Consider the following 288358-nt stretch of genomic DNA (forward strand, 5'->3'; position numbering starts at 1 on the left):
GAGAAAGACAGAGCCTGCTGGAGACAAACCCACCTTTTCTTTTCTGTTTTTTTTCCCCCCCTCTCTTTTGTTCTAAGGGGCCAATGCACTGGTTTCACATTCCCAGACACTCACCTTTCACTTGGCTGAAGAGAGGACAACACTGTCTGCAGTCCTGCAAGGACAGTCTGGAGTGGGAAGGCTTGGGGGAGAGGCATGGGGGAGTGGCTTCTGGGTTTCCAGTGCTGGGATGCAGCAGCGTACTGCAGCAACCTATTCTCCTGAGAAAAAGCAAGCTCCCCCCAGGGGAAAAATAATGACCCTTCCCTGTGGAAAAACCCCTCACACCAGCCTCTGAAAGCCTCCTAGCCCCATCCTCTGGAATCCCATTTGCCACACCCTTTGAAATTCCGCTTACTCTACTCAGCATCATTCTTACTTTCCCCCAATTTGTATCTTATCCCCTGCTGAGGAGACAGCAATATAGGTGGACCAAGGGGTGTTAGAGTTTGACTTTAGGGCATAGCCATTCCATAGGAGAGCTTAGGAATACCATCAGACCCAAACTCTGGACTCTGGGTACCCCACCTGCTACCCTACTAGGAGCTTTGCCATGCTGTGTTCAGGGAGTCTGTGTGAACAAATCCAACATCTTCCCTGAAGCCTGAATGGCACCTCCCACAGTAGATCCAGGGACCTCATCCTCTTGATTCCACTAGAAACCCTTTCAAAAACAGATGGGTCAGCAACCAGACTAAGATTAATGGCAGGACCGCAGACAGAGACAGGTGGAGGCAGTACCTGTGGTGCTTTTGGTTTTTAGTTGAGGCACCTCTGGGCCTTGTGCTGATAAAAGGCCATCAGTGCAGAGCAGTGAGGGCCACACTAGATGCAGTCAAACCTAGGGAGAGAGCCACAGACTATGGATCACTTGCAGCTTTGAACAGACTGCTTAGACCTAGACAAGGACAGCATCCTAAACACTGCTCAGGTACAAAGTACTTAAACATTGGCTTGCACCGGCTTCAGAACACGAGAGGAATATCCAGAAGGAGAAGGCAGCAGGCAAACACTAAACTCTGCTGAGGGGAAGCCCTCGATCTTTTTCATTGTTTATATTATTTTTTCTTTCACATAGATTTTTATTAACATTTTTTCTTCAATTTTGTTCTTATTTTTCTTTTTGATTTCAAATCTCTTATTTTATTCTTCTTTCCCTTTCTTATTTTCATGTTAAATTTTATTTTTTACTTTTCATTGCTTTCTTTCTATTCTTTACTCTTGTTATTTCTCCTCCCTCTATCCTCTCAAAATCACTTTTCTTTCCTTTAGTCATCTCATATTCTTTTTTATTTCTTTAATATACTTATACTCTTTTCACCTATCTTAATCTTTGCTCAATTGTTATTAATGTTGTTGACATTATTTTTCTTCAATTCTGTTCCTATTTTTTCACTGTTGTTTTTATTTCAAATGTCATATTTTCCTCTTCCCTTTTCTTACTCCATTTTGTCTTTTTCCTTCCCTTTCTGATTTTCATTTTAAATGTTTTCTCTTTCTTTACCCTGTTTCTATTCTATATTCTTATTATTCTCCTCCCTCTATCCACTCAAAATTATTTTTTTTTCCTTTCGTCATCTCATATTCTTCTTTCTTTCTTATAATGTTCTTATCCTCATTCCACCATTGTTGATCTTAGCTCATTTGTCATTGATATTGCTGTGGTTGTGTTTTTCTTCAATTTTGTCTTTATTTGCAGATGACAAGATAGTAGCAGGATACAAAGTCAATATTCAGAAATCAATGACATTTTTGTACACCAACAATGAACTATCAGAAAGAGAAACCAAGAAAAAAACCCCAGTTAATATAGCAACAAAAAATTAAGTACCTAAGAATAAATTTAACCAAGGAGGTAAAAGACTTATACTAAGAAAACTATAGAACACTGAAAAAACTGAGCAGAATACAGATAAATGGAAGCTTATACCATGTTCAAGGATTGGTAGAATTAGCATCAGTAAAGTGTCTATGCTACCCAAAGCAATCTATAGATTCAATGCAATTCCTAAAATAAATACCAATGGCATACTTCACAGATCTAAAACAAATATTCCAAAAATTTATATGGAACCAGAAAAGACCTCAAATAGCTTCAGCAATTTTGAGAAAGAAGAACAAAGCTGGAGGGATCACAATACCTGATATAAAACTATACTACAAGGCCACTGTAATCAAACCAGTCTGGTACTGGCATAAGAACAGATACATATATCAATGGAACAGGATAGAGAGCCCATGTCTGTATGTCAATTAGTATTTGACAAAGTGGGCACAAGCATACAACAGAGTAAAAATAGCCTCTTCAATAAATGATGTTGGGAAAACTGGACTGGTACCTGCAAAAAATTGAAACTAGACCACCAGGTTATACCATACACCAGAATAAACTCAAAATGGATAAAAGACTTAAATGTAAGTTGCAATACCATAAAAGTCTTAGCAGAAAACATAGGCAGTAAAATTTCAGATATCTTACATAGCAACATTTTTGCCAGTATATCTCCTAAGGCAAAGGGAATAAAGGAAAAAATAAACAAATGATACAATATAAAATTAAAAAGCTTCTTCAGAGCTAAAAAAACCATCATCAAAATGAAAAGGGAACTGACTGCATGAGACAAAATATTTGCCAACAATACATCAGACAAGGGTTTAATCTCCAAAATATATAAAGAACTCATAGAACTCAACACTAGGAAGATAAACAATTCAATTAAAAAATGGGAAAAGGACCTGAACAGACACTTCTCCAAGGAGGACATACTGTTGACCCATAGACATATGAAAAAATGTTCAACATCACTAGCTCAGAGAGATGCAAATTAAAACCACATGAGATATTACTTCACACCTGCCAAAATGGCTATAATTAATAAATCAACAAACAAGTGTCAGCAAGGATGTGGAGGCGAGGGAGCCATAGTTCACAGTTGGTGGGAATGAACACTGGTGCAGCCACTGTGGAAAACAGTATAGAGTTTCCTCAAAAAACTAAAAACAGAACTACCTTTTGAACCAATGATTCCACTTCTGGGAATATACCCAAAGAAATCTGAAATACCAAGTCAAAAGAATTTAGGCAACTCTATGTTCATAGCAGCAGTGTTTACAATAGCCAAAAGTTGGAAATAGCCTAAGTGCCCATCAGTAGACGAGTGTATTAAAAAAACTGCGGTACACTTACACAATGGAATACTATGCAGCCAAACAAAAGAAGGAATTCCTATCTTTTGTGACAGCATGGATGGAAGTGGAGACCATTATGCTAAGTGAAATAAGCCATTCAGTGAAATAAAAATATATGATCTCACTTATAAGAGGAATCTAATGAACAAAATAAACTAATCACCAAAAGAGAACCAGAGGCCTCAAATCACAGCATAGACTGACAGTGGTAAGAGGGGAGCAGGGTGGTGAGGACTGTTTGAAAGAAGGTGAAGTGGTCAGTCAAAGAATGTATATGTAGGACCCATGGAAATGGACAATGGTGTGGGGATTGACTATAGAAGTGGGAGGGTAAAGGGGGAAAAACTGGGACAACTGTAACAACATAAGCAATAAAACATTATTTTTAAAAGAGGTTGGTTTGAAATGAGATGTTAGGATGGTTTTGAGGGTACCATAACCCTCCATCTTCGCAGATCAACAACATCTGAATAATGTGCCCAGAAAGATTCAATCCTTGTCTCTACTTCCTGGTTTCAGGCAGTGACAGGCAGCGTGAATGCCCACTTTTTCAGTTTGAAGATGGGTACCAGATTTAATGGGGTGATTACTTAGTAAGTTATGTAATGGCTAATCACTGTCATGTGCACTTGAAACTAATATAATATCGTGTGTCCATTGTAATTGAAAAATAAAAAATGATTGAAAATGAAAATAACAAAAATGAGTAGAGGATCTGAATAAATGTTCTCCAAAAAAAGGCCTATAAATGGGCAATGGTTACATGAAAAGGTGCTCATCATCACTAATCAAGGAAATATAAATCAAAACCACAATGAGATATCACCTCACACCTGAGAGAATGGCTATTATAAAAAAGACAAGAAATACCAAGTGTTGTTAGATACAGAGTACAGATTGGTTGTTCTTGTGGTGGGGGGAGACATGAGGGAACGCAATCAAGGAACAAACTTCTAGGTATAAAATAAATAAATCCTAGTGATATATATAGCATTTGCATGGTGGCTATAATAAGTATTATTGGATTGTATTTTTGAAATTTGCTAAGGGAGTGTACCTTGCAAGTTCTCATCATAAGAAAAAAATTTGTAGCTATGTATGGTAATTTTCTGATTATCACACATTGTGATAATTTTTCAATTGTGGGGATTCAGAATGAGGAACTGCTCAAGAGGAACTGCTGTCCCCACCCTTTAGCTACCTAGAAAAACCTGAATTAAGATCCTTGCCCATAATAAGAGAGTATCAGAGATAACCTCTTTTGACCAAACTACAGGGCAGGGCAAACTTCTACTTACTAAGCATCTGCTGTTATCATTGTTCTGCAAAATAATCCTTTGAAACCCTCAAGGCACCTTATTTCATCTCTAGCTCAGAATGTCTTACACTCACATACCCATGTTCCCTTTCTATCTTTGGATGTCTACTGCATGTGGGGGCTCTGAATGTCTCATGTATGCATGACATATATTTTTTCTCTTGCTAATCTGTCTCATGTCCATTTTTTAAAGTTTTTAGTTTATTGATCCTCTCATGAAAAATCTGCACAATCACCACAGATAAAGTCACTGTGTAAATCTTTACACAGGAAGAATCTTTACTCCTTCCTTTTGCCAGCACCTTATTGCCTTCCCAGGGTAAGGGACATCGATGATAATTTGTTCCCACTGAAGTAGTCTGTTGGTCATGAACTTCCTGGTGTGGATAGTTATTGTGTCATTCACAATGATGGCAGTTGACCTTCAAACAGCCAGGTAAGTAAAAAGCTGTCTCATGTATATGTTGAACACCTGAAACTAATATGTTATATGTCAATGATATCTGTAAAAAAAACTTAAATAAATTAAATATATGCATACTGTTTGATTCATAGCCCAGTTTGAAATGTAGCCTACAGAAAAAAACAACATTAAAAATATTTATGTATAAAGATGTTCACTGTCACAATAAAAGGACAAAATAATGGAAACTTAAATGCTCATGAAATAGACCAATAGTTAATAAGAGTAAGAAGTATTATAGTCATCTTTTTCATGAGATAAACTTGTATGTACTAACCTAGAAAATGGTCCATATTAGATCATTAAATGATTGTTTTGAGTTGCAAGTGAATATTATTGGCATTAGGCATGTGTCTATATTACCTACTGGTGTAGGTAGGTAATGGGAGAAACGTTGAAAAGGATACAAATCAAATATAGAGTGGTGAATGAACTATGGCTCTGCTTTCATCCTATACTGTAAATATTTTGTATTTTCTTAAATCGTGGGATTATAGGTGCTTTTTATTTGTTATACTTAAGATCACACACTTAGTGGCAAAACTGAGCAATAAATCCCAACAGTCTGGCTCCAAAGGCCCTGCTTTCAACCACTCACTTAGCTGCCTTTATCTGGAGCACTGCGTAAAATACAAAGTAATAATCTTATCACTGATTTTGTTTAGTTCTTACCTACCATAGCCAAAGTAACTACATAGTCCTGATTCCATTCTTGAGTCCAGAGTGCCTTCTATTTCACAAAGTCTTAACCCATAACATTTCAGGCCCTGGTTACTCCCTCCGAGATCTAGTTATAGGAAAGAAAGAACAAAGAACTAATTACAGAGCTTTAAAAAAATCAATGTTAATTGTGGTTCCCTTAAATTTACAACAACTTAGTTTGGGCATGTAATTAAGCCAATTATCTTGAAAATGCTACTGAAATTTTCAGTAAGCAACCACCCCTCTGGCCCCCTTTGTGCGATTCCCCTGCCCTTGTTTGGAACTTGTTTTGAAGCACAATAGCCTCTTTGTTGCAGAGACACAGGTAAAAAAAAACGCTCAAACTCATGGGTGACAGGATCCCTTCATAATTAATTCCAGGATGACCCCACCCCACCCTCCAGAAGTTCTTAGGCTATAAAGGTTCTCATGTAAATGCCTGTTACAACCAAGTCCTTTTAGCCCTGTTCTTGTCTCTCTTCCTACCTCCACTGCAATTTCTTCTTCCTTAAGGCATTTTATTTAAGTAGAGACATTAAGTTACATAAAGGAGGCAAAGAACGTTTTCTTGCCTATACAACGAAAGGAATTCTCTTGAAATGAGCTGATATAGGATTAGTGAAAAAGAGAAACCCTTCTGCCAAAAAAAAGCAAAAAAAAAAAATGTTGTTAATAAGTGCCCTGCATTAATTAGATGGGCAATTACATTACTATTTTTTCCCCTTATCTCCAGCACATTTTAGAAGACTGTGATTTACCAGGCATATTTTCTGGCCAGGGTTTCTCCTACGGAAAATTTTGCTTTACCTAGACAAAGTATATGTCAGTGATTTAAAGCACATGTGAGATTAAAAAAGATTCTAATTTTTTCCAAAGCATATGGTTAAATTACCTTGGTCTTTGCACAATAGATTAGTCCAGAAGCGTTGGAACCATGTATGCTTACTAACTTGAATCTAAAATATTTTTCTTGTTGGAGCTCTACATAAAATTCCACAACAGACGTGATGAGTTATTTAAGACTGATGTTGGTCTTACTTGTGATTTGGAGAATGAACTCTGTAGCAATATGGAAGTCTCATGCATACCTGTATACAGATGAAAATAGTGGCTATCTTTAAAAATGTTCCCCCCAAAATATGCCAAGTTAACACATACAGTAACACCATGATGCACAATAATGCTTACAAGATTCTTTAATTTACTAAAATTTTTGAGGTTTCTTTTCCCCAGAGTGGAATGAATTAACCAACCTTTTCTAATCATCATATTAAATAATGGAGGAACTGCAGTGGCTGCCATGGCAGAGCCACTCCCCATAAGGACTGCAATGAGATCATTGGGCTACAAAAAAGCACAAGGAAGAAAGGGAGTAACATAGTCAAATTAAAATAAATTAACATATGTTCATTTATAATAAGTTTTCATTAACATTGACAAATACCCTCAAAGACAGGGAGGTTTTGTTACCCTGTCTGAGAAGTGTGAGATTTAAGAAAGCTGTCTTAGTTTGTTTGGGCTGCTATAACAAGATACCACAGACTGGGTGGTTTTTAAACAACAGAAATTTATTTCTCACACTTTGGAGGTTGCAAGTCCAAGAATAGGGTGCCAGCATGGTCAGGTGAGGGGTCTCTTCCAGGCCACAGACTTCCTGTGTCCACACATGGTGTAAGGAGCTAGCGAGCTCTTGAGCTCTCTTTTGTAAGAGCACTAATCCCATTCATGAGGCTCCACACCAAGATCTAATCACTACCCAAAGACTCCACCTACTAATAACAATCACCTTTGGGGGTTAGGGTTTCAACATACGAATTTTGGGAAGATGTAAGTATTCAGATCGTAGCACTAAGTGAATTGACCCAAGGTCACTTAGCTAGTAAGTTGCAAAGCCAGGATCTGAACCTATGTTTGTCAGATACCAAAGTCCTGCTTTCACTACATGCCCAACCCTTCACCCATATTAAATTATAGCTCTTCTTTCAATATGCTGTGCTGATTCACACCTCGCCTTTGTACACACTTGGACTGCTCTCACCTTTTGTAAAGCTTTCCCTCTCCTCCACTCTCTTTGGGCAGAACTAACCATTCTGCCTTTGCATCACTGCCTTAGCTAAAACTTGGTCTTTCGTAGCCCTTACTGCACTTTAATATAGTTATTTCCTTAAGTTAGTATTTCACTAAACTATAAGCTCTTTGATGACAAAGAATTCAATCCCATTTCTTAGTAAAAATTTGTTATTCTCACATACAATGATAGGAACTTTCAGAGAGGAAAAGCTCAATTTTTTATAGCCCATTGGAGCTCTTCAGTGAAGGAAGAAAATCAAAATGATAATTATTAATTACCATACAGGGTTATTCTAAAGATGAAATTAGTGGTTCTAAAACCTGATTGCATGTTGGAACCCTCTCAGAATATTGGAATCATATAAATGTCTAGATCTAATTCATAATCTGTAAATGGAGAGCTCATGAAACTATATGTATGTAGATACCCGGAGGATCTACACTGGGCAACTAGATTTGAAAACCACAGAATTTAACATCATAAATGATATAAACACTCAGCACAATGCCTAGCCTATGGTAAATGCTCAATAAATGTTAGATTTAAGAGATAACACTTTATCAATGTCATACTACTTAATAATTTATAAAGAACTCACACAAGAATCATCCCATTTGATTTTCAGAACAATTCAAGGATCAACATTAATCTCTATCACCCCAGATTATTCAGTAGATTGGCAATTTTCAACTTTTTTCATCTCATGGCACACATAAACTAATTACTGAAATTCTGTGGGATACCAAACAACAAAAAAAGGTATAATTTGATTCATTCACACCGAACAGCTGTTGTGTTAGCTGTTGCCATTTTTTTAAATTTGAAAATCTAAGGGAAAACAGGTCAGCACTCCTGACTAAGTAATCAGGTATTTTATGTTTTAAAAATATTTGCAGCACACCAGTTGAAAATCATTGCAATAGATTATAATCACTTAAATGCTGGCTCCTTCAAATGGAATAAAATAGACAGATGGAAACCTCTTAATAAGGTCTTTATTAGGCTGAAAATGATCCATCTGTTCTTCCAATGGTATACTATCTACAATGACTCTCGACTTTGGGTAATCAGATGTCTAGTTCTAAATTGTACTTAGACCTACTGGTCTTAAGAAGATGAAAAAAAAGTGTGCTTGTTAGGTAACCAACACTTCTGTTAAGAGGGATATATTTAGGGAAGATAAAAAAATGAATATTTAACCAAGAGAGTCCTAAACCTATACCGTGCAAAAAGAAAGTTTCAAAAAGAGAAAAATTGTGCTGCACATCCAATGCCAAATGGCGCGATCCCTGCTCACTTCGTGGTGCAAATCCAGAAAGCACTGAAAAAATGCTTCCTGATCTTCCCTTCTGGAAGGCCCCACAGGGCAGTCTAGAGATGGTACTGAGGAATGAATAAGCATGTAGATCTGAAAGATAATCAATAAGACACATAAAAAAAATAAACCTATAATAAATCTGGTATCCAATCAGAGAGAAATGAAATTTGCTGTAATTCCAATAGAAGTACAGAATCTTAACAATATAAACATGGCAATTTAAAGGTATGATGAAGACTATCAATGTAATTTACCAGGTGGCAAAAAATGGCATGAGTGTGAAAGTCACATTACAATAAATATTAATTTTAACCTGGGTTTTTAAAGGAAACCATCCAGTAAGTAGTTAGAGATTCTGAAGGGAAGATTCTGTAGTGTCCCTTGAGAATCTCTAACTCTGTAAAGTACCCAAGTCCTAACCAGTTGGCCCAGGCATGGGCAACACCTGGCATGCAATATTACATCCCCAATAATCTAACAAATTAAAAGTGACTTGATTAAATATGATTTAATATGAAATGTTTAAGTGCTGTTAGATTTATGAATTTAATTTGAAATGTGAAAACAAATTTGACTGATATTAGATTTGTGATTTTATTTTGAAAATTGTGAAAAACTTTGTTATAAACATTATTTCAAATTTTAAAAGAAAATTCAATAGTAAATCTCTCAATTTAAACATATTGGATTTGTAAGTGGCATTTAAATTCTTAGAAAGATTGTTGAGTTTCTAAGCTTTTTTTGATTGTGTGAAGTACTTGAGAAAATTAAGATGTAATATTTGTGATTATATTTGAAATTTTCAACTTTACTAAATTGAACGATATTTTATTTTTTTTATTATTGTTCAAGTACACTTGTCTCCATTTTCCCCTCACCACACCCCCAGACCCACCCAACCCCATTTCCCACCCTTGATCCTACCCCCCCATTGGCTTTGTCCATGTGTCCTTTATACATGTTCCTTGATGACCCTTCCCATTTTTCCCCCATTATCCCCTCCCCACTCCCCTCTGCTTACTGTCAGTTTCTTCTTTATTTCAAAGTCTCTGCTTACATTTGCTTGCTTGTTTATTTTGTTGATTAGCTTCCACTTATAGGTGAGATCATATGGTATTTGTCTTCCACTGCCTGGCTTATTTCACTTAGCATAATACTCTCCAGTTCCATCCATGCTGTCACAAAGGGTAGGAGCTCCTTCTTTCTTTCTGCTGAGTAGAATTCCATTGTGAAAATGTACCACAGTTTTTTGATACAATCATTTACTGATGGGCACTTAGGTTGCCCCCAGCACTTGGATATTGTAAATAATGCTGCTATGAACATTGGGATGCATAGGTTCTTCTGAATTGGTGTTTCAGGATTCTTAGGGTATAATCCCAGCAGTGAAATTGCCAGGTCAAAAGGCAGTCCTATTTTTAGTTTTTTGAGGAAATTCCATACTGTTTTCCACAGTGACCGCACCAGTCTGCATTCCCACCAACAGTGCACCAGGGTTTGTTTTTCTCTCCAACCTCTCCAGTACTTGTTGTTTGTTGATTTGGTTATGATGGCCATTCTGACTGGTGTGAAGTGGTAGCTCATTGTAGCTTTAATTTGCATCTCTCTGATGGCTAATGATGCTAAGCATCCTTTCATATGTCTCTGGGCCCTTTGTATGTCCTTCTTGGAGAATTGTCTGTTCAGGTCTTTTGCCCATTTTTTAATTGACTTGTTTGGCTTCCTGGAGTGGAGTCATATAAGTTCTTTACATATTTTAGAGATCAAACCCTTGTCCGAGGTATCATTTGCAAATATATTTTCCCATATGGTTGGTTCTCTTTTCATTTTGTTGATGTTTTCTTTAGCTGTGCAGAAGCTTTTTACTTTGATGAAGTACCTTGAATGGTATTTTAAATACAAATAAGTGTGAGTATTCTCCCTCCAATCATTTAAAAACTCAGTCGACTGTCTTCCAGCTAGAGGCTAGAAATTCAGTAGTTCCCTCTTATCCATAGTTTTGCTTTCCACAGTCTCAGTTACCCACAGTTAACCTTGGTCCAAAAATATTAAATGGAAAATTTCACACAATAAACATTTCGTAAGTTTTAGATTGTGCGTCATACTGAGTAGCATGACATCTTGTGCCATCCTGCTACTCAGCCCATTAGCCACTTAATAGCCAACTCAGTTATCAGATAGACTGTTGCAGCGCTTGTATTCAAGTAACCTTTATTTCACTTAATAGCCCCAAAGCACAAGGGAAGTGATGCAGGCAATTTGGATGTTCAAAGAGAAGTCATAGACTTCTTTCTTTAAGTGAAAAAGTGAGCACAGTACAATAAGCATTTTGAGAGAGACACCATCTTCATATAACTTGTATCAAAGTATGTTGTTATAGTGCTCTATTTTATTGTGAATAATTATTAATATCTTACTATGCCTAATTTATAAATTGTATCATGTATGAATAAAAAACATATAGTATACATTGGGTTTGGTACTATCTGTGGTTTCAGGCATCCACTAGGGATCTTGGAACATATCCCCTGTGGAAAAGAGGGGACTATTGTTATGTTGGGGGTGGGGCAGAAAATGACAGAGTATTGGATTTGGAAATGTATCTACTTAAGTGCTCTGTTTGGAATGACTGATGTTTCTTAAAAGTCTCTAGTTCTACTAACTGTGGGGAAATATTCCACGCGTGGGAAATGTGGCTCAGCCCCCACTCGGAAAAGCCAGTGGGGAGCAAGGTTGGCGGGCGGGACCCACGTCCATGGATAGGTTCTCCAGTGGGAAATCAGGCTTGCATTGTACCTAGACTGCTATGAGACTTGCTCTTGCTAAAACTCCCTCATCCTGAGGCAGCAAATGTTTACTGAGTATCTTTATCTTCCCAAAATCTGGGCTAGACCTTCCAGGTATGGAACTTAGCCAGTTTCGACCATTTCTCCTTTTACATTGCAAATATCCTTCTTTGATGTATTCAGTGACATCCTCTCCTTTGTCTGTAAAAGATAACCACCCAAAACAAACCTATGCATAGTAAAAGAGGACCGTCTTTGATGTAAGGGGCCTAGAAAAGCAATAAAAGCCTGTCCAGGTAGGGGTCGGCTCTCTCTTTCTCTCTTTTGGACTCTCTCTATCCCTCTCGCCCTCTCTCACTTAGAAAGTGGCCATGCTACCCCTTTTCCTCCACAGGATTTCTGTAGTCCGTGTGTACTTGTATATTGCAGCCACAACACCAGATCCTGTGGGCCAGGATCTGCGTCAACTAACATTGAGTGAAATGGTTAAAATTTCTCTGATTTTTATTTATAAAAATAAAAACACAACTGACTAAATTTATATACAAATTTAGTCAGTTGTGTTTAGGTGGACAGGAAATCCATTCACAAAATTATTTTAATTGTATTCCTGATCCACAAATATATACTCTTTTTTAAAAAAAAAAGGAAACAAAGGAAGTTGAGAGGGAAGGAGGGAGGGAAAAAGAAAGAGGAAGAAGGGAAAAAAAGGAAGGAAGGAAAAAGTCAAGATTTCTGCCTTCAAGAAGCGTTCAAAATATTATCTTTTTATCCTCTCCTGTTTTGGAAATATTCATTCACCAAATATTGTTTAGGTGCCCAAGTGCCAGGTCCTGCGTTAGAGGCTAAAGTTAAGCCCTGAACATTACAGGCATGGTCTATCACTGCGCTGGATTTAAATAGAACTTAACAAGTTACAATAGACTAGACTAAAAAATGCACGAAAGACAAGTAGTATTACTTTTTCAATTTAATTTAAAATGTCTCTCAGGTATGTTTTAATTATGCACTTCTCCAAAATTTAACTACATCCTAATATATACTGAATTTAAAAGGTAGATGTGGAAAAAATAATGTTATTTTACAGTAAATGCCTTGTAGCTGGATATTTAAGTGAAACACTTCCATATTTTAGTCTTACAGACCAGTTCAAACTAGTTACTGTTATTGAACATATATGTTACAAACATATATGCTACTTGGGGAAATGATTTTTTAGAAAATTCCTCACCTGAGGATATGTTTATTGATTTCAGAGACTTTTACTGGTGTGCAGGACAGTGCTCCAACCAACTGAGCCACCTGGCCGGGGTAGAAATGGTTTTTTAAATGGTAATAATTATTGTACTTTCAGAATTGCTTTATAAATTTAGGCAAATACAAAGGATGAAAATCCTTCTAATTCATGAAAATTCAAAGGACATAAATTCTTCTAATTTCATGAAATTGCCTGAAATTATTTTTAACCTATTAAATGCAATTTTGAAATGTCTTCTACAGGGATTATCACATAAAACAGACATAGAAATATTTGAAATCCAAATCACTTCAGAAAATGTATTATGTAATTAAAAAATCCTATAGTCTAGGTTTTAAAGGAAATTAAGATGTGCAGATAAGGAAACTATCTCAGTATGAATTCTTCTGCCTCTTGAGAACATATTCAATTTTAAAACTGTTCAGTATACGTGTTCTTTTCTAAGTGTTTTTCCCATTTCCATAAAATGAAAGGCATAATTTAGTGAAAAACATAATTTAGATTTAACTCTCCTAAAAGAACTGGTCAGAGGCATTACATATATACAAAATTGAAAAGGTGAGCAATGAAGGCTAATTCTACTATCTTAAGTGTAAAGAAAATTACTTTAAAAAAAAAAGCAATAGGCTAAAATTGTACTGCTGTCTGATTCCTTCTGCTGCCTCAATCCCTCAATAACACTGCACCCTTTTCTATTCTTTTTTTCCCTGATTAAGTTGGATCAGTCAGAATCTTCCACCCTCAATTGTTTTCCTATTTTTAAACACTACTTAGCGCACAGAAGTTGTACTGATTCATTTACGTCATTTGACATCATGTTTGTTTTTCATCATGTTGTACCATACATTTCCTTTCATTCTGTTGAAGCAGTGGAAATTATTTTCCCATAAATTCTGCTCCCAGCTCTTATTCAATCAAGAATGGGTTCACTAAAATTGTTTGCTCAATTTTTTGATGTCTCTCAAATTGTTTTCAGTCAAATTCAAAGATTTAGAATCTATGGAATCTATGGTTTCTATGGAGCTGAAATGCTTAGTGGCTGCCCCCTCACTGACTACAATAGCTAAGTTGCCTCCCACTTTTCTTCTTTTTTAAAAAACGATTTGATTTATTTATTTTTAGAGAGAGGACAAGGGAGAGAGAAAGAGAGGGAGAGAAATATTGATGTGTGAGAGATACATTGACGTGCTTGCCCCCAACAGGGGACCTGGCCCACAGCCCAGGCATGTGCCCTGACTGTGAATCAAACCAGCAAACTTTCAGTTCACAAGTCAGCACTCAATCCACTGAGCAACACCAGCCAGGACATTTCCCACTTTTCAAATCCTTCTTTAATATCATTCGGAAGACAATGGCAGTAGTGACTATCAGCAAACATTTGTTGCTTCTAGATGCCAGTAGTTCATATCCCACCTCTGAACATGTGCATGAGTTACACCAAGCTCACCCTATTCCTGAGTTTCCTACTCCTTCATAAACCATCATTATTCTCCAGTTTCTTACTCTGTCCTTAGAGGGTGTCTAAAATAGCTTGGCCCTGGCAAGATATCTCAGTTGATTAGCGCATCTTCCTAAAACGCAAAGTTGTGGGTTCACTTCCCAGTTAGGGCATATTCAAGAATCAACTAATAGATGCATACATAAGTGGAAAAACGAAGAGAGGTCTCTCTCTCTCTCTTTCTCTCTCTCTCCCCCTCCCTCTCTTTCTAAAATCAATAAATTAAAAGAAAAGACTTTTTTTAAAGGAAAAACAGAAAATCTGAATAGACCAATTACAAACAAAAATGTTGAAAAAGTAATCAAAATGCTCCCAAAAAACAAAAGTTCTGGACTGGATGACCTCACAGGTGAATTTTAGCAAACATTCAAAGAATAACAAACACCTATCATTCTCAAACTATTCCAAAAAATTCAAGAGTTGGAAAGGCTCCCAAGTTTATTTTATGAGGCCAATATTACCCTGATTTCAAAACCAGACAAAGACATTACAAAAAAAGAAAATTATAGGCCAATAATCCTTCATGAACATAAGTGCAAAAATCTTCAACAAAATATTAGCAAAATTGATTCAGCAACTCATTAAAAATATCATTAACCATGACCAAGTGGGATTTGTCCCTGGAATGCAAGGTTAGTTCATATTCACAAATCAATTAACATGATACACCACATAAATGATATGGGGGATAAAAATCATGTGATTATGTTAATAGATGCAGAAAAAGCATTTGACAAAAATCTAGCACCAATTTATGATAAAAATTCTGAAAAAAGAGGGACTAGAGGAAGCATGTCTCAGCATAATAAGTCCACATATGAAAAACCCACAGCTAACACTATACTCAATGGGGAAAAGCTTAAAGCTTTTTCCTTAAGATGCATAACAAGACAAGGGTGTCCACTTTTATCATTTTTATTGAACGTAGTATTAGAAGTCCCCATTGCTGCAATCAGACAAGAGAAGGAAATAAAGGCATCCTAATTGTAAAAGAAGAAGTACAATTGTTATTACTTGCAGATAACATGATATTGTATATAGAGAGCCCTAAAGACTCCAGCAACAAACTAGGACTACTGATGGATGAGTTCATTAAAGTAGCAAGATTCAAAATCAATATTTGGAAATTGATTGCATTTTTATACAAAAATAATGAAATATTAAAAAAAAAGAAATTATGAAAACAATGCCCTGACTGGTGTGACTCAGTGGATTGAGTGCTGGCCTGCCACCCTAAAGGTCACTGGTTCAATTCCCAGTCAGAGCTCATGCCTGGGTTGTGGGCCAGGTCCCCAGCTGGGTTTTAGTGAGAGGCAACCGATTGATGTACCTCTTGCACATCGATGTTTCTCTCCCTTTCTCCCTCCCTTCCCCTCTCTATAAAAATAAATACATTATTATTTTTTAAAATATTAAGAAAACGATCCCAGTTACAATTGCATCAAAAATACCTAGGAATAAATTTAACTGAGGAGGTAAAATACCTGTATTTGGAAAATTATAAGACATTGAAGAAAGACATTGAAGAACATAAAAATAAATAAAAGTGTACAGCATGCTCATGACACTGGAAGAATTCACATAGTTAAAAGAATACAATCTATTAGGCAGAATAGACAGCAAACCAATGCAGGGAGGAGGAGGGAGACATGTCTTCCACTAATTCAGCAGTCTTCAGCCTGGTCAGATAAGATTGCCAGGCATTCCAAAATCACAAGAAAAACCATGATAGAGCAGGACAATGGGAGTCTTTAAAATTCTGTATTTATCATTTCCACTCTCTAGGAAAGAAAACCTTTGGAACTGTATATAAATCCCAAGGTCAGAGAAGGGAGGAGAAGGGAGAACCTAGAATCTGGCTACAAGCATAAAATCCCTAAAACCACAATGAGTAATGCACTCAGACTAGCTAGGTGCCCGCTTGCAGCTTCATGCTCAAGTGTATTTCATAAATAAATCTGCCATCTTATTTCCACTATATTGTTGTTTCTCATGTGAATTCATCTCTTGTAAGCCAAGTGAGACAAGAACTGAGGAAGGGGAGCCCCAAACTCAGGTCTCCCCAGTAACACTATCCAAAGCAATCAATAGATGTAATGCAGTCCCTATCAAAATACCAATGGCATTTTTCACAGAACTAGCACAAATAGTTCTAAAATTTATATGGAACCACAAAAGACTGAAAGAGCCACAGAAATCTTGAGAAAGGAGAACAAAGGTGGAGGTATCATCTTGACTGGTATTAAACTACAGCAAAAGGATAGGGTAGTTAAAACAGCATGGTACTAGCATAAAAACAGAGAGTCCAGAAATAAACTCATGCCTATATAGTCAGTTAATCTCTGACAAAAGAAGCAATAATATACAGTAGGGTAATGACAGTCTCTTCAATAAATAGCATAGAGAAAACTGTAAGGTACATACAAAAAATTAAACTATACCACTTTTTATACCATGTACAAGAATATATTCAAAATGAATTAAAGATTAAACGTAAGATCACAAATTTAAAAACTCCTACAAGAAAACATAGGCAATAAAATATCAAACATTTCTGGTAGCAATATTTTTGCTGATATATCTCCTTGGGCAAGGGAAACAAAAGAAAGAATAAACAAATGGGACTACATCAAATTAAAGACTTTTTGCACAGCAAAGGAAACCATCAACAAACCAAAAAGACAATCTACAGAAAGGAAGAAGGTATTAGACAATGAAACATGTGACAAAGAGTTACTACCCAAAATTTATAAAAAATTCATACAACTCAACACCAAAAGAAAAATCCAATTAAAAAATCGGCAGATGACCTGAAAAGACACTTCTCCAAGGAAGACGTACAGATGGTCAATAGACATATGAAAAGAAGCTTAACATCACCAATCATCAGAGAAATATAAATGAAAACCACAATGAAACTGTCAGAATAACTATCATCAATAAAACAAATAACAGTTGTTGGTCAGGATGTAGAGAAAAGGGAATGCTCAAGCATTGTTGGTGAGACTGGAAATTGGTGCAGCCACTATGGAAAACAATATGGAGTTTACTCAAAAAGTTAAAAATAGAACTATTATATGACCGAGAAATCCCACTTCTGGGTATTTCTCTGAAGAAATCTCAACACTAATTTGATAAGATCTATGCACCTCTGTCATTGCAGCATTACTTACAATAAGCAAGGTATGGAAGTAGCCTAAGTGCCCATCAATAGATGCTTGTGTAAATAAGCAATATACAGTGGTATATTTCTTGGCCATAAAAAAGAATAAAATCTTACCGTTTGCAACAGCACAGATTGAACTAGGTAGTATTGTGCTAAGTAAAATAAATCAGACAGAGAATGACAAATACAATATGGTTTTGCTTATGTGTGGAATCTAAAGAGCAAACTACATGAAGTAAAACAGAAACAGACTCATAGACACAGAGAGCAAACTGATGGCTGCCAGAGGGGAGATCAGTTGGGAGACTGGGTGGAAAAGGTAAAGTGATTAAAAAGTACAAATTGGTAGTTGCAAAATATCAGTAGTAATGTGGATGTAAAGTACAGCATAGGGAGAGAATATAGTCAATAATATTGTAATGACTATGTGTGGTGCCAGGGGTATACTTGACTTATTGGGGGGACACTCCATAAGTTATACAAATGTGCGACCACTGTGCTATACACCTGAAACTCATACAAAATAATATGGACTGGTAATTGCAGTTGAAAAAATGAAAAAATAAACAATCTAAATTTTCATTTATACTTAGAGTAACCAAAAAAAATAAGATGATCTTTTAAAAGTTACATAATCAAGATATGGAAGCACCCCAAGTGTCTATCAGTAGATGAGTGGATAAAACAACTATGGAATATTTACACAATGGAATACTATTCAGACTTTGTATATATACCTATATAGTTTTTTGCTTAGTCTCTTCACCTTTTCACCCAGCCCCCCAAACTCCCTCCCCTCTGACAGCTGCCAATCTGATCTATGGAATCATGCCTCTGTTTCTATTTTCTTTATCAGTTTATTTTGTTCATTAGGTTCCACATATAAATGAGATCATATGGTATTTTTCTTTTTCTGACTCGTTTATTTCACTTAGCACAATAATCTCTAAGGCCATCCATGCTGCCACAAAAGGTTAGATGTCTTTCTTTTTTATGGCTGAGTAGTATCCCATTGTATAAATGCACCACAGCTTTTTTAGTCATTCATCTCCTGGTGGGCACTTGGGCTCTTTCTAGATCTTTGCTATTGTAAATAATGCTACAATGAACATAGGGGTGCATATATTCTGCTGAGTTAGTATTTCTGGTTTCTTCGGATATAATTCCCACAAGTGGGATCCCTGGGTCAAAAAGCAGTTCCATTTAAATTTTTGGAGGTATCTTCATACTGCTTTCCACAGTGGCTGCACCAATCTATATTCCCACCAAGAGTGCACTGGGGTTCCCTTTTCTCCACAACCTCACCAGCACTTGTTGTTTGTTGATTTTTGATGCTAGTCATTCTGACAGGTATAAGGTGATATCTCATTGTGGTTTTAATTTGCATCTCTCTGATAATTAGTGACATTGAGCATCTTTTCATATGTCTAATAGCCATCTTTATGTCCTCTTCGCAGAAGTCTCCATTCAGGTCTTTTGCCCATTTGTTAATTGAGTTCTTTGTCTTTTTGGTGTTGAGTTATATACGTTCTTTGTATATTTTGGAAATCAACCCCTTATTAAGTGTATCATTGACAAATATATTCTCCCATTCAGTAGTTCCCTTTTCATTTTGTTGAGTGTTTCTTTGCCTGCACCAAAGCTTTTCAGTTTGATGCAATCCTTCTGTTTACTTTTTCCTTTGTTTCCCTTGCCCAAGGAGATACAGCAGCCAAAAAATATTGCTGTGAAAAATATCTGATATTTTACTGCCTATGTTTTCTTCTAGGAATTTTGTGGGTTTGCAACTTACATTTAAGTCTTTAATCCATTTTGAGTTTATTCTTGTGTATGGTGTAAGTTGGTGATCTAGTTTCCTTTTCTTTCTTTCTATTTTTTTTGTGGTCTAGTTTCATTTTTTTTGCATGTATCTACCCGATTTCCCCAACACCATTTATTGAATATACTATCTTTACTCCATTGTATGTTCTTGTCTCCCTTGTCAAATATTAATTGACCATAAAGTTGTGTGTTTATTTCTGTGCTCTCCATTTCATTCCATTGATCTATATGACTGGTCTTGTGCCGAAGCTATGCTGCTTTGATTACTCTGGCCTTGTAGTACACTTTGATATCAGGTAATGTGACATCTCCAACTTTATTCTTGTTTCTCAAGATTACTGAAGTTATTTGGGGTCTTTTGTGGTTCTATATAAATTTTTGGAATACTTGTTCTAGATCTATGAGATATGCCATTGGTCACATCACCTTTCCAATCATCCTTATGACAATTGTTTCTTCAGAAAATTATAAATTTATTTTTCTCATCTTTGGGATCTTTAAAAGTTTTTTTAGACAATTTAATGATGAGCATGCCCAAGTTGTATTACAAACTTTCTGCAAGGGAAAAGTCAGTTCAAAGCTTGTTTCTTGGTAAAAATGGTTAGAAATAATTGTTTGCCCAAATATTCCACCAACAAAAGTTTGGTACAAAGCCACTAGGCTCTGGTCTGGCAGTCCAGTTAGGTGGTTTATTCACTACTGGTTAAATATATTGTGGTACCAATGTCCTTAATTGGCCCCCCAGTGATCTCTGCCTCCTGGTTCTTAGCCATATATGGGCCTTTCCCACTCGGCACTAGGACCCAGTTAAGTCATACTGATCCTCAGAAATGGTGTGAATTAATAATGTTTGTTGTTTTAACCTGCTATAGTTTGAGAATAATTTATGTGCCAATAGATAACTCATACATGTTTATTTTAAATTATTGAATTTTTTCTTCCAAAGCTTCTGAAACTCATAAAAGTATAATTTTAACAGCTACAATCAATGGAAGAGGATGAAGATTGGAAGATTATTAGAATATTACAACATTTAGGACTATTGTGCCTTTTACTTTGCTGGAATCTAGATACTTGAGCAGGAAGGGAATAGTAAGATTGCTATAGAAACAGCATGCATTATATATACCATTTCTTGTGTTCTCTGCTAGAGATGGTTAAGCTGGTTTAAACATTTAAGGACTTCTCTTTATCTCTTTTTCACTTAATCTAAAAATTAATATTCATAGAAACTGATCTGGAACTGACAGTCTGGTTTCTATTTTACAATTTATAGCGATGCAGAACACCTACTTTTAATGATGCTCAACAATCTTTGGGAACAGGTCCTAACATATATGCCGCAAATGTTTTCAAGACAATAATGATAACATGTCAATTTCAAACAGGAATCTGTTAGAATGGGGCCGTGTGCCAGTATCTGTTGAAAGACCTAAAACAGTCATGAACCAATGACCACAAAGATAAGATTTAAAGCAAACTGACCTGACAGAAAACTATTATCTGATACTATATATATTTTCTTAAATATATTAAAATTTTCATTTTGAGTTTACATTGTTTTAAACAAATAACTGTATTTTTTTAAAGATTTTATTTATTTTTAGACAGAGGGGAAGGGAGGGAGAAAGAGAGAGGGAAACATCAATGTGTGGTTGCTTCTCACGCACCCCCTACTGAGGACCTGGCTTGCAACCCAGGTATGTGCCCTGGTCTGGGAATCGAACCTGCAACCCTTTGGTTTGCAGGCTGGCGCTCAGTCCACTGAGCAACACCAGCCAAGACCAAATAGGTGTATTTTAAAAATCAATTTGATAATCCTCACATCATTAGAGTCAGTTTTATAGAAATCACAAGAAACATAAAAGAAAATTCTTAAACAACATCGAAGTACAGTAACTTTTGAATGTTAGAACCACAAGGAACTTGCAACAGAGCCCATTAGTCTCAAAAGCCTAAAACGGAACACAAAAAATTTTCAAGCACTAGGAATCATTCAACCTAATGTTTTCATTGACAGAGGAGAACCAAAGAAATAATAATGATATTATTTTATCCAAGGCTTATATATGTTAAGCATATGTGCTCACATATGCATCCATCCCTACTCCTGATCTTCTCAATCTTGGTTTACCCTTTTCTTTCCAAAATAAAATATCACTTTCTAATATACCACATACTGTACATACTAATTACAGTATATTGTTAGGTTAAGTAGTTTACCTACTCTCATACAGTTCAAGCAGGATATAGAATCTATACCTATTTGAGCCAATTAATCCTGCCAACGAATATTTGAGTATTTGTGCACCTATCATGCACCAAAACAGAATCCATCTATAGGCCCAACTGTTCCTTATCTTACAAAGAATATAAAATTTGGGAGGGAGAAAAATGCTTCAAAAATGATTTTCAAATCTTTTATTGCCTTAGAGGTTATTTAGAATATGAATGTATATTGGTGAACTATTTTATTTGAGTACATCTTTTATTCTATGACTCTCTTTTTGAAGTTAAGTACACACAAATGTATGTGTGTGTATGTGGGGGGGTGTCCCTTGCAGAATCAGTTCTTCTATCTTAAAATGCTGTCACATTCATAGTTAACTTTGTGATTAGGAACTGGAATTCAGGCACAGTGAAGACATGTTTAGTTTGTGACTCATACCAGACAGATTTTGGGTGGCTTGGAGCCTCTGGCAGTTCAGACCTGTAATGACAAACCATTGCTGGAATAATGATTTCTTTCCCCTCACTTTTGAAACCCTTCATCAACTAAGTAAGTACACCTAAATAGTTTGTTATGTAGGCTGAATAGAGCAAAAGTAGATTTGGGATTATGCTGTCAACATACCTCTCCCAGAATTTTCATTAAGAGCTCACATTTAACCAATTAGACTTTGATCCCCATTTCCCCCTATAATTTAATCCCCAAACTCAACTTTATGAAAGGTGTTTGTATATCAAATTTTTAAAAGTATATTTACTTATTTCCTAATTATTTCCCATTTAATTCAGTTAAACTTGGTTAGTTTCAGTCTGAGCTTCAGTCATTCATTCCTTTGTTCCCAAAGTATTTACAGAGCATCTATCTCTCAGAACTCAATAGGCTCTGTCACTCAGCTTGGAGTCCGTGAGGGGTAACAGAGCATTACAGAAGCAATGATAATACAGCGTGGAAATGACACCTGATAGGGAAACACTGTATGGTCTAAGAATACTGAGAATGGTTGAGGGAAGGCATGAAATGACACTCAGCTAAAGGAAGTAGGTTGAGACATCATCAAAATGCAAGGAACAGTTTTTCAGGGCAAGAGAACAGTTTGTGTAAAGGCTGAAGGGAGAGGGAGAATGGCACGTGGGAGGACCGGAGGGTTCAGTATGACTGGAGTGGGGGGGAAGGAGGGTCACGGCTAAAGACGAGACTGGAGAGAAACCTAAACGTCAACACCTAGAACTTATGAGCCAGGTTGAAAGTTTTACTCCTTATCTTAGGGCATGGAGAGCCACACAAGTGTGCAAAGCTGATGTGATTTTTGGAGAATGGATTAGAGACTAGTGTACCAGGCTCTGGAATTTAAAGCAGGAGGAGGAATTGAAGGTGTGGGGGGCATTATCTAAATGAGGAGAGTACGTGTGGCACTTGAAATGGTGTCACGGAGTAAGGCTAGCAGTTTTGTTTACTGAATAGTAATTTAAAAACTGTTGGGATATGTGGCAAACACTGTTGCTTGTCAACATAAAAACATTCCTAATCCTCCTCTCTCTTTGTCACTCTCTACTACAGGGCCAGGACAATGAGGCTTTTATTTTCCTGGCCTCCCTTTTATCTAGGAGTAGTCAAGTGACCCAGTTATGTTCAATGAAATGATAGTGGCAACATTCTGAGTAGATTTTTAAAAAGGGAATAAGTGCAAAAGAGAGCATGTTGCACTGCCCCTTCTCTCTTCTTACCTTGAACGTGGATGTGATATTTGGAATTGTGCAGTTCTCTGGCAAACAACTATACGTGGATGAAATGCATAGGATGTTGCTAATGACACGGAAGAAAAGGTTAGAAAAGTCTGGGTCCTTGATGATATTTTGACCAATTGAGTCCAACAACCAGTAGGCTTCTCGTTAAGAAAACCACAGCCCTAGCTGATGTGGCTCAGTGGATTGAGCACTGGCCTGCGAACTGAAAGGTAGCCAGTTTGACTCCCAGTCAGGGCACACGCCTGGGTTGTAGGCCAGGGGGTGTGCAAGAGGCAACCAATCGATATTTCCTTCCCTCTCTTTATCCCTCTCTTCCCCTCCATCTAAAAATAAGTAAAATCTTTGTGTATATATATCTGAAAACCACAGATGGTCGTATGGTTTAAGGCACTGTTAATTGTTCTGTTTCTTACAGCAAAAGCATTGCAAAAGCATTCCTAACTAGAACAGGAAATAAGTGGGGGAATGGAAGATGGGAAGGGATAAACTGATACAAAGTTAAAACTTCTGTGTTGCACAGAGCTGTCTTTAGGCATGATTTGTATAGACCCCAAAAAATGTTCTTCAGTACAACAACTGTCTCTTCATCTATTTTTTGATGCTTCAAATTCAATTAACCTCCTTAATGGTTTGGTAATGATCCACACACGTCTTTCATTATGTAATTAAAAATCAAATTTAAACTGCAAAAATATATGCAGATACAGCCACTCACAAAGTGTTAACTGTAGACCACTTCATTGGCTCAGGCATCCAGGAAATGTGTTACAGAAGCCGAACACTGGGATGCAAATCCATGAGGACTGGAACGTCAGCCCTTTGTTATATCTACCTTGAACAGATAGATCTCAGGCACACTTATCTTCACTCGCTTTGCAGAAGACACAGAAGCATTCACAACTTAGTACGGATGTGCAGGTATTGCTTCCCATCGGAAAGTCATATCCCATCTTCTTTGATCAATTCAACTCATCTTTTCAGGACTCAACTACCATCTCCTTCTTGTAGCATCTCCCAATATCCACAAAGTTAGTTGTATGTTTTCTGTGTTCCAAAGAACGTCATTTATACCTTTGTAATAGCATTTACCCTGTGGTAATATTCTCTTGACAAGTCTGTCTTCACCATTTGAAGAGATACTTCCTTTGAAGAGACTAGATCTTATTTCCTGTGTATCCCTAGGACCAAGTATTGTATCCCAGTGCAGAAGCCCAGAAGGAGTGACTCTGAGTAGAAAACCAGCCTATACTAGCCAAGTATTGTAACTAGCCTATAAAACTTAAAACTATTTGGACAAAAATGTCAGTGACTGGGGGAAACAGGAGAAAACTGAAAACAAGAGGACAAGAGGGAACTTTTGGGGGTGATGAAAGTGTTGTATTTCTTTGTTGTGGTGGTGGTTACATGAGCATATGTATTTGTCAAAATTCATCAACTGTACACCTAAAAGGGTGAATTTAACTGTATGTAAATTGTACCTCAATAAACACATATTGTAGAAAAAACTATATAGGGATAGAAGAATGAGCAGGAATGAATGAAAAATGCAATGACATATTTACCTAAAACTTAATTTCTTTTCTAGTAGTGCTTATATTTTTTTGAAACCATCTGAAACCAGGATAATGCTTAGAACAAATAAAATTTGAATGGTGGGCATTTTTAGGTAAACCAGTGAGATTTCTGAACAGAGACACATCTAGGAATTCCTTAAATTATTCTAACTTGCCTATCAATCAGAGATAACATTAATATCAATTCTAATATCATACAAGTCATTCACAAATCACAAAAATAAAGTAATTCTTCCTAGTACACTGTCTCAAAAGTGCTTTTATAGCCACACTCAGAAGTATCTTCTACTGATACTAAGAGGAGAGAAGAGGTGTGCTATAAAAATTTCCAATGGAGCCAAATTCCGAACATGTAAAACATATTGGCCTATCTGTAGTTATCACATTAGATTTCTTATCTTTTTATATGCATTTTAAAATTATCTATCTAGAAAGTATCCTTCAATTCCTTTAAAATGGTAGTGATCTGAAAACAAATTAAACTGATGTTGAGTTAGGTTTGTGATGAATCACTAACTCTCCATAAAGACTTCAGTTTAAATTTGTCTCAGGACATAAATTGAAATGTGTGCTACTCCTGAATGCCACTGAAAGATGGTAAATGTCTATGCAGGTATGTACCACAGTACCCACTGCACCCCTCATAAATTTCAATCTCTGTTCAGAAAAGCCACAGCCTAAAATTAAAAGTGACACTTGAAGCCTATGTAGAGTGTCATAGTACATCACCTAGAGCAAAATCTAGAATCACATAAAATTCAGTTGTTTCATTTCTTCTTGCTCAAATTTTTGACACAACATTTTCTACAACACCTGTGGGGCAGCAGAAAATAGCCCAGGTTGCCTGACCAGAGTGGCTCAGTGGGTTGGGTGTCATCCTGCAAAGGGAAAGGTTTCCAGTTCAACTCCCTGTCAGGGCACATGCCTGGGTTGCAGGTTCAGTCCCCGATCAAGGCGTGTGTGAGAGGCATCGATGGATGTTTCTCTTTCACATTGAAGTTTCTCTCCATCTCCTCTTCCCTCCTTCACTTCTCTCTATAAATGAATGGATGAATGAATGAATGAATGAATGAATAGATAGATAAATAAATAAATATGAAAATAGCCCATATTTGTTTTCCAGTCATAGTTCTGCCTCTTACCCACTAAAATACAGGCTATGTCACTGACATTTAATATTTCCAGAAGTCAATTTCTTAATTTATAACATGAAAAAATAATATTTTCATGATTACAGTCAAGATTAAATGAAATTATATATGTGTTTTATAAACATAGTATGTTCTATTATATTTATCCTGGATTATTATCTTAAAGCATGAATAAATCAATAACTTTTTTATAACTGGTCATAGAACAAGCTTGTCTCTTTGTAGAATAAGAAGTAAACATGGGTGACATCCAGTCAAGATGGCAGCATAGACAGACATGGCTCACCTCTTCACACAATCACATCCAAATTATAACTAAAATATAGAACAACCATCGCTCACAAACATCAGAAATTGAGTTAAATGGAAATCTGACAACTACAGAATTAAAGAAACCACATCCATCAAGACTGGTAAGAAGGGAGAAATTCGGAACAGGCTGATCTCTCACTCATGTGTGGTGGATAAACATTTGGCAAGGATATCTCAGGAATAAGGAGTCCCAACCCCACATTAGGCCCACCAGCCTAGGGTTCCAGTGCCAGGAAGATAAGTCCCCAAAACTTCTGACTTCAAAAACCAGCGGGGATTGAGTCGGTGGAAGAAAATTCTGGAACCCCAAGCAGTTTCTCTTAAAGAACCCACACATAGACTCACCAACACAAATTGACTCCCTCTGAGCTCCAATACTAAGGTAGCAGCTTGAAAGGTACCAGTGGTATAAAGGGAAGAACTAAAGTGTCTGGAATCAAGGCAAGCAGGAGCCATTGTTGCTTTTCTAATCCCCCACAGAGCCAGCAAGCAGTTTCCACATCTGAGATTCCATCAATCTGGCTCACATTGTTGGACCTGCTTTGGAAATCCCCAGATACTCTGGCCACCCAATTTACGGGCCCACCCAAGCTGCTTTTCCATATGAATGGCTGGCCTTGGCTCATGATTCACAACTTCCTAAATCCTATCAAACAAGCAACAGCTGGTCTCAGTGAGCCCCAGGTCTGGCACTAGCAGCAGCCAGCCTAGGTTCACAGCTTGGCTTTGCCTAGGAATCTCCAAGCCCAGAACAAATAGCAGCCATCTCAGATTGCTTTATAGATCAGGAGGGGTGGATGGGGGCAAAACACAGGTGGGGGCTGACATTGGCCTGCACCACCCAGGAAACCCCAGAGCCAGGGCACCCAGTGGACAGCTACAGATCACTTCAGAGCACTACAACTCTGCTCCTGAACAGCTGATCCTCCACAAGGGTGAAGGTTGGTGGTCAGTGGTCATAGCCATTTCTTGCAGCTGACTGTGTATGTCCCTCCCATTTATCTGCCAACAGCAACCAAGGCTCAACTATAAGAGGAGGGTCTATTTGGCCCACACAAAGGGTGCACCTCAAGTACCCACTTTGGTGATAGGGGAGGCTGGACCCTAGAGGACAACTACATTAGGCCACACCACTAAGATATGGAGTCCAAGCAGTTCTACACAATATATAGAAATGTTTTGTCCCCATCCACCCCTCCTGATCTATAAAGCAATCTGAGATGGCTGCTATTTGTTCTGGGCTCGGAGATTCCTAGGCAAAGCCAAGCTGTGAACCTAGGCTGGCTGCTGCTAGTGCCAGGCCTGGGGCTCACTGAGACCAGCTGTTGCTTGTTTGATAGGATTTAGGAAGTTGTGAATCATGAGCCAAGGCTAGCCATTCACATGGAAAAGCAGCTTGGGTGGGCCCATAACCCAAACACAGAGAGGCTGCCAAAACTAGGAGACAAAGAAATATGGCTCAAATGAATGAACAGGTCAAAATTACAGAAAGAGAACTAAACAAAATAGAGATAAGAAAACTATCAAATGCAGAGTTCAAAACACTGGTTATAAGGATGTTCAAGGAACTCAGTGAGGACCTCAACAGCATAAAAAACATCCTATCAGAAATGAAGTATTCACTAATCGAAGTAAAGGACAATTCATAGGGAACTAACAGTAGAGTGGATGAAGTAAAAACTCAAATCAGTAATTTGGAACATAAGAAAGCAAAAACAACCAATCAGAACAATAAGAAGAAAGAAGAATTAAAAAAAATGAGGATAGTGTAAGCCTCTGGGACAACTTCAAGCATCCCAGCATTCATGTCATAGGGGTTCCAGAAGGGAAAGGGAAAGAGCAAGAAATTGGAAATCTATTTGAAAAGATAATGAAAGAAAACTTCCCTGATTGGGTGAAGGAAGTAGACATGCAAGTCCAGGAAGCACAGAGTCCCAAACAAGATGGATGCAAAGAGGCCCACTCCAAGACACATCATAATTAAAATGCCAAAGGGTAAAGATAAACAGAGAATCTTAAAAGCAGCAAGAGAAAAGAACATAGGGGAGTTATCCCTACAGGGGGGGTCCCATTAGACTGTGAACTTCTGAAATTCTTTTCAGATTTCTGAAAAGAAACTTTGCAGGTTAGAATGGATTGGGAAGAAATATTCAAAGTCAGGAAAAGCAGTGATCTAGAGCCAAGATTGTTCTACCCATCAAAGATATCATTTAGAATCAAAGGGCAGATAAAGAGCTTCTCAGACAAGAAAGAACTAAAGAAGTTCATTATCAGCAAACCATTATTATATGAAATGTTAAAGGGACTTGTTTAAGAAAAAGAGGATCAAAACTATGAACAATAAAATGGCAAAAAATATAGATCTATCAACAATTGAATCTAAAAAACAAACTAAGCAAACAAGAACAGAGACAGAATCATGGATGCAGAGAACGTTATGATGGTTGCCAGATGAGAGTTGTGGGGGAGTGGGGGAGGAGGTAAGGGGATTAAGAAGTACAAACAGGTTACAGAATAGCCACGGGGCTGTAAAGTACAGCTTAGGAAATGGAGTAGCCAAAGAAGTTATACTTATGACCCATGGACATGAACAATGGTGGGGGGATTCCCTAAAGGAGGGAGGTTGCTGGGTGGAGGGTGGCACAGGGGGAGAAATCAAGACAATTGTAATAGCATAATCAATAAAATATAATTCAAGAAAATAAAATATCAAAGATAAAATGAAATGGATGAAAAAAAGGAAGTAAACATGGGGAAATTTCAGAGATGTGTTCAGTTCAACATATATTTATCAGGTATTTATTATATATATAGGCATTATAGTAGGCACCTGCTCTCCTGAAGTTTATTGTACCATGACTAAGTTTTATCCCTGCTTTCAGTGAGGAACTAAGGCTCAGAGAAAAATAAGCCAAATAATTACTTTTTTGAACTATTGTGATGATTGTATGTGTAATGTATTTGTTAGCGCCTAGTATAGCTCTCAGTTTTACAGTTAACTATGAGCTACATTAAAATGTCACCTAGGGAAAAATGAGTGGTCCTTTAAGCAGGTTACAACATGATGTGGTTATTGTGACAGCTTTGAAGGTTCAGAAATTCTGATTGGTGGTTGTCATTGTCCCAGGTTGATTTCAACATCTCTCCAAAACTGGCTCCTCTTCCTCCTTCTCTTCCTCCTCCGCCCCCTCCTCTTTCTCCTCCTTTATTCCCTATCTCAGGGGAGCCAAAATGTACATCATTGTCCATTCCAGAATCCTTCCCCCACCCCCAGCCAACATCCCCCATCACATTTCAAACCATTAACAAATCCTGCCAATTCTCTTTTATAATTCTGTTTCAAAATATATACTTTCTCTATCTCCACCATCACTATTCTGGTCTAAACCACCGTTGCTTCTCACTTCACTATTACGGTATGTTACCTGAACTTCGGAAGACCTTTAGACTATTTATTTTCCCCGCCCAAAATTCTTACTTTAAAAAACGGTAAAAATAATCTAATTATCTCCTACATATCTCTTCCTTGATTCACCAGTTAACATTTTGCCACATTTGCTTTAAGTTTCTGTTTTTCTGTCTATACATCTGTAATTTTTCTCTCTGAACTGTTGGAAGTAACTTACAGATATCTTTTGAAAAAATATATTTTATTGATTATACTAATAGAGTTGTCCCGTTTTTTTTTCTCCCCTTTATTCCCCTCTGCCCTGCACCTCCCCTCCTGCCAGCATTCCTACCCATTCGATCATGTCCATGGGTCATACATATAAGTTCTTTGGTTTATCCATTTTCTATACTATTCTTAACCTCCCCTGTCTATTTTGTACCTACCATTTATGTTTCTTATTCCCTGTACCTTTTCCCCCATTCTCTCCTTCACCCTCCCCGCCAATAACCCTCCTTGTGATCTCCATTTCTGTGATTCTATTCCTGTTCTACATGTTTGCTTAGTTTGTTTCTGTTTCTTGAGATTCAGTTGTTGATAGTTGTGAGTTTGTTGTCATTTTACTGTTCATATTTTTGATCATCTTCTTTTTCTTACATAAGTCCCTTTAACATTTCACATAATAAGGGCTTGGTGATGATGAACTTCTTTAACTTGACTTATCTGGGAGGCACTTTATCTGCCCTTCCATTCTAAATGATAGCTTTGCTAGATAGATGTAATCTTGGATGTAAGTCCTTGCCTTTCATGACTTGGAATCCTTCTTTCCAGCCCCTTCTTGCCTACAAGGTTTCTTTTGAGAAATCAGCTAACAGCCTTATGGGAATTTCTTAATAGGTAACTTTTAAGGTGTCTCCTTTTCTCTTGCTGCTTTCAAGATTCTCTCCTTATCTTTAATCTTGGGTAATGTAATTATGATGTGCCTTGGTGTGTTCCTCCTTGGGTCCAGCTTCTTTGGGACTCTCTGAGCTTCCTGGACTTCCTAGAAGTCTATTTCCTTTGCCAGCTTGGGGAAGTTCTCCTTTGTTATTTTTTCAAGCAAGTTTTCAAATTCTTGCTCTTCCTCTTCTCCTTCTGACACCCCTATGATTCGGATGTTGGAACATTTAAAGTTGTCTCAGAGGTTCCTAAGCCTCTCCTCATTTTTTTGAATTCTTGTTTCTTCATTCTGTTTTGGTTGAATGTTTACTTCTTCCTTCTGGTCCAAATCATTGATTTGAGTCCCGGTTTCCTTCCTTTCACTGTTGGTTCCCTGTATATTTTTATTTCACTTTGCATAGCCTTCACTTCTTCCTCTCTTTTGCAACCATACTCAACCAGTTCTGTGAGCATGCTGATTACCAGTGTTTTGAACTCTGCATCTGATAGGTTGGCAATCTCTTCATTGCTTAGTTCTGTTTTTGGAGATTTGATCTGTTCTTTCATTTGGGCCATATTTTTTTGTCTCAGTGAACCTGTTATGTTTTAAGGGATGGAGCCTTAGGTATTAGCAAGGGTGAGGCAACTCACGTTGATGCATTGTGGTGCTGTTTGTGGGGGAGGGGTCTGAAAGGGAACAATGCCACTTGTTCAGCTCTCAGCTGGCTCAGTTACTTCTTCCGCTACTCACAATCAAATTGGGCCCTTCTGGTGCTGATTCCCAGGAGTGTGGGCTTGTGTATGTTCTAGGGCCCTGTGGATCTCTCCAGTGAACTCTCCTGTGAGGCTTGGAGTTTCTCCCACTGCTGCAACCCCCACAAGATTTTAGAGTCAGAGGTTTTGAGGCTTTCTTTCCTTCTGCTGGAACCCTGGGTTATAGTGTGTCTTGCTCCCCTGTTTTTCCTCCCACATTATCTGCATGCAAATGTGGGACCTCTCAGTCCTCCAGCTGCCACTTTGCTGTGTGTCCTCTCACCCCGGCTACCCATTTCTGCCCCTCCTACCAATATCAATGAATTATTTTTTCTTTAACTCCTTGGTTGTCAGACTTCCATACAATTTGATTTTCTGGCAGTTCTGGTTGTTTTTTTGTTTCTATGTTTGTTGTTGTCCTTCCTTTGTGCGAGGAGGCAAAGTGTATCCACTTACGCCTCTATCTTGGCTGGAAGTCTCCAACTTCCAGATATCGTTACTCCTAAATGTTTCAGCATGAATATCCTGATAAAGATATCATCGTACATAAACACAGAACCATTATTACATCTAAGAAACTTAGCAAAAATTCCTTAATATTATCTAATGTATAGTCTACACTTAAAGTTCCTCAATTGTCCCAAAAATGTCTGTCACAGGATGAAAATATCTTTGTTCCCACCCAGTCTTCACCTCCCCACTCCCACTGTGAAGGATCCAATCTATGTTTACATATTACATTTGGTTATTAGGTTCCTTTAATTTCTTTTCAATTACCCTCTACCAATATTTTTTGTTTTGTTTTATAACTTTGACTTGTTTGACAAGTCTAGGTCAGTTGTTATAGAATGTTCCATATCCTGATTTTATCAGATTGTTCTCTTACAGTGTGTTTAACTTGTTCCTGTATCTCCTGTATATTCTGTAGTTTGAAAGTAAGGTAGAGACCGAACTCAATTATTTTTAACATTTTTTGGCAAGAATATTTATAAAAGTTTGTAGTTTTACATATGTTTGCCAGGGCTATCATAACAAACTGGGTAGTTTAAACAACAGAAGTTTATTTTCTCACCATTTTGGAGGCTAGAAGTCCAAAATCAGGGTGTCATTAAGATTGGTTTCTTCTGGGGGCCTTTCTCTTTGGCCTGTACATGGCCATCTTTTTTCTATCTTCACTTGGTTTTTCTTCTGAGTTCTCTGGGAACTAATGTCCATTTCTTATAAGAATACTAGTCATACTGGATTAGGGTCCACCCATATGACCTCATTTTATCTTAATTAACTCTTTAAAAGCCCTATCACAGCCATATTTTGAGATACTAGGGGTTAGGATGTCAACATATGAAGTTTGAGGAGACACAGTTTAGCCTACAACTATTTATTATATTATGTTGTGCATAATGTTAAGTCCTCCAGATCTCTCCATAGTGAGGAAACATATTTCCCTTTGTATTGAATAGTTGGTAAATTATCTGTGGGATGAGACTTTGAATATCTTATTCTTTATCATCCTTTCATCCATTAATTTTATCATCATTCATTAATGATTGTTGCCTAAAATATTATTCTAAAGCTGCAAAGTAGTAGTTTTATAAGTTTATTATTACTCCACATTTATTAGCTATCATTTCTTTGTAAATATAGGCTTTTAGTCTTGACACACTTCAATTCAATATTTATGAACATCAGAGTAAACTTTCTTAACAATAACTGCCTAGAAACCTTTGATCCTTTCCTCTGCCCTGAGGGTTAAGTAACCCCAACTCCCTTTCCTGACTGCTGCAGCACATCAGCCTCTTCTCTCCTTATCAGCACTTTATCTCCTTTTCAGGTTTACTTTTACTCATCCTGCAGGACTGGCTGCCACTTTCTCCCTGGTTTCTCCATCAAAATCCCAGGAGCCCCTCTAGAGCTATATGCACTTTCACTATCATAGCATGTAGTGTAATACCTGTAGTTTATGGTTAATTGTCTCACGGACAGACTTTAAACTACCTGCGGAATCCCCTCAGACTTGTTTGTTTTTATATTTCCAAGCGCCTCTCATAGACCTTGGCAAAGAGTAGGCAAACAACAATGATTAGTAAATTAATGAAAGTTGCACTATACACACAAATCTATGTACACTGTAATTTATGGTTAATTTATAGAATTTACAAGTATAATTTTAAGTAAAAGAGATTTTTTACATAATTTGTTTACCAGAAGCCTAACTCCTAGGTGAGATGAATTTACTCTAAAAATAATAAATATTTACTAGGTATCAATTGTATGCCAAGCCTCCTCTAAGCATGAATTATTTTAAATTAATCCGCAGAAACCCTATAGTATAAGTACAATGCTCTCTATATTACAGATGAAGAAATTAGAGAATATCACACAACTAGTAAACAAAAAGGGTTGGATTTGAACTCAGGTCTCTTTAATTTCATAATGACTTTGTAACTTTGATTAATTTCTTATGAAAAGTTCATTTTCCTCATTATAGCTGACTATAAACATATCATTCATGGTTACTTACTGAAGCCCATGTTTTTGGTTCCAGTGTACTGACATGTAAAATGTAAGACATTTATAACACCAAATGCCGAAGTAAGAACACTCCACAGAGTATAAAAATGTAAAATGTTAATATGTAATTTATCCCCAGAATTGTGGTTTTATTAAGTCTGAGTGGATTGGCAGTAAAAATGTAACAGGATACTAAGAAAATAGGAAAATTCCTGAGCAAGTGGAATAAGGAAACTGAGACAAGAAAATTAAACAAGGCCAAATGCAGTTTGAGCAACTTTCAGCCACCTGGTGAATCACAAGACCTTATCTCCCCTAACCAAGGACACTGGAGAGCAAATGGTTTACACCTCCCCTCCCTAACCTGTGAATACATAGCTTAAATCTCCCTGGTCTGGGACATGGAGAACAGAGACATAATTAATGTCATTTGTGCCAGCTAAACTGAGGACAGATGAAGTCAGGGGGAAAATAACTGCAACAACAACAACAACAACAACAAACAAAAACATTAAAAGTCACGCAGAGCCAAGATAAAGTAAAATAGTATAGCAGACCAAGGAGTATTCCCAAATCCCACTCTATGCTCATTTTAACACATCAGCATATTAAAAATGCACCTGGAAAGCTGATGCATATTCTGCTGAAACCCTCCCCTAAGAGTCTCACCCACAGAAGAAAGATAAAAAGCCAGCAGGACAAAGACTCAATGCAGGCTCTCTCTAGAGCAGGCCCATGCCCCTTCCGGGGCACGAACTATTTACTTCTTCCTAAACTATAAGAGTCCCCATGAGACTTACCGATAGGGGACCAGCAGACAGCAGGGCTCCTGTCTCCAAGCTCCCCTTTTACTCTGACTTTCCAGCGAGCTAAAAGCAACCCTGCCTTGGCTCCCTTCTTTCCTATAACTTTTTAAGAGAGCCAAAGCTCTCTCCTGTTACTTCTACCCTAGGTCCTTCCATCATTTCATTGTCCCCAGCTTCAATAAATGTACTCTCCAAATCACCTGGACTTGTGTTGTGAAATCTTTCCTACACCAAGTCAAGAACCCACATACCACAGGCCAGCCTGAGGCAGACAAGCTCCAGGCCAGTCCCTGTCCAGTAACAAAAATAATTTTGAATTATGTTTAATGTTTGTGGAATTTGAAATGCCTAAAGGAAAGAAATAACTTATTGGGGGCAATCTTTTTTTAAAGACCAATTTAAAAAGAAGCATACAGATTTGGAGGATTGATTACAATGATACACTTTGCGTTAAATATATTGTAAAACATACATTTGCAAAATGCCAGTCACGTAGGATAATTTCGAGGTAAAAATTACAACAAAAATGGGAGTCACAGTTCAGATCTGGTAAAATTTGAACTTGGATGTGTGAGTTGAATATTCAGTGCATTAAGTGCTATCCTGATACTGTGGGTGAAGACAGCAAAGCGGTGACCATGCAAAGTCATGAGGAAACTGAATAGCAAGGGCACTGGGAGAAAAACGTGAGGTCCTATGTATGTGAACTCAAGTTTTTAATGGATAGTACCGTGACAATTGTAAGACATGCATAAGCAATGCATCCCTATGTTCACTGCAGCATTATTACAAACGGCCAAGATTTGGAAGCAGCCCAAGTGTCCATCAGTAGATGAGTGGATAAAAAGGCTGTGGTACATTTGTACAATGGAATAATATTTGGCTCTGAAGAAAGAAGGAAGTCTTAGCCTTTGTGACAGCGTGGATGGACCTGGAGAGTCTTACACTAAGTGAAATCAATCAGTTAAAGAGAAGTACCATATGGTTTCACTTATATGTGGAATCTAATGAACAAAACAAACAAAATAGATACAGACTCATAGATACAGAGAACAGACTGATAGCTGTCAGAGGGGAGGGAGGGTTGCAGGGCTAGGGAAAAAGGGTGAAGGGATGAAGCAAAAAAGAAAACAAAAAACTCCTACACACAGTATGGTGATTACCAGAGAGAAAGGGGAGTGGGGGGAGGTAGAAGAGGGTAAAGGGGGATAAATGGTGATGGAAGGAGACTTGACTTGAGGTGGTGAGCACACAATACAATATACAGATGATGTATAATAGCACTGTACCCCTAAGCCTATATAATTTTATTAACCAATGTCATCCCAATAAATTCAATTTTAAAAAAAGGCATGCATAAGTAGTAAGATGGGGAAAAATAGGATAAAAAATCAAGTGAGGAAAGATACAACATAAAGTATGCTCTTTAATGGGAAGGTACTGGAAAATCAAAAATTATATGCTATATTTAGAATTTAAATCTCTTTTCCCCAGAAATACAATTATGGTAGTGAACTAAATATAGCAGGTGATTATCAAAATGGTGAAAATACTCAATATTTTTAATTCTCCAAAATTAGTAATGGCAGTTACTAGAGGTTTGAAGTTTTAAAAGGCACATACAGGGATGGAATCACCATGGATTCCACGAGTTACAAAGTCTGAAGACCTCTGAGTCAGGATTTCTTAATACGAAGTGCATGGAGCAATATGGATTCTATGAACCCCCTGAAATTATGTACAATCTATTGTGTGCCTATGCAATTTTCTGGGATATATTCCATAACTTCTTACAAATCAGATTCTCAAAAGAAGTTCATGACCATCCTATTTCCCCAAATTAAGAATGATTTTTCAGGGGGCAGGGAGGTGGGCGGTGGTGGTGGTGGTAGTGTAATGAGTACTCTAGGAAAAGAAGTACTTGCTTACAAACTAGTAACATTTGGCTTAGTTACTTGTTACCAAGGAAGAAAGATATATTTAGTTTTATGATCTGGCATCAGGTCTTTTCCATTTCATATTTGTTTGTGGGAGGTAAGATTAGTTTACACAATTTTCCATTACCAACTAGGTGTGGCTTACATTTTTAACAGATCATGAAGGAATCCAGCTTTGCAAATCTCACTTTTAATTTTTGTTGCTGTTTATTATTTTGTTGGATTTCTTATTCAATTCAGTTCAAATTTGGAAAGGATGCTCCCTCCTTTAATTGCTTTATGATTTTATTTTGGTAAATATAAGGAAAAAAATTTAATTGCCATAAAGTCTCTCCTCCTATTTAATAAAGAAATTTGAGGATTCTGTCAAACATTTTCACTGAGCCCATTTCAACACTCACAGGTAATTAATAGAATTTGGCAGCTTTATTAGTCAGGGTTCTACAGAAAAACAGAATTGATAGGAACATGTAAGTACTTATACAGAAAGAGCTGTACTGTGAGAGATTGGGTCACTTGATTTTGGAGGCTGAGAAGTCACTCTACAAGCTGGAAAGCTAGTGGAATATCTATCCTCTCTAGAGGATAGATATTCCAGCTGAAGCAGAGAGAGTGTATTTTCCCTTCTAATACCTTTTTTGTTCTATTCAGGCCCTTAATGGATTGAAAGAAGCCCACCCAAATGTGTGAGGGCAATCTTCTTTACTCAGCCTACCAATTCAAATGCTAATATCTTCCAGAAACAACCTTGTCGACACACCCAGAAATAATGTTTCACTAGCAATCTGGGCATCCCTCAGCCCAGTCAAGTTGACACATAAAATTAACCATTACAGCAGCCCTCCATAAATATTCATTTTAATTTTAAAGGTGAATTCTATCCCCTTAGGGATCCTTGAAGCAATAATTTATTTCTGAAATCTTAGTCACCACATTTGTGTAGTCCTGTTCACAAAGTTCTGTGAAACTTCATCTTTAAAAAAAAAAAGTTCTATTTCACAGTCTATATTTGTGAAATGTCAACTTTTTATCTTAACTATTATGTGGAGTCACATAGAAATATTACACAAATTAAAAATGATGATGCTTCTCTGTGATTAAGTATATATTTTCTATGATTAAGTATATTGCTAAAGAGATGCCTTTAATCTCATTTATATGACTGAGAAAGAGGAATTGGATATTATTGTGGGAAATTATTCTTCTGACAAATAAGGCAAAGAGAAGAACGAAAACACATAAGTAAAGTCTATTAAATGATGGTGTTTGGACTCAGATGCTCCTGATTTGAGGTGAATAGGAAATGAGCCTAAAATTTCCAGCCAGTTGCTGAGTCAGGGTATTTTAAAATGGGGTAGGGGGGAAGAAGGAACATTTTAATTCTAACTTGAAATATCAATACACTTGAGACAAAAAATGTAGAAGAATGTTTGGATATGTTTCAGTTACCTATTACTGCTTAAGAACCTCCAAAATTTAGTGGTTTAAAACAATAGCCATTTTATTAATGGATTAAAGACTTAAATACTGGACCTGAAACCATGAAAACCCTAGAAGAAAACATAGGCAGTAAAATCTCAGACACTGCCCATAACAATATTTTATCTGATATCTCTCCCCAGGGAAGGGAAATAAGAAACAAATAAACAAATGGGGCTAAATCAAACTAAGTTTTTGCACATCAAAGGAAACCATCAACAAAACAAAAAGGCAACCCACAGAATAGGAGACCATATTCACCAATGATACATCTGATAAGAGGTTAACATCTAAAATTGATAAAGAATTTATAAAACTCACAAAAAAAATTAAAAAATGGGCAAAGGACCTGAATCAACCCTTCTCCAAAGAGGACATACAGATGGCCAATAGACATATTAAAAGATGCTCGATGTCGCTAATCATCAGAGAAATGCAATTTAAATCCACAATGAGATATCACCTCACGCCTGTCAGAATGGCTATCATCAATAAATCAACAAATAAAAAGTGCTGGTGAGGATGTAGAGAAAAGAGAACCCTATTGCACTATTGGTAGGAATGCAGACTGGTGCAACCACTGTGGAAGGCAGTATGGAGGTACCTCAAAAAATTAAAAACAGATCTGCCTTTTGACCCAGCAATCCCACTTTTGGGAATATATACAAAACACAAATTTTTAAAAAATATTTCATTTATTTATTTTTAGAGAGAGGGGAAGGGAGGGAGAAAGAGAGGAAGAGAAACATCAGTGTGTGGTTGTCCTTGAAAGCCCCCAATTGGGGACCTGGCCCGCAACCCAGGCATGTGCCCTGACTGGGAATCAAACCAGTGACACTTTGGTTCACAGACTGGCACTCAACCCACTGAGCCATACCAGCCAGCGCCCAAAACACTAATTTGAAAGAACATAAGCACCCTTATGTTCTCTGCAGCATTATTTACAATCACCAAAATATGGAAGCAGCCCAATTGCCTTTCAGTAGATGAACAGATAGAACAACTATGGTACATCTACACAATGGAATACTACTTGGCTGTAAAAAAGAAGAAAACATTACCTTTTGTGATAGCATGGATGGACCTGGAGAACATTATGCTAAATGAAATAAGCCAGTCAGAGAAAGACAAACACCATATTATTTCACTCATTTGTGGAATCTAATGAACAAATGAAACTAACAAGTGAAATAGAAAGATGTATAGATAGAGAGCAGATTGACAGCTATTGGGGGGATGGAAGGGGGTTAGGGACTGAGCAAAAAGGAAAAAGACTCATGGACATGGACAACAGTGTGGTGATTGCAGCGGGGAGGGGGCCATAAGGGGGTTAAATGGTAATGGAAAAAAATGAAAGGAAGAAAGAAAGAAAGAAGAGAGAGAGAGGAAGGAAGGGAGGAAGGGAGGGAGAAAAGAAAGAAGGAAGGAAGGAAAAAGAAGAAGGAAGGAAGCAAAGAGAAAGAATAGCACTAGAATCTAAAAAAGAAAGAGAGAACTGTAAAAAAACAATAGCCATTTTATTGCATATCATGATTTTGTAGGTCAGGAATCTGGGCCAGTCTTGCTGTGTGATTCAAATTTTATCACTTCTTTCTCATATACTACTTGAAATACTTTTTATAGAGACACTTCCTTTCATTTATTGTTTGATTACCTAGTAGAACCCTTCACAGAGTGAAGGCAGAATAAAAGCTTAGTTTTTACCAGTTTTCATGATTCTGAATTGTCTTCCTTTCATTCTCCAAAGACAACCAGTTTTTAAAAGAAAAAAAAAATAACATAAAGAACTCACGTATTTGATGGCTTTCAAGAAATTATAATTTTTACTCTTATTGAAGTTCAAATTGTTCCATCTTTGGTCAGTGGTGGAAGGTTCTTCAAGTTGACTCCTGGATCTTTTGCAATGATGTTAGCGATCTTTGATAACTTTCTTGCTTTTTGGTACAGAAAGATATTCTAGGTTCATTATGAACATTTTCTGTCCAAACTGTAATCTGTCCTTTTTCCAAGAAGTGATAATTTTCTTTAGCGGTAAATGATATTTCAAGACCACAAGGTTGGAGGTAGAGATGTATGTTAGGCTAGTCAGTTCCCAGGCCTTTTCAGTGGACACAGACAGAAAACACACACACATGTTATATGTGTAAGTATATAGTGTGTGCCTTTGTGTGGGTATGTGTGGGTATGAAACTTCATAAGTTTCTACTGATATTTCCAGTACAAATAAAGGACCGCTCTGCACTTTAGGATTTGCACTCTAACCTCTCTGTGCCACCTCTACATTTTCTTTCTGCTACTTGATAATCTTGGTTCTCAAAGAAACAGGGAATAATAGTTATTCATTTGCTTTATCCAAGAACATACTCACAACAGTTTCAGAATAACGATACAGTGGAAGGTCCCCGCTTTTCCTGACTTTGATATTTCTTGCCAGTCCCTTCTAGCCTGCAAAGTTTCTTTTGAAAAATCAGCTGACAGTCTTATGGGAATTCCCCTGTAGGTAACTAACTTCTTTTCCCTTGCTACTTTTAAGACTCTCTGTTTATCTTTAACCTTTGGCATTTTAATTATGATGTGTCTTGGTGTGGTCCTCTTTGCATCCATCTAGTTTGGGACTCTCTGTGCTTCCTGAATCTGAGTGGATCTTTTTTATGCTGATGAAGTCCTAAGTTCCTTGAACATCTTTATAACCAGTGTTTTGAACTCTGCATCTGATTGCTTATGTCCATTTTTAGTTATTTTTTTGCATTTTTGATCTGTTCTTTCATTTGGGCCAGCCATGTTCTTTGTCTCCTCATTTTGGCAGCCTCCTTGTGTTTGTTTCTATGTAGTAGGTAGAGCTGTTATGACTCCCTGTCTTGGTAGCATGGCCTAAGGTAGCAGATGTCCTGTAGGGTCCAGTGGCTTAGCCTCCCCTGTCACCCAAGCTGGGTACTGGAAGTGTGCCCTTTGTGTGGGCTGAGTACACCTTCCTCCTGTAGTTGAGCCTTCTTTGCTGTTGACAGATCAATGGGAGGGATTTTACCCAGGCCAATCAGTTGCACAGATTGGCTATGATCACTGCTCACCAACCTCCACCCTCTGTGGAGGATCAGCTGTGCAGGGGCCAGGTGGTGGTGGTCCGATGTGGTCTGTAGCTGTCTAGTGGGTGCCCTGGCTCTGGGGTTTCTTAGGCAGTGCAGGCCATGGTCAGGCTCCACCTGTTTTACCTGGGGCCACACTGCCTGAGCTACAGAGCAATCTGAGATGGCTGCTATTTGTGCTTAGGTTGAATAACATATATTGATCTAGAAAAATAGAGTCATGATATTTTCCCTCCAGATCTTTGTAGCTGTTACATCATTACCTTCTGGCATTTAGTTTAATTATAATTTTCACAGATTCTTTTATTCCTTTGTAGGCTGTAGGGTTTTTTTTTTTCCTGAAAAAAAAAAGCAAAAAAAAAAAAAAGCTTGCAAGGCAGTTTTAAAATTCCTATAAATTAAAAAGTAATCTTCAGGATGTTTTTGGTTCATAGTCTCTTCTAATTGATTCTGCCTTGAATTCAGTGATCTCTTTTACTTGCAGACTACCATTCTAGAAGATTTCAAGGGCCATACAGAGAATTCCTTTATTTTATTCTCTTGTCCTCTGTTACAGGCAGAATGGTGTCCCACTCAAAATTCATATGTTCATACTTGACAATGTGACTATACTTGGAGACAGGGCCTTTAGAGAGGGAATTAAGTTATAAATGTGGTCTTTAGGGTGGGCCCTAATCCAGTAAGATTGGTGTAATTCTAGAAGAGAAAATGTGGATACAAGCTAGTACAGAGGGAAGATTATGTAAAGACACAGAAGAAGACAGCCATCTATAAGCCAGAGAGTCTTGGAACAGATCTTTCCCTCATGGTTCTTAGAAGAAACAAATTCTGCCAACACCTTGCTATTACACTTCTAGTCTTCGGAGTTGTAAGAAAATATATTTCTGTTGTGTAAGCCATTTAGTCTGATATTTTGTTATGGTAGTCTGTGGTACTTTGTTATACACTTTCTTACCTTCTGACCCACTGACAAGCAAAATCCCAATCATGGGTCGTTCCAATCTTCCCAGGTCTATGAATGGTGCAGAACCACCCCATCCTTAGAACTGGAAAAAAAAAATAATTTTTCAGTATAACTTAAGTTCCAAATATTTCATGGGACTTACTTGTACTAAAAGAGTATTTGTAGTTTATCTAAAATTAATATTTAAGAAAAATTCATATTTGACTAAACACCTTTTTTTTATTTGCAAATATGGCAACCCTAGGTGGAGTCAGAGTTGGACATTTGAGCTGGGTGTCCATATGCATGAGCACACAACCCCTAATCGTTTTAAAGTGGGAGGAAATAACATAGGAAAGGCAGACGCATGGGCCAACCAATTCTCCTTGATTCACTCACATTTTGTCTGCCACAAATTCAACCTGGTTTTCTAGGTCATTTCAAAATAGGACAATAGAACATATTTTATTTTTAAAGTTCGTTAGCTCCATTTACAATGTTTAAATATTTAGACTTATAGTATGTGAGTCTCCATTTTCACTCTTTCTCCAGCTGTACAAAAATGTCAAAAAGGTTTGGACTGTTGCAGAAAATTGCCCTAAGAGTTATTATCAACCACATTTAAAAAATGAGGAAACTAAGACTTAGAAAAGTTGTATATAATTTACCTGAGGTCATTTACCTAATGGAATCCAATTTTCAATGTTAGATCTATCTGAATATATAGCAAATACTTTTTTAAAATTTACATGTATAGTATGGTGACTACAGTCAATAATATTGTCTTGTCTTGTATATTTTAAGCTGATAAGAGAGATCTTAAAAAATATTTTTCATTACCAAGAATAAGTTACTTATAAGCTGATCTATCCTTTGAACACATCATTTAATATGCATGTATAAAGCTGGTGCATTTAATGGGATGGCAAAGATAGGTATAATGGAAATTCCAATTTTTCAGGCTTTGATTCTATATTTGATAGGTCTGGATGCTTGTTTTATGTGTGCTCACATTTGATAAATCAGTGGGGTTTTATTACGATTCAAAACACTGACTTATAAAACAATGCCAGTTTAAGTTTACAATGATCGATGTATTTGGAGATTAATGATTTGTAGTAATTCCTTTTTCACCAGAGGATCAAATTATAACTCAGAAAACTGCCTCTTTGTTGCCAGCATGAGTTTTGTGACATAGTCTTTCCTATAAGTCAGCCAGGCAACTGCTCTGCCAGCTGCTCATGGAACAAACAGCATCAAGGAATAGATAAGAGTCGCATGAGGTAACTATGCTATTCACTGAGCTTTTATTGAATGAAGGTTCACTCAAAGTAGAACATCAATACACATTAATATTCTACTCCCACTCTAACAATTTAGGAGGGATATAACACACATACATGGCAATCAAAGGGGGATAATGAGCCCAAGTCCCAGAGTCTCAGTGAATAGGTCTGTGAGACAACACCGTGGGCAAGGGAGCCATCAGTGTCTTGCAAGGAAGAACCCATCTCACAGGTCAGAGAAAGCATGGTCTTGATCCAGCAGAACAGGGCCTTGACGGCCAAAGCCAAGGGAGATAAGCGTGATGTGGAGTAGCACTCTGGTGTGTGGAGCTCAGCTGTCTCAGCAGTGTTCTGAGGCCTGCTTCAGTTATGCTCTTGAGGGTGGTGCACTCCACCACTATGGGTCTCTTGATAAGTGTCTTGGCACCCCTGATGGCGAGTGGGGAATTTTCCCAGGAGCCTATCTGTGGGTGGTCCTGCTCTGCAGACATGGCTATTCTGGTCATGTGTACAAATATCGTAGGCGCCTCCTTGCCAGAGGTATCTAATGTGACTTAGGTAGTTTCCTTTTTGAACTAAAGTGTCATACCTGACTGGCAGCCAGCTTGGTTGACATGAGTGATGCCATTTTGTTTTCAATACTTTATGCTATCTTGCCAGACCAGCACCATATTATTGGTCCTCCTCTTCACACTGTTTAGTCTAATGTTAGAACAATGGGAGTAAATATTCTTAAGGTCATATATTTCCATCAAGATAGGTATTTATCATATTATATTCTAAGAACAATCCAGCCAACATTGCGGAGGGAATTTACATGCTTCAAAGCTGAAGAAACCTGGGTTTTTACTCCTTGCCAATTAAGTACTTAATATCTGCAGCCCTCAGTTTCCTTATTTGGTTAAAAATAGGCTTCCTATAAGAGTTCAGATTATACACATAAAACATTTAGCACGATATTGTTATTATGCTATCTATGTTATCTAAAATATGGACCATAACATATCAAACATTATATATTATTGTTGTGCTATTTCTTGTCATTGCGCTATTTATTATGGTTCTATTTAACACCTCCCCAGCTAACCCAGAGAAACAGGCCATAAGCTCTCTTCCTAGGCAGAGGAGGATACGAGTTACCATGACAACAGCTCGCGCCCAGCCATTTTCCGCTCCAGCGTCGCTAGGGAAGGAAAAAAACCCTTAGGCTGCGTGTTGCGTCATCACTACGCGCTCGTTCGATTTGTCCGTGCTGTTTTAGAAGGTCCCGGCCCGGTTCCCGTCGCCCCGCGCCAGGAATTATATTTTTTCTTTTCAACCTTTGTTATACCGCACTAAGACTGCTAGACTGTAAGTACTAAAAGAAGAAAGGAGGAGAGCGAGCTGCCGAGTGAGCATTGAAAGAGATGCCTCGCCACACTCTCCTCCACCTTAGAGCCTTCCCCGTGTTTTCTAGATCCTATCAGCTTCCTCTCAGCTGGGATCGCGCCGCGTCAACTTCCGGGCGGGTGCCCGCCAGCACGGCCTCCCTGCTCCCCTGCTTTGGCCCCTTTGTGTCCCCGCAGTGTGGAGGAGCGGGCCCTGGCACGTCCTTTCTCCAGGCAGGGAGCGCCGTAGTAGAGGGAGCCTCTCTCTGTGGGCGGGCGCTCGGCTCGCCCGGGGGTTAGAGTGGGGAACGTGCCAGCGCGCGCTGGGGTAAGAGGAGGTTGCACGAGGGTCAGCTTGTGGTTTGAGGAAGGAGGGGGTTGGGGATTGGAGAACGAAGGCGAGTTAAAAGGGCAGTGGAAAGATTAAAAAAAAAGAAAGATATCTCTGACTACCTTCTCATCGTTGTGGCCTAACAATGAAGCGCAGCCATAATAGTCATCCTGAGCCACTGGCACATTTGCGGTCTCTTAATTGCCTTGGGAATGAGCTGCTATGGCTTTGTATTTTATATTATTTTCATGGCCTCTTTTTCTTTCTATATTTTCTCCCTGCAGATAGTTCATATAAAATTCCCCATCCCACAGGGTGTCGATTTCTACCAATATGAATCTTTTCAACCTGGACCGTTTTCGCTTTGAAAAAAGGAGTAAGATTGAGGAAGCTCCCGAAGCAACCCCTCAACCCTCCCAGCCTGGCCCTTCTTCACCAATTTCTCTTAGTGCTGAAGAGGAGAATGCTGAAGGGGAAGTTAGCAGGGCAGACACCCCTGATTCAGATATAACTGAAAAAACAGGTGAGTTGTTATGTTACAGTTTGATGTTGTACAAGAAATTTTTCAAAGATGAAAGGCAGAAGCAATTATAATTTTTATTCTTGATGTCATGTATGTTAATGCATTGTCTTACTCCTTGCCCTTTTAAGTACAGTTTGGGGACTGCTATAGGCATCACATATTGCCAACTAAGCATGTAACCATATCTGCTTAACTTTTATATGAGTTCTTGGAATATGCTCAATGATGGCCTTAGAAATCAGAATATAGGTCATCTTTAGGTCAGTCCTATGAATCACCTAGTTATTTATGACCTAGTTATTTGGCCATATGTTTGCACTGATTACAGTATTTCTCCAAAGAATATTGATCACTTCCCATGAGCTAGACTTTATTCAGGGTGCCTGAAGACAACCCTCTATGAACAAAAGAAGATCAGATTGTATTCAGATTTTGCCAATACTTCCTGGAGATCCCCAAAGTGCAGAAGAATTATTGGTATTCTTCATGGTGAATGAACCATTTTTAATCTGTAGCAGGTTGTCAGGGACTATAGCGTTTGAGAGGAGGCCCAAAATTAGGGTTTTCATTTTAATGTATGTTCTTCTAACAGTTAAAAATTAGAATATATTTGAATATATTCTTACTATGTTTAGACATAGTGCTTTGCATTCTCTCATTTAATTGACACAAAAATCCTATGAGATATTACCCACATTTTGCAGAAATGAGGCCCTGGGAGGTTGAATTGTTAGGAAGTAGGGAGAATCAGAACTCAAATCCAAGCAATCTAATTCTTGCAGGTGAAAGGGATATTATAACTTTTATTTTAATGTTTATTGTAGTAATACTGTTTTTAATATAAAACTTAGCATTTCACAAGCAGCTTTGAAATTAATGTGGACCTGATAAGATTAGCGATATGTGTGTCTTAACCCTTTGTATCTCTTATTTTCTTTGCTACTCTTCTGTTTCAATGTAATGTTGATGGTAGTGTCCCTTGAGTTACCATTAGAATGACGTTTTTAAATACTTTGGTGTAAATGGAACATGGTACAATGATTCGGTTGATTGGATTAAGTAGTAATTAGGAGTCAGATTTTGAAAGGCTCTGTCTAGAGTTTTGAACTTGTCTGAGTTCTGTGCAGAAGCACTGAAGGATTTTAAGCACAAGAGGGATGTCCCTGTATTTATTTTTTCAACAGATGATTTGTTTGCATTATATGCAATAGCTAATGTCTAAACATCCAGATATTTTGCTTTTTAAAAAAATATTCTATTTATTTATTTTTCGAGAGAGGGGAAGGGAGCGAGAAAGAGAGGGAGAGAAACATCCATGTGAGATAGGAACACCGATGAGTTGCCTCTTGCAATGACTCCGACTGGTGACCTGCCCCGCAACCCAGGCACGTCTCCTGACCAGGAATCAAACTGGTAACCTTTTGGTTTGCAGGCCATTGCTCCATCGACTGAGCCATACCAGTCAGGGCCAGGTCCTTTTCTATTTTAACAGTAAATACATTAATCTGTTTCTTAGGTAGTTAGGGCAGGGAGGGTTATTCTGCGGTTTAAGAGCAGAACATATGATTTTGAGTCCTTAGAAACCTCTGTTCATCGTTTTAGTTAAATGGGACATTGGACAAGTCACTTAAAATCTGAGATGCGTACTTTTTTGATATGTAAGATAAAAATACTTTGTAAACTGGAACTCAATGGAATGTTATAGTTATCAATATTAGTAATGTAATATTCTTAATTGCTTTTCTATTCAGAAGATGCTTTTCTGTGTTTTTTCTGTCTGAGGTGACTTCACTCCTTTTTATTGGGACTTTTTTTTGGTACATAAATTCCTTTTAGAACCTGAGATTACCTTTAGGAATTACATGATTAGTCTTCATGACACTGGAAAATACGAAAATTAATTTTGTTCTGGGAATGGTGAGAATTCATCCTATTAAGAATAGAGAGCTTTACATTAGGGAGCGATTATTATAAATGGCACTGTGAATTTTGAAGAATCTTGAAAACTAAGTCTAAGTTTAAACTTTATATTACAGGTACTAGGGATCCATTTCAGGTAGAAGGATGAAATGATGAAAGAAAGTTGTTTGGTGAAAAAGTCAGTCTAGCAGATATGAGTACTATATACATATTTTTTTTGAGGGTGGGGTTCGAAGAGAGAGAAATCATTTAGGAAGCTTTTATAATCCAAACTCGATGGCAGTAGAAATGGAGAAGAAAGAAATGTGAGAGTTCTCAAAACAAGAAAAAGGGCAGGGGTCCTCCCATCTTGCCCTCCTTGACTGAGGACAACCCTTCATTGCTTTTTAGAGAGAGAGGAAGGGAGAAAGAGAAATGTTGATGTAAGAGAGAAACATCAGTTGGGTGCCTCCTTAGTGCTCCCAGACCCAGGATTGTACGCTCCTGGACCAGGGATCAAACCCATAACCTTTTGGTTATGGGAGATGCTCCAACCGAAAGAGCCATACTGGCCAGGGCAAGGTTTTAAAACCTGATTGCTGGTAGGAATGAGATAAAAATTTTAGTTTGATAGTTGAAAAAAAGGTAGTTTTGTACAATAGAATAAATGTGACGTACACCTTATAAGCCATTGGGCATACCTTTAAAAATTCAAGTAAGAATCAAAGTCTTGTCCCAAACTAGCTTATTGGAGTAGATAAAGACAGCTTTAGCATGGGAGATGCAGATGCTGAATTAATGTATGGGCCTGGGACTGTGGAGAGGACAAGATGCTGAAGTTAGGTTTTATAGCAGGACTAGACATGAGATTGGAGAATTATCAGTGGGATGTGAATATTTACCTTACTTCTTTTATCATATGGTAACTTCATATTCTGCCATTGTGGGATGCTGTTCTGTAATTGCTTATTTACAGTAGAGTGTGTTAGGGTCTAAACCAGCTTACAGGAAATTTAAAAAAATTTTTTTTAAATGATCTGTAATCACTCTTTTTTTTTTAGCTAATCTGTTATTTATCTAATTTGAGTTAAGATTTCATTTCTTACCACTCTCCTTAAGTTACTGTGATACAACCACATTGTTTCTTTTTATATATATATAATTTTTTTTATTGTTCAAGTACAGTTGTCTCCATTTTTCTTACACTTCAGCCATCCCCACATCCCACCCTTGATCCTAACCCCCTTTGGTTTTGTCCATGTGTCGTTTATACATGTTCCTGACAACCCTTCCCCCTTTTCCCCCCATTATCCCCTCCCACCTCCCCTCTGGTTACTGTCAGTTTGTTCTTAATTTCAGTGTCTCTGGTTATATTTTGCTTGCTTGTTTGTTTTCTTGATTAGGTTCCACTCATAGGTGAGATTATATGGTATTTGTCTTTCACTGCCTGGTTTATTTCACTTAGCATAATGCTCTCCAGTTCCATCCATGCTGTCCCAAAGGGTAGGAGCTCCTTTCTGCTGCGCAGTGTAAATGTACCATAGTTTTTAGATCCATTCATTTCCTGATGGGCATTTAGGTTGCTTCCAGCACTTGGCTATTGTAAATTGTGCTGCTATGAACATTGGGGTGAGTAGGTTCTTTTGGATTGCTGTTTCAGGGTTCTTAGGGTATAATCCCAGCAGTGGAATTGCTGGGTCAAAAGGCAGTTCCATTTTTAGTATTCTGAGAAAATTCCATACTGTTTTCCACGGTGGGGGCAGCAGTTTGTATTTCCACCAACAGTGCACTAGGGTGCCCTTTTCTCCACAACTGCACGAGCACTTATTTCTTGATTTGGTTATGAGGGCCGTTCTGACCGGTGTGAAGTGGTATCTCATTGTGGTTTTAATTTGCATCTCTCTGATGGCTAGTGATGCTGAGCATTTTTTCATGTCTCTGGGCCCTCTGCATGTCCTCCTTGGGGAAGTATCTGTTCAGGTCCTTCCCATTTTTTATAAAATTGAGTGGCTTGTCTTCCTGGAGTGGTGTCGTGTAAGTTCTTTATATATTTTGGAGATCAAACCCTTGTCTGAGGTGTCATTGACAAATATGTTTTCCCATACAGTTGGTTCTCTTTTCATTTTAATGCTGTTTTCTTTAGCTGTACAGAAGCCTTTTATTTTGATGAGATCCCATTTGTTTATTCTTTCCTTTATGTCCCTTGCTCTAGGGGACATATCGGTGAAAATACTGCTGTGTAGAATACCTGAGATTTTCCTGCCTATGTTCTCCTCTAGGACTTTTATGGTATCATGACTTATATTTAAGTCTATTTAAGGCCATATGAATTTATTTTTGTGTATGGTTTAAGTTGGTGATCAGTCTTCATATTTTTGCATGTAGGTCTCCAGATCTCCCAACCCATTTGTTGAAGAGGCTATATTTACCCCATTTTATGCTTCTGCCCCCTTTGTTGAATATTAATTGACCATAGAGACTTGGGTTTATTTCTGGGCTCTCAAATCTCTTCCACTGGTCTATGTGTCTGTTCTTAGGCCAGTAACAACAGCCACATCATTTCTTGAAAATGTCAAGAGCAGTCCATTCTTTCCTCCTCCTGCTTCCAAAGCCTTGCTGATATTTGCATATGACTCTCAGCTTCTTTATTTCATTAGGGCATAGTGAAATGTTACTCTTTTTAGAAGGCCTTCCCTCGATCACTCTGTCTGAAGTAACAATTCCCCTCCACCCCCAGCTTAACTCTGCTATATGTATTTATCACTGCCAACATAATATTAATGTATTGTCTCTCTTGTTAGACTGTGATCCTCAAGGAGGATCATGCAAATATACAAGGACATGTAAATATACAAGGCCTGGCACAAACAACACCCGTTTTTTATTACAAAAATCTTTTTTTAAAGATTTTATTTATTTATTTTTTAGAGAGAGGAGAAGGGAGGGAGAAAATAGGAAGAGAAACATCAATGTGTGGTTGCCTCTCACATGCCCCCTACTAGGGACCTGGCCTGCAACCCAGGCATATGCTCCGACCGGGAATCGAATCAGGCTGGCGCCCAATCCACTGAGCCACACCAGCCAGGGCACAAAATCTTTTATTACAAAATCATAAGCATATAATTCTGTAGCATAACAATATCACACTGAAGCACACCATATGGCATTTTAGATGAAATGTTCAAATTAAAACTATAAATTATTACACCCACATTATTACCCTACCAACCACACTCAAGCAGGTGTTACTTCTGCTGGACCTTGTGTATAGCTGAAATAGTGCAATGTGAACTCATGGGGGAGATATTAAGCAGTGTAGGATCAAAATTAAATTTACAAATAATCATTTATTCTTCTTGGGAGGATCAGGAAATGTCATGGACAGATGACTTTGAATGGACCTTAACCAATGAATCATTGTTTATTTGGTGAACAAGCAAGCGATGAAAATATATGTTGGCTGAAAGGGTATGTGCAGTGTTTATGGGAAGGGGGAGGTTATCTATGGAAGAGGAGGTTTAGGGCTATGTGGATGAACCTGAAAAGAAAAATATAAACTCAGGTATTTTTAGAGGCCTTCATCTTGTGCCAGGAAGAATGACCTTTATTTGGTATAAACTATACAGCATTTCAGTATGAGAACACAATTAATGGAGCTATTGCATTAGAAGCCTAAATGTAGGGAAATGATAGTAGACAACAGAGGACAGTTTAGGGAAGTTTTATATGATGTATATTTTATGGTATTTTCCAAAGTTTAAAGATAAATCTTCCTTGCTTGGAGAGTTAGGTGATTGACACTTTCAACTGAATGAGGCAGTACATTTAGGACTATACTAAAACAACATTTAGTTTGAGTTACCTCTCATTTGCATAACGAGGTCTAATAGAGAGTTGTATATCAGAGTTTGGAGCCTGAGAAATCAACTTTGGAATCATTGTTGTGGTAGTTGACATAAATGTCCTAAGCAAGGTGTGTAGAAACATCAGCATTTACTGATGGTCAAAGGAAAGTAAACCAATGACAGATATAGAGGATGACTAGAATAGTCATAGAACTGGTAGTATTCTGAAAGCTAAAGGAAGAAGAGTTTACAGTTTGGTATACAGTGAACAGTATCAAGTGTGGAGAAGTCAGATTGGATAGGGACTGATCAGGGACCACTTTTCTTGGAAATTAAGTTACTGTTAACCTTTGTTTCAGTAGAAACGTAAGGAGATGACTATTTCAAAAGGGAAAGAGGAAACACCTTGATGAAGCAATGTTGAGAAAAGATGTTTCAGGATTGTTGGAAATTAAGTGTATTTGTAAAGACATTTTCCCTGGGGTGGGGAGGGGATTGAAGGAAATAAAAAATAGATGGATTCATAGGCTATTTTTGAGGTTGGAATGAAGGAAAGTTTTAATATATGCTTGATAAATTTCTTAGTGACATAAAAGTCTTCAAAAGTGGTTGCCATTTCAATGTGGTTGCCCTGTTGTAAGTAACAGTTGTCAATACGTGAGAGAAAATTTGAAAATTATCAGTTATCAAAAAGATTTCCGGAGAGTACTGCTCCGCCACGTACAGATTATATGATCTTGGGTACATCAGCAATTTTGGACTTCACTTCCTTTGCTTAGATGTTTTCTGAGGTCCCTGCAAACAGTAAAATGGATATGTTTGGAATGATGGTGCAGAATGTATCATTGAGAATCATGGATCTATAACCATTGGGTTTTATAGAACCATGGGATCTATAACCATTCATGCTTTTTTAGATCTGTGTGCCCAAAATGTGAATCATCATCATATCTTTGTATAGTCATTCTGGCTTCTTAATGTCTGCTAGTGTTAGTTGAAAATCAGCGCTTGTTAGAAGAGTTAGTGCTGAATTGTAATAGAAAAATAGAGTACTCATACTTAAATAAAAGTCTTAAGTATATTTAAAATTATATTTTTTTGTTTGTGTTTTCTTTCTATACCTTTTACTTTACAGGCTTACCTATTGTTTTCTTCAAAATAAAATGTTATAAAAAGTTCAATGATACAACATTGTGTAATGAAGAGAACATTTACAGTTTTCATGTCAGTTCATATAATAGATTCCCATTAGTGGACATCGGTTGTTTTGGTTTTTGTCTTCACTTTTTTGCTATCAAGAAAACACTGTAGTGACCATCCTTTTACTCAGATATTTTTGCACATGCACAATCTCGTAGGAGAATCCTGGAAATGGAATTGTCAGAATAGAAGGATAAAACTAATAACTTTAGTAATTGCCCAATCACTCTATACAAAAGTTTTACCAGTTAGTACCAGAATACAGCTTGATTTTCAGATGTCTGGTTTTGAATACTAGATCAAAATATTGTGAACCCTTTTAATCCTTAACCAGCCAGTAGGCAATTATTTTTAGTCTTTATTTTTAAGATTAAGTATGTTTTCAATATATTAGCCATTTGGATTTTTTCTCTGTGACTTTGTTTTTTTGTGTGTGTGTGATAAATGATTTTTAAGTTTTTAATTTTGTTCTTCTAGTTTCCTGTTTGTTTTTTGCCATATAGAAATTTTACATTTATATGTGGTCAGTTTATCATTTTTTTAAGGCTTTTGGTTTTAGGTCCTGAACAGACAGGCATTCTTCATTCCCTATTACCACATAAATATTTTGTCTATATTTTCTTATAGCACAACTGTTAATTTTATTTCTTATTACAGTAAAATACATATATAACAAAATTTACCATCTTAACTGTTTTTAAGTATGCCAATTAAGGAGTGTTAAGTACACTCACATTATTGTACAGCCAATCTTCAAACTCTTCGTCTTGCAAAACTGAAACACTTTACCCATTGAACAATTAATCTCCTACTCCCACCCCCTGGCAGCTACTCTTGTAGTTTCTGTCTCTCTGACTTTGATTACTCTAGGTGCATCATAAAAGTGGAATCATACAGGATTTGTCTTTTTGTGAATGGCTTATTTCACTTTGCATAATATCTTTAAGGTTCATCCATGTTGTAGCATATCACAACTTCTTTTTAAGGCTGAAAAATACTCCATTGTATGTATATACTAATTTTGTTCATCCATTCATTCATGGATGGATATTTGGGTTTATTTCACCTTTTGGCTCTTGTGACTAATGCCGCTATGAAATCAAGTGTACAAATGCATCTTTGAGACTCTGCTTTCAGGTGTTGGGGGCATATTCCCAGAAAGGGAATTACTACATCATGTAAGAAACCATATGTTTTCCATAGCAGCTGTACCATTTTACATTCCCACCAACAGTGCACAGGGTTCCAGTTTTTCCACATCCTTGCCAACACTTGTTATTTTCTGTTGGCTTTATTTTTCCATAGCTAAACTAACCAATGGATATGAGTTGGGCTTTGTGTTGATTTTTTTTTAAATTTTATTTTTAGATTTTATTTGTTTATTTTTACAGACAGGAAGGGAGGGAGAAAAAGAGGGAGAAAGGCATTGATGTGCGAGATATATATTGACTGGTTGCCTCTGAAGCCCCCAACTAAGGACCTGCCCCACAATCCAGGCATGTGCCCTGACTGGGAATTGAACTGGTGACTTTTCGGTTTGCAAGTGCAGGTCAGCACTCAACCCACTGAGCCTCACCAGCCAGGGCAAGTGTTGACTTTTTTAACCTTAAATATCATTTGAAATTTATTTTGTTATAAGGACTAAAGAAAAGGTGATAAAGTTTTCTCCTTTGCTGATTACTTACCATTTATTAGTCAGTTGTTTCAGATCTATTTATTGACAACTATTTTTTCTTTTTTCTTCTCTTTTTTTTTTCATTTTCACCGGTAACTTTATTGATTTGGATATTTTGAGTATGTTGGCTATGTCCCACTATTGGCTTCTAGTGGGTAAAGGCCAGGGAGCTGCTAAATATCTTCCAACTCATAAGACAGTCCCACAGCAAAATAGTTATTTGATTTGCATGCTGGCGCTCAATCCACTGAGCCGCACCAGGCAGGGCTCAAAATAATTATTTGGCCAAATGTCAATAGTACCAAGAAACTTCACAAACCACTTTTGACATGTCTGATCAGTCACAGCACCTTCTCCATACACTGCACAAATCTTTTTTTGCGTTTCAGTAGCATTTTTACCTTTTTTGAAATAATAAAGCATAACACGCCAACAATGTTGCGTATTTTCTTCCATCTTCAATATTAAAATGGCTACACAAAAATCACCCATTTTGATAAGTTTTTTAGAAATGCATGCTGATATGACAGCTGATATGTCACAATACAATCTAACAAAATTGTTTCGAATGAAGTTAAAGACAACTAAGCACTACTAGAGCCAGCATACAGAAAAAACCAAACGAACTTTTTGGCCAACCCAATATATGCAGATTGTTGTGTTACAGATCTCTAGAACTTGGAACACTAAGACTCTGTACCCATTGAACAACTAACTCATTTGCTAATCTTCTCTCAGCCTTCCCTACCTTTTATTTCTGGAGAATATTGCAAAGCACGTAGAAGACATTGTCTTATTTACCAACGATAAGAACGTAAAAAAACATTTTAGTATACCAGTATCACATTAGCAGAAAAAAATAACTTCTTAATATAATTTAATATCTGGTATGTTCGAATTTTCCCAGTTGTCGGAACTAATGTCTTTTTTTTTTATATATTTATTGATTATGCTATTACAGTTGTCCCATTTCCCCCCCTTCACTCAACTCCATCCTGCCCACCCCCTTTCTCCCACATTCCCCCCTATAGTTCATGTCCACGGGTCATACTTATAAGTTCTTTGGCTTCTGCATTTCCTACACTATTCTTAACCTCCCCCTGTCTATTTTCCACCCATCATTTATGCTATTTATTCTCTGTACCTTTCCCCTCTCTCTCCCCTCCCAATCCCCTATTGATAACCCTCCATGTGATCTCCATTTCTGTGGTTCTGTTTCTGTTCTAGTTGTTTGCTTAGTTTGCTTTTGTTTTTGTTTTAGGTGTGGTGGTTAATAACTGTGAGTTTGCTGTCATTTTTACTGTTCATATTTTTTATTTTCTTTTTCTTAGATAAATCCCTTTAACATTTCATATAATAATGGCTTGGTGATGATGAACTCCTTTAACTTGACCTTATCTGAGAAGCACTTATCTTCCCTTCCATTCTAAATGATAGCTTTGCTGGATAGAGTATCTTGGATGTGGGTCCTTGCCTTTCATGACTTGGAATACTTCTTGCCAGTCCCTTCTTGCCTGTAAGGTCTCTTTTGAGAAATCAGCTGACAGTCTTATGGGAACTTCTTTGTAGGTAACTGTGTACTTTTCTCTTGCTGCTTCTAAGATTCTTCCCTTATCTTTAATCTTGGGTAATGTAATTATGATGTGCCTTGGTGTGTTCCTCCTTGGGTCCAGCTTCTTTGGGACTCTCTGAGCTTCCTGGACTTCCTGGAAGTCTATTTCCTTTGCCAGATTGGGGAAGTTCTCCTTCATTATTTGTTCAAATAAGTTTTCAATTTGTTGTTCTTCCTCTTCTCCTTCTGGCACCCCTATAATTCGGATGTTGGAACGTTTCAAGATGTCCTGGAGGTTCCTAAGCCTGTCCTCATTTTTCCAAGTTCTTGTTTCTTCATTCTTTTCTGGTTGGGTGTTTCTTTCTTCCTTCTTGTCCACACCATCGATTTGAGTCCCAGTTTCCTTTGCCTCACTATTGGTTCCCTGTACATTTTCCTTTGTTTCTCTTAGTATAGCCTTCATTTTTTCATCTAGTTTTCGACCAAATTCAACCAATTTTGTGAGTGTCTTAGTAACCAGTATTTTGAACTGTGCATCCGATAGGTTGGCTATCTCTTCCTCGCTTAGTTGTATTTTTTCTGGAGCTTTGAAGTGTTCTGTCATTTGGGCCTTTTTTTTTTTTTTTTTTTTGTCTTGGTGCATCTGTTACTTAAAGGGGCGGAGGCTTAGGTGTTCCAGGGTCAGGGCGGGGTAACGCTGATTGCTACGCTCTGACGCTGTAAGTGGGGGAGGGGCCGAGAGGGAGCAATGGCGCCCGCTCTACTCTCCACCGGATTTCAATCACTCCCTCCACTACCCACAATCAAATTGGGCCCCTCTGGTGCTGGTTCCCGAGTGGGTGGGCTTGTGCACACTCCAGGCCCCTTTGGGTCTCTCCAGCGACCTCTCCTGTGAGGCTGGGAGTCTCTCCTGCTGCCGCCCCAACCCCCACGGGCGCTTTCAATCAGAGGTTTGAGGCTTTATTTCCCCACTCTGGAGCCCTGCGTTGCGTGGTCTGCTGCGCTCCGCGCCGTTCGTCCAGGTTTATCTGTGCATGAGTGTGGGGACGAGGGGTCTGCTACCCGCCGCTCTTCCTGCCCCATTCTCCGCCACTCTGAGTCCGGCCCTCTTGGTTTATCTTTGCAAATGTGGGGCCGCAGGGTCTGCTCCTGCTCGGACTGCCTGCCCCGTTCGTCCAACACTCCGCCAGTCTCGGTCCCGCCACGGCCACGAGAGTCCTCTCCATCCCGGTGCCCGTCTCTGCCCCTCCTACCGGTCTGGATGTATGTTTCTTTTTTATCTCCCTGGTGTTGGACTTCCTTGCTGTTCGATTCTCTGTCAGTTCGGTTGTGCGAGGAGGCGCAGTGTGTCTACCTACGCCGCTATCTTGGTTCTCCGACAACTATTTTTTCTTATATTTGAAATGTCATCACTAGTCTAAATTCTTATTTTCATCTTATGAGTCATTAACCTGTTCCTTTTATAGTAGTTTATCACATTATTTTAATTCTTGTTTTATGCTCTATATGTAATGTATTGTTTTGATATGGTTTTCTTATTTTTTTCTTCCTTTTTGACCTGAAATTTCATATACGTGGTTTCTGTGGTTTTTATTTCTTCAGTTTTCAAGTGGCTGAAGTTTTGCTTTAATGTTTTTGTTAACATTTACTTCTAATAGCACTATTTTGTGACCAGAGAATATGGTCTATACTATTTCTTTTGCAAATTTACTGAGATTTTCTTTGTGGCTTAATACACAATTTCTATAAAAAGTTCTAAGCACTTGAAAAGAAGACATAATATAAGTGTAAATATAATGATGTGCCAACTAATAGGTGAGTTTTATTATCTATATCATTTTTTTCACTGGATCACAAAAGTATCATAAATCAATTTCTTGGATCCTGACTAATTTTTGATGGAGTACAAGGAATAGAAAATTATCAAAGCATATCACTGTATAGGCTCTGAAATTTTAGTTTGTTATATGTGTCTGACAATTTGTGTGTTCAGGATCATAATCTAAAATGTATCTCTTACAGTGGGTTCCAATTAAAAACACTTGAAAAACTGTTCTATATGTTAATTATTTTTGTGCTTGCTTCTCCATTTAGAGTTCAGAGAAGAGAGTTAAAAGCTCATACTTGTCTCTATAAACCTTTTGCTTTATATATCCTGCAGTGTTTATGTACTTTATTATTAGTATGTAGTTGAGGTATATGTGAGTTATATTTTTATTTTGGATACACATTCTGTTATTAAAAGTACTTCCCAGGCTTAACACTTTTGCCTTGTCTAATACTGACAGCATGAGTTTCTTTTCTTTTACATTTTTTAATTTATCTTTTGACTTAAACTTGAAATGTTCTTTCTCATTCATTTTAGAGTGATGTGTTAGAAACTACTCTTTAGTCTGGTAGTCAGTGTACTCTTTGTTTTAGCACTTACATCAGGTAGTTTGAGATATCTTTGATAAGGTGCTGAAGGTATTTCCCTTATGACATTCAAATTAAAGACTGTCCAGATTTTGCAGTCTTACTGTTTTAGTGATAACCCTTTTAAGAGGGCAAATATATGACGTCTTTTACTTGGTATTTAAAGGAACTTCCTTGAAATTCAGTTGCCATGTTAAAGAATTGAACCATGTATAGCAGTGCACAATTTGAATATAAAAAATGGCACCTTTTGTTAAATCTGCAGATAGGTATCAAAGTTTGTGTTTTCATTTTCCTTTGGCAAATTACTTTGTGGATTATCAGTATGATTTAGACTATTTCTTTGTGAACTCAGTCTCCTAGTAGTGATGACAACCAAGACATTTTTCCCATGAACAGCTTGGTGAGAACTGAGTTGTTTGAGAACCAAGACGTTCAGGAACCAAGGTTTCACTGTACTTGTGTTTTCACTATGTCAGTACTTGCACTGATTGTGCAAAAGCAGTGGTATTTCAAAGTGCTGGTGCCTTATCATGAATCAAGGCCAAGACTTAACTCTTATAGTAGTCATTGCACTCTTAAAACCTTTTAAATGCCAGTTTCACTTAAGAATGTTACCGATAAAGCAGTAAAAATTGTAAATTTTAGTTAACCTCAGCTTGTCAGTGGGCACTTTTAAAGTATTTTGTGAAATAAAACGTGAACTCCCCTTTGCTGCATACCAGAACACAATGATTATTTCAAGGGAAACCACTTGAGCGATTGCTTTGAGTTGTGAGCTGAACTTGTCATTTTTTTCACAGAACACTGTTTTTACCTGAGAGGATGATTGACTGACAAACTACATTTATGCAGACTTCAGTAGTTAGCAGACGTTTTCTCAAAAACGAACAGTGATATCAAGGAAGACAACTGACAATATTTATTGCTAGTGATAAAAGTCTAGTTTTCAAAAGAAAGTTTGGATTTTGGAAAATTAATATCCATGATTCTGAGTTTGACAATCACCAGATATTTAGAAATCAGTGATGATGTTATTGAATCTAATTTTCTTTTAAATGTCATGAAATATGTCAACATTTGGCAGATCTGCATTAATCGGGGAGTGAACCAATATTTTCCAAATGAACGATGCACACTGTTAACAGAATGATGTAGGGGTTAAAGGTCTGTTACAGTGCAAGATAGACCAATGAGTGTGAATGTAACAGAATGCAAAAGTTTCTTCATGTGTTTTTTTATTCCAAACTGCAATTAACCTTTAAAAAACTACCACCTGTCAAATTTGGGTTTCGTGTCGAAGAACATCGACGGTAATGTAAAATAAAAAAGATATGGAAGTACTCTTTATTTCCTGAATTATGTAACTGCATGAGGTGTGATTTTCTTCATAAACCTAAACAAAAACAGTAATACTAGAGTAGATTAATTGCAGAAACAGATAAGAAAATCGAGCAGTCTTGTGTTAAACCAGAGATTTTCACAAATGGAAAACAATTCTGCTCTCTTCTCACTGGGAGATAGCGGTGGGAAGACGGGATATAGTTTTCATAAATATATTTGTTAACGTATAATGATTTTGCTTAATATTTAAACATTTTCTCAGTTTCTGTTTTCTAATATGATAAATATCATAGATATACCCAACATAGACAGAAACTCTTTGGGGCCTTCAATTTTTAAGAGTGCAAACAGGTCCTGAGTTTGAGAAATGCTGTTGTATTATAACCTTTCCTCATCCCCATATTACCAGACTACTTCCTCGGTTAGTCACGTCTTCTGAATGCCACTTGGTTTAGTGCACTATACATGTTTAATGTATATATTTTGATGGTATACATATTATATATCCAGTAAAAGCTCTAAGTTATGGAGTACATGATGGAGAGTAAGCCAGTTTTTCTTTGTTTTTGTCTTGTTAACTAAGCATATTAAACTTTAGTTTTAAAAGTTGGTATGACACCATATTTTCTACTATAATCTGTTTCAAGTAAGGGGAGAAAATTAAAAAGAAGATGAATCAAGTTCAAGAGACTCTAGTTTTCCTAATACTGACAGAACCTTTAGGCCCCCAAGCACTTAGGCATTTAAATGACTAGCCTTGAAGAGATTATTCTTCATTTTTTAAAAAAGATTTTATTTATTTTCAGACGGAGGAGAGAGGAAAGAGAAAGGGAGGGAGAGAAACATAAGTGTGTGGTTGCCTCTCGCACCCCCCCCCACTGGGGACGTGGTCTGAGACCCAGGCACGTGCCCTGACTGGGAACCAAACCAGTAACCATTTGGTTCACAGGCCTGTTCTCAATCCACTGAGCAACACCAGCCATGGCAGATTATTCTTCATTTTATATAAAGGGACTTTTATATAAAAAGAAAATAAGATAATCCAAGTCATTTTGTCATAAACTCTTTTAAAATGTAAGAAAGCAAGACACTGTCATTGAAGTGTTCAGATAATATGCATTAGCTTTAGGTCAAATTTTTGATACATTAAAGATCTAAAATTTTGGTGTTATGTATGATTTGTGATATACCATGAACACTTTGTGAAAGCAGAATCCATAGTACCTTTATAGTTATTTTACGGGAATTAGACTGTAATTTTATTGTACATAATTATCAGAATTTGTAAAAGTCTTTATATTTATGTCAGTTAACACAGCTATAGTTTGTTCCAATGAGGAGTTCCTAACCTAGGGCACACTCAACATTTATCAAATTGTTGTTTTGGGAAAATATGATTTGCTTTTTGATAGTGTTAGTAGGACTTCATTGTAAGAAGTAAAGAAATGTTATCACCCTCTGGGAAGGCCAAGAGTTTAATAGAGTGTAAGGATTTAGGCTTTGGGGCTTGGATTTCAGCTGTGCTTTCTTCTGTATGACTGAACAAGTTGCTTTCTCTCAACTTGGGATTAGCTATGAAATGGTGGTATAATGCGTGCCCTGGAGATTATTGTGAGGATTAAGAATATTTCACTTGAGAACTTGAAATTCACCTAGAAAGTAGATAATGGTAGCAATTTTTCTCTTTTTTATTGAATTTATTGGGGTGATAACTGGTTAACAAAATATGTAGGTTTCAGGTGTACAATTCCATGTAGGTAGCTATTGTTTTTTAAATCAATGCTTTTGAAATAAAGAGTTGTCTGGTCATTGCTTTTTAAAATAGATTCATTCGACCAAGAAACAAACTACTTTTACTTTAATGTGAATTTCTTAAATCTGATCTCTTCCTCCTCCAATATATAAGGGGGAATGGTGATTTTGCTGGGAGAAGGAAGGGAGAATAAATAAGTGCTTGGAGAAAGAAGACCTTGGTAGAATACTTTACTCACCCGTTCTGAAGAGACAGACGATGCAAACATTTTTTACTTTGTGAGGACTGCTGCAACAAAATACTACACACTGGGTGACTTAAGCAATAGACATTTAATTTCCCCTGGGTCTGGAGGTGAGAAGCTGGAGATCAAAGTGTTGGCAGGTTTGGCTTCTTTTGAGGCCTTTCTCTTTGGCTTGCAGACGGCCGCCTTCTTGCTCTAACCTCATACGGCCTTTCCTCTGTGCAAGCACATCCTTAGTGTCTGTTTCTTAATAAGCACATCAGTCATGTTATGTTAGGGCCCCCACCCTAATGGCCTCATTTTAATTACTCATCTCTCTAAAGGTTCTGTCTCCAAATACATTACCTGCTGCAGTACTGAGTTTTGGAATTTCAACATATGAATTTCAAGGGAACATAATTCAGCCCATAGCACAACCATTACATAAACATAATGTTTATTGAATACTTGCTATGTGCCAATACTGAACTAAATGCTTAATAAATATCATCTGATTTTATATGTAAATTAGCCCTGTGATTATTAAGCATCTTTGTTTTACATGGGAGGACGCTTAGGCTTAGCCAGGGGTGTCCAACCTTTTGTTGTCTCTGGGTCACTGGAAGAAGAGTTGTCTTGGGCCACACATTAAATACACTGAGACAAGTAATCACCAAAAAATCTCAGTGTTTTAGGTAAATTTACAATGTTGTGTTGGGCTGCATTTATGGCCATCCTGGGATCATGTGGCCCACAGGTGTCAGGTTAGACACACCTGGTTAAGTAACTTGGCTAAGAGACAGGATTGAAATTCAAGTTTTGGGGGCTCTAGTGTCTGTGTTCTGTTAGGTAAGAACTGAACTAGGAGATAGAAGCACAGAGACAAAAGGGTTAGAATATGAAACACAAACCTTAGTTTTGCAGTTTTCACTGGGGACTTGCTAGTAAATAACATGTGAAATGGAAAATCATTTAACACCAGCCTTGGTTGAATAGTAATTTTTTCCTTTTAAAAATGGTAGAAATTTTTGGTTTTAGGATGGAAACAGTGAATGAAGTTAAAGATGTTTAGCTCATCATTCTAATTATTTTCAAGTTGCTCAAATGCCTTTCTCCTGTTTTCTTTTACAGAAGATTCTAGTGTTCCAGAAACTACAGTAAATGAAAGAAAACCAAGTATATCATATTTCAAGAATGAAGGAGGAATACAGTATATTGATTTGTCCTCTGATAGTGAAGATATTGTTACTCCAAACTGTTCCAGCACAGTTCAAGAGACAAAATTCAACAAAGACACAGTGATTATAGTGTAAGCAGCTTAAAGATTCATTATATTTGCCTATGGAAGGGTGTTTTTGAGAAAAAGTTCCTCAATTTTAAATGTTTTCCCCTTTTTGACTTTTTCCTACTATATCTTTGTTATTTTTTCCCCTAACTTAGAAATGTAGAGAGGTTGTGTGTGTATGTGTTTCTGGATAGCAGTCATTTTCAGTAAGTTTAGTGAGCAGATTTTTTTTAACTCTCCATAGATGAAAAAAAAATTTTTAACAAATACCATTGTTCATTTATAACTGCCTCATGATTTGTTTACTCCCAGAGTCAAATCACTTTCACACTTTTTGGGCACATTCTGTGGGGTAGCGTGGAGTTTCTGTTGTAGTCAGGTGGAAAGATAATTTAAAATTATCTTTAATTTTTAAAACATTAAAAAAATGCTTTCTGTCAAATAATAGATACCATGGCCAAAAAAGGGGAAAGAAATAGGGAGTTCAGGGCCAGGGGTAGGTACATGGTTTCTCTTTTTAAGATTTTGTTTATTTTATTTATTTTTAGAGAGAGGGGAAAGGTGGGAGAGAGAGAGAGAGAGAAACATCAATCAGTTGCCTCTCGCACGCCCCCCAACCTGGGGCCTGGCCTGAAACCCAGGCATGTGCCCTGACTGAGAATGGAATCAGCGACTTTTTGGTTGGCGGAACAGTGCCCAAGGCACTGAACCACACCAGTTAGGGCAGTGCATGGTTTCTTAGGAGCGCAGTTAGTAAAAAGCTTCATTGAGAAGATAGTAATTGAGTGAAGACCTGAGGGGATAAGAAAGTGAACCATAATGGAAAGAGGGGCAGAGAATATATATTCCAGGCTTTGGGAACCGCCTGTTCAATGACCCTGAAGTAGCTTTATGTCTGGCATTTTTGAGGGAAGTGGGGGGCAAATGATGCAGAATGTCGGTACTGAGGTTACCAAGTAAGGAGTAGTGGGGTAGAGGAGGGGCTTAGTCATGTTAAACCCATAGGCTATTTGGCTTTTACTGTGAATGAGATGGGAAGCTAATTGAGCAAAGGAGTAAAATTACCTGACGTGTACTTAAAAGGACTTTGAGGCTGTAGGGAAGCCGTAGTAGAAGCATGAATACTGTTTTAATAACCAGGCAAGAAATTATGGAGGCTTAGACCCGGCTAATACTTGTGGAAATGATGAAGAGTGGTGAGATTCTGCTTATACTTTGAAGGCAGAGCAGAGAGGATTTATTGATGGACTTCATGTAGGATAGGAGAGAAAGGAGTCCGGGATGACCAGAAGATTTTTGGCCTGAGCAACTAGAAGGACGGAGTTACCATTGACTAAGATAAGAAGACTCTGGGGTATCTTCCTTTTGAAGCAAAGATTCAGTCTTGAATGTGCTGTAATTAAGAAGACTCTTGAGACATATAAGCAGAGATGTGACATTGGAGTGCTGGGGAAAGATCTAGGTTTCGTACCTAATTTTAGGAGTTGCAGAATATAGATGCTTTTCCTTTTTATTGAGTGTAACAGGGTGACACTAGTTAACAAAATTATACAGGTTTCACAGTGCCACAACACTTCATCTCTACCCTATATCGTGTGTTTACCACCCCAGGTCAGATTTCTTTCCAGAATATAGATTTGATGTTTAAAGCCATATGATTAAATGAAATCACCAAGGGACACTACAATAGCTGGAAAAGAGATCTCCTGGTTGAAGGACTTAGGCCAGGGGAACTCCAGCTTTTAGGAACCTGGAGATGAGAAGAAACTTTTAAGAGGTTTTAAGAAGGAACAGTCCTGCAGTTAAGGGAAAGGCCAAAAGGTTGTGTGATCAGTACCTAAGTAAAGAAAGTTTTACAAGAAGGAGCAAGAGATTGAGACTATTTGCTGCTGTTGCTAAGGATTTCCTTTAAAAATGAACTTTTGTATATAAACTGTGATGAACGTGCCTTTATCCTGAAATTCACTCTGAAATAACAAATTCATTCTGTATGGTTAATCTTGTAAATAAATATATTAGCCTTACCCCCAGTTTTTACTGTTTATTCTGAAAAAAATTTAAACTTAGTGAAAAGTTTTAACATTATAAACTAAGACTCACCCATTTCTCCATATTTGCATTATCACCTTCATAAGTAATAATTAGAATTGTTATTGAACTCTTTATATTCACATTTATCTGCTAAGAATAACGTCATTCTCTTACATTACAAAAGTACGATTTCAAATTCAGAAATACCAATTAACGTTGGTATAATACTGTTACCTAAATACATAGTACATATTTAAATTTTATCAGTTAATCTCAGTAATGTCTTTTGTAGTATTGCTTCTCAAAAGTAGTAGTTTGTAAACAATGTACTGATTTCTTCACCAAGAAAATCTTGTAATAACATGTATATATCTCTTCTAGACTAAGCAATACGCTTAGTACTATAGTTATTTGGCCTTCTGTTGTAAATTCCTTATCTAGCCATGGACAGATAGCAGTTGGACTTCCAAGGACTAGCAGTCAGTCCTTGCACCATATTTTGAGTAGTACTGTAATAGTAGTCCCCCCCAGTACTCTATGTTGGGTTTAGTTTGTCACTTCTCTTTAATCTCATTTACTCTGAAATGGGTTCTCGGCCTTCTTTCATTTCTCACTGTATTGACCTCTAAAGATAACAGGTCAGTTTCATTCTGTTTTTTTTAGGATGTCTGAATTCGTACGCACCTGATGTTTCTTCATGATTAAATTTAAGTGACAAATGCTGTATGAATGATCTGTGTCCTTTTCAGCGAGCGTGTCACGTTAGGAGGCACATCGATACCAGCCGTTGTTGGTGAAATGAACTTTAACAACTCAGAAACCTGTTGGGTTTCCCTTATAAAGTTACCATTTCCCTCTTTCTAATGATGAAATAATGTATAGGGAGATACTTTAATCTAAGTAATGATTCTGTTCCCTATCAGACTTTCAGTAGTTTTAGCATTTATTGGCAATTCTTGCCTGAATGGGTTATTACAATGGTAATTGCAAAATGATGGTCTTCTAACTCGCTTTCAGGAATTTATATTTTATTTGTTATTTTGTAAAGAAGATTTTTCTCACTTCTCCCCATTCATTTTTTATATAGTACATTAAATAAGAAAATGGAATCATAGATACTTATTTGTTCAGTGGGCTAAAACCTATTAGTGTCATTATTCATTTTGATGCTCACATTGCTCAGTTTTGTCAGGTGAGGGCCCCTTCAGGAAGGCTATAGTTTTGAGAGGTTTCTATCATTTTTTGAGTGTGTCTCTTCTGACACAAGACTTGTACTATACCTACTCTAGTCTAAAATCAGAGTTTACCATTTCTCCAAGTAGCACTGGCTCCTTTTGGAAGGGAATGGTATTTGGCATTGTGGGGAGTAGGTGTGTTCTTTCCTTGCTTTGAGTGAGGTGAGGTTATATCATTGCCCTTTCAGCCGAACGGGCTAGGAAATGAGGAAGGGGGAGAATGTATGGGAGATGTTTTTTGTGTTTTTAAATCAGGAGTTTCTCGTGATACCTTCAATTCTAATCTACCACTATAAGGCTCTTTCTTGTCTTCCCTATATTTCCTTCTCTGACAGTGAGAACTCTGGCTTCCTCCAGTATCAGTATACTTACCAACGGGCACAATTATCCCGTATACATAAAATAGTTTTAGCGTTGCCATAATCATGCCACTTGGCAATTAGGCCCACTAGATGGTGTTCAAGATTTGTTTACAAGGGTTTTTTTTGTCTTTATATTGAGGGTAAATAATCATAGTACTTAGATTATTTACTTAAATTTATTTCTGTGTTATTCATTTGAAATATAGGTCAGCCTATTAATTTCTGTTTGTATTCCTTTTAGGGTTTTCCCTTGTCCTTTTTTAAAATTTTTACATTGGAATATTTAAAATATTAACAAGGTTCCCAAAAATTAAAACTGTATATAGGATGTTTTTCTTTAATGTATCTTTTTTCCTTCTTATTTCTTACATGAAAAATAGCAGACTATAGATGTACCTACATACATTCATATATATATTCATGTGTTCTTTATTTTATTCACTTAGCAGTGTACTATCCTGGAAATCATATCAATTTGTAGAAACCCTTGTTCTTTTTCACAGCTCCATAGTACTACACTGTGTGAATGTTTCATAGTTACAACTAGTACTCGTGTACGGGTCATTTTGGGTTATCAGGGTCTGTTCTTAACCTTTACCCTGTTGACAGTTTGGGTCAGATAATTCTTTGTTTGAGGGACTATGCTATACATTATAGAATGTTTAGCAGAATCCCTGACTTGTACTTATTAGATACCAATAGCACCTCTGTAGTCAAGAAATTAAAATGACCCCAGATATTGCCAAATGTCCTCCGAGGTCAAAATCTGTCCCCTTTTAAGAAACACTGATGTGGACAATAGTCAGAAACTCTGGCAGTTGATGAAATCTCCCAGGAAGCATTAATAGACACGGAGGAAATGAAGATAGGATCTCGGTAACACCCTGCAAATTAAGAAAGTGAACAGAAGACGAAAAGCCTTGGATAAGTTTTGAGAACAGGCAGAGACGTAATGAGAATATCAGAATTAATAATGTTGGAGAACCTGTGGGGTGATGGTAGGGGTAGGGTGGGACCAGATTTTCAAAGAGATTTGTCCACAGTGTATGGAACCAGAGGAATAGATAATAAAAGGTTTTTATCCCATTCAGCATTTTAGAGGGTATTAACGCCCTTAGAAACAGTTTCACCATAGTGGTGAGAAAAAAGATATAAAATAGAGAGTGGACAAGTAAATAGGAAATGAGAATATAGAAAATCAGTCTTACAAAATTTGTGAAAGAAAGGAGAATTTGCTTATTTCGCTGCTGTGTTCACAGTGCCTAGAAGTTCCGGCACATCAGAGTCATTGGATTAGTTAATTGAGCCTTCAGCATATTGCAGGCGTGGGAAGAGGAGCTTGGGGAGAGAGAAAAATTGGGGAGAGGAGATAGCTGATAGTTAACAGGGTCTGGGTAGGAAGTAGAAAGGCCTAGAATACCTTAGCACTGAGAGCAGATTTTGCCTTCAACAGAAGGTAATAGCTTTATTGGAGTCCAGGTAACAGAACACAAAGTGAGGTCACCTGTTGTTCTTGTAGATTATTTTTTTATGATTATTAAAGTTTCAGGCAAACAGTAATATATAGTGAACACCCATACACCTACCGCCTAGATTTAACAATGAATGGTTTTTTGTTTGTTTCATTTATTATTATCAGCGATTTTCAACCTTTTTAATCTCGTGGCACATAAAATACTAAAATTCTGTAGCACACCAAAAAATATATTTTTTGCTGATATGACAAAAAAATAGGTGTAATTTTGATTCATTTATACCAGACGGCTGTTGTTGGCTGTTGTAATAATTTTATTCAGCAGTCTAAGGGAAAAGAGGTCAGTGCCCCTGACTAAATAGTCATGTGTTGCATATTTTAAAAATTGTTGCAGCATACCAAAGTGCCTCTTGCGGCACCCCTGTTGAAAATTTCTGATTGTTATTGGCTGACATATATTAAAGTAAGTAGCGACAAAATAAATTACAGACATGCCAACATTTCTTCCTTTAATACTTGGTTATACATCACCCTCCTCCCAAAAAACCAATACTGTTATCAGTGAATAATTCTCTACTATCACTCCCAGTTTATGTTCAGATTTGATATGTTTTATAGCTATTTTTTTCAAACCAGGATGCCACCAGGGAACGTCAACTGCATTTGGAGGTTATGACTCTTTAACTGCAAACAGTCCACTCACCTCCGCTCCTCTTTTTTAAGAATTTTAACTATTTTTGAGGAAATAGATTTTTTCTCTTTTTTCCTCATGATGGACTTGAATTTATTTCTCTATCACTTGTATTTCCTGTGAACTGGACGTTAAATTCAAGGCATGATCAGATTCATCATCAGCATGAATACTTTTTACATCAAGAGACATGAGTTTGTCCCACTAAATGGTCTTGAGCCTAATCACTAGTTTTAGGTTGTCATGCAGAAGAGTAAGGTCCTTTTTGAAAGCGTTGTCCAGGGCAGGAACTATAAAAGGGTTCAAACCTGAATGCTTTTATTTTCTCAGTGAACTAGGAGACAAAATCAGATAAAAAGTATGCACATAGTGAGGCAAGTGAGAATCCAGAGTACATCAGGAATGAGAAGTCTGGGTGTGATGGAAAGGGAGACATATGTAATTGTCTTCAAATGTTGAAAGACAGGTATAGTGACAAAGGAAGAGATTGATTTTTGCCCTGTTACCTTAAAGCAGTTTCTCAGAGCAAGGTTCAGGAAGTCAACCTAGAAGCTTAAAATACATACTCCTGCCAGCCCTCTAATAGGTGCAGCTGCTCTGACGTGAATAGGCATAGAGAAGTTACTAAAATACAGATTCTGGATATGTGTCTTAAAGAGAGCTGTCCAAAAATAGAACTAGCTGCATAGCAAAGTCTACATTCTCTCATCTCCAGAATGCCTACCATAGTAGAAAACCAAAATATCAAAATGAGAATTTTTTCAGGGGGTGGGAGAGAGAGGTGTGAGTAAAATTTGGTGCTAAATGTCTTTTATATAGGCTAAACATACAAACTGAAATGGAACAGGATTAAAGGTAGTTATAGGATAAAGGCCCATACAGAATAAATGTTCTTTGCTAAAGAAATATTTGGTTCCAGAAAATTTTGTTTATGGCAGAGATTGATATTGATGGACCATTCCTCTTTTAACTCTTCGATTCTAATCACCAAGGCTATGAGAATTCTTTATTCTTTGTATTTGTATAGTCTTTATAATTTCTCAGGAGCAACATGACATCACTATGCAGAGTGTAGGTGAGGAAGAGTAGGAAAGAGAAGTGGGCATGCAATAAATGTATGTGTGTCTTGAAATAAATGCCAGGTATTTTGTTGTTCTTTTTCATCCCAGCTTCAATAATTTGAGATGCTTTCAGAGTATGCAGATTTTGGGAATGTAGATTTATATATGTAAATATTTTGAAATGAAAAAAGTTGTTTTAATCTTTGACAACAGATACAGATTTCTTTTAATATTAAAAACTGCAGATATGCTGTATTTCATATACACATATATACACTGTTATAATGAAATAACATTAACAATACATTAAAATTTTTTTTCTCTGAAAATATTTTTAGTTCTGAGCCCTCTGAGGATGAAGAGTCCCAAGGCCTTCCTACCATGGCAGGTAGAAATAATGATGATATTTCAGAAATGGAAGACCTTTCGGAATTGGAAGACCTTAAAGATGCTAAACTTCAGACCTTGAAGGAACTGTTCCCACAAAGAAGTGACAATGATTTACTTAAGGTTTTACCTTTTTTTAGTAATTTGTTATTGGAGCTGTAATGATGATTAAAATCTCTCCTGTATCTTGTGCATATTTAGTCATTTTTATAAAGATATTTTATAAGATAATTATTAACTTTTATGAAATAATTAAGGAAAATGCCAGAGATTTACTTGAAGGTCTTATTAATAGGTGAGGTTAATACCTGGGTTGGCCAAAGTCCATTACATTTTTTCTGTAAAATAAAAGACATTTTTGATGTTTACCACTTAACTTTATTGATTTGGATATTTTGAATATGTTGGCTATCTCCTGCTATTGGCTTCTAGTGGGTAGAGGCCAGTGGTGCTGCTAAACACCTTCCAGTGCATAAGACAGCCCTACAGCAAAGAATTATTTGGCCAAAATGTCAGTAGTACCAAGAAACTTTGCAAATCATTTTTGACATGTTCCATCAGTCACAGCACCTTCTCCATACACTGTATAAATCTTTTTGTGTGTTTCAGTTGTGTTTTTACCTCTCCTGAAATAATAAAGCATAGTATGCCAAAAATGTTGCATGTTTCCTTCCGTCTTCAGTATTGAAATGACTGCACAAAAATTCACCAATTTTGATAAGTTCTTTTAAATGCATGCTGATAGGACAGCTGTCACAATACAATCTAACAAAATTGTTTCAAAGAAGTTAAAGACAACTAAGCGCTACTGGAGCCATCCTACAGAAAAAAATGTAACACATTTTGGCCAACCCAATATAGTAATGTGAGTTTTCCTCATTAGCTTTCATACATAACTTGTGAGTTTTTGTGTGCTTGAATGGTGTAAAATGGGGACACCTCCCCCCCAGTCACACAAAGAACTCACAAATGTTAAGAGACTTTTTTATTTTTGTAATGACAAGGGGTAGCTCTTGATATTTATGGTGGACATTACCATACCATGTAGGACATGCTTTTTCTGAAATGAATAGCTGCTCCTTAGCTGCAGCAGGATATGGCCATGTGATAATCAGTGATAGCCCATTTTTTCTCAGACATTCTAATTTTTCAAATTAAGTGAAAAGGATGGATTTTTATTTACTGTTGATCATTAATTTCATAGCTTTATTGAGACATAATTTAAATGTAATAAAGATCACCTATGTAAACTGTATAACTTAGTGGCTTTTATTACATTTACAGAGTTGTACAACTATAATCTAATTTTAGAGCATTTTAATCATTCCAAAAAGAAACCTTGTACTCATTAGCAGTCACTCTCCATTTCCCTCCCCAAGCCCTAGGCAGTCTCTGATTTTACAGATTGGTCTATTCTGGACATTTTATAGAGGGGCTAATATAATAATGATCTTTTGTGACTGGTTTCTTTTCACTTAGGGTAAGGTTTTGAAGTTCATCCATATTTATCAGTACTTTGTCCCTTTTTTATGGTAACTAAAGAAAAACAAAATACCATTGGGAGAAGTAAAAAAAAGTCTGAACTATGAGGGTATTCTGGGCTTGCTAGTTTGGACTCTTAAGTGTAAATTATTCCCATTTCCTGTTATTTGTTTTTTATTTATAATTTTCTTCATCCTCCCTCCCCTCCAGTTTCTTTTCTCTCCCTCTCCCCCTCCCTTCTCTCCTTTCCTCAATTTCTTTGGTTTTAGAGAAAGGGGAAGGGGGGGAGAAAGAGAAGGACAGAAACATCCATCGCATACACACCTTGACCAGGGACGGAACCTGCAACCCAGGCATGTGCCCTGACCAGAAATCGAACCATAGACCTTTCCATTTGAGGGACAAAGCCCAACCAGCTGAGCCACACCAGCTGGGGTCTATTTCCTGTTATTTTTAGCATGAACCTTTTTTATCTTTTTCCTCCTTGTATCATTTTGATACCTTCTTAGTGTTAGCCAAAGGAAATTTTAGTGTTGAGTGTATGCCTGATGTGACTTTTTTTTCTCTAGAATAAAACGAAATTCCTTCTCTAGAAGAAAAGAAGTATAGCCATTAATACAATAGATACACGAGCTATTTACAGTGTTGGGAAGAGCTTCCAACAGCATAAACACAGACTTCTAAAATATTCAAAGAAACAAATCTCAGTTAAAAATACTTCTTAGCTTTTTATGTGGTTCAGAGGGTTTTTTTTCTTTAGAAATATTTGTCTAATTTTATAATTACAATGGAAAAATAGGCTTGCCACATAGAATTGATTTGTATGTTTCATGGATCAGAAAGTTTTGGAATTTAGCATATCCCTCACTCCAAAGCAGAGTACTCTCTTAAGGTAATCTGGATTTCAAGTGATCCTATCATTTCAAGAGCTTTAAAGGTAACATTTATATATTACTTTTCAAATGCTTTTAGACCCGTATAAAAGAATTCAGGTTACAAAATACAAATTTAGTCTTAGACTTGTTAAAAATACGCTTTGGCTATTTCTAAAAGGAGGAGGGGTTGTACAGGATATGTAATGATCCAAGATTAATAAAACTGATACAGAAGACAGCATTCTCATTTGATGGGAACCCAATTGATTTAATACAAAAATAACTTACTTTAAAAAGTAAGATCTTTTTAAAACAAATAACCCATTGATCCCTGACGAGCGTGGCTCAGTGGGTTGGGCATCATCCTGCAAAGTGAAAGGTTGCTAGTTCCATTCCCAGTCAGGGCACATGCCTGGGTTGTGGGTTCAGTCCCAGGATGGGCCATGTACCAGAGGCAACCAACAGATGCTTCTCTCACATTGATGTTTCCCTCTCTCTCTCCCCCTTCTGTCTAAAAATAAATAAATAAAATCTTTAAAAAAGTAAATAACCCATTGAAAATATAGGGAGCTTTAGCAAGAGAAAAATAGGGGATATTTAGTTTTGAGATCCAGAATGTTACAGAATAGTGTAAAAATATTATATTGAAAATGTTAATTATGTAAGTTACATATTTTGAACAAACAATTTAGAAATAACCCCTTATCCTAGTCATCTTAGGAAATACGGGAAGTTTTTTAAATGACCGCTGAATTCTGGCATGCCAAGGTCCACTGTTAAATGTCAATTAAAAAGGACTAATGTAAATGTCTATTGGTCTCCCCCTCTCGCTTTGTATTCCTACTCTTCCCTCCCCTACACAGTCACTGCCAGGAAGCGTAATTAGAAAGTTTTTAAGGCTCCAGTGCACAACCCGGTAATTAAAATAACAAAAACCTTGAATATGCTGTATATGACTGTTTTAATATTTCCTTTGTAGTGATGAGTAAATTTGATACATTTTAAGATATGCTTAGATAAGTTCAGACTTCTAGATAAACCAGGGTTTCTGAAAATTTATCATAGGACTCACTGAACTTAAGACCACGACATACATATTTCCTGACCTTATATGTATTTAATATATTTGTTCTTTAATATTTTGATAACTAAAATAATTCTTAGTGTTATTTTAAAAATATCAATCTCTTTTCATTCTATTAGTTGATTGAATCAACCAGCACAATGGATGGAGCAATTGCTGCTGCCTTGCTGATGTTCGGTGATGCAGGTATGCCTGACTTAGTTTCAAGCGATATTGTTTTATGACATAATACCATCTTCACATTTTAATACTGTTCTATAATTTACCGAATTCCTGCATGAATTCTTACAAGAATCTTATGAGGTATTAGTAACTTCAATTTTTTTTAGATCAAGAAGTGACTTACCTGTGGTCATACAGCTACTTGGAAACCCAAATTTCTAGGTTCATTTTAAACTCTTACCCACCCACCCCCCCAAAAAGGGAAGGGGCAGGCTTTTCATTGGTAATTTTTCTTTTCTACAGATCAAATCTTACAGCAATGAAGTTTTAGAAGGTATATATTTTTTTCCTAAGTGTCCTTTCTAATTGTATTGTGATTTTATTTACAGTTCTACGAATCTGAGTCGGTGGGAACATAATGTCTTGTGGAAAGTCTGAGCTGGTAGTCAGCATTCCTTCATTTAGTAACTGTGCTCTGTTCCAAGCTTGGGATACAAAGTAAATGCATTTGAAGGAACTCATAATATAAAGCAATTTTTTAAGTAAATGCTATCTTGATTTTTTTTGAATTGTACATAACAAACAAGTACTGTAATCTCACTACCAAAAAAGTGTTTAAGGAAAGAGGGGAACCCATGCTCCATTAGCCACACCGAAATTTGCTTTTTCAGCTTTTCTAGTGCTTATCCATAAACGATACAACACGCATACACTACATTATGAAATGTAATTACACTATTGGTTTGCATTTTTTAAATTTATTTGGGTAATATTTGTTAATAACATTATGTAAGTTTCAAGTGTACAGTTATACATCATGTGTGCCTTATGTTATGTGCTTATCACCCTAAGTCGAATCTCCTTTGGTCGCCATATCCCTTTATGATCTTTACCCTCTATTAGCTGCCATAGCATTGCCTGTGAGTTTGTTTTGTTTGTTCATTTGTTACTTTCTGTTTTGTATCCCACATATGAGTAAAATCATATACTTTTTGTCCTTTTGAGAGAGTGGATACTCTAAAGATCCATTCATGTTGTCACAAACGGCAATACCTCATCCTTTTTATGGCTGAGTAGTAGTAGTCCATTGTGCAATATACCAGTGAGTGTACCATGTCTTCTTTATCCAGCTATTCATGGAAGGGCACTTGGGTTGTTTCCATGTCTTGGCCTCTGTGAATAATGCTGCAGAGAACATAGAGGTATATATGTCTTTACAAATAAATGTTTTAAAATTTTCAATAGATTGCTAAAAGAGGGATTACTAGATCATATAGTAACTCTATTTTTGATTTTTTTTTTGGAGGAACTTTCATAATGTTTTTCATATTGGCTATACCAGTTTACATTCCCACCAGCAATTTATGAGGTTCCTTTATATTCTCTCCAGTGCTTGTTATTTCTAGTCATGTTGATAATGGCTATTCTTTTTTTTTTTTTTTTTAAGATTTTATTTATTTTTAGAAGAGACGGGAGAAAGCAAGAGAGAGAAACATCAATGTGTGGTTGCCTCTCACACGCCCCCTGCTGGGGACCTGGCCCACAACCCAGGCATGTGCCCTGACTGGGAATCAAACCAACGGCCTTTTACTGCACACTTGGGTGCTCAGTCCACTGAGGCACACCAGCCAAGGCTCAATAGTAGCTATTCCAACAGGTGTAATGTGTTAACTCATTGTGGTTTTGATTTGTGTTTCCCTCATAAACTTGTGAATTTGAGCTTCTTTACATTTATCTGCTGGGCATTGTGTGTCTTCTTAGAGGTGTCAGTGCAGTTCCTTTGTTCATTTTTTAATTGGATTTTTTTTATTGTAGTTATATGAGGTTTTTAAATATATTTTGGATATTAGTCCCTTATTGAAGGTCTCGTTTGCAGATACCTTCTCCCATTCATTGGTTGCCTTTTTGTTTTGTTGACAATTTCTCTTATTAATGCAGCTTTTTAGTTTGATGCAATCACATTCACTTATCGTTGCTTTTACTTCTCTTGCATTTGGGGTCAAGTTCATAAAAACCTCTCTGAAACCAAGGTCTGTAAGTTTAGTACCTGTGTTTTTTTTTTTCTATGTATTTTATTTTTTCAGGTCTTATATTTAAGTTTTTAATCTATTTTGAGTTAATTTTGTGGATGATGTCAGATAGAAATCTAGTTTCATTCTTTCGTATGTGGCTTTCTAATTTTCCCAACAGGTTTATCAGAGGTTTTCCTTTTTCCATGGTATGTTTTTGGCTCCTTTGTCAAAAATTAGTTGCTTATATATGTGTGAGTTAATTTCTGGGCTCTCAGTTCTGTTCCATTGGCGTGCATGTCTATATGTCTTATTGTTTTGTAGTATAGTTTGAAGTAAGGGCGTGTGATACCTCTGGCTTTGTTTTTTTCTTTCCTCAGGATTGCTTTGGTCATTCAGGATCTTTTGTGCTTCCATGCAAATTTGATGTTTTTTTCTTCTATTTCTTTGAAAAATGCCATTGGGATTTTGGTGGGAATTTCAATAATTAAATTTGTATGTTGCTTTAGGTAATGTGGCCATTTTAACTATGTTGATTTTTCTCATCCATGAACATGGGATATCTTTCTTTCGTGTCTTTAATTTCTTCTAACACTCTCTTGTAGTTTTCAGTGTTTAGGTCCTTCACTTCCTCTATTGTTTGTTCCTAGGTATATTATCCTTTATGTTGCAATTGCAGATGAGATTTTCATTTCTTTTTGGTATTTTATTGTTAGTATATAGGAACGCAGCAGATATTTGTACATTGATTTTGTATCCTGCAATTTTACTGTTTTTGTTTATTGTTTCTAAGTTTTTCGGTGGAGTCTTTCAGGTCTTCTATATGTAGAATCATGTCATGAAAAAAGTGAGTTTACTTTTCCATTCCCAGTTTGGATGCCTTTTACTTCTTTTTCTTGCCTGATTGCTCTGACTAGGACTTCCAATACTGTGTTGAATAACAGTGGCTAGAGTGTGCTCCTTCTGTTGCTCCTAATCTTAGAGGAAAAGCTGTCAGCATTGAGTGAGATTATTGCTTAGGGTTTGTCATATGGCCTTTATTATGTTGAGGTACTTTCCTTCTATACCCATTTTACTGAGTGTTTTAATTATAAATGGATGTTGTATCTTGTCAAATGCATTTTTCTGTATCTGTTGATATGATCATATGATTTTTATCTTTTATTTTGTTAATGTGGTATATCACATTGTTTAATTCGCACATGTTGAGCCATCTTTGTGTGGAAAGAACCAACCCCACTTGATTGTAATGTATTATTTTTTATTGCTTTATTGTATTCAAATTGCTAGTATTGTTTAGGATTCTTGCTTGCATCTGTGTTCATTAGTGATATTTTGTGAGTGTGTGTGTTGTCCTTTCCAGGTCTTGGTATCAGGGTAATGTTGGCCTCATAAAATGAATTAGGAAGTATTCCCTCTTTTTCAATTTTTTTGATGTTTGAGAAGGCTAGGTATTAAATCTTACATGAATGGTAGAATTCACTAGTGAGCCATCTGGTCCTTGACTTTTGTGTTTTGGGGAAGTTTTTGATGACTGTTCCAATTTTCTTACTGTTAATCAGTCTTTTTAGGTTTTCTGGTTCTTCATGGTTCCGTCTAGGAAGGTTATATATTTCTAAGAATTTATCTACTTCTTAGGTTATCAAACTTGGTGGTATATAGCCTTTCATAGTAATCTTGTGTAATTCTTTGTGTTTCTGTGGTGTCCATTGTAACTTCTTTCATTTCTAATTTTATTTATTGGAAGATTTTCTCTCTTTCCCTTAGTGAGTCTAGACAAAGTTTGTCAGTTTTATTCATCTTTTGAAAGAACCAGCTCTTTGTTGCATTAATTTTTTCTATTATTATTTCTTTATTTTGTTTAATTCTGCTCTGATTTTTAGTATTCACCACTGCTGACTTCGGGCTTCCTTTGTTCTCTTTCAAATTCTTTAAGTTCACATATGCTTGTTTATTTGCGTTTTCTCTTGTTTCTTGAGGTAGGCCTGTAATGCTATAAATTTCCCTCCTATCACTGTTTTTGCTACATTCCACAAATTGGTTATACTGTATTGTCATTCATATTTGTGTCTATCTTTTAATCTCTTACTCTTTGTCCCAGTAGTTTTTCATGTTGTTTGATCTCCATATATTTGGTATTTCCAGTTTTCTTTTTTGTAGTTAATTTTCAGTTTATGCTGTTGTGGTTGGAGAATATGCTTGGTATGATTTCAGTCTTAAGTTTATTGAGACTAGTTCCTAACATATGGTCTTTCTGTGAGAATATTCCATGTGCACTAGAGAAGAATGTATATTCTGTTGTTCTCAGGATGGAAAGGTCTGTAAGTTCTACAATTATGTGTATTTGATCTGTAGTGCCACTTAAGGCTAATATTTCCTTATTTATTTGTATATTCTGTTTGGATGGTCTGTTCATTGCTGTCAATGGTGCATTTAGGTCCCCTATTATAATTGCATTTTTGTCAGTTTCTCCTTGAAGGTCTGTTAGCTTTATATATTTTGGTTTTCCCAGTTAGGGTGCATATATATATTATGTCTTCTTGATGTGTCACATTTATGACTATAAAAATCCATCTTGGTCACTTGTTACCATTTTTATCTTGAAAGCTATTTGATACAAGTACAGCTACACTCACTTTTTCTCAGTATGCCATTTGCTTAGAGTGTTCTTCATTTTGAGTATATATTTGTCTTTGTAGCTACGGTGGGTCTCCTGAAGGCAACACATAGTTAGGTCTTATTTTTTAATTTATCCTGCTACTCTGTGACTTTTACTTGGTGAGTTCAGTCCATTTATGTTTAGGGCGATTTTGATATATGGGGAGTTCCTGTAACAGTTTTTTCTTTTGTTTTCTGCTCTGTGTCTACATCATTTCTTTGTTTGGTGGTATTCTATGATTTTTTCCCTGCCACTTCCTCTTTTTTTTATGTGTCTCAGTTCCAGTTTTATGTTTTGTAATTACCTTTAGGTTTATGTAGAAAAAAGTTTCATATGTACAGTAATCCTTTTTTTCTGATTTCATCTTATGTTCCTTCGCCTATGCAAGTTCAGTCTTTTTCTCCCTTCCTCTTTTATGTTTTTGTTGTCACAAATTCTCCCTTTTTATGCTGTGCATTCATTTCTAAACTGTGGAAGCAATTGTGGTTTTTTTAGCTCTTTTTACATTTAAATTATATTTAAGTATTTAATACCCTATTCTGAATAAGAGCTGCAATTTCCTGCTTTTGTCTGTCATCTTACAGTTTTGTTTCCTTTTGTCTTTTTATTTGTTTTTGAACAACATCGGTTTTGAGCAGCATCAGTTGCTCTTAATCCTTTTTTTTGTAAGATTTTTTTTTAACCGTACGTGTGTGTGTGTGTGTATGTATATCTATCTTTTTTTTTTAAGATTTTATTATTTTTAGGGGAAGGGAAGGAGAAAGAGAGGGAGAGAAATAACAGTGTGTGTTTGCCTCTCTCATGCCCCCTACTGGGGACCTGGCCTGCAACCCAGGCATGTGCCCTGACTGGGAATTGAACCAATGACCCTTTGGTTTGCAGGCCGGTGCTCAATCCACTGAGCCACACCTGCCAGGGAGATACACACACACACATACATACATACACATACACACACAACTTTTAAAAACATAATTTATTGTTCATGCTATTAGTTGTTGCACTTTTTCCCCCTTTGCCCCACTCCACCCAGCCTGCGCCCCACTTGTAGTCAATCCCCTCACCATTGTCCATGTCCATGGGTCCTTCATATATGTTCTTTGACTAATCACCTTGCTTCAGTCAGTCCCCATCTCCCACCTCCTCTCTTACAGCTGTCTATCTGTTTCGTGATTCTCTGCCTTTGGTTCTCTTTTGCTCATTAGTTTATTTTGTTCGTTATATTCTTATTAGTGAGATCACATGGTGTTTGTCTTACACTGCCTGGCTTATTTCACTTAGCACAATGCTCTCCAGTTCCATCCATGCTGTCACAAAAGGTAGGAGTTCCTTTTTTCTTTCTGCTGCATAGTATTCCGTTGTGTAAATGTAACAGTTTTTAATCCAGTCATCTACTGATGGGCACTTAGGCTGCTTCCAAATCTTGGCTATTGTAAATACTGCTGATATGAACATTGGGTGCATAGGTTGTTTTGAATTGGTGTTTCAGGATTCTTAGGGTATAATCCCAGCAGTGGAATTACTGGGTCAAAGAGCAGTTCCATTTTTAATTTTCTAAGGAAATTCCATACCATTTTCCCCAGTGGGTGCACCAGTTTATATTTCCACCAACAGTGCACTAGGGTTTCCTTTTCTCCACAACCTCATGAGTACCTGTTTGTTGATTTGGTTATGAGGGCCATTCTGACTAGTGTGAAGTGGTATCTCACTGTGGTTTTAATTTGCATCTCTCTGATGGCTAGTGATGCTGAGCATCTTTTTTTTTTAATATGTCTGTGGGCCAACACTATGTCCTCCTTGGAGAATTGTCTATTCAGGTCCTTTTCCCATTTTTCAATTGGATATTCTGCCTTCCTGGTGTCGAGTCATATGAGTTCTTTATATATTTTGGAGACCAAACCCTTGTCCAATACGTCATTGGCAAATACGTTCTCCCATACAATCAATTCCCTTTTCGTTTTGGTGATGGTTTCTTCAGCTGTGCAAAAGCTTTTTAATTTGATGTACTCCCATTTGTTTATTTTTTTCTCCATTTCCCTTGCCCTAGCAAATATGTTGGCTAAAATATTGGTACACGGGATATCTGAAATTTTGCTGTTTTCCACTAGACTTTTATGGTATCATGACTTATGTTTAAGTCTTTTGTCAATTTTGAGTTTATTCCAGTGTATGGTGTAAGTTGGTGGTCTAGTTTCATTTTTTGGCATGTACCTCTCCAGTTCTCCCAACATCATTTATTGAAGAGGCTGTTTTTACTCTTGTTGTATGCTTGTACCCCCTTTGTCAAATATTTATTGACCATAGAGACATCAGTTTGTTTCTGGGCTCTCTGTTCTGTTCAGTTGATCTATGTGTCTGTTCTTATGCCGGTACCAGACTGTTTTGATTACAATGGCCTTGTACTGCAGTTTGATACCAGGTTTTGTGATCCTTCCTACTTTATTCTTCTTTTTCAAAATTGCTGAGATTATTCAGGGTCGTTTTTTGTTCTGTATAAATTTTTGGAATATTTGTTCTGCATCTGTGAAATATGCCGTTGGTATCTTAATAGGAATTACATTGAATCTATAGATTGCTTTGGATAGTAGCGGAATACAAAGTCAATATTCAGAAGTTGATGGCATTTTTATACACCAACAATGAAATACCAGAAAGAGAAACTAAGAAAACAATCCCATTTACTATTGCAACGACACCAAAAAAATAAAAAATAAAGTACTGCCTAGGAAGAAATTTAACCAAGGAAGTAAAAGACCTATACTTGGAAAAATACAGGACACTGAGGAAAAAAATTGAGGAAGATACAAATAAGTGGAAGCATATATTGTGTTCATGGGTTGGAAGTATTAACATCCTTTTGTATCTTTGTTTCAGGTAGAATAGACTTTTTCAACATTTCTCATAGTGTAGATCTTGTGGTAAATTCCCTCAGCTTTTGTTTTTCTGGAAAAGCCTTCATTTCTCTTTTATATCTAAAGGATAATTTTGCTACATATATTATTCTTGACTGGTGATTACTCTCAATATTTTGAATACTTGATTCTACTTGTGGCTTGTAAAGTTTCTGCTAAAAATTTTTTTTAAAAAGATAAATTAATGGGATTTCCTTTATAGGTTACAGTCTTCTGTGGCTGGCTGCCTTGAGAGTTCATTCTTTGTCATGAGCTTTTTACACCTTTAATATGATGTATCTTGGATAAGGCCTTTTTGCATTGAGATAATTAGGTGTTCTGTTAAATTCTTGGATTTGAAAGTCCAGCTCTTCCCATATGTTTGGGAAGTTCTCAAATTGATTAGGCTGTCTGTTCCCTTATCCCTCTCTTCTTCAGCTATATGCATTATTTTAATGTTGCCCTTTCTAATGGAATCAGATAGTTCTTACAGAATGCTTTCATATTTTTTAAACTCAAATTTTCTCCTTCACTGAGTCGTTTCTAGATTTCTAACTTCAAGATCACTAAATCTTTTTTCCCATTTGGTCTCCTCTTTTTTCTGAGCTCTCTATCTTATTCATTCTTCATCTCATTTATTGAGTTCTTCAGCTCCCAAATTTCTTTGGAATTTTTTAAAAACTGTTTTTTATTGTTCCAGTCTATTTGAAAAAGTATTCCTTTTGTTCATTGATTTTTGTCCTGAGCTCATTGAACTGTCATTCTGAGTTTTTTCATATTTCATCGAGTGTTTTCAGAACTGCACACTCAAGTCTTCAGTTTGCTGTCATTTAAATCACAGTCTTCCATGTCTTTGAGTTTATTTTTTGTGTATATTTTCTTCTTTTAAACTACCTTGTTACCCTGGTTATTCATGGTACTTGATAGATTATTTCTCTGCCTGGGCATTTGAGGGATTGAAATCTGTTTGAAGTACTTGTTACTTTTAATCTGTTAACACTTTAATAGGCAGAGGTCTTTCTTTTGTTTTCCAGTAGAAGGTGCTATAACATCAGTTTTTGTTCTCTCCTACTTGTATCACTGGGAGTTCTGAGATCTCTGTGGGGCAGTGTCCCCAGCCTGTGGAAAATGTCTTATATTCCCCAAGGTGGTAGGTGTCCTCTCTCTGACTTGGTGGCCTGAGTCTCAGGGCATGACCCTCATGGTGGTGTGTGGCAGGTGATGGGGCTCCGGGCCTTGAGTTCCCAGCACTGCTTTACTGTAACCAGAAGCTGTCAACCAGCCCTCACTTACCGAGGTATCCTAGTGCGCCCTCTACTAGGTTCTGAGGCAGAGGGTAGGGGAGAAGTTTAGGGGGCGTGTTCTTGCCTCTGCTGCATTGTTTATTCCATTCTGTTTAGACACGATGAGTACTAGCCACTCTGGAATGTTATTCTTGCCCCTTCTTGACCTGCCTCCACTGTTGCATGTCTGCTGGAGTTGGGTGGGCTACAGGAGAGGGTGTCAGGATAGTTCCCATGTCTGTGTCTTTTTTTATTTGTTTTTTATTCTGGCTGTTCAGCAAAAGCCACTACCCTCTGCACACTCTTCACGGCTTCTCCACCCCTGCCCCTGGGCTCAGCTTCAGTGTGTACCAGCCAGGCAGTACAGAATGCTGCCTTTGCCCCTCTGGTCTGCCAAGGGGGGGTTTGCAATCCCACCCACCACTGCTACCACATTCTCTGTGGCCACAGAAAACACCAAACTGTGACTGTGGTTGCTGTCTCTGTCATTCCGCCTGTCCTGCTTCCCCTGTTCACCCCCACTATACCCAACCTTCAGAGGTTTCATTGCATAAATCTCTCAGATGTGTTTGGGTGCTGAGCAGGGAATCCCTTGTTGAATCACAGTTCGCCAACATACAACTTTGAGGGCAAAGACTAAGGTTTTCTCACTCTGCCAGGAGGCTGACATCACTTCTGGTTGGCCTTTTTTTAAAAAAAAATTCTTTATTTTTCAATTACAGTAGATACACAGTATTATACTAGTTTCGAGTATAGAGCATAGTGATTAGACATTTATATTTATATAATTTATAAAGTGATCATCCCAATAAATTTAGTACCCATCTGATACCATACATACTTATTGCAATGTTATCAACTCTGTTCCCTATGCTGTACTTTACATCCCCATGACTATCTCCTGGTTTTCATTTTAAAAAATCATTTGATGATTTATCATCATGAACTTATCAGCACAATTGATTTAATTAGCATTTATGTTCCATTATTTTGTTATAGTACTACAGTAAATAGCCTTACAAGTAAATGTTTATGTTACTATTTCTTTAGACTAAATTTCAAACTGGGATGCTGAATCAAAGGATATGCACATTTAAAATTTTAATATGTACTTACATGTTAGTTTTTTTTAATATATTTATTGATTATGCTATTACAGTTGTCCCATTCCCCCCCCACTGCACTCCATCCTGCCCACCCCCTCCCTCCCACATTTCCCCCTATAGTTCACGTCCATGGGTCATACTTACAAGTTCTTTGGCTTCTACATTTCCTACACTATTCTTACCCTCCCCCTAACTATTTTCCACCTATCATCTATGCTACTTATTCTCTGTACCTTTCCCTCCCTCTACCTCTCCCACTCCCCTATTGACACCCCTCCATGTGATCTCCATCTCTATGGTTCTGTTCCTTTCCTAGTTGTTTGCCTAGTTTGCTCTTGTTTTTGTTTTAGGTGTGGTCATTAATAACTGAGTTTGCTGTCATTTTTACTGTTCCTATTTTTGATCTTCTTGTTCTTAGGTAAGTCCCTTTAACATTTCATATAATAAGGGCTTGGTGATGATGAGCTTCTTTAACTTGACCTTATCTGAGAAGCACTTTATCTTCCCTTCCATTCTAAATGATAGCTTTGCTGGATACAGTAATCTTGGATGTAGGTCCTTGCGTTTAATCTTGGGTAATATAATTATGCTGTGCCTTGGTGTGTTCCTCCTTGGGTCCAGCTTCTTTGGGACTCTCTGAGCTTCCTGGACTTCCTGTAAGTCTATTTCCTTTGCCATATTAGGGAAGTTCTCCTTCATTATTTCTTCAAGTAAGTTTTCAATTTTTTCCTCTTCCTCTTCTCCTTCTGGCACCCCTGTAATTCGGATGTTGGAACGTTTCGAGATGTCCTGGAGGTTCCTATGCCTCTCCTCATTTTTCCGAGTTCTTGTTTCTTCATTCTTTTCTGGTTGGATGTTTCTTTCTTCCTTCTGGTCCACATCGTTGATTTGAGTCCCAATTTCCTTCGCATCACTATTGGTTCCCTGTACATTTTCCTTTGTTTCTCTTAGCATAGGCTTCATTTCTTCATCTACTTTTCGAACAGATTCAACCAATTCTGTGAGCATATTGATAACCAGTGCTTTGAACTGTGCATCCGATAAGGTTGGCTATCTCTTCCTCGCTTAGTTGTATTTTTTCTGGAGCTTTGAAGTGTTCTGTCATTTGGGCCATTTTTTTTTTTTGTCTTGGTGCTTCTGTTACTTTAAGGGGCGGAGCCTTAGGTGTTCACAGGGCGGGGTAACGCTGGTCGCTGTGTTGTGATGCTGTACGTGGGGGACGGGCCAAGAGGGAGCAATGGCGCCCGCCTCACTCTCCGGGTTTCAGTCTTTCACTCTGATACCCACAATCAAACTGGGCCCCTCTGGTGCTGGTTCCCCAGTGGGTGGGCTTGTGCACACTCTAGGCCCCTGTGGGTCTCTCCAACAACCTCTCCTGTGAGGCTGGGAGTCTCTCCTGCTGCTGCCCCAACCCCTACGGGCGCTTTCAATCAGAGGTTTGAGGCTTTATTTCCCGGAGCTGGAGCCCTGGTTTGCGTGGTCTGCTTCACTCCCCGCTGTTCGCCCGGTTTATCTGTATGGGAATGTGGGGCCCCGGGGAGCTACACACTGCTCAGCCTGCCCCGTTCTCCACCACTCTGAGTCCGGCCCTCTGGGTTTATCTGTGCACGAATGTGGGGCCGCTGGGTCTGCTAGTGCTCGGACTGCCTGCGCCATCCGTCCCACACTCCGCCAGTCTCAGTCCCGCCACAGCCACTCGAGTCCTCTCCACCCCGGTGCCCGTCTCCGCCCCTCCTACCAGTCTGGATGAATGTTTATTTTCTATTTCCTTGGTGTCGGTCCCCCTTGCTGTTCGATTCTCTGTCAGTTCTGGTTGTGCGAGGAGGCGCAGTGTGTCTACCTACGCTGCCATCTTGGTTCCTACATGTTACTTTTTAAAAGATTTTGCCAATTTATTCTTTCATTAACTGTGTGAATAAATGCCCATTTTCCTAAGTGAATTCTCTTAGACTTTTAAATTTTTTTGAAACTGAAAAAATATACAAGCAGAAAACATATAATGCATTCCCCTGGCCTGTCATCCTTTTTCAAAAATTATATACTGCATGTTTACCCCCACAAAGTATAATGTAATGGAGTGGATTCCAAACTTGATGTTATCTTACCTGTGTGGAATATTTAAAAATCTTTAATGTATCACAGTTTGAACAAGGGAACAGTATTGTGCTGTGTGGGTGCTACCTATACAGAATGTTAACATTTTTTCACTTATTAGCTGTGTGGCCTTGGGCAGTGTTTCCTTAACTATTCTGTTTCTCTCTTTCCTTACGACTATAATAGTATAATAATAGTACCGAACTCATAGGTTGTTGTAAGTAATAAAGGCAATGTAAATTCCTTACTATAGTATGGCACATAGTAAGTACATAGTAAATGTTTACAGTTTCTTATTTATAAGTGGCATCTGATGATAGAAAATAGTATAGGAGAAGGTTGACAGTCTTCCTCATTACTGTGCCCCTAGCAGTAATTATAAAAGTTTCTAAAAATTAGTAGTCTTAATAAACATTTGTTGAGTTACAAAAAGGTTTGGAAATTTTTACATATTCTTTCTTGTTCTCATAATATCTCAATATTCCATAATCTTTCCATTGAAAGGTTTGTAGAATAACTCCACAGTAGTATCTAACTTTTTTCCTTCAGCAATTTATATCTTTCAGCTAACTTATTAACTTAACAAATATTTATTTTACACCTAGTACTATGTGGCAGATGCTATTTTAGGCACTGAGGATGCAGAAGGAAACAAAATGGGCAAAAATCTCTGCCCTCATGGGTTTATAGTCCTCATTAAATTTGAACTTTAACTGAGTTCTTTTCTTCTCACTTTGTACTATACTTTGATATTATTATTTTTTAATGTCAATCAGCAAGTTACAAGGAAAGGAGAAATCAGGGTTTTCTTGTTTGTTTGTTTTTTTAAGTAAACTTCCATACTTCATCTTGGAATGGACTGGGCAGTCATATCAGTCATCTTCATCCTTAGTACTTATACATTTTTGAGATAATGTATGGAATGGTGGCTTTGTCTTACCAAGATAGATAAACCTTTCATATAAGATATCATTAAGATTGGAAATTTTGGGTGGTATATTTGGATAATTTTCTTTTTTTTCTTTTTAAATGTATTTATTGATTATGCTATTACAGTTGTCCCATTAACCGCCCCCCTCACTCCACTCCATCCTGCCCACCCCCTCCCTCCCACATTCCCCCCCTGTAGTTCATGTCCATTGGTCATATTTATAAGTTCTTTGGCTTCTACATTTCCTATACTATTCTTACCCTCCCCCTGTCTGTTTTCTAGCTACCATTTATGCTACTTATTCTCTGTGCCTTTCCCCCCTCTCTTCCCCTCCCACTCTCCTGTTAATAACCCTCCATGTGATATCCATTTCTGTGGTTCTCTTCCCGTTCTAGTTGTTTGCTTAGTTTGCTTTTGTTTTTGTTTCAGGTGTGGTGGTTAATACCTGTGAGTTTGCTGCCATTTCACTGTTCATATTTTTTCTTATTTTTGTTAGATAAATCCCGTTAACATTTCATATAATAAGGGCTTGGTGATGATGAACTCCTTTAACTTGACCTTATCTGAGAAGCACTTTATCTTCCCTTTCATTCTAAATGATAGCTTTGCTGGATACAGTAATCTTGGATGTAGGTCCTTGCCTTTTATGACCTGGAATACTTCTTTCCAGCCCCTTCTTGCCTGTAAGGTCTCTTTTGAGAAATCAGCTGACACTCTCATGGGAACTCCTTTGTAGGTAACTGTGTTCTTATCTTTTGCTGCTTCTAAGATTCTCTCCTGTTTCCTCTTGGGTAATGTAATTATGATGTGCCTTGGTGTGTTCCTCCTTGGGTCCAGCTTCTTTGGGACTCTCTGAGCTTCCTGGACTTCTTGGAAGTCTGTTTCCTTTGCCAGATTGGGGAAGTTCTCCTTCATTATTTGTTCAAATAAGTTTTCAATTTTTTGTTCTTCCTCTTCTCCTTCTGGCACCCCTATAATTCGGATGTTGGAACGTTTCAAGATGTCCTAGAGATTCCTAAGCCTCTCCTCATTTTTTTGAATTCTTGTTTCTTCATTCTTTTTTGGTTGGATGTTTCTTTCTTCCTTCTGGTCCACACCGTTGATTTGAGTCCCAGTTTCTTTGGCATCACTATTGGTTCCCTGTACATTTTCCTTTGTTTCTCTTAGCATAGCCTTCATTTTTTCATCTAATTTGCGACCACATTCCACCAATTCTGTGCACTTCCTGATTACCAGTATTTTGAACTGTGCATCTGATAGGTTGGCTATCTCTTTGTTGCTTAGTTGTATTTTTTATGGAGCTTTGATCTGTTCTTTCATTTGGGCCATTTTTTTTGTCTTGGTGTGCCTGTTGCATAAAGGGGCAGAGCCTTAGGTATTCACCAGGGCAGGGTAACTCTGGTCCCTGCGCAGTGATGCTGTATGTGGGGGGAGGGGCCGAGAGGGAGCAATGGCGCTTGCAACACTCTCTCCCGGATTTCAGTCAGTCCTTCCGCTACCCACAATCAAACTGGGCCCCTCTAATGCTGATTCCCAAGAGGGTGGGCTTGTGCACGCTCTAGGCCCCTGTGGTTCTCTCTGTTTGGACAATTTTCTACAAAAAGCCTTTGTAAAAAACTGTAAGAGATCTTGGACAGTTCCTCAAGTCACGATGTTGGACATTAGTTTTACAACAAATTATTCTTTTATAGACAATATCATCTTGCATATTGAATAATGGTATCTTTTATACATTGCTTTCTGAAAGTTATCACTTAAGAACACTAAGTTACTTATGAACAGTTATAAAAAAATTATATCCAAAAATTTTACCGTTTTAGAAGGTACTAATATGGATTTATTGATGGTGTTTGGAGTTTCTCTAGCTATTTTTTTCACTTCTAGGTATGTGTAAGAATAGGTAAAACATTTTTATATGAGTATAATCCTATCATATCTGCTATTTTGTAACTTTTTCGTTTATTAGAGACATCTTTCCATGTTATTTTAAAAGTCTGTCTTTTTTATAACAGTGGCATTTGTGTGTGTATCCTAATTTGTCTAATATCATGGGCATTTAGACATTTTGGTAACATTTTTTTATATATGCCTAAGCAAACATTTCCATCAGTTCTGTAATAAATAATTGGAAAAGGAATTGTTGGACTAAGAGACACAGAGCTAAAATTCTGAGATGTATTTTTGAATTGCCTTCCAGAAAGGCTGTTAAAATTCTGATCTTAGAATGAAAAAAAAAAAATACTTTCCCTCTCTTTAATTATTAATTAAGTTGAGCTTCTTTTCATTTTTTTTTCTGTTGAACTGCCTATTTGTGTTCTTTGTCCATATTTTTTTAATCAGTCCCATGTTTTATCTTTTATTTTTAAATACTGAATTTACATGAAATATATTGTTACCTGGGATATTAGTACATCTCTAAGTTTTTCCCCTTGAAATTAGTGTGATGAGTGCTCCCAATAAAAGATGAGAATGTATGAAACCCATAATTTGAAAGTGATATATAATGTAGCATATTAATTTGGGTTTTTTTAGATAATATAGAAAATTTTAAATTAATAAATAGAATAGGTTTAGAGATAGGCAGCCAAGCATTGTGTGCTGTTACATAGTTTTTGGTACTAAAATTTTAGTTTTGAATTTTTTCCAACATTTAATTGCAAATTTTTGCCATTAGCCATTTTATATGCATGTAAAGATTTGGTGCTGTGAAAGAAAAGATGTATAGATGGATATTTAAGACTGAAGAATTTTTTATTGGCAACACAAAGTTCTAGGTCTTTACAAAAGAAACACATGTGGGTGACATGGCATAAATCATCTAGTTTGAAACTTTTCCAGACTTAGACTATTCCCAAGGTGCTTGCTTAACCCCAACAAAGTCAGGGTCCAGAAGAAGTAAGGCCTGCTTGAGTGTTGTTAGTAGAGTAATAATATGGGTATAATGATTTATAGTTTTAATTTGAACATTTCACCTAAAATGTCATACGATGTGCTTGAGTGTGATAGGTTACAGAATTACATGCTTACAATTTTGTAATAAAAGATTTTGTAATAAAACGGGGGCATTATTTTTGTTGGACCCTGTATATGGGTGATGATGAGGTGGTGGTTATATTTCCCCCTTAAAGTGGATGCTGGAATTGGCATATGTATAATGCACATATATGTTACCAATAAGTTGAGGAAAAAAGGTAAGTATTCATGTTAACATGTGTTTATTATACTTTAAAAGGTTAATAACATTCAGTTATTTTGTTATAGCCATATTATGAAACTTTCAGGCTTACAGCTTAAAAGCTGACATGTTTGCATTTATTTTGAATATTAATATTTCTACAACTTTTATTTCTAACTGCATAGTTAGGGTGCTGATACAGTCAACGCTGAAATCTAAAACCTTTGTGAACTTAGCAGATGCTTTCATATTAGCACAGTAGTATGTCTCAAGAATGTGTTCTCTGAAAGTAAAAGTATTTAACAAATAGATCAATGTATACAAAGTAAAAATATGTAACATAATTTTTAAAAATCATATACAGGGACTCTGTTTTTCTTTTAGTCTTGGCAGAATATGCAAATTTCCCTTACTGTTAGATTCTTGTGTTACACTTGTTTTTAGATTAAGAGCATTAATTGCTGGAGCTATCTATATTAGTTCTTCCTCATTTGTTAAATGCAAATATTACTACCTACTTTGTAGGTTTGTTTTGGAAAGTAAATGAAACAATAGTTTATAAAAGCCCTCTGCAAAGCTTGGTACCTAGTTGACAATTACTGATGTCAGTTATGCTATTCAGATAAGCTGTGCTGATGGGACTCAACTTTTTCTTACCTATGAACACTGAGTCACAGGGGCAAACTCCTTCCTCCCAGTATTGCTCTGAAGAATTCCTTGTTAGTTTGGTGATGTACATTTTTATCAATAAATGTGATGGTTTACAAATACATAATGATGGTGATTTCTACTTTTGCAAGACTGAAGAGTCTCTGTTCAGTTTTCCTTCAGTTCTGTTAACATTTGTTGAGTATGTATCATATGTCGAAGAAACAGCATTGGAGCTGATATCAAGGGACTGTCTACAGATGCATTCCTTATAGTGACATTTTTGCCTTTTTTTTGCATTAATGATTTGTTTACTGATCTGTGCAAATTTTGAGTGTTATTCTCTGTTTTAGAAGGTGGTGGACCTAGGAAAAGAAAATTATCTTCTTCTTCAGAGACGTATGAGGACGATGAATTTAATGATGATCAATCTATAAAAAAGAAAAGACTGGATCATGTAAGTTACATTTGAATTGCATTATCAAAAATTAGTTGCTTAGGTACAGAATATGTTGTCCATGGATATCATACCTGAAAATATACCTAACTGAATCTTCTTTCTTCTCTCTCACTACCAAATCAGGATTTATTTTTGCATTTTTTTATGACTGTTTTGTTTTCTTTTAAATTTATGTGGTGTTAATTGCTCGTCCCTGAGTTATACAGTGAATTTTTAAAAGTATTCTAGTGGTATATAATTATACTTTTAAATTAAATGTTATTTCATGAAAGTTTTACATACATAAGGTTATATAACACTGAAAACCAGTTCTTTCCACCTCCAGCACCATTTCTTCCTCCTCAATGGCATATCATAACTCTTCTAGATGACTCTTGATATTTAACTGGTTGTAAAAATAATAGTTCTTATGCTTTTACTGGGTTACTCTAGTTTTTTTATTAACTTTTACTTTATGAATAGGACTACTAAGAGACCTGCCAGTGAAACCAGGCGTAGTCTTCCCTTTTTCTGTATTCAGACAACAGAACTTTTTCTTGGTAATCAAAATCAAAATTAATCACCACAATTAACACAGTAACCTCTTTCTTTGCCTGTGATTTACCAAGTATAAGAATCCCAAAATAGCCAGGTGGCATTCTCTTCTCTAATTTAATAGGACAATTTTTATGTCCCTACATGGAAGCATTCTTCCATTGGAAACTAATGCTGATGGGGACTAAAGAATTCTGTGAGTGGTTTTTAGGTGTGAGGAACAGCTGTAGTATGAGAGAATAGGCCCACATTTTAGTTTACAGACCTACAAATAATGATTATAGGGGAAGTAGTATCATATTTATTGCTGATTCAAAGCATTTACCCTGCTTGTACATTCTGTTGAACAACATGTCAGGGTGTTATCTACAAGTTCATATGCTGAACTTTCACTGAGTAATACTACTGTCTGTAAGCCAACAGTTTCTAGCTGTGGAGGCACATGGTAAAATCAGTGAACTTATTGGGCATGAATCCACTGATGCACTTCCAGTTAAATTAGCTCCTTGGTTAGAAATACTGTGTCACAGTGTAGTATGACTGTGAATCGGGTTTTCTGTATACCTGTATAAGATGTATTAATTTTCTAGGGCTGTCCTAACAAAGTACCACAAACTGGGTAGCTTAAACAACAAATAGATTGTCTCTCAGTTCTGTAGGCTATACGTCCAAGATAAAGGTGTCAGAAGGGTTGAATTCTTCTGAGCTATTCCTTCTTGCCTAGATTCTGGTTGTTTGCTGGCAACTTTAGTGTCTGTTGGCTTATGCATCTCCATCTTCATCTTCACATTGCATGCTCCCTACGTGCCTTTCTCCAAATTTCCAGTCATTATAAGGACAACAGTGATTATATTAGGGCTCACTTTAATGACCTCATCTTCACTTGATTACCTCAGTAAAGCCCCTATATCCGAATAAGGATACGTTCTGAGGTACCAGGTGTTATTCAACATACAAATTTGGGGGGGACACAGTTCAACCCATAACTGATTTACCAGAAGTACATGAGTAGGGAAGATCAATTCATACTCAGAGAGCAAGTTTCTATTACAGTCTCTTCTATAATGAAAGAGGTTCAAAGTAATCAACTTCCCATCCAATAATTGGCTGAATATTCCAAGGAATGGTGCTAACATGGGAACACATTGTTGGCCTCTGCTCTTGGGAAGTGCCATTGATACTGGTTGAATGAGGAGCAGTAGTAAAGCAGAAGTAGGTACCAATGGAAATCTGAGAATTATTTGCACCTTATTATTTGTACTTACAACTTATTTGTCCCTCAAGTCCAGTCTCACATACACCATTTTTACTTGCTGTTGCTCATCCTCAGTGATAAGCTTGGTGGGTCGGATACCCAAATTATATAACAGGGTAAGTGTGATGGTCAGTTGATACCCCGTGATCAATCGTTCTGCTGTTCTCGGGATCCCCTATCAAGCCAACAACTGTTGCACAAAAAGAGATCAGTCCCCTGTTTTAAAAACGTTAATTATTCCAGTGTAGTAAATATGTTAGAGGACAGTTTGAACATAACCTGAGTTTTGCATTGTCTGTGTGCAATTTTGTCCATGATAAATACCAGCTGAATGCAGAAGACTTCATCCAGCTGAACTGAACCCTGTTGGAATTCATAAAGTGCACACACCTCAGAACATCTACTGGCCGGCCTCCTTTCACTGTTTGTTATCCTACAAGGTTATGTTTCACTATTATTTCACATTTGTGAACGTCACTATTTGAAAAAAGCACTCACTCAACATCTCAAACGTATCTAAGCATTCTGGTTCAAAAATACTTAGCAGTGCATACAAAAGGAAAGTTTCAAGTATTGACAAGAAGTTTGAGACAAACGTTTGGAAAGAAATAAGACCATGTGTTTTATCCGGAGCAATAGGCATAAAGGAGTCCACGTCAGCACAAAAATAAAAGTATATGGCTGGATCACCTTCAGATGCTGTGAAGTCAATGAGAAGAGATATAAACAAATAGAAGTGCAGCCCCCATGGAAAATACTGTGGAGACTCCTCAGAAAACTAAAAATGGATATACCATATGACCCAGCAATTCCATTTCTGGGTATTTTCCCAAAGAAAACAGAAACACTAACTTGAAAAGATACATGCATCCTGATGGTCATTGCAGCATTATTTACAGTGTCTGAGATATGGAAGCAACCTACATGTTCATCGATAGACGAATGGGTAAAGAAGATGTGGGTTGTGTGTATATACACACACAATGGAATATTACACAGCAATAAACAAGAATGAAATCTTGCCATTTCTGACAACATGGATGATCTAGAGGGTATTATAGTGAAATAAGTCAGGCAGAGAACGACAAGTAATTCCACTTACACGTGGAATCTAAAAACAAAACATAACAAAAACAGACTTATGGAAACACAGACCAAAGGGACAGTTACCAGAAGGGATGGGGCAGGTGGGAGGGTGGTGAAAAGGGGGAGGGAATGAGTCAGTGATATTGTTATAAGTTTGCACAGTGACGGGTGATTATTGGAATTAATGGCATAATCACATTATAAGGTATAAAAATCTCAAATCACTATATTGCGTGCTGAAATTAATATAACCAATAAAAAATGATATACTAAAGTATAATTTAAAAAAAAAACAGAAGAAAAGGAAAGATCATTCAGCATTTGGATTAAAAACCAAAGAGTGAAAAAATCAGAGACAACCTTTTTTACATGGATCTTTATCACTTACCAAACTGAGCCTTTTAGAAGAAAGTCAGCTGTAGAGTTTACTACAGGTACAGCAAAAGTAGGTGGACTGCCCAGATCTGCACTTATATTTTTACTTAATTCTTCTGTTAGAGAGGGTTATTACAAAACTAAAAGCAAAATTTCAAAAGGAAGAAACTTTTAAAATTCTTATAATGTACCAAGTCTATCCTTCTACAAAAGCTTAGCTTAACCAAAATTCATTTTTTAGTCTTACTTCTTTTTGCCTCCCAAAACCAACACTCTAATACAGCACCTTGATAAAAGTGTGATAGCGGCATTTATAGCTTACTCTTTAAAGTGAACATTTAAAATGCTAATTGCTGTTACTATAGGTGAGGATTTAGATATCGTTATAGAATTATGGAAGAGATTTATCAGCAGAGTGGCATTGCTACCTTTGTAGGAGCCTGTAGTGATACAGGACTGTTAAAATATGTGTGATGGAAAATTCTCCTTGACTTCCTTTGTGATTCTTCAGAGAACTTTTTTTTTATTTTATTGATTATGCTGTTAGAGTTGTCCCATTTCCCCCCCTTCACTCCACTCCATCCTGCCCACCCCCTCCCTCCCACATTCCCCCCTATAGTTCATGTCCATGGGTCATACTTATAAGTTCTTTGGCTTCTACATTTCCTATACTATTCTTACCCTCCGCCTGTCTATTTTCAACCTTCCATTTATGCTACTTATTCTCTGTACCTTTTCCCCCACTCTCCCCTCTCCCACTCCCCCACTGATAACCCTCCATGTGATCTCCATTTCTGTGGTTCTGTTCCTGTTCCAGTTGTTTGCTTAGTTTGCTTTTGTTTTTGTTTTAGGTGTGGTCGTTAATACCTGTGAGTTTGCTGCCATTTTCACTGTTCATATTTTTTATCTTATTTTTGTTAGATAAATCCCTTTAACATTTCATATAATAAGGGCTTGGTGATGATGAACTCCTTTAACTTCACCTTGTCTGAGAAGCACTTTATCTTCCCTTCCATTCTAAATGATAGCTTTGCTGGATGTTGTGTCTCTAACTGGATTGTTTTTAACACCGTAGTTTTTATTTGCTTGATTTTGCACAGCATAGTAATTTTTGGAACTGCATATGTCAAGTTACAACAGAAAAGAGTGTAGTTGTCAGCAGAAGCGGACCAGACATGGCTTCAAAATCATGTGGGTCTGAGCAGTGATTTTCCTACTAGGACTTCCCAGAGACTTCACACAGCACTCTTATTAACCACAGGTTCTTTGAGAAGCATTGCCTCTGCTTGCTGGTCATGAAGCCCAAGTGGCAGAGCACATTGTTCTGCACCCTGACCTACTTTTAATCTGAGGCCTATTCATAATTGACAGTCTTAAGGGCTATTTTGTAAATAGAGCAGCACCTACCACAATGAAGTAAACCTTGCCTCCAGTATCCGAAGGCCAGGAAAGGGTTGTTTGTCTTCTTTTTTTTTTTTTAAGAGTGGAATTTGCAACATACTCCAGATTGGACCTCCATAAAAATCTTGAAAGTGGTGGGCCCCAGAACTGGAGGGTGGCTATTTCCTACTCTGACATGTATCTGTCTTAACTAAGGTCATCTAAAACACCATTGCTTTCTGCTTATCAAGTCCAGTCAGTGTGTTGTCTTCAGTGTAGAGGAACAAAGTGATACTCTGTGAACTGAAAGCAATCAAAGTCATTGAGTGCTATATTGCGAAAGAAAGCAGAATTACCAGAACCCCAAAGATGATGAAGGTGTATCTGTCACTGACTTGCCCAGATAAAAACAAATTGCTTGTACTTGCCCTTTCTAATTGGGATAGGGAAGAAAAAAGTATCTGTCAGATTGATAATCTGCTCCAGTTAAAGTGCCACATCTGGTAGAATAGCAGTAATTGGGATCATCACCTGTTTATTTATGTTAACCTAAAATAATTCTCCAAGATTCATCCAGCTTTTGTATAGGCCAAGGAGACACAGTACATTGGGATGGGATAGTGGTGTCAATCCCTGCCTTTCCTCCAGGAATAATGTTATTGCTGCTGCTGCTGCTGTAGAGGGGCAATTCTCGGTACTTAGGTTTGGTAATTCCTACAATAATGGAATCATTTATTCCGTGAATTACAGATTTCTGGATTCCTGCTAGGACCATATTATGTTTGCTCCAACTTTGCATTCTGGCCCCATATAAATAGCCACAGGATTCATTCATAACCCCTAGATCCACAGAGACAGATTTGGGCCCAAACTCCAATCACCCGGAATTTTGTAAAGCTCTGGTATATCTATGGCCTGCATGGTTTTTTCAGTTGCAAGGATTGGTGGAGCTGGTAGAAGCTTGAGATCCGAGAGCAACCAGCAAATGATAGGAATACTGTCTACCGAGTGTTTAATTTGTGCTATCATGTATTTGATTCCCAAAACATATTTACTAATTTCCAAATATTTTAACTTTTTTATTGAAGTGAAATTCAGCATAAAAGTAACCACTTCAGAATGAAGAATTCAGTAGCATTGAGTATGTTCACAATGTTGTGCAACCACCACTCCATTGTTATCACCCTGTAGAAGTGTGCCATACCTTTTAAGCAGTTTCTCCTCTTCTGTCCTCACCCTAGCCCCTAGCAGCCACCCGGCTTCTCTTCGTCTTGGTGGATTTACCTTTTAGACACCTAAGTTTTTATTTCTGGGTATTATCCACCTGTGACCTCTAAAAGGCTTGTTCTTGGAGTTTCATTGTCTTTAGCTATAAAGTGAGTATGGCAGTATGAATTTTGAGGGCTTTGAAATGCTTTCTCCAAATACTAGTCCCATGCTCAAAATCCTATTGCTTTCTGATTAATGACCTCAATTTGGCTCTCTATGCCTTATGCATTATTAGTTTTGGTTTTATTTTGTATCCTTTAGCCTATTAATAGTCTTTGTGCATCAACCCAAATAGCCCACTTACTTTTACAGAAATACATGCAAGTTTCTTCTTCCTGCTCTAAACTTTCATAGCATTTTTAGTGGTTCATGAATCTTTTATTTCAATCATAAATATACAGGTACTGTACATAACATTTAATTTGTCTCTATCTTGTGGAACCTCATCATATTTCTTGTGTTCAAATGAAGTATCACTTACAATTTTTTTTTATTTTGAGTAGTGACCGAAAAAAATAGCATTCATTTGTTGGATAAGAAAGGAGGTAAAAGAGCAAGTATGAGACTGTATTTTTCTATCTCATTTGTATAACATATGGTATATGTAAGCTGAGTAGAGATAGATAAATGCTTTTGATTGACTGAAATTCAAAGAGATTGTGTGTATGAGTAGCCATAATTATTCCCAGATTGATGTTTAATTTATATATTGTTTAGTTTCCCATAAGTTGTTTCTTTGAATCAAGACTGAAGTAAAAGCAAACTTCTTTCTCTCAGTATGTGAAATCTGTAGGGGAATATCAAACAGTGAGCACAGATAATCCATTTTTGTTGTTGTTGTTTTGCCATTAGGTTGGAGAGACTTCAATACACCTGAATTATTTCAAGTTAATATGAGAAGTGTTCTAGTTTATTTGTTTTTTAGCAGATATATCTCATTTTGAGCAGTTATGAATGAAGTATGAATTGTCACTTATCTGATACGCAGTCAAGGTCTCTCAGAGATCTTAAACCGGCAATGTTTTTTTAACCTTAGAGACGTAAATGTGCCCCACTGTGTGGCTCAGTTGGTTTGTGTGTCGTTCTGTATAACCTGTCCTTGCATGAGGATTTAAAAAAAAATTAAAGACCTATATGTGTCAATTTTCACATGAACAAAAAGAAAAAATTTTTGATTCTTCTAGTCAAATGTGATAATTTCCAAATCTAGTCAAAATACAAATGTAATTTATCTTTAGACTCTGGTTATTGATGAACTCTTAAATTAGTTCTCATTTTTTCCTCATTAGGGAGAAGAATCAAATGAGTCTGCGGAATCTAGCAATAATTGGGAAAAGCAGGAAAGTATTGTATTGAAATTGCAAAAGGAATTTCCTAATTTGGATAAACAAGTGAGTAGTGTACAGAAATTTAATCAGTGTGTACTAAATGTTTGTATTACAAAATAGAGTTTGAGATGTAAAAGCTTTGGATGAGTTTTGTGTTTTTCTAATATTTTCCTTTACTAATATAAAATATTTTATGTAGCTTATTATTTCTTCACATTGTGTATTTATCTTATTTGCTGACTATAATATCAGTATTATAACCATAACAGTCATAATTATAGTAACAATTTTAAACTTGTGCTTAGAATGTAAATTATCCAGAAAGCCATCTATAACCCCAAGACAGCTGTTTTAGCTTTTTTATATTCTTTTTCTTTAAATTTCTCAAAAAGAATTTTATAGTGTAATAGTGCATTTCATTGTGTTAATAATCCATAAGCTTTGTTCTATTTGCCTGACAGTGAAAAACTTTAAGAATCAGTAAAACCCCATACCCATATGCCAGTCCTGAAAAGACCACTATTTAATCTCATGATTGTATATAGAAGCACACTATGTGTTTAACACTTAGAATACATTTATACTTGCATAATTGATTTATTCAAGTATATGTACAGGTAGTACCTAAGCTTATTTCTGATGATCTGAATGCAAAATCTTTCTGCTATACTGCTTCTTTACATATGTTGAAACTATATGTTTGAAGTTGACAGTTGGTAAAAGCCTCATTGCATGTTGAAATTTAATGGAGCAATCACTTTTTGGTCCTCCAGCACAGCGATTTTCAAACTTTTTCATCTCATGGCACCCGTGAACTAATTACTAAAATTCTGCGGCACCAAAAGTATACTTTTTGTCAATATGACAAAAAAATAGGTATAATTTTGGTTTATTCACACTAGATGGCTATTGTTGTGTTAGCTGTGGGTTTTTGTTTTTGTTTTTTAATTTGGCAGTCTAAGGGAAAGGAGGTCAGTTCCCCTGACTAAGTAGTTAGGTATTGCGTGTTGTAGAAGTTCTTGTGGCACACTGGTTGAAAATTGCTGCTCTATTGTTCAGAGCACTTAATAGGAAAGGTAAAAATGAAAAAAAAATCAAGCTTCCTTCTCTCTGAAGACTACTGTATGTTTGTGGTGGTGAAATAATATATACACAGAAAGCATTTGTAAAGCAGCATAAAAACAAATGTGAATAGATGACTTCTATTAAGTTTTGGGGTGATTTTCTTATTTTTTTTTTCTTGAAATCATATTTTATTGATTATGCTATTACAGTGGTCCCAATTTGTTTGTTTCCCCATTGCCCCCCACCACGAACCACCCCGTCTCATACTCTCAGGCAATCCCCACACATTGTTCATGTCCATGGGTCATGTGTATGAGTTCTTTGGCTACTCCATTTCCTGTACCGTACTTTAAATCCCCATGGCTATTCTTTTAACTACCTATTTGTACTTCTTAATTCCCACACCTCTTTACCCATTCCCCCACACCACCTTTTCTTATGGCAGTGATCAAAACGCTCTCCGTATCCATGATTCTATCTGTTCTTCTTGTTTGCTTAGTTTGTTTCTCAGATTCAGTTGTTGATACGTATGTATTTTCTTGCCATTTTATTGTTCATAGTTTTGATCTTTTTCTTAAATAAGACCCTTTAACATTTCATACAATAATGGTTTGGTGATGATGAACTCCTTTAGTTTTTTCTTGTCTGGGACGTGCTTCATCTGCCCTTACATTCTAAATGATATGTTTGCTGGGTAGAGCAATTTTGGCTATAGGTCCCTGCTTTTCATGACTTCGAATATTTCTTGCCAGTCCCTTCTACCCTGCAAAGTTTCTTTTGAGAAATCAGCCGACAATCTTATGGGAACTCCCCTGTAAATAATTAAATACCTTTGTCTTGTTGCTTTTACGATTCTTTGTCTTTAACCCTAGGCATTTTAATTATGACGCGTCTTGGAGCGGGCCTCTTTTCATCCATCTTGTTTGGGACTCTTTGTCTTTCCTGGAGTTGTATGTCTATTCCCTTCATCAAATTAAGGAAGTTTTCTTTCATCATTTTTTCAAATAGATGTCCAGTTTCTTGCTTTTTCTCTTCTCTTTCTGGCACCCCTATGACATGAATGTTGGAATGCTTGCAGATGTCCTAGAGTCTGCTTATACTATCCTCATTTTTTTTAATTCTTCTTTTGTCTTGTTGTTCTGATGGGTTTTGTGTGGTTTTTTTTTTTTTTTTTTTACTTCCTTAGGTTCCAAATCGTTGATTTGATTCTCGGCTTCATCCACTCTGCTGATGTTTCCCTATAAATTGTTCTTTATTTCAATTAGTGAATCCTTCATTTCTGACTAGATCTTTTTTATGCTGCTGAGGGCCTTACTAAGTTCCTTGAGCATCCTTATAACCAGTGTTTTGAACTCTGCATCTAATACATTGCTTATCTCCATTTCATTTAGCTCTTTTTCTGTAGTTTTGATCTGTTCCTTCACTTGGGACATGTGTCTTTGTCTCCTTGTTTTGGCAGCCACCCTGGTTTGTTTTTATGTATTAGGTAGAGCTGCCTTGATTCTGTGTTTTGATAGTGCGGGCTAGTGTAATAGGTGTCCTATAGGGTCCAGTGACACAGCCTCCCCTATCACCCAGGCTGGGTATTTGAGGTGTGCCCTTCATGTGGGCTGAGTACACCCTCTTGTAGTTGAGCCTTGGTTGCTGTTGGCAGGTCAATGGGAGGGATTTACCCAGGCCAGTCACCTGCAAGAATTAGCTGTGACCACCCACCACCAACCTCTGCTCTCCGTGGAGGATCAGCTGTGCAGGGGCAGGGTAGTGGTGTTCCAGAGTGCTCTGTAGCTGCCCACTGGGTGCACTGGCCCTGGGGTTTCTCAGGTGGTGCAGGCCAATGTCAGCCCCCACCTGTATTTTGCCCAGGACTACCCTGCCTGTGCTACCAAGCAGTCTGAGAAGGCTGCCAGTTGTGCTGGGCTTGGAGATTCCCAGGCAAAGCTAAGCAGTGAATCTAGGCTGGCTGCTGCTAGTGCTGGGCTGCGGACTCAATGAGGCCAGCTGTTGCTTGTTTGATAGGATTTTGGAAGTTGTGAAACATAAGCCAACACCAGCCATTCATATGGGAAAGCATCTTGGGTGGGATCATAAGTTAGGTGGAGCTGAGTCTCTTGGGATCTCCAAGGCAGGTCTAACAGTGTTACCCAGGTGTATAGAGTCTCAGATGTGGCACCAGTCTGCCAGGTTTAGAAAAGGGAAAATGGCCTCTGTTCACCCAGATGCCAGAAACCTCAGTTCCTCCCTTTATGCCACTGGTGCCTTTCAAGCTGCTACCCCCATTCTGGAGCTCAGTGGGAGTAAGTCTGAGTAGATGAGTCCGTGTGTGGGTTCTTTTAAGAGAAACTGCTTGGGGTTTCAGTAGTTTCTTCCATCAACTCAATCCCCACTGGTTTTTACAGCCTGAAGTTTTGGGGACTTATCTTCCTGGTCCGGAACCCTGGCCTGGGGTCCTGGTGTCGGGCTGAGACTACTTGTTCCCAAGATATCCATCCCAAACTTTTATCTGCCACACGTGGGTGAGGTACCACCCACCAGTGTTCAGCGTTTGTGCTCCGCCTACCAGTCTGGATGGATGTGGTTTAACTCTGGTTGTCAGACTTCCATTCAACTCAATTTCTGACAGTTCTGAGTGATGGTTGTTCTATACTTTAGTTGTAGTTTTAATGTTGTACGAAGAGGCAAGCCATGTGTATGATGCCACCATTTTGACAGGAAGTTGATTTTCTAATTTTTAAAAGAACATAAAAGTTTTATTTTCTACCAGCTGCTGGCATTAGATTTTTAACAAAAATGTCAATCATTTATTTCTAGGAACTAAGGGATGTACTCAAGGAACATGAATGGATGTACACAGAAGCCTTAGAATCTTTAAAAGTATTTGCAGAAGATCAAGGTAATTATCCATTCTATGTTGTTATAGAAAATACATACTTCCCATTATATTGTAAATTTTAGTATATAAAAAAATAGTAAACTTATTATCTAATAAGATCATGGGATTATAAAAATGTTGGAAGTAGTAATGCAAAAAAATTTTTAAATGAACTGTTCCAAAATGTTTTGGTCTATTATTTACAGCAGTTAAAATGAAACAATAAATATCCTTTTCTTTTTGTATAACTTTCTTTGAAATTATAGCTACTTATAAACTACCATGTTTTATTCAGTACAAAAGAAGCATTTTTTACATTTTAACAACTCTCAATGGATCTGCATGATGTTGGTTTGCTGATCACTTTAATGTAGATGTCCTAGTCTGCACTTGCATGAGTGTGAAAGCACCAACATCAGAAACTTACAAGATGGGAATTACTGGCACTGAAGAGAGTCCCTTGCCCCGTAGTGGAACACTAACTTTAGGAACCAAATTTTGTATGAGAGGTAGTGGGGAAGAGTTGAATCACATGTGTTTAGTAACATCCTTAAGCAAGAATTAAGTACACTAGCTCATTATATTGGTTTTAGGTTTTTATTGTTTTTTAATCATGATTTCTTTTAAGAAAGGCTTTACTAGAAATGCTTTTGATGGCATAGAGATTGTTAATTGTGTGGAGAAAAGAAAGCCACTGATACCAACAATTCTAAGTCTGAAAATTGATTCAGAAGGGATAGGTTATGAATGTGAAGAAAGTTGAGGAACACCTTATCTAGCTTATTTGGCATATTTTTATATGTGCACAGGAATGAAGGTATATGATAATAAATGTATAAGTCTAAAAGCTCTTTGAGTAGGTAAAACAGAAACATTCTAAATATTAAAGTATTGTGTAAAGATTAATCGGTACATATTTTCTTCCTGGTACATAAAATAACTATCTTCAACCACAGGCATCTTAGAAATCTGTGGAATATGATTTATTAGTCAGTGATAAAGTTGTGTTGCCTTTTAATATATTTAAATAATTTTTAAAGTATGATGAATTTAGACTAGTTGGAGATGGTGAGGAAAAAATTAACTGTAGTATGGAAGGTTTAAAGTTAGGGTTAGCCTTAACCCTAACTTTTTTTTTGCTATGCCCATTGGTGTTGGCATAGGGATGGGGCTGCTAGGTAACATCTGGGACATGTTGTGGATATGCAGCTGCCATTTATATTTTCAGGACCTTCGTTAGAAGTGGGAGTTTATATTTAATCCTTTGAAAAATAACTTATCACCTGTATTTGAAACTAATTACTGAACATATTGTATAACTTCAGATTCTGCTTTGGTGTTTCTCTTTAGAGTGTATCAAGACTTAACAGAAAGTTGTAGTGAATTCTATATTCAAAAGGAAATTATATATATGTTTAAATATTTGTCTTATCTGACTTAAAATGTTTCATCTTCATATATATTTAATTTATATCTTTCTAATTTAGTTATTTCTTTCTTTCTTTGTATACAGATATGCAGTATGCTTCACAAAATGAGTTTCCAAATGGAAAAGAAGTTTCTTCAAGAAGTCAGAATTATCCTAAAAATGTAGCTAAAGCAAAACTAAAACAGAAATGTTCCATGAAACCACAAAATGGTTTTAACAAGAAACGTAAAAAAAATGTATTTAATCCAAAGAGAGTTATTGAAGACTCTGAATATGATTCAGGTTCTGATGTCGGTAGTTCACTAGACGAGGACTACAGTAGTGGTGAAGAAGTGATGGAGGATGGCTATAAAGGTAAAATTCTTCACTTCCTTCAAGATGCTTCAGTTGCTGAACTTACTTTGATTCCTCAGTGTTCCCAGAAAAAGGCTCAGAAGATAACAGAACTCCGGCCCTTTAATAGTTGGGAAGCTCTGGTAAGGCTACATTCTTTCTCCCCCACTCCCTGTGTGTGTGTGTGTGTGTGCGTGTGTGTGTGTGTGTGTGTGTGAGATTCACAGTACCGTTTATAGTCAAGGTGTCTTCAGCCCAGGGAAGCATAGATGGGTGGCCTTACCCTGTTTAGAGTCAAACATTACTTTCATTGTAAGCCAATAGTATTTCAAATAGTGTCATATGACCTAATTTTGAATGAATTAAGGGGTGATTTTCCTGAAAAAACCCAAGCTGATTGGCTGGGCATACTGTCACTCATTCTTTTGCATAGAAACTTGGTTCATTTCACTGCAGAAGAAGAAATTAGAGCTTACATTTAGGAAGGAGTCGTTTCTAGCCTGTTCTGATCTGTTACTGCTGAGGAACCATGCAGAAAGCAAGAATGTGGCAGAAATTTAACGACAACTACTTGAAGAGCAGTAGCAACGTCCAGAGGAGCTCCATGATTCCAAATGCCAGCCTAAGTGTTTTATGCTTCATCACAAAAGAAGCCATTGTTTATTTTCTTTTTCTTTTAAAAGTGACAGCTCAATCTCTAACATGTTTTTCTTGGTTAAACAACGCAGCCATTTTATGGAGTGTAGCAGGCTGCAGCATTTTTAATTGGAAAGATAGAAAAGTGTGGAAGCCTAGAATTCAAGCGTTAGGTGAAGGGAAGGCATAAGCACTGGTAAGTACACTCTGCATGATCATTTTCTGGAATTTGATTTCCTACAAACAAGTTTTATTCAAAATACCTGTATTTTGAGTTTTATAAATGTCAATAGTCAGCAAATCTTATTCATATAGAAAAATGTAAGAAGTCTTGTTTGTTAAATTTTGCTTCAACTTTTGTGAGAATGTGGGCTTTTATGGCATGGATTATATATAGGCCATGCTGTGATAGCAATATGGATTGTTATTTACAGCTTTAGAAGATAAACTGACTCTTGATGCTTTATAAATAAATGTTTAGGAAGTTTTTGTTCCCTAACTTAGGTTGCTTTTGTGATTAATTTTATACTTGTGACAAACCTATGTGAGCCTAAGTTCCCTGGACAAGTGTCTTGAAGTGGTATTATGGAGGGTCCTTGAACAATGGTTGTAAAATAATTTTTTAAAAACTTGTAATATTTGAAAAATATACAAACAGAATCACTAGCATTTCACAGCTTTAAAACAACATTCGTTTTGCCTGAAGCCTGTGCTTTTCCAGAGAACATCTGTCAAAGCAGGCCCTTTCAAAACTTGTTCAGCTTTGCCTGAGTGATTTATTTGTTAAAATATTTGCTGAAGGGCTTTCTTGTTCTTCTTTTCTGCTTTTCTTATTTCTTTTCATCTTTAATGGTCTCTCCTGTGTTATTACAGAGCTGGGTTGCTCAGGCTTGTTGGGATTCTAACTTATTTAATAGGAATGCAGTTATCTGCTCTGGTGTGTGTAGTCACTGCAACTACTTGCCCAAATATCTTACAGTAAGAGTAAATTAAAGCAGAGTTCTATGTGCCAAATGCTTTTAAAAATATTCAGCAACTTAACTTGTAGAAAACACATTTCCCCTACTAATTAATTGGCATAGTTTAAATTAGTCTTAACATGAATTTGTAGATTATGTTACCTGCCGAAACTTCATCCCCTTTCTAAAAATTGTACACAAAGACTGTATTTTTTGCTAACTAGGCATGTAAGTGTTGATTTTTTTATGTGGCAGTTAAAAAGTAAACTTGCTACTTGAATTCAGTGAATACTGGGCTTTGCTGTCCTGAAAAAAGTAGGTAAATGAAGAGGTTTTGGAAATAAACAGTTAAAATTAGCAAGTCAATGTATATAATATAAGCTTTTGAGTTTGGATTAGAACTTTAAGCTTCTGCTTTCAATTACTTTAGAATTTTGAGTATGACTGATTATAGGGCAATTTAATATCTTAAAATTATCAAAGAAAAAGTTGAATATTTTGGTAAAAAGCTGTGTAATTTACTCCTTCCCTGTTAATCAAAGAGGTTTGATAATGTACTTGTAAACAACTTCAAAATGAAACAAAAGAAGAAATTTACTTTTGTTTTTATAGCTACTGTTTTTAGAAATTCCTATGAGAATTAGTTGAAATTTTAATTACATTACTCAGTCATAATGAATGAAAATTACATTATATGTTAAGAACAGCATGCAAAAGTTAAGTAAACTCTTAACCTTATTGTTGAAGCTTATTTAGTCTTAAGGATTTAGAATTTGGTTATTTTTTTTATTTCATTAAAATGCATAGTGAGCCAACAAATCATTTACACATACATTTTATTTATGATTTGGCTAAAACTGATGTCTCTATAACATTGATAGGTTAAATGCAACCATGAGAATTTTACTGTCCTATTTTATTTTTAAAATAATTCGAATGTGAAAATTATGTTAACACTGCCTTTTAAAACAGAATTTGAAAAGTCATGCATCATTATTAGGACTTTTTTGTTAGAGAATTACACTTTTAAAAAATCAAATAAAATGCTCTTTCACATGTTCTAGTCACCTTCATTTTACATGACGAAAAGTTGGTTATTTAACAAACTCAGTGAATTGAATGTTTGCAGCCTTATACCCATTTTTTTCCTTTGAATGAACACTTAAATATTGTTAAGTTGTCTTCATAATTTTTTCATTTTACTTATTTTTCTGCTTAGGAGTAAAGTATGTGTTTATTATAAGAAACCACATCATTAAATCATGTAGACTTTGGAAATAGAGCAAGCCAAAAATGTCATTAGTTTTAAAACATGTACTGTTAATGTGGTAAAATTGGGATTTTTATTGCCAAATTTCACACATCTGATGGCATCAGTTTACTAACCACTTAATTTTTGATTGCCTTGTGCGAAGTAGGGTAGAGATGCTATTATATCTATATGCTTTATTCATGAGTAACTGATTCATGAATAGCTCAACCTAAAAACTTCATGTGTGCATCTACTTAACATTTAGATCAGTATAGATACAGTTTTTCTTGACTGTTAACCAAGCAACCTAGGTTGAATTTATTTTTTAGTTTACTTAGTTCTTCACTGAGCTGTTCCCATCTACTAGTAACTTAGAACACAGACCACAGGTTTTCTTTTTTTGCCTTATTTTCATCAATATTACGAAGTTCTGTCTAAATCTGTCATGTGAAGCATCGCAATGCTTTCTTCCTGATAGGATGTCTTCAGCAAATTTGTGTATAAGATCACAGTATTCAGCTTTGTTTTAATTTTTATGAGTTTGACAAACATTTTTTAAAAATTATAAATTTATTCTGAGTACTTTGTAGGGTGCTGACAGGTATTTATTGCAATGAATAAGATTAGTACTCTGTCTTCTATACTGTTACTTGTTAGATTAGGAATGAAATCTACGTTTAAAACAATTTCCCCCTTCCTGTAGGAATTCAGTGTTAGTACTGTAAGAGTGACACACTGTGGCAAGAGAGAGGTACTTCAGTTTATGACTATTTTTAAAGGAAAAAGTTCTTAAGACTGATACTTGAGTTTCTCATCAGAGAGGTAGTAATCAGGGCCATATTGATGTTCTTTTTTTAAAAATGTTATTAATTATCCAGCAAGTAGCAATTACTTTTTTTTTTCTTTTCTTCCCTCTGGAAAAATAACTTTATCATTTTTTTAGAGAATGATTTGTTTTCCTTGTCTAAAATTAAAACAGTGCTTGCAAGAACAGAGAAGAAAGTAAAGCGTAGTCAAAATTCTACCAAAGATTCCCACCACGTAATAATTATTGAGCATTCACATATTTATACATACATTTTTGTATTTCATGTTATGTAAATAGGATCATTTTCTATGTCATCAGTAACTTTAGATTTACTAGTACATCGTTCATTTACAAATACGTTGTATTTGGTAAGTTTGGTGAAGCAGAGTAACTTACAGGATTGTTAAGTGCTTTTGTCTTTAGAAAATTGCAACAGAACAGTAGAGTAGATTCTTACACCTTTCCTTAAGTACCAACACCCATGGGACCAACACCTGTGTTACCACACCCTCTCCACCCCACACACACACACCTAGTGAAGATATTGTGAAATTAAATGTTAGGGTTTTAAAAAATATTTTGGTTTTTACTATTTATGCATGTATTTAGATTAACAAGTTAAATAATTCTATAGGCTTTTTACTGCCCCTTAATCCATATCTATCCCCTTCCCCAGCCTACTTTCCACACTACAGATAACTTCTTTCACTTTTTTAGTCTGATTCTTACCACTTTCCTATCTCTAGGTAATACAAACATAGAACTATTTTTTGTTTTTCGGTTGTGGGCTTTATCTATTGACATAACATATTGACACTCAGGGACACCATGACATTATTGTAAGGTTAGCTCTCTTCTCGGGGTCTGTCTCACTTCATGCGCCCGTTCCCAGTTTTCCAACCCTACTGACGTGAGTCAACATGGTGAATTCGGAGGTTTTAGTATCTACATTGTTATGACTAGGTAAATGCCTTTCAGAGGTGAGCCATGTAGAATACTACATGATTACTTTATTTCCTTGCTCACCATTTTGTTTTCTCTAGTTATTAGTCTTGATTTTTCTGTGTGCTTAGTTTTCTGTATAATTATTACTTCAACTCTAAACTCCTCCCCAGCTGCCCAAATTTCCCCTCACATTTTAGACACTTCAAGTATCCTGTCAGTTTTTATGTTCTCGAGGAAGTGTCTTTTAGAGTCTGTGACCTGCCCTGAATTAGACTGGTGGGATTACAGGCCAGCTGGTCGCTGTGGCCTTGGGTTCTCCTTTCCTTGACATCCTAAGGAATCCTGTTGTCCCTCTGGTGTTGAATCTTGTTTCTGAATTTCATTCATGCCTCTTCATGTATTTCCCAGGAGGTGGTTAAAGCCAGATTGCCTGGTTGGGGATCCCAATTTTGATATTTTCTAGCAGTTTATATAACCTTAAGCAAAGTCTCTGTTCCTCTCTTTCTTCATCTATAAGTGGGGTGTAATTATGGTACTGACCTATGGAGAAGTCTAAGGGTTAAATAAAATAAAAGCCCATTTAATTGCGTGGCTCTTGGAACATGTTAACTGCAGATAGCCACAATATTTTGTACTGGAAGCATTGTATACAAGGTCTGTCCAGAAGGTATCTGGCCACATAATATGAAAAATAGAGACATCTATTAAAGATACAAAATATAAGAAACATTGTATGTGGGACAATGATGCCTCAGTCCCCTTCAAAGTAGGCACCTAATACGGTTCTCCTAGTTGCCATCAGCTGTCCTGTCCTACTTTCCTGAATCTCATCCATGGTCTGAAATCTCTTCCCTTTCAAAGGTGATTTGAGGTTTGGGAAAAGCCAGAAGTCACAGGGCACCAAATCTGGGCTGTAGGGGGTTTGAGTCATCTGGGTGAGTTTGTTGTTTTGCCAACAACTGCACAAATGTGGTGCATGAATGGGCATGTTGTTGTGATAAAGTTGCCAATCACCAGTTACCCATAGCTGGGGCCTTCTGAATCATCTGAATATTTTCCACAGAGGAATGTTCAAGCTTAATGCAAAATTTGATGCAGATTCATTGCTGTACTTCCTCAGTCATTTTGAATGTGATGGCCACACAGTACACATGCTCACTCGACGTCATCTACCTCCCCACTGACTAGTACAGTGAAGTCATCATTGTTCATGTGTGAAGAGTCCACTTTTCTTGGCTGCCAGAATATATTGATGTCACGCAAAGTGTTCTCATTATATTAACAGTGGCTGGACCTTTTCTGGACAGACCTGATACACTATTTGTTGTTCTCTGCTTCTCTCGCAATATCAGTTCTAGTCATATTGAATCAAGTCTTTTTTTTTTTTACTCTCTTTAACCTGCTCTAGGCTTTTAAACAGATTTTAAAAAAAGAAAAAAGGCTGGTTACATTACCCATAGTATATTAAGACTACATTTTCCAGCCTCTTTTGCGATAATTTGGCAAAGTTCTATCCAGTGGGATATAAGCAAAAATATATTATGATTTTGGGGAAGCGTCTTTAAGAGGGTCCTTTCTTCCCTTGGTTGAAATTTCATTGTGATAATGGGAACCACATATGGAGGATTTTGAAGAATAAAGTAGAATTACTGATTGTGGAACCACTATACCAGATCTGAACTGCTTCCTTGGGTCCTCATTTACATGACAGAGAAGTAGATTCGTGTTTTATTTACACTCCTAATGTTTTGGGTTTACTATCACTCATAACTGAGCCTGATTCTAATAGACTCATCATTCAATGAAACTTTCTCCTTGAAAATTAACCTGCTGATGTTTTACATTCATGGGCAGCCTATCACTCTCAGGTAGATCTAAATTTTAAACCAGCAGCAATAATTTGGGTCATCTCTAATGATGGCTGGCTTGTTGTAAGAGAGGCGGTATAGGGAGAGTGGGTAACCCCAGACAGTTAAATTTTAAAATTTTGAATTCAGAAATTAACCAAAACATCAGGTTCAGTTAAAAATCTCAGTAGCCAACTCAAACTGTTGCAACATTCTAAAATGAGAGTTGCCTTTGGCACTTCCCTTCATTACCCACACAACATAAAAATCAGGATCGTATAAGGAACCAACCACCACCCCCCGCAATGTGCTCATCATGAGCCTCAGTTACCAGCTTACGTCTGATCTTGATTCATCTAATACCCCCATCTGCTTCCTTCCATCTCTTACTATTTTTAAGCAAATCTCAGACTTCATTTTATCCCTAAAAATTTAAATACATACTAAAAAAAGGGGTTTTTTATCCCTAAAAACCAGAATAACATTGTCACATCTAATAAAAATCATCAATAATTCTTTAATATTAGAAAATTTCCATTCAAGTGTTCAAATTTCTAGTTTTTCATAAATGCTGTAGAAGTTGTTTTTTTGTTTGTTTCGCAGAGTTAAGAACCAAATAAGGTTCACATATTGAGATTGCTTGATAGGTCTTGTAATTCTTTTAATCTATAGGTTCCTCATACACCTATCTCTTTTTCATTCTTTTCCTGTAATATCTTTTTATTATAGGAAAAACTGGGTCATTTTTCCTATAGCTTCCCAGTCTGGACTTATCTGATGAAAACTCCCTGTTATAGCTTAACATGAACACGTTTTTCTGAACCAGTTATTTTCTGTAGAGTTATAATTAGAAGGTTAAAAGCTCCCACCAGTACTATATAACATGGTTAGTGTTGTATTTTTTCATCAGAAGACAATAGTGTCTGTGTTTTTCTTTTTTGTAATGTTAGCTTATCTCTTCTCTGATTCTGATCTAATTAATGGATCATCTGTGAGTCAAAATGGTTCTTTCTAATTTCTGGCCATATTACTCTAAAAGGACTTCCTAAATGCTAGGTTATATTAGTCTCCTTTCAAAAAAGTGCCCATGAAATTTGTTTTTCTTTGTAATACCAGTCGTTACACCTGAAAGTGTTTGTTGCTTGTCTTTTCCAGTGACCCTAAGCCACTTGAGGACAGGGACTTTGTCTATATAACAGGCACCTTCACCAGTCAGGGTAGTACTGGCTAAAAATAGGAGTATAGTAAATGGCTGCAGTTTGGTTTTTGTTTAACTTTTAAGGTCTTAAATTTTTACTATTTGGGAAGGTACTAGTTATACTGAAAAGAAAAGAGTATGGATTTTAGAATCTCCTGACCTTGCTTTGTGATCTTAGAAATTGAAGTTTAGTTCATTCATCCAGAGTTGATGGACTGATCTTGTAATTGCTCTGAGGATTTAATGAGTTAGTGAATAAAAGATATCTAGTAGTTTCTGCACATGAAAAACACAGAATATATGTTCCTCTTTATTTTCTGGTTATTCTTGTTGGTTCTCTCACACACATATACACATCACAAAAACGCAGATACTACATGTAGTCATGAGATAGATTTTTTTTGTTCTAATGGAACCCCCTTAAAATCTTCAAGCCACTGATTCTCATGTATCCTCCTGTTTACATATAAATCTTTTCTCTGGAAAGCACAGAGCAAGGTCACTTAGTAAAAATGTAGAGTATAGTATGCAAATAACTTTATATTTCACAATGCTATCTTTTGAAGTGGTAAATTTTTGTTTTATTTTTCAACCCTGTAGTACATTAATAACATGGATTTGGAATAGATTGGAGATTTTATTTCTTACCAACTTACTCTAAGTTGGATATGAAAAATGTATTATTATAAACTTCATTTTTATCGAATTATCTTAGTATATCCTATAAGCTTTGAATTTCTATTGCTTGTGATTCTCTGAATTTAGTAAAATTATAGGGATTATTTAGAGTTGTTAATGTGGTTCTTAAACTTGAAAGCAAATGCTAAATAAGATTCACATGAATCAAAATCATGTGTGGTTTTATCCTAACAGATAATTTTACTTTATTTTCCTTTATTCCATTCTGGATTGTGGGATCCTGCCCCCTCCCCCCCATGCTTTCAAACCTCTGTTTGACTTGCTAATCCTTTCACTAAAATATTTTTTATGATTTTTTTCAGCATATATTTTTTCAGCTACCTATATGGAAAATTTTTGATTCTGTTATAGCTTTTACATTATGAAGTATTCATTGTGTCCTCTAGAAAGCTGAATACAAATACATTTTAAAAGAATTCTTTGAATATTTATACAAAACAGTTATATTGAAAATAATTTTTAGAACATTTTTTTCAAATTATTGAATTCGTCATAGTTAACTTTTGATTCATGCAGTATCTTTCCAAGTAATAATCTCAGTTTAAGAATAAAATATCAAATAACAAACAATAATTGACATTTTGAAAGCTTGACGGACTGCACTGATGATAGGTGATGGAGAATATGTTTTAGGAAGACTAACCCTATAGTAATATGTCGTAGTTATAGGGAGTGACAAAAAACAGCAAGAGATCAGCTACGCAATTACTACAGTTTATATTATTGCCTTTGGTAATAAGGCGAATCTGAGATTTGGAAGACAAAACATGAGACATTAACAATTACTTTGGAGTTTTTTCTACAAGCGAATAGCTACCAGGGTCAAAGTAACAAGTGTGGAATTGTGCATTTGGGGAGAAAGATATTTTATGTCAGTATGCAAAGTTTGAGGTGACAAGATTATGAAAGTGAAACATGGGTATTTAAATGTAAACATAAAGAATCATGTTTTCTTAGTACTTGATTAAGGTTATTAGGAAAAGTTTAAATTAAATATTTTTCCTCATAAAGAAGTTAAGTTGGTACTGGCTTTCTCTTTACTAACTCTGAACTGTTCAATTATTTTCTTTTTATACCATAGTTCACAAAGATGTCCAAAACTAATGGCCTATCAGAAGATTTGATATGGCACTGTAAAACCCTGATCCAAGAAAGGGATGTAGTTATAAGGCTTATGAACAAATGTGAAGACATTTCAAATAAATTAACAAAACAAGTTACCATGCTTACTGGAAATGGAGGTGGATGGAACATAGAACAGCCCTCCATTCTGAATCAAAGGTAATATTTGTTGTATATACCTATTCATTATTTTACCTCAGTTGCATAAAATTTCTGAAATTATTTCTGTAATATGCCTAGGGAACTTAAATGTGGAAGTGAAATGAAAACTAATGTCAAAAGGGAAACCCAGTGTTTTCTATAAGTGGTATATGAATTGGTTTTCATTGATCTCTTGCCTCCCTCCAATCAGGATATTTTACTCCATCATACCATTACAAATTAGGTAGAGGAAATATTACAGTCTTATATAACCACTGTTTTCCTTGACTGATGATAGGTGATTTCATGAATAGTCACAAAAACTGAAAGGGTGGCTTTAGATACCCCTTTCCAAAATTTGGTACTTCAAAAAATTAGCTGCTTACTAGCATCAGTGTAAAAATGTATATATTAGCTCAATTTCTTTTTAATTATAAATAAAACAAAATGGTTAAAATATCCTGTATTTATGATTAAATATTTTAAATGCTTTCAAAAGCCCGGATTTGTGAATATTTTTTTAGGGTAGACACATCAAAAATGAAAAAGACACTTTCACTAAATAGATGACATTAGAAGAAATTATAAAAAGCACTTTTAAAAGGTATATTCTACAAAACTGTTACTTTTAGTAAATACGTTGTCATAATTCTTGTAAAAAAAAGACACTAAATTATTTTCACCAAAACATTGATCAAACAGTTAATACATATTAAAATAGCATTCCGTAATTGTGAACACTCCCATTTTGCATGGTATTGGAATATCGGAATGTAAGAGATTGTTTTGAACTTCTTTTAAAAGCTCATTTTGTTTTAAGTGGTTTGGGGACTCAGAACTGTTCAGAATACTTCCTTTTAAAAAAAAAGGTATAAAATTGTTTACTGTGGTGATAATTATAGTGGGAAAAACAAGGAAACAATCTTAAGTTCCAAAAATCAGAATAGTTAGAATAAATTATGGTATATCTATACTACGCAGTGTTATGAAACTTTAAAAATGAATTACATCTGTTCAGGGTATATTTCTGATAGGTATTCAATAAGATTAGCACTAGGTTCTCATTAAAATTAATTACCTTAGTGATTATTTACTTCTGGTAGTTCTCTAAGTTCATGATCAAAGCATATTTGCTGATCATTGGTTAATTAAAAGTCAAGGTGTGGTTACTGGCCTTTAATAGTAAGCTACAATCTTTTCTGTGCCCTTCTAGGGTGCTATGGGATGGTGTAGGGAAACGTGATGCAGTTCCCACAAAGAAGCTCTTTTCTCTGTTGCATAGAAAGAACTATGGCCATGTCAGCAAATCCATCTCCTAAAAGTGTAGTTGGAGCTGCTCCTTCTTGTTCTACAGCATTGGATATGGGGAGTTCTTCACTCTACAAGACTTACCCAGTTGAGTCTACTTTATCATAATTTGGATTTTAAACAATCAAGTGCTTTATTGCATTACTTTAAAAAAAATTTTCTCTTAAGTCCACATTTACAAAGTCCTGTTATTTGTAAATAGTATGATCAGGTAATAAACTATCCTTTCCATTAGATTGAGGATTTTTAACGGAATATTTAATAGATAATAAAAGTAGGGGAGTTTTTTTACGTGTTTGTTTTTTTAGTTGGATCTAGTCCAAAGTACAACTTCTAAAAACCTGTGTAGATAGTTTCTATAGAGTATTTATAGATGTACTTTTAGGGGGTGAAATTTGTTGTTTTGGTTTTTGTTTTTAGCCAAGGTAAGAGTTGGACAAGCAATTTTACTTGTTACTCTGGCCAGGCATCGAGATGTCTGTGTACTTCTTAGTATACAGATATTGAAAGTAGTTCCCTTGCCTTTGGAAAGGATTTATTAGCACAAAGGAAAATCTTAGACTATACTGGTGAATAAACCAGTCTTAACAGAACAAATTCTTTGTAGCAAAATTATATTAACTGTTTATTTTCCTATTACAAATTTATATAAATTATATAAGAAGGAAAACTGCCCTTTAGAGATAAAGGAAATAGAGATACAATAACTCCTCATAAAAATAAGGTCTTTGCAGGAAAAATACAAGATTTCTCATATGTATCTCAAAATCATTACACTCATAACTTGATTTTAAAATGTCAAAACTAAAATTACCTGATATTAAAAACAATATACAATAAGGGAAAAGGAAAACAAAAAACCTTAGTACATCTCCTATTTTATTCTAGTCGTAGATATATAGCCATTTCTCAAGCTTTAGCAATTTATCTAAAATTTATTACCTCTTTTAACTGAAAAGATTTTTCAGTGTTCAGTATAAAACATTTAATCGTATGTTCTGTCTTTCTGGGCTACATCTAACAAGGTCCTTTTGATCTTGTTTTCCCTCAACTTGACAGGGTGGTTCCCTACCCTGTATCTAAACAGTCGCTATGAAACCATTTGACAGTGCCATGAGTGCAGATCAATACTGCAGGTGTGATTTGACTAATTCAGAGTACAATGATGTAAATATTTGAGTAGCTTGGATACTAATTTTAGTACAAGTCAATGTTGTGGCAGTACTTCCAGCAGCCATGTCATACTTACGGAGCATAAACCTTTGGTTACTTAGCATCCTTTATCTCTTTCATTCGAACTACTTGAAACCAGGCTCTCTAGCCCTGTATTTCTCTGCATTTAAACTCAAATTTAATACATTGTGCGTACTCCTCCTCTTTCTATTCCAGGGTTTTTTCTGACAGGAGATTTAAAACCAATTTAATTTTTACACTGAGGAGAAACCATAGTAACTCTTAAGGGATTTTCCCTAATAAAACAAGTAACTTCAAAATAACATGCTGCCTCATTTACTTTTAAATGTCTTAGAAAACCTTAAAATGTTAGGTTTTTTAGTGGGAAGTTAGAAGACCTGAAAGATACTTCTAGGTCCTCTATTGAAAAGAGAGCACTTAACTAATTCAGAAGGCCTGGGCTGTAATTTTTATCATTTGGGTAATAACCCTGGCAAATTACATAAGAATTTACATAATGCAGATATGAAAATCGTGGAGAACTGTAGAATGTCAACATAAATGGAAGAAGGTATAATTATATACCATCTAAATATTAGAACTGCCCTAGGGAAAAAACACAGCTGCCTTGTTTTAAAAGTTTATCACAAGTGAATTGGGTTTAAAAGGACTTTTTAAACTACATTTTCATTGATCCTTTTACACTCCAGAGAAAGAATCTGTGATAGACATCACTGTTGTGATAATAAGCAATGGAAAGTTGCTTGTAATTTAGATAAATTTAGCAGAGGTGCAAATATACACATACAAATACTTATATTTTAAAAACAAATATTTCAAAGCTATTTAATGTCCTGATTGAAACAGCTACCAGAGCTGTGTTGCAATTGTGGATGAAACAATTTTGAATGAAAAATTCTGTATAGTAAGATTCTTCTCAAAATTCCCTCATCACTTCTTAAAGTTTTGTGTGTAGTGAATATTTTAATAGATTTGTTTTTTAACTTGTGTTGGTAATGAAGAAATTTAATAACTTTTATTTGTTAGGAACATTTCTTGGCTCTTTGTGATTTACAGTGGGATAGCATGTTGGCCCTTGAATGCATTTGTAAGGGATGTAATATGCCCACCTCATCAGGTTTCATCATTTTCATGGAAAGTGTATGGGACTAAAAAATAATAGAGATCTCAGTTTAGACCATTGAGTGGGTGGGTGAGAGAGAGAGAACTCTTTCATGTTTGCTGTGTAGTGGCAAGAGGCTGAGCACTGGATCGATCTGGGAATGAATATCAGCTCTGCCACTGCCCAGATGGATTTGGATAGCTGTATGGCCTTGAGCAAGTTACTTAACTTCTCTGAGTGCCAGAGAACTCCTCATCTGTGAAATCGGGATGATAACAGTGTCTGTTTTATGAGGTTGACTAAATGAAGTAATGATGCGTAGTATCTGAAATACTGTAAACATTCCAGTATTAGCACTTATCCTCACCACTGTTGAAGCAGAAAGAATTCATTTGGATCTGGAAGTTAAAGTATCTATGATAATGTGTTGTATTTATTATTACTTTTGTAGTGGCACAGAAATTAGTTTGTCCAAGAAAGCAATGAACTTTAAAATGAACTTTAAAGACTTCAGCAATACTGCCGATTTTTCCCCTGTCTATACTTTTAATTTTTTCAAATGAGAACTGTTTTGTGTATTGCATACCTCATTGTTGAAACATAGATTCTGATTTAAGAAAGCTGTCATTCTATCCTACATCTGTACCCCTTTTCTAATTAAGGTGTCTTGATTTCAGAATCTATCCCTTAACCATTTATTATGACATACTTATGTCCATACCCCTTCCCTGTCGGCAGGTAGGATGGGGTAAGAGGAAACTCAGGGGACAGGATAAAAAGCTGGAGAATGGGAGGCATGGCCTTGTCCTAGGTTTTCCAGGTGTATGGGTTGTATGCCATCCTAATGAGAGGAGAGTCAGCTCCCGAGTGAGATGGATTTCCTGAGTTAAAAGCTTAGCCATATACTTTGTAGCTATGCAACCTCAGGTTTATCATCTGTTTAAATGATGATATTAGCTATTTTTATAGGACATTAGAGATTAAATGAGATAATGTTTAAAAATGATGTATCTGTGTGTCTGTATATAACATGTTCAGTATGTATCTGTTACTAGTTTTTTTTTAATATATTTATTGATTATGCTATTACAGTTGTCCCATTTCCCCCCCCACTCCACTCCATCCTGCCCATCCCCCTCCCTCCCACATCCCCCCCCTATAGTTCATGTCCATGGGTCATACTTATAAGTTCTTTGGCTTCTACATTTCCTACACTATTTTTACCCTCCCCCTGTCTATTTTCCACCTATCATCTATGCTACTTATTCTCTGTACCTTTACCCCCTTCTCCCCCTCCCACTCCCTTATTGACAACCCTCATGTTCTAGTTGTTTGCCTAGTTTGCTCTCGTTTTTGTTTTATGTGTGGTCGTTAATAACTGTGAGTTTGCTGTCATTTTTACTGTTCCTATTTTTGATCTTCTTTTTCTTAGGTAACTCCCTTTAACATTTCATTTAATAAGGGCTTGGTGATGATGAGCTTCTTTAACTTGACCTTATCTGAGAAGCACTTTATCTTCCCTTCCATTTTAAGTGATAGCTTTGCTGGATACAGTAATCTTGGATGTAGGTCCTTGCGTTTAATCTTGGGTAATGTAATTATGATGTGCCTTGGTGGGTTCCTCCTTGGGTCCAGCTTCTTTGGGACTCTCTGAGCTTCCTGGACTTCCCGGAAGTCTATTTCCTTTGCCAGATCGGGGAAGTTCTCCATTATTTGTTCAAATAAGTTTTCAATTTTTTGTTCTTCCTCTTCTCCTTCTGGCACCCCTATAATTCGGATGTTGGAACGTTTCAAGGTGTCCTGGAGGTTCCTAAGCCTCTCCTCATTTTTCCAAGTTCTTGTTTCTTCATTCTTTTCTGGTTGGATGTTTGTTTCTTCCTTCTGGTCCATACCATTGATTTGAGTCCCAGTTTCCTTCTCATCACTATTGGTTCCCTGTACATTTTCCTTTGTTTCTCTTAGCATAGGCTTCATTTTTTCATCTGTTTTTCGAACAGATTCAACCAATTCTGTGAGCATATCGATAACCAGTGCTTTGAACTGTGCATCCGATAAGGTTGGCTATCTCTTCCTCGCTTAGTTGTATTTTTTCTGGAGCTTTGAAGTGTTCTGTCATTTGGGCCATTTTTTGTTTGTTTGTTTGTCTTGGCGCATCTGTTACTTTAAGGGGCGGAGCCTCAGGTGTTCACCTGGGCGGGGTAATGCTGGTCACTGCGCTGTGACGCTGTACGGGGAGGGGCCGAGTGGGAGCAATGGCGCCCGCCTCACTCTCCTCCGGCTTTCAATCCTTCACTCTGGTACCCACAATCAAACTGGGCCCCTCTGGTGCTGGTTCCCGAGTGGGTGGGCCTGTGCACACTCTAGGCCCCTGTGGGTCTCTCCAACAACCTCTCCTGTGAGGCTGGGAGTCTCTCCTGCTGCCGCCCCAACCCCCAGGGGCGCTTTCAATCAGAGGTTTGAGGCTTTATTTCCCCCGTGCTGGAGCCCTGGGTTGCTTGGTCTGCTTCGCTGCCCACCATTAGTCTGGTTTATCTGTGGGTGAATGTGGTGCCGCAGGGTGCTACCCGCCACTCTGCCTGCCCCACTCTCCGCCACTCTGAGTCCGGCCCTCTGGGTTTATCTGTGCAAATGTGGGGCCGCAGAGTCTTGGCTAGTGCTCGGACTGCCTGCGCCATCCGTCCCACACTCCGCCAGTCTCAGTCCCGCCACAGCCACTCGAGTCCTCTCCACCCCGGTGCCCGTCTCCACCCCTCCTACCGGTCTGGATGAATGTTTATTTTCTATTTCCTTGGTGTTGGTCCCCCTTGCTGTTCGATTCTCTGTCAGTTCTTGTTGTGCGAGGAGGCGCAGTGTGTCTACCTACACCGCCATCTTGGTTCCTCTCCCTGTTACTAGTTGTTAACCGCTTACACTTTTAGAAAAAACTATTTTTTTCATCCATTATAACCTCCCATATTACATTCTAAATAAGTTATTCCCTGGGGTTAATTTGTTTACTTGTTTCAAGTTAAAAAAGATTTTTCACAGTTGCCTGCTACTTTCTCCTCTCTAATGTTCGTTGATGTCTGTCAAATTTACATGTATACATAATTCAAACATAAATACACAAATACATGTACCACTGACATGAGAGGTGCTTGGCATTCATTCAGAAAGTGTTTATTAAATCAACCTGGCAAAGTAGCAGATTATGCTTGTGTTTTTGTCCTCATACTTTTATATGTGCTAAAATTCAAATCAGTATAGTACAATTTTCTAGCATAAATATTAGCTTAGAAATATGTTATGGTTATATTGTAGTTATTTAGTTAATTTGGTAATATTACATTATGGCTGAATATGGGAATATTTTTTAAATTCTTATTGCCAGATGAAATAAGTCAACAAATGCAGAATAAGATTTGACAAGATAAAAAAGTATACTCTATTTTGGGCTCATTTTCTTAAGTAAGTATAAGTAGTTCATAAAAATAAATTATACTTAGTCCAGTCTCTGTGTGTATTGTAAACCTAAGTCTCATGTGAGAGAACTAATAGAAGTATAAATCTATAACATTTGGTAACTCTTTCTTTATCAGTTTATCACTCAAGCCCTATCAAAAGGTTGGTTTGAATTGGTTGGCACTGGTACATAAGCATGGACTCAATGGCATATTGGCAGATGAAATGGTAAGTAATAACTCTATTTCTCAGGTTTCTTATTAAACAGCATCCTTGCTGTCATTTAAAAAATGAAATTTTCCATTTACTCTGCAGTTTATTTTCCTCACCTCACTGTCTGTATCTCTCTTGCCCTCCCGGTTTCCTGTTGCTTGTCTTGGCTCGAGACTGCTCACTACCCCAACCCCTAGTGCATGTGGGTTCATTGTCTATCTCATCATCAAATTAATAAAGATATGATTTATATATATGTAAAATACTGAGATTGTACTATATGCGCTTTTCCATAGCTGCCTTAAACTTCATCATAGATACCTGTTGTTAGTAAATAAATGTATATATTTATCAGCAACTTCATCAACAACATTTCAGCTATTTTACTTTCACTAGATGTCTCAGAGATTATATCTTTTCCCAGATCACTTTTTGCTTGAACTAGACTTGGGAAGTTTATTATAGCCAGTAGTCCAGGTACTGTCACAGAAACTTGGTATTTAACCTTAACTGTCTTTCTAGCTATACTTTTTAAAAAGTATTTATTTAAAATGAGGCATGTTTACCCTGGCTGGTGTGACTCAGTGGATTGGGCACTGGCCCACAGACCAAAAGGTCACCAGTTCAATTCACAGTCAGGGCACGTGCCTGGGTTGCAGGCCAGGTTTCTAGTTGGCATGTGAGTGGCAACCATCAGTGTTTCTCTACCTCTCTTTCTCCATCTTTTCCCCCTCTCTAAAAATAAATACAATATTTTTTAAGGAAAGAATCATATTCTGTGGAGAAAGTGTTTATTGAATACATCTGCATTACATTGTGTGTTAATTTCCAAAATAAAAATTAACAGAGAGTGGTCTTTGTTCTCCAATTAACTTCTAGTGCTGTTCGAGTGCTTTGATTCTTTCCACACATGCATCATAAAGGTGCTATTTATCTGATAGAAAAGTGAATAGTATCTGTAGGATTTTGAAATAGGTATAGCAGTTAGATACAGAATATAGAACATCACACTTGTATAAAAACTGGACTGGGGAATTGAATCTGGGTTTTAAGTCCCAACTTTGCCTTTCATGGGCTGTCTGCTCCTTACCAAATAACCTAATCTCTTGGAGCCAATATTAGTAAAACATAATTTTTATGTCATAAGATTGTATTTGGTATCAAATGAGGTGTATTAGGTGAACCTGTTTTTGTAACTTGTGAAGGACAATGTTTATGATAAGTTAGTATCTTAGTCTGTTGGGGCTACCATGACAAAGTCAAAGACTGGGTGTCTTTAAGAGCAGAAATTTTATGTCTCATAGTTCTGGATACTGGAAGCCCTAAGATCAAGGTGTTGGCAGGTTTGGTTTCTCCTGAGGCCACTCTGCTTGGTTTGTAGATAGCCGGCTTTTTGGTGTGTCCTCACGAGGCCTTTTATCTGTGTGCATACATCCTTGTTTTCTCTTTTCTTTTAAGACAGGGACTGGGTCCCTACCTTTGTGACCTTATTTAACCATAATAACTACCTTAAAGGCTGTCTTGAAATACAGCCAGTTAACACTGGGGGTTGGGGTTTGAACACGTGAATTTGGGGGTGGGGGATTCAGTTCTTAACAAATGATAATGTTTATCTCCTCTGAGGAGCTAAAACCTTCTCAGTACCCTTAAAAAAAAACCCACTTTAGTTTTCTATTTAAAAAAATACTTTATTGACATATAGCTTGCTTGCAATAAAATCACAAATGTTCAGCTTAGGGAATTTTTATGTAATTTTCCCCATGTGATGACCTCCCAGATCAACATTTTTGTCACCCTAGAAAGTTCCCTGATTACCACCACCATTTGGGTACCTATCACCATATTAATTTTTTCTGATTTTGAACTTTATATAAATAGAACTATGCAGTTTATAGTGTTTATTTCTGGTTCTTGTGATGCATCACAAAGTTACTGAGATTCATCCAAGTTTTTGCATGTATCAGCATTTTCTTTTTGGCATATAGTTGTCCATAGTATAAATATGCTACAACTTGTCTATCCCTTGTGTTGATGTACATGTAGGTTACTTCCAGTGTTTGGCGATTACAATAGAACTAGTATGAACATTCTTACCCAAGTCTTTTTGTGGAAATACACTCTCATGTCTTCCGAATATATTCTTAGGCATGGAATTGTTGCATAATAGAATAGGCATACGTATAACCGCAATTAGTCATTGGAACATTGTCTTCTTTCCACCCAGTGTGTATTAAATAATGCTTTATGTAGATAGTTAGCAGAGTTGTAGCCTGTATATGCAATGCAAAGGTCTTTCATGTTAACGTATGTCACATTAACTAGCAGTTAAGATATATCATCTTGCTCATTAAACTAAGTTGTAATTACATATGGAGATTTGTTTCTTGTATCTGTCATTGAGAACTGAGAATCAGAAACAAATAAAACCAGAAATAGATATTTTTCTTTTGTATTTTCCAATATTTAAATGGATTTTTTTGTTTATTTTTACATTTCATATATTGTCTTTTGAACTTTTAATTTCAGGGCCTAGGAAAAACTATTCAAGCCATTGCATTCCTGGCATACCTCTATCAGGAGGGTAATAAAGGTCCTCATTTAATCGTTGTTCCAGCATCAACAATAGGTTTGTAGTGCTGTGGACAACCACACTTGACTGTATACTGTTTTCTGGAGGGAGAAGAAAAGCCATGTGTGTATGTGTGATTTCTTAGTGTGTGGAGGTGAATATTAACTTCTATCTTAGTCTGTTGACTAAGTTTTTTACCAGTTTTTTCTCCTTACCAGTTTTTTCTCCTTCATGTATGTATGTGTCTTTAGTTGTCATACAGACTTTTAAAGAAAATAACTCAAATATAAGTCAATTATTATAGGTCAAGGACCATTTGATTAAATTTATTTTCTTTTCATAATACTTAAACATTTTTAATGAATAACTGAGAGAAACTAAGTGCATTTAAATTTCTAATTAAACATTTATTGAGTCAGAAAGTATAAAGTTTCATCCCCACTCAAATTACTGTTACATTCTTGCTCCAGTGATTGGATTTAGAATAGATTGAGAGAATGTATTTATGAACATAACCAAAAATAACCAGTTTAAAGATCTTTTTAATTGGAAATCAGTAACCCCCTATAAATACAGTGTTTGGTTCTCTGCCCTTTATTTGATGCCACCTAAAAACCTCAAAATAATTGTAATCAGCAAGAGTAAAATTGGGAAGGCTCCGTGATTTTTTAAAAATCACCTTGTATTAATTTTTTTCACCTTGTGTTATTTCATAAAAGAATAATTTCTGGGCGAAACTTGTGAATCTGTGGTGTTTGTTTTACTGCACACACGTCCTGTTGGAGCAGGTGCAAGCACTGTCTCTTTTGTTTCATAGATAACTGGTTAAGGGAAGTTAATTTATGGTGCCCTACTCTAAAGGTGCTCTGTTACTATGGTAAGAATATGTCATTTTGCTTTTAACCTTAAAATTTCTTTAAAACTTTAACATACTAGTAAAGTGCAATAAGTATACTCAGTATGTGTATATTGTTTTAAATTCTAGGTTCTCAAGAAGAACGTAAACAGATCAGATACAACATTCATAGTAAATATGAAGAGTACAATGTAATAGTGACCACGTAAGTATTGAGAAAAACATTTTTGGAAAGAAATTTTGTGCCGCTCCCAAACTTAAAAAAATAGTAGTAATGTGAAGGAAAGTTTATTCTAAACACTGTGCAGCTAAAAAAATCGAATGACTTAGGAGGATTCAGGCATTTTTCAGTTCAGTGTGTGACACCAAGATAGCAGTTTTTTGCTAGTACATCAGGTGCCTGACAGTGGTTATAAAAGGTTTGGTCCACTTGATTGAAAGTATGGTTTTATAATAATATCCTCTGAGTTAAACTTAAAGTAGTATTTCAACTCATACAACTCAATAACAAAAAATAAACAAAGGACATGAAGAGACATTTCTCCAGAGAGGACATACAGATGGCCAGAAGACACAAAAAGATCCTCAACATCACTAATCATCAAGAAAATGTAAATAAAATCACAATGAGATACCACCTCACACCAGTCAGAATGGCTGTTTTCAAAACGTCAACAATTTTCTGTTCTGGCAAGGATTTGGAGAAAGGAGAACCCTTGCGCACACACTGTTCATGGGACGGAAATTGATCCAGCCACTATGGAAAACAGTACGGAGATTCCTCCAAAAACTAAAAATAGATCTCTGTAACCAAGCAATTCCACTTCTCTGTATCATCCAAAGAAAACAAAAACACTAATTTGAAGAGATAAATGCACTCTTAGGTTTATTGCATCATTATTAACAATAGCCAAGAAATGGAAGTAACCTAGGTGTTCATCAATAGATGAATGGATAAAGAACATGCAGTGTAGATGTAAAATGGGATATTGCACAGCAATTAAAAAAATGAAATCTTGCCATTTGCAACAACAGGGATGGACTTTGAGTATATAATGCTAAGTGAAATAAATCAGACAGAGAAAAACAAATACCATATGGTTTCACTTACATGTGGAATCTAAAAAAATAAAAAGAAAACAGACTCATAGAAAGGGATGGTTGCCATAGGGGAGGGGTGTGAGCAGATGGGTAAAAAAGGTGAAGGGGAATACAGTCAATAGTGCAATAAGTTTATAAGGTGACAAATGATTACCAGAATTAGGTTATCACATTGTAAGATTATAAAAGTCTCAAATCACTATATTGTCCACCTGAAACTAATACAATGTTATATACCAACTATACTTAAATAAATTTTAAAAATACAAACAGGCATTTCTTTTGAATATAATAATAAAGTAACATTTAAGATATTCCACCAAGATGATTTATATTTCTAGCTTGTAAGTAAGTATTAGTAATAATACAATGAAATCTCAGTGAAAATTTTGAGTTAGAATAGAAATAAGGATGGGAAATATAACCAAATAAGTTAATCATCACTTAGTAGCTATTTGGCATAAGTATCTAGCAGAGAACTTAATGCTCTCATTTATCATATAGGTTATTTCAGGCATATTAACTGTAGGGTTTTTTAAGTATATTTTATTGATTATGCTGTTACAGTTGTCCCAATTTTTTTTTCTTTGCCCCCTCCACCCATTACCTTCCTTCCCTCCAGCAATTACCTCCAACCCCTTAGTTCATGTCCATGAGTTTTATGTATGTTCTTTGGCTTCTCCTTTTCTTACACTATTTTTAACACCACCCTGTCTATTTTGTTCCTACCAATTAAGCTTCTTGATCCATACATCGCTTCCCCCATTGTCTTCCTTCCCCCTCCCAGCTGATAACTCTGGAAATGATGCCCATAACTATGATGCTGTTCGTTTTCTGGTTGTTTGCTTAGTTTATTTTTGTTTTTATTTTTTAGATTCAGTTGCTGATAGTTGTGAGTTTGTTGTCATTTTAATGTTTATAGTTTTAATCATCATCTTTTTCTTAAATAAGTTTCTTTAACATTTCATGTAATGATTTCGTGATGATCAATTCCTTTAGCTTTACCCTGTCTGGGAAGAATTTTATATCTGCCCTTCCATTTGAAATGATAGCTTTGCTGGATAGAGTGATCTAGGTTGTAGGTCCTTGTTTTTCATCACTTTAAATACTTCTTGCCAGCCCCTTCTTGCCTGCAAAATTTCTTTTGAGAAATCAGCTGTGACAGTCTTATGGGAACTCCTTTGTAGGTAACTGTCTCCTTTTCTCTTGGTAAGATTATCTTTTTGTCATTAACCTTTGGCAGTTTAATTAGGATGTGTCTTGGTGTTGTTCTCTTTGGGTCCAACTTAATTGGGACTCTCTGTGCTTCCTAGTCTTGCATGTCTACTTCCTTCGCCAAATTAGAGAAGTTTTCTTTCATTGTTTTTTTCAAATAGATGTCCAGTTTCTTGCTTTTTCTTTTCTCTTTCTGGCACCCCTGTGACACGAATGTTGGAACCCTTGAAGTTGTCCCAGAGGCTGCTTCTGCTATCCTCATTTTTGGGTTGTTCTCTGTTCCTGTTGTTCTGATTGGTTGTTTTTTGCTTCCTTTTGTTCCAAGTTATTGATTTACTTCTTCACTTCATCCAGTGTTCTGTTGTTTCCCTGTAAATTGATATTTCAATTAGGGAATCCTTCATTTCTGACTGGATCTTTTTTATGCTGGTTAGAGCCTCACTAAGTTCCTTGAGCATCCGTATAGCCATGTTTTGAACTCTGCATCTGATACGTTGCTTATCTCTGTTTTGTTTTGCTCTTTTTCTGGAGTTTTGATCTGTTCTTTCATTTGGGCCATGTTTCTTTGTCTCCTTGTTTTGGCTGCCCCCCTGTGCTCGTCTCTATGTATTAGGTAGAGCTGCTTTGACTCTGTGTCTTGGTGGAGTGGACTACTGTAGTAGGTGTCCTGTAGGGTCCAGTGGCACAGCCTCCCCTATCACCCAGGCTGGGTACTTGAGGTGTGCCCTTCATGTGGGCTGAGTACACCCTCTTGTAATTGAGCCTTAATTGCTGTTGGCAGGTCAATGGGAGGGTTTTACCCAGGCCAGTCAGCTGCAAAGATTGGTTGTAACCACTGACCACCAACCTCTGCCCTCCGAGGAGGATCAGCTATGCAGGGGCAGGGTGGTGGTGCTCCGATGTGGGTCTGTAGTTGCCCACTGGATGCACTGAGCCTGGAGTTTCCTGGGTGGTGCAGGCCAAGGTCAGCCCCCATCTGTGTTTTGCCTTCCTGAGCTATAAAGCAGTCTGAGAAGGTTGTCGGTTGTGCTGGGCATGAAGATTTCCAGGTGAAGCCAAGCTGTAAATCTAGGCTGCCTGCTGCTAGTCTAGGGTCTGCAACTCACTGAGACTGGTTGTATGATAGGATTTAGGGAGTTGTGAAACATGAGACAAGAGCAGTATTCATACCAAAAATAAGTTTGTGTGGGCCTGTAGGTTGGGTGGGGTGGAGTCTTTGGGGATCTCCAAGGCAGGTTAGTGTTAGCCAGATTGATGGCGTCTCAAATATGGCACCAGCCTGCCAGTTCTAAGGCTCTGTGGGGGAGGGCTCAGAAAAGGGACAATGGCCTCTCCTCACCCAGATGCCAGACACTGCATCCTCTCCCTGTATGCCACTGGTGCCCTTCAAGCTGCCACTCTGGTACTGGAGCTCAGAGGGGGTGAGTTGAGTACGTGAGTCCATGTGTGGGTTCTTTAAGAGGAACTCCTGGGGCTCCAGCAATTTCTTCCACTGACGAACTCAATCCTTACTGGTTTTTGCAGTTAGATGTGTGGGGACTTATCTTCCTGGCACTGGAACACGGCCTAGGGGTCCTGTTGTGGGGCTGGGACTCCTCACTCCTGAGATATTCCTCCCTAATTTTTATCCATGTGGATGAGAGACCAGCCCGTTCTGCATCTGCACCCCTCCTACCAGTCTCAGTGGATGTGTTTTTTTTTAATCCGTAGTTGTCAGACTTCAAATTAACTCGATTCTGATGGTTCTGAATGATAGTTTTTCTATTATTTTAGTTGTAATTTTGCTGTGGTTGTGCAAAGAGGTGAGCCATGCCTGCCTACACTGCCATCTTGATTGGAAACCAACTGTAGGTTTTGATGATTTCTTTCTACTGACTTCTGTAGGAAGCCGTGATTAGAATAATTCTTTCAAAATTCTTTTCTTCCTTAATAAAATAGACTCAATTTTTTTATCTAGTCTTGTACTGCTAGCTGCCATTAACTATTATATCTTGGATCTGCTAGTTTAATACAGTAGCATTATGTTCTTAATAGAAATGCCTTAGCTTAATGTCCTTTTTTCTGGTGCTGCTTAAAATATAATAGCTCATGAAGTGAAGTACATAAGTGCAGATTACATGTAAATTATGAAAATTGGCATTTTCCTCAGTGCATAGAAGTCTGGTTAAAGTATAACATTTAAATTTTCTTTTAGCTATATATGATAGCTTTCTTAACTTGATTACATGTACATCAATAGTTACTGGATAAAGTTCATTAGTATTTGAGCACCAACTAGTGCTGTCTTTTAGATACTGGCTATTAGAAGTGTATAAATAAGATAAGTTTACAAAGCATTAAATCTTACCAGCGTCCAGGCTCTTAAAGGTATAACCCTAGAGATTCCTTTTTTCTTTTGATGACAGGTATAATTGTGCAATCAGCAGCTCTGATGACCGTAGTCTCTTTCGACGACTAAAACTTAATTACGCAATTTTCGATGAGGGACATATGCTGAAGAACATGGGCTCCATTCGCTACCAGCACCTTATGACTATTAATGTAAGAGTATTTTGTGGATTTCTCCAATGATGATAACATTTCATGTTATGTATTTTAATATATAGTATCTTATATCACAGGTCAGCAGACTTTTTCTATGAATGGCCAAATAAGAAATATTTCATGCTTTGTGGACCACTTAGCCTCTGTCACTTGTTCTCTGTAGTTTTTTTTACAACCCTTTAAAATTGTAAAAAAACATTCATAGCTTATGAGCCTCAATTAATCATGATAAACTCTGAATATTAAATATATTCTCCTTTATCACCTCATAAAAGTGCCGTGGGGATGCAAGTTACCTACTTACAAAATTGTAACCATTAGTTTTACACATTCTGTCTTAAAGTACCATGATGATAATTTTTTCAAATTAGTAATCTTTCATTACAGAATGCTGCATTATTAATAATGGTTTAAATATTTTTCTCCCCCACTGAGGAGGGTGGACAAAGAAGGATGTGTCTCTAAAAAAAGTACTAATCTTAATTTTACCTTCATTCACAGGCAAATAACCGTTTGCTGCTCACAGGCACACCTGTGCAGAATAATCTGTTAGAACTCATGTCACTGTTGAATTTTGTTATGCCACACATGTTTAGTAGTAGCACAAGTGAAATACGAAGAATGTTTTCTTCTAAGACAGTAAGCATAAATTTATGTTTTCTCCAAGATATGTTACTTTGTGTTTCACCAGGGTCATTTTCTATTTTGTCTTTTTCCTTGTTTTCATGGTGCATATGCACTATGAAATTTAAGTAGTTGATATTCCTATCCTTGGATAGTTGGAAAGTCAGTCAAAATACAATGGGAAATGAATTGGTAACTTGTGTAATCAGTGTCTAAAAGTATTGGTTTTTAACATACTAAATTTTTGAAGAGTGACAATTTTAAATTAGTGGAGAGCTCAGATATATTTGGGGATAGTTTGATTATTGCTTTTTCTTTATTAAGATCAGTCAGGAAAATCAGCATTTTGTATAGGTAAACTGTAGAACTGGGCAGAGATTAAAAATTCTTATACTGGGACGTATGTCTTGAAATAAAAGTTTATAAATACAAAAGTAACAGTTTCTAAAAGTTACAATAAAAAATCCTTTTAGATGAAAATTTTGTTAATTTTCTGTTGATAGCTTAGGAAAAATACATTATAGTCTTCCAAGAACTCCTAAATTCTTCAGTACACCAATGTATATATAGATTCCTGACTCTCCTGTTCACTCATATTTTGTAAGAATTTTCTGTGATATTCTCCTACTACAATTAACTGCCTTTTAAACTCTCACTAGTGTATTTTTCCCACTTGATGGCCTAGCAGTTCATAGGATATGGAGGATTCCTATACATTTTAAAATAAAATTCCACTTTTTTAATTCTCCAAAATTAACAGGTTTTAGCTAGCAACTATCCCCATTTTTTAGACCACATGATTCGTATCATCTGTACTAGTTTTCTTTTAGGGGCATTTTCCCCAGATAAACACAAGTTTTTTACCCATCTCTGTCTCCCACACCCTTCCCCTCACCTTCTCTCTCAGTCTCTCTCTCTCTCTCTCTCTCTCTCTCTCTCTCACACACACACACACACACACACACACACACACACACTTTTTCATTAAGCTCTCTAAATAATCAGTAATGACTTCTGAAAACTAACCTAGTTTTCAGTTCAATTTTATTACCGTATTTTTCAGACTATAGGACGCACTCCCCCCACGTTTCAGAGGGAAATGGGGGTGCTTCTTATAGTCTGAATGTAGCTTACCTGGCTGGCGGGGGGGGAGGGGGAGGTTGGAGAAGGGCTTTTTTTCCTATTTTCCTCCTCTAAAATCTAGGTGTGTCTTATGGTCTGGTGCGTCTTATAGTCTAAAAAATACAGTACCTCAGCAGAATACCCAAATACATGTCATGAAACTTCAAAACATACACCGAGCTTTAAAAAGTAGATTATATAGCCCAGGATTCAAATGGGAAGTTCCATCTAGAATAGAGTTTCTGTGGAAAGCAACTCAAATTTTCATGTTGTGTAATATTGTCATTATGATCACTTAAGCAAATAATTTCTAAAAGGATGTGTTCTTATCTTACTTAGAAATCAGCAGATGAGCAAAGCATATATGAAAAGGAGAGAATAGCACACGCAAAACAAATTATAAAACCATTTATTCTCAGAAGAGTAAAAGATGAGGTAACTCTCCTCTGCCTATTTTTATTAAGATTGTTTTTTTAAATCTCTTTATTTCTTTCTTTGATTGATTTACTTAAACTGTTTTCCTTTCCCAGGTTCTCAAGCAGCTGCCTCCTAAGAAAGATCAAATTGAGTTGTGTGCAATGTCCGAGAAGCAGGAGCAACTCTATTTGGGTCTTTTCAACAGATTGAAAAAATCTATCAATAACTTGGGTATAATCAGATTTTCACAATTTTACACGAAAAATAATCTACTGGGGCAGCATTTTGTTTAGTTATATTGTAGGCTTTACTCATTTTTTAAAAAAATTAGTTGGGATAATTTTAAAATTTTTTGTTTGCATTGAGATATATTTCAAAAAAAATAGCTATCAGCTTGTTTTTTGTATTTTTTTTTTTAATGTGTCTCTTTGGATCACAGAAAAAAACACAGAAATGTGCAATGTCATGATGCAATTGAGAAAAATGGCCAATCACCCTTTATTACATCGCCAATATTACACAGCTGAAAAACTCAAGGAAATGTCCCAGCTTATGCTAAAGGTAAAGATTTCATCTTATACTACCACTAAACTTTATTAATTTTGTTAAATAGGAAGTTAAATTGTTAGGTTAAAAATCAGATCACTGAACCTAATGAGCACATGAACCCTTCAAACCCCATTTAAGAAAAATAAATATGTTTTAAGACAAAGTTCAAGATAATTTGGGGGACATAAGAGCCAAGAAAGACTGACATTCTACCTCAGGAGTCAGCCAACTTACTGCCTTAGGGCCAAATATGGCAGTGTCTACTTTTATAAATAAAGTTTTATTCTAACACAGCCATGCCCATTTGTTTCGGTTTTGTCTGTGACTGCTTTCTCAGTACAAGGGCAAAGTTGAGTATTTGCCAAACAGATCATTTAGCCTACAGAGTCTAAAATATTTACTATCTGGCCCTTTAAGATAAAGTTTACCAACTCTTGATCTAGACTTCATTATATACTTCTCTACTTTATTTATTTGTATCAAAAGATTACTCAGATTTTATAGCCTGGTTAGTGAGTCATTTTTCTCCATTTATTTTTTTTCATTTTATTGCTTCCTGATTTTGTCTGTAATTTTAGCGATTACTCTTTATTTTTGCCTCATTCTTCTTTAGCACCTCTCCTTGTTGAAAGCAACCATTTGCTTTTTAATTTATTTTTATATTATCTTAAACTTACTATGGAAAATTTCAAACATGTTAAAAAAGAGAATTCTATAATGAAACCTTCTGCCCATATAACCTTCACCCAATTTCTACAGTTTTTATCTGGAATAACACTGCTCTTTGTTTGTTTTTATTTATTTAAGTAGAGTTGGTATACAATATTATATTGGTTATATTAATTTCAGGTGTACAGTATAGTCATTCAACATTTTTATACCTCATAGTGTGGTCACTAATTCTAGTAATCATCTGTCAATGCAAATTTATCACGTCATTATTGACTATATTCCCCTTCTCCTTTTTTACCCATTTCTCCCACCCTCCCCTTAAGCATCCATCCCTTTAGTCTGTTTTTATGAGTCTGTTTGTTCATTTGTTTTGTTTACATTTCACATATGGCATTTGTCTTTGTCTGATTTGTTTCACTTAGCCTAACACCCTCTAGGTCCATTGATGTTGCAAAGGGCAAGATTTCATTCTTATTGCTGTGTAATATTCCATTGTACATACAGGTGTGGGTAAAAGTAGGTTTATAGTTGTGAATATGTGAAACAGTTTATTCTCTTATTAATTATTACTTATGTGTATTATAATTGTAAACCTACTTTTGCCCACCCCTGTTTTTATAGCACATCTGCTTTATCCCTTCTATGGATGGACACTGAGGTTGCTTCCTTATTTTAGCTATTGTACATAATGCTGCAGTGAACATAGGAGTGCATATATCTTTTTAAGTTAGTGTTTTTGTTTTCTTTGGATAAATACCAGCAGTGGAATTACTGAGTCATATGGTAGATCTGATTTTAGTGTTTTGGTATATCTCTATTGTTTTCCATAGTGGCTGCACCAATATGCAGTCCCACCAACAATGTCCAAGGGTATCACTACCCTTGTTTCATCTAGACCCTCTCCAAAATTATTTTGAAGTAAATTCGAGACCTTATTTATTTGTAAATATTTCACTGTTAATTCTAAAACAGTAAGGACTTTTACTCCTTTATTGTGTATAAAAAATGAATAGTAATTTTCTTCCCCCTAAAATATTCTATGATTTACACATTTTATCAGATGTGAATAACTTTTATTCGATTATTTTGATCATATAAATGATCGTAATTTTGAAGTATGTATATTGTTTTGTTTTGTTTTGCTTTGAGGAACCTACACATTGTGAAGCTAACCCTGACCTGATCTTTGAAGATATGGAAGTTATGACAGACTTTGAATTACATGTACTTTGTAAACAGTATCGACACATTAATAACTTCCAGTTAGACATGGACTTGATTTTAGATTCTGGAAAATTCCGAGCTTTGGGACGCATTTTGTCTGAACTGAAAGAGAAGGTATTAAAGAAAAAGGCTCTTCGTTTTGTATTTTCCCAGTTAAACTTCTTTTAAACAGTTCTTCCATCATTTGACTTTCAAATTGAAGTTTTAGCTTTTGTCTACACTGTGTTTCAAGAAACTAGTGTTTTGAGCATTTGGGGGATATACAGTAGTTCTCCCTTTATCTGCCCTTTTGCTTTCCGTGGTCTTAATCACCAACAGCCAACCGTGACCCAAAAATGTAACAGTAAATGGAGAATCCCAGAACTAAACAGCCCAAAGTTTTAAATCGCATGCTGAGTTGTGGGATGAAACCTGTGTTCTGCCCTGGACACGGATCACCCTTTTGTCCAGCATCTTTATTTACATTGTGTCCTTGCCCGTTCATCGCTCACTTGCCCTCTCAGTTACCTGATCAGCTGTCCGTTATCAGATGGACTGTGTCACAGTGCTTGTATTCAAGTGACCCTATTTTATTTATCAGTAGCCCCAAAGTGAAAGAGTAATGATGCTGGTAATTTGGATATGCCAAAGATGGCTGTAAAGTGCTTCCTTTAAGTGAAAAAGTATGTGTATGTCCAGAAAAAACCAGTATATCTGGGGTTTGGTACTATCTGTGGTTTCAGGCATCTACTGGGATCTTGGAATGTGTTCTCCTCAGATAAGGGAGTTCCACTGTATATGGGTATAGATTTCCCTCTGTGGAATCCCCAAAAGAAAAATAAAAGTTAGTAGAATACGTCTATGTTGATGGTTTTAAAAAACAGTCTTTTCATTAATGACAATCTATACGATTGCTTCAAAATTAGTATTTTGAAGATACTATGTTAAATGGCTAGTTAAGTAATACTATGGTTTATATGTGAAGTAGCTTAAATTTGTAAGATCTCGTCCAATTAGTACTTTGGATCCCCATTAACTGTCCTTAAAAATCAAAACTGAAAATTGAATGTTAATTCTTAAGTTTAGAATTTAACTTATGTACAGTCTAAGAATTTTACCTTAGTTATAAGTACTTGATTTTTATTAAGAAGCAATTAATCATTAGATACTTATAATTTCTCTTCCCATGTATCTAATACATACATATATTTTCACAGGGTGATAGAGTTGTATTATTTAGCCAATTTACCATGATGCTGGATATTTTAGAGGTTCTCTTAAAACATCATCAGCATAGATACCTCAGATTAGATGGAAAGACTCAGATTTCTGAAAGGTTGGTATAATTTAGTTTCAAAAAATCTCTATCCACCTTATCCTCAAGTAAGAGTAAATGTTGGAATTTTAAATGTCCAGAGCATTAGATAGAATTGTATTGCTTTGAGTCTCATGTGTGGTTACTTCAAATTACTATGTTAAGATGAGGAATGTTTTCTTTTAAATTTTTTGGTCTGAATTGCATACCAATATATTTTGAAATAGTTTTATAATTATGTATTATCAGTGTTTTTCTCTTTAAAAATCAAAGTATAAAGAACCTTATCTTTAAACCAAGTTGTTTTAAATTTTCATCTTTCATATTTTAAGGGTAATTGAGTAAGTTTGGTTATTTTTTAATTTCTAAAGGTTAAAAAGTTGTCTTAAAAAAGGAATGCTTTTTCTAGTGTGTTTAAACTGTATTATATCTTTTGGTTTATTGTTTATCAGCCAGAGTGAATTGTTTTCCTCCTGCATTAGAGAGGGTGGAAGTTATGCAAACCAATATTATTACACCAGTAGAACTTGATCCTGAGATTCAGTTCATAGTTACATGGTCTAACAGTAGCAAATGACAGACTTCTGAGAGGGTTAAGGGTTGAAAACCCATATCCAGAATTTTGATAAGCCAAAAAGCCATTAAACAAAGAACAAAATAGTCCTTCAGTAACTAATTAAATCTGAATAATTGAATTAAGAATTAATAGAGATAAATGGTATAGAAAAAATGTTGGTGAATTGGGAAGGTCTTCCAATAAAATAGCTGCAGATAAAATAGCTCTAATACTAAGATCATATATTTACATCTTCAAGTTTATTTTTCATGTGATGTAATTGTTCTCAGTTTTAATTACATAGCTTTTAATGAGATTTAACCTAATATATTTATCTACAGGATTCATTTAATTGATGAGTTTAATACCGATATGGATATCTTTGTGTTTCTGCTGTCAACAAAAGCTGGTGGCTTAGGAATAAACCTGACTTCAGCAAATGTTGTTATCCTTCACGATATTGACTGTAACCCTTACAATGATAAACAAGCAGAAGATAGATGCCATAGAGTAGGCCAGACTAAGTAAGTGTTTTCAGTTGAAATTTATTTTTAATCAAATGCAAGTTTAATGTGTATAGAATATTAGAATATAGTCTGTCAGGTGTCCTGCATTAGCTTTTATATTTTTATCAAAGCATAGCTACTGATGTAGTTCATACCAGTAGTGTTGAATATGAACTTCACTATGTATCCTATTCAGTTTCTAGTAATTAAAACAAAATAACCTCCCACCCCAACCCACATAGTTCTGCAGCTAATGAAAAGGTAGTATTATAAATGATCCATTGCCTGTGAGACATTAATAATTAAAAAAGACCATTAAAGAGTCAAATAGACTTGGTAATATAGATACTTTTGTTACATTGTTACTTTTCAGGAAATAGGTTGAGTTGTAGATATTTTAGGGGAAAGTTAATTTTGACATCGGTCATAGGACCATGTAGAGGTGAAAAATATCTATAATTTAACTCTACGTGCAAACAGCACACAGTATTTTTTTGTAAAGTATTTTACTGTATTTCCAAAAGACATTGATGTATTCATTTATGAACCAGATACTTATCAGTACCTATCGTGGGACTAAAGCATCCAACGTAGTATGTGTACTTTACTGCACTTCCTTCCTTTTCGTATGAATTATTTCCGGGAACCTGATCATCAAAGCGTGTTTCTTTTTGAAATGGCATACTTATCTGAACCCAGGACTGTTTGTTGTAAACCCAGTAATGTTTGAAGTGCAGATATCTTTCTTGCTTCTCTTGAATCAGTGGGAAAGGATGTTTAAAAGTGACATGCTCAGAAAATGTCAATCTCAAGTACTTTGAATAAAGGAATTTAAATTTATGGATATTTCTGTTATACAATTTTCAAAAGATTTTTATAGAACTCTTAAGATGATTTATATAGTTCACATGTATCCAGATAATTTTATGTTTAGTAACCAGTGGACAAATTTTTTTTTTTTTTTTAGAGAAGTACTGGTTATAAAATTAATAAGCCAAGGGACAATCGAAGAATCCATGCTAAAAATTAACCAACAGAAATTGAAACTAGAGCAAGATATGACCACAGTAGATGAAGGTAAGTTGTTAGTAAGGAGAAACTTCAATAGTTGTTCATGTGGAAATATGACAAATTAGCAGTTCCAAGGGGATAACAAAGATGGCCTAAGTTCTTATCTGGCATATAATTTAGGGATGACATGGGAGAAGGTAAGTACTACCAGTAATTAAGATCATTTTACCAGAATTGATGCAAATAAATACTTCGATTTTGGAAAATTTTGATTATCCCATCCCTTATTTCTAACACCAAAATATTCCAGAAACAAATTAAAACTGGATCTATAATTTTATCCACAATTGTATGATTTACTTACTGTATAAGTAATATAAATGAATCAAAAATTTAAAATTGATGGTGTAATATTAACTTATTTATATTTCATTTGGCAAATATTTATTGCACTAAGTACACTGAAATGCATTTTTTTTTCAAAAATTTAATAATTTCAAGTTAAAGTAATTGGCTCTAGAAAAAAACTTTCAAGAGAACCATCTCATTCCATCTTTTTGAAAAGAATAATTTTTAAAGTTTTATAATGTAAAAGTTATTAAACATACATATGAAAACATAACAGATCTGCATAGTTCAAAATTCAAAATATATAGAAGAGCAAACAAAAAACTCCCACCTTATCACCCTGCTTCCCCATAAAGGTGACTCATTAGCTTTTTTTTAAGTGCTTTACGAGTTATTTTATCAGATAGCAGTAAGTATATGTATTCTTCTTCCTTTTTACAGAAGCTATCATGTAGTCTGTTGCCATTTGTTTTTCTCATTTAATGTTAAGTTTAATGGAAAATAAGCAATTTGCCCCAGCTGGTGTGTGTGGCTCAGTGAATTGAGTGCCAGCCTGAGAACCAAAGGGTCGCCTGTTCAATTCCCAGTCAGGGCACATGGCTGGGTTGGGGGCCAGGTCCCCAGTAGGGGATGTGTGAGAGGCAAACACACATTGGTGTTTCTCTCCCTCTCTTTTTCCCTTCCCCTCTCTCTAAATATAAGTAAAATCTTAAAAAAAAAGAAAAGCAATTTTATCCTTACTCTAATAACTAAGGATATTCCTAATATTGATAATGGTTCATTTCAGTTCAGCAAACTTCTGTTGGATATTTACTATGTTTCAGTATTTTGCTAGGCACTGCATACTATAATGAGGTCAATGCATTTTAATCTGTCTTCAGAGACAGAAAGATATGTGATGAAATTAGTACATATCCTTCCTATATAGTATTTGTTTTAGGGTGCTATGCCAGGTTGGGGAAGCAGGCATTAGAGAAGGTTTAACTGAGTAAGAAACAACAGAGTTAGACCTTTAAGACTGAGGGTGAGCCAGATGATCATAATTTGAACAATTAACAGTAATTACTAGGCTTTATGTGGATGTGGCAACTTGCCAATTTCAAATTAACCAACAAGAGTGAACACATAAGGCAGATTTCACTGAGCAATGTTTTTTCCTGATTATTTTATTAAGCCATCTTTCATACTTGGTAAAGCTTTTAAATACCTAGGTTAAATTCTCTTAGTAATGCTAGCAAGTGATCCAGATACATAGGTTTTATCCTAACAGTGTCTTTAAATAGAACCATCATGGTTAATTATAGGAACTCAACTCTTTGATTGTCAGACTCCCAACTGTCTTTAACTGTCTTTATAAAACAAGAGGTCACTTCTCATGGGCTAGTTTCTTCCCCCACAATGGTATTCTCCAGTCTCTCGTGACCTGAGCATGGTGAAAGGTAGTATAAGCCCACTGACTGCATTCTCAGAGCTGAGGGAAAGGTGGGGAGGGAGGGTTGTGGTCCTATTCAAATAGTTAATTATCCTATTCCTCTCTAGCCTCACTGTCCTCTTACTATCCCCATTTCCAGCATTCCTTTCTTTCTACTTCTTACTTTCTAAGAAGTAAACCTTCTTTTGAACATCTGGGGTAAAATGTCTGGCTCTGTTGCAGAGGCTGTTAGGTGTCCTACCTCTCCAGTGTTTCTTGCTCCATATGCTCTCTAACCTTTCAGAAGCACCCACTTCCTCCATGTTCTGAGCTCTGAGGGAGGTAGGGGCAGGTTCTGGCCATGAAGTACAGTAGCCTTGCATTTCCGCCTGCTGGCACTTAAGTTTTGCTGTGTCCATTCTGCTAGTCAGTCTCATTCTTCCATCTGCTTTCTCTCCCCACTGTTGTCTTTTTCTTCTGTTCTTTCTCTTTTGTTTAATGCCCCCATTTTTTTCCTTGTGGCACTTTAATGGTATTTCAGGTGAGAACAGAACTGATATGTATGTTCAATCACAACTTATAATTCATATGAATTATTTGTATTTTTATGAACTTGTTTAGTCGAAAATTGTACCTATTTTCATGTCACGCATGTCTGTTAAAATAACAATTTAAAAGAAAAGAAATAGAAACATTAAAAAATAGCAACTTATTTCAGCTGTTCTCTCAAGCCATTAGTTTTATTTATTTATTTATTTTAAGATTTTATTGATTTACTTTTAGAGAGAGGGAGAAAGAGAGAGAGAGAAATATCAGTGGGCAAGAGAAACATGGAGCTGTTCCCTCTCACTCACCCCCACAACCCAGGCATGTGCCCTGACTGGGAATCAAACCAGCAACCTGGGTTTGCAGGCTGGCACTCAGTCCACTGAGTCACACCAGCCAGGGCTCAGGCCATTAGTTTTAAAATACTTTGTTATGAAGAATGTTCCCCTATTACAAATCTTCCTTTCTGTGGGATATGTCCTTTCTTTATCTTACTAAAGTTATTTATATGTCAGTTTTCCCAATAAGTGTTTTACTGGATAGATCAAGGATACAGTAATATCTTTTATTTAATCTCTTAACCTAAATATGATGATTTGTCTTCAGCATTGCCCCTGGTTTTATTTAAATAATTTGACACTGACCTGATGACAGTACACATATATACTTCTTTTCACTTCTCACAGTGAGGTCATTTTCCTCTCTAAACCAAAGGTATATTTGTAATCGAGTCTGTATGTGCTTTGTGTTATATGTATGTCCTCTTTCCCATGAAACTATGAAAGATTAAAGACTGATTGCTCTCAGATACACTTGTCGGATTTTTGTGTTTTTAGAGCTTGCCTTAGTGGTTCTCAGAGTGCAGTCCCTGGACCAGTAGCAACAACATCACCTGGGAAATTGCTAATTTGAAATGTAAATTCCCAAGCCCAACTCCACCTCCACTCAGTCAGAAACTGGGGCTGGGGCTCAATCTGGTGGGTGTTTCTGATACATGCCCAAGTCAGAGAACCACTGCTTTAGAATAAGGATTGTGTTTTTTGGATGTGTGCATTTTTTCCTTTCATCTCCCTTAATATGATTATGTTAATAAATTATCTAACTTTGTAAATTATATTATGAGATTTTCATGCAAAAATGTTCAAAGGGTGATATGAATAAAAGTACAATGATTTCATGGTTGTAACATTTTGTAACATTTGCTTCATCGATCTTTTTTTCTTTTAAATCAAACAACTGTGTGATGACCACATAGTTTAAAAAAAAACAACAGAATGTTGCCAACACTTCCAGAAACACCTCCTTTGCCTTTCCCTGATTGCAGTCCTTTTCCCCTCAGAGGTAATTACCATTCTGGCTTTTGTTGTAATTACTTCATTGCTTCCCTTTTTATAGTTTTATCACCTGGGAATGCACCCTGAACAATATAGTATTTCTTGCTTTTGAATGTTATAAACACAGATTCATATAGTATACATTCTTTTGACTTTAGTTTGTTACACCTACCAATATGCTTGTGAAACTGATGTTGTTTCATGTAGTGGTAGCTTCATGTAGCTGTAGTTTGTTCATTGTTGCTGTATAACTAACCCATTTTCCTTCGCTGTTTGATAGTTTTATTGCTGCATAGATACCACAGTTCTTTGAACTGTTGTGCTGTTGACAGACACTTGGTTGTTCCAGACACTTTTTGTTCTTAGGAACAGTACTGCTAAGAACATTCTTTTAATGTCTCTGGATACAGCTGAGCAAGATTTTCTTTGGGGTAAATATCAAGGAAGGGAATTGTTAGATCTCAAGTATATGTTCAACTTCACTAAATAAGCCTAAACTGCTTTCCAAAGTTGCACACCATGGACATTCTCACCACCCCGTTAGCGAATTCCCATTAGTCTACCAACAGCTGTCAGAATTTCTAATTTTTGCCAACCTATTGCGTGTCATTCATTTAAACCCAGTCCGTGAGAGTCAGCCACTGTGGTGTTACTGCATTTCCGGATTAACAGTGAGCTTGAGCACCTTACATGGTTATTGGCCATGTGGGTTCCTCCGTTTTAAAAGCAGCCATTCAGTAGTTTTACCCACTTTTCTGTTGGGGTGTCTGTCTTTCGCTTCGGTTCCTATATGTATCATGGACACTGCTGCTACCAGTCATATGCATCCACGATGCCCCCTACTGTGGTTTATGTTTTCCTTTCTTTATGATGTATTTTGAAGGTTAGGTTGGTTGGTTTTTTTTGCTTTTTTCCCCCCCAGTTTTAGCGTAGTCAAATTTATCAGTCTTTCTGGTTAGTGCTTTTTGTGTTACATATGCCTATCCATTGGTCATGAAGATGGCCTGTGTTATCTCCAAAAAGTCCTAGTTTTGCATTTTACACTCAGGTCTTTGATCCACTCGAAATTGTGTGTGGGGTGGGAAGTCTTTTCTTCCTTCAGTACAGGTCACTCATTGTCCTCTCAGCTTTGAGTGTCTTCCTGGTCGTGACCCCCAGGGTCCTATTTGGACTATTTGATAACATGCTCTCCACCCTCTGTCACACAGAAGAGTTCCATATTTTGCTAATACAGGCATGTTTTTGCTTACGGCAGTGTATCCCCTGTGATGTCCTTAGCGTGTTGCATTAAAGTTTTCATTATCTCATGTGAAAATGTCCTTGCGAGCCTTTTTGGCTTGGGACCACTGCAGGGAATGCATAAATACCTTGGCCATCATGGTCTGATGTCTTCTTAGAGGTGCCACCACAAGGACATCAGTGCCCGCTTCCTCCATGATGACACTCAGCCATTTTTTTTCCAGTGAACCATTTTAGCATCAGTTGTGGACGTGACGCTTATTCTTAGTATTTCAGCATATTCCTCTTAAGTTGCCATAATACCATTATTACATCTAAGAAAATTAACACTAATTTTAAAATCTTATTATATTGTCCATATCTGGATTTTTCCCAGTTTCTTAATATACTTTATAGCTTAAAAAAAAAAAAAACAGGATCCAGTCAAATTTCACACATTGCATTTTATTGTTTTATTTCTTTTGTGTCTTTGAATTTAGAAGCATATCCTCATCCTTTCCTTCTCTCCTTGCATTCCTAGTTAATTGAATCATGGAGTCTTGTTGTCATGTAGATCTGTATTGTTTTATTATATTCTGGAATTACTCAGTTATTTATTCGTGGTGTCAGTTAATTTAGAAGAAGTGTCAACTTAGATTTTATTGGCTATTTTTAAACCTGTGGACGAGTTTGAAGGTAGGGGTGTGTGCAAATATCCTGAGTTTAATGCGTAGTTTCCATTTCTGTGCATATGATTTTTACTGAAAGGAGAAGAGTAGATAAAAGTCCTCTCGTAATTTTAGATTATAACTTAGAGGGGTAGGTAAGAGAGAGAGAGGAAGAGGGAAGTCATTAGCTTTGATACATTTTTAGCCATTTCTGATTTATAAAGTTATTCATAGTTATAAATGAATAAATGTTTATGAATTGCCATCTATACCAATAAACTAATAAATCATTTCATCTAAAAACAATCTGAGTGATTAACTGAATTAATCAAGGATGACTAGATTCTTTGCTACCGTGACACAGGTGTTTTCAGATCTTAGAAAATCATGAATAATTCCTGGGTAAGTGTCAAGATACTGAGGGTACCATTTGATTGAAACATGGGGCCAACATTAGGAAAAGAAAATTTACAGTGGCACTTTAATCCTTACTGATATGCTGTGTTCAAAATTTTGTTTTTATGTATCAGTTAAGTCTAAGTAAATGATTATGCAAGGTTTATCTGGAAAAAGTCCAGCCAGTGTTAATATAACGAGAACAGTTTCCAAGACATCAGTGTAACCTGGCAGCCAAGGAGAGTGGGCTGGAATGCGCATGTGTGAACAATGATGAATTCACTGTACCAGTCAGTGGGGGCAGTAGACACCATTGAGTGAGCGTGTGCACTCTGTGTCCGTCACATTCAAAATGAGCCGGTAGAGCAATGAAATTTTGTCTTAAGCTTGAACGTTCCTCTGGAAATTATTGAGATGATTCGGAAGGCTTTCGGGGACAATGCAGTAAGTGCAGTGCAAGGAAAAGTGTGGCACAAACACTTCAAAGATGGTCAAGAATCTGTTGAAAGTGATCCGTGTTCTGAAAGGCCTGCAACAAGCAGATCACCTGAGAATGTTGAAGGTGTACAGACTGCAGTCAACAAAGATCAGAAACTGGCAGTGCGAGAACTAGAAGCTGATCTGGGGATTCCAAAAACTGCTGTGTCTGAGATTTTGATGCAGAATCTCTGCGTGAAAGATGTTGAGGCGAAATTCATTCCATGGCTTCTGCTACCAGAGCAGAAGGAACATCGTGCTGCGATTGCTAATGACTTGATTTAAACCACCACCAATGAACCACATTTCCTCAAGAAAGTCATGACCAGAGATGAATTGTGAGTCTACGGCTATGATCTAGAAATGAAGGCCCAGTCATTCCAATGGAAGTCACCTGTTTCTCCACACCTGAAAAAAAAACTTTGGTTTTTATTGGGAAGGGTTTTCCATCACAAGTATGCTCCTCCAGGCCAGTTAATAAGCAGTTCTACCTCAGTGTTCTTTGTTGGTTGAGAAATGCAGTAAGATGAAAACGGCCACAGCTTTGGGCAACTGGTGATTGGAAGCTTCATCACAACAATGCGGCCTGCTCATGTATCATGTCTTGTGCAGAGTGTTTTGGCCAAACATCAAATCGTCCAGATCACTCAGTCCCCATACAGCCCAGATTTGGTGCCCTATGACTTCTGGCTTTTCCCAAAACTACAATCACCTTTGAAAGGGAATAGCTTTTAGACTATCAATGAGATTCAGGAAAATACAACAGGACAGCTGACAGTGATTCCAACAAAGGATTTTGCAGTGTTTTGAACAGTGGAAGAGACACTGGGACAACTGTGTGAGGTCCCAAGGTGACTACTTTGAAGGGAACTAAGGTGTCATTGTCCTGTGTACATTGTTTCTTGTATCTTTAATAAATGCCTCTTTTTTCATAGTACATGGGTGGATACTTTCTGGACAGATCTTTGGACTAAATATAAGAGTACAGATGAAATGATTTCTTTTGGTTGAGATTTGGGAGCTTCGATTTTTTTTTACTATTCAGTTTGTTACATAAGTGTCTTCACTTGGCAAACTTGAGGAGTAAATACTATGTGAATTTGAATAGGGTGTGATCCAAACTGTGTCTGTGTGTCTTTATATGTCTTCGCCTGTATCAGATCAGAGACGTGGCCCACAGATGCTGCGCTGGCTGTGTGCACATGAACACAGGTGGTAGCCCAGGAGACGTAGGGCTTTGGAACCTTTTTAATGGAATAACACTGAAGCAAACTAGGCCATAAAAGATGATTAGGAATTCATGAAATGTACAGAAAATTGGAGAAAAGGAATATATTCTATGCAGTATTTTTATTAAACTTTAAATGCCACTCTCTGACCTGCAGGTGACGAAGGGAGCATGCCAGCAGATATAGCCACATTACTAAAGACATCAATGGGCCTGTGAGATAAGAACTGTGGACTTTTGCTGATGAGGAAGTATCAACTTGGTGCACTCAAGGACATTTACATTATGATGACCATGGGGTTTATGAACATTTGTAACTTTTTATAATTTCCATAATACATTTCTCATAGTATGGACAACTTTTTTGCCACTAACTGAATTCTTCTGATGCTCACATGTGAAATTTCAATAAAAGCAACAAATATGTAGTCCTAAAAATGTTGAATAATCATTTTACAAAACAGTTTTCTGAATGGGGATTAGTTGGTGATTGTTTGTAACAAATATGCTAATGCTTTAGAAATGTCAGTATTTTTGTAATTATTTCTACCTCCAAATATATATATATTGTCTTTCACTGGATAATGTGTGTAGATTTTTACATGTGCCTTATTTGACAATGCTTATGTCTTGTTTTTGCTTGTCTTATTTGAAGTTTTTTTTTTTTTATTACGTTAGTTTAAAGAATGCAGCTGTATAGATTTATATAGCTTTCATTTTATTGCTATTTGAAGCAGATGTTCACCACTGCCAACAAGAACTCAACCTGAATTTAAAGGTGGCATTCCATATACTGACACCCCCAGGTCCTCCCAAGTGGCTCTGTTAAGACAGATTTGCTTGGCTAGGCACTAAGTTGTTTTCCAGTGAGTAGTAACTAAAGAAGCCCTATCTTGCTCCATGGATTCATTCCTTCTGTTCATTTCCCAACTGCTCTATCGTGCATACTATTCTGCCTATTCTTGTGCATGTTTTCATTGATTTCCTTCTCCTGGCTTTTGCTTCTCTTGAAACTGTTGCCCAGTCACTTCTGCTCCAGTTCTCATTACTCTAAATAGTAGTTTATTCCTGTCACATACATCTCCACACATCAGCAGAATGTTGGCGACCTTTTTCCTAGCCTGGCAGAGCAGGTTAACAGGCTGTTTCACTCCCGAGCAGACTGAATGTGACTTCATGTTAAGGAAGCATTAGGTACTGCATGGAAGTAGGTCATTGCCTTTACATTCTTTATCGAAATACGATTTACCAGTTTCCAGAATTGCCAGTACTGGACCTCCTGAAGAGAGAGCCATTTTTCAATTCTAATTCAGTGTGGGTGACAAAGTGAAATTTAGAAGTAACGTTGTCTACTTGATATTTAACTCTTTATCGTCTTTCTTTAAATTTTTGCCTGTCAGTCTATATTGCTGTTTTTATTACACATCCGTTTCTTTGTATAACTTGTGAGTTTCATGTGTTTTGTTTTTATTATGTAAATATCATTATAAATAAAGTTATTTATAAATCAAAGATTTGTTAGTTACTGGAGATTGTACTTTCAGGGCATCCTGACTTGCTAACATGCTGCGGTAATATAGTTCTTTGGCGTTCAAAGGCTAATAAAACTCGCACAGTAATTCTTCAGATATTACAGACTCTGAAAACTCATGACTCAGTAAGCAGACTCGCCCAATCCCGATGGTATATTGAACACATTCCATTTAGTAGTGTAATGGGGGCTGAAAGGAAACTGCACATAGTATCATAACTTCCTCCTGCATCACAGCACCCACATCACTTAGTCAAAGTGTTGGGAATTGGAAGTAGGCAAAGGCGGAACTAGGAAGGGGGACATCTGTAGTAGTGTCAACAATAAAGTTAAAAGTAAAATAAAATCTCACAATGGGTTTCTCATAACTTTTCTGTATTCATGTATCTTCAATGGTAGGGTGTTTTGTTGTTAAATCCACATTCTTAAATGAAATGTATTTGAGTTCTCCCTGTGATGCTTTATTACGTCTTGGGCTTAATAAAAATATTTGTGATCATAAGTTGTATTTTCATACCCTTTTTGATAGTTTCTAACCAACTCTCCCTTAACCCTTGAAAATACATAAAATTGCTCACAAATGAGATCATGTATGTACTTAATATTGTCTGTTCTCAATAAACTGGAATTCGTTACTTAGGATCTATTCTCCTTAGTCCCTTCACTGGACTGATGTCCGGAATTATAATCCATTAATCAGTAAAGACCATACGAGGCCATGGTTGGAGTAGTATCTTGACCAACTGAACCAACTTTTACTTTAAGTCACAAAAGGAGACATACTTTATTTTTACTAAATAATTTTCGTAACCGTATTCCTGACCCCATAGGCTTTTAACTTTATGCCAGTAGATATTTATACTGAAACATTAATATTGTTCCTAGTTGTTGGTGTTATTACATAGTGGTTAAATAAGAGTATCAGATTTGGTTTCCATTTCTGTGACCTTAAGATATTTTATATGATTCATAATATTATGAAATTGATTTTAACTTTTCCCAAAATGTATGTCTCTGATTATAATATGCAATTCAACTTATGCTCTGATTTATTCATAATCTCTCACTTGTTCAGTTGCTCAATAAGGAGACATTTAATTTGGGTACAGGATGGGATAATGGAATGTGTTGTCCTGTGGAAAAAAGATGCCCTAAAAGTGTTTCATGTCAATCAGAGGAAACTTTGATTGCCACGAGACACTTTCTTATGAATCCTGCTGTGACTGCTTTTATTTGAATCGACTGCATATTTTAAGTGGTTTGTGTAAACAGTAGGACTGATTACCTTACTTTGAATTTTCATAATTTTAAATACCTTCTTGTACAAGTTGCAAGCACTTTTTTAATACCTTAGCAAATAAATTGTCATAATCCTGAACTTGGATCAGCTTTCAACATTTTATTGCTCTTTCAATGTCACGAAATATCTCTCATTTTTTATAGACTTTTTTAAAGAGAAGTTTTAGGTTCACAGCAAAATTGAGCAGAAGGTGGAGTTCCCATATTCCCCTCCCCCCCACACGCCCATCCTCCCCCTCTCTCTACACCTGGAACCACAATGGTGTATTTGTTACAAGAACCTGCGTTGACATCGTAACCACCCAAGTCCGTCATTTGTATTAGGGTTCATTCTCGGTGGCAAACATTTGACAAATCCACCATTCGAAACAGTTTTAATGGGAGAGTGCTTTGTACTATTCATCCCTCCCTCCTTAGCCCCTAGAAACATTGATCTTTTTACTGTCTTCATAGTTTTGCCTTTTCCAGGATGTTAAAAAGCTGCAATTATACAGTATACAGTCATTTTATTTTTTCAAGTTACCTATAAGAGGAAGTTTATTTAGAAAAGTACAGAAGTGGTAGAAGTCAGCCAGCTGGGCTGCATAGGCTTAGGAAGTAAGATACAGAGGCAGAGGGGTGCTTGGAGCCTAGGAGGGAGAGCAGAGAGAAAGCGAAAGGACAGGCGCGTTCCTGAGGGACAGTGAGCCAGTATGCTGTCATCGTAGATAGGCTTCTTCCACTTAGTGATACGTACGCATTTACATTTCCCCTGTGTCTGCGCACCTTGATGGCTTGCTGCTTTTTTTTTTTTTTAAGTGGATAATATTTCCTTGTTTGGATGTGTCACATTTACTTATCCACTCATCTACTTAAGGGCATCTTGGTTGCTTCCAGATTTAGGGGTTATCAATAAAGCTGCCACAAAAATCCACGTGCAGGTTTTTACGTGGACATTTTTTCAACTCCTTTTTGAGTAAATACCGGAATGCGATTTCTGGATCATAGGGTAGGAGTATGTTCAGTTTTGTAAGAAACTGCCAAGCAGTCTCTGCCGTTTTGCATTCCTGTCAGCAGTGAGTAAAACTTGCTGTTGCTCTACGTCTTTGTCAGCATTTGGTGGTGGTGGTTTGAACTTTTGCCATTCTAACAGGCATGTATAGTATCTCATTGTTTGTGTTTGCAAGTCCCCAGTAATATATGATATTGAACATCTTTTCATATGCCTATTGGCCATCTATATCTTTGGTGAGGTGTCTGCTCAGGTGTTTTGTCCATTTTGTATTTGAGTTTTTCGTTTTATTGACTTTTAAGAGCTCTTTGTATATTTTTGGATAATAGTCCTTTATCATATGATAGGTCTTGCAAATATTTTCTCACAGTCTGTGGTGTGTCTTCTCATTCTTTTGATCTCTGCTCTTTTGATACGAAGTTTTACACCAGTCTCACTTCCGCTGGGATGTCTTCGTCTTGGTCGCAAGCACTCTGCTCCTCTGTGTCGGTAAGTGCGCCTCACCCCGTTCTGCCGGCTGCACAGCTAGAGTCTGGAGGCCCTCGACCTGCATCAGTGTCAGCGTTCTCACAGCTCTTTCCATTTATGTTCAATTTGAATTTCACCCCGGTATTCACACTTTTTATTTCTTTATTGCACTTTCATCTTTGTTGGTGAGTTCCCTTTTTCAATTATTCATGTGCGTAAAGTGTCAAGATGTTTTATCAGTGAGAAGCAAGCAGGCGGTGCCGCTACACACTTGGTTGTCGGTGCGTGAATAACAGGTGTGCAGTGCCCAATCATAACAACAGACTTTGGAAGAAGTGACTTCAGTGGTCATGGTCAGGCTGTGCACCTTATTTACATAGTAATTTGTGGGCTGAATAGCTAGCAGCAAAGTTTATACTTTATGCAATTACCCACTGTTAATACACCATGGCAACCGAAGTCCAAACCATTTTGGGAGGAAACGCGTTATTTAATAAGCTATTGTGACTGAAATTTATGCATGTGAGAACCCATGCAAAGCAAGGCCTGGTTTAAACTAATATTCCTCACTTGTAAATGATGTGCAACTATTCTGGGAAGAAAAAAAAAAGATAACTGACAACTAACTGCTCTTTTTTTTTTATTTTTTTCAAGCAGAATATGGCAGAGGTGAAAGCCGTGGTGGGGGTGCAGTGCGCGCCTATGAGGCAGGCTGATGTAGCTTCTTATCTGAGGGCAGCAAAGCTGTAAGGAACAACCAAGTGGAGGCAGCAGGTGCTCCTACAGTCTGGTGAGGGGCCGTCGTTGTATCCAGTCAGCAATGGCAGGGATGGCTTGGACTTTCTTCCGTAATGTCACCAGCCTGGGATGGACGTCCAGCAAGTCAGGTCTGAAGACCAAAAGTGTAGTACTGCAGATTTCCCAGTAGAAATCTGCCCAAGTTACCTAGGTTACAGGAAACACAAATTTCCATTAGAGCATAAAAGGCATAGCTTCCCAGTCTAAAAGTAGTTTCTTTTTAATTCAAAGTAACCTTTTGTTATTTCAAAAGTGGAATGTGTGTGAGACAGTTACAGGGGCCATGCCTGGACTCCACCTTGACCCGGAGAACTGCATCGTAGAGCCCGTGACCCCTTGCTTTCAGTAAAATCCTGCAGTTGAAATTAGCCTGTAGTTGAAATTAGCCTAACGACATCCTTAAAGGAAAGGATGTCCAACAGGAACATTCATTGCTGTTTTGTCAATTAAATGGTAACTAGAATGTTTGAGCAAGCATCATTTTAGAGGCTCTTTGAGTGGACCACTGACCATGGAAAACGTCTTGTGACCACCCTGGGACCAGCTGCCACTGGATGACCATCGTGGGACAACTGACCTCATCCTTATTCCCGAGTCCTGCACCCACCCTGAGGCCCCTGTGTGAGCCAGCCACAGAATCCCTTGGGGAGCTCGGCTTCTCCTCTCAGGTCGACTCCCTTGTGCACAGCTCTTCTCAGTAAACTGTCTGCTCGACCCTGTACTGAGTTCAGTGCTCATTTCTGACGTTGAGACTCAAGAATCTGGCATCCAAGGTCTGGTAATGTGTATGATAGAAAATTACAGATGACACCCTAGTCCTAACACCAAAAGTTACTAATATTAACACCTCTGTGTGTGTGTGCATTTTTACTAATGTGACATATTACAGTACATATTTCTTTGTGACTTGATTAATCTCCACCTCTCTGACTACATTTTCATCTTACCTAATACCCAATCAATACTTCCTCATCTGCTCCAAAAAACGTTCTTCATAAGACAGAGCAGAACCAACGCCAGGACCGTGCATTTCATCTGATCGCATCCTCCGACTCTCAGTTCAGAACAACACTCTTTCCAAGTCACTGAGTTACTGAATATTCTACACTGGTCCTACACAGTGTCCTGCTTCAGGATTTGTGTCACGACCTTGTCTTGTTGTTTACTTGTTGCTTTATACCACGGGGTGTGAAGGAACAGGGTGCAAGGTGTCGCTGCAGAGCTCATAGTTCGAAGTCAGTATTTCTGGCTAACACACATTAGAGTGCACCACATGGGAAGACTCGGTGTAGGGGTGTCTGGCTGTAGGTGGAACTGCCACATCGGCCACTATGTCAGGGTGACGACAGTGCGGCCCTACCCTTGTGAGCTTTTTTCCCTTTTGTGACTCAAACTAATCTTTGCTCAAAGAGTGAAGTTTAAATCTGGACTAGTAGCTTTGTTTTTGTATAGAATTTGATAACACTTATCATTAGTATTTTATGAACTTCCTTACAGCTGTCAGCCAGCGGAGTGTTGGTCAGAGTTCAGTGAACACGTATGTCTGGAGCACCTACTGTGTGTTCCATTCAGGTCTAGGTGCTGGGATTAGCGGGAGAGCAAGAGGTGATGCCAGCCCCTGCTTCTCTGATGCAGCTTTTATTTTAGAAGCAGGGAGACAGTCAAACGTGGTGATAGGGGTCATGAAGAAAAAGTGAAGTATGAGAGGGACTCGTGGGTGGCCAGGGAGGGAAGGCCTTTTCAGGAGGTGACATTTAAGCCACAGTTTGAATGATAAGAAGGATCCAAATGTGCAGCCATCTGGGGATTGGACATTCCAGGCAGAGGGAACAGCAGGTGTAAAGGCTCTTGGGTGGTAGCGGGACTGGTGTCTCAGGAATGAAGAAAACACCAGAGTGTTGGGAACACTGAGGAAGGGAGAGAGCGCTGAGATGGACTCAGGAGAAAGTTCACAAGGGAGATTTCATGCAAAACAAGAAACACTTCAAGTCCTTGGAAATTGTTCGATCAATAGGGCAGCGAGGGGGACATTTTAGGAAAGGCTATTGCAGTCAGTGGGGAGAAATGCAGGGGTGTGTAGTGAGGTAGGAAGAGTTAAGATGTGGAAAGTTTGCTTGTCACCCCAGAAGGACTCGGCAGACAGTGAACAGAATAGACCACCAAGAGCCACAGAAAGCAGTTTGTGTCTTGTCTTCTAGAATGCAGTCTCCTTAAAGGCAAGGACCCTGACCTACCACACAATCTACGTCAGATTTAGATTTGAGTCTTCGGGCAGAGCTACTTCATAGGTGGTTGTGTGTTCCTCTATCAGTCGGTCCACAATATCTGGTGGTCTCACTTTTTATATTAACAATTACTGATACTCAATGCCTAGGTCCATCAGCGGTTGGAAAATGGTGATATCTTGTTTTAATCTCTCCTTCTAACTTATTAAATGCTTTTATGAAGACAAAGTTTGCCTATCAATTTTTGTTATCCTGAGATACAATGGATTTTATTCAACCCCTTTGCCCACTTTTTTGTTTGTTTTAGACAGTTTTCAGAACAATAATTTGGCTCCATAGCATCTTCTAAAATTAGGCAGTGAAACTTTGGTTTGGGGTGTGTGTGTGTGTGTGTGTGTGTGTGTGTTTGATTGTAGTGGTGACATCATACTCATGGATTCACTCATTTTGATTCGTTTCAATCCATGTAGCTAATATTCTCATCGCAGTTTGGTTTGTGTTTAGCCAGTAAAAGCCTCTTCAAGTTGACTCTGAGACCTTTTGACACAGCCCCAGTGGTCTTTGATAGTTTATTTCCTTGTGTGACCAGGAGTTCCTTGTTTATCTTCACATTTCCTGTCCCAAATTACAATGATCCTTTCTCCAAGAAGCCCTGGTTCCTTTTAGTACTTGAAGACCAGAATCTTGGGCTTAGGAGTGCCCAGGACAACTGTGTTGGCCATTGTTTCAAGAAAAGGAGACACAAAATGCACTTTTATTTATCCCAGGATAAAGAACATCATGAGTTTTTACCGTTGCATCTAGTTCACATTCAGAAACAGTAATAATGCTTACTTAACCTCCCTGACCTTCCATCTCTGCTGTCTTTCTCTCACATGAAAGATCCTGCTTCCCAATGACATCCGTGGAATTTCTTATTACTTTACCCACAATACAGATACACTGACATCAGAAAAATAATACCCTGTCCCACTACCACCAAAAATATAATCAGTAATAATGATGCACGATTTTTATTTATTGTCCTGAGAGTATATCTGAGATGTAGAGTCAAATCACTGTGTTTTACATGTAACACTATTTCTTAAAGTAATTCTTCACTAACAGAGCATCTAGGCACTTCCTACACACTCTACACATCAATTTGACACACGTTCATTTGTCTCATTTTGCTTTGGCTTTGCAGCAATAGCTTTTAAAAATGTCTTTGTTATTGTTATATAATCATATAAAATATTTTAATTTATGGTTTCAAAGTTAAGTCTACCATAAGAGCTTAATTCAAAGGATTTTAGCTTTTATCGCTGGTCTCACTATCTCTCTCTGGGTAACTTTTTTTCCTCAGTAAGGTTTTATGGGTCTTTGTCTTCACACATAAATGAAGACATTACATATTTACTTGTATATTTTAAGATGTAAAACATACTCACAGAGTTACCAATGAACCACTCCTTTTCCCCTAAGTATGTATCCAAATATTGCAGAAGAGGAGGTGCGTCACATGTAAGTAGCTCATTAAACATCTGCTCCTGAGAGGGGAAGAAAAAGGTTACTTCAAGAATAATAGGAAGAAAAATAAATAATATGATTTGAATATTTAGATTTTTCTTTTCTATGTGAGTTCAGAAAGGAAGAAAAGTAGCTAAGTGTTTTGGGTTTTTTTTAATGTATGGCATTATGGAGATTGAGGTCTAATTCTCAATAAATCTTTATTATTCATGAATTTAAAAATAAGTACTTTTGTCACCAGTTCTTACAGTTTCTTTCTATATATTGACTAAATATTTCACCCATAAAATATTTTCCCATAGAAAAATAATGATTTTTATCTTAATTTTGTTAATAAAATTATTATTTAAAAATTAAGATAAAAATTAACAAAATTATTTTGTTAATAATTATTATTTTGTTAATAAGTTATTATTATTAATGTTTTTACATTTCTAAAATTCCCATTTTCTAAGCCTCATTCCCTTTAAAGTTAAATAACATAATTGAAGGTAAAGAAATTAATTTTGCATAGCAAAGGAAACCATCAATAAAAATGAAAAGACAACTGAATGGGAGAATATATTCACCAGTGTGATACATCTGATAAGGGGTTAGTATGTAAAATTTATAAAGAACTTACACAACTCAACACCAAAGAAAACAACAGTTAAAAACGGGCAAAGGACCTGAACAGACACTGCTCCTAACAGATGGCCCACAGACTTGAAAGAAATGCTCAAGGTCATTAATCATCAGAGAAATGCAAATTAAAACCACAAAGAGATTACACTTCACACCTGTAAAGTGTTATCATCAATAGAACAAGTGCTGGCGAGGATGTGGAGAAAGGGGAACCCTATGGCACTATTGGTAGGAACGCAGACTGGCGCAACTACTGTTGAAAGCAGTATGGAGATACCTCAAAACATTAAAAATGTAACTGCCTTATGACCCAGCAATTCCACTCCTGAGAATATAACCAAAGAAGTCCAAAACACTCATTTGATAGAATATGTTCACCCCTACATTCATTCCAGTGTTATTTACAATAGCCAAGATTTGGAAGCAGCCTAAGTAGCAGCCATCTCAGATTGCTATCTAGCTCAGGCAGGGTGGCCACAGGCAGACAGGTGGGGGCTGACCTTGGCCTGCATCAGCCAGGAAACCCCAGAGCCTGCACACCCAGTGGACAGCTACAGACCACATCAGAGCACCACCACCCTGCCCCTGCACAGTTGATCCTTCATGGAGGAAGGAGGTTGGTGGTCAGTGGTCACAGCCAGTTCTTGCAGCTGACTAGTCAGGGTAAATCTCTCCCATTGATCTGCCAACAGCAATCAAGGCTCAATTACAAAAGGAGGGTGTACTCAACCCACATGGAGGGTGCGCCTTGAGTACCCAGTTGGGGTGATAGGAGAGGCTATGCCACTGGACCCTACAGGACACCTACTACATTAGGCCATACTACCAAGACAGGGAGTCATAGCAGCTCTACCTAATACACAGAAACAAACACAAGGAGGCTGCCAAAATGAGGAGACAAAGAAGCGTGATCCAAATGAAAGAACAGATCAAAACTCCAGAAAAAAGAGCTAAACAAAATGGAGATAAGCAATGTATTAGATGCAGAGTTCAAAACACTGATTATCAGGATGCTCAAGGAACTTAGTGAGGACCTCAATAGCATAAAAAAGACCCAGTCAGAAATCAAGGTTTCACTAATTGAAATAAAGAATAATTCACAGGGAAACAATAGTAGAGTGAATGAAACAGAATCAAATCAATGAATTGGAACATAAGGAAGCAAAAAACAACCAATCAGAACAACAAGAAAAAAAAATCCAAAAAAATGAGGATAGTGTTGGCAGCCTGTGGGATAACTTCAAGCATTCTAACATTCACACCATAGGTGTACGAGAAGGAGAAAAGAAAGAGCAAGAAATTGGACATCTATTTGAAAAAAATAAGGAAAGAAAACTTCCCTAATCTGGTGAAGGAAATAGACATGTAAGTCCAGGAAGCACAGACAGTCCCAAACAAGTTGTACCCAAAGAGGACCACACCAAGACACATCATAATTAAAATGACAATAGTTAAAGATGAAAACAGAATCTTAAAAGCAGCAAAAGAATAGAAGTTAGTTACCTACAGGGGAAGTCCCATTAGACCAGGGGTGTCAAACTCACTTTCACCAGGGCCCAGATCAGCCTCACGGTTGCCTTCAAAGGGGCGAATGTAATTTTAGGCCTGTATAAATGTAACTCCTCCTTAACAGTTAAGGGAGAGCTCAGCGCTGCCGCTGGGTGGAAACAAGGTGCCGGGCAGGATAAAACAATGTGGAGGGCCGGATTCAGCCCACGGGCCTTGCGTTTGCCACCTGTGTCTTAAACTGTCAGCTTCTTTTGAGAAACCAGCTGGAAGGTACTGGCAAGAAATATTCAAAGTCATGAGAAGCAGGGACAAACAGCCAAAATTGCTCTACCCAGCAAAGGTATCATTTAGAATCAGAGGGTAGATAAAGCACCTCCCAGACAAGAAAATACTAAAGGAGTTCATCATCACCAAACCATTGTTATATGAAATGTTAAAGGGACTTATTTAAGAAAAAGAGGAAGATCAAAACTACAAAGAATAATATGGCAATAAATACAAATCTATCAGCAACTGAATGTAAAAAATGAACTAAGCAAACAAGAATAGAGACAGAATCATGGGTACAGTGTTTTGGTGGTTGCCAGATGGGACGGGGTGTGGGGGGGGTGGGGGAAGAGGTGAGGGGATTAAGAAGTACAAATAGGTAGTTACAGAATAGCCATGGGGACGTAAGGTTCAGTGTAGGAAACGGAGAAGCCAAAGAACCTATCTATGTGCATGACCCATGGATGTGAACAACAGTGTGGGGGATTGCCTGAGGGAGCGGGGCGCTGGGTAGAGGCGGCCATGAGGAACAAGTCAGGACAACTGTAATAGCATAATTAATAAAATATTTAAAAAATAAAAAAGTAAGTCAAACTCAACATTATTTAAAATGTATGTAATGTATTAATATTCATAAGTGACGTACCTAGGCATACCTTGTTCTATTGCACCTTTCATTATTGCTCTTTGCAGGCAGTGTGCTTTCTAATTGAAGGTGCGTGGCGACCCTGTGTTGAATAGTCTCTGGCACCATTTTTCCAACAGCATTTGCTCACTTCATGTCTCTGTGTCCCCTTTGGCAATTCTCACAGTATTTTAAACTTTACCGTTATTATTGTACTTGATATGGTGATCTGAGGTAGTCAGTGGTCCTTGATGTTACTGTGGTCCTTGTCTGGGGGTGTCCCAAACTGCACCCGTGCAGTAAGACAGCTGACTTGGTGAATGAGTGTTGTGTGTCCTGACTGCTCTGCCAGGCAGCCCCGCTGCAGCCCTGACCAGTCAGCAGCCACCCACATCAGGCAAGACCCTCCACAAGCAAAAGATTACAACTCACTAAAGACTCAGAGGATGGTCAGCACGTTTTAGCAATAAAGTAATTTTTAAATTAAAGTAATACATTTTTTAGACATAATGCTATCCCACATTTAATAGAATACAGTATAGTATAAACATAATTTTTTTGCACTGGAAAAACAAAAAAATGTGCGACTTGCTTTATTGAGATATTCATTTTATCACAGAGGTCTGGAACTGAACCCACAGTATCTCTGAGGAATGCCTGTCATAAAATCCAGCCTTTATTAAGGTAATTCAGGTAGTGGATAACCACTTCACCAATTTGCTGATCTACTTCCTATTGTTATTATGACTTACTAGGCAACACAGATTACTGTAACATAACGCCTTGTATTTGCAAGAGCATCATTACATATTTATACAGATTTGCCAGGTCTTGTAAACTGAAGCTGGAAATTTTGTCATTATCTTGACTTTGTATCTTTCCACTGTTCTATACCACCTTGGTACATAAGGTTCTCCATGGCTAATATAATCTTAGTTTTAAATAAAACTGTGTGAGTTCTCCTGCCCCTTACACAGAATTTCTGAGCTGGCACATGGGACCGGAGCTGTGTGGTACTTCCCACAGCTCAGCTCAGCTCAGCATCAGCTGGAAACGGCCGGTCAACGTGGCTGTCCCAGAATAGCTAGAAACAGGAGGGAGTTGAATGGAATGGGATGTAGCTGCTGGATAGCTTTCTAAAAACTCCTGCCTGCTCCCCGGGATAGTTCTGTGGCTTTTTCTAATGTGCATTTCCACGGCTGAAGGGACAGCGATGCTTGTGCACGTGCAGTGTCAAGTAAAAATCTCCTCTCCCTGCTGCTGACTTCTCCTTCAGCCCAGGCTCTCTTTACAGGGTTGGTGAGTCATCTCAGTCTAATGAATAAGCAACAAGCATCACCATTACTATGTAAGCATCATTTTAAAGAATACTCACCAAAATAAATTAAAGATGAAGCAGGATTATACATCCTTTTTCCCCCCAGGTGTATACTTTCTGAAATGCATTTTCTTACAGATCCTAAACAGCCAGCCACTCTTGTATTTGGTGGACTCTCTAATTAAATGTACTGCCTCCTCCAGAGAGCAATGAGGTGGGGGCTTTCATCCTGAGAAGGCATTACCATGGTATTCTATTAAGTGACTTTTAGGAGCATTATTTTAAAATCCACACTGCTAAGATCATAGAATATTGGAAATGGGCCGTGAGCGTTCCTTCAATTCTGCTCACCCTCCATCCCGCCCTCACCCTTGTTCTTCAGATGAGGAAACTGAACCAGATATTTAATAACCGAAGAAAAGTTAGCAGTAAGATCAAGGATTATCAGGGTGAGCAATGTCCAGACACATTATTTTGCCTTTAAATTAGATTTAAATTAATTTAAAAAACAGGAAATGGAATTATTAGCAATATGAACATATTTTTGAGTATGTATATGTGATAGACTTTTTAAAATTACTTCATTATTGTTCAATTACAGTTGTCTGCATTTTCTCCCCACCCCTCCACCCCACCGCAGCCAAACCCACCTCCCTCCCTTGCTTCCACCCTCCCCTTTGGTTTTGTCCATGTGTCCTTTATAGTAGTTCCTGATAATATGTGATGGTATTTTAAAGCACATGTAATAAGAGAACTATATACATTATTCATCTTTATTGAATCAATATTCTGCTTTCGAAAATTCTGCCTGACCACAAGGTGGCAGCAATGCAACCTACTGAAAGGAGACTAGGGGAATGAAACAAAAGTACTATGCACTTTTCTTTGTGCAATAACCAGGTTCTGCTTACTAGTCAGACAGTCCTAGCCATTCCCAACATTTCTGAAACAGGTTATGCCTTCACATGATTTAGTCATGAACTTGGATTATGTTCTGTAAAATTTTTTGGAGGTCGATGTTTTGTAAGAGCATTGTTATTCTAATACAAAAGTAGAATGTCACCCTTGCCATAAACACTGAAAGGACATTTTCCTCTGTGAGGTGGGCACAGAAGGGTATGAAACAGAGAAAGGGGTCAGGGTAAGCCCATAAGCCAACAGACTGCCAATCAGTGGGGGCTTTGGCATGTGGGATAAAATCTTTATATACTTTTCCCCAAATTGGGGATTAGGTGTCTACTTGTCTGTGCTACATGTATAAGGGTATGTGAAATATGCATATCACGTCTGACAAATAAAAGAAAAAACAATGAGCACAGGACTAAATGACGACACTGTAACAATTATAGTAGCTGATGTTTACTGAACACTTTCTACCTCACCATAGGCCATTGGTGCCATTGAATCCTCCCAACACACTTCAAAGCGGACTCTATGATATCCCTACTTTATAGACAAGGATTTGAACTACTGCTAGCTAGTCAAGTGACAACTAGTAAGAAGAGAATCAGGATTCAAGCCTGATATTCTGACCCTGGAGTCCAAATATATCTCCGTCATCAAAGCTGAGCTTTCATTTAAGACTTTGTCCTGATTAGTTGTAGGCGTGTGTCTCCACACACACCTTACATTTAGGTCAAGGAATTAGTAAATGCGAATACTTTCATGTTTTAAATATCTCTGTTCAAATCAGAACATCCTTATTAAATAAACAGTCCTTAGAATAAATATGCTTGAGTTTGTAAGACTGCCATCTGTTCTGTTCTATATCCAAAAGCTTTTGGATAGAGGCCTTAAGCTATGAAGTGCACAAAATATTTGCGCACGGGTGGCGCTGCACCCGGTGGTCAGGAACGTGGAATCCGAGTCAGAGCGACTGGGTTAGAATTCCTGTGTGCTACTTACTGGCTAAATAACCTTAGGAAGTGGCCTACACTCCATGAACCTTAATTTCTTCATCTGGAAATGAAGGGTAACAACCGTTTCTCCCTACTTTGGGAATTAGTCACTAATTTCAGAGAAAGTATGTGTAGATGGTGAGGATATGAGTTCTCTAGCCAGGCCGACTTGTTGTGTGACATGGGCAACTATGGGACTACTGTTTCTCAGTTACTTTATCTGCGATGTGAGAATGACAATCAAAAGCACTTCTGTTCCAGGAGGAGGGGCGTCTGACTGAGGGGCACCTGTACAGCAGTTAGAGCAGCGCCTCCTCTGGTGAGTGTTTGATCAGTTTAGCTCTTCCTATCACTCAGTGCACAGATATCTAGTAAAATAAGATATCTACTAAAATAAGGTTCTGAGATAGATGTGGGACCAGGGAATAATGCAGAGGTGATTCTTACCCTCACGGTTTGATCTACTGGAGGAGACAGACAAGTAAATGTATTTTTAGATATGGGTTTTGAAGAGTACCCTGAAGGAAACCACTAGGGGCTGTAATGGAGAATAACCAAGGTCTACGTACAATTCTGGATAAAGACGGGGAATCAATAAATATATATTCCCCAAACTACAGTAAATGCAACTTTTTGAAAAGATAGAGCCCACAAGGAGGACAGACAACTGGAAAGGGGATGAGCAAACAAAATTTGAAGCTGTAAAGCAGATGGGTGAAGGGAAAGCCCAAAACTAGCACTATCTACCCCAAGAACCCCTCAAAAATTTCAGGAAGTGGTAGGATACTTCTAGAATTGGGAGTAAGGAGGCAAGGGAAAGGATAAAGTGAGGATTGGTGGAAAACTGTGAAAAAAAAAGTCATTTTAGCATAAGATTTCCCCCTTCATTGTATGCTGCCAGACACCTTAGCAGAAGGCTGGAAAGGGTGACGCAGATGATCTCTGGATTGGGAGTTGTCATGCATAATATTTTTAAAATAAGGAGTGTAAATGAACACATGTGTGCTGAAGGTCAGCTTCTGAGACTCTTAGCTCTCTCTTTGCTTCTTGTCTCCCAGAACGCTGGCAGCCGGGTCTTTATATCTCTGGGCAGGAGACTGAAAGTTTCCTCTAGTACTCTTTGTAGTGCAAGAAGAGATACTTGAAGACAGTGATATTGGGAAGTACTTCCCTAGTCAGGCTCAAAATCAAAAACCTCATCCACATGCTGAGAACCATGAGTTTTTTTTATGAGTAAACCTTTACGTTTTTCCACTCTTCATCATGGATTATAAAGGGTGGTCCGACACCTGGGGAAAGACAGAGACCAAGACAAAGAGGAAAAATGGCAACTTTCAACCAACATACAACAGGTAGGGAGGTGATATTGTATCCATTAAATAGATAGAAATAATATTTTTTAGAAAACAGAGAACATCATAGAAAGACTTTTTAACAATTTAAAAACACAATATCAGACATTTAGAACTCAAGAGAAGGGTTATTGAATAAAGTTAAAGAATTCTTCCTGAAAGTAATACCAAAAAACAAAAACCCCAAACAAACAAAAAAGTATGGGAAACAGAGAAAAGATCCAATATTTGAATAGTGAGAATTCCAATATAATGGATCAAAGAAGAGAAAAGGGGAAAAATTATCAGTGAAATAATTAAAGGAAATTTCTTAGAATTAAGGTACACAAATCCCAGATGTTAAGGGGCCCGGAAAAGAGCTGGCACAGTGAGTAAAGTAGGATCACACCAAGACCAACCAGTGTGCCATGTCAGAGCTCTAGGGCCAGTGGCCCACCAGCTTTCAGAGAGAGAAAAAGGTGGCATACAAAAGATCAGTAACTAGATCAGATTCCGACTTTTCAACAGCTAGAAGACCATAGAGGATTGCTTTCCAAATGCTCAAGAAAATTTGCTTTCAACACAGAATTCTACACCCAGCCAAATTATGACCTGCATGTGAGGCTGAAAGGCCCCAAACATTTCCTATGCTCAGTAAGCCATTGGATTGCTCCACAGCAACAAGGACAGAAACCAGGAGAATGAGCCTAGGAAAGGACCAAAAGAAGCATCCAAAATGACAATAGAGATTCCAGGATGACAACTGTGCACCGGCAGTGTGGGGCAACCAAACCAGAGTCCAAAGAGGGACCTATCCATACTGCCTTCCCTCATTGTATCTCCTGTCATCAAGACTTTATTACCCTTTGCGATGCTGGAGGCTGTGCCCCAAATAGACAAAGGAGGGAAAAAAGACGGAAGACGGCATCCAGCAGACAGGACTCCAACTCAAGGGAAAGACGCGGCAGGGATGGCAGTGAAGGGAAGTGCGATGCTGTTCGTGGTTCGGAAGCCTAGACAGCTCTACAGAGGACAGTGGAGGGCTCTGACCACGTGTCTCCAAGAAAATAATGGAAATAGTAGATTATGGTATCATGGACTCTAAGTAATTGCATTGGTAGGCTGTTGGACAGTGTGGGAAGGTTTAACAAGAACAAAGTAAATGAAAGACAATTACTAACTTTGACGAGGAAAGTGAGAAAGGAAGTGTCATCAAAGCATACTACAATGCACAGCACGGGGGCACTAATGTGATCACCAAACAGTGATTTCACCAAAAATTTAATACAACTATGTCAGGAGTTTAGGGGAACAGGAAGCAGAGAGGATGACTGTGTAAGAGTTAAATTCTTATTACTATAATAAGAAGCTCACAGAATCTAAAATTAGTGAATCAAAGTAAGCCATTTTACATATCTTATAGAAATATGGAGATGTGAAAATCCTAAAGAAACAGCTAAAAGCGTTAAAAATAAGATTGCATTTTAGGGGTTATTGTGGAGAGGTTAGGTGAGAATCACTGTACTTTGTTTTGAACTTTTTAATATAATTTGACATTTTTAAATTATAGGTTTGTCTAGCTTTGATAAAAAAGGGACTTAAAAAGCACCTAACATAATGTCTAGCGAGTGGATATGATTAATAACAGTAATCACAAACTGATCACGTTACTTTTACATCTTGCTTTTTCTCAGCCCAAGGAAACCGGGACATGAAATCATCCAGTGTGTCCACAATGGCGTCAACTTGACATTGTTCCAGTTCCGTCTTTCCAGCCAGATCTGTGGAACAGAGAGCGACCATTTTATGCTCACAAATACGTTCAATTTAATTTACTACATTAAAATATTAATTTTTAATTAGGCAATATATTCATATAGTTCAAGAATTCAAAACGATTTGAAGCAGTAGACAATGAAGACTAACTTCCACCCCTGTCCCTATCCACCTCATTTTCCTTCTACGTACTACCATATTTTTATTAGTTTCCTCTGGATGCTCTCATTGTTTCTTTATGAAAATAAGAATAATATCCCACTCCATATGTACCTCTCCCACTTTTCCTAGAGATTTTTTTCCTTACAAGTCACTGAAGGCCATCCTCACTATTTCACCGGCTCCATGGGATTCCCCTAAGGAGAAGTGCTACAATTTATTTGCCCTCCACTGATTAGGTTGCTTCCAATCTTTTGCAAACACAAGAAATACCAGAATAAATAACCTGTATATATATTTTCATCTATTTTGTAAAAAAGAATTATTTTCATTTTTGCAGACAGTTTTTGTCAAGAGCATTTTTTCCTAGAAACTATACGTTTAAAATAATAGAAGTGGTGTTTTTTTTCCCTTTCTTACCATTCATTAATCATCATTTTGCTAAGCAATCATTGGCCATCCTAAGCATTTTCTCACTGCTGTCAATTTAAAATCCTTCAGTATGGAAGAATTTAAAATATATTGCTTTTATACAATTGTGTATATTTACTAAAAATTAAGGAACTGCATACTGACAATGAGTGAATTATATATAAATCACACCTCAGCAAAGCTGTTAAAGGGAAAGAAATGCTTTCGTGTTTTGGAGTCCTTCTATAAACTCTCCATATTTTGTGTATGTGATACTCAGAGGCTGATCTTTCTGACTTTGAAAAGTCCTTCCAAATACATCATGGATTCTCTACACCTATTTTCACCCCTACGTTCACTTCCGTGCTCAGGGCCTTGGCCATCAATTTTATGCAGATGACTCCTTATCAACACTTTTAGTCCTAAAGTCCAGACCCATCTCAGCTCAGCCTCCTTTTGAATAGTGTGCTCTGTGTCCTTTTGGCTCCTGAACTTCCTTCAACAAGCCCCATAAGAAATATTTCTAACTATGTGTGGTTATGGATGTTAACTATATTTATCATGGTGATCATTTATCAATATATAAATTTATAGAATCATTATATTACATGCCTGAAACAAATACAATGTGAGATGCTACTTATGTCTCAATTTAAAAAACCTACAATTACTTAAAAAATGACATCCATACTCTGAATATTTCTTACCAGATCCCAATCTATTTTTATACCTCTTTCTGCTACTCCACTCTGCAAAACTGAAAGTGTTCTTTGTCTCATGTCATTTTCTCTCTGCTTGGAATGTTCTAACCCAGAGATTCTCAGAGAGAAGTCCACGGACCAGCTGCATGCATCAGCATCATGGAGAAAATCATTAAGAATGCAAATTTTGGGGTCCTACCCCAGGACTATTGAATCACAATCTCTGAAGTCAAGGCTGAGCATTCTGTGTTTTACGAGCCCCCAGGTTATCCTGACGCATATAAATTTTGAGAAACTCTGCCCAAGCCCAAGTCTTCCTTTTGAAATTCTAGGTATCCTTTAAGCTCAACTCACATGTCATTTTCATTTAAAGTCAAACTTCCATAAAGTCAGAAGTAATCTCTATGTCTTCTAAACTTCCAAAGAATTTCATTTGTTGAAATATGTGTTAGTGCATAGAAATTTTATATTTTTATTTATTTTTTAATATATTTATTGATTATGCTATTACAGTTGTCCTATTTTCCCCCCTTCACTCCCCTCCACCCTGCATACCCCTCCCACCCACATTCCCCCCCTGTAGTTCATGTCATTGGGTCATACATATAAGTTCTTTGGCTTCTACATTTCCTATACTATTCTTACCTCACCCTATTTTCTACCTACCATTTATGCTACTTATTCTCTGTACCTTTCCCCCTTCTCTCCCCTTCCCACTCCCCTGTTGATAACTCTCCACATGATCTCCATTTCTGTGGTTCTGTTCCTGGTCTAGTTGTTGGCTTAGTTTGCCTTTGGTTTTGTTTTAGGTGTGGTTGTTAATAGCTGTGAGTTTGCTGTCATTTTCACTGTTCATATTTTTTATCTTCTTTTTCTTAGATAAATCCCTTTAACATTTCATATAATAATGGCTTGGTGATGATGAACTCCTTTAACTTGACCTTATCTGAGAAGCACATTTCCTGCCCTCCCATTCTAAATGGTAGCTTTGCCGGATAGAGCAATCTTGGATGTAGGTCCTTGCCTTTCATGACTTGGAATACTTCTTGCCAGCCCCTGCTTGCCTGTAAGGTCTCTTTGGAGAAATCACCTGATAGTCTAATGGGAACTCCTTTGTAGGTAACTGTGTCCTTTTCTCTTGCTGCTTCTAAGATTCTCTCCTTCTGTTTCATCTTGGGTAATGTAATTATGGTGTGCCTCAGTGTGTTACTCCTTGGGTCCAGCTTCTTTGGGACTCTCTGAGCTTCCTGGACTTCCTGGAAGTCTATTTCCTTCACCAGATTGGGGAAGTTCTCCTTCATTATTTGTTCAAATAAGTTTTCAATTTTTTGTTCTTCCTCTTCTTCTGGCACCCCTATAATTCAGATGTTGGAATGTTTAAAGATGTTCTGGAGGTTCCTAAGCCTCTCCTTATTTTTTTGAATTCTTGTTTCTTCATTCTTTTCTGGTTGGGTGTTTCTTTCTTCCTTCTGTTCCACAGTGTTGATTTGAGTTCCAGTTTCCCTCCCATCACTGTTGGTTCCCTGTACATTTTCCTTTGTTTCTCTTAGCATAACCTTCATTTTTTCATCGAATTTGTGGCCAAATTCAACCAATTCTGTGAGCTTCCTGATGACCAGTGTTTTGAACTGTGTATCTGATAGGCTGTCTATGTCTTTGTCAGTTGTATTTTTTTCTGGAGCTTTGATCTGTTCTTTCATTTGGGCCATTTTTTTTCTTTGTCTTGGCACGCCTGTTACATAGAGGGGCGGAGCCTTAGGTATTTATGGGGCGGGGTAATGCTGGTCGTTTCGCTGTGATGCTGTATGTGGGGGAGGGGCCAAGAGGGAGCAATGGCGCCTGCTCTACTCTCTGCCGGTTTTCAGTCACTCCCTCCACTACCCACAGTCAAATTGGGCCCTTCTGGTGCTGGTTCCCGAGTGGGTGGGCTTGTGCACGCCCTAGGCCCCTGTGGGTCTCTCCAACGACCTCCCCTGTGAGGCTGGGAGTCTCTCCTGCTGCCACCTCAACCCCCACAGGTGTTTTCAATCAGAGGTTTGAGGCTTTATTTCCCCATGCTGGAGCCCTGGGTTGCGTGTTCTGTCACCTGGTCCACCAGCTGCTGCCTCGCTGCAGCCTTGCCCACCCGGCTCCACAGTCCACCACCTTGCTGACTCCGTCAGCCGCCACCTTGACGTGAGTCCTCTCCACCCCGGCTGCCCATCTCCCCAACCTCCTACCCGTCTGGATGGGTGTTTCTTCTCTATCTCCTTGGTTGTCAGACTTCCATATAATTCGATTTTCTGACAGTGCTGGTTGGTTTTTGTTTTTAAATTGTTGTTGTCTTTCTTTTGGTTGTGCTAGAGGCACATTGTGTCTATCTACGCCTCCATCTTGGCCGGAAGCCCAGAAACTTTATATTTTTAATATACATACATTACTTTGGTTCAGAAATAAGGCCCAGTAATTATGACCTATTTTATTTGTGAGCTAAACGTGTGTCTATGGCTTGGATCTCAGTGGTTGTGGCAGGGGTGTGGGGTTATAGGCTTGGAATCAGGGCATGGTGAATGTGTAGATTGATCAGAAAAAAAAGACTTTAAAAGAAGCCAAATATAGCTTTCTACTCAAAAATGATGTTAGGGCATTATGAGAGAGAGAAGACAAAAGGATGTAGGATGGGAGAAAGGGCTTCAGGCAAAGACAAGAGCTGACAGTTTTATTTCTCTTTGTCAGTGCCATGGATGCAAGTGCTAACAGACCAACCCAGAAGCCAACTACCCCTAGGACGCCTCAGATGGCTTTCAGTGGAAGCAAAGCAAACAGCCTCTTTCATTTTTCCAGTGTGATTAGGATGAAGAACTTTGAGTACATGGTTTAAATGGTCTAAAGAATTTCAAACTTCATATGCCATATAAATTTCCAGTTAATCATCTCTGACAATTTATGATACACATGCTAGCAAGAGCAGTTTTAGACACACTTGTCCAATTTTTCAACTACATTCCAATAAGAATTTGAGAGCAAGGAGATGTGGGGCAGGAAGGGTAGTGGGTGATATAAAATAAAATTAACTGTCTAGGAAACTAATGGAAAGTTAAATCAGGACAGAGACCCAAGATGGTGGAGGAGTAAGTAGAAGCTACATTAACCTCCTCCCAGGAGCAGTTGTAATCTGGAATTACAACTAAATTGCAGAGAAATCATCTTGAGTAACCAACGGAACACTAGCTGGAGAGAAGCCTTATGACCAAGGATAGACAGAAGAAACATAACAATGTCTCTTCACTTCAGGCCAGGCTTTGAACTAAGGAGGCACTAAGATCACATTAATTTCAAAGGCACTATGATGTTTTCCCAGAGCCCACATTTCAAAAACAACTCCTAATAAGGTAAACTCTGCCAGTCAAGATACTGACGGCTACAACTAGGTGTTCAAATATGGCATTAGGCAGCTTACAGGAAAAGGAGAAGAGATAGATGGATCTAGTGCAAGTCATAGAAAGGGAGATGGGGAGCAGGAGGGGAAGAGTGAGAAACAAAGGCTTAGAAAAAAATTAGGAGGAAATCTGGAAAGACAGGAGAAAAAACTTCTATACAATCTCAAGGCCAGAAACCAAGATGAGAAAAAAGTAAAAGTGGCTTCACACATCTCCAAGAAGATCCACATGAACATATGTGGTTTAGACTTTAGAGAGTAAGGACAAGAAGCGCCGACTAGGTCTTGTCTCATTAAATGACCAATACTTTATATATTCATGTGGATTGTGCAGAGTAGTGTACGTGCTCCCTGTGCAGAAATATGGTAATGGCTATATTTGAATTTTAAGTAGATTGTTACTATTTGTTAGGTTAATAGACTAGTCATAGAATTTAAAGAATTTTAATTTAACAATTTTTATTTAAAAATAAGATAGAGAAACCTCTGAAAGATCACACAGTGACAAAAAAGTGCCAAAGGGATATTTTAGTGGCCAGAGGGATCCCCTTGAGAAATGTGGGGTCTGAACCCCAAGCTGGGCTTCCCAGCCTACAGCAACACAGCCGGGAAAGGAACTCAGGTACCACCCAGCCATGAAAGACAGCAGGGTTTCTGTCTGCCTGGGAGAGATGGCTGGAAACTAAGAGAACTTCTTAAAGCCAATGCACAAAATTTTGTTTGCAGCCACTTGCCCTGGGCTCTGTCAGAGTGGGGGGCAGAGTGGACTAGAGGCGTGTGAGGAGAGTCCGGGGCTGGTGGCTCTGGGGAGAGAACTGGAGGAACGGCCACCAGGATCCCTGTGCTGAGTCACCCCCCACACTGCAGAGACCATCTTTCTCAGGCAGAGGACACCTCTCCAAGTGGCATCAGCCTGAAGGGAAGCCGTAGTCCCTGCAGAGATGATTCTGTCCCACACTGTGGAGCTTAAACCAGGCTGCTGATTACAGTTTAAGGCTATATCACTGATTAACTTTAACAAGTAAGGCGGATCTCTGAGACTTTAGCTGACCCTCCCCTGGAGTAGGGGCTGGTAAAAGCCAACCTTAGTGTGCAGCCAGGTTCTTTCTGCCCACAAACAGGCCCAGTCGAGGGAGGCACGCACTGCGGATTCTTGATAGAGTCCAACAGGTTGCCCAGGGCCAGCCACAAACATGGTCTGAGAAAGACCAGCTCGGGAGTCTTTACAATCTACCTAATACATAGAAACAAATACAAAGAAAGCAGCCAAAGTGGGAAGACAAAGAGACAGATCCCAAATGAAAGAACAAGAGATTTCTCCAGAAGAACTAGATGAAATGGAGACAAGAATTTATCAGAGAGTTTAGAGTAATGATTATAAGGATACTCAGAAGCACGAAAAAAGACACAGAAACTATGACATGGACTTTAACCAATCAGATCTGTGTTTCCTCCTTGTGGTGAACTGCAAGGTGGCACTGGAAGAACAACTCCCTCCCCTCCCCCCCAACCAAGCATTGCAAATTATGTTCAGAGACAAAAAGAACAAAGAAGAGATACGTCCACAAGGGCGTCTTGGAACAGATTTCAAATCCTTATACAGGTTATGTTACTATCTGACTTCTCTCCATATGGACATCTTTTATATCTTTTCAAGATGGGACTCCTTAGTTCTCATCTACAAGTAAGATGGGCAGTAACTGACAGGCAAGGCTGCACATGGGAACCGCCCCGAGAATGCTGCGAATGCTCCTAGCTGTCAGCAAACGCCACGTGTCCAGTGACAGCCTGTGCGCAGCCCCAGGAGGTGGAACTTGGCCAGGCGGAGAAGCTACCGTGTAAGCTGCTTGTCACTCAGGTCCAGCTGACAGAGGACACGTTTTCCCCCAAACAAAAAATTTTTGGTTTTATTTCTCAAAAAAAGGCAAGTAATTCAGGGATGGGATGGGAAATTCACTTTATAAACTAAAGATTGCTTTATCTCCTGAAAGTTATTTTCTCACTAACATTCTTTTCTACTCCCAGAGACATCACTCTCTTATATTCTAATCAAACTTGTCTTTCAAAGTCAATGCCTCAATTAGAGGAGAAATAAACTGTTGAAGCACAAAAGAGAAAAATAAAAAGAAAAGAAAGTTAAATCAGCACATATGGTAACTTCATACTTCTCTAGCATCAGTTCCATTCTTCTTTGCAGTATAGTGTTCAATAATAAAGTTATTTAATGAATACTGTGTATATATACATATACATATGTAATGTATTTTTTCTGTTATCAAAAATCTTAAAACACAATAAACATGTTACCTGTGGTTTTGGTCAAGTATCTTGCTATTGCTAGGCTCTGGTGCAGATAAACTCCATCAACTTCCAAAATGGGGATTTTGCCAAATGGAAGAGCTTAAAATAAAACAAGCAAAGAATCAACTTCCATAATAAAATCAAAAGTTAAAATACTTCCATTGTTTACTGATAATTGTGAAAACAAAGGATAATTTTATTTTAAAGAAATTTTTATTTATCGATCTTTTTAGAGAGAGAGAGAGAGGAAGTGGGGGAGAGAGAGAAACACTGATGTGTTGTTCTACTTATTTATGCATTCATTGGTTGATTCTTATATGCACTCTGAGGGGATAGAACTCACAACTGGGTGTATCAAGACAACACTCTAACCAATTGAGCTATCCAGCCAGGGCTACAAAGAACTGCTGTTTCTCAATATAAATCTATGTGAGATTAAAATCCTTTATTTTTTTCATTTACATGAGGAAAGTAAACCATTTTGAAAACATATTTTCCCTATATTTTAATTAACTATTATTTGTGCTACTTACTTGGTTTGATTTCAGGCCAATCAGCTTGTTCTATTCTGTGGTCTTCATATTTTATATCCAAATATGCAAATATGTAACGAATAATTTCGGCTCTCCCCCTCATGTTAAAATATGTGAGTTTATAGTTCGGCATTATGTAATTCTGGAAAGAGAAAAGTGGAGAAATTATTTTTACAGCCCTCTAGAGATGTTTCAGCATTTTTGTTTGGGAACATTTTGAAAACTTTATGGCATCTTTTGAGATAACTGGAGACGTTAGAAGGTATTTTAAAACCGGAATTATAAATCACCATCATAATAGCATATGGGAATGACTTGAAAGAAGATTATGACTCTCTTTTTTTAAGAACTAGCTGGAACATTCTGGTGAACTAACCAAATTCAAATTTTATTTATGAAAAGGCTTCTCAGTAGGAGGGTATCTGCACACTAACCCTCAGAGGATGGAGTCAAAAGTTTTTAAGATGTTTTTGTCCTGCTTATAGTTACTTGCAATGGTTGGTGTTTGACGTTTGGCTTGTTGTTTGCTGACACGGCTGAGTTTGTGAGGACAGCTGGGTACAGGCGGCAAGGGCAGGGTACACGGAACAGGAATATGAGCCAGCCATGCCAACCCGTGACTCCCTCTGTCCGCACCCATGGCTTTTCCCTCTAGGAGTCAAGGGCGTAGGGAAACATTGCTCTCTTTTCTCCATGCTTCAGGCTCCACTGGGCTGCTTGCGCCATGCAAATATGCCCTGTCTTGGGGACCTCTGTTGGGATGGGGCAATGCTGAACATATTTCTCCATTTCCTCCTTAGAGGAGCAAGGAAGAAAGAAAGCAAAGTTTCTTTATATTTCAGAGAGCTTTCTAATACTAGCTATATTGGCTAGATGTAGGTCATTTTAATTTTGTAAATGTCATGTGACTTGTATGATGTCATTTCCATCGTTTTTAAACAATTCTTTTCAAGCACTACTAGTAGACTGTATAGTAATTTTATAATAATTAGGCAACTGAGAAAAAAACACTTTCATTTGAAATTCAGTTCTTCCATTAGTTGCTGTGTATTTTGGCGCTTGTCAACAAAATTTCACTGAATTTTAAATTCCACTCTTTATAGGTAAAGACATTAATATGGATTTGGGGACTTAAAGAGGTAATACATGTAAAGTATTTAGAACAATGCTAAATACTTAGTAATTATTAGCTATTAATAATAATAATTTTCAACTGGTTCATAGTGAAGAATAAACACTGTGAGTACAGCACACTAAAAATAAATATAATTATAACATTTCATAAATAAAATCATAAATAACAATTATTTAAGGCAGCATATATAAATATTTTATTCTCTACTAAGGAAGTCTTCAAAGATATTAATGGGATATTAGATAAAAAGAGAAGTTGAGCTCAAGCTTCAAAGTTCCATCTGAAATCACATCATATAAGAGGTCAAACACAAATCATAAAATCTAGGTTACCAAGTTCATATTTCAAGTTCATGTATTCGTGGTTTCTATCTGTGGAGAGGATGATAGAGAGAAAAAACTGTTTGGTGGACTATCTGGACCCCCTCAGGATACAGGACATGAGGATGATGGTGATTCCTATGGAATTCATTTCTCTGGGTCCAGGTCCTCCATGTCCAGATGTGGTAGACTGGAGGGGGTGCTCCTCGTTAGAAAGAGTCACCCTAGTCATTCTGTGTCCTGTCCCACTCCCATTAGCCAGTCCAGGCCCCACCCAAGTGAAATGTGGTATCTTCTGCACATATCAATATGTGAGGGACTGTTCTCAAAGAGAGAAGAGTTCACTGGACTAAACTAACAAGTATTCCAAGATTTACAGCCCTAAATTCCTTTGGGGAGGAAGCACGCACACAGGAAGCTCCAAGTTGGGAACTAAATGAATTGCCCGTCACAACAATGAGAGTATTTTCAAGTCCCTTAGAAATGCTGAGCTTAGAAGTAAATAGTGGGAAAGATATGAGAGTACAAAAATATAAATTAAAAACGCAAAGCAGTAGATTTCCTTCTGAAAATACAGAAAGATTTTATGTAATCATAATAAAGGAAAAATTCTTATCGAGGAAATAAAAAGCATAGTCATTACAGTTCCTTGGTCTATGTTTTAAATCTCAACCCCTCCCCTGCAAATCTTCAGAGTGGGACAAGTGTCACTATTTGTTGCAGTTTATATTTGAAAAGCATTTTACATAATTTTTTAAACTGACTTTTATGAACATATATGCATGACCCATGGACATAGGCAATGGTATGGGGACTGCCTGAGGGAATGGGGGAGTCTAGGTAGAGGGGGGCAAAAGGGGAAAAATTAGGACAACTGTAATAGCATAAACAATAAAATATATTTTTAAAGAAAAAAATAAATTGACTTTTGTAGTCATAGGTCAATAGTTCCAAGGCAATAAAGAAGTTACATATTTTTATGTATATATAGATGCATATGTGTCCATTAAAGTCAACATTAAAATTTAAACATAAAACTTTGTCTTATTTGGTCAAATGCCACATAAATATCAATGTCTAACTCCTGAATTCTGCATGAAAACAAAGGGTTGCTCATTGTTAATTTGTAACATAATGCTGTTTTATATTGTATTTCACCCAAGTAAAGAAGATATTCTAAAACTCTTGGCATAGACTGGTAGTTATCTACATTTCTCTGCAAATATACCTTTAAATCTAAGATTTGGCACCGGCCCATGAACATCTGACAAATGCTTATCTTGTTTTCCAGAACATCCTTTCAACAGTCAGGACTCATTAATGAAGCTGTACTGGCACATCATGCTCTTGTATTTACTCGTAAAATTATATTTTCTACCAAACAAAAATGTGTTTTCTTGATTTCTACATCTACAAATCCCAAACTTGAAGACTTTTGTTTTTCAGGGTGTATGTGCCCATTTTTATAACTAACTAACTAACTAAACAAACAAACAAACAGTAAAGGTAAATGCAGTTGGAGATATTTACTGATTTTAAAAATCCTTTTTATATTTTGTAAACCTTTTGCATAAAAACTAAGATTAGGAATTTCAAGTAAATGCTTCTATGAACAATGAAAATAGATAAGAAAATTTACAACAAAGTCTCAAGATAAGTATAGAAGATAGTGTCTAGAATAATATATATTTTTCTCTCATTGCATTTAGCACTATCTCTCACAACAATTTCACTTTATTGAAGACTTTATTTCATAAGAATGATGGGCTATTTCATAAGAATGATGGACTAAAAGGATGAAAGTAAAATATATACCAGCCTCCACCAAGGGATGCAGCAAAGAACAACTTCAAGGGCGAAGGGAAGATATGGTTGTGGAGTCACCCTTGCCACTTACTACCTGATGATCTTGGGCATGTCACCTGTTCTTAGCTTTAGTCCCCTTACCTGTAAAATGGTAATGAAAATATTGTGTATAAAATACAGTGCTTGGCAAAAAGTATAAGTTGAAAAAGAAGAGTGAATAGACACTTCTCCAAAGAGGACATACAGAGGGCCCATAGACACATGAAAAAATGCTCAACATCTCTAGCCATCAGAGAGATGCAAATTAAAACCACAATGAGTTACCACTTCACACCTGTCAGAATGGCCATCATTAATAAATCAACAAACAAGTGCTGGCAAGGTTGTGGAGAAAAGGGAGCCCTAGTGCACTGTTGGTGGGAATACAGACTGGTGCAGCCACTGTGGAAAACAGTATGGAATTTCCTCAGAAAACTAAAGGTGGAACAGCCTTTCCACCCAGTGATCCCACTGCTGGGACTATACCCTAAGAATCCTGAAACAAACAAGCAAACAAAAAAGAATCCTGAAACACCAATGCAAAAGAACCTATGCACCCCAATGTTCATAGCAGCATTATTTACAGTAGAAGTGCCCATCAGTAAATGAGTATCACCAAAAAACTGTGGTACATTTATACAATGCAATACTACACAGCAGAAAGAAAGAAGGAACTCCTACCTTTCATGACAGCATGGATGGAACTAGAGAGCATTATGTTAAGTGAAATAAACCAGGCAGTGAGAGATAAATACCATATGATCTCACCTATAAGTGGAACCTAATCAACAAAACAATCAAATGAGCAAACAGAACCAGAGATGTGGAAATAAAGAACAAACTGACAGTGACCAGAGGCAGGGGGTGGAGGGGTAACAAGGGAAAGAAAAGGAAAGGGCAAGCAAAGGAATACAAATAGAGTACTCACGGGCATGGACAATGGTGGGGATTGACTGTGGGAGTTGGGGGTGATGGGGTTGAGGGGAGAAACTGGGAAAGAAAGAAAGAAAGAAAGAAAAGAAAAGAAAAGAAAAGAAAAGAAAAGAAAAGAAAAGAAAAGAAAAGAAAAGAAAAGAAAAGAAAAGAAAAGAAAAGAAAAGAAAAGAAAGAGAGAGAGAAAGAAAGAGAGAAAGAGAGAGAGAGAGAGAGAGAGAATAAAAAGAGAGAGAGGGAGGGAGAAAGAAAGGGAGGTACAGTTCCTACCCTAGTAGAGGTAAGACTCCAGCTTTGTGTGATTTGACTGAACTCAAATCCTCAAGATCATGTTCTTTAATAAACCTAACCTTCTGCAAACACATAAAATAAAAAATGAAGTACAAATAGAAAATATATAGTTAGGATTAAAGGGAAGATAAATTTTGCCTGGACCAAAATGAACAAAAACAAATGCAGTGAGCAGGACCCCACGTTCTGAGAAGTGGTGGCCAGGCAGGAGTCTGGCTTCTTCAGAATAAAGGAGAATGAAATCCCACATGCAAGGGGAGTAGGGGGTGGACACTGGAGGGATGTATTGTTGGAAATTAGGGTCTGGCAGCTATTTCTATAAAGTGTTTTAAAAGATCAAATTGCAAACCTCTGGTATGATAAACCTCGGGGTGATAAAGAGGAAAATATATGAAAAGCCACAAATAATTAATATTACAAATAAAAAGAGGTCATAGTAGCCCTGGCTGGTATAGCTCAGTGGATTGAGCATGGGCCTGTGAACCAAAGCATCGTAGGTTCAATTCCCAGTCAGGGCACATGCCTGGGTTGCAGGCCATGTCCCCAGTATGGGGTGTGCTAGAGGCAACCACACATTGATGTTTCACTCCCCCTCTTTCTCCCTCCCTTCCCCTCTAAAAATAAATAAATAAAATCTTTTTAAAAAGATCATAATAGCAGATAAAGCAGATCATGAAAAATCGCAAGCTACCACTAAAAATAACTTTATGTCACTAAATTGAAACCCTTGATGGCAAAATTTTAAGAGGTATATAAATTAACACAATCAAATCAAAGAGAAACTGACAGCCTGACAGCCTGCATGTAACAATAACCAGTAAAGAAACCAAATTGGTAATTAGTTAACACCAATGAAGGATATAAAACGACCTCACTGACTTTGCAGGTGAGTTTATTTATTCTTCAAGGGAAACGTAATTCTTGTCTTCTGCAAGTAGTTTCAGAGAGTTAAAAAATGGAAAAAAGTCAAATTAAAAGAGGAAGATTACAGATTAATTTTACTTATAAACATAGATATAAATATCCTAAATAACTTACTAGCTGCTCAAATTCACTAGTGTATAAAAAGAAATAAAATACAATAACAAGATAGGGCTTATCCCAGGAATGAAAGATGTTTCAGCACCCATCTGCATAATTTACAACAGTAATGGATTAAAAGAGAAAAATCATAATTTATATTATCTTCTTAGTCGATGCAAATACATGCTTTTTAAAAAATTCATAAAATTAAACATTTATTTGTGCTAAAAAAACATCTTTAAAAGAACAACTCCTAGCAAACTGGAAATAGAGAAAAACTTACTAAACCTAAAAGAGTCTCTACAAAAAACTCAGAGCAAACATCAGACATAACGGGAAGCCAACAGAAGCATTTTCTTTGATGTCAGGGACAACAAGAGCCCCGCTATCACGCTTACTATTCAACACAGTGTGGATGGCCTAGTTAGCTCACTGAGGTAAGATAGTGATAAACAAGGTAGGTAAGGAGTGGAAAAGAAAAGACAAAATTGTCCTCATTTGCAATCAAAATGATTGTCTATATTCAAAATCTAAGAGAGTCTACAGATAAACCTGATCCTAAATTTCAAATGGAAATGCTAAGGACCAAACTAGCCAAGACAAATTAAGAAAACAGAAGGAAAGGACTGGACCTACCAGATAGCAAGACATAGAAAACCTTGCAATTCAGGACTAGACATACATGGGTGCATAGCATCTCAAAACAGAACCTCAGATATGCTCAATAGACATGACATTACAGGGGGGACCTGACTGAAATGGTCCTGAGACAAAAGAGAAAAAACACACTGAATTAGATACCAACTTTACATAATACATGGAAATAACGAGGGGGTGGATTAGAGACCTAAATATGATTTGACTGGCCTAGGCAAATTCTAGTCTCATGCTGGCCTCTTATTTCCTGTTAGCTGCATTTCTGAGTCCTTCCACTGTCATTCTGTGATAACAATCCCATGTAGATAGGGAAGCTGCATAAATTTCCTGAAATGATACAGAAAAAGGAAGTTAAAAAGCTGATTGTGCTTAGAGATCTCCTTCACACCTAAAACTAACCACTACCTTCCTTCCACTCCAGAGAAAGTCATGTGAAGTTCCTGATTCAGCAGACAAAAAGCCGTCTCAGAATTCTGTTTGAAAAATAGGATATATAGCTTCTCAAAAAAGCATATGAATAATGACTAAGAAATACCCTGTATAGAAACTTACACATATGAACTTATATGAATTGAGCCATTAAATGAAAAAGCAGATTTAGCTTTAACACATGCAAAGCTAGTTTAGAAATTAAATCTTTTACATGGAGCAAAAACAAGGAACATGGTGTTGGAACAAGTGGATATATATAGACAAAGCAATGAACCCAGATCTAAGTCTCATATTTCATACAAAATTAGATAAAGAATCATGGACCTAAAAGTATTGTAAAAACTATAAAACTTATAGAAAAGAACGTAGGATAAGAACCAGTTGGACAGAAATGAGTTACTGGAAAAAAGTCAGTTGAACATTTCTGTGTCGGTCTGTGTCTGGGTTGTCTATTCCATTGAGCTGTGTGTCGGAACCTTCACCAACACCAGGCAGCATTAATCACTCAGTTCAATAAGGCTTGGAATCAAAGAGACTCCTTGCTTCTACTTTATTCTTCTTTTTCAAAATTGTTTCAGGTACTTCAGTCCATTATCTTTCCATATACATTTTAGAATAATCTTATCTACACATACATCTTGCTGGTGGGATTTGGGTGAGAATGATGCTAAACCTGTAGAAGCAAACCTCGGAGTTGTTGCAGATTTGCTTTTAGACCGCTGCAATAAAGCAAATGTTGCAATAAAGCAAGTCGCACTAAAAAACAACCCATCACAAATAAATCTTTTACATGGAAACTAATAGTGTTTTTCAAAAGTTCTGTCTTAGGTATTTCCTTTCTTTCTCCAAGGCGTGTGGCTCTTTTTACTTCATATAACAATAATACCTTTCAGCGTAGTAGTTTGATAGTTTATTGAAGTTGTAGTTTGATAAAATATGAACTATCATAATAAAACTATTTTATTTTAACTAAGCCAATATTTTATTTTGTACACTGTTGGAAGAGCACAGCGAGACAGTCTTAAAAATTCCAGTGTTTGTGCCAGAAAGGTGACGCCAATCCAAACGTAACTCTCTGGTGAAGCGGGCCAGTTCAGATTCAATTACTTACTATGTTGCACCTTAAAGATTTCAGCAGGTAACTGAAAAAAGGAATAAAAATTTTGGAGTAATTTTGATGGGTAGAAAACTTACAAGTAAGGAATTATTAATCATTTTTTAATTCAATTCACAACTTAAATGCTATTTATCCTATTTTATTCCTGAAAGTGTTGGCCTACATGAATGAGCTCTTACTCTTAAATAAAAGGAACTTCAAACATATTTGAGAATTCTAGATACAGTTTTATATATGTCTATGAGTTTTATTTTATATTTAATGCCTATGAGTTTAAAAAAAAAAGATTTTATTTATTTCTTTTTAGAGAGAAGGGAGGGAGAAAGAGAGGGAGAGAAACATCAAGGTGTGGTTGCTCTTGTGTGCCCCCCATTGGGGTTCTGGCCCAGAACCCACGCATGTGCCCTGACTGGGAATCGAACCAGTGACCTTTGTTTCACAGGCCAGCATTCAATCCACTGAGCCACACCAGCTAAGGCCTATGAGTTTTAAGTATAAAAAAGTTTAAGTACTTTAAAGTATTTGTTGTGAATTTACCAACAGATCTTTGTTAACATCTTAATGCGACCAGTAATAATTAGAACATAATGTTTGTCCTCTCCCTGTGTAGTCTAGTGTTTTGGAACACAGCAGTTGGATTCAGACAGCAATCACGTGAAATGTTATTGTCCACACAAGAATTTCTTGCACATATTCGCATTGAATAACAGCACTGTGTAACCCACTAACAGTTGGTGGTAACGAATGCTGATTTCCCGCATTCACAGTGTACTTGAGTGTTTCCAGTTCAGTTCTGGAAAAGTTGCCAAGTAGAGTTCAATCGTAGGACAATAGAGAAATATAAGAATTTTTAACTGAGTAAGTTGTAGATTTCAATCAAACACCAGATGCTTGATTTTGAGTTAGCAAGGCAAGTTATCTAATCTCCTATCAAAGACCAACTAAATAATCATTTAAAACAGTTGCCTCACATTAAATCCAAAACAAGAGGAATCATTGAAATATCTTTTGGGGGCTGTGAGTTCAAATTTCCGGCCTGGGGTAAATGCCTTAACTGATCTTCAAAAACAAATGATGACAGAATGTAATATTTGGCAACACATAGGGACACTTCAACAAAATGAGCCTTAAAGTGATAGAAAATATTATAAATAAAATACCTGTTTTTTTTTTCTTGCCCAAAAGAGGCTCTTCCTCTCCAGGAGATACTCAAGACTCCTGCAAGTACAGGATCGGCATCTGGCTACCCCTGAGAGCAAGTGCCCCGTAGACTGTGAGCCCTGGGTGCTCCACCGGCTCCACTTGCCCCTCCCAGTTCTGCCCCTGGTGGTGAGGACTTAGAGCAAAGTTTTGGCTAAAATGTATTAAGCTCTCACTCTGTGCCAGTCACTATGCTAAGAATGTTTGATGTGTTAACTCTTTAATTCTTCTCCACAAAGACACAGCAAAGTTGCCCACCCACGCCCATCTTCCCTCTAAAATAATAATAATAATAATAATAATAGTAATAATACTTATTACACAGAGTGACAGGGAAGAATAAAGTCCCTAAACTTTAAAAAAAAAAAAAAGGAAAAGAAAAAGAAAGTGAAGAACTATGAAATTCTTTACTGCTTCACACATTGAAAATATCACTTGGGAAAATTCTGGAACAATTCACAAACCCTGATTAAGATAGGATTTTCCCTCTGGTATGGACAGTGTTTTCTATGTTAAAATCCACCTGAAGGATCTTTTAAAATTTCCTATACTTACATTTCTTTTAGAAATTGTCATTTGATTTCAACTTTGCCACTAACACAGAGAGGTTCCAAATGAGGCAAGGTCCAAGTGAGTGAAATGGTGAGAAAAAGTCATAAGATAGTTGCTCCATCACACACAGAATATGACAGTAATAAAAATAAAATCCTAAAGTAAAGAGGAAAAACTGTCTCATTTCTTATCTTTATAGAGGTCAATCATATCACTTACTTGTGCTGTGTCTCTGTGGAATCTCTAGTTTCTTCTATGCCCTTGAATGTGACTGCAGATTGCATTTATATGATGAGTAACTGATGGTCACAAGCCAATGAGAGAGGAGGCAACTTACTTCCACCTCAGTCTCTTTCATTTCTTAGATGCAATGTCCCTGCCAAACAGTTCAAGCCTGCAAAGACTTCTGGTCATTCTTGGCATTTTATAGGATCTCTGCATACCTTACCTGACATATTTGCATACAGTTGGTAAAGTCAAATTCAATGGTGTGATGTGTGTCTATTGCTACATATCCATTTATTTTTAAGGTCTCACACATGGGCTCCTGGAGAATGAGAAAGTGTCAGGACAAGTAAACCCTCTCGACAGACACACACATGGCTTGCTTCCTCACTTCACTAGGTCTGTTTGGAGAATCCTGGGCTCACTCCCCCTCACCGGAACGTCCTCCAACAGTCTCATCCTTTACCTTCTGTATGTTTATTCATCACAGTGTCTGACAACCAGTGTGTTTTATTGGTCTGCCCCAATACAATGTAACCTTCATAAAGGAGGCACTCCATTGTTCGGTCTACGATTGCGTCCTCCGAATAGAGAGGCAGGCAGGTCACATCGTTGGCAATGGCATATATTTGATGAGTGAGTGTTCTCAATTTATATTCCCCCACAATGCATATCTTTACAGGGACTCTTTAAATGATCATTGCTGCTGGTATATTTTATTTCCACTCACTTCTGAGAAGAGCCATAGTGTTTAAAGTAAAGCTGGAGTGGAGTATTCCAATATACCTGTTGATAATCTTTCTACAGGTTAACAACAAGTGTGTAAGTGTTTTAAAAAAATACTTTTTTATTCCTTAGTGCAGAAATTAATTCCAGTTATACTATTAGGACAGGTCAGTAAAAACATACAATAAAACACCCACCTGTGCATTATGGGACTTGTAGATTATCTATGAAACATGTGAATGACAGGCTAGTTTTCAACTTCTAGAAAACTCTACTCATTGTCAGCAATAGCAACTGATCAGTCATGTGACATTTCCTATTTCTAACCACTTAAAACTTTGAAAAATGTATTTACACCCATTTATTGTAAACATAAGACATGGAAATAAATATAAATGTTAGTCTGTACAAGGTTAAATTACAAAGACATAATTACAGCCCCTTGCCAGCCAAACAGATAGGTGAGTCAAAATCAAGTACAAATGGAATGGGAGGGAGCTGTACGAAATTAACACATTGTATTTATTATCTTTCACGGAGTTTTAACTTACATTAAAAAATAATCTTTCGCCCTCACTTCAGTCATGTTTAATCCCCACTTTTTAGATGAGGAAACAGAGATATGGGGAATTAGGTACATTGCCCAGGAATTTGGGATGGAAAAGCTAGTGTACTCGGTGCATTGCTTGGCAGGCACTTGCTGCTTCATAAGTATTAGTGGTTATTGCCTATTTCTTTGATCATGGAAAAATAAATATAATATTTTAAAAAATAGCCCACGTGTTATTTCCTCTTTATTTATGTATTTTGGTAAAGGGGAAGTGTTCAACCAAACCCACTTGTACTTGGTCTGGCTGCTCTGCTGATGGAGAAGGAGGAAGTCTCCAGGAGAAGCCCGCAGAGCGTTCTTTACTGAGCTTCACTCTGTCTTTTTCACAGTCAGTGACTGGAGAACCTAAAACATCTAACACATTTAAACCCAGGAGGAAGAAGCAGGAAATGAAGAATATGTTTCCCTTCCTGCTTCTATCTTATTTGGGTAATTGAAATGTATTTTCAAGTGTTTATTGTTGTTGCTTTCCCAGATTTCTTTTTTCTTTTTTTTTTTTTTACAGTGAGTTTTAGAAATGGAATTTTTTTTTTCTTTTTGCCAAGGATCCAAATTGGACAAATTTGGGTTTTTAAGGAAGAACACATCAGGGAGTGAGTGCCAAAGAGGCCAACTCTGCAAATATATTGTGCAATGAACAGAGTACAAGTGAGCTTTTCTGAATTTGATGGGGATGGTTGTTGCTTGGGAATCTCTTTCTTTCTTTCTTTTCTTTTCTTTTTCCTGCAAGGATTTTTAAAAATTTACTATTGTTCAGTTACAGTTGTCCTTCCTTTTTCCACATTGCTTTTCTCTACCCTGTCCCCACCTATTCCCACAGTCAATCCACTCCTCATTGTCCAAGCCAATGAGTCCTCTATTCGTGTTCCTTGGCTTGCTCCTTCCCCTTCTCTCCTCTATTATGCTCCCCCCTCCCCCCTCCCGCTTCCCTCTGGTCACTGTCAGTTTGTTCTTTATTTCCAAGTCTCTGGTTATATTTTGCTCATTTGTTTGTTTTGTTGATTAGGTTCCACTTATAGGTGAGATCATATGGTATCTGTCTTTCACCTTCTGGCTTATTTCATGTAGAATAATGCTCTCCAGTTATCCATGCTGTCATGAAAGGTAGAAGTTCCTTCTTTCTGTCTGCTGTGTAGTATTCCATTGTGTAAATGTACCATAGTTTTTGTACCAAATGTACCATAGTTTTTGGATCCACTCATTAATAATGCGCACTTGGGCTGTTTCCAACTCTTGTCTACTATGAACATTGGGGTGCATAGGTTCTATTGAATTGGTGATTCAGGATTCTTAGGGTATAATCCAGCAGTGGGATCACTGGGTTAAAAGGCAGTTCCATTTTTAGTTTTTTGAGCTAATTCTATACTGTTTTTCCCAGTGGCTGCACCAGTCTGCATTCCCACCAAGAGTGCACTTGGGGGGAGAAAGGGTTCCCTTTTCTCCACAACCTTGCCAGCACTTGTTTGTTGATTCGTTTATGATGGCCACTCTGACAGGTGTGAAGTGGTATCTCATTGTGGTTTTAATTTGCACCTCTTTAATGGCTAGAGATGTTGAGCATTTTTTCATGTGTCTATAAGCCCTCTGTATGTCTTCTTTGGAGAAGTGTCTATTCAAGTCCTCTGCCCAACTTTTAATTGGATTGCTTGTCTTCCTGGTGTGGAGTCATGTGAGTTCCTTATATTTTGGAGATCAACCCCTTGTCTGAGGTATCATTGGCAAATATGTTTTCCCATACTGTTGGTTCCCTTTCCATTTTGTTGATATTTTCTTTAGCCATGCAAAAGCTTTTTAGTTTTATATGGTCCCATTTGTGTATTCTTTCCTTTATATCCCTTGCCTTAGGGGATGTATTGGTGAAAATATTGCTGCATGGGATATCTGAAATTTTCCTGCCTTTGTTTTCCTTTATAGGACTTTTATAGTGTCACGACTTATATTTAAGTCTTTTCTCCATCTTGAGTTCATTTGGGTGTATGGTATAAGTTGATTGCCTAGTTTCATTTTTTTGCATGTACCTGTCCAGATCTCCCAACATCATTTATTGAAGAGGTTATTTTTACTCCATTTTATGTTCCTGCCCCTTTGTCAAATACTAACTGATTTCTGGACTCTGTATTCTATTCGATTTGTCTATGTGTCTGTCCTTATGCCAGTACCAGACTATTTTGGTTACAGTGGCCTTGTGATATAGTTTGATATCAGGTATTGTGATCCTTCCTACTTTGTTCTTCTTTCTCAAAATTGCTGAGGCTTCTTGGGGTAATTTATAGTTCCATGTAAATTTGTGAAATGTTTCTTCTATATCTGTGAAACATCATTGGTATTTTGATAGGGATTGCATTGAATAAATAAATTGCTTTGGGTAGTATAGACATTTTGATTATGTTAATTCCAGCAATCCATGAACATGTTATATGCTTTTATTTATTTGTGTCTTCCTTAATTTCTTTCTTCAGTGTTGTGTAGTTTTCTGAGTACAGATCTTTTATTTCCTTGGTTAAGTTTATTCCTATGTATGTTATTTTCTTGTTGCCATAGTAAATGGGGTTTTTCCCTAATTTCTGTTTATGATGTTTGATTGTTGGTGTACAAAAATGCCTTCAGTTGCTGACTGTTGACTTCGATTCTGCTGTTTTGCCAAATTCACTTATTAGATCGAGTAGTTTTTTGGTGGAGTCAGTAGGGTTTTCTACATATACTATCATGTCATCTGTAAACAATGGCGGTTTTACTTCCTCCTTTCCAATTTGGATATCTTTTATTTCTTTTTCTTGTCTGATTGCTGTGGCTAGGACGTCCAATAGTATGTTGAATGGAGGTGGTGAGAGAGGACATTCTGGTCTTGTTCTTGATCTTAGCGGGGAGTTTTTAAATTTTGCCCATTGAGTATGATGTTGGCTGTAGGTCTCTCATATATGGCCTTTATTATGTTGAGGTATGCACCCTCTACTCCCACTTTGCTGAATGTTTTATCATAAATGGGTGCTGTACCTTATCAAATGCTTTTTCCGCATCTATTGATATGAGCTTGTGATTTTTATCTTTCCTTTTGTTTATGTGATGTATTATGTTTATTGATTTGAGAATATTGTACCATCCTTGGAACCTTGGGATGCATCCCACTTGATCATGGTGTATGTTCTTTTTAATGTGTTGCTGGATTCAGTTTGCCAGTATTTTGTTAAGGATTTTAGCATCTGTGTTCATCAGAGATATTGGCCTGTATTTTCTTTCTTTGTTGTGTTTTTACCTGGTTTTGGGATTAGGATGAACTGGCTTCATAAAAAGTTTGGGGGTCTTCTCTCTTCTTGGTTCTTTTGGACTAGTTTGAGAAGGATAGGGGTTAGCTCTTCCTTAAATGTTTGGTAAAATTCTCTTACAAATCAGTCTGGTCCAGGGCTTTTGTGTGCCGGGAGTTTTTGGATTACTGTTTCAATTTCACTGACTGTTATTGGTCTGTTCAGGCTTTCTGCTTCCCCTTGACTCAGTTTTGGAAGATTATATGTTTCTAAAAATTTGTCCATTTCACCAGGTTTTCATATTTCTTGGCATATAGTTGTTGGTAGTAATTTTTTATGATCCTTTGTATTTCTGTGGTCTCGGTTATTATTTGGCTTCTTTCATTTCTGATTTTATTTATTTGGGTCCTCTCCCTTTTTTCTTGATGAGTCTTGTTAAAGGCTCATCAATTCTGTTTATCTTTTCAAAGAACCAACTCCTGGATTTATTGATACTTTGGACTGTTCTTTTAGTCTCTATGTCATTTAATTCTGCTCTGATCTTAATTATTTCCTTCCTTCTACTTGCTCTGGGTTTTGTTTGTTGTTGTTCTTCTAGTTTTTGTAGATGTAGGGTTAGGTTGTTTATTTGAGATTTTTCTGTCTTCTTTAGGTAGGCCCATGTTGCTATGAACTTCCCTCTCAGGACTGCCTTTGCTGTGTCCCATAGGTTTTGGTTTGTTTTGTGTTCAATTTCATTTGTTTCCAGAAACTTTCTGATTTCTTCCTTGTTCTCATTGTTTACCCATTCATTGTTTAATAACATGCTATACAGTCTCCATGTATTTGACTCTTTTTGAGTTTTTTTCTTAAGGTTGGCTTGTAGTTTCAAGGTATTGTGATCTGAGAAAATGCTTAGTATGATTTCAATTTTCTTGAGTTTGTTGAGTCTTGGTTTGTGTCCTATTACATGGTTTATCTTTAAAAATGTTCCATGTGCATATGAAAGAATGTATAGTTTGCTTCTCTGGGGTGAAGGGTTCTATATATGTCAGTTAAACCCATTTGATCTAGAATGTCATTCAGTGCCACAATATCCTTGCTGATTCTTTGTTTGGAAGATCGGTCCTTTGTTGACAATGAGGTGTTAAAATCCCGCCGCCCCCATAGGTTTGTTGCTGTCTATTATCTTTCTTGAAGTCCTCCAAGATTTTCTTTATATATTTGGATGCCCCTATGTTGGGTGCATATATATTTATAATGTTGATAGGTTCTTGTTGGATTCTTCCCTTTAGAATTATGAAATAGCTTTCTTTGTCTCTTTTTATGGCTTTTGTTTTGAAATCTGTTTTGTGTGATATAAGTATTGTTACCCCAGCTGTTTATTCCTGTCCATTTGCTTGGAATATTTTTTTCTAAACATTCACTTTCAGTCTGTGTGGGTCTTTTGTTCTGAGGTGGGTCTGTTGTAGGCAGCATACATGCGGGTCATGTTTTCTTATCCATTCAGCTACCCTATGCCTTTTGATTGGAGCGTTTGATCCATTTACATTTAATGTTACTAGTGAAAGATACTTATTCATTGCCATTTTTCCTTTTGTACCTGTGTTCCTCTCTCTCTTGCTCCATACCTTCAACTTTTTTAAGCAGTCCCTTTAGCACGTCTCGCAATGCTGGTTTAGTGGCAGTGTATTCTTTTAACCTTCTTTTGTCTGTGTTTTCCCAGATTTCAGTGGTGATAATACTATTTTTCTTAATTCAACTCTTCATATATTGTGAAGAAATGATACAGTAATTATCTGCAAAGTCGTGAGTAAATGTTTTTATGCCCAGCTCTTTGGTGATAAGAGGACTACCCTAAGCAAATAATGGTAATATAGATAGCTAATATTTGTTAACTGTTTCCTGTGGGCCAGGCACTGAACAAAGTGCCTGCCACAAAATAACATTACAAATGGTGTGTATATCCTTGAATACAGTTATGTAACTGACTAGGACATGTCATGAAAGCACTTCTGGATGTATGTTCTCAAACATTTGAATCTTATTCATGAGATTTCATTTTCAGTGTTCTGTCAAAAATGGCAAAAAGAGTAAGTTAACTTGTTTGTCAAGAGTTTTCCAGAATCAGTTACTGTTTCCTTCGTATCATTACGACATACATGGTAGGAGAAAGGACCACGCATTAAATCCCACCCCAGCTTTTATTCTGTCCTGTTACCCAGAAGAGTCTCATGTTCTCTCTCAACCTCAGTTTTTGGAAAACAAAAGAGTTGGCCTAGTCACCTCTGAATTACTTTCTGCTGTATTATTCAATGACATAATTCCTGCCCCCAACCCCAACCCAGACATTGTCTTACATAAAACTAAGTCCAAAGGCACACAGAGTTCTTTGTCCCCAAATCTAGCAACAAAGTCAAGATACTCAGATCAATGGAAGGCCACCCTCTGGATGATCCCAGGTCACAGCACAGACTTACGTTTTACAGGCACCGAAGTAATGCAGACAAAAGTGAAATTTAGGAAACTTTTTTGTGTGTGAGATTAAAGCACGTTCCTAAGACTTATCAAGAAGGTCAACAACCAAAATGTATCTATTAAAACAATTTGTGTATTTGTATTTTTTACATATTTTGAAAATATATTAATCTGAAGAGGTGTGTTTTCCTCATGAAATCCAGCAGGAGAGGATTCTGGAGTATAAGAGTGTATCAGAAAACTTCCGGGACTCCAGGGGCTAATAATAGTGAAGCAGGGTGCAGCCAAGAGGAGAGCCCCAAGAAGAGATTCGTAATGGGGTCCAGAACTCAAGGTGTCCAGGACTCAAGGTGTCCAGGAAATATTAGAAGATTGTATATAGGATGTCCTCACCCCCACAAGCCTGAGCCGGGGGAAGGGACACATGGAACAGGACCATTCAGACCTGTTTTGGGTAGCAACAGCTTTGCAGCTAACCCCTAGCATGGTCATTTAACATATCTATAACCTTTAACTGGTTTCATAGATATGTTAAATAGCTGTGGCCATGCTTTGAGCCAGGGGGATGGGAGCCTAAGATGTCACTGGGAAGCAACTCCCCCTGGTTACAGGGCCTGCTTGAGAGCTTGGAGATGATTGGCTCCATGCCATGGGGCCACGCCTGCCCGGACTTACTATGGCAGCCCAGTAAACCTGGAAGAAAAGGAGGATGCTGGTAGGTGTAACTGATTGTAGGAGGAGTCGGAAATGGGGCTGCAAAGGAATATGGGCACTGGGATTTAAAACCTAGGCACAGCAGCCATAGAGAGGGAGGACTACGTGGTTCCAGAGTAAATAGGAGAGGACCATGTGGTTTTGGAGTGCTTCTTTTTGCCACGCGGCTTAGGCAGCAGGAGAGACTTTGCCAGGAAGAAAGGGGAGAAAGGACTCTTGCTGGTGGGCCATGAGAAGGTGCCACATGGCTTTGGATTAACTGGAGATCGCAGCAGCCACACAGCTGATGGTCCTGGGAGCCTGAATCACGGACTTCTACTTCTTTTCCTGAGACACGGTACCCCGGACTGGGCAGAGGGAGAGGGAAGGACTGTGCATCTGTGGGTATTCTAGAGGACTTTAGTATCTTAATGAAGACACTAAGCCATTACTCTAAGTCTGTGTAACTTTTAAATAAATAATTTCTTTCCTTTTCACCAGTCTCTGGCATTGAGAGACGTCTTTCCTCTGGCAGCGGGCATTTCGAACCTAGTAGGTGTGTGTGTGTGTGTGTGGAGGGGAACCTCCAGAGACAGAAAGGGTGAGTCCTTTCTGTAATGCTTTGTCATGAACCACCCCCTGCCTGCTCTGTAACAACAGCAGGCACTGATATTCGTGCTGGTCATCCACCTGACACTCCAGGCTTTAATCTGCCAAGTCCCCATACCCGCAAGCAGCCGATCCAATATTTGAGGGTGGCAGATATTTGCATATATACGTGACTTTCTTGAGCCTGACAATAACATCAAATAAATTTCTGATGTAGATTCTTTCTTGTAAGCAGACATTTTCACCATTTATTCTAGAAATTGATTTTCCGTGCCTTCATATCAAACCTTTGGATTTCTGGCAGAAGTCTTTTAGACTGGCCTGGAATACCAAAAGAGGAAATTGCTTAGAACAAAGGAAACCTTGTTTCTGCTGACAGAGTAACATCTGCTGCCCTGTGCCCATCAGGAAAACAGAACCCCAGCGAGAGGAGAATTCGGAGAGACAGCTACTTAGATGAAGCTTCAGTCCTTCACAGCACAGACTTACACAAGAATATTTTTTAAATAATTTGTTTAAGAAAAGAAGAAGCAGTTCTCATTTATGCCAAAATAACAAAAAGATCCAGAAAATCATGAACAAATTTATGCTACAAATATTCGTCTGGCCTCTGTGATACATTTTTGTTACATGAGCACTGTGTTTCTTCATGAGTCTGAGCCATATGGAGAGAGAGTATCTGCTGTTTCCAAAAATCTGGGACCTAATGCACGAAGGCTGGAAATGGCATTTTCTGGCAGTGTGTGTATTTTGTTGATGAAAACAGCTTCAGGAGTTCGTGGGAAGCTACAGGCCTCATTTAGGATGAACCACTGTAGTCTGGGGAAAAGACCTAAAGTTGTCTGGGACTTGTTGTCTGTGAACACCAAGTGAAAGATGATGTGTAAATGTGACTCTGTAAAGGACTGAATGCTTCCTCCATATTCACGTGGTTTCCAGGCCCATGAAACGTATGGCAGTCCCACACCACAGCGCTGTGATCGCAGCATCCTGGTTGACTGTTAGCTAAGGTGGTTTTGCCATTTGCTCATTCCCTTCCTTCCTCATTGATTTCCTCTCAAAGTTTTACATTCTTTCAAAGAGAGCAAGTTGCCTCCACCAAAGACTTCTGTTCAAGCAAGGAACAAAAATATACACGTAAATGAGTAATTAACATGAGACAATCACCCAGTTAAGAGTCAGGCAACCAGCGTGTACTGAACACTGAACAAGAGGTCTCCTGGAACGATTGCCTTATGACACGTGCTTTCTGGGGTTGGGTAAGAATACTTGAAAAAGAAAACTTTGTGAGAGAATTTTCAGGTTTCCGTCACTCACACAGACAGGTGAAAGTGTTCCCTTTCTGTAAAGGTTCACCCTTTTATTGGTTCTGCTCTTTGTTAACACGACCCAGTTCTCTATAATTTGACGCCACGTTTGGAAAGAGGAGTTGCTAAACCACTGACAAGAATTTTGTGATTTATGTGGCACATGTATTTCTTAGCATATTCTAGTAAATTTGTATTTTGGTTTTTTAGTGGTTCATGAAATATTGAGTGACCTCATGCAGTTTCCAAAATGGGCAAACTAGGGAGCACACCTTAGCTTATTGGAGATTTACTAACTGCAGACATCTTGTTAGGCCCCATTCGAAAATGCTGGCTTTCTTTTCTGCACCTAAATAGAAATTCATATGAAACTATGTCGTATTGCCTTAAACTTCATGTTAATACGCTACCATGGTTTGTTAATGTTCAGAATCAGTTCTTTGTCTTTTATTTCTTTGGATGTGGTGGTAATCCTCCCTCAATTTTAAATTTCTCCTGGTTTGCTGTTGCAGAACAGCAGGCCCAGCGGAGTGTGCTCCCAGCTACACAGCACAGCAGGGTGGCCACGCACATTCGCTACCAAGATTAAGCTGCTGTTCACAGTTCATTTTCTTCAGTTTCAGCAAATGTTAAGTTTTACATTCTTTTTCTTTAAATCAAAGGCATCTTTTTTTGTCAAAGTCAAAGGCATCTTTTAATACCCTTTGAACTTCAAAAAGTGAAGTAAGTGTTTAGTCTCAGTTCCCATTCTTTGGATCTTATTTATTAAGCCTTGTTTATAAGTTCAAAGAATAAAGACAGCAAAATTCCTGAAAAATGCTCTTTAAAAAGTAAGTATGTAAGATTTTTCCTGCATTGTCTTAAGAATAATCTAAAGGAAATTCTCAAGTTAAATGTATGGACTGGTCTCCAGAAACTGAACAGTCACGATTTTTATATATCCTTCACTTAACATTTTAAAAATTGCCTTCTCTCTCTTATTATTCATATCTTGTTTAAATCCTATTGTTTAAATTTCCAAACTTTAAATTTCCAAGCTGGGTAAGCATGACATATTAACAACACATGGTAACATCTCCAAGCCCCACTGAAAAAAAGAGTAAAAGTTTGCAAAAGGTACCATCATCAAGAGAAAGGGCAGGCATCAAGAGTGTAAGGAACATTTCAAAAACCACTTTGGCAAGTGGAGGAGTGGCACTCAGTGGAACTCATACAGTCAAAGTTATGACCCAAGTTTTCCTGAGGATGGGGAGGAGGGCATACACCAAGGAGAAGCCATCCCAATAACCCTGAAGAACTCGTGAGACCCCAAAGCCCCAGGGCCCATGGGAGTGTACTTAAGATGCAGGACCCAAAACAAGGGGAGTGGATAAAAGTCAGAAGGGAAATCACTGGACTCCAGTTGCCCGACCCATTCTCTATCCCCACTGCAGACCAACCAACCCCTTCATTTTTAAAAGAAAAGGAGAGGGAAGAATCTTAGGGAATCAGAGACCACTCAGAATATGAGATACAACATTGAGAATTCTAATTATTGAATATTTTCCTTATAAATATGTAGTTTTGGAAAATAATTTCCACAAAAAGTTAAATAAAGTGAGAAAAACAGTCACTTCAAATATTGGGTATGCTTATTTCACAATAATGATAGTTGGGGGCTCCTTAGGGCACACAGCAAGTCCGTAATGTGGATATTGTTGAACCCAGATGAAAAGCGTAAGGCTTTGGAGTGATTAAGTAGCTTACCCACGGTCATAGAGCTACTAGTGATTCTAGTACTTAAATTCAGTTCTACTTCACAAAGATTCAGTTTACAACTGCTCTGCCCAGAGGGAAGTTTCTTCGGGATAGAGAAAAATGTGTTGTGGGACATTCTTTACAAGTTTAGAACTTCTAATTACTTCATTATTTAATTAGATTGATCAACTTGAAGTATAATGGCTGGTATAAATACTTTCAAATATACTTTTTTCCCTAGAGCTGCAAATACACACAATTAAATTTAGAAATACAGCTCTGACCAGGTGGCTCAGTTGCTTGGAGTAATGCCCCATACACCAGAAGGTTGCAGGTTCAATGCCCAGTCAGGGCACATACAAGGAAGTAGTGATCTATGTTTCTCTCTTGCGTTGGCATTTCTCTCTCTCTGTCAAATTAGTAAACATATCCTCTGGTGAGGATTTTAAAAAATTGAGAAATACAAATTAAACTGAACAATGTTTGTCAATCTTACCAAGAGTTTCTTATCTTTTTTCCATTAGTCATTTCCTCTAAGACTGTTTTTCTTTGTGCCTAATGTATTCTGAACTTATCGTCCCCTTATGAAAGTTTTGCTCTGCTTAATAGTTGGGACCAAAGTATTTAGTATGATTTCTACCCATTTAAATAGGAGCTTAGTATTTTTTTGTATTTTTTACCAACCTTTGTCAGGTAGAAATAGAAATTTGCATATTCACATATGAAAAGTTCCTGTTTGCTCTACGTGAACACTGGGGCAGAGCCATCCCTCAGGAAAGTTGGGCTGAGGGTGGGGAGTGGGTGAAGAATTGGTGGATGGGTGGAGGCATGGGTTTCTGTGAAGATGTAGAAGGAAAAAGTTTACGTCATATCTTTTGTCCCTCTGCCACATCCAGAAATTTTTAAAAGCATGCTAAATATAATTTTAAAAGTATGTCAAAAACAAAAGTATGGAGGGAAAAAACTTGCACAGCAAAATGCTTTGTGAAGATAATATGCAAGTGGGGGAGGGGCGTTGTTGCCCGGGTACAACTAAGATGATGTTGGGGTGGGAGGGGATGCTCTTGAACATGTTCCTACCTCCACAGCCTGTTAGCAGCACCTGGGAAGCTGTTCCCCCACCATCCTCCAACACGCTTGTTCGATTAGGAGCACCCTCAAAATTATGTGCCTGGGTTGATCACTCCAGGCCACTTCTTACTGGAAACTGCTTGAAAATGCTGTACATCAATTATGCTGCACATATCTTTCCCTTCTACTCCAGGTTCATAATACCACCTAAATAAATTCCTGACAAAGTGTGTTAGGTACTAAGGTTTACAATCTATGTAAGATGCTGAGAAATTAAACCTTTTTAGAGCCCCACCATGAATCCCAGAAAGCATTTTTAAAGTAAATTACCTGATAACCTTTCTCTTTGTTTTTTTCTGCTTTATCTTTCTTTTTACATCTCATTTTCTCCTTCCTGTAGAGATATATTTTAACGTTTCACAGTAAAAGCACATTTTCTCATTGCAGAAAAAAAAGTTCATTATGTTGTTGGTGATAAATTTGTTACTTTATTGGTAAATGTAATCTAGTATGTCACTGTGCAAAATTTGTGATTATACATGATAGAAGAAAAATGAATTTAGGTCTGCATGCATATAATAATAATGTTCAGGCAAAAGCAAGAGAGCAAAGAACATTCTTCAATTCATTTGACCATTCCCCCCCCCCACCATAGTAAATATTTTGCACATAAATCTTTGTACAACCTTTTTTTTAAAGTATACTTTCCCATCATTTGATTTAGGACTTGGCTATGTGATTTCCTGCATGCAATGTAATACTAGCAGATGTGACACACCAGAGGCTTTAGGGATGCCTGCAGTCTGGATTTTCCTTTTGTACTCCTGGGCGCTGCTGTAAGAAGAACATGCTCTGGGCAAGCAGAGCTAGCCCCATTGCCCTGTAGTCTACTTGGGAATGAGGGAACTACAATGTTTGTTGTGAGCAGCCACTGAGAATTTGTTATGCAACAGTATGGCAGCAACAGCATTGTGAGAGATTTCTCCAGATATCAATGTGATCTCGTCAGCTAATTACAGGGAGGGGAGAAATTTTAAAAACTAAAAATAACATATAGAAAAATACTGCTCCTTTTTAAGGAAAGAGGTATCCTAGGAATATTTTGCCCATAAATATTTGCCAAGATTGGCAAGAGAAGTAAGAGATTCCAGCAAAGTTGCCAATATAGCCAGAGTGTATGAGAGGCAGGGTCAGAACAATCAATACATCTTCAAGAAATATATAACATATACATATGAGAGAGAGAGAGAGAGAGAGAGCTAGGCAGAGAGAGAGAGAAAATTGGCTCATCCAGTTTTGGGGGCTGCAGAGTCCAAACACTGGTGGGCTAGCTGTGTGGAGACCAGGAAGAGTCAAAGATGCAGAGGAAGTCCAAAGGCCATCTGCCGGAGAATTTTCCTCAAAGAAACTAGTATTTTTGCTCTATTCAGACTCTTAACTGATTGGATGAACCCACCCATATTAAATAGGGTAATATGCTTTAATCAAAGACCACCAATTTGAATGTCAATGTTATCCAAAACCAGCCTCACAGAAGTAGTCATAATAATGATTAGCAATATCTAAGAACCCTGTGGCTCAGTCAAGTTGACAGATAAGATTAGCCATCACGGTCATTTTGCAATTAATATTAATCATAAGGACAGAGATCCAAGATGGCGGAGGAATAAGTGGAAGCTACACTAACCTTCTTCCAAGACCAATTTAGAAGTACAACTAAATTGTAAAGAAGTCATCCTGAATAACCAACTGAACACTAGCTGGAGAGAAACCTTATAACCAAGGACAGACTGAGGAAACCACTTCACCACAATGTGACTGGTAGGGAGTGCAGAGGAGGTGCAGATGACGCTCTAACCAACTGAGCTATCTGGTCAGGGCAATATCCAAAATTTATAAGGAACTCATACTACTCAACACCAAAAGAACAAACAATTCAATTTAAAAATTGGCAAAGGACCTGAATAGACACTTCTCCAAGGAGGACATACAGATGGCCAGTAGACATATGAAAAGATGCTCAATGTCACTAATTATCAGAGAAATGAAAATTAAAACCACAATGAAATATCACCTCACATCACACCTGTCAGAATGGCTATCATTAATAAATCAACAAACAAGTGCTGGTGAGGATGTGGAGAAAAGGGAACTCTAGTGCACTGTTGGTGAGAATACAAATTGGTGCAGAAAATCATTGCAGAAAACAGTAGGGGGGTTCCTTAAAAAATTACAAATACTCTTTTACCCATGGGAACCTGATGTGCAATGACTGCAAAACACTAGCATCCTTGGTAGTGCATGCAGTCTGTTGCTAGTATGGTTTGCTTTAAGGCACCTTGGATGTGGCCCTTTGTGGTGGAAGTTCATGTTTGACCGCATGCTGTCCCCTATCTAGGCTACAGACAGGTATGTGGGGTGCCTCTGGAAAGCCCCAGGGCACAGTGGGCACATTGGCCAAGTCATTATGTCCATCCCACCACAGAACAAGGAGCATGTGATAAAGGCCTTACACAGAGCCAAGTTCCAGTTCCCTGGCCTCCAGAAGATCCATATCTCGAAGAAGTGAGCTTTAATGAGCATGAGTTTGAAGACATGGAGGCTGAAAAATGGCTCATGCCAGATGACTGTCCGGTTGAATACATCTCAAATTGTGGTCCCCTGGAAAGATGAAAATGGTGGGTTCTGAACTCATGAGAGTCTCTGTTCCCACCTTAACACCTACTAATAAACCCTACTTGTCCAAAAAAAAAAAAAATTAAAATGGAATTGCCTATGACTCAGTGATTTCACTTCTGGGAATTTATTTGAAGAAACCTGAAACACTAATTGAAAGAATAGATGTACCCCTATGTTCATTGCAGCATTATTTACAATTGCCAAGACATAGAAGCAGCCCAAGTGTCCATCAGTAGACAATTGGGTGAAGAAGATGTGGTACATTTATACAGTGGAATATTTCTTGGCCATAAAAAAGGATGAAATCTTTCATTTGCAACAGCATGGATAGACCTAGAAGATATTATGCTCAGTGACATAAGAGAAAGACAAATGCCATATGGTTTCACTTACATGTAAAATCTAAAGAACAAAAATAAATAAACAAAACTGAAACAGACTCATAGACACAGAGGGGACTGGTGGTCACCAGAGGGAGGAGGGTTGGGGGATGGGCTGAAACAGGTGAAGACATTAAGAAGTACAAATTGGCTGTTACAAAATAGTCGCAGGGGTGTGAAGTACAGCATTAGCAATGTAGTCAATAATATTGCAATAACTATGTGTGGTACCAGGCTTGTACCGGAATATGGCGGGAGGGGGAGAGACTGAGGTAAAGTAAGTACATGATTTTCTAACCACCATGCTGTAGACCTGAAACCAACACAAAAGAGTGAAGTCCTCTTTCCTCCACCAGGGTGAAGCCTCTCTCTAGCGCCCTTTCTTAGAGGAACCTAATAGGCTGCTAGCTGGCCAAGGAGAAAGGTGGTTCACAGAACCCCAGCCCGCTGCCTGCCGGGTTTGCAGCTGGGAGTCATTAGCTTGGTAGGGAGCGCAGAGTCCCTTATAGCCATCATCACCAGTGTGGTACATGCACCGGAGGACGCATAAAATAATCCACAAGGAAATGGGCAGAAACCTACTTTACATTTTTAATCTAAAAAAGTAAGTAAGAAAGAAAACTTTATTATATTAGAAATGCAGATTGGTAGGGAAAGCTCTCTTTGGGAACATTAAGATTGGAAAAATGAAAATAAAGAATGCAGCTAAGAGGAAAGCAGTCTAAGGGAAACAGCAGGAGAAAAACTGTTCTTGCTTACATGCAGTACTTACATGTGAAGTGGCAAGGAAGAGGAACAAGGCGTGGTACCTGAGAGCTTTCTGTATAAGTAGGACATGCTGGTACTAGTGGACACTAAAGAAATTCAATTAGAGTCTTTGAATTATTTTTTGGATTTAAGAATCATACGGCCTGCCCCGCAATCAAACTTCCTAGTTATTTCTACAATCTGGTATAGTATCTGTAACAGTAGCAGTTAGTTAAAAATACAAGGATCACAGAGACATGGTGATGGCTGCTGAGGCTGGAAGGAACTCCGCCCTAAGAAAGACACTCGTGCATGGAGTTAGTCTTAATCAGGGCCAGTGTGTCAGAGATGACCACCAACACGAGCCTGAGAGGGGGCAGAGGCCAACACACAGTAGGTTTTACATGGCTTAACAGAAAGAAACTGAAGACTCCGTGGTAAAAACTCCGTGCAGCCCCTTCTCCTTGAGAACTCCATCAGGTGTTAATACTAGGCTCTACTACCGTTTCTCGGGTGTGTCCCAAGCTTTGATTTTGTATTTACAAACAAGCATGGAGACAAGCACATTCACATTTTCAGTGCATAGTTGCCATTTAGAGTAACCCAGAGACCCTTTTAGAGTTTCCCTTTTTTGAGTTTAGACATGATCCAAGTTGATAACCCTTTACTGACCACAAATAGCCAAACTTCAAGATGAGAGGTTATGATGAAGAAAAGCATTCCAGGCAGAGGGAAAGTTTGAATAGAGACACTGAAGTAAGAACAAAGAAGACATTTAATATGTAAACCAGCAGGTGGGCTGGGAGTGAGGGGTGGAGACACCTGTCTGAGAGGGCCTGGCCCGCCAGACTGAAATGCTGGGGAGGTCATGCCCCAAGGCAGTGAGGAGTCCCTGAAGGATTTTAAGTAAGGAAGTGACAGGAGTACATTTTTTATTTGTGACCAATCACAGTAGGGATTAGAGAAAGAAGAAAATTCATTCAAGGACACCTGTGGAATTATAAAGGCTGAACAGAATTATAAAGCCTCTTCCATAATACCAGGTGTCTATGGGAATCTACCTGGTTCTAGAGGAACAGTATAAGCAAAGTATTTGTTTCTTCTTTTACGTTTTTAATTGAGCAGTTTGAGTTCAGTGAACATCCTCTTAAACAAAACCCTTAAATTATGCAGGCTTATGGAAAAAAGGAATTGTATGGGTCATTGTGTAGTTCTGCTTGAGAGGCTATTAGGTTCAGGGCTGAGCTCAGATCCTTCCCCCAGGTCTGCTTCCTCTAGGTTAGCTCCATTTTCAGGCTCCAGCTGCTCCCAGATTTCTCTTCTGGTTCACAACATCTGGGCAGGTGTCATCCACAAGTTCTTTTTGTCACCAAACCTTTTACTAGGTTTCCCAGAAGCCTAGCAAACACCACCTAAAATTTTACTGACCAACTGCAGGCCAAATAATTCTATTAGGTACTGTAAGGCCCAGTGCCTAGGTCACGTAACACTTTTAGACATACAAGAAAATGTCTTAATTTCTTTTAAAATCAGATGAAACTAAATAAACCTAGAATAAACCTCCTTATAAAATAGGACAGATCTGATAGTAAATTCAAAAATTATTTGATAAATCATTTGATAAAGTACAATACTGATCATACATGTGCAGAAGTGCTATCACTGTTTTTGATTCTTACACTGTTTTACATCAGATGAAAACATAATCTACGGTAGTTTCTGCTCATCAGGACGGGTTTACGTTTTATTCTTGGTAGGGCTGTTTTCTAGTGCTCCCAAGCAGAGAATTAAAAAATATAAATAGCAAAGCATGCATTTGAATAAATTGAACTCATGTAGTGAACTCATTCTTTTACATTCTTTTAAAGAACTGTGAACTAATCAAAATTTCCTTCAAAAAGACATTTTTAGGGCATCGGTCTGAAAAAAGCCAAGCCTACGTACATTCTAAAACTACTCGACCATCGGGGTGACGGCAAAGCTCTGGGGACAGGCGGCGGGGAGGCTGCACAGCAATGTGAACGGCCTGTGACGCTGAACTGTACAATGAAACATGGCTAACACGATAGATTTTATGTTATGCATATTTTGCCACAATAAAAAGTTTAAAAAACCCCAATTCATCTTGAATAAAACCAAATTTGACAATATTCTCCAAATTGAGCTTGAACTTTCATTGTATGTTGTTTGGTTTGAGTCTTGAGTGACCCCCACTCCAGTGGGCCGTAAGTCCCTGCCAAAATCTTTCTGAGTGTGTTTGGCTTTGTTTTGAAGGATAACATTTATTGGATACATAAAATATAACTCATGTCCTTACTGATTCACTAAAATAAGTTAATAAATACACAGTCCAAATAAATACACAGTTTGGATTAAAAGTCATACCTTTAGCTCCAAGAAAAGGCCTATCGCTTTTCTAGCATATGTGTTCAATACTTGTATTTGTATTTGCCAAACAATCACTCCTCCAGAGATACCCTATGACTGCTTTTCATTGGAACATGTTGGACTGCTTTATCTGATGTCCAAATCAGACAAAAAATATGTGCATGGAAAACTGGCTAACGGTCCACTGGCCATCTTTAGGCCAAGGTATGCACACAGCCCAAATTATGTTCAGTTCTAGTCTGCTGGGATCAACGCTCAGTAGAGAGTTACTGGTCCTGTGATCCAGGAGGTTGTTGTCCAATATCTCAAGTACAATTCTTAAGCCAAATGGTATGTATTTTCAATGCAAAACTGACTTAGGTTTATATCTGCCTTAAACTCAGGGTGTTGTTTTCCAAGATTGTTTTCATGATAGTGTATAACCTCTTCTGCAGTAAGTCTAGGGACACAGTAATAAAATTTTTGGTTTCATTTTGTTTTTCTTTCCACAATTTTTTTATGGCCAATTTCATGTAATTTTAGCTGATTATAGATATTTCTTATTCATTTGAGTGTGTTTAATTTTGCTCATATATAGTGATTACTATCCAACTAAATTCAAATGGCGTGTTGCAAATTCTTCTTCAGTAATGCTTATGGGGGGGGTTTTCCCCCTAAGAAAACCCTATATTCTTCTCTAGTGCAGCTTCCGACACATATGTAATTAAGGGCATCCCGTGCTGAATACCACCACGGTGATGGTTCTGGTTAATAGTTCCATCAGTTACTATGTAATGATGTCTGATCAAATAGATTAATTTTTCAGAACATCATGTTTGGCTTTTTTGTTTTGAAATAGAATGGCCACATTTTATAGTTTGATTACATTATTGTCCTTTATTTTCTGTTACTAATACTCATAACTTACCTAACTTACTGGCACCAGGCATTTTATAAGCACTAAATATGAATTAATTTATTTAATACTTACAACACTACCATGGGTTATGTATTTTTATTGTCTCTATTTAATAGTAAGGCAAATGAGGTGCAGAATTTCCCACATTTGTATAGCTAATAATTAAAAGAGTTAGGATTTGAACCCAGGCTGTGTGTCTTCAAATGCATTGTTTTTAACCCCCAAACTATAACACAGGCACATCCTGATAAATTTCCTACCTGTATCTATTCCTCTTTTGTGTTTGTCTCCTTGTACCCTATACTCACAGATTATTGTACAAGACTCTTGGTTGTTTCATTTTGTTTGTTTTGGTCCTTTACAGTATTTATTTTAGTTCGTGAAAATTATATGGCAGAGGGTAGGAGAATATTTCTGATTCAGTTGCTTTGCTCTGAGTTACTGGGTATTGGTCTCCTTGTCGGCGGTGACTAGCAATGAGTAAGGATCGCTAGGGCAACTTCGTCATACAGAAATCAGCTTCTGCAGCGATGCCATAGAACAAAAGGTACTGCAAATATATTTTGTTTATATTTAAAGCTGTTCCTATAGAATCATTGAGAGTCCGTATAAAGATAATCTAAGTGAGCACTGTACTAACGGAAGTAGAAGCTGAGGTCCAGCATCATTCCTAATTTGTCTCTGGTGGGACTTAGAGTTGGCAGCAGGGCTGAGAATAGGGGCTACCTCTCCTGAGTCCCCGTTTAGTGCTTTTTCCCCTCTGCCTTCAAGAACTCATGATCTTACAGTGGATGTAGGAAAATAAAAAAGACAGGGATAAAACTGGGAATGTGTTAAGAAGAGCACACAATGGAAAATGGAATCTAAATGGAGAGAGCAGAAAATGTGTCTGAAAGGAGAGGGTACAAAACCTCAGAGCTGACTAGGTAAAAGAGAAGGGAAGAATGCCCCACACAGTGAGAGCAGCATATTTAAAAGTCCCAGATCCCTGGGAGTAGAGGTCAGAGACTGCAACTCTCTCAGGATGTCTGGGTAAGCTGGAGCGTGGGAAAGAGGAGGCTGGAGGTGGACAAAAGAGAAAAACCAGCGCCTACTATGCCATACTGAAGAATTAAACTTAAGTAAACCTTTTTTGAATGACACCAGAGGATTTTATACAAAGAAGTGTTGTGATTAGATCTGCATTTTAGAAAGAGTGCTCTGGCAGTTTGCACTGCACTCTGGCGTGGGGAGAAAGGACTGCAAAGACTGAAGGGAGGATGCAGGTACAAGAGGAAACTCGCCATGGAGTGCCATGGAGAAAACAAGCAAATCCAGAGATGGCATAGAAACCGTGATGTCATGCAAACACACGCCACAGGTGTCTGTTCCATGCCGTCAAGTCCAAAATGCAGAAACAAGAGACACTAGGGGATTCACCATGAGGCAGAGACATCCAGTTGGTATAGGACAGGTTCTGTGGGTCCCATGCTGAGGAGACCATTCAAGGGTGAGACAGAAATGTGATTGTCAATCATCCATTGAATAAACATCTAGTGAACATTTACAGAGTGTCAGGTATTGCGACAGGCTCTGGGAATTCAGAGATAATCGAAGCAGAGCCCACTCTTGCCTCCTGGGTGTTTACAGTTTGCAGAGGAGATGAGGGACACGAAAGAGTCAAGGAAAGCAAAGACCATAGGTGCTGTTACGCAATTGTGTGTCGAGAGTGCTGGGGTTGTCAGTTCTCCCCGGGAAAAGTTCATTTGAGACAGCGCTCTGAAGTTATATTCTCAGTGTCCTTGAAAAAATAATTTGCATAAATGATGAAGTGCTAACTTGCTCAGAAGTTTTCTTTGGCATTTGACTCTAATGGATAATATGCTCATTGGTGAGTTTATCTAACCCATTATTTCAGGAATAATAGTAGTAGCTAACATTTATTAATTGTTTACTGCATGTCAAGTAATATTCTAAATATTTCAGGTGTATTTGATCCTCCCAATGACTCCAGAAAATTCATATTAGCACAATCTCTATTTTATTTACTTTGTAGTTAATGTTATTTATTTCTCAGTAAAAACAATTATGATACATAATCACTTTGTATAAATTATGTTAATCAAGTTACTAAACACAAAATAGCACTTTGAATTTTTAATCACAATAACTAGAATTCAAAGACACTGAGGTATAATGCCTTACCTTCATAGACGCAAAACTTTTCATGCTAATTTTCACATATAACCTCTAAATTACACATGAGGGAATCAAAGCACGGAAAGAATTAGTAACTTGTCCAAGGTCACCGGTTAGCAGATGGCTGCTCCAGAAGTCAGGCATGCAGAGTTGACTCCAAATCTTGTATCTCCTTATAAGAAAAAAGCAGAATAAGTGCCAAGAGAAAAGATAATAAAATCCTTTCTGTATCATATGTTGTGTATGAATGTTGACTTCTATTATTTCCCTCTTTTTAAAAATTGTTATGGAGTTAATTTTTTTCAGAAGCTCATTATTGTTTTGGGTGAAAAAGCCCACCAGACCTCCCCCTTTCCACATGTGAACTGCCAGGGTGGGGCAAGGAGCTTCTTCCCCTCAGGTCTGCAGGGAGACCTCAAAGGTCTCTCCTTTACGAAGATACTTTGCTTTTATAAACAACTAGTTAGTATAATATATCTTTTGAATAATTATTTTGGCTGAGAGAAATAATGTAATGGAGAAAGTTATAATTCATTAAAGGAAAATTATCAAACACTTACTTCTGTATGTCAGGCACTGCGCCAATCTCTAGAGATAAAAACAAATGAGATATGATTTCTGCCACATGTTACAAAGAAATAATGTTTAAGGACTTCATTTCTGTTTCCTCATAAAGAAAACCCACCCACAGAACATACAAAGGGCCTAAATCTCAGTGGGTGATATGGGAGTAAAATCATACACTTGCATTAATATACTTAGCTTATGCATTAAGATACAACAGTCACTTAGTTTGGTTTCCAAAGTAACGGGCCATTATTAGATGCTTAGAAATTTCATTTACTTTCATCATTAATTTTCTTGGTAGGCCAGTGTTTTACTTTACCGAGTCACTCTTTTACAGAACTAACACAATCTTTATGGGCTGGATCTACGTATTTGGGTATATTTTAATTGACTGAGAATCATTGGCATCTGTGTATGTGTGTGCACACTCGCACGTAGTAAATTATCCTCTTGATTTCCTTAGTTGGTTGTGTTTGCTTTTGTTCATTTTTAGCCTTCCAAAATACTTAATGACTAACCAAGAATGTGACCACCCTCACTGTTATCGCATTAAACATGTTCAGCCAAGCCAACACCTCTTTTACTGGCTCCTTTATCTTGTATGCTTTAAAAAAAATCAATTCTAGACACATTTCCTTTTAGTATTATTATTTTATCTTATCTCTCCAGCTCTAAGTCTTTTGTCAAATATAGCTATTCTTCTGGAGAAATGACAGAGATCCTTAGCAACACATTCCGTCTCTTAACACAGTGGCGATCAAGAGCAGTCTCAGCCTCCCACCCTCAGCAGGCTGCCGAGGAAAGAGCATCGCGATGTGGAGAAGGCCCAACACTGCAATGCTGTGAGGACAAATATGGGACACTCATCCTTAATCTACTGACTTTAATCTCCTCAAAAGAAAAGAGTAGGAGTAGGAAATTTTGTGAATGAATATGAAACATACCATACAGGAACAAAAAACAAATTACTGAATTCTCTGCTTAAAGTTCATTCCCTCAGTCTGGACCACAGTGCAGTGGCTGCAGCAGTGATAATCTTAAAGTGAAATTAATGTCCGACTGGTTAGAATGTACTGTGTGTCAGGCCTGCCGGTAATAATTTTGTAGATCATCTTTGAACTTTAAAGTATGTGATCTATTGGTTTTGCTTATGATTATGAATTTAACAGAAATAGTTTTGGATCGTGATTTAAAAAGCATAGTTGAGGAAGCCACCTCATTGACATCTCATAACTAATGATAATTCCAATTTAACTGCCAATCTGACTTTTCAGGTTTGATAGATATTGCATTAGATGATATTCAAGGATCTAGAAAGAGGAAGGTCTCCTGAACATTAAATTAGATCGCTAGAGATCACTCTCCTGCCTCCAGTCTTGCTCCTTTACAATTAGATTAATCTTTCTAAATAACAATATAATCATGTTACTCTTTGCCTCAAACCTTCAGTAACTCTTTATTGTCTACATAAAGGTAAGGCAGTTGATTACCGTAGTGGTCTCCAAAAAAATTAAGTATACGAATATATATTTCCTCTATATAAAATTATATGTGTATTGCTATAATTACCTAACATCTTAAAGAATAATTCTCTCTGAGCATGGAACTTACTGCTAAACATCCTGGTTTAAATTCTTGCCTCAGACGGCCTTGCCGATTGTCGATTGTCGGACTGACTGTATCAGACCACCTCCTCCTCTCAAGTCTGATTGGATTATCATTTGCTTAACTCAGTTCAGAGAAGGGCAGGGGAAAAGTCAGCCTTGTGGTTTTCCTTTGTCTGTGCTGGCATGTTAGCATTTCCCACTTAGAGCTCCTTTGCAGGGATCTTGTCACGGACTGTCCACTTATAAATGTCTAAAATACACTATAAAGTCCATCAGCTCATACCAGCAGGTCTACAATACACAGCTGGCAAAGACTTTGCAGTCAGATCCCTGGTTAGACACCTGATCTTGACTTCTGTTTCTGGAAATAGGGCAGTTTGGTGTTAGAGAAACCCTTCCAAGTAGGACACACCTAACAATAGTGCATAAAATATTTTTCAGAAGGATTACTGATTAACGCTGGCAGAGGAATTAAGGGAACCTCAGAGGCCAACAGGAAAGTAGAAAGTGAGCACTAGGTTTTAGGGGACCACCTGTGTGGTAAAGCAGCAGAGCTGGGGCCCTTTCCAGGAGGGAGGTGTAGACCTGAGACCTTGGCATACAATCTGGGCACTTAAAGCACAATGTTCTTATTATGTGAACTAAGGGGTAAAATTAACCATCATTTTAGAGAGAAATGCCTGCTACATTCTAGGACAATTGACAAAAAAGGAAAGTTCTAATAATCCCTAATCCCAAGCCTGAACTCACACGGGTTTGTTGACTAAAATTCACACTATCTTAATACACCCAAAAATCCCCCCTAAAAAAAAAAAGACCAAAAATTTATTTTAAAGCAATCCTAGTTTTCTAGGATTTCTGTGGAAGGAGAGCTTCCTAGCTTTCTCTGGAAGAAAGCACATTAAACTTAGGTGTCAAAGGATTCTCACAGATAAGGTTCCAAGGAAAATTGGTTGAAAATTGAAAATTACTAAATGCAAATGAAAACAAGATACAGTGAGAGTCAACAGGATAACAAACAACTGTATTCACAACTTAAAAACTATAGATATTAAAATTGACAGCAAAGGAGACAATGCAATAAGTATGTTTAAAGATAAAAAATAATTTATTGAAACTATAATTAAAGAACAAATGATTATCAAAATCGATTAAGAAAATTTATAAAAAGCACCAAAATGAATATCCAAAAATGAAAAATATAATACTGACATTACAAATTCAATGTTTTAGCTAAATAGCAGGTTAGAAGTGGCTGAGAAAGATCAATTGAAAGGTAATAGAGCTAAAGAAATTACCAAAATGTAAACTAGAGACTCCAGGATATGAAAAAAAAAAAAAGGTGGGTAATACAAGATAGAGGTAGAAAACCCTACATACATGTAATGGAAGTTTCACTAAGAGAAAATAGAGGGAATGGGAGAGAGAATTTAATTAAAAAATAGCTAATAAAAAAGAATAAAAGCTTGCTGTTCATGAAAACTTGTGAATCTAGAGGGGATTAGTCTGAGTGCAATAAGTCAGACGGAGAAAGATAAATGCCATATGATTTCACTTATATGTGGAATGGAAAAAGCAAAAAGGAACAAACAAAACAGAAACAAACACATAGATACAGAGAACAAACTGATGGTTTCCAGATGGAAGGGGGAAGGAGGGATGGATAAAAAAAGGGGGAAAGGATTAAGATGTGCAAACTGCCATCTTAAAAACAGTCACGAGTGTCTAAGGTGCAGCGCAGGAAACACAGTCAGTGATATTGTAGTAACTATGCGTGGGGCCAGGTGGGCCCTAGACTTACCAGGGCGATCACCTCATAAGGTATAGAAATGTCTCATTCTATGTTGTACAACTGAAACAAATATAATATTTTATGTCAACTGCAATTGAAAAATAAAAAAACTATTTAAAGTCAAAAGAAATACACTCTTTCTCACACTATAATGAAATTTCAAAATACCAAAGGGAAGACCTTAGAAGTTGATATCTTAATATACAGATCAACTGAGCTCTCAGCCGCAGTAGTGAAATCTAGGTGAGAGTGGGATGATAAATAGCTGGGACCACGCTAGTTGTCTGTCCTCAGGCGGCATGTGGAAATGTGGGTGGGTGTTTGCATTTTCACGATGACTGGAAGTGTGACTGGCAAGTTACTTAACTTCTCTGTATCTGTTTCCTTATTGTCATGAGAATAATAATATTTATCACATGAGATTGTTGTGAAGACCACAGGGATGCTAAATACATAGAAAGCATTCATAACGGGGTATGGCACAATAATGTAACTATTACAGTACGCTGGAGCTACCTCTGGTAATCCAACGAGGAGTTAAGACAATGAAGAATCGTCTGACTCAAATTTCCAAGCCCACCATCAAAAAACATTTAAAACCTATCCAACTTATTTTTGCACTATCACACTATTTTTCTCCATCTCACCTCATCACACCCCACTCCCTGAATTCTCTTTTTCATAATAGATAGTTACGGAGAGCCATAGTAGGCGTCAGGAGCTATTCTTTGCAATGTCTTATGATCTATATTACTGAAGGCATACGTGGCAGACACAAGTTAGTCTTGGGCAGTCTCACTTGCTCTTCCAATTCATTTGGGGAATTTACTTTCCTCACCTCTCTTGCAATTGCAGGGGAGCTACACAACTGGATTCTGGTTAATGGAATAGTGGAAATAACGCACACAACTTCCGGGCTGGGCACAAGACATCCTGTGCTATCCTCTTCTTCCTTGCTGTCTTTGTGAGCATGGTAAATGTGAAGCACCCAGGGGTGGACTCCAAAGAGACCAGGAGCTCTGAATCAGCACATCCAAAACACCTAGTCAGGCTTCGACATAAGTAAGAAATCAATCATTATTGTGTTAGGCTATTGAAAAATTTATCTTGACCAATACAGCATGAAATTTTTCCTTTTCCATTTTGTAAACTTAAAATAGAGCACAGTGCCTGGTTTATAGTAGGTCTCCATAAATATTTAAGACAAAGAAAGAAGGACGAGAGGGAGGGAGGGAAGAAATAATCTCCAGGTAAAGTTACTCATTCCTTATTTTATATGAAGTAATTATTCTAACCCATCTACAACATTTTAAATTTTAAGTCATGTTCCCCTCAACCATTTTTTATGTAAAAAAAAAAAAACATTCTTGTTTTGAAGGTCATCCATCAGGTGTATTGGGGAGAGGAGAAATGCAGCACGTTCAGGAGTGCTTTGACAGTTTGTTGGGAGTTCAGGAGCAGCAGGGAGTTCATGGGGCTCCTCCCACAAAGATGAACTCAGAGTCGCTTGGAAGGCCCCCCTCTCCCCCAAAACCACCCGGGTGCCAGTGGCCTGCAGGGCCCGAAGGCTCAGCTCACGGTTCTGAGTGCCCCCATCTCGTGGCTGCCGCAGCTGAGGCCGCGCCCGCTGTGAATACTGGGCTGCCCGGAGGCCTGCAGGGCACACTGTAGGGCTTGGCTGAAGAGATTATTGGTGATCGGTGTTCCTGACTAGACACCCAGGGACATTGATGAGATCCCTAAGGAATAGTCTTGGGTGCCAGGAGTAAGCGTAGGAGAGCTGCTCTCCGGAGAGCTGGCCAGAGTAGTGGCCAGCTCTCTCTGGGTGATGAGCCTGGGTCCAGCAGCTCCACTGTACCCCAGGGAGGCTGAGCGGCAGCTGAGTGTGCTGCGGGAAGGCATGGGCCTGGCATGTGGGCGAAAGTCGTCCTCATCATGACAGGGCTCTTCAAGCACAGGAAGCCACCTGGCATGTCCCAGTATGAGCTGGAGGGAGTGCTCTGGGAAGAGGAGTTAGCCCCCCCACCCGCTGCGTGCTGTCTGCCACCTAGTGAGTGCAAAGCCAGAACAATATCATTGACTAGGGCTGGGTACCAAGCATGTTGGGATCAGCGAAGACAATGAAAAGGTCCTTGTCCTAGAGAACACGGAGAGTAATGGGGACACTGCTGAGGCCTGGGTGGCTGCAGTGATCTGATCCAGAGACTCCTTATTGATGAGCATCTTGAAGACCACCTCTCTGTAGGAGGAGCTACTGTGCAAGGAGCGCGCAGCCGCCAGAACTCCTGCAGGGCAGCTGCTCGGTCCACAGGTACTGGTTTCTGATCAAGCATTTGCATAGAACATGGACTGTGGAGCCAGGCTGAATGCCGTAGAAGTCAAGAGTCTGGTGGGGCTTTAGCTTACGGCCACAGTAGATCGGATCAATCAGCTGAGGCCCCTAGGCTCAATCAAACCCCAGGGTCCGGAACTGACTCCGGGAGTTTGGCCGCAATGAGCTGCTCCAGAAATGAAGTACTCTACCTTTCCCCACCCGCTTCCGATGAGTATTCTTCCAGCTGTCTCTGGCACCCAAAGGGAGAATAGACTGTAGGGCAAGTGGCTGGTCAGCCAGTTTCACCACCAGGTACCAATCTGAGACAGACATCCTCTCTGTTTTGTGGTTTCTCTTTCTCCCTGTCCTGCAGCAGAAAGATCATTTACGTTTCAAAGGAAAAATTCAGAATTGTCCCTCAGTCATTTCCTTTTCTAAAAAGAAAAACCATATTAAGCATTTCATCTGTGGAGTTAAAGTGGAAATTACGCAGTAGGATCGAATGGAGACTGTGGACGAGCATCTTGGACTAGCCCTGGGGACCCTGAAGATAACACAGGCCCAGTAGTGGACAGGAGAGGAGTCCACGGGGAGCTGTTGGAGTGGCTCCCCTTCTGGCTTTGCCCTCACCCATCTCTTGCCGTAGACTCTGTGCTGAAGTAGTACTGGGAGGATAGGTGTGAAGTGTTAGCTAGTGGAAGGCAGGAGGGGTACCCAGGGAGAGAGGAGGAAGAGATGTCTCAAGATCAGCAGCTGGAAGGAAATGAGAATCTCTGCTCAGCACAGCGTGGCAGGTTTTCCTGGGTAAGCACAATTTGTTCATTAAGCTTAGCTACTTTATGGACTGCCATGTGTCTTAACACTAATACACATGATTAGATGTTCTTTTTAATTTTTACAATTAAAATTATTCTGAAGACTTTAAGAAAGGGAGAATAAACCAAGCCCTTCAGTTGACATTGGCTACATTTGAAAAACACACGTGTGGGTTTTTTACTGTTATTTTTCTTGTACTTATCCAAGATTTTTTTTGGAAATAAGCACTGTTATAAATGCATTGGAGTATCCAAGGAGATAGTTAGAAGAATACTTTTAAACATATGGCAAAACAAATATGTAAGAGTATTTGGAAATGAATTTTTCCAATCATGAACATTCTTACCAATGCTTGGATAAGCACAAAAGAAACTTTTATAGCTCTCTGGTGGTGCTTTGATTTAAGACAAGAAAACACTGGTCATCACTTTTCCCCCAGTACACTATTTATAAACTTTTCTCTTCTCTATGAAGGAAAACATTTTTACAAGACTATAGCTTTAACTGAAGAAATACCTACTTTCATACATCGTGCCATACAAACCAATGTATGTTCTGATTTTTTAAAGTGCTGTTATTTTCAGAGTAATCTTTAAAATTTTCTTTGACACTCCTGACAAAACACTTTTTAATACACAGATCCTGAAACATTTTATAAACTATGTATTTATAAATTTCATACCGTCTTTCAAATAAAAGCCTCAGACTGAGATTATAAGGAGACTGTGCGCTTGTTACTGCATTTCAGAACATGTGGAGATGGTTTCCTTTTAATTCTCCCAGGAACCCCAGTTTTAGAATCATGAGTATAGATGACAGACTTCAAGACTGACCATTGGAGAATGGACTTACTCAGGGCAAGATAATACAAGAACTGGGAAGGAATTGAATTAGAACAGTGGCTTTCAGTCTCTAGTCTATAAGACCACTGGAGGTTTTGCACATTAACCACTAACATCATCTAGAATAAATAAAATGTCTTGCAAATAGATGTATTAATAATTCTCAGATTTATGTAGATGCCCTTGAAAGTAACAAAATGTCAAGGTGTTGCTGAATTCATGGTGGCCGTTGTCACTCTCTGTTCCCCATCAGTTACCTTCCAGCGGAATGTGCGCTAATTAGTTCCATTCCTAGAGCACCAGCAGAGGAGGAGTTGGTCTGACTTAGAGCAGAAATGTCCTGTGATGTCCAGAAATTTCTACTTTAACTGAAGCAAATGGTCTTCACTAGATATTCCCCTTTTATCAGTGAGAGTTGTCATCGTTTCCTTCTGAAAATCAATATGTCTTGGTAATAGCTGCTGAAGTAAGTTCTCAGTCAAGTTATAGGTTGTTGGTTTTGTTGACTGGAGGCCCAGTGGTCCATGGATAAGCCTCCGCGATGGCGATTATCTGTATGACTCAGATTCCAAAAAGTCTTTTGCTTCAGTCTCTGTTGTAGGCCCCGTCAGCCTGTTGGGATAGCCAAGTGCTTCAGTTTGTACTAAGGCCCTTGCTGGTGTATGCTTGAGCTAGCATTGAAGGGACTTGAAACCCCTGCATACAGGCTTTCCTGCAAGACCTAGTCTGTGCTGTTAACTACTACAGTTGAGGTAGGTTTTCTGGGGAGGATGGGTTTATTGCCATCCCTGGATCGACTGTTCAGGCCAGTCCAGGGCCGCACAGTGTCATGAAAGTTCAAGAATGAACACCAAACGGAAATGTTCTCTGAAGGATAACACAGTTCTTCATTTAGAAAAGAATTCCCCTTCCCTTCTGAAGAGCTCCAGATTGTTTTCTTTTGTTTTAATTGTTCTCTGCTTTAATTGACCTAAATATTCATCATGCATATGTTGAACTGTGATAGGTTTTTTTTCCAGAGACAATGTTGATAGGACAGGTTGTTTTAAATTTTCAACTATCAATACCAATAGTCTGCAAACAGGCGTACCAAGGCTTTTCATGGGGAATGTGTACATGAAATGTTTCAAAGGAATTAACTTCCTCATTCTCAGCTTTCATATGTACTTGTTCTTAAAACTGATCTGCCTGGAAATGACTATTCTCAAGGAGTCATGCTAACTTTCCTCTTCCTCTCCCACCTTCCCTTTCACTGTATAAAAAGTGAGGTGAACAGTTCAGCCATTCTGAATTTTACTAAGTACATTGTATCAGGGTGTGAAAATCTCTGAAAGTGTCAAATACAGGAAAAGCCCAAAAATTGCTATCAGCGAAGCCTCATTTAAGCAAGGCACCATAAATCTACAATATTTCCCTATCTTAGACATGTTTCTGTGAATGGTGTTAGAAATGGGGTGTTTTGGTCCTTGTTGGAATGTCCTGAATTTAGATATATTGTAGAACAGGAGTGGCAAGAGGGATGACCAGTTTTGTTTAATGATCATTTCTTTTCCCCTGCCCTAATTATAGGCAACAGATATTTCATCTGTGGAAGAGTGCAATGAGAGCAAAGCAAAGAGAGCATCAGCAATGCACACAAACGTGACAGCACCTTATTTCAGTCAGCAAATTCAGTTTCTTGAACTCTTCTCCAATGATCCTGTGCTTCACCCTTCCTCAGCCCTTAACTTCTAGGATCATGAACTAGACCTTGTCGTTTCCAATAACTGCAGGTCTCCACAGTCTCCCACCACCACAGGTATCTACTGACCAATAAATGTAACCATATACTCTGCTTTCCCACCTGTCACGCTGTGGTCGAAAGCCAATGCCTCTGCTTGGATGAATATCCCATCCTCTCTCTCTCTGTACACAAGCACTAAGAATAGCAATTCTACCCCTTTCTACATAATCAATTTTTTTTTTTTACTCTCTACCATGTACTTGTGTATCCTATTAGTATCCAAACCTGGTCTTATATTTTTCTGTCTTAAAACTACCTACTTTTAAGATGGCAGCATAGGCAAACACAGCTCACCTCCTCACACAACCACATCAAAATTACAACTAAATTATAGAACAACTGTCACTCAGAACCATCAGAAATCTAGTTAAATGGAAGTCTGACAACTACAGAATTAAAGTAACCACATCTATCCAGACTGGTAGGAGGGGCAGAGACGCAGAACAGGGTGGTCCCACACCCATGCGTGGTGGATGAAAATTTGGGAGGGATATCTTTGGAGGGAGGAATCCCAGCCTTACACTAGGCCCTCTAGCCCAGAGTTCCAGTGCCAGGAACATAAGCCCCCATAACTCTGGCTGCAAAAACCAGCAGGGATTGAGTTGGTGGAAGAAACTGCTGGAATCCCAAGCAGTTCCCCTTAAAGAACCCACATGCGGACTTACTCAGACTCACTTCCTCTGAGCTCCAGCACTGACTGGGGAGCAGCTTGAAAGGAACCATTGGCACAGAGGGAGGGACTGAAGTGTCTGGCATCAAAGTGGGAGCTGGGGAATAGTTTTTTCCCAGACAGAAGAGTGGTAGAGGCCATTGTATCCCCCACAGAGTCACAGAGCCAGCAGACAGGTACCATATCTGAGATTCCATCAACCTGGCTAACACTGTTTGTACCACCCAGGAGATATCCTGACACTCTGTCTCACCCAACTTATGGGCCCACCCAAGCTGTTAACAGAGACTTTTCCATATGCATGGCTGATCTTGGCCTATGCTTTACAACTTCCTAAATCCTTGAACAAGCAACAGCTGGCCTCAGTGAGCCTCTAGCCCCCATACATCTTGCTAACTGACCCCAGGCACAGCACTAGCAGCAGTCTCCCTAGATTCACAGCTTGGCTTCACCTGGGAATCTCCAAGCCCAACACAAGTAGCAGCTTTCTAGATTGCTTTACAACTCATGCAGGGTGGCCCTGGGCAGAACACATGTAGGGGCTGACCTTGGCCTGCACCACCTGGGAAATCCCAGAGCCTGAGCACTTAGTGGACAGCTGCAGACTACTTCGGAGCACTGCATCCCGGTCCCTGAATAGCTGATCCTCCATGGAGGGTGGAGGTTAGTAGTCAGTGGTCATAGCCCATCCCTGCAGCTGACTGGACTGGGTAAATCCTTCCCACTGGCCTGCCACAGCAATCAAGGCTCAACTGCAAGAGGGGTGTGTATTCAGCCCACATGAAGGGTATACCACAAGTACCCAGCTAGGATGATAGGGGAGGCTGTGCCACTGGACCTTACAGGACATCTACTACATTAGGTCATGCTACCAAGACAGTGAGTAATAGCAGCTCTACCTAAGACATAGAAACAAACACAGGGAGGCTGCAAAAATGAGGAGGCAAACATGATCCAAATGAAAAAACAAGTCAGAACTCCAGAAAAAGAATAAGCAAAATGGAGATAAGCAATCTCTCAGATGCGGAGTTCAAAGCACTGGTTATAAGGATACTCAAGGAACTTATCGAGGACCTCAGCAGCATAAAAAAGATCCAGTCAGAAATGAAGGATTCACTAATTGAAATAAAGAACAATTTACAGGGAAACAACAATAGAGTGGATGAAGGTGACAATCATATCAATGATTTGGAACATAAGGAAGCAAAAAGCAACCAATCAGAACAATGAGAAGAAAAAAGATTCCAAAAAAAGTAAAGGATAGTGTAAGCAGTCTCTGGGACAATTTCAAGCATTCCAACGTTTGCATCATAGGGGTGCCAGAAAAAGAGAAAGAGCAAGAAATTGGAAATCTATTTGGAAAAATAATGAAATAAAACTTTTCTAATTTGTTGAAGGTAATAGACATGCAAGTCCAAGGAGAACAGAGAGTCCCAAACAAGGTGGATGCAAAGAGGCCCCCTGTAAGACACATCATGATTAAACTGCCAAAGGTTAAAGATAAAGAGAGAATCTTAAAAAGAGCAAGAGAAAAAAAGTTAGTTACCTATAGGGAAATCCCATAATACTGTCAGCTGATTGTTCAAAAGAAATTTTGCAGGCTAGAAGGGATTGGCAAGAAACTTTCAAAGTGATAGAAAGCAGGGACCAACAGCCAAGATTGCACTACCCAGCAAAGCTATCATTTAGAATCAAAGGGCAGATAAAGAGCTTCCCAGACAAGAAAAAAACTAAAGAAATTGATCATCACCAAACCATTATTATATGAAGTGTTAAAGGTACTTATTTAAGAAAAAGAAGAACATCAAAACTATGAACCAAACTAGGCAAACAAGAAGAACAGAGATAGAATCATGGAAATGGAGGAAGTTTTTTGATGGTTGCTGGATGGGAGGGAATGTGGGGGAAAGGGTGAAGAGATGAGGGCATTAAGAGGTACAAATAGTTAGTTAAATAATAGCCAGGAGGATGTAAGGTACAGAATAGGAAATGGAGTAGCCAAAGAACTTATATGTATGACCCATTGACATCAACAATGGTGTGGGGATTGACTAAGGGAGTGGAGAGTGTTGGGTGGAGGGGGGCCAAGGGGGAAAAATTGGGACAACTGCAATAGTATAATCAAGATATAATTTAGAAAACTCTTTTTAGAAAAAAATGCAATAAAGATTAAATTAAAGAAATAACACTATAAATAATAGTGTTTTTTCTTTTAATAAAGAAATAAAAGCAGGTATTTTTTATAACACTATAAAAAAATACCTGCTTTTAACCTCACTCATTCTGAAAACTACCCCCCTTTTTTTCTCTCATTTCTAATAAAATTCCTCAAAAAATTCTTCATATTTGCTTTCTCTGACTCCTCCCATTCTCTCCTTAATCCATTAAGTGCTGCAAAATTAGGCTTTCACCCATCATTACATCAAAAGTTTCTTGTTTAATGACTTTATTAACGAGTGTATTGATGACTTGCACCATTACTAAATTTAATGATCAATTCTGCTTTATCTTACTTGAAATATCAGCATTATTTAATACAGTTGATTAGTCTTTCCTCCTTGACATAAATACTTACATAAAATTTTTCACTCGATGATTCTCTTTCCTCACTGGTCTCTCTTTCTCAGTCTCCTTGTTTTTAATTCCTCTTTGCCCCAACCTCAAAATGTTGGTCTACCACATGGCTCAGTCCTTGGTCCTCCACCATTCTCAACACTCATTCCCTTCATGATCTCATTCAACCTAATGGCCTTAAATAACATATAGTCCAGGACTCTTAAATGTATATTCCCATTCCAGTCCACTTCTCTGAACTTCAGGCTTATCTGTAGATTTTTATGTTATATATGTATATTTATATCAGAAGTCTTGTGTTATCCTTTACTCTGCTTTCTCTCATGTTACATATCCAATGTATCTAGAAATCCCGTATCTCACCTTCAAAAAAGCCATTGTCAGACCATTTAGCTGGTTCTTAGACACCATCATTTTTCACTTGAATTATTCAATAGTGTCCTTAGAGGTTCCCCTACTTCTCTCCTTACTGCCATGCATTCTAGTCTCAACAAAGCAACCAGAATTATCCTTCAAAAATGTAGTTCAGACCATGTCATTTCTCTGCTTAAAATCCTCCAGTGCCCTCTCCTCTCATCTTACTCAGAGTTAAAACCAAAGTTTTTTTTAATGGCTGCCAGGTCCCCTCAGGAACTGGCCCACATTACCTCCCTGAATTCCTATTCTTCTAACCCCAGCCCTAATTCCTTACCATACTTCAGAAACATTGGCATCCATGAGTGTGCCCGGCGAGCTCCTGCATTAGGGTCTTTGCGTAGGCTGTTCCCTTTGACTGTGATGCTCTTCCTCCATTTGGCCATCTTCTCCACTCTTTTAAGGCATTTCTCAAGTCTTATCAATAGTACAAATTACCCAATTCTTTATACTTTTGTATTCCTGATCTACCTTTTTCTCTTCTATTTCTTCTTTTCTTGAATGGCACATATCACCTTCTAACATACTTAATTCAGTTATTATGCTTCTTATCTGTTTCTAGATGGTAAGCTGCTTGAGAATCTTGGTCTATTTTATTTACCAATGCATCCCAAGAACACAGAATGTCCATAGAAGGTGCTCAAAAAATATTTCTTGAGTAACTGAATGAAAAGTCCTTTGGGAGATATGTAAGCAAACAACCTTGAAAGTCATTGATATTAATAATTGCCAATTTCATAAAGGAACTGTAAGTTCAAATAAAACATATATAAATGAAAATCTTTTAAATTCAAATTATGGTTTCAGATTTTAATTACACAGTGTTAAATTTGAAACTTTTAAGTCATTTTGTGAAATGTAGTTTTGAATGAACACTAAAAGATACAGGCTATTTTTCAACTCTGAGCAATGAGGAACTATTACCTAACTCACAAACAACTTAAAATAGGATGTTCTCTGTACATCTGCTTTTGAAAAAGAATGGAGAACTACCCTGGAAAATTTCATACTAAGTGGCTATATATTTTTTAAAAAAGACAAATCAAGAATTGATTCATTTCCTTAGTTTTTTAAATGTCAACTTTAGTATTTCCTTGGTAATGTAAATTCTATTGGTAAGAGCCAATGCATTTGCTGTCTTTTTTTTTTTTTTTTTGGTTAAAGAAAGGGACACTTTAGAAATTATAAAGTTAAGAGTTAATGCTTCTTCCTTCCAATTGCTTCTTAGAAATTGTAGGCTTAAAGTTCAACAACTCCCTCCAAATAGTTAAATTTATTTAGAAGATCATTTGGCAAATACTTTAGGAACAACAGAGTAATAAGCAGTATGGCTTTATGAAAAAAATACCCTTGGGACCACGCTAACATTTTTTTGCAGAATGACAGAAGTGCTTAGAATAGCTCTAATTTATCTTGACTTGAATAGAACCACTTCAGGAATAGAAACCATGACCCTAGAAAAACGCCATCTGGCATGAGCGTCAGCCCTTTCTTTGAGTCAGTTTCTAGTCAGACTGTGAGTGAGATTTCTGCACACGCTGCTTTTTGTGGTTTGGGCAAGAATTCTGTGGCTCAGAGTCAGAGTTTGGTGGCACACAGAAGAAGTGAGATGATTCAGTTAAAACATACTGCAGAACAGGCCGGCATACCCTATGGCCAAACGGCACAAGCTCACAGTGGGTCCTTTCCGGTCTGTCTACGACAAGCGGAGATGATGATGCTTGAAGGATGAACTCAGTGTGGCATCCATGGAGATCTGCATCCCAAACAGGATAAGTGTGTGTGTTTGCCCCACAGATTGCCCAGCTAACATCATTATTCACTGGAAATATTTCCCGGGAGAAAAATTTTCAAAGGTGTCATTGACCAAGAAGCCATATATTTGGTACAGTTTATGTTGAATTTCCATTTTTTAGATTTTATATGATGATCCCATCGGAATTTAGAGAATATAATTTAAAATCATTGGTAATTTCAAATTAGAATAAGACATTTGCAACTATAATCAGACAATTTGTCCCAGTCAGAAAAGAATGAAATTAAGTTTAAATATTCATTGGTAATTACAAAATAGTTATGGGGATGTAAAGTGCAGCATAGGAAATAGAGTCAATAATACGTAATAACTATGTACTAGAAAAATCAGGGGAAAAACTTTGTAAAATATATGATTGTCTAACCACTATGCTGCATACCTAAAACTATACAAAATAATGTGAATGTAAACTGTAATGGAAAAATTTTTTAAAAGAGATTTATATTCGTTAAGTGATCTAAATACTGAAGAGAAAAATATACACTAATAATTTCAAGAATGTGTGGCTTAGCTAAAGAGAAGACAGTAATCACAGAGAACACAAATAATAACCTATTAGAAATGCATAATATTATTTAAAAGTGCATATGATATTGGGGATTTAAGGTCATAGTTGTAAAAAGAAAAGAATTACTCTCAGCTCTGGTACAGATATTAAAGTGTCTTGTACATAATTTATGACAGATGAAAAACTTCAAACTCACAGGCATGAATTAAAATGATTAAGGACTTGTAAATAGGTGATAGGAGGGCAGGTTAAATGGATGGGATGATTATCCAATAGAAAAGACTGTGAAATAATTCAGACTTCTAATTTATAAAGGAATATTATGCAGATGGTGACCAGCTGTTCTCCACGTCCACTGAGGACTGAACCAAAGGAAATGGGTCTACACTTTGGCTTGTGGGATTTAGGTTAAATATGAAGAATAGTTTCCTGACAGCAAGGGTTATAAAGTACTAAAAGAATTCCCAGAGGCATTACAGAATCTCCTCCCCTGGATATCTCTTAAGGATGTAAATTGCTTTACCATCTGCTGGCAGTGAGTGTGCTGTTTGTAGAGAATAGGCAATAACTCAAAACCCTGTGTTTATGAGTTCATATAATCTGATGTGATACTTCTACCCAAGCAGATTTTCATGTATTTGGTTTGGGGTATTTTTGTTTTGTTTTTTTGAGAAGTGATGTTTTTAGTAGTTGAGAATTTTACTCACACCAGTACATTTTCTATGAAAGCTAAAAAACATTTCCCTCTAATTCATTTAAAAATATGTGTGGTTCATTTACACTAAGCTTTAAAAGTACTTCAGGACTTCTGGACAATTAAACACTGCCTGACCCACTGCTCAGGAGGAGGTGTTATGAGACCTGATAGTTTTTGCCCCAGTATTGTTACTACACTACAGCTAGAGCACTATTTCTAAGAAACCCTGGATCAGTCTGTGTTCCCGTGGTGGAGATATTTTCACTGTCAAAAGAAGAGGCTTGAGAGTGACTCGCAGCATTATACAAACAATGGTGTGTTATCTTCAGTTTGCATGTATTTAAGCCTCTCTCATTTGAAAGAAGAGAATTTTGTCCCTGGGCAAAAGATTTTAGCTCTGTATTTGTGCTCTTATCTGAGTAAGTCAGACAAGGTGAGTGTGAGCTTATTGTTCAGCCATATGTATGCAGGGAAAATTAAACATTTAATGTCCAATTCTTAATTTCCTAAGGAGGCAATGTATATATTGGCTATCGTTACTGTTTTAACAAATGAGTTTTAATATAATTTATGACGATAATATGGGGATTTTTTACCTATAAAATGTCATGTTTAATATTGGCTATAAGAATTTTCCATTACCTATTACCTTATTAATGTCTGTGAGAATTTAATAAGTTGCTATATTATAAAGTATTTCCTAAATAATTCAAATAATTTGTCCAAGGCCACATGTTTAGTGAGTGGAGAGGTCAGAATTAGATCTCAGAAACTCAGTGGGGGGCAGCTTACCCAGAGCTCCTGTCTCAGGGAATATATTCTCTACCCATCAAACCTTACAGAACTAATACGGCCTCTTCCTTGTCCCTGTCCCTCCCTTCTCTTTCAGTCAGAAGATCATAGCGTCACTTCTGTCATGATTCCACCAAAGTTCTTAAATTTAATAAGAGGGAAGGACTGTTTTTTTTTTTTTTAAATGCAGGACATTCTACACAATAACTGGCCATAATACTCCCAAGTGTGAAGACCGTCAAAGTCAAAGAGAGATTGAGGACGGGCAGTTCCAGATTAAAAGACACTAAAGAGACACTAAACCAATGCAACCTACGATTCTGGACTGAATTTTTTTTTTATTATAAATAACATTATTAAGTTAAAGTGCTTCAATGTCTTAAGGGGGAGGCAGATTCTTAGTGGTTATAGCACCCAAGTGTACATTAGGAATTCATACTTACTCAGTGGTACCTAAACAGCTCTACTATATGCCACAGAATTTAGTACAATGTCTCTAACCTTTAATGTCCATTCTTTTAAGAATGTTTATATAGTGAACAGCTTTAGAAGACGAAGATAAGGTCTGCTTTAGAGCAAAGGACAACTGCTCATCGTAAATGATTCAGGTTCCTTTTCTGGAACACAAGCCATTTCCTGTACAGGTGTGATCTGGCCCTTTTTGATTTGACCTGTAGAAATCGGGGTCCAAGGAACTAACAACAAAAATGCCAATTCTCTGGCTACTACTATTGATGTGAGTCATTGTCCCTCATCTTTGACTCAGGAACCTTGTTTCTTGTACCAGTTTTTGTGGAATTTTGTCAGGTCAGCTTTCAAGTAGGGTGAATCTCATATCTTTTGCAGCTTTTGACAGATCCAGTCTCCTCTAGTTTCATTCACAGTAGCATATAGATACCCTACTCCACATAGGCTATTTTTAAAGTTAACCATTACCAATCACATCATATAAAACAACAGAGGGTAGGGGAAAGGAAGACAAAACGTAATTGGTAACGTGAGGGGCGACCCCAAAAAGAAAGTTGGAATTTATTTATAAAAATTGTGTATTTATTCTTACATGTTTAAACTTCAGTCACCTTCAAAGTACTCTCCATTTGATGCAATACACCTGTTGAGACATTTTTTTCCACTGCTCAAAACAGTTTTGGAACTTGCCAATTTTGATGCCTTTTAGTGCTTCTGCCATTTTTCTTGTTCCACCTCTTCCACATAAGCAGGACATTTCCCTTCGAGGACATTTTTCATCTGGGGAAACAACAACAACAAAAAATGTCGCTCACGGCAAGATCAGGTGAATAGGGAGGGTGGTGCGTGGGAATCTCTCCGTCTTTGGTTGAAAACTGCTGAACACTCGGCATGGTGTGGGCAAGCGGGCTCATAATCACCCATCATGAAATGGGCAAACACACTGAAAGTGTCTTCAAAAAATTTCACCAAAGCCAATGCAGCCTCTCACAACAACACCAGCTGATATACTGATACAGATGGGTTCCTAGAACACCCACCTAGGGTGGGAGAAGCCTATACAAGGGGCCCACCCTTCAGAAGATAATTCAATTTGGGGGGTCTCCTCTCATATACACACAAAAGGTATACATGATAAAACAAGATGAAATATAGATAACTACTATAATCACCATTTTTGCAACTGATCAGAGGCCAAAATTTGTACTTATAGCTTCTTTTTCTAATATCCACTTTACATTCTTTTTTCCTTGGTTGCATTCAGTTGGTCTAAGTTCTTTATTAGTCAGATGTGATGGTTCAATAATACATTGTGGTATATTTATACGATGGAGTATCGCAAAATGGATGAAACTTACAAATATAAACTTTGATGATAAAATTTGATTTGATATATATAGTGATAATATGTATAGCAAAACTATAGTGAGAAGAAAGGAACGATAAAAACTATAAATATCAAAATTAGAACCTCAGAAAAAAAGGGAAATTTGTTCACATGGCCTTCAAGAGTTACGTGATGCTGTAATTGTGAAATGGGTGGTATGCACAGACGTTTGTTTTCTTAATGGTTTATAATACACATCTTTGTCAGACACTGAGTGATATCTAAAGCCTTTTTTGCCCTAGTGCCAGAAAATCAATGTAAAACAATAGTTCCTTTTAATGAGCTTTCATTTTCTTCCCTACTTATCTTTCTGGCTATATTAATAAATAAATAAAATGCAATTTAAAAAACACAACACTTATTATAGGTCTGAAGCTCATTTAAAATCTACTTGAAAGATCATTGATTGATTTTAGTGCTTTACTTATTTGTTTCTTCATGGGTATTCTCTTCATCTCTGGAGAACACGCTGCTTCCAGGTGGTAACTATAAGGTGTAAACACAATAAGTAGTAATGACAAGAACCGGGCCCTAATCTCAGCTTGCTCTTGTAACTTTTATGTTTGCTTCCTTCTTCCCTTTTTGACACAGAGCCACCTGCTGGCAGTAGAGAGTTAACCTTGAAAATATTTTAGAATGCAGTTACATTCACACGTTCAGGAAAAGTACAGCTGATGAGGTTGTACCTCAAAATGTTTTATAGATTTTACGGACAGTAAGACTGTTAGTGAGGTTGAACATGTTAATGTTAAAATGTGCTATGTAGTTGACCCAAGAGCATTATTTTAAAGATGGGAATGATTAGATCAAGTGGAAATGTTAACCGGAAAATCTCCTGAAGAGCAGAGAGGTTGAAGATACAATGAAGAGGAGGGTTAAGCCAGTCTGAAGGTTCTTGAAAAACAAGAGGATTCCTGAGCACAGAAGGAAAATTGGTTAAGACAGGAGAAGAGGACTCTTCAGATGCATCAGGAAGAATGCAGAGAGTAGGTGGGAGGTGGGGAGGAAACCGGGAATTGATTGTTTAGATTTTATCTGGCTGAAACAGGAGATGGAATAATAGTCTAAGGAATTCAGGAGATGAGAGAAACGAGAAATAGTTAAGCAAATAAGAAAGCAAGTTCCATAGGGAAACACACTAGGATTTCAGGGCCACAGTGAGAACCCAGTTGAAGTTGGTGACCATAAATCTCTGGTGGTACAGCTCTGCCTGCCCTGACTGGTGATTTGTTTCCATAATTGTTCCACTGTCCAGATAAAAATGTAGAAAAAAAGTGAAGAGTTGAGGTCACACTGGAGGTGTTTGGCCAGATTAAAAGAAAAGAAAAGAAACGAAAAAGGAACAGTTTATGGCATTGTCAAAACTGTTCTTAAAACTAAAGGCCATGGAAAATTAACTGAATAGAAAGCTAACACAGAGAGCAAGCTGTAGATATGGGGACTGGTCCCTCATTGGAGGGTCCAAAGAGGTCAAAGAATTGTCAAGGCAGACACAGTTGAAGAAGCAAGCCAGAAGGGTGAAAGGTGGGAGTGGAAGTGCTCAATGTTTAGGCCATTAATTTGGAAAATCAGTGATTACGATGATTAAAAGATCCAGAGTGTGGCTGTGGAAAGAAGTAGCTGAGATGGCGCAGAAAAGGTCATGGAGATGAGGAAGGTAAGAAAATGAGAGGCCAGTGTGTTGAAAGGACACTGTGGGTATTGAAGCAACTTACGATGATGGCAGGGGTTGGAGCAGAGCCAAGACTGGGAGTCGAGTGCCACAGTTTTTGATGAACAAAGGAGAGTGGTCAGGTGACAGATGACAAAGAAAATAAGCAGGCCATACAGGCCAAATCGCAGAAAGCCTCGAAGAAGTAGGATTACTTTTCTAAGAGATCGGGTGGGGAACAGTCTCAGAGATATAATGAGGAGCAGAAAGGATTCAAATCTTGCCTCTGGAGAGCAAAGTCTACAAGGTTTGGAAGAAGCACATCCATCACCTCACCAGAGCGGCAATAGGGCAGGTGGGAACAGTGCTTGGAGAAGAGGAGTTTGGGCCAATGACGGAGCGGCAGCGGCAGCGCTCCTCGATCTCAGAGGTGGGAGGTGCAGATAGAATGGAGGGCAAATAATTTACCTTCAATGGTCTGCTCAGCGTCTTCCTCTTTCCTGGAGTTTCTCAAGTTTAAGAACTAAGTTGTGGCTATTTCTATTGAATATTTACTATTACTGAAATAAGAATAAGTTGGTTACTGAACTAAAAATGTATTGCTCTCTAGAAATTAGGTAGTACATATGAAACATAAAGAAAGGTATAGACGTCAGTTTTCTTATTAAATGGACATTATGTCCCACAGATCTGTACTGATGAAATGCAATTTAATTATATATATGCGTGTGTATGTATACACATACATATAATTAAATACATATATACATATATACACATATATAATTAAAGATAATTGACACTGCAAAAATAAATGCATACAATGGACTATAAAATAAATAGAAAATTTAAATCAAGGCAAGAAAAAGTAGGATAGTACAATGAAGGCAATGATGAAGCTAATATACCAGAAATCTTAAGTTCTTACACACATGCCGGAGGTAAGCCACAAATTCCTTGATTTCCTAGAAGAAAATATGATGAATTCAAAATTCAGCATTGATAAAATTAACATATTCTGGTTGTGTAGGTCAAGTGCAACTTTTCTTAGTATTGGGGGTTAAAATGTCTCTGATTAAAATTTGAGACCTGGACAGGGAGGGAAATGGGTTGCTCAAATGAAAATGACTACTAGTATTGTTATTTTCTTTAAAAAAACCTCACAATACCTACACTGCAGTAACATCATTGAAATACTCATCGATGGAATAACATTTTTTTTAGCTTGAAATATTGCTCATAAGAGGTGGCCAAGTAGGTGGCCAAGGCTGGAAAAATGATGTCTTCAAAGTATGGGCCACTATAAGCATGAAGATACTTGATAATTATATGACTCAGTCCCATATGATACTCACACTGGTGACACTCGCTTCGATTGATTTTTTTGTCACCATGGAACCTAGGTTTTCCTCATGTTTCTTTGGACATTATATCTTAGCTTGTTTTGCAGGTTTGTGTTGCTCAATTCATTCTCTTAACGTTGGGCCCCTTTATGTTTCAGGTCTACTCTTCTTGTCACTTAACACATAACCCAGATGGTTTCACACATGCTCAGGGTTTTAATTACAGCATGTGCTGATGACATTCAAATCTTTGTCTGGAACCTGAATTCTCTCCATATCCACATATATGACTAGGAATATGTCCACCATCCACAAGTGGCCCTGGTAAGAATTGTGGACATCAGCTTTTAATCTCAATCTTTCTCCCTCTCTCTCTCTCACAAACACACACGAACTCTCTTTTACCTTCTTGTTCTCTTTCTATATCCAAATAGTCTCCAAGTCTTTAGAATCCACTTTTTAAATCTCTTTCATGTCTGTCAATTTCTCTCCATCCCTTGACTTCAATCTTTATCACCCTTGCTTGGATTGGCGCAACAGCTTCTTCACTGTACAGCTGACCCTTGCCTTGAACAACAGGGGCTTGAACTGCGCTTGGTCCACTAATATGTGGATATTTTTTCAATAAATATACAGCCAGCCCTTCATACCCCTGGCTTTCACGTCCTCTGATTCAACCAACCACAGATGGAGAGCAGCAGTTTTGATCTGTGATTGGGAACCCACCATGTAGAGGGCCGGTTATATGCATTTTTCTATGACATTTTATAGAAGGGACTTGAGCATCTGCAGAGTGTGGTATCTGCAGAGTTTGGTATCTGCACGGGTACTAGAGTCAGTCTCCTGCAGATGCAGTTAAGTTTTTAGGGGTCAAAAGTAATATGTGGATTTTCCACTGTGGGGGTGGGAAGGGTGGTGCTCCAAACCCCCTGCGTTGTTCAAAGATCAACTGTATTTCTAACTATTTCATTGCTCTGATCCATTTCCAAATGCAGACAGAGTGATTTCAGTATTGCCTGTCATACTTATAAAAAGCTACGATGGCTGCTCATTGCCTTTAGGGTAAAGCTCCAAATCCAAATAAAGAGAGGAGTTGCCTTCAGTACTTGACATGGGCAAGCTCATCTCTTCTCACGCCACCCGGGTGTCTAGGCTCACATCACGCTGTCTCTAAACTGGGGTCTTGCTCATGCCGGTGACTCCCACTAACACACTCTTCCACCCCGAGTCCTCACCTCCTCCTTCCCCCTTCCCCTCTGGTATTCAGTTCTGCCTTCATACTGCCTTCAGTGCTTAGCTCAGACATTACTTTCTCTGGAAGTTCTCCTGGTTCCAAAGGTCGAGTTGTATGGCTTTTTTATGCTTTCATAGCACCTAATAAAATTTTACCTATAAAGATTAATAGAATTTATAATCTTTCATTTAAGGATGGCATAACTATCAGATATGAATGAATGTAAACAGGATAATGGATTGCCTCTTTCTTCTTAGGTAATTATAAAATATTAAAACTTAATGATTCAGGCTATATGGGGGGAAAGCTCTCTGAATGACAGATACAAGGATATACTAAGGTTCATTCATTTAGAGCTTTACAATTATTTAGAAGCTCTTATTTAGTAAGTAAAAGAAGATAATTTGCCTTTTCCAGTTTCCAGGTGTATATATGGTTAATTAATAGAAACTAATTAGCAAAGGATAAGGGGATGTTAACACAAGCTTGAAGTTTAAGACTTTCACTTAAACCCTAACCAGCATAAAGCCCATCTGTCATGTTTGGTCATCACCTCTGTTCTATAAATAGGAAGAAGCCAAGACACACTTCATCACTTCTAACCAGTGGCAGTCTGGAGAGCTAAGGAATGGGGCTACCCCGGGGAGTGTTAATCATACGGCACCTGGGCTCAGTGAGAAAGGGTAAAACATATCTAAAAATGACAAGCTATGACCCAGTTATTTCCTTTACACAAGAAAAAAAAATCACAGAAACACACAGAAAGTCAGATTTTTGAGCATTTTGAGAGAAAATTTTCCCCCTGTATCCTGGTTCAAGTTACAGGATAAATTGTTGTTTCTTAAGAGAGCATTAATCTTTGTGTACTTTCTGTATTAACTCTCTGGTATATTTACTAGAGCTACATGCTTTGGACTTGTCCACGTTAAGAGAGTTCTCACACAAGCGTACTTTGATCATGATTTTGTTAACTGATGCTGAGTAAGAACTCTGGTACTTTGCAGCTGTTTGTCTCTGCACTAAGCACAGTGGTTGGACAGTGAAGACGGAGGAAGATTTTATCTTATCTGTGGTCCTAGTTTCTGTCAACAATGAAAAGCATAGCATACTTTTAAAGAAAATTCTATTTCAACCAAAATTTTCTCTTTGATTTTTATTTAACCAATAAATTTATTACTGAGCTATGTGTTTATCTCTTATCCCCAAGTAGTCTCAATTACAGCAAAGCTTTGCATTTCTGTCTTTGAATCCAATGTTTTCATTTGAGACTATCTAGGAAAAGGGCCACTATTTTTAACTGAGACCAAGTTAACTCACCATATGCAGAAAATTAGTTTACCTTTTTTGGCTGTACTTCTTACCAAAATCAATACTTTGAAAAAAGATGTTGAAATCAATACTTAAAGTGCCTAAAGTATTCACTTTCTTACAGTATTGGGAACCAAACATTTGGAGTTTAATTTCATACTGTTGTGCTTATTTTAGTTGTGTATTTTAATGAAATAGTATCTTTAACATCTTGTAACCGATGATTAAATTTCCTGCTGTGAAACTTTTCCCTGAAATGGTAAATATCTCAAGTTATTCTGTAGCATTCCAGAGTTTTTCCAGAAAAATGGTGGTTTGCATATTTGTACACATTACAGTGGTAAAGAAATCAGAGAATTTCACAAAAATTTTAACCAGAGTCATTATGCTAAATTCCTGAGCATTCCATAGCTCAATCTGCACAGTAAAGTACAGTCTGAAGATTTAGGAGACCACTGAATGATTTAGTTCCATTCTGGGTCTCCTATCCAAAGGAAAAAGTGCAATGGCTCTCCTCTTTTATCTGCTACTAAGGGCAAAGTAAACAGCTCCCACTGCCGTGAGACAAGCTCTTCTAGTAGAATGATAGGTCACGCTACACTGTTTTTAGGAATAATGTTGGAAGAAATTTGTTCTTAGAATCTACTTGTAAATTTTGTATATATAAGAAGATCTGGTAAGCCTGGAGATTCCCAAGTTTTTTTCTGGCCACTCAGTCTATCACATTCATTGAACACTCCCCATTTTCCTCCCCAGTCTTTCATCACGGACTGAAGAACAAATTCCTGAGGAAAATGAATGATGACATTGGAGCTGATGGAGTACCTAGAAGCTCATCCTTAGTGTCCAACAGACATTCCACTTTAAACAAGTGACCTACATCCTTTGTAAATGAAAATGTTTAAATTACTTGGTGAGTACTGGCTTTTACCTCTTTTTTCTTACTTTCTATATTGAACAAAAATTCCAAATACATTAAAAAGATATAAGAATAGTATAACGAATCCCCTTTTAGCCTTCACCTAAGATTCACCAAATTCTTAGCATTTTGTCATATTCTGTGCTCTCTTTCTCCTTCCACTGTTTTCTCTTAGAGTAGTAATTTTATTACTATATATGGGTATGTACATGTGTGTATATATACACATACTTAGTAGTAGTAAATTTGGCACTAGTATTTCTGTTGTATTATTCTCCTATATAACTACAATATAATTATAAAATTTAGGAAATTTTGCCCTGACTAGTGTGGCTCAGTGGGTTGGACATCCTCCCACAAAGCAAAAGGTCACCCATTCGATTCCCAGTCAGGGCATAGGCCTATGTTGCAGGTTCAGTTCCAGGTTGAACACATAGGCACATATAAGAGGCAACCGACTGATATCTCTCTCTCACATCAGTGTATCTCTCCTTCTCTTTCTCCCTCCTTTCCACTCTATTTAAAAATAAATAAACAAAATCTTTTATATAAATTTAGGAAATTTTACATTGATAAATTACTATTTTGTAATATATAGTCCACATTTAGATCTTGCCAATTGTCTCAGTATCCTTCTTTATAGAAATTTTATTAAAAATCTAAAGTCCAATTCAGGATTACACTTACTAAGAATTCTGTATTTCCCAAGACCAAAATGGAATTACAACTAAATTATAGAAAAATTGTCCTGAAAAACTCACTGAATGCTACCCAGAGAGAAGCCTTATAGCAAAGGGCTTATGGAAGAAACAGCACTACCACAACAAAACTGGTAGAAAGTGCAGAGGTGTGAGAGGCCTGGCTGGGCTTCCACAACAGCTGAAGCTCCAGAGGCATATTTCAGTGGCTGTGGGTTCCCACTGAGAAGTATAGGGTCAAAAACCAAGCTGGACTCTTGAGCACAGAGCCCAGAACTGGAAAAAGAAACCAAATAACATCCAGCTGTGAAAAGTAGCAGGGGTTCTGTCCACCAGGGAAAGAAGGCTAAAGATGCAGTCTCTCTTGTAAAGCCAATGCACAAAAATTCATGTGCAGCCATTTCCCCTGGGCACTGGCAGAGGGAGGACAAAGTCAACTATAGAAACATGAGGAGAGTCTGGGGTTGGTGGCTCTGGGGACAGAGCCAAACAGTCAGCTGCCAGGATTCCTTTGCTGAGTTATTCCCCATATTGCAGCAGACATCTTTCTCAGGCAACACTTCCCTGAATACAGCATCAACCTTGGGAGAAGCAATAGCCCCACCCACAGAAATCACTCTTACCCCACCTTATGGAGCTTAAACCTGGCTGCTGAAACGTACAGCTAGAGGCTATTCCAGAGACAAAGAGTAACAGAAAGTGTGCAGGCCAAGGCAGATCTCTGGGAGCTCTGAGATTTTAGCTCATCATACCCCAGACCCAGTGCTGGTAAAAGCCACACTTGGTGCACAGCGAGGTTCTGTCGACAAACATCCAGGCTCAGTAGAAGGAGCCAAATGCTGTGGATTGATGATAGTTCCAAACAGGTTGCCCAGGGTCAATCACAAGCAGCATATGATATGGGTCTGCACCAGAGCCTTTGCAGATCTACCTAACACACAGAAACAAACACAAAGAGGCATCCAAAATGAGAAGACAAAGAAAGAGCTCCATTTGAAAGGACAAGGGAATTCTCCAGAGAAGAACTAAATGAAATGGAGGCAAGCAATTTATCAGATACAGAGTTTAGAGTAATGATTATAAGAATGCTTAACAGCATGAAAAAAAGACATAGAAACCATAAAAAATGATCAGTCAGAAATAAAGAATACAGTATCTGAAGTAAATAATACACTAGAAGGAATAAATAGGAGGTTAGATGAAGCAGAGGATCAAATCAGTAATTTGGAAGACAAGGTAGAAAAAAACACACAAGCAGAGAAGCAAAAAGGAAAAAGAATTTAAAATAATAAGGAGTGTTTAAGAAAACTTTGGGCAACATGAAACAGCAACATTCACATCATGGAAATACCAGAAGGACGAGAGAGTGAGCAAAGGATGGAGAACCTATTTTAAGAAATAATGACCGGAAACTTCCCTAATCTGATGAAGGAAAAACACAAAAGTCCAGGAAGTGCAGAGAATCCCAAACAAGATGGACCCAAAGAGGCCCACACCAAGACACATCATAATTAAAACTGGAAAGCTTAAAGACAAGAGAGAATCTTAAAAACTGCAAGAAAAAAAGCAGTTACTTACCTATAAGGGATCTCTCATTAGACTGTCATCCGATTTCTCAACAGAAACATTTCAGGCCTGAAGGGAGTGGCATGAAATATTCAAGGTGATGAAAAGCAAGGAACTACAACCAAGGCTACTATACCCAGCAAGGTTATCATTTAAAGTTGAAGGAGAAATAAAGAGCCTCTCAGACAAGATAAAGGTAAAAGATTCTGTTAACACCAAACCAGTAATGCAGCAAATGTTAAAGGGCTTGCTAGAAGTAAAAGAAGAAGGAGAAGGAGGAGGGGGAAAGAAAAAAAGGAGCAAAATATTTAAAACTAAAGTGGCAATAAATACACTTCTGTCAATAATCACTTTAAATGTAAATGGCTTATATGCTCCATTCAAATGACATAGGGTAGCTGAATGGATAAGAAAATAAGAACCACAGATATGCTATTTCCAAGAGATCCACTTCAGAATGAAAGATACACACAGACTAAAAGAAAAGGGATGGAAAAAGATATTTCGTGCACATGGAAAGGAAAAAAAAAGCTTGGGGTAGCAATACTAATATCTAACAAAATAGACTTTAAAATCAAGGCTATAGTTAGAGACAAAGAAGAACACCACACGATGATAAAGGGTAATATCCAACAAGAGGATATAACTCTAGTAAACATTTACACATCCAGCATAGGAGCACCTAAATACGTAAAGCAAATCTTGGACATAAAGGGAGAGATCCACAGAAATACAGTCTTAGTAGGGTATTTTAACACTGCACTGACTTCAATGGGTAGATCTTCAGACAGAAAAACGAACAAAGAAACAGCAGCTTTAAATGACACACTACATCCCATGCATTTAATTGATACTTACAGAGCATTTACCCCAAAGCAACAGAATACACATTCTTTTTAAGCGCACATTTTCTAGGCTAGACCACATGTTAGGACACAAAACAAGTCTCGATAAATTTAAGAAGATTGCCCTAGAGTAGATGGCTTCACATGTGAATTTTACCAAACATGGTGAGAACTAACACCTCTCCTCAAACTACTTCAAAAAATTCAAGAGAAGGGAAGGAAGACCCCCAAGCTCATTTTATGAGGCCAGCATTATCTTAGTTTCAAAATCAGATAAAGACACTACAAAAAAGAGAAAATTATAGGCCAATATCCCTGATGAATATAGATGTTAAAATCCTCAACAAAATACAGCCATCCAAATACAGCAGTACATCAAAAAGATCATACATCATGATCAAGTGGGATTTATTCTGGGAATTCAAGGTTGGTACAACATTCACAAATCAGTAAATGTGATTTACCACATAAACAAAATGAACAATAAAAACCGTAATCATATCAATAGATGCAGAAACACCTTTGATAAAACCAGTACCCATTCATGATGAAAACTCTCAACAAAGTGGGATTAGAGGGAACATACTTAAACATAATAAAGGTCATTTATGGCAAACCCACTGCCAGCACCACACTCAACAGGTGAAAACTACAAGTGTTCTCCTTAAGATAGGAAACAGGACAGCGATGTCTGCTTTCACTTCTCTTGTTCAACATAGTACTAGAAGTCCTAGCCATAGCAATCAGACAAGAAGATATAAAAGGCATCCAAATTGGAAAGGAAGAATTAAAACTTTTTATTTGCAGATGACATGATACTGCACATAGAGAACCCTAAAGATTCCAATAAGAAACTACTAGAACTGGTAAATGAATTCAGTAAAGTAGAATGATACAAAATTAATATCCAGAAATCCATTGATTTTTTATATGCCAAAAACAAACTATCAGAAAGGGAAATTAAGAAAACAATCCCATTCATAATTGCTTCAAAAAGAATAAAATACCTAGAAGTAAATCTAACCCAGGATGTAAAAGACCTGTACTTGGAAAATCATAACACACTGAAAAGAAATTGAAAAAGATACAAATAAGTGGAACCACAGACTATGTTCATGGATAGGAAGAATTAACATGATTAAAATGTCCATACTACTCAAAGCAATTTATAGATTCAATACAATTCCTATCAAGATACCAGTGACATATGTCACAGAATTAGACCAAATATTTCCAAAATTTATATAGAACCACAATAGGCCCAAAATGGCAATAGCGATCTTGAGAAAGAAGAACAAAGTTGGAGGAATCACACTACCTTATATCAAACTGCACTATGAGGCCATAGTAATCAAAACAGCAAGCTACTGGCATAAAAACACACATAGATCAATGGAAAAGAATAGAGAGCCCAGAAATAAAACAAAACTTTTATAACCAATGAATATTTGACAGAGGAAGCAAGCACGTACAATGGACTAAAGATAGTGTATTCAGTAAATGGTGTTGGGAAAATTGGACAGAAACGTGCAGAAAATGAAACTAGACCACCCAATTACATCACATGCAAGAATAAATTAAAAATGTATTAAGACTTAAATGTTAGACACGAACCATAAAAGTCCTAGAAGAAAACACAGGCAGTAAAATCTCAAACACTGATCATAGCAATATTTTTTTTGATGACAAAGGGTTAATATCCAAAAATTTTGAAGAAATTATAAAACTCAACTCAAAAAACAAACAATCCAAGTAAAAAATGGGCAAAGGGCTTGAACAGACACTTCTGCAAAGACCACATATATATGGCCAATAGACTTAAGAAAAGAGGCTCCACGTCACCAATCAGAGTTATGCAAATTTAAACCACAGTGAGTTACCATCTCATACCTGTCAGAATAGCTTTCATCAAAAAGTCAACAAACATCAAGTGCTGGTGAGGATGTGGAGAAAGGGGAATCCTTTTGCACTGCTGGTGGCAATGCAGATTTGGGCAGCCACTGTGGAAAGCACTGGCTCAAAATAAAAAATGGAACTGCCTGTTGATTTGGCAACTCCACTTCTGGGGATTTATCCAAAAAAAACCCAAAACACTAATGTGAAAGAACATAAGCACCATTATTTTTATTGCAGGATTATTTATAATTGCCAAGATATGTAAGCAGCCCAAGTGTCCATCAGTAGATGAATGGATAAACTGTGATACATTTACACAATGGAATACTACTTGGCCGTGAAAAAGAAAATTTCACCTTTTGCGACAGTATGGATGGACCTGGAGGTCATTATGCTAAGTGAAATAAGCCAGTCAGTAAAAGACAAATACCATATGATCTCACTCATTTGTGGAATCCAATGAACTAACTGAACTAACAAGCAAAATAGAAACAGACTCATAGAGAGCAGGCTGACAGCTCTGTGGGGAGGTTAGGGGGTTCAGGGATGAGCAAAAAGGAGAAAGGACTCATGGACATGGATGACAGTGTAGTGACTGCAGGGGGTAGGGAAATTTTTTTCCATAATTGGTATGGAAAAAATACAATTAAACAAATTAAAAATAAATAAAATCTTTTCGAAAATGAATTTTATTTTTTTTAAATTATTTTATTCTACCTAGAAATAGAAAATCCAGGTAATATCATTATGTGTAAAGATTAATAAGTTAATCCTTATGGTACCAATAAAACAATATTAAAATTATTAGAGGAAAATTTTAATTGAATTTTCTATGCAATGTTAGTATATACATTATCTAAAATTGTGAAGATTTTAGAAAAGATTTCATGGTTCTTGCTTTCAAATAACTCACAGTATAAATGCTGAAACATCCAATCCCAACTAAAACTGGCTAGTAAATAACCATTATATCCATTAGCTTTTGCTACAAAACAAGCTACTCTTAAATGTAGTGACTTAAAACACTTAAAAAAATTTTTTTCAATTACAGGTGTAGAGCAAAGTGGTTAGATAATCATATACTGTACAAAGTGATTCCCCAATATTTCAAGTACCCACCTGGCACCATGCATAGTTGTTACAATACTATTAACTACTATATATGGTCTGTCCACAAGGTATCCAGCCATGTAATAGGAAAAATAGAAACATTTACTGAAGAAGATACAAGAAACATTGTACATAGAACAATGATGCTTCAGTGCCCTTCAAAGTAGGCATCTTGGGACCTCACACAGTTTTCCCAGTCACCATCAACTGCCCTGTCCTATTTTCCTGAATCTCATCAATGGTCTGAAATCTCTTCCCTTTCAAAGGTGATTTTAGTTTTGGGAAAAGCCAGTAGTTTCAGTGTGCCAAATCTGGGCTGTAAAGGGCCTGAGTCACCTGGATGATTTGATGTTTTGCCAAAACCTCTGCACAAGACGTGATGCATGAGCAGACACAGTTGTTGTGATGAAGCTGCCAATCACCATTTGCCCATAGCTGTGGCCTTCTGTGTCATCTGAATAGCTTCTACAGAGGAATGTTCAAGCTTAATTCAAAATTTGATGCAGGTTCACTTCTCTACTCACTCGTTTTGAATGCAATGGCCACACAGTACACATGCTCATTCAATGGCATCTACTGCCCCCACAGACTAGGACAGTGAAATCATCATTGTTCACACATGCACACTCTAGTCCATTCTCCTTGGCTGCCAGGTTACATTAATGTTGTACAAACTGTTCTCATTATATTAACAATGGCTGGGCTTTTTCCAGACAGACATGTGTGTGTGTTCTGGTAGCAATTCTGTGAGTTGGCAGTGTCAGCTGGTAATGTCAGTTGGGCAGTTCTGTTGGCCTTGCCTGGGCTGTCATATGACTGCAGTATGTTGGTTTGGTTTGTCGGGGGGCTGATGATTCTAGCATAGCCACACTCATATGTCTAGCAGTTCATATTGGCTATTGGTTGGTACTGATCCTGAGTTGTGGGACAGGGATGACTAGGCCACATGTCTCCATCAGGGTAACCTAACCTCTTCAACATGGTTGGTCTTAGGGTTCCCAAGACAATAAAAAAAATCACAATCCTTAGTGCACATTTTTCAAGACTCTTTTTGCCTCACATTTGCTCATTACCTTTTTGGCTAAATCATATCAAATAGCCTAATCCAGGGTCATAATATGAGCATCTATCCAACGACATGGATATAAGGAGGCATGGATATATTGGGGTCATCACTGCAATAATCTATCCTAACAGTATAAAATTTGACTAGAATGAGAGTGATGTGCGAAATCGCAGAATAAGTATTATTTTGTAACTACACCTTACTAAAAAAATCAAGTACTAAAGAATAGTTAAAATACACTTTAAGAATTATGACACAAAATTATTTTGACTAGAATAGTTTAAGAAGCCCTTAAGTAAAGGATGACACGCAATGGCTCTCAAAGAATGGACAGGTGTTCAATGCATAGGGAAGAAGTTATGGGTAAATGAAGGATAGAACTTAAGAAAAGGCATGGAACCTACAAGGAACATAGCATATATGTAAGCCAATGAAGGAACAAACTTAAGTTGAGTAGACAGCCCATCAGAAATAGTTGAGTGTAAGACTAAAGTGTCAAGTCAGCATAAATTATGAATGGGGGCGTTTAAAGGTCAGCCATAGTTCAGAGTGGTCGTAGCTCCATGACATCACAATATTTTGGGAAGAATCATTTAGTAACAGCATTAAGATGAATGAAGTCAGGGATGAGCTAAAAGCCAGATACATGTTTAATACAATAATTCAAATTAAAGTACTAACATTGAGAATAAAGAGTCTAGGACAAATCTAGGAGACATAAATACAAAGAAAGAAAAGTACAAATTTGAGATGTATTTTATATAGAAAACAGTGGAATATTTGAACTATGGATTTAGACACAATATCTTTTTCCTCTCCCATTCCTTTTTCTTCTACATCATAGTCCTTCACATAGTTGAAAAACCAAAAGTATCACTACGTCTTTAGTGTTTTGCCCCAGTTCAGCTGTTTCCATAGGACTTTCATCATTTCCTGCTTCTGAATACTCTGTAATTTGTTGATATCATTGAACTCTGGTGCCTAGACTAGAACACAGTACCCCATATGTGCCTGACCGGCCCAGAGTGCAGTATGAGTTGAATGTCATACATACATTAATTCAGCTAATGTCTACATAATGTATTTTTCCTATATTATATGATCAACTCATATTTATCCTATCAAATCAACTAAATACCTTAGAAATTTTACATGAGGGTATTCAAAGTTGGGCTATTTTCTAAATTGATTTTCTTTCAAATGTATTTGTAAATTTTGCCTCAAAAATATTTTTTAAATAAATTGTGTGCCTATTAAAATTAGAAGAAAGACTTATTACAGACATGGGCAAACTTTTAAAAATATTTAGGGACATTTTTAAATCTATAAAGTATCCTTTAAAGTATTATCTGACTGCCATTTCATAACCCTATAATATGGCGATTGTCAAATGGTGTGCTTCAAGAAGTTTTAAAACACACATCACCTGACTATTTAATCGGGGGCATTGACTTATTTCTCCTAGGATGTTAAATAAAAAATGACAACAGCCAATACTACAAGAGCCATCCAGTGGAATGAATCAATATTATACCTAATTTTTTTGTCAGATCGGCCAAAAATGTGATAAATTTTTGGTGTGCTGAGAATTTTAGAATTGGTTTTTATGTGCCATGAGATGAAAAATGTTGAAAATCACTGCTATAATGTGTGGGTCCATATTCAAATCATTATTTGGTACAAATTATTTTCTTTACTTGCATGATAAGAGTTTACTGACAATGTTATAAAAACAGTTCTAAAACCGCCTTTAATGGTTCTTAACATACCACTTTATCTCTAGGGAGCAAGGAATCTGAAATCAAGAGAAGTAAGTCCACGGAGAAGCCAGACAGTTTCTGGACACTCATGTATTGTGCGAGACAAGGTGCTCACTATTAAATATGGTGCTGCAACGACAACTAGTTCTTTGCAGGACCCAGGAAAGGAAAGGGAACGATCAGGGATGGCTTACCAGCCTTTCTTCTTCTTATGAGACAGAAAACAAGTAAATATGTGAGTTACGGGACACAGCTAAGACAAAAATATAGTCCTCCCCTCTCTTCATCCACTCCTATCACACATACCTATGGCAATTTTATTTAACACTGTAAATCTTCCAACATTACAACTTTCTTTTTAATAAATTTGCTAAACACTGAAAATCATTTCATCTCAGTGACCAATGATGAATCAAGCACATAATATCAAAGAATTATTTTTCTAATAAATACGACATTATTAAACATTGTTCTTTATGGCAAGGAAATTACCATAAGTTTCATGTTAGTACATATCCTCTTCTGTATTGAAAGTTTCTTCAGGGCCCTGGCTGGTGTGGCTCAGTGGACTGAATGCCAGCCTGCAAACCAAAGGGTTGCAGGTTCAACTCTGAGTCAGGGCATGTGCCTGGGTTGCAGGCCAGTCGGGGCGCATGAGAGGCAACCACATATTGATGTTTCTCTTCTTTCCCTTCTCTACAAAAATAAGTAAATGAAATCTTAAAAAATATAAAAAATTAAAAAGTTTCTTCAGGGGTTAGAATCGTCTTGTACTTCTTTTATGAATACTTGCACATAGGTGGTTTCATAACAGATATTCCACAAATATTTTTTGTTACATGTAAAAATCTACGATAGCGGCAAACAAAGCTGATATATAAAAATATGTGTGAATGTCTGCCTTTGAATAAGGGTGATGAAACCTTTTAGGATATGAAAATTACTGGATTGGCCAAAAAGTGTAGATGTTTTTTTCCATAAAGTAAAAGACACTTTTTCATTTTCACCAATAAATTTGTTGACTTGGATATTTTGAGTATGTTGGCTATCTCATGAGTGGTATAATAGTGATTGTTCTCAATTAATGTGGCGATTTGATCGCTCTCAACTTTAACTGCTCTACCCAACCATAGAGCATCAACCAGAAAGAAATTCCAGCACAAAACTTTGCAAACCACTTTTGACATATTCATCCAGTCACAGCACCCTCTCCATTTCTATGGCGACACTGAAAATGTTGCATATTTTCTCCCACGTTCAATATTAACATGGCTACACAAAAATTCACAAATTTTGATTTTTTTAAATGCACACTGATACAACATCTGTCACAATACAATCTAACAAAATTGTTTCAAATGAAGTTCAAGACAACTAAGCACTACTAGAACCATCTTGCAGGAAAAACCAAACAAACTTTTAGCCAACCCCATACATTGGGAGATTTCTAGCCAACATGGTAGAGTTGGCAAATGCTGTGCATGCCTCCTCCCACGACTACATCAAAATTAAAGCTAAATAATAGAACAACCATTACTGAGAACCATCTGAAGACTAGCTGAACAAAACCCCTATAAGGATATACAGAAGAAGCCACATTGAATTTGGTAGCAGGGGCAAAGACACCATATGGGCAGGCCCCATACATGCAATAGAATATTGCTCAGCCATAAAAGGATAAAACCTTGCTATGTATGCAGTATGGATGGACCTAGGGTGTATTGTCCTCAGTGAAATAAGTCAGACAGAGAAGACAAATACCATATTATTTCCCTTATATGTGGAATCTAACAAAATAAACAAGCACAACAGAAACAAACTCACAGATACAGAGAACAAACTGATGGTTTCAGATGGGAGGGGCATTGAAGGACTGGGTGAAAAGGGGGAAGGGATTAAGATGTACAAATAGCCTGTTAGAAAAACAATCACGAGTATCTAAAGTGCAGCATAGGAAATCTAGTCAATAGTACTGTAATAACTATGTATGGTCTCAGGTGGGTACTAGACTTACCAGGGTGCTCACTTTGTAAGTCACATAAACGCCTGACCACTACGCTGTGCACTGAAACGAAGATAATATTGAATGTCAGCTGTAACTGAAAAAGAAACATTATTTTTAAAAAGATTACATAGACAAGAGAGGGCAAACTGGTTTTTTTTAACGGTTGTACGCTGAATAAATAAGAGGAAGCCCCCCAGGGAAACGGCTAAGGCTCTTACGGTGAGAGAGCGGAGGCACCACTGGAAGGCATAGGCCCCCTCGCTTGCCTTACCTGAAGTTTCACTGAAGCATAACTGCCTATGCATATAGCTGTTTGATGTTTCTTCCAGCTAACACTTGGTCATGTTCTTCCTCTCACAGTAATATCTGTTATGGCTTCACTAACTTTGAAATCCTAGTAATTTACAAGTGTAAGATCGAATGAAACATTTAGAATCTGCTGTTTTTATTGTTATTTTGGTCTAATGACTCAAAAATAAGGTGACACCTTATTTTGAATTTGCAAGAAAAATAATTCTCACACCAGGCATGGTTCTTACAACTAAAATTTAGTCTGTGGCCTGTTGAATACTGGTTAAGATTGCTTCCTCTCAAAGCACACTTTGGTCTTTACCGCAGCACACAGGCAGCTGTGACTGAGCCCTTTGCCAAAAATAGCCCTGCACCAGGCTGTCGCTCTACCTGAAATCCATTGATAGTGGTTCCCAGCTTTTTCAAAGTGAGCACCCTTTACAAATGAAATTTCATAGACCCCCTCATGTAATAATTCTTGAACTCTTAAGATCAGTAGATTAAAATACATATATATCATTGAAAGATACTGTAAAAAGATACAATAATGTCACTGAGACATTTTATTGAATTAATATTGTATTAGTTGCAATACTGTAGATCAAAAAGAAATCAGTAGAAATATACAAAGTATATTCGTTAGTCAATAGTTAAGGTACTTTGCCTAAATAAGTTCATGAACCCCTTAAAATAAACCCATAGTGTAGCCCTTACCCACAACATATGGTCTGGGATCTGAAAGAAGAGAATCATTGAAATTATGTTTTATACCACTCAACTTCCACTTTTAAGATGGAAACATCGTATTTTCTGGTTACATTTTTTTAAAACCACACCAACTCTTAGAAAGTGTATCCTTCTGCAGGCAGCTCAGAAATGCCACAGTTCCTGTCATTCATCAAGCAACACACGCCACATCAGTGTGTATTTAGAGCTCCCTGTATGTGTCCTACCTGTGACTTTTACCAAAGTTAAAGTTTTAAAAATATCAATGGAAGCTTGATCTCTAAAGACGTCAATTCCAAATACCGTTTGTCTATTTGAGCCGAGCAAATTTACTTGGTGTCCTTCTGAGTACGTAATAAGCATTCTTAGTTCAAATGTCTTGTGAATTTTGACATCATAGATGAAATATCTCCTGACCTATTAAAAGAGGTCTGGCATCAGGCAGCTCCGCAGAGAGCCAGGGTTCCACAGCTCATGTCAGCTGACAGTGACACTCCACCACGCACAGCTGGGAGAAGTCCAATTGTGTATTTTATGGAAATAATTTATTGAATGGTCTGATTCTGCTTCTCATTGGAATCTGTCAACTAAAGAACAACATTTTTATCAAATCAAATACATAATCCTATGTCCATGGTTGTTTAATTGTCAGAGAAAGGTCCCAAACATAATAAAGATTATATGTCACACTAAACTGAAGAAAACAGACTTACTCAAAAGACAACACTAAGAAGTCATCATATAATATGGAGAAAATTAATTGATTATACTTTTCTATGCCTCGAGTTTATTTACTGTAAAATACAAGTGATTATTCTTCCTCCTGTCGAAATTCTTACTTTTGTCAACTGTAGAAGCAGAGTCTGTGACTCAAAAGATAACAGAGAGGCAGAAGCTCACCTGTAACTTAAGCCAGCGTTTCTCTCCCTTTTCCAAAGTCCACTTAGGAGCCTCATCACTCCACCATATTTCACAGGCAGCGGTAGCAGGCAGCCAGACAGTTCCGGGCAGTTGTGGGCCGTTAGCAGTGGATGGGACCGTCTGGAACTTGAAGGCCACAGGTTGGGAAATGCTGATCGGGGCTAACCTTCATTTTCCGAGGTCCAGAGAGATGAAGCAATTCGTACAAAATTACACAGTTAGCTAGGGTCAGCTAGAGCTAAAATGCAAGTCTCTTCATCTTTGTCTCATACAATTTCCACTACGTCAGAACTATAAATAAAAGAACATAGAGTCATTGAAAGAAGATTCCTATGCTCATTCAGGGAACTATATATTCAGGCAAATCTATCAGCTGAATGCCAAGAGCACTACTACACTCCAGATCTGGAAACACAGAAGGGCGTTCAGGATACGAATAAATAGAACGGTTACAAATGGTTTCGTGTCAGACGCCAGACATAAATAATGTTTAGCAGGTGTTAAACCAAGGCCTGGTTCTGCTTGATATTTTCGTCAGTGACCTAGATAAGACTGGCAACATGAAGTGCCCAAATCTCTCAAAAGAATTGTAAATTTTAGGAATGTGTCTCCTGCCCACAAATCACTACTCATCTTCTCCCATGATCAAGTTTTATTTCAGTCCCAGAGCTCAACTGATCTCAACAAAGAGTTAGATTACTTTATTAATTACCACAAACCTGGGAGTGACTAATGTTAACAGATGGACCAATGTCTTAGAGACCTTTTATTTTTTAAAAAATCAGTTCATTTATCCAAAAGAATATTATTTGGTGGGTAGAGATATGCATCTCTGTGTGGCTTACCCACTAGAACATTTCTTCTTGCCAAATATAACCATAATTTCCTTAAATTCATATACATTTTTGAAAAAATGCTTGACGCTTTCAAAAACAAACACTCTTTCTTGCTGAATCTGAACTAAACCTCTGAACCTTTATCACTATGGTTCTCCATGCAGCCTGGTAATTGATCAGTGAAAATTGATTGACATATACAATGAAATTAATTTGCCATTTCCGATCTATACGATGTGAGTACATTCCTGCTTAGAGGTAGAGAATGGTATTTTATAACCCCCCCCAAAAAACCTTCTGCTATAGCTCATTTTATGAAAAAGATGGTTATATTCCCTATTTGCTCTCCAGTTATAAACAAACCATGCTGAAGCATGAAGAAAAAGAACATAGCAGCAGTCTTGGTTTGTGTGATAGAGAAAGCAGACCCTTCTTCAGGATCACTTAGATCTAAGTTATTTCTGGAAGTAACCAAAATGCCTGCAGTGACACAAAATAATATAAAGTGAAATTTTAGACACATGTTGTATAAATTAATGTACACACTACTACATTTCTTAAAAAATAAAAATGATGCCAATTTTGAGGGGGGGGGAACACAAGCAAGGGCTTACAAATGAGGCTACTCAGAAGCAGCCACAAGCACACGACTGGTCAGGAAAGTGGCCTGTCTCATCCAGGCTTTGCTGTTAAAAATACCCCAGGGAGTTATTTTCATAGGCAGGAGAGGGAAAATTTACATAAATATTTCTAGGAAGTTTAGCCAAAAGCTTGTTTCCAGAAAAAATATTATATTGACCATTATTAGAAATATTTCAAATTGTTTATACTCAAAAGACAAAAATAAGAAGACTGAATTATAGCAACATTTGTTTGTAGAAATAGTTTGTGTATGTTATTTGTTTTTCTAATTTTTTCTATTCTTTCTTTCCCCATTTTCCTTTCCTTTGATTTTCCTCATCCCAAACTTTATTTTTATTCATAATGTTTTAAATGCTTTATTTCTTTTATGCTCCAAAGTGTGGGATTTCTTACCTTATTCTGGAAACTTTCCTTTCTGCATTTCAAATTTTCACTTCCAATTTCTTTTTAAGGAAAAAAAAAACACTGAAATGTGTGTGATGGGTTTGGGGGGAGAACTTCACCTTCTCGCTCCGGTAGTCCATCTTCATAAATGTCCTTCATCCTGACACAGGCTTCCTTGAGTGTCGACACCCAACCATGAGCTATGACTTGGCATCTGTGATGTCTAACCCTAACTCAGGTTTGTGAGGTTGCACAATGTTTTCCCTCCAGAAGAGCCAATGCTGAGCTGGCACCATATCACCAAGCACAGGTCTTTGAAGACTGCTCTCCTCAAGTGCATGTAAGAAATAGCGTACTTGGTCATGGCAGCTTTTCCTAACTCAATAGCATCCCTGAGAGTGAGGAAGAGGCTTTGAACTTCTCTTGGGTAGGCTTATCTCACACTAATTTAGGGAGGAGCTAAAAAGACACTATGACTTTCGTTGACAACATTTAATGAAGGTCTGATCTTGGTGACTCCTAACTTATTAAGAAAGATAGATAATATGTGTGTACATGAAACAGCAATTAATTGACTTAACACATTGTCCATGTGTACATGAACAATGACTTAACTGATTAGGAATTTAAAAACTGATAAGCTTCTTCAGCTCCCTCCTCTGATGAATTTAGAAGAATGACTTACTTCAGCCTTTCATTTGTGCCTAGGCTGAGGAATAAAGCAAGGAAGAAAGAGCAAGAGGGTCAGAGCTCAGAAGCAGGATCAGGGACTAGCTTCAGTCCTATTTCTAGTCCCTTTGGTTTTTGGAAACTACCTCATCTGTATTTCCTTTACACACAGACAATATTTTCCCATGTCTTAAAGGGTGCGTTCTTGTTCTGGCTAATAGAATATTTAATCTAATAAACTTGCAGCTCTGTCTTACATTCCAATTGTCTTTATGCCTCTACAATCACAGTTCTATACTAGTTACTGCAATAGAGCTAATCTTCGCTAGCAATTTTAAAGAATACATTAAATTTAAATGTAAAAACATCTTTTTCAAACGTCTTCCAACAAATGACCCATGTCATTTCCTCCAATACTCTGCCACTGAAAGCTACAAAAGAGGTTAAGTGTTGACAAGAGGCCACTTTTCCTGTTTTTCTTCCAGTTGTTGCAGTTTCAAATTCTCACTAAGAAATTCAATGTAAACAAGAAAGAGTTTGCCTCGATTTTCACATGTCCTCTGCAACCTCTGAGCCTCATAAACATCCCTAGGGTTATGTAGAGGTATGTAGAATGATCACAGCTGGATGTAATTTATTCTCCCCCTCCCCCCTTTTTTTCCTGTAGCCTAACTTAATAAGATTACGGTTCAGGGACGTGGCAAATTAACCTTACAATTGGGGAACAGGACTTGCATGGCATGTACTTCTATACTCCATAGACGAAGACCATGTCACAACTCACTGCCAATTATTTTGGGACCCATTTGGTCACTTACAGTGAACTATGTTAGTCTTCAGAGCAGAATAAGTAAAGTTACTGGTTTGCTTTTGGCAAAACCTATTCATTTTATACAGATGACAGGAGGCTCTTCAGTGTGGTTTGTTCTTCGGGCAAGCATACCAAATGCTAATAAATTATTCTGAAATTTTAATTTCCAAAGCACTGTCACATATAAACTTAAATGCACTACTAGTTGTTTAGAAAAATGGGAATTGTTGGGTGTGAGCGCTGCTCAGTTCACACGCAAATTGTGTCCAGCAAACAATACTGGGAACTGAGCCAAGAAATGTCGTTTCTCTCACTTCAGACTTTCATAATAAGCCTCCAACACCAAGTGCTTTCCCCTGTGCCATCCTGATTAATCCACCTCCTCCCAATCTTTCCTGTTTACACTGCAAAAGGCTGGTATTTAAAAAAAACCTTACCCCTTAGCAAAAGTGTTCACCAAGAGACTTTCACACAGGGGCATGTCATAAATGTCATTTTGAAATCTCTCTAAAGGTATTTTTAAGTGAATTTCATTGATCATGAAAAGAAATAACCCATGGTTAAAACCAGCAAATGACTTTTCATTATAAAATTGCTACTGTCAGAGAGCACTGGCACATGAGTGCAAGATTTAAACCCTTAAAGATTTTACCTTAATTAACACACAAGTTACTCAGCTCTCTAATACACTGAATCAATATCAGCATTTCAGAAAAGTCAGTCCTGGTTTTGCAGAACTTACTATTTTTCCTAGTTTCTGGTATTGATTTTCCCTTGCCCTAGATTATTGAACTTTGCAGGAGACATTCTTAGGCATGAACTAAAGTTTATTCCTGAAATCTGAATAAAAAGTAAACATCCACTTACGCAGTAGGCGACATCTACACTCATTTCCCTTTTATCAACAAACTACCCTCATCCAAGAAGTTCAGAAACATCTTTACTTAAATTATTCTAGTCTCAGTATATACTAAAGTAGATGCAGGACGTTTGGTTTGTAGCCACAAGAAATTTCAATTTAATGCTAATAGAACCTAAATGAGTTAATGTGAAGGGAAACATTCATATTACTGACTTCACTTATGGTCAAAATGGGTAAATAGAGGCCAGATTTAAACTTCCAGTGAAAACAACTAAAAAAATAAATAAAATATCTGAAGCAATAATTTTTAAGATATTGGATATAAAGCAATAATATCTGGAGATCTTTGATTAAGATAGACTTTGTTAAGATAGAAAAAAAAATCTTCTGCAAAAGAAAATGTCAAGAGAATGAACTCCTGGCCAAGATGGAGGCATAGGTAGATACACTTCAGTTCCTCACACAACCAAAAGAAGGACAACAACAAATTTAAGACAAAAACAAGAAATGCCAGAAAATCGAACTGTGTGGAAGTCTGACAATCAAGGAGTTAAAGAAGAAACACTCATCCAAACAGGTAGAAGGGGCGGACACGGGCAGCCAGGGCAGAGAGAATGTGTGGCAAGGAGACTGACCAAGCAGGCAAGGCACAGCTGGACCAGGTGGTCCCATATTCAAGTGCAGATAAGCCAGGAGGAACAACTGAGGAGTGAGACAGACCACACAACCCAAGGTTCCAGCCTAGGAAACTAAAGCCTCAAAACTTCTGGCTGGAAAAAACTGAGAGTTCAGTGGCAGGAGAAACTCCCAACCTCACAGGAGAGCTCCTTGGAGGGGCTCACAAGGTCCTAGAACATACACAAAACCACCCACCTGGGAATCAGCACCAGAAGGGCCCAATTTGACTGTGGGTAGCAGGGGAAGTGACTGAAGGCCAGTGGAGAACAGAGTGACCGGCATTGTCCCCGACCCCTCCCAGACCCCTAACCCACAAACAGCACCACAAAAGAAGCCAAGTGGGTTGCCCCACCCTGGTGAATACCTAAGGCTCTGCCCCTTATAACATAACAGGTGCACCAAAACAAAGAAATATGGCCCAAATGAAAGAACTGATCAAAACTCCAGAAAAAGAACTAAGCAAAGAGGAGATAGCCATCTTATCAGATGCAGAGTTCAAAACACTGGTAATCAGGATGCTCACAGAAATGATTGGGTACAGATGCAAAAAAAAAAAAAGGAAGAAGTGAAGGCTATGCAAAGAGAAATAAGAAAAATATAGGGGAACCAACAATGAAGGGAAAGAAACTGAGACTCAACTCAATGATTTGGAGCAGAAGGAAGAAATAAACATTCAACCAGAACAGAATGAAGAAACAAGAATTCAAAAAAAGTGAGGAGAGGCTTAGGAACCTCTGGGACATTTTTAAACATTCCAACATCCAAATCATAGGGGTGCCAGAAGGAGAAGAGGAAGAGCAAGAAATTGAAAACTTATTTGAAAAATAATGAAGGAAAACTTCCTCAATCTGGCAAAGGAAATAGACTTCCAGGAAGTCTGAGAAACTCAAGAGAGTCCCAAAGAAATTGGACCCAATGAAGCACACACCAAGGCACATCGTAATTACTTTACCCAAGATTAAAGATAAGAAGAGAATCTTAAAAGTAGGAAGAAAAAAGGAGACAGTTACTTATAAAGGAGTTCCCATAAGACTATCAGCTGATTTCTCAAAACAAACCTTGCAGGCAAGAAGGGGCTGGCAAGAAGTATTCCAAGTCATGAAAGGCAAGGGCCTACATCCAAGATTACTCTATCTAGCAAAGCTATCATTTAGAATGGAAGGGCAGATAAAGTGCTTCCCAGATAAGGTCAAGTTAAAGGAGTTCACCATCACCAAGCCCTTATTATATGAAATGTTAAAGGGGCTTATCTAAGAAAAAGAAGTTGATCAAAACTAGGAACAGTAAAATGACAACAAACTCACAACTGTCAACAACTGAACCTAAACCCCCCCCCAAAACCCCACAAAAACAAACTAAGCAAACAACTAGAACAGCAACAGAATCACAGAAATGGAGATCACTGGAGGGTTATCACTGGGGAGGGGGTGGAGGGAGTGGAGGGATAATAGGTTAAAAAGAACAGGGAATAAGAAGAATAATTGGTAGGTACAAAATAGACAAGGAGAGGTTAAGAATAGTATGGGAAATGGAGAAGCCAAAGAAACTTGCATGTATGACCCATGGACATGAACTAAAGGGGGTAATGCTGGTGGGGGGTGGTACAAGGTGTAGGGGCATAAAGGGGAGAAAAAAATGGAACAACTATAATAGCATAATCAATAAAATGTACTTAAAAATTAAAAAAGAAAATGTCAAGAGAATGAGAAGAAGCAACAGACATAGAGAAAATATTAATAAGAAACACATCTAATAAAAAACTGTTAACCCAAAATAAACAAAGAACTCTTGAAATCCAACAGTAAGAAAAGAACAATGAATTAAAAATTGAGACAAAGACCTTAATAGACATTCACATAAAAAGTTCTGTAGTTGGCAAATAGCATATGAATAAATGCCCCATGTCATATGTAATCAGGGAAATGTAAATTAAAACACCAATGAGGTACCACTACACCTTTTAGAATGACCAAAATTCAGAACCCTAACACCAAATGCTAATGAGAATGGGGAACACTAACGCTCATCTATTACTAGTGGGAATACAAAGTGGTGCGACCACTTTGGAAGCTAGTTTGGTGGTTTCTGACAAAACAAAACATACTAATACCACATGATCCAGCAATTGTGCTCTTTGGTATTTACCCAAATATTTTGAAAACTACCATATGCACACAAAAACCTGCATATGGATGTTAACAGCAGCTTTATTCATATGCCAAAAATTCAAAGTAACCAAAATATCATTCGATAGATGAATGGATAAATAAATTGTGGCATATCCAGGTAATGAAAAAAAAATGAGTTATCAAGCCATGAAAAGTCACAGAGGAATCCTAAGTGCACATTACTGAGTGAAAAAGCTAATCTGAGAAGGTTACCCACTCTATGATTTCCACTGTATAAATTATGGGTAAAGCAAAACTATGGAGATAAAAAAATATCAGTGGTTGACAGGGGTTGGGGCAGGGGATAGGATGAATAGACAAAGCAAAAAGGATGATTAAGATAGTGAAATACTCTGTATGATACCATAATAATGAATACATGTCACTGTACATTTGTGCAAACACACAGAATGTGCAACACCCAGAATGAACAAATATGTAACTATGGACTTTGGGTGCTAATGTAGTTTCATTAATTGTAACAAATGTACCACTCTGGTGAGGGGTGATGGTAATGCAGGAGGCTATACATGTGTGAGAGCAGGAAGCATATGAAAAATCTATGTACTTGCCTCTCAATCTTGCTGTGAAACTTCAACTGCTTATCAAAATATCTTAAAGGTAAAAAGTTTCAACTACAAAAAAATTAAATAAAAACCAATCCAGAACTGACATAGATGCTAGAATTACCAACATGGACATTAAAAAGTTGTTAAAGCTGTACCCTGTGTATTTAAGAAGTCAGCCCTGTCTGGTGTGGATCAGTGGATTGAGTGCCAGCCTGTGAACAGAAAGGTTGCTGGTTCGATTCCCAGTCAGGGCACGTGCCTGAGTTGCAGGACAGGTCCCCAGTAGGGGGTGTGCGAGAGGCAACCAATCGATGTCTCTCTCATACACTGATGTTTCTCTCCCTTTCTTTCTCCTCTCTTCCCTTCTCTCTAAAAATAAATAAATAAAATCTTTAAAAAAGAAGTCAGATGAAAGATTGATACTGTTAGAAATATGGAAGATTAAAAGAAAAAATACTAAAATTTCTGTATATGAAAAGTTCAACACTGGAAATAAAAAAAAAATGCAATATCTGGGATTAGCATTGGATTTGACATTACAAAAGATAGCGTTAGTGAATCTGAAGATGTAATAAAAGCTACCCAAAAAGAGATGGAGATAAAAAAGACTAAAAACAAACACATACACAAAGTATCAATGAGTTTTGAGACAACTTTAAATGGAAAAATATGTAAGTAACTAGAGTCTCCAGATGAGAAGAGAGAGGATTGGGGGAGGAACAAAAAAGAGTTGAATAAGTAAAGAGCAACTTATTTTCAAATTAGGTGAGAACAATAAACTCACAAAATCAAGAAGCTTTACAAAATCAAAGCACAACAGCTACAGAGAAAGTTACTGCAAGGAACATCACAATTAAATTGCTTTAAACCAGTGATAAAAGCAACCGGGGTAAAAGAACACATTCGTACTGGGAAACAATTCTAAATGAATCTCTCACATTTGTTCACATCTTTTTTAGCTGCCTTTTACTCTGGAGTATTTTTTTTTTCAAAAATGATCATATAGTGAACAACTTTTTCTCCTTTCAAAAGAAAGAGCAGTCAGGCTTAGTAACCACTATAAAATACCTGGATTCCTGAGGCTCGAGGTGCTCCGCTGTAATGCAGTCCCCCGCATGCGCTCCTCTCAGCTCTCTCTCCACGCCGCCTTCCGGCATTTGAGGCTCCGGGACTGGCACAACAGTGCCAATATTTTGGCTACTGATGTTACTATGAATAATAAATTGTCCTTTGTCCCTGATCCATTATTAATCTCATATTTTCGGATAGTATCCATGAAAATATAGCACACTAACGTGGTAACTTAAAAGCTTGATAAAATCTCGGGTCCTTCATAGTTCTTGATTTTGTGATGAGGCTGGGATGTTAACAGAGACATGGTTTTCTAGAAAGGAAAGACTGACAGAGTTATGGGCCAATTATCAGTATTTAAGTGACAGGACCTGCAAAATGTCAACTTAGAATTTACTGTTCTCCCTTCGTGGGAATTTCAGAAACCATTGTATCTTTTTAAAGTCTTGATGTAGCTTTTCATAAGTCAGGAATGGTTTGGGTATCTCTTTAGAGGCATTGCATTGATGTAGTAAAGTTGCTTTCACTTTCCCTCAACTGAGGGAGCAGTTCTCATCCTGCGGTGTCAGCAAATGTTCAGAAAGATATGCAAAGAAATCAGCTTGTCTTGTTCTCTATCCGCAACATAATCCCAATTCTGCAAGCTTTTGTCATGGGAAGCACAAACTTTGTTGCATCAGTTTTGGTCCCTATCAAAATCTACTACTCTCTGCCATCACATGTGACAGTACTATCCCTGTCGGCCTTTATGGTACCACAGAGATCAGGCCAAGCCGCTGGAGAAGGCAGGGGTTGGGGAAAACACCTCAAGGTGGAATTGAAGATTAACTGCAGCTTGCCTCCCTGTGAAGGGAGGGGCCACCTGAATGGGAGATTGCCTGAGGCAACCAAGAAGCTGGACTGGGCAAAAGGGAGCTTGTGCAGAGCATGCGTGACTACAGACGTTGTCCCCTTATGGAACCTGGCAGGCTGGAAGAGGGGCCAAGGCAAACACTGTCAACATTAGCCCTCATTGGTTGAAAAGCTGGACACAGCCACCTGACTTCCAGAATGCATGGGATTCTGGGAGAGGACTTTTAAACCGAAGGTGAGCAAAAGCTCACTCTCTTGGACTCTTGGCTCTTGCTGTCTTGGCTTTTTGTATTCTTGGGCCCTTGCTTCGCTCCACACGGATGGAAGCCTGCTCCCCGGAGGCAGGGTACCATGCGGGGATGCGTGCCTCACTGGGCTCCAGCCTTTGGGATGTTATGGCCCAGTGTAGCATGGCACGTGGGTCCTGGACTGCTTCTCCTCCCTCGCCCCGAGAGCAACAAACCGAGACAGAGCAGCAGAGGGAGGCATGAGCTAGGAAGTTCCTCATGGGTGAAGCTTCCCGTGCACGACCATCTGGAGTGATCTGGCAGTGCACCCCAGACCCTGAGAGAGAGCGAGCTGCTGCTGAGTGATGGCAGCCATGGCGACTCTGAACCCCACAAGTGCATACCTCTAGGAGGATGGAGACCTGTTTGTATGGCTGGCTTAAGCTCCAAGAGGACAGATAATGGGGAACTTCTGGGCATGGCTTTGGTTTGCAATCTTTTCGGGAGCAAAGGAGGTTCTGTGTTTTGTGGAAGAGAAAGGTTTAGAGAAGAAACACTCCCGGCCCCCCAAAGTTGGAAACACTGTTAATAAAAACCTATTTTCCTCCACATAAATCTTAGTGTTGTGTGTATACACAGTGACAAGCACCCAGACCACATGCTATCTGGTTGCTTCATAAAACTTCAAAGTCACCATTGACTGCTTCTGGTTATATTACCTTTGTGGTTAACAAAGCTTGCTGGTTCTATTTACAGGTATCTCTTTAACAGGCACCAATTTCCGTTCAGAGCAGTTCCTTTTACAAGCCTTTGTAATTCACCCATTGACTATTACAATCTTTTGTCCTTCAGCTTTTTTCACCTTTAATCATATTAAATGCTATATGTTTTATAGTAATATATAAGAAAACAATTGTAACTGTATGCCACAGTAAAAGTACATGTAAGGTATTATTATTGCATGATAAGTAATCAACCTTTGTTCTTAACTCTGACACCCAAAACACCGGGGGCCAGGGCTTGAAAGGTAAAAGTCTAGGCACTTAGCTCCCAGCCCAGCCTGAGCTGATCGCAGAGAAAGGGCCATATGAGGACGCTCATACCTGGGGTCACCCCAGAGATGATTTGCTCAGTAACACGGATTAGTGACTGCACTGAGCCAGAAGGGTGTCAAACCCCTCAAAGAAATGAGGGGACAAATACAAGTAGAGCTAGGCATCAAAACTCAAGTTCTGGCTTCAGCAAAATCAAAGAGGAAGATGAAGCAAGGGGTGAAGCACGAAACAGGAAAGGGTGGGATGAGTTGGGAGAGAATACGGCCAGCCCACCCATTTGAATGTCCTATACTTAGTAGCTTCTTGAGACCTTTACTACCGCCCACTCACTCCAGAGCCTTCATTCAGAAAACTTTCTTTCCCTCCCTCCTTTCTTCCTCTCTGTCCCTCCTTTTTATTATGTTGATCTACCAGCTTGTCTGGCTTTGTGGTTGTTGTTTTTAAGCTTTCTGTTTATTTTACCCATTCTCCTGATTTAGAAAAACAAAACCTAATATCTGGTTTTACAAATCCATAACTCTGGAGAGTAGCAGAGAAAGCTAGTAATTCTTGTTCCCATTATACTTTAATGTCTTGAATTACTTCTAATTTTTTTCAAGTCCTGTAAATTAATTTATTTCCTCAATTGTGCCAGAGATTCTTTGAGAAAAAAGAATGTCTTACTCTTCTTTTCTTTGTGTTCTCTTGGTGGCTGATAATAGTCACTCGAAGCTACTTGATGAATGTACATGTAAGATATATTTGTGTTATAAATGTGCCAAACTTTTTTTATTATATGTGCTACTGAACCTTAGGAAAAACTGTTGGAGCAAGTGAGAAATAATGGGCTGTTGTAGGAAATGTAAAAAGTCAAGTGTAAAAGAAAGAGATGTAAAAAAGGATTTTTAAAAGGAATTTTATTTCCCAGAATTTTGTGTAATATAGTGCATAACTGGGGAGTCCTTACTCTGTGCCAGTAATTCTTGGTGCTTTACATGTAATAATTTCATTTATTCTTCACAACAATAATACTAGTATGAAGTAAGGACTGTTAATATCCCTAATTTACTGTTCAAGAATCAGAAGGACGTAGCAGTAGCTTGCGCAGGGTCACCCAGAGAACGAGTTATGGAGGCAGGGCTCTAACACAGACATTTTACACTTAGTTCATGTTATAACTTCCCCACTGCACTACCACTTCAAAGCAGGCACACTCGACTGGAGAAAATGTGACCAAAAACTCCACGCAATTCACTGGGCCCCAGAGTACCCAGGTATTGGGTCAAACATTATTCTGGGTGTTTCCATAAGGGCATCTTTGGATAAGCTTAACATTTAAACAGTTAAATTGAGTAAAACAGATTACCCTTCCTAGTCTGGATGAGCCTCATCCAATAAATTGAAGGCTTGAACAGAAAAAAAAAAAAGAAAGCTGACCCTTCCTCAAGTAAGAAAGAATTCTGCCTGTCTACTGGGACATCAAATCTTCGTGCTTCTCCAGCCTGCCAGCCTCCGGACTGGAACCGCACCATCAGCACTTCTGGGTCCCTTGTTTGCTGACTCACTCTGTAGATTTTAAGACTTACTCAGCCTCCATAATGATGTAAATCAATTTTATAGAATAAATACGCATGCACACACACACACACACCCTACTAGTTCTGTTTCTCTGGAGAACCCTAACTGGTATAATACCTCCTCTGTGTGATTCCATAAAAATACTGAGGTTCTTTTTTGAGGTTCTTGGACTTTCTTATAAGGAAATTTTCCATGATTATTTCTGTAATACATAAAGGTATTACTTATATTACCTTATGCTATAACTTTCTGCTTGAGATTAAAGGTCTTAAATGTTCACATGAAAAATGACTTTGAACTTTAACTTTCAGGTAATTAACTTAAATACTTAGGAGCTCAACAATGGATATTCATATCTCAATTTAGTAATATAATAAATACTCTAGAAACCCAGTTTTAGTACTGATTTGTTGTGACCTATTTAAAACTATTAAAATGTGGAAATAATTTAGACTTTTAGCTGTCAATTTATAGCTCTCCATTTTGATGGGAAGTGTTTTTTCTTTAAATTCATTATGTTCTTGAAAATGCTGAACCTACTTTTCTCTACCTTGATTTTGCTTAGTCCCAGATGAAAATACTCCACTCACTTTTTTCTTCTTAAGCGTGCCTCAGTTATTCCCAAAAACTTTGCAATTTTATTTGTAGTTTTAATCACACATGAGCTTTTCTGGTTAATTTTTCAAATTAGAAAACCAATGTGTGGGAGATGTGCATTCATGAAGATAATTGATTAAATATATATCCTCATATTGAAATAACACTTCCAGTTTCAACAACCTGTAATTTAGTTTCCTTATATAGCTATTTCAAGATAATCACTTCCTCCTATTGGTAAGCAGTTTTTTTTAAATGTATTTATTGATTATGCTATTACAGTTGTCCCATTAACTGCCCCCCTCACTCCACTCCATCCTGCCCTCCCTCCCACATTCCCCCCCCATAGTTCATGTCCATGGGTCATACTTATAAGTTCTTCAGCTTCTACATTTCCTACACTATTCTTACCCTCCCCCTGTCTATTTTCCACCTATCATCTATGCTACTTATTCTCTGTACCTTCCCCCACTCTCCCCCTCCCACTCTCCTATTGACAACCCTCTATGTGATCTCCATCTCTATGGTTCTGTTCCTGTTCTAGTTGTTTGCCTAGTTTGCTCTTGTTTTTGTTTTAGGTGTGGTCGTTAATAACTGAGTTTGCTGTCATTTTTACTGTTCCTATTTTTTATCTTCTTTTTCTTAAGTAAGTCCCTTTAACATTTCATATAATAAGGGCTTGGTGATGATGAACTTCTTTAACTTGACCTTATCTGAGAAGCACTTTATCTTCCCTTTCATTCTAAATGATAGCTTTGCTGGATACAGTAATCTTGGATGTAAGTCCTTGCCTTTCATGACTTGGAATACTTCTTGCCAGTCCCTTCTTGCCTGGAGGGTCTCTTTGGAGAAATCAGCGGACAGTCTTATCAGAACTCCTTTGTAGGTAACTGTCTCCTTTTCTCTTGCTGCTTCTAAGATTCTCTCCTGTTTAATCTTAGGTAATGTAATTATGATGTGCCTTGGTGTGTTCCTCCTTGGGTCCAGCTTCTTTGGGACTCTCTGAGCTTCCCAGACTTCCTGGAAGTCTATTTCCTTTGCCAGATTGGGGAAGTTCTCCTTCATTATTTGTTCAAAGAAGTTTTCAAGTTTTTGTTCTTCCTCTTCTCCTTCTGGCACCCCTATAATTCGGATGTTGGAACGTTCCGAGATGTCCTGGAGGTTCCTAAGCCTCTCCTCATTTTTCCGAATTCTTGTTTCTTCATTCTTTTCTGGTTGGGTGTTTCTTTCATCCTTCTGGTCCACACCGTTGATTTGAGTCCCAGTTTCCTTCGCATCACTATTGGTTCCCTGTACATTTTCCTTTATTTCTCTTAGCATAGGCTTCATTTTTTCATCTGGTTCTCGAACAGATTCAACCAATTCTGTGAGCGTCTTGATAACCAGTGTTTTGAACTGTGCATCTGATAGGTTGGCTATCTCTTCATCGCTTCGTTGTATTTTTTCTGGAGCTTTGAAGTGTTCTGTCATTTGGGCCTTTTTTTTTTTTTTTTTTTTGGTCTTGGCAAGTCTGTTACTTAAAGGGGCGGAGCCTTAGGTGTTCACTGGGGCGGATAACGCTGGTTGCTGGGCTGTGACGCTGTACGTGGGGGAGGGGCCGAGAAGGAGCAATGGCACCCACTCCACTCTCCTCTGGACCTCAATCTTTCACTCCGCTACCCACAATCAAACTGGGCCCCTCTGGTGCTGGTTCCCGAGTGGGTGGGCTTGTGCATGCCCTTGGCCCCTATGGGTTTCTCCAACGACCTCTCCTGTGAGGCTGGAGTCTCTCCTGCTGCCACCCCAACCCCCATGGGCGTTGTCAATCAGAGGTTTGAGGCTTTATTTCCCTGCACTGGAGCCCTGGGTTGCGCGGTCTGCTTTGCTCCCCACTGTTCGTCCCAGTTTATCTGTGCGCGAATGTGGGGCCTGTGCTACCCGTCGCTCTGCCTGCCCCGTTCTCCGCCACTCTGAGTCCGGCCCTCTCGGCCTATCTGCGTGAATGTGGGGCCGCAGGTTCTGCTAGTGGTTGGACTGCCTGCCCCATTGGTCCCACACTCCGCCAGTCTCGGTCCTGCCACGGCAACGTGAGTCCTCTCCTCCCCAGCTGCCTGTTCCGCCCCTCCTACCAGACTGGATGAATGTTTATTTTTTATTTCCCTGGTGTCGGACTTCCTTGCCGTTCGATTTTCTGTCAGTTCTGGTTGTGTGAGGAGGTGCAGTGTGTCTACCTACGCTGCCATCTTGGTTCTCTCGATAAGCAGATTTTGATATGGAACTTGTTCTTTCATGGTTAGCCTTCTGAAGTCTAAATTGGATAAAAGAACAGTTATTTTCTTTACTTTATGGCCTCTTAAAAATTGCTTTTTGAAATAAGAAGTTAGATAAATCTCAATGAAAAATTTCAAAATGGAACTCCTCAGGAATATAAACATTTGTATTTATTGTTTCCTAAAATTTTTATTCCTTGATTACAATAACATTTTAGAACTGGAAGCCTCTTAGCTTTGATTACTCTCATCTTTGTGTTTTTAAAATTAAGTCAAACTAAAGCCTTCATCAGATTTTGAAACAGTTAGATGGCCACCTCCCCCCATAACAGGAGTTCAAAGTGAAGGAATTGCTTAACAGTATAAAGTAGAGGTTAAAACAACATGGGTCAGACAGCAGAATTGTTTTAATTGTTGGAAAAGGTAGAAAGAAAAAATCCTGCTTCTATGATACTAAACAGGAGTATTCTGTACAGTTGGTTGGACTCACCCTGATTTGTGAGTTTTTATCTTATATTCACCTGTCTGAACTACCTTATAAAATGATGAACACATATAAAAAACTGATTAACTGATAGTTGAATATAGATGAGATCAAGTCTAATAAAAATTTGTAATTATTAAAGGAAAAAAGTCTCCTACTGCACTGCTAAATTATTTGAATGATCCCCCAATTATTTGGAGGGAAGAATACCTAATTACATAAAGGAATCCAAATCGCATATTTTTTTTATTCTCACAAGTTGATTACTTTAGTATTTCAATGTCTCCATATAACAGTTATAGAAAATTTCACTTAGCATAATGCTCTACAGGTCCATTCATCCTGTCATGAAGGGTAGGAGCTCCTTCTTTCTTTCTGCTGCATAGAATTCCATTGTGTAAATGTACCATAGGTTTTTGACCCACTCATCTACTGATGGGCACTTAGGTTGCTTCCAGCACTTGTCTATTGTAAATTGTGCTGCTATGAACATTGGGGTGCATAGGTTCTTTTGGATTGGTGTTTCAAAATTTTTATGACATAATCTTAGCAGTGGAACTGCCAGGTCAAAAGGCATATCCATTTTTAGTTTTCTGTGGAAATTCCATACTGTTTTCCACAGTGGCTGCACCAGTCTGCATTCCCACCAACTGTGCACTAGGGTTCCCTTTTCTCCACAACCCCACCAGTACTTATTGTTTGTTGAATTGGTTATGATGGCCATTCTGACTGGTGTGAAGTAGCATCTCATTGTGGTTTAAATTTGCATCTCTCTGAAGGCTAGTGATGCTGAGAGCATTATGCTAAGTGAAATAAGCCAGGCAGTGAAAGACAAATACCACATCATCTCACCTGTAAGTGGAATCTAATCAACAGAACAAACAAGTGAGCAAAATATAACCAGAGACATTGAAATAAAGAATACACTGACAGTAACAGGAGGGGAGGGTGGAGGGGATAACAGGAGGAAAAAGGGGAAGCGTCGTCAAGGAAAATGTATAAAGGACAGAAGGACAAAGCCAAAGGGGGGTAAGATGGAAGGTGAGAGGTGGGGATGGGTGGGGCGGGGGAGAGTGGTGGGAGTAAAATGGAGACAACTGTACTTGAGCAACAACAAAAAGTGCCATTAAAAATAATAAAGTTCAGTCTTGAAGAATTTTTTTAAAAGTTATAGAAAATTCTCAATAGCAAGCATACAATCCTCAGTGTGCTCTTATTTCCTTTCAGTAACAATTTTTCAAGCTATTCCTTTATAATTCATTAATATTCTCTATCTTCTTCCACAGTACACCCCCCCACCCCCATCACCACCAATACACACACCAAAAAAGCTGCATCCTGAACTTTACTTTCTCTTCACAGCATATCTTTTCAATTCAGCATTTTCCCTCTGGTGCAATCTCTTTACTTCATAACCTATGGAATGAAGTTGTTTTTCATTTGCAAGCCCCATGTAATAGCTAGATAAAAAACTGTAGCAACATTTAAAAACACTCATGTACATGTGTGTTTGTGCTAAGGATACAGATATAATACAGATGTAATTTTTTTCTAAGTTGTTTTGTGTGGTGTTCACTATAAGAAAGTGGTTTAAATAATTACTCTAGTTCATCAGCTTACACTGGGATGCCTCCTCCAGTCACAGAAGGATCCAATATTGGAAATGACACAAGCATTTTAATGTGGTTAATAGGAACAGAGTGATAAGCTTGGCTATTAAAAACGCTTTTTCATTGTAGGAATGGAGGCCTAGACTCAGAGTCATGTAGAGCCCAACTGGAGATTGGGAAAATATCAGAAGGGTTTAACTATAATCTGAGCTTTCAAACGTTCCATGGGACTTTAGTCTTAAGAACTAGGCACTCTGGCAGACACTTTAAGAATACATCTGAACTTTTCTCTTCATTTTAAAATTGATGATACCTTTCTATGAAAGAAAGATTTTGTTTCTTTACTTTATTAATGATCCATATAAAGTTGACCCTGTTATAAACTATGTAGAAAATATTCTGTATATTTTCATGCAGGAAGAAATAATTAATAAAAAGGTTTAAATTATAATTACTCTTTAGTGATGGTATATTTGAGTTATAATAGACACAGTTTAAATTATTAAATGGACTACATCAACAACATATAGAAGATGGAATGATAGTACTTGCTACTCCTTAATGTTACCATGTAAGACACTGAGCAAAGCACTCTCTATGTAGTGTCTTATATAAGCCTTATTTTTTAAAAAAACAAAACTCTAAGGTAGAGTTAATATTCTCTTTGCACAGATAATAAAACTATGATTTGGTCACACAGTTAGTACATAGCTGATCAGAGACTCGCACTAAGGTCTGACTGACTCCCAAACCTACGCCCGTAACTTGACCCTATACTGCTTCGTCACATTAAATGCTCCCAACACCAGTTTTATAATAAACATGTGTAACAGAAACAATACAGACTTTGCGGTGTTGAAATATATTTCATTTGCTTGAGCAACTGTAAAGGGACGAGGAGTTGTTTCGGGAAAAAACAGGATACTATGGTAGCAATAACAAGTATCAGAAAAATCTCCGCCCCCCCCCCCCAAATCAGTGGCTTTAGTATAATGGTTCGTTTTTATTTTCTTGCTTATATAAAGTCAAAAGAGGGACTCCTGGTAAGGGTACAGCTTTACTGCAAATGGTAGTTCAGTTTCTCCTTTCTCAGTGCTTTGTCATTTTCAATACGCGATATTTAAGGACACCCCAATAGATGGGAAAGCACAGTGGGTTTCGATTGTATGGTCCATGCTTGATGGCGGCACATATCCCTTGTGCCCATTTTCCACTGGCAAAAATTCAGTCACTTTGTTGCATGTAACTCTGAGGGAGGCTGGGAAACAATCTAGTTATGTGATCAAACAAATTTTTCAAAAGACCAAGTTTGGTGCTGTGGCTTGGTGATTTGAAATGTAAACAGCAATTTGAGAGTGGGAAAGAAAAGCTATTGACCATTTCCACAGTTTGATCGCCCTGATCTTGGACTTTCTTTACTTACTTTTGTTCATGTTTGCCTATTTTTCAGTATTTAATTGTGCTGTTTAGGTATGAGGAGGGAGTCAAAAACGAATTTCAACATAACAAGATGCACAAGTGCTGTGTACATGGGCACATGCTTATGTATTCGAGTTTGTCAGAGTCGCATGAGTAGTATAAAAACCTGCTCGTGTTTTGATTGTTGTGGGATATGTGTGTGTGTGTATTTTATAGCAATAAAAGCATTAGTGTGATTTATGCTTCCAGATATGATGGAGTAACAGGGACCAAATTTGCTTTCCTTCTTAATGAAAAACTGGACAATATATAGGAAAGTGTCTTTCAACACTGGACAACTGGCAATGTAAGACTGTTATTCCTGATAGAAGAAAACAAGCAAGGTGAGCCCTACAATTGTCCTCACTTAATGTCTGGAGGCATTTTCCAAGCCACAGTTCAGGGAAATGAAACCCCACAGGAGCCTGGGGTTCTCAATGAACTTTGCAGACAGAGATCAGTGCTCTCAGAGACAGAGGTAATTAAATTTGTAAGACAGGAGTCTGCTGCATGGGGAGAGACAGCCCCAGATCTACAGAAGGCTCTCCTGAACTTTTTAGCTAAGTACTGATCTGTACATGTGTGAGAAGAAACTACTTACTCATGGCTTGAGAAAAGGACCATCAGGAAGCCATAAACCAAATAATTCTTGTGGTTCAGACAGAAATAGTAATGTTTGTGTTCCCACCAGCCTGATTGAAACAACCTTCTAATACACAGGAATTGGATAGACATCACCTTAATAGTGGAGATAACAGAACTAGATGAAAGGCTGCTCTGAACACCTCCTAACAGAGCTTAAAAACAAGCTTGACGATCAAACTAATTCTAAGTAATTTAACTGTGTCTGAGAAAAAATTCCTATACTACTTAAAGGGATACAACAAAATATGGCACACATCGGTGTAAATTTCACAATGCTCACTAGTAAAAAGTTACGAGGCATGCAAAGAGGTAGGAAAATATGACCCAAGGGAGGAGAAATTGCTAGAAACAGACCCTAAATGACACCAATAATAGAATTAGGAGATAAGAACATTGAAAGAGCTGTTATAAATACTTTCTTATCTGCTCAAGAAGGTAAAGGAAAACATGAACGTGATGCAGAGAGAAATTAAAGATATTTAAAAAGGTCCATGTAAAACTTCTAGAGATAAGATACATAATATCTAAAATAAAAATTAGACTACACGTGAGCAAATCAGACACCACAGAATAGATCAGTAAACACGAAGACATGGCAATACGCAAAATGACAGACAGGGCAAATATACCAGAAATTAATGAAGAGAGCATCATGGCACAAAGGACAGTATCAAGTGTCCTGACGGACTCACGCATGGATATGGAGCCCCAGAGTGTGGAGAGAAACTGTTTGAAGAAGCAATGGCTGAGAAATTTCCGAAGTTTATTAAAAATATGACCCATGGATTAAAGAATGTTAAAAAAAAAACACCAAGCAAAAGAAAAACAAACAAAACCTCTGCGCTGCACATCATAAATACATTGCTTAAATGTACTGATGAGGACAAAAGTCTTGAAGATAGCCTAAGAGAGAGGAAAAGAAAATACAGGGAAACAAAGATAAGAAGGGCAAGAGAAATTTGTCAGGAACTACGCAAGCCAAGAGACACAACACAACATCTTTAAAGTACTGGAAGGAAACAAACAGACAAACAAACAAAACCTACCAGTGAAAATTTCTTTCAAAATGGAAGTGAGATAAAGACATTTTCAGACCAAAAAACACCAAGAAAATTCATCAGAAGATGCCCACACTATAAAAAAAAAGTCAAACTAAGAACAAAAGGAAAGTAATATCAGGTGGAAACTTGGATCCAGACAAAGAATAAAAATCCCCAGGTACGTTAAAAAATGAAAAATTGTAACAGGCTTTTTCTTCTATTTTAAATCTCTTTAAAAGAATACTGACTATAGAAAATAACGATGTACGGTAAAGCATGCAGGTATAAAGAAATAAGATATGCATAGCACAAAGGGGAAGGCAGAATGGAAGAACACTACTGTAGGTTCCTTATGGCAAGCAGTATGGTATTGTTTGAATAAACACTGTGCTAAGTTAAAAAATGTATATTGTTGATCCTCTGAGAAACCATGGAAAAATAAAATAAAGAGCTGAAACTAATAAACAAATAATGAAGACAAAAAAGAATACTAAAAATAATTAGTCCAAAAGAATGCAGGAAAAGAGAAGGAGGGGGGAGAATGGGAAACAAATGGGACGATTAGAAAACAGAGTAAAAGGATGGGTTAAAGCCCAGCGTGGCCATCCTACTTCTTGGTATTTACTCAAATCAAATGAAACATATGTCCACAAGAAAACTTACAAGCAAGTTTACAACTTGTTATTAGTTTACACAAGCCATAAACTACTCAGATACCCATCAAGTACTGAATGAATACATAAAATGTGGTATATTCACACAATAAAACACTTTACAGTAATAAAAATGACTTGGATGAATCTCAAAAGTATTAATATTATGCTAAGGGAAAGAAGCCATCCAGAAAAAACTACATACTACATGATTCCATTTATATGAATTTCTAGAAAAGGCAATACTACTGCAAAAGGAAGCAGCTCAGTTGCCAAGGAGAGGACTGACTACAAAGGGACAGTGAAGGAACTTTGGGGGCAATGATGGAATTGTTCTACGTCTTGATTGTGATGGTGTTTGCACAACTGAAGAGATGTGTAAGACTTGTTGAATTATACACTTAAAATTACCCCTCAATAAAGCTGACATTAAAATGAATTAATGATTTGATAATCACATTTTTAAAATAGCAAGTTGACATTATAAGTGAGCTAGTGGACACCCTTGAAATAAAACCCCAGTGTGGACAGAAGGATAACTCATTGGGAGAATGAGAAGGGAAAAGATCAGTAGAATAGCCCATGGTCCAGGAATCCCGGGACTTAGAGTATTAATAGAGATCCTAATCCCTTCTCTATAGAAGTCTGTTAAAATATTCCGGAGAGCTTTGGCTACTCTCTTATCTAAACAGAAAGAGTGACTTCATGACAGCTACTATGCAAACTGATTTCATGTTGAAAGCATCAGGTTGTATGGCAAGTCAAAATACCCTAGTATTTGCTACCTAGCTCCAAAGAGCAAACAAACAGGACTCATTCAGCTAATCAAGGCCAACTGGTTCGGTCTTCAGCAGCCACTGGATTAGGACAGATGACAAATGCTTTTGAGATAGATGTGCATAAACCATTTTAGAGCCTGAGGCAGGGCATATCATACTACAAACGGAGCAGAGTAAGCCATCACTGGGGAAAGAAAGCAAACTTTAAACTAAGGAACAAGTTGATGTTAATGCCAAAGTTAAAGCGAGAAGAGGAGGAATCTGAAGATGCACCTGTTGTCTCTAAGGCTCATTAAAGGGTTTAGAGGTTGGGTAGAGTTAAAGTAGGTAAATGCAGTTCACTTTTTCTTCTACCTGCTTACCATGTAATCTCTCATTTGACTAATTAATTCTTATTAAATTATTGGTATATTAAAAAAATTTAGCCCTGACTGCTGTGGCTTAGTTGCTTGAGTGTCATTCCGCAAAGCTACCGGTCACTGGTTTGATTCCTGGTCAGGGCACATGCCTGGTTTGTGGGTTCGGTCCCCAGTCTGGGTGCAAATGAGAGGCAGCAGACTGATGTTTCTCTCTCACATCCATGTTTCTCTCCCTCTCTTTCTCCCTCCCCCCTCTCTAAAAATAAATAAATAGAATCTTTAAAAATTTAAAATTTAAAATAAAAGTAATACACAAACAAGATTTTTAAAAAAGCTTTTAACAAGGCCCTGGCCTGTGTAACTCAGTGGATTGAGCATGGCTGTGAACCAAAGGGTTGCCGGTTCAATTCCCAGTCAGGGCACATGCTTGGGTTGCAGACCAGGTCCACAGTGGGGAGCATGTGAGAGGCAACCACACATTGATGTTTCTCTCCCTCTTTCTCCTTTCCTTCCCCTCTCTCTAAAAATAAAATCTTTTTTTTTTAAAGTTTTCAACAAGCACAGAAATGTATAAAAAAGAAAACTGAGAGAGAAAAGCATCTCTTCCCAATACCCATGCTGATTTCCTTCTAGAAATATGTCATAAGTCTGCAGACTTTTGTATAAATGTGATCTTTATCATGTAGCACCCAAGATTTGGAGAATTCTTATTCCTAGTTCTTATACATATTTATATCATGTATCACTCTGATTTCCCCTTAAAAACCTTTGCTCTCCCATTTCCCTTGACCTCTCTTCACATCTCAGTTTAAAAAAAATATTAAACTTCATATTTAAGTCACCAACAAATATCTTCAGACCCACTCCGAAATTATTTGTAGTATTCCACAACTTCTTACCATATCCACTACTACTATGCCTAGATTCAAGCTACCTGCACTCTCCTAATTGGTCTCCCTGATTCATTTTTACCTTTAAAAGTCTGTGTTTATGGAATTATGTCCTCCTCATGTTAAAAACACTCCAATGGCTTCCTGAAAACTGGTATGAAATCCAGACTTCTTCACGGGTTGCAAAGCATGACCTCTAGCCTTTGGCTACTGCTCTGATCTCATATCAAGTGCCTCTCGCTAGTTCTTTTTACTCCAGTAAAACTTTCCTCCGTGCTATTCTGAAAGCAAATTGAAGGCATTTCTGGCTCAAGATCTGTTTGTTTTTGTTTTTTTGCTTTTTACTCTACCCAAAATGTTCTTTCTCAGATATTTGTGTAGCTTACACACAGCAGTCTGCTTAAATGTTACCTCTTCAAAAAGCTCTTGCCCTAAATTAGCACCCAACCCATCACACCATTTCTCAGTCCCCTTATCCTACTTAATCAGTCTATACAGCATTTATCACCACTCGAAAATAAAGTGTGCACCTATTTTCTTACCTGTCGGACACACTAAAACATTAACTCCCTGAGGGCACAGACTTATTTTATCTCAACTGTTACTCCCCTTAGAATAGCACCTGTCACAGAGCATGCACTCAGTACATTTTTTGAGTGAATGAATGAACCTTTAGCATCTTTGCTATCTAGATAGTTTAATGAGGTGCTTCCTACTTCATTAAACTGTGCTTACTACAGTGATCATCAGTAAGCACAGATCAACTGGATATAGCTGTTGTTTTTCTTCATCAGAGATGTAAAGAAAGAGCTAATCAAAAATCACTGAAGTTCAGTACTGGTTTTTAATACATTATCAACAATCTAGCACACTAGACTGATTAATTATATATTAGAATCTTTGCTTGAAAGTAGATAAAGAAAAATAAAGAAAATAGTGTTAACTTTCGTATGTTTCAGAGACTATTGATCTATTCTTTTGAGATGTGCAATCTCATTCCTCAGGAAACCTTGACAGATGTCTTCCAATGGAAGGCTGGCTTCATAAGCGTTCATCACACTACAGTGGACTTCACAAGTCTTCGGGGCTGCAGCGTTCTCTATGCAACTGGATCACCCCGAGCCAGCTGGTTCTGGGACACTGCCAAAGCTATGGGCATCTTCTAAGGCTCTTTAAAAATTGCAGCGTGGAACCTTGTTCTCTGAGAGTTTGTGTTCATCATGTTATAGATGATGATCTCTCTTAACTCTGGACAACACTGTTAATAGGTGGTTTTAATCTATTTGTAAGTGGAGGAATAACTATATAACTAAAAAAGGAAAATCTTAATCACTTTGTACATTCCCCAATTAAGCAAATTAGATATGAGATTCAAAACTTATTTATAACTTTCAAAGGAAATAAAAGGTAAATTTACTCAGTGAGTAGTGGAGTGGTAGAGTTACAATTAAAAGATTCTTTGCAGTGTTATTTTGAAGAATAGAAAAAAAAATCCGTATGAAAAATCCTTCAATTTGGGGTAAATAAATAGCTACTTTCCACTGCACAGCAGATTTCCTCTCTTTCAATAAGATTCTACTTTTTTTCTTCTTTTTTAAAACCTCACCTGAGGATATGTTTTACCGATTTTGAGAGAGAGAGAGAGAGAGAGAGAGACGAGAGAGAGAGAGACTTTGATATGAGAGAGGGACATTAATTGGTTGCCTCCCATACGTGTCCCAACCGGGGATTGAACCAGCAATCTAGGTATGTGCTGTGACTGGGAATCAAACCCACAACACTTGGGGGTTAGGACAATGTTCCAACCAACTGAACCACCTGGCTAGAGCACATTCCTTCTTTTCTCAAGCTGTTTCATAGTTTATAGAGATCAAGTAGTAGGTAGCACTCCTAATTCTGAGGCAGACCTCACAATAAGGAATTAGTGTCAAGGAAAAAGAGAAGTTTGGTTTCGTTGACCCATGATTGTATTTTTTAAGTGTTTACCCAAGGACCTATGGGCAAATATGAAAGTGGCTTCTTCCTCTACACGAGTACATGCAATGGCACTATATACTAATTTCATAAATCAATCGTTACTGAGCTTTGAAAAAAATTCATGACATCAAATCATGATTCAATATGGAGATTTTTAAATTAAATCAATGTGTATTTATTGAGTTCCCACCTACTTATACAGCAGATACCTTTGCAAGCCTTGTGAAGATCACATTTTGCGGGGAACAAGATTTATCCTGAATCCCACTAAAGAGGGTTTAGTTACTCAACTTCCTACAGAATTTCTATAAGCATCTTATCAACTAGCTTGCTTTCTAGCAGAGCCTGGGAAAAATACTAGTGGGATTTCTATATAATGTGCAAATAGGTACAAAATAATTTAAGTGGTTCAATGATATCATAGTATGCTTAGTAGTCTTAACCCCTTAAAATAGATTTCAGAAAAAAAAGACTGAGTAATATGAAAGTTGTGGATCTTAACCAAGACTCTGATAATCAAGGATCAAGAGTCTGAGATAGGCCTCTCCAAAAAATGAATTATTAGTTAAAGGGTAACTTTATAGATATGAAGTTTGAGGCTCTCAGCCTATAAAATATTACTGGAAGACCCCTGGGTTCCTAACCAACCTGATTTCAAAGTAAACAGAAATGATATTTTCAAAAATGATATAGGCATTATCTTTCTGAGGAGAATGCTGATGTTCCAAAGTAGTAGCAAGAATTACAGATTTTGATAAAGCTCAGTGTATTACTATTAAAAAAAACAGCACTTCACTTGGTTCCGTGGAGCCTTCCTGGCTCTTCCTTCTAACCTCTTTTGCTCCTTTACTTCCTTCTCTTTTTTTCTTTGTACCCTTAGGAAAAACAAACAATAACAAAAATATCATTTATCTTTTTGAAACCATAGAAATTCCGATTTCATTTTGAATAGCTATGCAGCTAATATATGGACATGGGAATAAAAAGCCTGAAATCTTTTAATTGAATGCATAGACGTAAAAGCCAAAATGCTACAACTGGGATCTATTAAACAGGAAGCAAACTGGAAGGACCTACACTGAATGGCTTTTAGGAGAAGCTCGGGTCCCTTCCCCACTTCTCCCCAGTGTTGGTATAACATTAATGAAAAACCAGGAGAGATTATTCCTTGGGGGAAAAGGCATAATATTTTCCTTGCATTTTTTTATTTTCTAAATTTCTGTATCAACCAAATGTCAACCATTAAATGGGTTACGTTGTACAAGTTACTTAAGCTTTCTGAACCTCAGTGTCCTCACTGTAGTGTGGTTTAAACTGTAGCTACCTCCTCTGGTTGTTGTGAGAATATTCATGTAAACCACCTGATCTAGTGCACTGCACACCTACTATGTAGGCACAGAACAGAGACAGCCATTATTATTTGTGATTCTTCTCCAGCCGGCTAAGCAAAAACTTATGTGGTCATGCTGAGAAACATATCTGTTCACTTTTTAAATAAATATTTATTGAACACCTACTCTGTGCCATTCATCGTGAGAGGTGCTGGGAATATGTCAGAGAACAAGATAAACAAATTCTGCCCTATCGTGCTTCTGGTCTGGAAGGCAATGGTGATACTAAGCAATATGTAATTACTCAACTTACTATATAATTACTATCAAAACAAGGCCTATGAAGGAAAAGTGCAGGTGTTATAAAAGTATAAACACAGCCTGTGGAAGTGGATGACTTCCTCTGAAGAGTCACAGAAGGGTGCCCTAGGGACGTGACATTTAAACTGAGAGTCAGCAAGACAGATTTGTAGAGGTGGCACTGGAGGAATACAGAGAAGCAAGCCAAATGCGTAAAGAAAGCCACAAAAATCTCATTTTATCTGAAGACATTTTTATTTTAAAGTGATAACAGAAAATTTTCTAAGGGGCCTTAGAATTTAAAACTATTATTGTAAAGTATTACCAGATTATTAGATTCAATGTGAAAAATTTGTTTAGCAAAATACATTTAAATAGATCAATATTTTATATTTTAAAAGCTAGAATTTTAAAAAATCAATATTACTCAACATTGGGCTTCCAAGGTGTGACTTATAACATGGGAACGGGTAAGGTTTTAATTGCTTTGGGGCGTTTTATTTGTTTGTATTTTTAGGCATCGTTAAGTGGAAAGAACATTTTATCTGACGTCAGGAGGTCTGGGTTCTATTTCTGACTTTTATTCGCTCACTGGGGAGCCATAGGCAAGGCATTTGAACTACAGCTTCCTCTCTTGTAAAAGGGGACATTACTTACAAAGCCCTGCATTACAGAAGCTTAGCAGAGGAGCACTGTTAGCTCAGAAGATGACATGATGGGTCAAAGGCTTCCTGAAACCTCATTATTCTTTCACCGAAACATCTGCTTGCTCCCCTTTTCTGGCTTTATGACAGGACAAGAACAGGAGTCTCATTACTTTAAGATGGAAAGGAAAGGCAGAGAGAAACAAAAGATTAGCAGCTTTTGGTAATAGAAATGGAACAAATAATTAATAGGAGCCAAAGTTCACTTGAGCACAAAAGGGCATGATAGGAGCTGAACATTATCACCGCAGTATACCATGTGAGCCTTTTATCTGCTGAGTGGTGCGTGCTATCTATCTTGGTGCCAGAAATAATCACACTACTACGAGAACCAACCAAACTGTTCTTCTCACAATCTCCCCTCTTTCTCCTTCCTAAGCAACTCTCTGCCTTTTCCCATTCCATACTTTCTTTTTTAATTTCCTTGTCTTTTCTTTGTGTTTCTTTCCTTCTCTCTTGAATTCTTTTTCTATACTCTATTCACTTTCCTCTTTCTATTGCTCCACCTCACAAAAACAGAATCGTTAGTTAACACACTTAGTAATCAACAAAGTATACCTGAAGGTCATTCTCATGTCACCCAGTTCTACATTTAAGGTTCCATTTTTGAGAAGGTCATATCCTACCACTCACAACATGGCACATAATGGTTTTTAAGGGGAAAAGATGTGAAGAATGAAAAGCACTGTGTTTATGCTCAATTTAGGCCATCCTGAGTTAGACATACTATGTTCTTACATTGTCAGATAATTTTGTTGTAATTTTGCAGGTGGATTCTTCAAAGAAATCACTTGTCAGTCCATAATGTTTACAATTATTCAATGAATAAATTAAAACAGATAAGTAAATGTGAAGGAAAAAATAAGCTGTATTAGATTTTTGTGGAACTAACCAGGGAATTTTGTTTTATTTTATTTTTTATCCTCACCTGAGGACATTTTTTCATTGCTTTTTAGAGAAAGGAAGGCTGGGGGTGGGGGGGGGGAGAGAGAGAGAGAGAGAGAGAGAGGGAGAGAGAGATTGGTTGTCTTCTTATACACAACCAGACAGGAGATGGAACCCACAACCTGGGTACATGCTGGGAATTGAACCTGTGGCTTTTTAGTCTACAGAATGATGCTGTAAGCAACCGAGCTAACTAGGGAATTTTTTTAAACTAAAAAATTAAAACTAAATTGTTTTGGTGAAAGTATTTATACTCAATATTATATTTGCATATAAGATTATTTGCAAATGTCATTATTTCAGAGCTGTTACTGATACCTAAATGCTACAGCAAGGAAATTACTCAGCATCCCCACTATTTGTAGCCATATGGTCTGCTAGCCAACTGTATTGGAACAAACTAGCAGAGGAGGAAATTGCTCTTTACAATTGCCAGAATCAGAATGTGTTGGCACTCCTTAGGTACACAATGAAGTGCACTCCAATATTATTCTTTTGGTTGAATTGATTTTTAAGAAATCATGTGAGTAGACAGGCTGTCTGATTAAGTCAAATACTTATGGATTGGCTAGGGTTGGGTTAAAAAGGAAGGCGCTCAGAACAAATGAAGGAAGTCATGAAACTTCTGGCTCTGTTAACGAAAATGTCTCATTTACTCTTTGGTTACTCAGTACAAGAGAGAGCTAATGAAGCACATTTTAATTCTATAATCTGAGATCACTTGAAATTATTTCAATTCTCAGTCCTTTGATAAAGAAAAGCTAACAGTAATCATATATTGATAGCATGTGCATGCACAGAGAAGAATGTGTTTTATTCATCTTAAAGAGAAACAAGTGTTAATAGAATCAACAAGCTTGCAAAAAGATGGAAAAACTCTTCTGATGTTCAAGTGGAAAATCTAAGTGAGAACTCTGATTCTTTAGAAGTCATCCCATAGAGATTGGGTTCTATCTAATCTTATGTTTCTTCAACAATCCCAGGGGGAAAAAACAAAACCCAGAGTCCTGTAACTGAAAGCTGGAAAACAGGGAAAATCTGTATGTATTGTCCTTTGTCAGTGTGCAGGTCTAAGTGACCTGAAAGATGGTAGTAGATACAGCATATCCAAAAGTCAGTAGTTTCCAGGTAGATTGCTTAGAAACTTCAGCAAGGGGCCTTAGGCGTTTTCCCTCCAAAGAAGACACTAATTTAAAATGCTACTTAGGTAGGTAAACTACAATCTTATAAAGTAGTATTTTCATAGTGAAGTGTTTTAGTAATAGAAAAAAAATGAAATTTAGGAACTTAAGAAAGAGTTTGAAAGTAAGCCTTTATTTGTGCTCTCCAATCTGTCCTGGGGAAGGTGTGTTACAGGCATCCCGTCGCTACTAAAGTAAGTACCCAACGAGGGAAGGGCCCATCTGAGTATCCAAACAGGATGAGGTTGGGATAGCTCCCGCTTTATTTATTTATTTATTTATTTATTCCTCACCTGAGGGTATTTTTTTTATTGCTTCTAGAGAGAGGAAGGGAGAAAGGAAAGGAGAGAAAGAAACATCGATTCAAGCGAGAGGCATTGATTGGTTGACTCCATAGGCACCTAGATGTAGGATGTACCTGGCCTCAGACCCAGGGCGGAACCCGCAACCTAGGCACGTGCCCTGACCTAGGCGTGCTCCAACCAACTGAGCAACCCCAGCCAGGGCAACTCTATTCCCCTCTTTACGTTCTGATTCTACTCTTGATGAGCAAACGTCTAACCTAAATTTTATTTTTCTACTAGATTTTCCTGGAAATAAAATAATCTGAACATTCCAGATTGCTTCCTTTATTATAAAGTAACAAATTGAACTTCTGGGTTTTTCGTTAGCTTATAGTGAGCTTTATTATTAATATGAATGAATCCCTGAGAGTCTGTCTATTCTGTGGTTGAACTAATAAAAGTTCAGAAAAAGAATTTCTGAACATTCTTAGTTTTAATTGATGGAGTCCTCATAAAGATTTATTTGCCCTGAGAGTTTCAACCTGAAAAAAACCAGCCAAGTGTCCAATCTCTCTCTCCATATCTTTAAGTGCAACACGGACGAACAAAAACCCACATTCCTTCATATAACCTGAAAAATAACTTGTATAATCTTGTCATGTATAAAGTTTATCTTTGTTTAAAACTATGTGTAAAACTTTAAAATTATATTTATGATGGTGATTGTTGAGGCTGGGTAATAGATACATTGAGAGTTCATTATATTGTTCTTTTTATTTGTGTAATAAAAATTCTACAATAAAAAGACACGTTAGGAGATTTAAAATCTATCTTCAAGATCTTTCTAAAATTGAGGTAATGTGATTTCTTGGCTGCCTGGATTTTCAGTGTATTTGTCTCCACAACAAGCAAAACTTCAGCTCAGGTTACTCCTGCAGTGCTATCAGGTGTCCTATACCAGCTCTGCCTCTTGCTGTGTGCTCCTTCTTTGCCAGGAGGCACTATATTTGGATCTATGTGTAACACTCGATACTTGGGTTCAAGTTGTAATGAACCAACTCATTTATTTTCTAGGAGGGATTGATACTTGCTCGCTCACACTGATCCAATTAAAATATATGTGAAATAGATAGGATTTTTGATGGCATTTCTGCTCTCTTGATAAAAGCAGAAGTTCTTGTATTCCGAGGTCTCTGTCCTCTCTTACATCAACAGGATCTCTGGTTCAAAACTGATGTATGTTCCTGTCTTTGGGCCAGAGCCACAGTAGTGTTACAGAGGCTAAGCTCTGAAATGATAACACACCAATTTAACTATTACGGGTAACCTATATATCTTATACTTATATTCAATAAATGTATTAAATATATTAAATAGCATAAATATCTTATAAGTACTATTAAATACAATAAGGCTACAGGACTTTTGTCAAGGAATCTGACAAGATAGATATAAAGAACACTAAAGATGCCCTGTTTTTTTTCTCATAAAGATTAAATCCTACATAGAAAGACTTATCAGCCTAATAAATTTCCTTAATGAGATGTTCAATTGATGTTAACTCAGAAAATGTGCCTCATTTACCTCACTGTGGTATGTATTCATTTTGCTTATGTTATTTATGATTTTACTTTTCAATTACAGTTGATGTTAACAGTTATTTTATATTAAATTCAAGTACATAGCATAGTGGCTAAACAATCATATAACTTACAAAGTTATTACCCAATATTTCAAGTACTCACCTGGCACCATACATAGATTTCAGTGTTATTGACTACTGTCTTTACATCCCGTGACTATTTTGTAACTACCCATTTCTAGTTATTCTATTCACTTTTTTTCACTGTCCACAACCCCAACTTCTCTGTAATAACCATTAATTTGTTTTCTGTATTTATGAGACTGTTTCTGTTTTGTGTGTTCATTTATTTTGTTGTTCAGATTCTGCATGTAAGTGAAATTATGTGGTATTTGTCTTTCTCCGTCTTTTTCCAAGTCCATCCATGTTATGCTAATGGTAAGAGTTCATGCATTTTATGGCCGAGTAATATTTGTTGCATATCTGTACTACATCTTCTTTATCCCCTCATCTATTGATGGGCACTTGGGTTGCTTCCGTATCTTGGCTATAGTACATAATGCTGCAATAAACATATGGATGCACACATCTTTTCAAACTAGTATTTAGGGTTTCTTTGGTTATATACCCAGGGGTAGAATCTCTGGGTCTTGAAGAAGTTATGTTTTTAATTTTTTGAAGACATCCATATCGTTTTTTATAGTGTATGTACCAATCTGTATTTGCACCAACAGGGCATGAGGGTTCCCTTTCCTCCACATCCTCACCAGCTCTTGTTGTTTGTTGATTTATTGATGACAGCCATTCTGACAGGTGTGAGATAGTATCTCATTGTGGCTTTAATTTGCATCTCTCTGGTGCAAAGGCTTTTTGCCCATTTTTTAGTTGGACTGTTTGGTTTTTAGAGTTGAGTTTTGTAAGATATTTATAAATTTTGGATATTAACCCCTCGTCAGATATATTGGCTGATATGTCCTCCCATTCTATGGGTTGACTTTTTATTTTGTTGATGTTTTCCTTTGCTGTGCAAAAACTTTTTAGTTTGATGTAGTCCCATTTGTTTATTTTTTGTTTCCCTTGCAAGAGGAGATATGTCAGAAAAAAATTACTAAGAGAAATGTCAGAGTTTACTGCCTATGTATTCTCCTAGGAGTTTTATGGTTTCAAGTCTTACATTTAAGTCTTTAATCCATTTTGAGTTTATTCTTGTGTATTGTGTAAAAGGTGGTTTAGTTTCATTTTTTTTTGTATCTATCTGTCCAATTTTTCCAACACCATTTCTTGAATACATTGTTTTTATCTCATTGTATTTTCTTGCCTCCTTTGTAATAAATCTATTGACTATATAGGTGTGGGTTTATTTCTGGGCACTCTATCTGTTCCATTGAGCTATCTGTCTATGTTTATGCCAGTACCATGCTGTTTTGATTACTACAGCCTCATAGCATTGCCTAATATAAGGTAGCATGATACCACCAACTTCTTCTTTCTCAGGACTGCAGTAGCTATTCAGGGTCTTTGTGGTTTCATATAAATTTTAGGATTGTTTTGTCTAGTTATACAAAATACTCCATTGGTATTATATTTTGTTAGTTATTGCATTTAATCTATATGGACTTTTTAAAATATATTTTATTGATTATGCTATTACAGTTGTCCCAATATTTCCCCCTTTTCCCTCTTCCTCCTGGCACCTCCCATTCCCTACAGTAATCCTCCCACAGGCAATCCCCCCACCATTGTTCATGACCATGGGTCGTGCGTATAAATTCTTTGGCTTTTCCATTTCCTATACTGTTCTTAACATCGCCATATCTATTTTGTACCTACTAATTTGTACTACTTAGTCCCTGTACCTTTTCCACCATTTTCCCACGTCCCTCTCTGAACTGATAACCTCCCAAATGATCTCCATATCTATGATTCTGTTTCTGTTCTGCTTGTTTGGTTAGTTTGTTTTTCAGATTCAATTGTTGATGGTCGTGAATTTATTGCCATTTTAATATTCATAATATTGATATTCTTCTTTTTCTTAAATAAATCCCTTTAACATTCCATGTAACAATTGCTTGGTGATGATGAACTCCTTTAGCTTTACCTTGTCTGGGAAGCACTTTATCTGCCCTTCCATTCTAAATGATAGCTTTGCTGGATAGAGTAATCTAGGTTGTAGGTCCTTGCCTTTCATCACTTTGAATACCTCTTGCCAGTCCCTTCTAGCCTGCAAAGTTTCTTTTGAGAAGTCAGCTGACAGTCTTATGGGAACTCATTTGTAGGTAACTCTCTGCTTTTCTCTTGCTGCTTTTAAGATTCTCTCTTTATCTTTAAACTTTGGCATTTTAATTATGCCGAAGTCTTGGTGTGGTCCTCTTTGGGTCCAACTTGTTTGGGACTCTCTGTGCTTACATGGGACTTCCTGGACTTACATGTTTATTTCCTTCACCAAATTAGGGAAGTTTTCTTTCATTATTTTTTCAAATAAGTTTTCAATTTCTTGCTCTTTCACTTCTCCTTCCAGGACCCCTATGATTCAAATGTTGGTACATTTGAGGATGTCCCAGAGGTTCCTTAGCCTACCTTCATTTTTTTGGATTCTTTTTTCTTCTTGCTGTTCTGATTGAATGTTTTTTTTCTTCCTATGTTTCAAACAATTGATTTGATTCTTGGTTTCATCCCCTCCTCTGTTGGTTCCCTGTACATTTAAAAAAATTTTTTACTTAGTGTAACCTTCATTTCTGCCTTAGTTTTTTTTATGCTGTCAAAGTACCCAGTGAAATTCCTTGAGCATCCTAATAACAGTGTTTTGAACTCTGCATCTGATAGATTGCTTATCTCCATTTTGCTTAGTTCTTTTTCTGGAGTTTTCTTCTATTCTTTCATTTGGTCCATATTTCTTTGTCTCCTCATTTTGGCAGCCTCCCTGTATTTGTTCCTGTGTATTATGTAGAGCTGCTTTGACTCCCTGTCTTAGTAGCATGGCCTACTATAGAAAAGTGCACCAGTAAGTTGGATAGGGTGGAGCCTTAGGTAAATGCCATGGTTGAGCAACCTGTGTTGCCACTCTGTGCTCTTTGTGGTGGGGGCTTAGAGAGGGGACAATGCTCTTGCTTGGTCTCTGGAGTTTTCTCTGGGAGGAAGCTGTCTCCTGGCACTCACCCTGATGCCAGTCACTTCAATTTCTCCCATATGCCACTTGTGCCCTTCCAACTGTTGCCCTGGTGCTGAATCCCAGAGGGAGTGAGTCTGCATAAGTCCTAAGCCCATTTCAGGCCTTTTAAGAGGAGACTCCTGAGATTCCCATTGCCCCAACCCCCACTGGATTTTTCAGCCAGAAGTTAGGGAGAGTTACCTTCCTGGCGCTAGAACCCTGGGCTGGGTGGTCAGGTGTGGGGCTGGGATCCCTCACTCTTGAGGTATGCCTCCTGATTTTTATCTACCTCACATGGGTGTGGGACCACACATTCCACATCTGCACTCCTCTGTGTCTCTGTGCCTCTCCATTTGTCTTCACATTTCTGCCCCTCCCTGCCATCTGGATGAATGTGACTTTTTTAATTCCTTAGTTTTCGGACTTCCATATAGCTTGATTTTTTGATGATTCTAGGTGATATTTGTTTTGTGGTCTAGTTGTAATTTTTGCTGTGGTTGTGAGAGGAGGCGAGCCATGTTTACCTACGCCTTCGTCTTGACCAGACTTAGTATGGACATGTTAATGATGTTAATTCTTCCTATTCATGAGCACAGTATATGGCTTACATTTATTTGTACCTTCTTCAATTTTTTCCTTCAGTGTCCTCTAATTTTTGGAGTACAGGTCTTTTACCTACTTGGTTAAATTTATCCCTACGTATTTTATTTTACTTTATTTCCAAGCTATTGTAAATGGACTTGTTTTCTCAGTTTCCTCTTCTGATAGTTCATTATTGGATATTTACTTTGTATTCTGCTAATTTACTGAATTCACTTATCAGCTCTAGTATCTTCATCCAGAATCTTTATGATTGTCTATATAGTATCATGTCATCTGCAAGTAATGAAAGTTTTATTTCTTCCTTTCCAATTTGGATGCCTTTTATTTTTTCTTGTTTGATTGCTGTGGCTAGAACTTCCAGTACTATTGAGAAGGCCAAAAAGTCCATATGGCTTTTTCTGTAAAATAAAAGACACATTTTTTCATTTTCACCAATAATTTTGTTGATTGGGATATTTTGAGTATGTCTGCTATCTCCTGCATGGTATAATGTTGATTGGTCTCCATTAATGTCTCAATTTGATCCTTATCAACTTTAACTGGTCTACCTGACCATGGAGCATCATCCGGTGAGAAATCTCCAGCACAAAACCTCTCAAGTCACTTTTGACGCATTTGATCAGTCACCTTCTCCATACATGGCACAAATCTTTTTTTTGCATTTCAGTTGCATTTTTACCTTTCTTGAAATAATGAAGCATAATACGCTAAAACTGTTGCATTTTTTCTTCCTCTTCAATATTAAAATGGCTACACAAAAATTCACCAATTTTGATAAGCGTTTTTTAATGCATGCTGATGTGACAGCTATCATAACACAATCTAACAAAATTGTTTCAAATGAAGTTCAAGACAACTAGGCACTACTAGAGCTATCTTACATAAGAAAAACATGAACTTTTTGGTCAATCCAATATTTTGAATAAGGGTAGTGAAAGAGTATGCCTATATTGTTCCTGATCTTAAAGGGAGTGCTTTCAGTTTTTCCCTTTTGAGTGTGATGTTAGCTGTGGTTTGTCATATATGGCTCTTATTTTGTTGAGGTATGTTCCCTCTATTCCACTTTGCTAAGAGTTTTTATCATAAAATGGTGCTGGATTTTGTCAAATGCATTCTCTGCATTTATTGATATAATCATTTGATTTTTATTCTTCCTTTTGTTTCTGTGTTATATCACATTAATTGACTTGCAGTTAATGTACCAACCTTGCATCCCAAAAGTAAATCCCATTTGATCCTTGTATATGATCTTTTTTAAAAAAGATTTTATTGATTTGTCTTTAGATGGGAAGAGAGGGAGAGGAATATCAATGTGTGGTTGCCTCTTGCGCTCCCCCCACTGGGGACCTGGCCTGCAATCCAGGCATGTACCCTGACTGGGAATCGAATCAGCAATCCTTCGCTTCACAAGCCGGCCCTCAATCCACTGAGCCACACCAGCCAGGGCTGATTATTGTATATGATCTTTTTAATGTATTGTTGGATTCAGTTCGCTAATATTTTGTTGAGAATTTTTGCATCTATGTTTATCAGGGATATTGATCTATAATTTTCTTCCTTTGTAGTGTCTTTATCTGGTTTTAAATTCAGTATAAGGCTGGCCTCATAAAATGTTCTTGGGAGTCTTCCCTCCTCTTGAATTTTTTGGGTTTGTTTGAAAAGAATAGGTATTCTTTTTGGAATGATTGGTAAAATTCACTTGTGAAGCCATCTATTCCAGGACTTTTGTTCCTTAGGAAATTTTTGATTACTGCTTCAATTTTATTGTTTGTAATCACACTGTTCAAATTTTCTGTGTCTTCTTGGAAGATTCTGTGTTTCTAGGAATGTACTCATATTCATTTCTTCCAGATTATTCAACTTGTTAGCATGTGTTTGTTCATAGTATTTTCTTATATTTGTGTGTGTGTGTTTCTGTGGTGTCAGTTGTCACTTGTACCCTTTTATTTCTGATTTTATTTATTTGGGTCCTCTCTTTATTTTCTTGATGTGTCTGGTTAAGGGTTTATCAATCCTCTTTATCTTTTCAAGAAAACCAGCTCCTGGATTCATTGATCTTTCGTGTCATTTTTTAGGTGCCATTTCATTTATTTCCACTGTGAGCTTTATTATTTCCTTCCTTCTATTCACTTTAGTCATTGTTGTTGTTCTTTTTTTAGTTCCTATAGGTGTAAAGTTACATTGTTTATTGAAGAGTTTTCTTGCTTCTTAAGGTAGGCTTGTGTTGCTATGAATTTCCCTCTTAGGACCTCTTTCGCAGTGATGAATAGATTTTGTACTGTGCATGTTCATTTTCATTTGTCTCAAGGTAAATTTTTATTTCTTTTTTGATATTATTGTTAAACCATTCAATGTTTAGTAACATACTTTTAGCCTCCATATCTTTATGTGTTTTCAGGTTTTGTCTTGTAATATATTTCTAATTTCATACCATTGTGGCTAGAGAAATTGTTTAATATGATTTCAATCTTGTTAAATTTATTGAGATTTGTTTTGTGTCTTAACATGTAGTCTGTCCTAGAAAATGTTCCAAAGGCACTTGAAAAGGATGTATATTTTGCTGTTTTGGGGTGAAATACTGTGAAGATATCAATAAATCCTTCTGGTCTCAAATGGGCTTTTTTTAATACTCACCTGAGTATATGTTTTATTGATTCTAGAGAGAGAGGAAGAGAAGAGAAAAGAAGAGGGGAGAGAGAGAAAGAGGGAGAGAGAGAAATATCAATTTGTTGCCTCCCATAGGTGATCTGACCGGGGACTGAACCCACAACCTAGGTATGTGCCCTGACCAGAGATCAAACCTGCAACCTTTTTGTGGGCACAGGACAACACTCCAACCAACTGAGCCACCCGCCAAGGCTCATGTGTTCTTTAAGGCTGCTCTACCCTTGTTGATTTTGGTGGGGGGGTCTGGAAGATCTATCCATTGATGTCAAAAGGGTGTTAAAATTCCCTCCAATGACTGTGCTATTGTGGATCTCTCCCTTTATGTCCATCAAGATTTGCTTTATATATTTAGGTGCTCCTATGTTGGGTGCATAAATGTTTAGTAGGGTCATATCCTCTTGTTGGATTCCTTTGTCATTATGTAGTGTTCTTTGTCTGTAACTATAGCCTTGGTTTTAAAGTCTCTTTTGTTAGATATAGGTATGCTAACCCAGCATTTTTTTCCTTTCCATATGCATGAAATTTTTTTCCATCCTTTTACTTTCATTTATTTTTATTTACTTTCATATCTTTTGTTCTAAGGTGGGTCTTTTGTAGCATATATATGGGTTTTGTTTTCTTATCCATCTAGCTACCTTATGTTTTTTGATTGGATCATTTAAGCCATTTGCTCCTTTATTCTTTATAACTATGTTCCTCCTTTTTTGTTTTTTCTTTCTTCTTCTTAATGAAGACCATTTAATATTTCTCATATCATTGGTTTGGTAGTAATGGACTCCTTCAGCTTTTTCTTGTCTGGGAAGCTCTTTATTTCACCTTCATTTTTAAAATGATACCTTCTGGGGAGCTCTTTGAATCTTGCTTATGTTTTTCACAGTACTTTTCATCATATTAATTTAATTTGTGTGTTAAATGTATTTGTTTAAAAATTACAAAAATTTTCCTTTAACGTGTAATATAGCTTTGATTAAGATTACTTTACTGGCCATGGCTGAGTAGCTCATGGTTAGAGGGTCATCCAGATATGCCAGGGTTGGGGGTTTGATCCCTGTTCAAGACACGTACAAGAATCAACCAATGAATACATAAATAACTGGAACAACAAATCAATGTTTCTTTCTCTCTCTCTCTTCCATCCTCTCTCTCTCTAAAATCAGTAAAAAAAAAAGATTTTTCTACTAAGATTAATTAAGGTGTATCTATATCCAGGTCCTTATTAAAATAAAAAATACAATAAAATAAAATTAGATATTTAAAAATAGCTGATAATGTGGTTTTATTTATATCAGGTATGTAAATACTTTATTTTTAAGATTTAATTTGTATGTTTGGCTTTGTGTAGAAGGAACCACCATATATGTTTTCAAATTTTCCTTTCTAGAAAAAATTCAGAGAGGGAATAAAATGTTCTGTGGAGATTTCAATTGATTTTTTAAACTCTTTTTCACATACTGAAAAATGTTATTATTAAGAGGCCTGCCCTGACTAGTGTGGTTTAGGCATCATCCTGCAGACTGAAAGGTCACTGGTTTGACTCCTGGTCAGGGCTGTGGGCCCAGTCCCTAGTTGGGGGCATGCGAGAGGTGACCAATCGATGTTTCCCTCGCACATGTTTTCTTCCCTCTCTTTCTCTCTCTCTTCCTCTCTCTCTCAAAATAAATAAATAAAATCTTTTTTTAAAAGGCCTTTTTCTGTAGGGAAGGCTATAAATGTTACTATAAATAATGGTTTCATCTTAAAATATTTGAAGAAAATGACCAGGTTACAAGATTTATCCCTTAATCTTGAAATGACTTATTATGATCACTCTTTTTTATCTCATTGCAGTTTATTCACCAATACTCCTTGTCAGTTATATAAAAACATAAAAATCATCAAGGAAGATTACATCCTCAGCTAAAACACCATTGGGCTGAATCAGACTTGCCTGAGACAAATACTTCAGAGACACAAACTTCCACAATACACTCTGTAAAAGCAGCCACATATTTTATTTAAGTATATGTCCTCTCTAGTCAAATTGTTTGGGTTGGAAACATAGCTCTGCCTATACTAGCAAGCCGTACAACTCTGAGTCAAGTTATATGAACTCTGTCCTTTCTGAAAATTACAGCGCCTAGAGTCTGCGAATGCTGAGGATAATATATATCAATACATATACAGGAGTTAAAGAGTACCTACCTACTTGTGGTTAATAAGTAATGATTATTATTCATAATTTTTATTTGTTGCAAAGGTATTTGCTATGTGATAGGCCAATGTATATAACATATATGTGTATATAACATTGCTATGTGTATTAATATGTACTGAAAATAGTACTCCTAATTTTCAATTTATTATGAAAGTAAAATGTTTTCTTTGGAAAGTACAAAAAGGAAATAGAATTAGAATAAAAATATACCAAGTTTTACCACATAGGAGCAACCATTGATATCGTTTTTACCTAGTCTTTTTCATTAATATTAAAATGTAAATTTTAATGTCTAAAATAATAATATTTAAGTAAAAATAGATGGATTTTGTTACCCATACATCACAAAACTGTAGCTATTTTGTTAAAGCTTTTAAATTCTGAGAAGATGCAGGCATAAAACTTTGGCTAAAGTGTAGTTTAAAAATATGTTGTTATGTGAAATAATCAGATTATGAAAATATTTAAAGACTCCAGTTTCATATCTCATAGATGTTTTTAAAAAGTCTTGCTTACTTTCTTCATTAGTTAACCTTTCACAGCTGGCAGAAAGTGAACTTGAGGAATTTCCCGTAATTAATTTTATGAAGCTAAATACCAGTAGGTAGGTGCATATTACACACTGGCAGATTTGCATGTGATGTGTAAAATTAAGTGTAGTTTTGGTTTAATTATCCATCTATACTCATTCCTTTAAATCACTTGTTATCTTTAAAACAATTCTATATTTTAATCAGATTTTTGATAAATTGATTCATCACTCTTCGTACTCCATCCATTACATTTTGGCTAAGAATGACATGCCTTCATGCATTCCACTATGTCTACACATGTGGATACCTTCCAATGAAAATATTAGTTTCCTTGCTTTTCCCATAGTATATAAAAAGATTTTATAAACATTTAGAGGCACTGTCTTTTGTGTGAAGATATTTTACTGTAAATAAAGCATGTTAAGATTAGATTTCCCCGAGGATATTTCCATCTAAAATACCACTTTTTTAAATGGCCTTATTTGTACACTTGTTAGTAATTATGTCCTTACAGCTCTGACACTGATGGAGAGATACATGATTTAAACAGCACTAAAAATTCTAAACCCAGACAATGTAAAAAACCACCTAATGCATCAGTAGAGATTAATCAGCGATTTAGGACAAAGCCATGCTTTAAGAAATTGAGATTTAAAACTCAATTAATTTTAAATTAATTTGGAACTAATAATAAATTTATGTTACCATGATAAATTTAGTTACCATGATATATTTAGTCAGTTCATATACTCTATAAAAATTGGTGTTGCCTTATTCTCATAATAGGTATAATACCATATTCTCTAAAAATTGGAAAACAGGATATTATAAAGTAAAAATTTAACAGCTTCACAATCCCATTTCCCAAAAATAACTACTGTATTTTTTTAAAAATTAATCTTAGAGAGAGAAAGAGGAAGGGAGAGAGAGAAAAAAACATTGATTTGTTGTTCCACTTACTTACACATTCATTGGTTGATTCATGTATGTGCCCTGAGAGGGGACCAAACCCATGACCCTGGCATACTGGGAGATTCTCTAACCAACTGAACTACCCAGCCAGGGCCAATGCTTTCTACATACAGAGACAATCTCTAGATTTAGGAAGTATTTTATTTGTGATTCAGAATAATCACAATTGTCACTAGCTCTTTTATTGGTTAGAAATATGGCAATATGATAAGAAAACATTTATTTCCAGGTTCTAAGTGATAGTGAATGATACCACAACATTTTAATCTAATGAAATGCTTGCAAACCCCCCCAAATACCTAACTTAAAAAGCCATTATTTTTTGAAATCCAAAAACCAAAAATCCAATATTTTTTTCAGAAAATGAATTTCTTTTAAAATCACTTATATTGGCAGAGTTGAGGCATGGTAGATACGCAGTAAAGAAGTGTACATAGTATTTTAATAACTTATGCTAAGGTGTTGATGATTCTCAGTGACAATTCTCACAGTGAGCATTCTAAATCACCTGTCTTCACATTTTCCTTAGCTCATTTACCAAAAATGTGCAAGACATTATAATGAGTACATAGAAGGCTAACAAAATGTATTTTTTATTTTTTTAAATTATTTTTATTGATTTTGCTATTATAGTTGTCCTGATTTTACCATCTTTGCTACCCCCACACAACACCCCCCATTCCCTCAGCCCATCCCTACACCATTGTTTGTTTCCATGGGTCATGAGTATAAGTAGTTTGGCTACTCCATTTCCTGTACAGTACTTTACATCCCCATGGCTATTCTGTAACCACCTATTTGCACTTCTCAATCCCCTCACCTCTTCACCCATTTCCACACAACTCCCTCCCATTTGGCCACCATCGAAACACTCTCCCTATTCATGATCCTGTCTCTGTTCTTCTTGTTTGCTTAGTTTATATTGTAGGTTCAATTGTGGATAGATATGTATTTATTGCCATATTATTCTTTGTAGTTTTGATCTTCCTCTTTTTCTTAAATAAGTCCCTTTAACATTTCATATAATAATGGTTTGGTGATGATGAACTCCTTTAGTTTTTTCTTCTCTGGGAAGTACTTTATCTGCACTTCAATTCTAAATGATAGCTTTGCTGACTAGGGCAATCTTGGCTGTAGGTCCCTGCTTTTCATCACTTTGAATATTTCTTGCCAGTCCCCTGTAGCCTGAAAAGTTCCTTTTGAGAAATCAGCTGACAGTCTTAGGGGAACTTCCTGGAGGTAACTAACTGCTTTTCTTTTGCTGCATATACTAATCTGTCTTTATCTTTAAACTTTGGTGTTTTAATTATGATGTGTCTTGGAGTGGGCCTTTTTGCATCCATCTTGTTTGGGACTCTATGTGCTTCTTGTACTTGCATGTCTATTTCCTTCACCAAATTAGGGCAGTTTTCTTTCATTGTTTTTCTTCAGATAGATTTCCAATTTCTTGCTCTTTCTATTCTCATTCTGACACCCTTACGATGCAAATGTTGGAATGTTTAAAGTTGTCCCGTAGGCTGCTTACACAATCCTTTTTTATTTTTTGGATTCTTTATTGCTCCTGTTGTACTGATTGGTTGTTTTTTGCTTCCTTATGTTACAAATCGTTGATTTGATTCTCTGGTTCATCCACTCTACTGTTGTTTCCCTGTGAATTGTTCTTTATTTCATTTAGCGTATTCTTAATTTCTGACTGGATCTTTTTTATGCTGCTGAGGGCCTCACTAACTTCCTTGAGCATCCTGATAACCAGTGTTTTGAATTCGGCATCTGATACATCGCTCATCACCATTTGGTTTAGTTATTTTTCCAGAATTTTGATCTGTTCTTTCATCTAGGTTGTGTCTTTATCTCCTCATTTTGACATCCTCCCTGTGTTTGTTCCTATGTCTTAGGTAGAGCTGCTATGACTCCCTGTCTTGGTAGCATGGCCTAATGTAGTAGGTGTCCTGCAAGAGTGACATAGCCTCTCCTAGTACCCTAGCTAGGTACTCAAGGCGCACCCTCCATGTGGGTTGAGTACGTCTTCCTCTTGTAGTTGAGCCTTGATTGCTATTGGCAGGTCAATGGGTGGGATTTACCTAGACCAGTCAGCAGCAAGGACTGGCTATGGCCACTGACCACCAACCTCCGACCTCTGTGGAGGATCAGCTTCAGCTCTGCAGGGACAGGATGGTGGTGCTCTGACGTGGTCAGTAGCTGTCCATTGGGTGTGCAGGCTCTGGGTTTTCCTTGGTGATGCAGGCCAAGGCCAGCCCCCACCTGTGTTCTGCCCAGGGTCACCCTGAATGAGCTATAAAACAGTCTGAGTATATACTACTTGTGCTGGGTTTGGAGATTCCCAGGTGAAGCCAAACTGAGAATCTAGTCTGGGTGGTGCTAGCACTGGGCCTGGGGCCACTTAGCGAGAGGTGTAGGGCCTTGGGATTCACAGAATCTGGCTGTTGCTTGTTTGATAAGATTTAAAAAGTTGTGAACCATGAGCCAAGAGCAGCCATTTATATGGAACAGTCATGGTTAACAGCTTGGGTGGGCTCATAAGGTGGGTGAGGTGGAGTCTCAGGTCATCTCCAGGGTGGGGCTAACAGTGTTAGCCAGGTTGATAGAGTCTCAGAAATGGCTGCAGCCTGCCGGCTCTTTGACTGTTGGAGGGAGGGCTCAGAAAGGGACAATGACCTCTGCTCACCTTTGTGTAGAGAGAAAACTGTCCCCTAGCTATCACCTTGATGCCAGATACTTCAGTCCCTCCCTGTATGCCACTGGGGCCTTTCAAGCTGCTCCCCCCGTGGAAGAGCTCAGAGAGAGTGAATCTTAGTAAGTCTGTGTATGGGTTCTTTAAGGAGAACTGCTTGGGACTATAAAAGTTTCTTATACTGACTCAAATGCTGTTGGTTTTCGAAGCTAGAAGTTATGAAGACTTATGTTCCTGGCACTGGAACCCTGGGCTAGGGGGCCCAGAGGGGGACTGGGACTCCTCGATCCTGAGATATCCCTCCCAAATTTTTATCCACCACACGTGGGTGAGGGGCCAGACCATTCTGCATCTTCGCCCCTCCTACCAGTCTTGATGGATGTGGTGTCTTTAATTGTGTAGTTGTCAGACGGTCATTCAGCTAGATTTCTGACAGTTGTGTGATGGTTTTTCTATATTTTAGTTGTAATTTTGATGTTACCTATACCACCAACTTTGACAATTTCTTAATTTTTCTCTTTTTTTCATCTCTGAGCCCACTGCTTCTCAACTGTTTCTATGTAAAGGCAAACTTGGAAACTGAGGGAAATGTAAAAAGTTTCTTCGCAGCCTGTCCTGACTCCCAGGCTGAGGAGATTAATTTTGGCGAAATAATTGGGAAGTTGTGCCCAGGCCCATTGCTTACTTTCTTGACCTTCTTCAAATAACAGCTTTCTTAATATACTAACCTTTTAAAATTCCTGACCTAGATGTTTGTTTCTATCTGATTTCTAAATTCACATGGTCTCTCTCCTAATAACCACACACAATGACTCAATCTAAGTAAAATATAAGACTGATAAAACCTGAATCTTATTATGAGAAATATTCCGCCCTCCTGAAACCTAAACTTAAAGCTTCCCGGTACCTTTTCCAGTGCCCCTACTATCTCCCCTTCCTGTTCGTACCCCTCACTTACTAATCCGCCCTTTTTGTGTACTAGAAATTGCCAGAGAAATGCATAGTCCCTTCAAACTTGCTCCCCTACCTTCAGTATCAGTTATTAATAGCATCCAAAAAAACCCAATTTGAAACTTTGAAGCTAGTTTTTCAAAGTTTAAACTTCTTTTTCACTTCTTTCTTGATCACACATTTGCCTAGGCTTCATGGATCCGTTCCTGGGGTCTTTCTTACCCACTTATTGCTTTGCACTCTGCCTGCTTTCGTTCTGCGGGATTCTGTACTGACCTTTAGAATGACTGCGCCTTCAGTCTCTTTCTCCCTAGATTACTAAGTGTTTCTGTAGTTATTAGAATAGTTAATACTTCCTCTCCATTCTAGACTTCAAAATTTAAATAATCATACCTATGAGCGGTTTATTTACCTTTCAGGATTAAGACTTAAAAGATAAACTGACTTGGAGTAATGTAGGGACTTTTTAAAGACTGGTACTTTATAGTTTATTGGGTGAAACTGTAAGAACTTGTCACAGCCATACCATCTTGTGATTAAAAGTTTCTGCTATTTTTTAAATACTGCAAGAGGATTCTGAGTCATGCATTGGATAATAAAATGTTAGCTCAAACATTTACACACTTACGTAAATCCTGTTTAGATGGAATATTCTTTAAAAATATTCCTGCTAATATTTTGATCTATTTTTTCTTTTCTACTTCTGCTTTTTGTGCCCTGGTTACGATAAAGGAAAGCCTTTAATATGGTTTTCTTTGTGGTGAGGCATCATTGCTCAGCAGGTAGAGTTAATGAGGCTAAGGAAATTGATCTGACTTCCCGATGGCTCAGTTATCTTCCTGTTAGTCTGTACTCACAAACTGTCCTTCAAAACATGGCCAACCATTTCAGAAATGTTAGTCATGAGTGAGACAGAGAAGGGGAGTCCGAATGGCTCAGTGGCAAGTCATTGTAAAACCAGTTGGGGCACGTGCCCCCACCAGAAGTGGTTAAGAGTTTCATTCTCTTTCACATACAAGTAACTCAGCATTCACTGAATTTCAATAATTTGCTGCAGATTCTGCCTCTTTGGCTTTAGCAGTGTTAGTTGCGATTCCATCTTATTTCTCTGGCCTTCTTTTTTTAAGTATATTTTATTGATTATGCTATTACAATTGTCCCAATTTTCCCCCTTTGCTCCCCTCCACCTGGTTCTCCCTTTTACTCCAGCAATCCATCCCTCACCCCCGCCTTAGTTCATGTCCATGTGTTGTGCATATAAGTTCTTTGGCTTCTCCATATCCCATACTGTTCTTAACACCCCCCTGTCTATTTTGTACCTACCAATTATGCTTCTTAATCTTTGTACCTTTTCCCCCTTTCTCCCCCATCCCCTTCCCCACTGAAATACTTCCTTGTGATCTTCATGTCTATGATTTCTGTTCCTGTTCTAGTTGTTTTCCTAGTTTGTTTTTTAATAAAATATTAAATATTAATATTTTTAAAAAGATTTTATTTATTTATTTTTAGAGAGAGGGGAAGGGAAGGAGAAAGAGAGGGACAGAAACATCAATATGTGGTTGCCTCTCGTGTGTCCCCTCCTGGGGACCAGGCCGCAACCCAGGCATGTGCTCTGACTCGGAATGGAACGGGTAACCCTTTGGTTTTCAGGCCACTGAGCTACACCAGCCAGGGCTGTTTCCGTTTTTTAGATTCAGTTGTCGATAGTCATGAGTTTGTTGACATTTTAATGTTCATAGTTTTGATCTTTTTCTTACATATGTTCCTTTAATATTTCATGTAATAATGGCTTGGTGATGATTAATTTTTTTAGCTTGACCTTGTCTGGGAAGCACGTTTTCTGCCCTTCAGTTCTAAATGATAGCTGTGCTGGATAGAGTGATCTTGGGTGTAGGTCCTTGCTTTTCATCACTTTGAGAACTTCTTGCCAGCCCCTTCTTGCCTGCAAGGTCTCTTTTGAGAAATCAGCTGACAGCCTTATGGGAACTCATTTGTAGGCAATGCTCTGCTTTTCTCTTGATGCTTTTAAGAGTCTCTCTTTATCGTTAGCCTTTGGCATTTTAATTATGATGTGTCTTGGTGTTTTCCTCTTTGGGTCCATCTTGTTTGGGGCTCTCTGTGCTTCCTGGACTTGCATGTCTATTTTCTTCACCAAATTAGGGAGCTTTTCTTTCATTATTTTTTCAAATAAGTTTTCGATTTCCTGCTTTTCATCTTTTCCTTCTGGCATCCCTGTGATTCGGATGTTGGCCCTTTTGGAGATGTCCCAGAGTCTTCTATATTCTCCTTATTATTATTATTTTTTTGAGCTCGTGTTTCTTCATTCTGTTCTGGTTGAAAGTTTATTGCTTTCTTATGTTTCAAATCGTTGATTTGAATCCCAGTTTCCTTCCCTTCACTGTTGATTCCCTGCGGATTTTTCTTTATTTCACATAGAGTAGCCTTCATTTCTTTCTCCCCTTATGTTTTTACCATAGTCATTGAGTTCTCTGAGCATCCTTATCACCAGTGTTTTGAACTGTGCATCTGATACGTTGTCTATCTCTGTTTTGCTTAGTTCTTTTCCTGGGGTTTTGTTTTGTTCTTTCATTTGGGCTGTATTTCTTTGTCTCCCCAACTTGGCAGTCTCCAAGTTTGTTTCTGTGTATTGCATAGAGCTGCTTTGACTCCATGTCTTGGCACACTTGT

At 37.5% G+C, this 288358-nt stretch overlaps 2 protein-coding genes, 1 long non-coding RNA gene, 1 other non-coding gene and 1 pseudogene across 10 annotated transcripts; 2 read left to right on the forward strand and 3 right to left on the reverse strand.

Moving 5' to 3' along the window:
* Positions 1–24977: 24977 nt before the first annotated feature.
* On the reverse strand, positions 24978–45004 carry LOC123478115 (uncharacterized). Its single transcript, XR_006653248.3, has 3 exons — positions 44886–45004; positions 42472–42562; positions 24978–26213 (listed from the first exon to the last, which is right to left on the reverse strand). It is a non-coding gene; the product is annotated as an uncharacterized lncRNA (long non-coding RNA).
* On the forward strand, positions 44968–146443 carry SMARCAD1 (SNF2 related chromatin remodeling ATPase with DExD box 1). Of its 6 annotated transcripts, none has more exons than XM_024574808.3 (24): positions 44968–45095; positions 45728–45966; positions 63004–63181; positions 70350–70521; positions 73959–74025; positions 91151–91254; positions 98446–98547; positions 102358–102439; positions 103932–104323; positions 113606–113805; positions 120970–121060; positions 123572–123671; positions 124432–124491; positions 124600–124675; positions 129192–129327; positions 129832–129969; positions 131416–131511; positions 131607–131724; positions 131933–132054; positions 133864–134052; positions 135135–135253; positions 136130–136312; positions 137262–137371; positions 145089–146443. In XM_024574808.3, exons 2-24 carry the CDS (start codon positions 45777–45779, stop codon positions 145148–145150), a joined length of 3087 nt encoding a protein of 1028 aa, XP_024430576.2. In that variant the 5' UTR covers positions 44968–45095; positions 45728–45776; the 3' UTR covers positions 145151–146443. The 6 variants fall into 6 exon arrangements, with proteins under 6 accessions (XP_024430576.2, XP_024430578.2, XP_045039593.2 ...); XM_024574810.3 differs by having other exon boundaries at positions 91154–91254; XM_045183658.2 differs by having other exon boundaries at positions 44982–45095; positions 45758–45966.
* Positions 146444–149828: 3385 nt separating this feature from the next.
* On the reverse strand, positions 149829–180471 carry HPGDS (hematopoietic prostaglandin D synthase). Of its 2 annotated transcripts, none has more exons than XM_024574930.3 (6): positions 180348–180471; positions 170624–170765; positions 170097–170189; positions 162996–163105; positions 153674–153772; positions 149829–150165 (listed from the first exon to the last, which is right to left on the reverse strand). In XM_024574930.3, exons 2-6 carry the CDS (start codon positions 170754–170756, stop codon positions 150001–150003), a joined length of 600 nt encoding a protein of 199 aa, XP_024430698.1. In that variant the 5' UTR covers positions 170757–170765; positions 180348–180471; the 3' UTR covers positions 149829–150000. The 2 variants fall into 2 exon arrangements, with proteins under 2 accessions (XP_024430698.1, XP_053778754.1); XM_053922779.2 differs by lacking the exon at positions 180348–180471 and adding an exon at positions 178371–178391.
* Positions 180472–195035: 14564 nt separating this feature from the next.
* On the forward strand, positions 195036–195156 carry LOC112317912 (small nucleolar RNA SNORA70). The gene has a single exon (XR_002976161.2). It is a non-coding gene; the product is annotated as a small nucleolar RNA SNORA70 (small nucleolar RNA).
* Positions 195157–207362: 12206 nt separating this feature from the next.
* On the reverse strand, positions 207363–208709 carry LOC112317707 (ubiquitin-like protein 7 pseudogene; annotated as a pseudogene).
* Between the last annotated feature and the right edge of the window lie 79649 nt (positions 208710–288358).

Source organism: Desmodus rotundus, chromosome 4 (assembly GCF_022682495.2).
Source record: "Desmodus rotundus isolate HL8 chromosome 4, HLdesRot8A.1, whole genome shotgun sequence".
Taxonomy (NCBI): Eukaryota; Metazoa; Chordata; class Mammalia; order Chiroptera; family Phyllostomidae; genus Desmodus; species Desmodus rotundus.

Coding starts and splice junctions, on each gene's coding strand:
- SMARCAD1 (XM_024574808.3), top strand. CDS start 45,777: ATGAATCTTTTCAACCTGGACCGTTTTCGCTTTGAAAAAAGGAGTAAG. Junction 102,440..103,931: donor AGTATTTGCAGAAGATCAAG/GTAATTATCCAT, acceptor CTTTGTATACAG/ATATGCAGTATGCTTCACAA. Junction 137,372..145,088: donor TATGACCACAGTAGATGAAG/GTAAGTTGTTAG, acceptor TCTGACCTGCAG/GTGACGAAGGGAGCATGCCA.
- HPGDS (XM_024574930.3), bottom strand. CDS start 170,756: ATGCCGAACTATAAACTCACATATTTTAACATGAGGGGGAGAGCCGAA. Junction 153,773..162,995: donor AGAAAAAGCAAGATGTAAAA/GTAACGTGATCA, acceptor TTCCCCTCTCAG/GAGCAGATGTTTAATGAGCT. Junction 150,166..153,673: donor AGTGGTTCATTGGTAACTCT/GTGAGTATGTTT, acceptor CCTGTAACCTAG/GTAACTTGGGCAGATTTCTA.